General features: G+C 34.3%; 1 protein-coding gene across 1 annotated transcript; it reads left to right on the top strand.

Annotated features, from left to right (window-relative positions):
- The first annotated feature begins 13261 nt into the window (after positions 1-13261).
- On the top strand, positions 13262-233618 carry ssp3 (SCAPER domain-containing protein short spindle 3). The gene is made up of 20 exons (XM_072531509.1): positions 13262-13438; positions 14046-14236; positions 14494-14728; positions 14819-15292; positions 18224-18606; positions 19060-19415; positions 21995-22487; positions 22609-22944; positions 23001-23256; positions 23312-23726; positions 23876-24137; positions 24190-24417; positions 24756-25261; positions 29285-29414; positions 42991-43118; positions 182932-183097; positions 185161-185352; positions 195586-195780; positions 220133-220303; positions 224523-233618. The coding sequence occupies exons 1-20, from the start codon at positions 13345-13347 to the stop codon at positions 224601-224603; spliced, it is 5292 nt and encodes a 1763-aa protein (XP_072387610.1). The 5' UTR covers positions 13262-13344; the 3' UTR covers positions 224604-233618.
- Positions 233619-245484: the final 11866 nt, after the last annotated feature.

The following is a 245484-nucleotide window of genomic DNA, read 5'->3' as shown; positions in this document are numbered from 1 at the left end:
TGAACTAATGCAGAGCGCAGATATTGTTAGATTTGTAAAGTTACAAAGACTAAACTGGCTTGGTCACCTAGAATAGTCACCTAGAAAGTAGTCCAGAGATGGAAGCCCCAAGGAAACAGAACAAGAGGAAGGCCCCGTAAAAGATAAATAGACGACGTAGAGAGAGATCTTAAAACAATGAACATCAGGCAGTGGCGAAGGAAAGTATCAGACAGGGCAGAATGGAAGAACATTGTTAAGCAGGCCAAGACACACAAAGGGTTGTAGCGCCATTAGAAGAAGAAGAAGAAGAATTCTAGTTTTTATTTTATTCTAGGTATTTCTTTTCGTGTGTTTTCCTTCACAATCTGTCACAAACATCTTTATATATAAACATCTTGTGTCACGATATTTGTTCAAGCTAATATTCAAAAATCACTGAACCGATTGCAATAACATTTTGTGAAAGTTTATTTGTTGGTCTAACTTAGGAGATAGGATATTTTTTATCTCGATGAATTTTATCTCGCCTTATTTTTTTAATTGTATATTCAAAATGTTTTATACGACTTCACCTCTACAGTTTTAGTTCATTTGATCATGTAGTTATAAAATATCATAAAGTGACGTTTAACAAACATTATGCCAGAGACATTACGCAGGGTTGTTCCTCTCTTTTCATATGCGGATGAGACTCTTTACTTATGCGGATGAGAGTAATGCTGTTAAACACAACCGTTTTATGGCGAAATGTCGAAACAGTTCGATTGACCGACCATTAAAATAAGAGTACAAGTGCAAAATGCTCTACTGGCGCAAATATTTTCCAAACATTTTCTAAATGTTGGAAACGATAAAATAAAAATGCGTCCAAATACTTAATGCATCAAACATGAAATAATTGACTCAGTGAGCGCGCAATTTTGGCGGCGAAAAATGTTGATGTTAACGAAAATATCTTCCATATTCAACAGTTGTTACCAGGTGATATCGTATATTTTAAATCAATCGACAGTATCGCTAATAAAGACGAAGCCGTAAATTATCGATATACCGGGGATGCCATCACAGATTTCATGATATTTTTTATAACTCGGTTAAATAAATTGAACATAATATTAGTCCTAGGACAAATGGTCACCACATCATCTTTTAAGATTTCACTTAGGGAATATACGGATTCCCGTTCAAAAAAGGGCATTAGAGTACAACGGTTGATACCAGTCAACTAGGAGTTAGGTGTGTGCAAACTACTGATGGTAGGATGGTAAGAAAAGCTTACAGTTTTGGCCATGATCTCCATAAAATCCGAATTCTCTGAAAAAATTGATATTACCGAAATTATTGACTAATTTGCTTCCCAGAAAGCCAGAAAAATTAATTTATAAATATTTATTAGTACTATTAGGTAGTCTCGGTAGAATGACTGATTTATATACTTTCGTTTCAAATTTTACTGGTATTTTTATTAGTGTTTTACTTTTTATTCTTAAACGGGTAGCTAAGTTATCATTAAGAATTAATAAAAATATGAAATATTTTCTACAGGAGGGCAGCATATCAGGTCTTCGCACGAGGGCGGCCAACTCCCTAAGATCGGCTTTGTTGGTATTGCATCCACCACATCTTGAAGTTTTCATATATAAAGCCAGTATAAATTTATTATGTTTAGACTTTGTTGTTCAGTTTTTAGTTCGTCCATTAAAATTCGCTTTGAAACGTTGTATACTTTTTCAATGGTATTCGCCAGTTTTTCGCTGTTAGTACTATTAGCACCTATAGTTCTTTCGTCACATTTAACCAAAAAATATAATTATATCTTAGACGTACCACCGAAAATTCTGAATTGTTAGTTCAAACACATAAAGGTAATTGACTTCCATTTCATGGTCAATAACCATAATGACAGCGATAAAGCGAAAATTATTATAACCAAGTCTAATAAAAAAAAAGTTATTTATAGTAAGAAGATGTAATTAAAGTTTTTTTTTATATTATAACGTAAGTATAGTGTTATTAAATGGTTGCTAGTAGTGCAAAAAATAATTCGCTAGTTATGATTAAATCATCGAACCGTGAAAATTTAATGTATATGTAGAAACTTTTAAGGAATTATTTTTAACTCGTAGTAAAAAATATATTAGAAGATAGTATACTTGTGTATAAAGAAGTGAATCGCTTTTTTATGAAAAAACTGCTAACACTATTTTATCAAATTTGACTGAATAGTTAAACCAAGAATAGACAGCTGTAAGGATGGAGAATGAAATATCCTAAGTGTATCCTAAATTTAACGGCCATTATATCGAAGAAGCAGATAATACCGTAGCAGATCGAATTTATTGGCATCTATTCAGCCCAAATGAAAGACCACCTAAAACTTAAGAGGTTGCCCAAGCCATTAAAAAGCTTAAAAATAAGAAAGCATTAGTAACTAATCAAATTGGTAGTGAGTTCTACAAGAATGGTGGTCAGGCCCTGCTACAAGCACTACATAAACTTTTACTTCGTGTCTTGCAAAGTGAGACCATGCCCTGTGAATAATCTCAAGGCGTGATATGCCCGTTATGTAAAAAAGGCGATCAGCTTCTGTGTGACAACTACAGAGGTATAACCCTGTTAACAACTGCTTACAAAATATTAGCAAATATTCTCAACGAAAGGCTAAAAGTTTACACAGTTGGCATAGTTGGAAAATACTATGCCGGATTTACTTCCGAAAAATCAACAATTCATTCAATAAGGCAGATTCTCGAGAAAACATTAGAATTTAACATTAAAAACCCATCACCTATTCGTCGACTTCAAGGCCACATACGACAGTGACAAGAAAACAGTACTATACCAATCAATTCGTGAGTTTGGTATATCAGAAAAACTTATCAGATTAATGAGAATGACAATGTCTTACTTAAAATCCAGCTTTAAGATAAAGGGAGAAAATTCTCGATCCTTTGAGATAAAGGATAAACTCAGACAAGGGGATGCCCTGGCTTGCCTCCTATTTAACATACGAATTAGATGGCGGTACTATTTACAATAGATCGATACAAATCTTAGCATACGCTGATGACATTGATATAATAGGGCGTAGCAAGCGAGATGTTGAGCAATATTCCCTAGAATTGGAAACGGCGGCGAAACAGGTCAGTCTAGTCATCAACGAAGACAAAACTAAGTACATGTTGGTTACTAAGGATCCTATAGCAAATGAGGAACGGAACACAGTCTTTGGAAGTCATATCTTTGAACGTGTTGACAGCTTCACATACCTTAGCTCGTTAGTGACTACTACCAACAAAATAGGGTATACTATGGACTCCAAAAACAATAGCGCTCAAGAAATATCCAAAGAAAAACTAAAATTATTACATACAAAACACTGCTGAGGCCGGTCCTCACATATGCAGCGAAAACATGACTCTAACGCAGAAGGATGAAAGACGTCTTAGAATATTCGAGCTTAAGAGACTCCGCAAAATATTTTGAGCTATAAACGATCAAGGGTAGTGGCGCTAAAGATATAACTTTGAATTATACCAACTCTTTAATGAACCAGATGCCATAGCACAGCGACTTAGATGAGCTGGACACATAATAGAGGAAATCTTAATATTGTTCTGAAGCTATTTTCTTGTGGCATTTTAAATTAATTACTATTTAAATGGGAATAAGCCACAATTAAAGGTTAAAATACGTTTATTGACGTTTCAATTTCCACTTCGGAAATCGTTCTCAAAATACAAACATTAGTAAATTAAACAAATTTTGTTTTTTGTTACTTAGTGAAAAATTCTTCTAATAATTTAATTTTATCTGACTCATCTATATTGACAATTCAGACATACATTATACATTTTAAAGTAGACGACTTTAAAATGATATTGCCAATATTGTTGAGTTGCGTTCCTGGGACGACTTTACTTATAAGATAGTTCATTCGATTACATGAAATCAACTTTAACTTGAGAATATCCGTCAGAAAAGATCATAACATGTAATTCGTCTTTAAAAAGACAAATACATGCCATGATGACAGTAAAATTCTCCTGTTAGTGATTCCATAGTAAATTATGAGGGAAAAACCAGGAAAAAACCTCATAATACTATCCCGACATGGTAAGTATTTGATCGTGCATTTAGTTTACCCTCAATAAACACCAAATTCCGATTTTATATGTTTGTTATTTAAAAAACATAAATGATGTATTCTCTATATGTTACTGACTTACCAATACTGGTATTTTCCTTTTAATAACTTCCTCTTTCAATATGGGTAACCAGATCCTACTACATTCTGCCGAGGAATTCGCGACACAATTGGTCTCATTTAGCATAATTTTACATATAAATATGTAAACACGCATGGGATAATGAACATAGGGTTCAATGGAATGATTCAAATATAGTCCTAAAAGAAACGGATGGTAAAAAGAGAAAAATCAAAGAAGCGGCTCTAATTATGCTAAATGAGACCAATTGTGTCGCGAATTCCTCGGCAGAATGTAGTAGGATCTGGTTACCCATATTGAAAGAGGAAGTTATTAAAAGGAAAATACCAGTATTGGTAAGTCAGTAACATATAGAGAATAGGTACATCATTTATGTTTTTTAAATAACAAACATATAAAATCGGAATTTGGTGTTTATTGAGGGTAAACTAAATGCACGATCAAATACTTACCATGTCGGGATAGTATTATGAGGTTTTTTCCTGGTTTTTCCCTCATAATTTACTATGGAATCACTAACAGGAGAATTTTACTGTCATCATGGCATGTATTTGTCTTTTTAAAGACGAACTACATGTTATGATCTTTTCTGACGGATATTCTCCAGTTAAAGTTGATTTCATGTAATCGAATGAACTATCTTATAAGTAAAGTCGTCCCAGGAACGCAACTCAACAATATTGGCAATATCATTTTAAAGTCGTCTACTTTAAAATGTATAATGTATGTCTGAATTGTCAATATAGATGAGTCAGATAAAATTAAATTATTAGAAGAATTTTTTACTAAGTAACAAAAAACAAAATTTGTTTAATTTACTAATGTTTGTATTTTGAGAACGATTTCCGAAGTTGAAATTGAAACGTCAATAAACGTATTTTAACCTTTAATTGTGGCTTATTCCCATTTAAATAGTAATTAATAGAGGAAAGTAACCAAATATAGAATAGTATGCTAATATGGAATACCATGATTTCTTTCAATACTCGAAAATAAAGTTTGAAACGCAAACTCTTTACTATTGCACTCACACCTTTGTGTCAGTTGTACGAATGATACGCATATGGCAGGAGTGTTTTGTTTTACAATCTTACAGAAATTTTCACAAGTATGTATTAGATGAATATTATCGATTATTATGCATGAATACAGACTTGCTATACTATTGAGTACATCCATATTACGTTTATTTATTCATTTTGTGACCTGTAATTAAAATATTGCAACAAAATTTTGATAATAATTTCAACTAGTATAAAAATCCAAATATGGACAGTTGTTCGTGTTTAATTATTTAATATTCTATAATTGGGTCTTTTTTTTTCACAAATTAGGTACTTGATATTATTTCCTTGGAGAGCCTTTGGCCTAAATTGGAGAGTCCTTCCATATTTTGGCCATCTTTCCTAAGGCGATTTTAGACCGTTTTAGACGTTTTATTTCCTACTGTAGTGACCCTGTGTTTGTGATTATTGATCCCAGATATAAATATGACCTCACAACCTTAAACCGGTCAATCGTGGTTATGTGAGGATGATTGTTATGTAGTCTATCCACTACCAGGATCTTTATCTTTGATATGTTTAACTGTAGACCAAATATTTGACTTTCTCTTTCAACTAGTCGTATGAGATCAATTAACTCTTCTTGATTATTTGCATCATCTGCAAAACGTAGGTTGTTTATTTTTCGGTCATTTATTGAGATGCCCTTTTCCCATCTTTCAAGCGCTCTTCTCATACTATGCTCCCCATATATATTAAATAATTGTGGAGACAGTCTACGTCCCTGTCTAACATCTTATTCTGAATAGAATTCGTTTGAGAGTGTGTCAAGCACTTTAACTATCTATCTATGAAACAAATGTATAGTGGGATATTGAATTCTAGATTTTTCTATTCTTTGTCTTATGTTCAGAAAATATTCTCGAGTACCTTTACCTCTGGTAAATCCAGTTTGCTCTTGGGATCTTTCTCTTTGTAGGAGTTTTCAATCTCTCATTGATTATGTGACGTATTATTTTGCTGGCATGTGAGATAAGACAGACGTTTTTTTAGTTGTCGCTTATGGAAGCTGCCTTTCTATGTATTGTCGTTATTGTAGATTTGGTCCAGTCGTCAGGCCATTGCTTAGAATGACATATTTTGTTACAGAGCAAGTGAAGCAATGTTATTCTGGTTTCTTCTATAGCTTGGAGTATTTCTGCCCTGATCATATCTGGATCTGGTGCTTTGTTACACTTAAGCTAGAAGTTATACTCTCCTCTTAGAAGCTGTATTTTTGTAATTAAAGTTCCGTGGTTTAACAATCAAATTCATAAAATAGGTAAAGAGCGTGATATGGCCTATAAAATGTTTTTAAGTTATTCAAATAGCGATGTTGGTATCAATAGCTAGATTATTCAGGAAAAATTGGATCATTTTAATATACTTAGAAATCAAATAGATGTTCAATCTAATATAAATAAAGAAAAGTTTGGTATTTCCATATAAAAAAAATAAAAATAGAAATAAAATAAATTTATTTATTACCCTAATAATATTCACATAGCACAGATATTTATTTTACAAAATATATCATTGTTCTTTTCTTCTTCTGTCAACTTGTTCTTCCGTTTCTGCACCGCCATCTTTGTGAGACCGCATCCTCTTCGGGTACCTGATTTGCCATGTTTTTTTTTTTGGACTCTTGGACGTCTTTTTCTGTAGGTACTATTTTTGGCACCGTACCTACTTCCCTGCTTGGCTGTCTTCAGCAACCACCTGGCTACACCTTAATGAGATATCAATTAGTCGATGTTTTTCACCGTACATGTCTACAAGATGTCTCTGGTCATAGTGGTTTATAGTGGAAGAAGTATCTTATTCTGTTCTCGGTTACCTCCTTCAGTGGTATTTACTGTAGCCTTTCTTGGATGGTTGCATTTGAAACTCGGTTGATCCTTTTATCAATCTGTAACATGCCATTTCTCTCTTACTTTCTTCCAGTTGATCGCTGTTAATGAACTTCACACTGGAATTTTATATAACATCACAACTCTAATGTAGGCCTAGTATAGTTAAATCTTCTTGGTCTACGATAGAGGGTTAGTCCTGAAAATTAAAAATAAATAGTCTCTTTGCCACTGATGCTTTTCTTTTGACTTCTGGAGTGTTTCTGGTGAAATTGAATTTTCCTAGTAGTGGGTTTTGTTGCTACGTAAAGATAATAAATTGCGTCTTCTCCATGTTGATTTTTATTTTCCATTTCTCTGTGGAGCCTCATATTCTTCCTAAGTTCTTCTTCTTCTAATCTTTCAACCATGCTTCTTTACCTAGGGTGTAGATTGACATATCGTCCGCGTAGAGTGATGTTCCAATAGATAAATTGGCAATAATAAATATGTAGTAGTTCTTTTAGATTTAAAGAGGGCATTCAATCAAATTGACAGAAATATTCTTTTGACAAAATTAATAGTATTATGATATTAATGGTAGTGTGATGTGGGTATTAGTTAAAATAGTTAGGTAATGACTGTGAATATTGATTTACACGATTTTATTAAAAGGAAAACCATGTATTACAAATTAACCTACATCTTACAACAACAAAAAATATATATGTCTCTTGTCACCGTTCACTCTCGGTGGACACTGTTATGGTAACTTCGGTGGTATTCAGCCATGGAGCGGTGTGGCTGTTACATCCTCCCCCTTTGCACCACCCTGGCGACTCGCGGGTGGGGCAACAGAGTCTAAGCAGGAATAGAGCTCTACAGGACAGCAATGACAACGTTTTGGTCGGGGTTGTCTACGTCTGGCAATAGGGTCAGGTTCAGGTTCAGCTTCAATTTGAGCAAGGTCATCTCCAACAGGGGGGCCCATTTCGCTATCGTCTAACCCAAGGGTCAAAGACTCTGGGCAGGAGACCAGTGGAGCAGGAGGGTCGGCTTCTGAGGATTTCACTGGACGACCTCTTCTACGGAGAGGTTGAACTGGAGCAGGGCACGGATCTCAAGGCTGAGACATGATATTTTCCAGCAGGAACATCCGGAGTGTCGATGTGTGAAACTTCATAGGTTGTAGGGGACAGCATTTTGGTCACCTTGTAGGGTCCGTCACGACGCGGCGCGAACTTCGAAGTTATGGACTTAGACGCGTCACTTAGTGTATGCGAATCGACTAGCACAATATCACCTACTTCGAACGAAACCGAGCGGCGGTGGCAGTCTTTATACTTCTTACGTCTATCTTGGGATTGTTCATGTGTCTCGCGGGCTTCACTAAGAGCTTTACTCAAAGTTATTAGATAGGGCGTGATTTGTGGCACGAAGTTGTCCTTGGCTATGATGCTTCGAAAATCACGATTTGCATCATCAGGAGTTCGTAACTCGCGACCGAACGTGAGGTACGCAGGAGTGAAACCGGTTGAGTCGCACTTCACAGTGTTCATCGCGAACCGTATAGCGGGTAACTTTTCAGACCAAGACGAATGGTCATTATTTGTTAGAATAGCTAACTGAGTTTTAATGTCTCTATTTTTTCGTTCGACGGGGTTAGCTTCCGGGTGGTATACAGGTATAAGGTTCTGTTGGTACCCAAAACAATGCGCCACTTGTTGCATTACCGCACTCACGAACTGAGTACCGTTGTCACTGACGACTCGACGAGGGATTCCGTATCGTAAGATTATGTTGTCTATGAAACACTTGGCGCAGGCAGCGGCAGTAGCAGATTCTAACGGAAATAATTCTACCCAACGACTAGCAGTGTCTTCCACTACCAGAATCCATGTATAACCTTGAGGAGAGAGGGGCAAAGGCCCAAATAAATCAATAGATAGCACTTCAAACCTCTGGGACTGAACAGGGGTTTGTAGGAGACCAGCGGGTTTGAGGTTAGAGACTTTATAGCGTTGGCACTCAAGACATTTACTTACATGGTCAGAGATAATTTTCTTCATTCCAGGCCAATAGTAGCGTTTTATTATTCTTTGATATGTCTTCTCCACTCCATAATGACCAGCAGTAGCGGAATCATGGTACTCATGCAGTATGTGAGGAATACGTGTACTAGCCGCTACCAATTGGGGCTCTTCTTCATCTACTTCAGGAGTATAACTTCAGGATGAACTTCAGCTATGATGGGAACTTCTGTCATGGGAGGCCTTGATAGAGTATCTGCGATTACATTTTTTCTTCCTGTGATATATTCTATTTTTAGGTCATATGGCATGAGCTCTAAAGCCCATCGAGCTAACCGTCCAGTAGGGGACTTTAAGGTCATTAGCCATTTTAAGACTTGGTGATCACTTTGCACTATTGTAGTAGCGCCTTCTAAATATCCTCGAAATTTCTTCACTGCCCAAACCACAGCGAGAGCTTCTCGTTCTGTAGTGCTATAGTTTTGTTCAGCAGGAGTCAGAAGTCTCGAAGCATACTCTACAGGTCGTTCGTTCTCTTTCTCCCCCTGGAGAAGACATGCCCCCAAAGCATAATTGCTAGCATCTGTACGAAATATATAAGGTAAATTGCAGTCAGCTTGTCGTAGGATTGGGGCGGAACACAATAATTGTTTCAGACATTCAAAGGCCTCTTGTTGTTCTGCTCCCCAGGTCCATTTCACATTTTTCTTGGTTAAATTCGACAAAGGTTTAGCAACATGGGAGAAATTTTCGATGAATCTACGGAACCATGAGCATGTTTGCAGGAATTTTAGCAGTTGAGTAACATTTAGGGGTGGTGTCATGTTTAATATGGCAGATACTTTATTTTCACTTGGCCGGATACCCAAAGGTGAAAGGATGTGTCCGAGATATTGGACTTCCTCACAGGCGAATGAACATTTTGCTCTATTTAGACATAATTTAAATAGGCGCTTTCGGTTGAATACTTGTTTCAAATCGTCTATGTGATCAGAGAAGGATGGGGATAATATTATCAGATCATCTAAATAAGCTAGGATATTCAGATTTTGAAGACCAGCACGAAATTTATCAATCATCCTTTGGAAACTAGCGGGACTGTTACACATACCAAAGGGCATGCGTGTGTAACGAAAGGTGCCAAATGGACACACGAAGGCTGTTTTGTCACGATCAGCTGTTCTTACAGAGATTTGATGATAACCATATTTTAAGTCGAGGGTAGTCATAAATCGGGTTTCCTTTGCTGCATGCAAAATATCTTCAATACGTGGCAGAGGGTACTTATCTGCACGTGTTATTGCGTTTAAGCGTCGATAGTCTACTGTTAATCTGATACCTCCATCTCTCTTAGGCACAAGTACCACGGGTGAAGCATATGGGGACTCACACTCTTCGATTATGCCTTGAGCCAAAAGTTTATCTAACTCCTGACGCAGTAATTGCCTTTTGGGCTCTGACATAGGGTAAGGTGGAACAGATATTGGTACATCATCAACCAATACAATGGAGTGTTCAGCATATGGAGTAGGGTCTATATTATATACGAATAAATCAGAATTTTCCTTAACAATGTTGTTAAGATTGGATCTTTCTTCTAAGGATAGAGAAATTCCTTCATCTACTCGTAGTTCTAAATGAGCAAGAGTAACGCTATTGACCTGGCAAGGAGAGCTGACCTGAGCTGGATCTGGAGCAAATGAGTAGGGGATATTAGGGACATCACCATAAAACCATGAGTCATTAGGAATGTCTAGAATGATGTTAGCTTTTCTTAAGAAGTCTGCCCCCAGTAAGGTACGACTATTTGTGTGTGTGGGCACAGAAATTAAGGAAATGCTATGAGAGCGATTTTGTAAGATAACAACTAAATCAAAGACCAAAACAGTAGTAGAAGTAGTCCTACCATCCGCTAGGGTCATGTCTACACTTTTTGTGGAAAAGGGTACCTCATCCTTCAAGAGGATATCTCTTAGCTGAGAGCCAGCAATACTGCACTGTGCTCCCGAATCAAGATAACAATGACCTACATGACCTTCAATAGTGACCTGAACAATGGGTTTAGTTGATAGGTTTGTGGCAAAATGTTGGTCGACGTTAACTGTTTCAGCAAGCATAAATTCAGATACTGCTGAGGATTTACTGGATGATTTGCATTTTGGACAATTACTCTTAATGAATCCAGGAGTCTTACATCCATAACACGAAATCTGATTCGAAGTGGAAAAGGTTGGTTTAGTGCTAGTACGAGAAGTTACTAAAGGAGGATTAGGTTTGGGCTCAACCGAAGATTTTCGAGAATCTGCTTCCCTGGTTCTGGCTGCGGCCAATTTTCGACATTCATCCTTCACGTGACCTGGATTTTTGCAAAAGCTACACCGTACCCGTTTTGATTCGTTTTCGTTTTTAATGTTTATTTCCGGATTTTCATACGATTCTTCAGTTTGCCTCGATTCTTTTAAGAGTTCGCTAAATGTATTGATCTTATCACGTGCTACTTTTTCACGTATTCTCCTATGCAACAAACCGTATACCATATCTAATTGAGTGGCTTCGGTTAATGTATCTGCCGGTAACTGAGCTATTATCGCGCGCGCTTTGCATACAAAAATGTCACACGGAGTTTTAGCATCTTGTTCCGTCGAAAACAGTTCCCGATACACTCTGTAGGCTGGTTTTTGAGGTCCAAAAGTTGATCGTAATAAATTAATGGCGCTGGCCCACGTGTTTACCGTATTTTTAACACCTTGAAACCACGTGGCGGCGAAACCGTCTAGCAGCATGGGTATACCCTTTAATGCGTTCGCGTCAGATACGTGGGTGCACTCTTTATAGATCTCGACCGCATCTATAAAAGCTTTTACATCAGCCCCCTTTGATCCATCGAAGCGAGAAGCGCATTTTGCTAAACTACCTGAGTCCGAAATAGGCCTTGCTATTGTATTTAATAAGGCTTGAAACTGTTCGCTTGTTAAATTTACCGAAGACATTTCTGCTGATGTTGATTCGCTTGAACTAAAAACCGTCGTCGACCTAAGCGAATAACTGTGTTTATCGTTTGTTGCCGTGATTGCAAGTTTAACACAAAAATAGTAATAAAAATTAAAGGCTTACAGTTGCTTATTTCTTGTAAATACCCTTGAATGGAAGCTTGATATTCCCACAGGATGTTTCTGAATGGCCTAGTGGAAGATTGATATTCCCACAGGATGTTTTGAATGGTCTGTAGTGGAAGATTGATATTCCCACAGGATGTTTTTGGATGGTCTGTGCGGAGTTTCCACAGCAGTCACATACACAGTAGATTTATTGTTGTGAAGCACTAAACTAAGTGAAAATGTCCACTAATCACCTTACAATGGCGGGAGCAAAAACACTTTTTCCTGTTCACAATGAAACTTTACGATTTTCACAGTACGAACTACACTTTAAACTATTTTGCCCCACGTTGGGCGCCAGTTGTGATGTGGGTATTAGTTAAAATAGTTAGGTAATGACTGTGAATATTGATTTACACGATTTTATTAAAAGGAAAACCATGTATTACAAATTAACCTACATCTTACAACAACAAAAAATATATATGTCTCTTGTCACCGTTCACTCTCGGTGGACACTGTTATGGTAACTTCGGTGGTATTCAGCCATGGAGCGGTGTGGCTGTTACAGTAGAGCGCTGAACTGTCCCTATGTACTGTGAATTTCGGATGTGTGTTTTTTTTTTATAAATCTAAGCAACATAACAAGACACATATAAATAGACAAAAAGGTTAAATATTGATTCATAAAAATAACTTAAGTATCAACATTTCAATGTTCAAAAAGATTTTAAAAATTTGTTTATACAAATACAGACTGTGCCATCTACTAGGTAAAAGTAACAACACACACACTTTTGCAGAAATCTATGCAATCTGCATCCTTTATATCCGTTAGAATAAATGCTTTTAAAAATTAAAATTAAATAAAATAATAATTTATTTACTGTACAAAATTAAAAAAAAAACCTAAACAAAACATTATATAAAAAATAACTACATTTCGCAGTTTTATTTGAAATTATACACATTTAAATATAGATGTCATCACGAGTATTACAACTGTCAAAAATTCACATTTTCTTATGTCAAAACTGCCTGTCACGAGTCGGAAACAAAAACAAATTATCTATTTGAAAGATGTTTCTTTGTACTGAATATTTGTAAATTAAACGATATTTTTCTAATAAAAAATGGAACAAGTGAGATTATTAGTGCAAGAACAGGGTAGAGAAGCTAGAAACCTAGTGGCTTTTAACATTTCTGCTGCTAATGAAGAATTTAGAAGTAAGAGCTCTGTTTAAATTCTTTCACAATGTTGTAATTTTATAATTCGATTTTTCACGTTTGCGGTCACTTCTCACCACCCACATTCTGACTTTGATTAAGAGATTATTAAAGATCTATGACTAATGGTAATAAGAAGTTAATAACTAAGAAAATGCAATTTATAACAACTATAAAAACAGTTTAAAATAGATGTTTATAAAAATTTGTATAGATCTTAAAATATACCAAAAAATTGCTATTTTGTTGTAGAAATTAACTGATTTTAATAGTTTTTAAATGTTATATATCTCCTATTTCATCACTATAACCAGAAATGTTAAATATCTCCTATTTCATCCCTATAACCAGAAATGTTGATATAATGAACTTTTAATATTTTGCTAATCTATTTGCATTTTGTTTACATTTATAACAAATTTTATAATAAACAATAATCCAGATATTGACAACTACTAATTACAGCCCAATTTTTTATTTTTTACTGACAAATATGGGCCCTTTTAAAATTTGTTTCATAGGTTATTAGTATTACAAATTTCTCATTTCTCTAGTACACCATTAACCAATAAGGAACATAATACTAATTATTATTGAATATATTTAGGTAAGGTTGCTAGAAAACCTCCATGTTCTCCAAGAAACAATGGTGATTCTATCCACAGTTCGTCTCCTAAACCAAACCATATTAGATCTAGAACTGGAGCTCGGGTTAGATCAGCTTCCACTGGAAGAGACAAAAGGTCAGAGCTTAGAGCCAGGTATTGGGCACTGCTTTTTGGAAATTTACAAAGATCTGTAAGTACTTTTGTTATGTTTTATTTCAATGTATAATAGAATATAAAGACTCTTATAAGGCTCTCCCTTTCTGATCTGATATAGACTATCTAGCTTTACTTGGTTTTCTCCTTTTTCAGTATTTTTACAAATCCACATCAGAATTTGTTTGGTATTCTTTTATTTTCCAATATAATGGTGGATTAAATACAAGTCAAACAAATTTAAATTTAAAACATTATCTGAAAGGTCTTATATTTACTTTTTTTGTTTACTAGATTGCAGAAATATACAACACAGTGGAAACCCATGAAAGCTTAACAGAATGCCAAGAGGTTCTGTTAGTACTAGAAAACTATTTGAGAGATTTTACTGCTTTAGCCGATTGGTTTAGACTAAAATGGGACTATGAAAACACTCCTGCCTTACAAAGACCAACTTCATTAGCTTGGGATATTTGCAAAACCAATTTAACCAAAACCAGTAGATCTGGAAAGTCAACACCAAGTATAGGTAAAATTGTTTTATAGACACTTTTATAATTTTAATAACAAATTCAAATATTTTGTTGTTTTTGTATTATTATTTTGATTTGTATTTTAGGTTCTGGCAGGAATAGTCCAAATGTTTCTTCTGGAAAAATCAGTCCTAAAATATTACAGAATAAGACAAAAACTTCCACATCTTGTCCCACTAGTCCCCTGCCTACTATTGATCAACCAATCATTGAAGGTGAGCCTTTGGTAACTTCTCAAGCTGTTGAAATGAATAAGAAAGTTAAAGACAGCATTAAATCTCTTCAAGAAACAAATACTGAAGGAAATATAATAACTGAAGCGACCACAAATTATGTTGATCTGAAAACTGAGATCAAAGATTCTTTTACTGGGGGAAATCTTAATAGTGCTGGAAATATTCCAATTCAAAGAGAAAATGGTGCTGTAGAGGAAAAAACAAGCCATGTCTTTGTTGAAACAAAGCATATAGGTACTGAAGACATAGATCTCGAAACAGTTGCTGCTGTTACTGTAGAGGAAAAAGCTAGTGGATCAAATGGGGATGGTATCAGTGGTACTAGTAAGTAGTTTCTTAGTTTCTACATACATTTTTTTATATCTAGTACCATATTTGGTAGTTTTTTGGTGAAAAATCAATTATTGCTATTATATTATTATATTGAGAGTTAATATCAAGCCTACTCATTTCCTGGAGTGACTGGTGATTGGTGGAATGTGTGTTTTGAAAAACATTGCTTCTCTCTACATTGCTTTGACCATTCTTTGAGTGGCAACGGAGGTGTAATGGTGGATCCAGGTTTTATTGACATTTACCTATGAAATCATGTCATTTAGGTTGTGTTAACAACATGCAAAAAGGTCACGAGAAAAACTTAACTGCTTGCCTTACGAATTAATTTAATTATCAAAAAATAAGACATAATAAAGAATCAATTAACGCTTTAAAAAAAACAAAATTATTATCCTGAGTTATCTCGTTACAGGAAAATTAAGTGCTAAAAACGTTGTTTGCCAATAAAAGCATAGGTATATTTTATATATTTGTATAGTGTGATAGTCTTTGAAGCATGGCACAACACATAATGGCACTTGACAGTTAGGACATATATATTTTGTTTCTGTTCCTTTCTGTTTCTTTGTATTCTGTTTCTGAACTCTTTTTCTGGCGTTATCCCTTTTTCTGCTACACATTGCACATTGACGTGTTGGAATATTTTTCTTCTGTATTGGAGGAACATATTCTGGGAAATGTACTATAGTATCAGTGTTATGGACAGTGGAGAGCATAATTATATCTCTTTTATCTCGCAATTGTAATGCTAATAATTTTCTACGTTGATAACCAATGATATTTCCATTTGGAACTTTTTTGTGTGCATGAGTGGTGGCATGTCTTTTCTATTAGCTTTTGCGGTTACACAAGTGTCGTTTTTTTTGTAATCAGAAAATTAGACAATTGAGGAGAAGAATAAAAGTTGTCATTTATGAGGCAATAGCCTAAGTCGAATAGCGGCTACATAAGAGATAGTACAATTTGCGATGTAAATCTGTCTTCTTCTTCTTCTAATGGCGCTACAACCCTTTGTGAGTCTTGGCCTGCTTAACAATGTTCTTCCATTCTGCCCTGTCGGATACTTTCCTTCGCCACTGCCTGATGTTCATGGTTTTAAGATCCCTCTCTACGTCGTCTATCCATCTTTTATGGGGCCTTCCTCTTGTTCTGTTTCCTTGGATCTTCCATCTTTGGACTACTTTTACAGCTCGATTATCCGGCATTCTTTCTAGGTGACCAAGCCAGTTTAGTCTTTGTGACTTTACAAATCTGACAATATCTGCGCTCTGCATTAGTTCATCCAGCTCGTGATTCATTTTAATTCTCCACGAACCATCGCTGCATTGGGTTGGTCCAAATATCTTCCTTAGTATTTTGCGCTCAAATATTCTCAGTTGATTTTCATCAGTGGTTGAGAGGGTCCACGTTTCACATCCATATGTGACCACTGGTCTAATTACTGTTTTGTAGATTCTCAGCTTAGACTCACGATTCAGTAACTTACTTTCCATTAAGTCTTTGTATGCATAAAAGCACTTATTACCGCTAAGAATCCGTGCTTGTATTTCTTGGCTGATGTTGTTGTTGTCATTTATTATTGAGCCTAGGTAGGGAAAAGTGGAGGCATATTTGTAGGTATGGTTGTCTACCTTCAGATTCTCATGTTCATTCGATGTACAGATGTAAATCTGTACGTTGCATAATTTTGGTTGATAACGGTTCCTTTGCCGGTATATATTATAAATGACCAAACATAACCGCTATTAGTTTTGAAAACCAATTTTTTTTGAAAAGTGTTCATAAAATAGGCCAAATTTTATTTAGTTTAGGATTTGGATGCTCGTTTGGTTTATATTCTTATCGTTATTAGAAAAATGTAAATATTTTTTTATTTGGCAATATCTCTGATAGCTATTATAATAGCTTCTCTGAAAAATGGAGTTGATATTTTGGATTGTTTTGATCAATATAGTTGTTGGTCCGGCTTTTTTATGATGCTCTGTAGAATAACTAAACTAAGGAAAACATGTATTTCAGTATCTGTAGTTTTCCTCCAATCTAATCCTTTCGACGTAGCTGGAGCATGTCTAGTTATTTGTTCGCAAACCGGTTGGTTTTGGTGGTAATGTGAGCAATAATACTATCGTCAACGAATTTATTGAAGAAGTGTAAGACGTTGTTTGGCTCAGGAATTTCAAAATTTATAGAAGATTTCCCGTGAAACAGAAATCTAGGAGATGTCGATAAAATATTTATTTCACACCATTCACGTGCTGTTGTTACATCAGTATCACTTTCAGAGCCTGAACGGCTCATATTTTATTCTAATCCACTACTTTCGTACTGATAATGTTCGTCTTCACTATCACCCTCCATTAATGCCGCACAGTATTCGTAAATAAAAGACACAAACTGCGATACACCTTCTTCAATGATCAGACATGTACTAAATCGTTACCGTTAGCTATCCGTACCACTGCGCTCAGAGTGGAGGGTGGTAGCTTGGCACAGCAAGTTTCCCCACCATCGTATATAATACAGCGACAACAAAATCTGCGGCAACAAAATAGACGAGTTAACACGTTTTAATATATTTTATGCCACTATTTAAAACGACTTTAAATGGTTTGCTACTGTTCAGTTGTTCAGTCAACATTCAGCACGAGATATCTCGGGATAATAATAATTTTTGTTAAAAATTGTTTGGCCGAGCATAGTCGGGATAAAATGTTAAGAACTCAGTGTTAAACTACTCAGTTTTTTCTCGGCCGGGGTAAATGCAACACCTAATAGCACCCAACATACATCCTAAAGTATTGCACCATCTCTGTATTAGGCCACATATTTATAAAACAATAATAGTAGTACAAAAAATACTACACCTTTATTTGTTTATATCCACAATTTTGTGTTTAACAAATACTATTTTTGTTTTAGAGATTTCCAAAAAGCCTGAACCTCTTAAGAAAAAAACAGAAACCGCAAAAGTCGAATCTAAAGTTAAAATTCCTCAAAAACCAAGTGTAAAGTCTATCTCCGTAAAATCTGACAAAATCCCCACCCAAAAACCCAAGCCAGCAGATATAAGTCGTTCGAGTACTAAAATTATAAACAAAAAACCCATGTTAGAAAAACAAAATAGTAGAGAAGAAGAAAAACCTACAGAAGCGAATCAAATAGAAGATAAATTTGTTGAAACGGATGCTAAAAAGAGTAGTCTAGAACTCAAATTTACTGATGCTTTAGAAAAACCAAGTTTGATAATTAAAAATCTGGATTCGCCTAGTGAAGATCAAAGAACCTATGACACGCTTCGTAAGGTACGAAATATAAATTTATACCTTTTAGTTTTTTTAAGATTCTATATAAATTCAATTAGTTCTCCAACACTATGTTCTTGTGTGTACGATTCTTGAGATTAAGAGGGTTTTTAACATGATACTAAATATACATATATATAGTCATTGTATTATTTTGAATTCTCCTTTTTTGGTAGGCATATAAAAGTCAACTGTAACATTTCTCAAGGGAATACTTTTTTACAGATGTCTTAATATTGTTCTGAAGTTATTTTCTTGTGGCATCTTAATGCAATTTACTATTTTTATTGGGAATAAGCCACAATTCTACTTTAAAATTAAGTTTATCAAGTGGAAATCAAAACGTCAAATAAACTTAATTTTGAAGTAAAATTGTGGCTTATACCCAACAAAAATAGTAAATTACAGATGTGTTATTTTTTAACAGAAGTCTTACAACATTTTATTTTGTAGGTTGGTGTGCAGAGTGCCGAAAAAAGTACATGTACAGACGACGACTTCCCCAAGTTGCCTATAAAGAGACCCAACGTTATTAAAGTCAGTATAGACTGCCAAACTGACGACCAATTAGAGAAGAAAGATAAAGAACCCGAGAAAAAGGATACTAAAGAACCGGACAAGAAGGATAGAGATGCTAGAGAAGTAGATAAGAAGTGTGTAAAGACTGCTAAAGTTGAGGTAAAACCTGCAAAGCCTGTTACTACCGTAAGGGCTGCCTACTCTACAGCATTGACTAAAAGTGCTTCAGCAAAGATTGTACCACCTAGGGCTAAAGTTGAAGTTAAGCCTCATGTGACAAATGTTTCTAGGTAAGCATTTTTTGTTTATTTATGGATGTTTTATTTATTACAACAGTTAATGAAATACTTTAATGTACAAATATACTTTAATGTACAAATATATTAAAAAAACATATGAGTTAAAAATGATATACAAAACATCCTGTAGATATTAACGTAACATTTACACACTTCCATGTTAAAGAAACTATAAAGAAGAACTTCATGTCATTTTTGAGTGCAGAGTTTCATCACAGGTGTCCTGCAATATTCGTATATCTTAACATCGTAATTATGATGCCAAACAATTGTTACCATTTTCTAATAAAAGTAAATATAAAATAAACACTTTCTCTCTGGAGATAGATGGGATGACAAATGATGACAGTTCACATCAACTTAACTGTACTTATGTAATCTTGTTGCAATTTAGTGCAATGTGAGCTGCTTGCTAGTAGATTCTAATTAATCTGGGTCTGTCTTGCCAGATTCTACATGAAGGCAGTAAGTGAAATATTGCTTGTGGATTTATATCCTTGTTCCTGTAATTTTAAAAGATCCCTTCTTTTTCAGCAATCTGTATCTGTAGAGTAGGGAGGGCGAGTTAAGTTTCACAGCACTTAGGCCACAATTGACCTATTGTGCATCCTCCCAGGGAGCTGTCGCCCTTAGCTCATTGTCCATCCTGCCATTTCTAGGAAGGTGGACAAGTCACCAGGAGACATCTCTCTTATGTGGGCAGGTGTGGGCCAGGACTCGCCGAACGCGTACTCTCGTATTAACGATAACTCCGGGCATTCACATAGGACATGCTCTACAGTTTCGTCTTCTCGTTCACACTTCCTACATAGAGGTGTGTCTGCTAGCCCCAGTGTATGGAGGTGTTTGCTTAGTTGATAGTGACCAGTTAAAAAACCAACTGCCAAACGTAGGTTTTTCTTGGTCATTCCCAAGTACTTCTTTGACGCTGACTCTTCAAGGTTACTTAGTGTTACCCTGGCAAGTTTACATCCTTGTCCTTCTTCCCATCTTTTTACGGTTTGCGTATGGGAGTGACATTTGACAATTTCCACGATTGTTGTAGTTGACCAACCAAAAAGATCCCCAGGTCCTAAAAGCCTTAGGCCTGCCGCCTTCCTAGCCAATTGGTCAGCAATGCGGTTGCCTTTATTCGTATTGTGTCCTTTAACCCACCTCAGGATGATGGTATTACCATCCGAAACTTGACTTATTGACTCGTGACACTCCATTACTAACCCTGATGTGACACGTGGTAATGACAGCAGTGTAGACCCAGGCGATCACCCTGGGCGAAAGGCCCCAGGTGCGTCCGACCGTTTGTCGACACTGCTCGTAGGCAATATATGCTCTTTTAGCTCTACCATTTAAGTGTGAGTTCCATGTTTTCTTAGGATTTATAGATAGTGAGTGTTCCTTGCACCATGTTTCTATTAGTCGGAGAGCAACTTGTGATCTCTCACATAGTGTGTTCTCAAACTTACCGCTTTGCAGGACAGCAATATCGCCTGCATAGGCTATTGTGTAGAAACCGTTGCTGCTGAGTTGGTCAACCAGGGTATCTAGAACTATGTTCCAGAGGAGTGGTGATAGCACACCTCCTTGTGGACACCCCCTCGTAATTCTGCCTCTAACAGAAACGTCTTCTACATTTATGCTTATTTCTCTATTAGAGAGCATACTGAATATCCATTCGCTTATGGCCAGGGGAACATTCCTGACGTTGAGCTGTTGGGTGATGGATGGGAATGTGGTTTTATCAAACGCTCCCTCAATGTCTATGAATAAACATAGGGAGGATTGTTTATTATCCTGTGATCTTTTAATTCTTCCCACTTCGTAATGCAGTGTAGAATCGGTAGATCTTCCCGAAGTATATGCATGCTGATTTGGGTGAAGTGAGTTATGGACAAGAACTTCATCCCTTATGTACCTCTCGCATAGCCTTTCCATCGTTTTCAACAGAAAGGATGTTAGGCTAATTGGCCGGAAAGCCTTTGGTAGGGTGTAGTCCATCCTACCTGGTTTTGGTATGAAGATCACACGTACTTGTCTCCACTTCCTAGAAATATATCTCAGAGCTAAAGAGGCTCTTTGATTGATAAGAATCCGAATCCTCTTTGAGTTTGGTGCGTTTTGCTATGTTAAAAACTGTTCTTGCTATCTTCCTAACGTGTTCCAATTCAGTGCAACTCTTTTTCATCAATATTACCATCTATATTGCACTTTCTTATAGCTTTTAATCATTGCAGTTTATCGTTGCACTTTATTATTGCATTTAACATTGTATTTTATTATAGCACTTTATTGTTGCAGGTTATTATAGCACTTTATTTTTATACTGTATCATTGGACATTATTAAAGCAATTTATCATGGCACTTTATCGTTTATATGCCGATTGCAGTCGTTAGTATTTTTGTACTGCCAATATATGATTGCATTTCTCTATAAATTTCTGTCTAGGGTCATACCAATACCAATCCCCTCTAAGACATGTTTTGCCTAAAAATTGCATCTTGTTGATCTTCCTAGCATAAATTCAAACTGATTTGAAATTAATATCATATATTTAAGCAATTATTGTTTTAGATCTTCTATTCCTCCAAAACAACCAACAAAACCATACTCAGCTCGTCCTATAACAAACCAAAGACCTACGAAACCGGAACCCACCGTTCTATCCCGCAGCAAAACCGTCGGAGACATGAAAAATCCTCATTTCATAACTAAAAGTGCCACCAAACCTCCGCCTCGAACCCAACAACAGAAACCTTTCCAGCCCAATCCAGCCATGTTGTTGCAGAAGAGTAAAACGACTTTGAGTAAGGATCAGTTAACCAAATCGCTATCTTTGGATGAATACGCCAGCTCGGCCGAGACTCTGGTGAACCAAGAAAGGAGCTCCGCTAATACGAATAGCAGCAATAGCATTGCCAGTTCTTCAGAGACTTTGAATAATGAAAACGTTAAGAAAACTTCCACAGATGGTTGGTTAACGGTTAAGGGAAGATCAAGATTTAAGAATGGTGGTAAATCGAGGAATTCCTACACGGCTATGTCATGGGCAACTAGGTTCCATCAGGTAAGGATATGCTTGATTTAATTTTTGTGAAATTAGCTAATTTTAACATCAATTTTAACATCAAAAGTAGCTGTTGTTTTTTCTTTATTTTAAGCTTCATATTATTAATCATGATTTACAGGTCAGTGCCACTGCAAGTCTACCTGCCCTAGCTCTTCTCCCAGAATCAGACACCACGAAGCCTCAAAAATCCATAGAAAAAAGCGTCAAAGAAAACTTGAACACTCTAAAATCTCTCAGAAACAATTCTGAAAATAGCACCAACAACAATAAGAACGTTCTTAAGAGATCTAACACAACTGTCAGTAAAGTCACAATTACCCAAACATCTAGTAATCAAAATAACAGCATTCAAGAGAAGAACAAGACCAATATGCAGATCAAGAGAACCGCTGAAAGAGAGCATAAGAAAATAGCTGACGTCGACTCCGAAACTGATGATGAAATGAAGATGAAGGTAATACCCTCTATAAATTAAATGTTTCAGACTTAACTGTAATAAACTGTTTGTAGGATATGCAAGATGAACTGGCCACCGAGGAAGAACATAGGAAAAAGGCTAAACAACTGTCCGAAGAAGAAGATCGTCTCACAAAAGAAATAGAACACCTACAGGGTCTTGAAATCGAAGTCGACACGGAAACTGATGGAACTGAAACTGATGGAGATGAATTACAAGGAGATAATGACGATGATTCTACTCAAGACGTTACGCTTATTCTAGACGACCAGATGTCGTTAGAAGCGAGATATGAGCCCATGCTAGCTGGTATGATTACTGGAATAACTTGTTTCACTTCAATATTATTGTTTTTTTTTTTCAGAAATGTCTTGGACTGAAAGAATTGATACTTTAGCAGCATTGGAAGCCTTGACGGCTCGGCACCCAGGCAGAGCCCACGAACTCCATCAAAAACTATCAAATCCTTCGCGCAGACGAAGTTTAGCGGAAACAGTCAGAAGATACCAAGCCAAGCAGGCCAAAGCGCAACAGAGGCGCCAGGATCTACAACAAGAAAAAGCTCAAAAGCTACAAGCATTATTGGCTAGAGTTGAAGATGTTAAAGCTGCTAAACTGCAACTAATAGAAGAGAAAAGGAAGAGGATGGAGATGAGATTACAGAAAGCGGCTCAGAACAGGAATCGACATATAAAAGATATAATAAAGAAAGCTCACGATGAAGAGGAGAAGCTGAAGGAGATCGCATTCATCAACGAACTTGAAGCTCAAAATAAAAGGTATGATATACGGATTTTAAAACTATTCAAAACTTTTTAAAAGAAAAAATCATAAAAACATTTGTCTGACATTCATTTCTGATCTCCTTAATTATTCTTATTTAATTTTTAACTATGTATATCCTGCTAACTGCGCCATGTTTCTTTAGACACGATTATTTACAATCTTGTCGGGAACAACGAGGTCGCATACAAGGCATTAAGGAGGACAGGCGCAAGAGACAAGAAGAAAAGGCAGCTAAAGAGGCCGCCGTAGAGGAACGAAGAAAAGCATTAGAACGAGAAAGGCTGGAAAGGTTAGATAGACTACAAGACGAACGGAGGCAAAGAGACGAAAGGATCGGACAGCAGCAACAGCAGAGAGAACGCGAAAGGCAAGAGTTGGCGAGAGAGAAGGCTAGAGATAGAGAGGTAAGTGTTTAATAGGAAACTATTTTTGGTTTCTTTATTTTCAAAATTTTAGGAACGGTTATCTGCTCTTCATGAAAAACAACTGGCCTCCACGCAGGAGCTCCAGAAACGGATCGAACAGAAACATGAAGATACTAAAAGGCGCCACGATGAAAATATGGAACAAATCAGACAAAAAGCGCTGGAATTGTCGATTCATCGATGCCAGACTGAAGATAATCAAGCTCCTAACATGGTGCCTTATCCTACACAAAAAATGTGCTCCGTTTGCAGTGTACTTGTAAGTATAGATTATATATTAGGCATAATATAAGTAATTATTACGAAAATCGAATTTTGGTTCTTAAAATTAAGGTTTAAAACGTATATTAAGATAACTTTGTTAACTATACGGAATAGTTTTCGTATTATCGACTGTTCTAGTATTTTCATAGACACTTTATCTGGTTTGTATACCAGAACAAGTTAAAATGATACAGCTTCGATTAAAAACTCTCTAAACGCATTTTAACTGACTTAAAATTTATTTAATAAATTAACATGATAAAACCAAGGAGGAACATTTTTCGTATTTTCTAAAAGTACTATATTTTAATCAATAAATATTATTCTTCCTAGATCAAATCTGAAGTCTACTTAATGAGCCATCTAAGGGGCAGGATGCACCAAGAAGCCCTGAAACAAGCCAACCTCCAACCCGGCGACGTCGAACAGTACAACGTGAAGCAAATAATCGAAGCTCCCGCCGAAAAGGAAGACCCCAAAATAACAGCTGCTAAAGAACGGGGTAAAACGTACCGGAAGAGATGTAAGAAGATCAGGCAGCGAATGGCCGTCAAAGGAGCAGAGTTCGAGACTAAGTACAAGCCGAACGTGACGGATGGCACCAATAAACGTAGCTTGAATCGCAGCATAAACACGATCGGTTCTATTACCAATCAAGCAACTCAAGGATTGTCTCCAGCTACGACGAGCCAGTTGGATAGGATACTCAACGAGCTGACGCGATTGCTCAATAAAGGAGCTAAAAACGATTTGATGATGTTCCAGAGCGTAGGCGGTTTTGCTGTTTTGGGAAAACTGTTAGCTTTGGGACAGGATGGAAATGCTTCTATATCTGTCAAGTAAGTGTATCTACTTAAGTCGACAAATGTTTGATTTAAATATATGACAGGCGTGTAGAGCGTCTTTATATTAACTCTTGGTTTTAGTTACCAAAGAAAAAAGAAAGCAATGTATCTACACTTTAAAGTATTGATCGGTTGTCAAAAATCCATGGCCACTTTTCAAAACCACTTTTAATATCAATATTTAAAAATAATACAAAATTGTCTGTCACTCATCTATTCCACTTTGTAGTAAAACCTTTCAAATGTGAATCAACTTCATTTCTAACCGACACTGTCATATCTCATAAGTAGACTTCGGCAAATATGCATATTGCATATTTTGCATATTGTGCATATTTTATGCAAATATTTCATATTTTGGCATATTTGTATAAAAGTTTGCATAAAGTGCATAAAAGTTCAGATTTTTATACTGTATTTGAAAATTTTTAAACATACCAATTTATTTCAATTCTTGTATAAAATTTTGTAGTCATTTTAATCAAGAAATGATCTAAGTACGTAATCTCTACAGGTACAAAACATTTACAATTTCAAAGAAGATCAATTTAAATAGCCCTCAACATTCTTAGAAAGTCTCGGTCACTGAGGCATTCAGTTATTGGATAATCGCTAAGGGTTCGCTCATTTGCATTTTATGATCTAATCCCCAAATCTATCTACAATTTATTGTATCTTAACAGCAGGTAAACGGCTAATAGTTTTGTTCCTAATTTAGGGATTTTCCAAAATCTCCCAGTTTATTGAATTAGGTACCTAAACATTTCTAATTTGATGCTCAGATTTGTAAATCATTTTTGTTTTGATATTCAAAGCGTAAACACTCGTTGTGCGTAACAAAAAGGAAGATTGTGATTTTATAATGCCTAAAACAACCAGTGCTTCAACTTGGATTAAACCTTATAAAGAGCTGTCTATGGATATGGGAAAAATCTACTGTTCAGTCTGTGGCAAAATTGTAAGTATCTAATATTTTCTATTAAATATCTAATATTTCATACATACAGGGTATTTTCAAATGACACTTACAACGTTTGACTGTAGATACTTCTCGAAAAATTGAACAAAACGATATAGTTAATGAGGGGTCAAACTTATTTACTTTTCGATATACAGGATGTTAAAATTAAAAAAAATTAAATTCTTTTAGTTAATAACAACAATAACTTTAAAACCAATAAACGTATTTACTTGAAATTTAGTACTCGTAGGTTGTTTTTAAATGAAAAATAGCTTCCTTTAGTGAGAAAAAATTGTCCATGGTACAATACAATGGTGTGTATTTAGAAAAATGTTTCACCTTTACTTTTTTTTTATGAAGTCAGCTATTCTAAAACACAATTATTTTATTGTAATTGAATTAACAAAAAAAAAACTTTTGTTGAATTTTAAAATAAGTTATATGATGTACTAATGGTTAGTAACAAAAACTAATTTGTGGATTAATACTGCATTTAAAACACTTAGCGAGTGTTTTTTTTCCAAACCAGTTATTTGATTAACCAAAAACACCTTGTATATTTTTATATTTTAAAGGTTGGGTTAAAATAAAGGTTTTTATTTTTATTTATAGATAGCATGTGAGAAGAAATTTCAGATAGACCAACATGTGAGAACTGCTTCACACATTGCAAAAAAAGGAAAAATAGGAGGAAAACATCAAACTTCAATGGCTAAATGTTTCCAATCTACTTCAAAAAAATTAGATGAGCAAGAAACTTTTAATGAAGACTTGTGTCGCGCATTAGTGTCTGCAAACATACCGCTTTCAAAATTAGCAAATGTAAATTTTAGTTCGTTTCTAAAAAAATATTGCAAACTTAATGTTCCAAGTGATCGGTCTCTAAGAAGAAATAATGTGAACGGGCTATACTCGTCGGTGTTAATTAATATTAAGGAAGAAATTGCAGATAATTATTTTTACATATCTGTAGACGAAACCACTGATTCCTCAGGAAAGTATATTGCTCATTTATTGATTGGTGTTCTTAAAGAAGATAACTTACCAAAATCTCATCTTATTTCATGCCAGCAACTTGAGAAAACAAATGCTTTAACAATTTCGCGTTTTATACAAGAAACATTAGCAACTTTTTTTTTTCCGACAACTATTCCTTCTAATAAATTACTGTTTATTTTATCGGATGCTGCTCCTTATATGGTGAAATCAGGACAAAATTTAAAAATATTTTTCCCAGATTTAATACATGTTACTTGTGTAGCGCATGGATTAAACAGAGTTGCAGAGGAAATACGAAAAAAGTTTCCTCTTGTAAATACCATGATATCCAGTGTCAAAAAAGTATTTCTTAAATCTCCTATAAGAATTCAACTTTATAAAGAAATGCTACCTAACATTCCTCTTCCACCACAACCTATTTTAACGCGATGGGGAACATGGTTAGAAGCAGCTAATTTTTATGCAGATCATTTTGTTAAAATAAAGAACACAATTGATACGTTAACAGATGAAAGTTCCCAATCTCTTTTGGATTCTAAACAAACTCTTCAGAGTAACTTGCTTCAACAAGAACTTTCATTTATAAAATCAAATTTTAGTTTTGTTCCAAAAACAATTACTCAGTTAGAATCACCAAAACTGTCATTGTTCGAAAGTACAGCATTAATAAAAGAATTTGCGTCATGTTGTCGGAACGTTAGAGGTAATATTGGAAAAGATATTTTAAAACAATTTGAAGCTACTATGGAAAAAAATAAAGGTTACCATATTCTTTCTGAAGTAGTCAGTGTTCTAGCTGGAAATATTTCGGAAACAATTAATTTAGAACCAAATGTTTTGGTTAGTTTGAAAAATGCTCCCGTTACATCAGTTGATGTTGAACGAAGTTTTTCCATATATAAATATATGTACTCAGACAGAAGCCACAAGTTTTTGTTAGAAAATTTTGAACACCACTTGGTCATTTATTGTTACCATAATTCTAAATAAGTTTATTCATACTTAAAAATGATGTAGTTACTTAAAATAAATGTAAATCTTAATGAATAGTAGGAAATATTTACTTATGTACACTTTTTTTTTAAATAAAATTGTTACTATTTTACGATTTTTTTATTTATTTGTATGCATATTTTGTAAAATATTTGCATATTTTCTGGTAAACACATGCATATTTATGCGCATATTTTCTACATTTTTATTTGCATATTTGCCGAAGTCTACTCATAAGTGAAACGCCGCTTGGCTTCTGGAATCTGAATTGTTCCTCTTCTTCACAGCCGAATGAATGATGGTACATTAGATACAATAGATGGCACGGTATCCTCCACCAGTTTCTGTAATTTCAGCGGTATCTATTCCACTTTTTTTGAAGCTGAGTTCTTGTACGGTTAACTTCTAATAATTGAATCTTCAATAAAATGTTTCTCACATACAGTTGTTTTGTCAGTTTACATTTAGTGGTCTATTGGAATTGTTTTGCCAAAGTTTGCCTCGCCTGAGATTTTTTGGAACAATACACAGTTTTTATGCGGAAGCTCTAAAGGAGTGCTTCTTGCTTTCTTCTGGTTTGTTTAGGTAGGTAGGTATACAATCATAATCCTGGTCTAATTTTACAAAGAAATTATATATATATATATATATATATATATACAAATTATTGAGTTAGGCTTAAGTTAGACCGTCTGACTGACTTAAAAACTTTAAACATAGTAGTCCCATCGAAGCGAATTTATATCTACTACTGGATCAGGATTTTGAATGCATTGTTTTACTGAGATTTGATTATGTAAGTTATGGGTTTTTGCAGTAAGTGGATTAACAAACAATTTACGCAAACAATTATTTCTAACAAGATAATTATTTAAAATTTCTTTTTCCCGATAAGGGAGAGACGGCTGCATACTTCACACACCTCTTTCGTCAATTGACGTCAATTTTAATAATTGAATAACGTAAGTGAATATTTACTGGATCTGACATTAGAATCGAATATTTTTTAAACAGTGCAATCTAAATTTTTAGTATGATTTTGATTGTTTCTAATTTTGTTTCAGAACACTGATAATTTGTTGCAATTTATGGCAAATTGCTTGCAAAGGCGCCAATGGAGCTGCAAATTGTGAATATGTGATCCTGTCCAATCGATTGGCTCCTGTGATAGATCTTCTAAACATAAAATTATCGGTAAGTACGTTCTGTATCAAACAACTTCTATTCTAACTGAATCAAAGTTATGTTTACCTAATGCTATGAAAATCGAGTCACAAGTGTCACGTTTTTTTTTTAAATTGAACAAAATTATTATGCGTATCGAAAAAGTGACAGAACTAATGTTTTGTATGTAGTTGTGAAAATGAAGATCTTTTATTCATTTCAAAAATACATTTTTTATCATCCTTAAAATTGATGTATTTAATCCCAATTGAAATTCGCTCTATTTCATTCCAATTGTTTTTACTTCCTAACCGAGACCTAGTCTCTTTATCTAGTTTGTTATAATGTAATGTCTTGATGGGTCCAGAGAGACAAGAGGCGAGTTACCACGCCTATATCCTACCTGTAATGGTGTTTATTTTAATTTTGTATTGCAATAATACAAAAATTTAATTTTTGTGCTTATCCTTCGTGACCCACTAATTTTTTTTCATACCCTGGTGTGTGTATGCAAGAAAACATATTTAAATATTTATTATAGTTTTATGTATTTTAATAAAGAATCATTAGCTCAAAAAAAATGTAATAAAACAAAATAAAAATAAAATACTTTTTTAATGAGAAGTATGCAGTTGCTTTTGGCTAAATAAAAACCTCACGATTGGAGGAAAAGATGTTAATTTTATCCTCAGTTCCGGTTCGATTTCCAAACGGATCCTATATTTATTTTTGAGGAAAACCAGTATTCAAGATCCGGCCTCACACTTGTAGCTTGTAACAAAAGGAATTAGAAACTTCATCGCATTTTCTGCTAAAACTGGGTACTCCTGGCCTCAAGACAGCCAAAAATTTATCAGTGGTATTTTGTCAAACATGTCTTTGAGTGCACTATCACACGATAGTTCAATTACTGACTCAATTACTACTATCTAAATCCGGAAGTCCTGTCTCGGATTCTACGTCCATTGTAAATGAATTCCTTATCCATGCTTTGTTGCTGTGGATGGGGGGAAAATATTCCTTCAGATTTGCCTTCAGTCCTAGCAGGTGTTCCTTGAAAGCTGCTGAAATCTCATTCGTCAATGAATTCATGTTATACTCTTTTTGTATTCCTGTTAGCTTTGTAAAAGCTTTGTAATTTCGTGCTTCTGCGCCACGTATCCACAAATTAACTTTTTTTATTGCAGCTTTCTCCTTCTCCTGTACTTTAAATACAGTTACATTGCTACCTTGTAATGTCATATTTAACTTGTTCAAGAAGTCAAAAATATCCCAAAGATAGGCTACCTTGATTAAACAATTGACATCATGAAAACTGTCTTTATATTGAAATATTGCATCCCTAGCCTTTGGTGGATGTTGTTCTAAGAATATTGAAGTTTCTTCCTTCAATTTAATAAGTCTTTTTAAAACGTTCCCTTTTGATAGCCAACGCACTTATGCCATAATTGTTGCAGGCAATATTTATATTTGTAAGTAATCGTTGTAATTCTTCTACTGTTCTTGCAACTAGTATAGTGTCGTCTGTGTATCGAATATTATTTACAACCTCTCCATTGATTACGATTCCTTCGTTTGCTTGCAAAAGGGTTTCCTGGCAGATGCTTTGACTATAAACATTAAATAGCAGCGGTTACAAAATGCATCCCTGTCGTACTCATATTTCACTCACTTATAGCCTAATATGCCTAATTATAGAAATAACTATTCTTAAATTGTATTATGTTTTTTGTTGAATAAATTAATTTAAATAAAATGCTGTTTACGCTTCTTCTTAAGGTTCCTTCTTCGTTATGGAAGGGTAGCTATAACTACGGCAAATTGCTCTCTATCTTAAGCTGTTTTTAGTATCGAATGTGTATCCATGCCTGTCCAGTCTCTTACATTCTTCAGCCAGGAGCATTTTCTTCTTCCTGGGCCTCTTTTTCCTTCTACTTTCCCTTCTATTATGGGTCGTAGAAAGTTATATTTTTCTCCTCTGTTAATATGTCCTATATAACTCGTTTTTCTGTTGTTTACAATATTTAGGAGTTCTCTCTCAGTCCTCATTCTTGTCAGCACCTCGTTGTTGGTCACGTGCTCTGTCCACGAAATCTTCGGCAACCTCCGAAAAACACACATTTCAAAGGCTTCTATACACCTCATACTTGTAATTCCGAGAGTCCATGTTTCCACTCCGTATAGCAATAAGGAATGAATGAATGTTTAATACATTCATTAATTTTTACACTTACATTGAGTTATTGGGTTTTAATTACTTAACTTTGGTTTATACTTATTTGTCCTTGGTTTGTTCTTGATTTCGTAGCCATAGGACAGGTGGGTTTAAATTAATTGTCTTTAAAAAACCTATAAAAAAATATAGTTTAAATTGACAGTCCTCGATTTTTCAGTATTTATATTTTAATCACTTTCCTTTGGTTTAATACTCTTGTACACCTGATTTTAGTGTCATAGAGTATGTGGGTTTAAATTATATTTTTTGGTTTACGTTTAAGATCCCTTAATGTTGTACCCTTCTTTGCACCCGTAGGGTATTTGGGTTTTAATAACTTCTCATTGGTTTAATATATCTCTTAAAATAATTATTGAGAAAATAGTTCCCTTACATGAGGCACAAATCATATCAATCATAAAGGTGCAAAAATCAAAATCCTCAAGATTTCTTATATCAAAATCACCTTCAAGACCCCTGACAAAAATTTCTGGATCCGCCAGTGCATCCTTATGTTTCTAGTTTCCCTACTCCTTAAGTCTTCTTTACTCTCTCAGTTTACATCTGCTGTTGGTTCTTTTACCTGGTGGTATCCATTCCGTTATAACTCTTCCAAGAAATAGAAAATGAAGCCAAACTGAGAGGACTGGAAATAAATGAAAATAAAATTTAATAATATACCCTTCTATATTTTATGATAATTTTTTTATAATAATTTTGAATTTTCATATTTTTTAACTAATATACAATAAAATACAAATAATAAAAGGGATTTATAAAGAAATGGGTTACAGTCCCGCCATCTAGCCGCTAATTCTACGACTGTGAAATGAAAATGGATAGAAATTCTACCGTTATATAGTGAGATTGGTCTGGTTATACCAGCTGTTTAATATCGAAATCTATTATATTTTAATATATTGTTACTGTTTTTATTGCTTTTAAGATTTTATGATTCTGAGTATAATATATTATGGATTTATTTTTAAAGACTTATTGCGCCATCTAGATAATGAAATCAGTATCATTATTTACTAAAAATGCAGATATTTTCTTTATCAAATGTGCCATATTCATGCATAGATTCCAGTAGATAGCGCTACATGCACTAGAAAGTTATTTTCTTCCTTTTATTATTATTTTTTAACTATTATTTGTTTCAGAGTTATAAATTTTTAGAAAAAAAAATAATTAAAGTAGGGAAAAACCAGTAAAAGCAAAATGATGAATAGAGCTTCGGTGTTTAGGCAAAGAATATAAACCCATGTGCGTCTATATGCGTCTATATTCTTTGGTTTAAGTGAAGTTTCTACATTTGGATTAAAACAATTTTCAATTTGGATTAAAACACTTTTTAATTTATGTTTAAAAGTCATATTTCCCTAAAACGTTTAAAGTCGTTTCTTTTCGATTAAACACGTACGTTGTTCAAAACTAGACAACTTCAGCTCCATATTCCATCCAATATCGTCTTCATGGAGGCATTTCCCGTGACGTGCGATCGTTTGCAATGTCAAAGTTTAAAATCTGCGGCTTTTAGGCATATTTCAAATTCCTTATATTTATTGCCTAAACTCAAAAAACAGTGCAAAAAGATATTAAAGCATTCAATGCCGAACATAATCTAGACGTTATTGTGTGTGATCAGTGTATAAAGACAAACAAGGAACTAACTAAAATCAAAAATGAACTTGCAGTAGTAAGTAAAGTATCATTCCATTTAGAAAATCGTACGGAGGAGCAACAAGATTTAATTTCTTTATTAAAAGATAAATGTAATAAAAATTCAGCCATACCCATACTAACGTCATCTAGCGAAAAAACTGTAAATAAAGCAGGCCCAAGCAACTCAGGTTCTACCAGTCAAGAACCCATTAAATTATCATTAATCAGAATCACAAGTCGACCTCATTCATACATGAGTGATAAACAAAGAGAAAATAAAAACAATCTAAAAACAGGACACTCATCTTAGAATACCCAATCGAAAAAAGAAAACAAATACACCATTCCTAGACAAGGTTATATACATGTGTCTTGTCTAGGTGTTGATATGAAAGCCTATGATCTAAAATTCTTGGGTGAGACGGTACTCGATATTACTTTTAACGGCGTGGAATTGCATACAACAGACAAATACTGTACATAATAAGGTATAAAATTGACGAAATCTACATACCTAATATTTGGCCCAAAGGAGCTGCAGTTAGGAGATTTAACTTAAAAGAATTCAGCACATAAACAAGACGGAGAAAGAAACGTAGAAGCTTCTAAAAACTTTTATCAAAATAAACTAATTGGACCAGGTAAGGTAAGCATGTTTCATGTTAATTTGCAGTGTATTTCAAATAAAGTCGATATGATCCATGCTTTTCTTGCGGATCAAAATTTATATGACGTCATATGTTTTTCATTAGCTAATTTCTTTTGTAAAGGTAAAAAGAAACAAGGTGAAGTTGCAATTTATGTAAAAGAAAGTTTTATGTATTCTTCTCTTAATCTAAATGAACACAATGTAGAGCAAAGTTCAGAGTTTTGTGCAATTTATATACTTTCAATAAAAACCAATATTTTAACTGTATACAGATCGGGTAAGTAGTGTGATATCAGTGAATACAATGTGATAGCATGTATGGGCAGGTTATATGGAAAAATGCTGAAAGAAAAACTGGAAAAATCTATCTCAAATAAAATCAGAGAAGATCAGGCGGGGTTCACGGCAGGAAGATCTTGCATAGACCACATATATACACTCCAACAATTAATTGAAAAAAAATGGTAAAAAATAGACCATTACACATGGCATTCATAGATTTAAAAAAGGCATATGACACGGTCCCCCAGAAAATAACTATGGAACACAATGGAGGAAATCGGAATAACTCAGAGGTTAATAGAAGCCGTAAAAAAATCTTTACAACAAGAACAAGGTAAGAGTTAAAACCGGCAATAAATACTCCAACGAATTTAAGACCACAAAAGGCTTATTGCAGGGTTGCTCTACATCTTTGACACTGTTCAAGATATTCCTCAAACAAATATTAAAACCATGGAAAAGGAAATGTGAAGGGATGGGAATACCAATCCGGGACAACTTCTTGTACACATTATGCTTTGCAGATGACCAAGTGGTAACGGCTCAAGATGAAGAAGATCTGTTAGAAAAGAAATACACAAAAAATGGACTGGAAATAAATCTAGAAAGGACCGAATATTTAACAACAGAGCAAGAACCAGTGAGAAACTTGGAAATGGACGATAATAGGGAAATTAACGGCACTGACAAATTCAAATATTTAGGATGTAAAAAAAATAAAAGCCGACAGCATCAGGCAGGTATATAAATTACTATTCAAACCATACCACCCGTGAAAAATATAATACCGTACTAGGTATGAAAAACAGGATAATGTCCATTGTTGATGAAAACTTTTTACAAAAAAATCTGGACATAATATACAAAATTTTTCGTAACAACGGATATCCTAAACAAATTTTAAAAAAACTGATTTACAGCACTAATTTCTATGACGGTCCCGTCCATGATTCTAACAACAAATCAATCAAATATAAAAAACTTCCCTTTATTAATGGTCTAACTCATTCTGTCATATCCATATTAAAAAATGTTCCTAATATTAGTATAGCTAAATATAATACCATGAACAGCAAACAACTATTTTCAAAAATCAAAGACCCAGTACCAACCTTATATAAAAGTAATGTCGTTTATGAAATACCGTGTTTAGGATGTCAAAATAGCTATATTGGTCAAACATCACAATGGCTAAAACAACGCATCACACAACATAAAAGTGATTGCCGCTTGAGAAAAAATACTTGCGCAGTGGTTGAGCACTATGAAAACACTGGTCATATGCTAGACTATAAAAAAGCTCACATTTTGGCACAAACTGATAACTACAAAAGTAGATTATTTCTTGAGATGTATTACATTAACAAAAATAAAAACACTTTAAATTATAAAACGGACACTGGACAGTTAAGTAACATATATTGTAACATATTGAACAAAATTTATAAATATTCAAAATAGCCAACATTCATCTTAATAACAACTAACCTTAATAATTCATCAAAGAAATATTATTCTTCTTACTTTTCTTTTATTGTTATTTTTATTTTTACATTTGAAATAATTTTAATTTTTTATCGTATAGCTGTAACGAACGTGCTTACGACAATTTAATCTTGACATTCAATATTACAAATACTTCAATGTCATTTTTTATTTGCGAAATCTTTTAAATTCTGTAAGTGTTTTAAAATGTATTTGTACGCCATTTTTTGTAATGTTCAAATTGTTTTAGTTTACTCCTGAAGAAGCTGTTAAATAAATGGCGAAATATTGAGTAATTAAGAAAAAAGAAAGATTTTTATTACAGACCACTTTACCCGATAATTTGAACGTATCCATCGCTCTTCTAATTCCTTCATTCCATGAGCGTCGAGGTCTATCTCTTTTTCTTCTTCCAGGGGGCTTCCATCTGTAAAGTTTTTGAGGCCAACGTTCGTCAGGCATTCTCAATAGGTGTCCAAATCATTTTAAACCTCTTCTTTCTATTCTGTCAATGACCGTTTCTGTAGCATTCATGTTATTTCTTATAGATTCGTTGGTCTTCCTTTCCAGCCTTTATGTTCTAGCACTTCTCTCAAATAATCCATTTCAACTGCCAACAATATTCTCTTCAAGTCTGCATTAATTGTCCATACTTCAGAGCCATAATAAAGAACTGATTCAACCATGGTTTGCCCTATTCTTTTTTGTTCCTTTTGGAAATGTTGCGATCCCACCATAAGAACTTCAGACATTCTACAATTTTACGTCCCTGATTAATTCGGTGTTTAATTTCGGTTTCTCCAAAGCCGTTCTTATCAATGAGTGCACCTAAATATTTAAATTTTTCCACTTGTTTGATTTCCACGTCCTCGTCTATCAACACTTCAAACCTTGCATCTGAATTGATAACTAAATGTTCTGTTTTCATGATGCTGACTTGTAACCCCCATTTTACATATTCTCTGTATAGACGCTTTATCATAAATTCTAGATCATAAGAATTTTGAGCTAGGACGACTTGGTCATACGCAAAGTTATAGTTAACAAATTATAGTTAACTTACCAAAAATTTAGATTATAAATTATATCCGCAGTAAGAATGTTACAAATCAGTCTGGAATCGGTCGATTACTGACTTTTATGTCGCGGCGCTGTTGATGATCATTTGTGCAGTTTTTGATGTGTCATATTATTCTTAACTTGGGCGAAAATTGAATTTGTTACAACGTTACACTTATTCTTTCATATTTGTTGTCAGTAATTTCACAGACATTTTGAAGTACACACGGAACAATAATATTTTTTAAAATGTAATAACACAAAAATGAAATATAACACATTTATCGAATAATCCTTCAAAGAGCAGCATGTGACTCGCACGCCGCAGTTTGGGCACCCTGCAGTGCATATTACACAACATTGAGACAATAAAAATCAATACATATCTTGAAAACAAAACATTTTCACAATATTACTAGTAAAAAACTTAGTTTGAATGATACTATGCTTCGTACTGTACATACGCCAAATGAAATAAAATTCAACGGCCAAGCGGCCCATTTACCAATTTTCAAATAAGATCAGCGAAATTATTCGCATAAGGGTAAGTCTTTCCCCCGTTTACTTTTATTATTATTATGATGAGTATACGGGTATGATTTTTACCCTTTCTGCCTTTTTTATCGACGCGAAACGTTTGATCCAATCTGACTATGTAATCGCGTTTAATGATCCGGTTTTTATTACTCGATTTCATGATAGAAACATTTAACTTTTTTAAATAACGGTAGAGAAAACTAATTTATTAGCTAATTTGTGGTGTGTAAATAATAGATTAGTTTATTACTTTTATGGGGTATAAAGTTAGATCGCGTTGATATTTACATAAATTAGAAACTGTTATGCTTTAATAAAAAAATTGTTTTTAGTTTAAACTTATATTGTAGTAGAAGTATAATCGTAAATATGATCATTATTATTATTCTCCAGGTATTACAATCATTAAAACTTAACGCTTTGGTACTCAGCACGTATTTATGGACTACAAAGCAGCCTACGACTTGTAACGATTATTTTGCCTACCACATAGGGTATTACTATGGGGGGGTTGAAAATTGGGGATAGAAACGGCCACTCAGGGTTTATTTGAGAGCTGGGTCGTGGATAAGTGAATGACAAGGGGACTGGATTGGGGTAACTACAAAAAGTAAAGCAAAAAAGGGTATTTACATAAATCTCCTGGATTAACACAAACACAAGAAGGTTGTCAAAGCTATTTAAAATGGACGCCGCTTTGAAGAATCTTCCTGCTGGATGAAAGAAAAAGGTTCTTCCTTCCTAAAAACTCAAAAAAGGGGTTAGGAACTTTTTTTAAAAGAAATAGTCAATACTAAATCTTAAAACTGAAAACAAATAATATGACAGCAAGCTAGGCCACACCCTAACACATAATTTTAATTAATACAATTTCTTAAACTGTTTGAAAGCAATTATTAATGAAAATGTTTCTTTTTCTTTTAAAAATCAACACAAAAGAGTTACCTGGATTTCACTAAAATTTCTTTACTGAGGTTGGAACTGGACTTCACTGGAGATTTACTGCCAAGCAAAAAACTGTAGCTATAGTCTGGAACGACGACCAGGGACAAACAAAATTGGGGCTAGAAGTTGGCACTGGACACAAACGTCGAAAATCTGCTTCTTTAAAAAACTGAAACCATGTGGGTATTTTTCAAATTTGTTGGAAACGCCACAAATCTCTTAGATACAAATCTCTTAGGTGAGAGACGACATACAACAAAAACAGTGATTACTCGTTCAAAATTGACACATTACATTGAGTATAATTCACTTTTTTAAACAATTTGCCGGTTTACCCAAACTACACACGCAGCCGTATGCTCTCAGTGACCAATCTTTTAAACCTCATTTTAACTTCACAAAAAACTGCTACTATACTACACATTTTTCCATGAAAAAAGGCGAAAAACACAAAACATTACGGATTTGAAGGAAAATTCGGACTCCAATAAAACTAAACACGCCTTTAACAGCGGCCGGCCTTATCGAGAATGATGTCATTATCTTTCCCGCAAAACCTTCTCAGCGATCTAACTGGATGTTTATTTCAGGCGCAATATCGAGCGGCTTAACGATCAAAGAATACCGATATACCCATCTGTGATATATAAACAAACTTTAAAACGTGTGTATTATTAACTCGTCGACGCAAAAAAGGATTGAAAATATTCTTCGGTGTTTTAATACATATACGAGGGGATTTCAATATATACCAAAGAATTTAAAAATGCCACAGACTCTGTGAATACAAGAGAAATGTCCAAAGCGATGAAAGAGCTAGGAATACCAAATCAGTTAGTAAATTTAACAAAACTAACTCTTGAAAAAGTTTAATGTAGAGTACGAATTCAGGGGGAAATGTCTGAACCTTTTTAAACAAATAACGTGCTGCACCAGGGAGATCCTCTCTTCTGTATACTGTTAAAAAATCTGGCTCTGGAAAAAGTAATACATATGTCACAAATCACAACCATTTGTTCAATATATAATAAATCAGTTAAAATTCTTGCCTATGCTGATGATATCAATATTGTTGGTAGAACGGAAAACGCTGTACGAGAGGCATATGTAGCATTGAAAGAATCAGCTACAAAAATGGGTTTAATAATAAACACCAACAAAACGAAGTATATGAAAATAAGCACGCAACCACAAATCCTACGCCCACTTGTTATAGAAAACGACGTCATCGAAGCAGTGAACGAATTTGTATACCTGGGAGCACTCCTTAACACTAAAAATAGTACTACCGCAGAGATAAACCGCAGAATTTGCATGGCCAACAGATGCTATTTTGGGCTCAATCTTCCCCTTAAATCCACAATTATATCGAGAAATACAAAAATAAAACTCTACAAAACAATAATACGCCCAGTCCTAACATATGGTTCAGAGACCTGGACTCTAACAAAAAGTAATGAAAATAACGTTAGGATTTTGCGAAAGAAAAGTACTAAGGCGAATCTATGGAGTAGTGAATGACAATGTGTGATAAGACGTCTTAGGTGGGTAAAGCATGTAATGCGAATAGAAATAAATGACCCAGTTAGAAAAACGTTCCGTGATAGACCCATTGGTCAAATAAGAAGAGAAAGACCCAGAACAAGGTTCCTTGATAACATCGATAAAGACATGAGAAATATGCGAATACGGGCTTGGCGGAGGAAGGCGATGGATAGAGAACTGTAGAGAAAGTCTTGAGGAGGCTAGGACCCACGTAGGGTTATAAGGCAAGAGTGATGATGAAATCTTAACGCTGCCATAAAAATAGAAAAATAAAAATAAATGCCATAATAATATATACATTGCACAGATATTTACAAAATAGTTCAGTTTTCTTTTCTTCTTCTGGCAATGTTCCGCTTCTGCACCGCTTACTTTTGTGGGACCGCATCCTCTTAGGGTAGATACCTGGTTTTCTGTGTTTCTGGACTCCTGGACGTTTTTTTCTGTAGGTATGTTTTCTGCAAAAATACCAGTGTTACTTCTTCTTTTTCTACGGCACTGCAGCCCAAATTGAGCCTTGGCCTCCTTTAGTTTTTGCCTCCACTCTTGCTTGTCTGTGGCTGATCTTCTCCATACACGGACTCCTAAAAGGGCTTGTGTGTCGCTGTTTCCCTCACAAGTCCTAGTATTCTTCTTAGTACTCTCCTTTCGAATGTGTCGAGTTTGCTTTTGGATGTTTCTTTCATTACCCATGCTTCACTACCATAATGCCTATTGGTCGAATTAAAGTTTTGTAGATTCTCATCTTTGCATTTCGGTGGACATTTTTAGACCGAACTGTATGGGAGAGGCCAAAATAAGCTGTGTTTGCCTGGGTTATTCTCTTCCGTATTTCTCCACCTTCTGATCCGTCGGCATATATTTCTACTCATCGCTGTTTCAATGTCATCTTCATGTATAATGTTTTGTGGGACTATATTTCTTTTCGTCTGTGCCATTATTTTTGTTTTTTTCTGTGTTAATTTCCAGACCTAGCCTTTTTGTTTGCGTTTTTAACTCTGCGTATGTTTCCTGTGCTCCTGTTGATGTTCTACTCACAATATTAATACCATCGGCATAAGCGGCCAGTTGAACTGTTCGGTTGGTCAGTAGGTTTCCTCGTCCAGTTTGCATTTGCCTAACTGCATACTCCAGTGCCAGTTAGACAAAGTTGGGGCCATCCCATCTCCCTTCTTTAGTCCCTGTGAAATTTTGAAAAAGTCTATCCGGTGGTTTTATGTTCGTATACATGCCTGAGTTTCATCCATTGTGGCTTTAATGAGTCTAATTAGCTTGTGTGGTATTGTCAATTCTGCCAATATATTGTAGAGTTTGTTCTTTTTGACTGAGTCGTATGCCTGTTTGATGTTTACAATGTCATGTTCCCATCATTTACTCAATATCTGTTTGACTGTAAATATTTGATCCAGTATAGATCTTCCGCGACGGAACCCCGTCTGATACTCTCCAATAATATTTTCTGCTAGTGATTGGAGCCGCTGGTTTATAATACACGTGAAGACTTTATATGCTGTACATAGTAGAGAAATTCCACGGTAGTTTTTGCACTAGAGTTTGTCTCCTTTTTTATAGATCGTGAATACTATACTTTTCTTCCAGTCGTCGGGTATTTTCTCTTCTTGTCATATGTCTTTGATGAGCGCGTGGATGTGACTTGCTAGGTGGTCGCCACCTACCTTATAAAATTCTGCTGGTATTTCGTCAACCCCTGGGGCTTCATTGTTTTTCTGGGCCTTAATAGCTTCGAGAACTTCCTCTATGGTTGGAGCTTCTACTCCATTCTCTTCTACGTAGTTTGTACTCATTTCATCTTCCATTTCTACTTGTGTAGCAAGTAGGGTCTGAAAATAATGCCTCCAGGTTTCTGGGACTTTGTTGGTCACTGAATATTTACCCACTTTCATCTTTACATATACTTGTTTGAGGTTTATACCAACTTTTTAACTTTTAGGTATTCTAAGCCCTCTAATTTCATTGTTTTTGAAATTTTCTTCCATTTTTTCTATTTGTCCATTTTCAAGGTTCTTTTTTTATTTCTACATATCTTATCTGCTTTCCATTTTGCGACTTCAAATGATGTTCTTCTTTCCCGTGTTTTTCTTGTTATATACATTTTGTGTGTTTTCCTCTATTGCTTGTCTCTACATGTCATCGAATCATATTTCTCTTCTCGCCTTTTTCTTGTTTCCCAGGGTGCACGCTGCCGCTGTCAGTACAGCTGATTTGATATTATTCCATTTGCCCTCTATGGAGTGCAGTTTTAGCGTCCTTAGCTCATTTGCGACTTCTTTTTCGAATTTCTCTTTACATTCCTGAATCTTCAGTTTTTTCCAGGTCCACTTTGTTTGTTCTTTTTTGTCTTTCGTTTCTTTCTTTGTTAACTCTGCATCTAAATTTGGTTTGGAGTAAAATATGGTCTGATCCACAGCATGCTCCTCGTCGTGTTCTCACATCTGAGATACTACTGGCTCCCCTTTTGTCTATCAGCACATGGTCGATTTGATTGGTTGTGGTTCCATCTGGTGAATGTAATTTTGTGTATGACTTTATGTGGGAAGCATGTGGAACTTATAACCATGTTTTTACTGGTGACAAAATTGATTAAAAACTCCCCCTTCTCATTTGTTTCATTGTGCAGTGATTGTGCACCCATTATAACCTTGATGTCATTTTTGGGCGCATTGTCATATACTATCTCCAGCAGTTGCTAGAAGCTTTCCTTTGTATGTTGTTCTTGTTCTTCTGTTGGGCAGTGAATGTTTACCATTGTTAGGTTGATGAAGTGGGTGAAAATTCCTAACTTGCATATCCTTTCACTGACGGCCTGGAAGTCTATGACTTAAAATCATTATCCACCACAAACTCAACTCCACATTCTTTGCTTCCTTGTTCCTTCCCACTATATAGAATTGTGTGCGTTTTAGTGTCCCTGACACCTTTCCCCAGCCATCTTGTCTCCTGAAGAGCAGTAATCATGAGCTTATATCTTTTTAGTTCTTGTAGAAGGGCGGTTTGAGCTCCTGGTTTATTTAGTGTCCTCATATTACAGTTTCCAAATATATAGTCTATGTTTCGGCGGAGTTACCAGTTTTACTAGTTAAATCTAAATGGATAAATCCAAATGCATAGACCAGATGAGGCTCGTCCGTGATTACTTCAAATATCAATCTTATATTTAAAGTTCACTCACAAATCACTATTTTCAGTGTTTTGTTTTGTTGCAGCAACTTGACGATTGTGAGGAAATTCTTCCTTCGGATCCTCTCTGCACAGCATTGATGCAGCTCTTAGCGACTGTACTGCAGAACACGCCCAAGGAAACCCCTCAAGTTAGAGTTCACGATATAGTCAGGTAAGTGAGACATTTTGAATATACGTATATTGTAGGTAATTATATTGGAACATAAACATAAACAAATAAATTAAGAACAAAATCTATTTACACTTTTGAAAACAACGAAGGGAAAAACAACTTGTCAAAAAGTTACACAAATAGTATTTTGTTAAAAATAATTTCATTTTAGTAAAATTTTAATTTATTTTCTAATTAAACCTTGCAACACTAAACCTTGCACCATAATTTAACAGTCCGCCTGGAATTGTTTACAGTTTTCCGTTTTTTTTCCTGTCTAATTTTTTAGTTTATTTGTTTAAAATAAAACTGAATCGTCGCCGGATAAAACACCTTCCAGTAACGGTTTTGGTCAGTAGTTCCGAGCAAAACATAAAAATCGACACGAATCATTTCAATCTAGGATATTTCCACCGTATGCGACGGTTCCGTCCTTTTCTTTTCAAAGGACCAGAAAGTGAAAAGGGGATCCCCCCAAGTAATCTGCTAATGGACGGACGGCAGTGACGCCGAGCGTCGAGGAAAAGGACGCTCTTGCCGACGACGTTGCGATACGCGTTATGAATTCGATTAGCGGTCCAAGTCTACGGTAGAGGTGTATTGTAATGGATTCGAATCTGAATCATTTAAATGAAATAAAAGGTATGGTGCAAGACTATTTAGGTACATAGACTATCTGTCTGTTTCTTAATTTTTTTTGTCTTACTTTCAAGATCTCTTCATGTTATCTATATAATACCTTAACGATTAAGTTAACGATTATCGATCCGTCAGTGTACTTAGTTGTGTTCCAAAAATATTTGAATCTCTTGTTTGTGATTATGTGGGCGCAGAGTTAAAAGGCTGATTAATATACCAAAAATTTGGATTTCTTTCTCGCTGCTTTACTGAGCTCTACTTATTGACTTTTACCGATTTTTTTTTTAATTCTTGGATAAACTTTGTCAAGTTAATGCTGTGTATAGATTTTATAAAGACATTTGATCACGTAAGCCATGTAATCTTAATTATAAAGTTGCAAGGTCTGGGAATTCAGAAAATTATTAGAGTGGTTATCTTCTGATCTTACAGAAAGAAAAAAAATAGTGTGTTTTCAATATTTTCCATCCAAGGAAATTAAAGTACCAACTGGAGTACCACAAGGTCCACGTCTATGTCTTCTTTTTTTATTATATATGAATACATGTGATTATATTCATTGTCCCCTGTTTTGTCTTTGCTCGTTATGTTAGCCGATTATTTAAAATTATATACGAAAATAAAATATTTCTATGTTTACCCTAAATCTGCAAGCTGATTTAGATGATCTCAACAACTGGTATAAATATATGGGTCTTTTTAATCTTATAAATGAACTCGTTATATATTTATACTTGGGCAAGATTTAATTAATAAACTGTGCTCGATATCTGCCTTTTCATTTGATCAAAGTTCATTTATTCGAACATTCAACCTTATATCAATATATTTATACGGCTCAGAGGACCATGTTATCGAGTTAAGTAGATATAGAAACAATATCATAAAGATCGCATCTACATACATAATGATCTGACATAAAAAAAAAGAAATACCGAAAGAAATAGTGAAAATAGCGCAGGAAGAAAAAAGTAAAGGAAAACAGACAAAAATAGCCTACAAGAAGTTGTTCGTGAATGGAAAAGAATGTATTCTTAAGACGAAAAACATAGATAGTAGAGATCTACAAATTATATCGAATCTGTATCAAAATCAGAAAGCAAGAATAAGAGTCGAAGGAGAACTGACAGAGGAAGTAAGTATACTTAGAGGAGTTCGACAAGGGTGCATACTTTCACCACTCTTATTCAACGTCTACAGTGAAGTGATATTTCAAGAAGCTTTATTGGATATTGTGGAAGGTATTTGGGTCAACGGAAATAGCATTAATAATATTAGATATGCGGACGATACGGTCATATTTGTAAGTGACATGGAAGATCTACAGTATACAATGCATGTGAAAGGTACACTGCAAATGAATCTCAAGAAAACGAAATTAATGATATTCTCAAAAAAACCACAAAATGTAGATAACCTGATCATCAATAATACAACGATCGAAAGAGTAACAACATATAAATATTTAGGAACGTGGCTAACCGAAGATGGAGATCAAACAAAAGAAATCAGATCCAGAATAGAAATGGCAAGAAACACGTTCATAAAATTGAAGAACTTGGACAATAAAACAGGCTGAAATCAAAAAATTATTTGAGATGTGGTGCTACAGGAGAATCCACAGAATATCGTGGACCGAAAAAGAAACTAATATAGAGGTGTTACATAGAATGACGACAGAATGTGAAGTCATAAAAACTGTTAAAATTAGAAAGATTCAATATCTGGATCATATAATGAGGGGCGAGAAGTACGTATTACTTAGATTAATTATGCAAGGGAAGATACAAGGGAAGAGAAACGCAAACCAGGACGACGCAAAATATCCTGGCTAAGAAATTTGAGAGAGTGGTTCGGTTGCAGCTCATTAGAATTATTCAGAAACGCGGCCAATAAAATTAAAATAGCGATGATGATTTCCAACCTCAAATAGGAGAAGGAACCTGAAGAAGAAGGAAAAGAATGGATATGGGATGAAGAAAAACAATAACTAAAAGAAAATACCAATGAAAAATTGCCAAAAAACTAGTAGAAGAAAAACAACCGGGGAGATATGATTCCGAAACGGCAAGGCAAATAAATACGACCATGGAAAACGGAAAAATAAACACAAAAGAAAGGCAACAATCCAAGGACATAATACAAATTGGAACTTGGAATGTGAGAGGTACTTATGAGCAGGAAGCTTTAAGAAACAGACCAAATTATGGAAAAATATACAATAGATATCCTTGCCCTGCAAGAAACGAAACAACTGGGAAATGAAATAATAAAAATAGGAAAGAGCACACTGTTCAAGAGTGGGGGGACCAAGAGATATTTTCTAGTGGGATTCATGGTGTCGGAGAAAGTAAACAAAGCAGTTGTAGATTTTCAACAAATCTCAGACAGAATATGATAGTTAAGAGTAGGAGGAAAGTATAGGAAGATAAGTATTATTAATGTACATGTACTGAAGATAAAGATTTAGAAACCAACACAGAGTTCTACGAAAAGCTAAGCACCCTCATAGGGAATATACAGAAATGCGATATAAAGATAATTATTGGTGACATGAAAGCGAAAGTAGGAAAAGAGGAAATATATAGAAGAATAACAGGAGGATGAAATTTACATAAGGAATCAAATGAAAACGGGAAAAAGTTAATAGAATTTGCTACAAAGAACAAGACAAGACAAGACATTCATAAGGTAATATGGACTTCTCTCGATGAAAAAATACAAAATCAGATTGATCACGTCCTAATTGAAAGTAAACAATGCAATAATCGATTGCAGGAGTTACAGACGGACAGATACCAACAGTGACCATACAGTAATAATAATTCTAACTACCAATAATTCCAAAACCTGTTAGATAGATTAGAGATAGATTAAATTATCAATTAGAGCGCCTTTAAGAGAAGCAGGTTGTAAATATACTAGAGGAAGAAATAAATAAAAAACAAGAGAATCCTGTCAAACAGGATATAGAAGAAGAGTGGCAGACCATACAGACAGCCATGTCGGAAGCAGCGGAAAAGTGGATAGGAAGAGAGCATATAAAAAGACGTCAAGACTGGTTCGATGAAGAATATAGGAATGCTTTGGCAAGAAGAAACAGGCTAAAACTACAAAAAGATAAAGAAAATACCCAAAATGAGATCGAAAACTATGTGGCAGGAAGAAGGGAAGTGAAAAGAATTTGCCGAAAAAAGAAAAGAGAACAACTAGAAAAGCAATTGAAAAACATTGAAGAAGCCTACATAAACAAAGAGGTAAAGAATTTCTACCAAGAAGTTAAGAAATCTAGAGAAATTACAAAGAATAATCCACAGAATTGCAAAAACAAAGAAGGCTTACTTCTAGGTGAAACAACAGAAAAATTAAATAGATGTATTCTTCCTTGCATTATTAATTGCAACAAGTTATAACAAGTTATAACCCCTCATGACATATCCCAGATATTGCAGTTTTCCGACTTTAATTGTATTTAAAACCTCTTTATCTTTTCCCATTCTTCTCAACACCTCGACATTCGTGACTATATCCTATAAACAAGCATAAATATGACTCCCTAAATCGAACGATGCTATATGAGGCCATCAGAATATTAGAATGACGCTTAGGAATACGATAAATAGGGTAACAATGGAAGGAAGCTTTTTAATACAGTTCACAGTAAATAGAGGCTTAAAACAAGGGGATCCACTATCAACGAATTTATTCAACCCAGATCAAATATGCACAACAGTGCATAGCGTACGCTGATGATGTGGTGATAATAGCAAGAACAAAAAAAACATTTAGAAAAAGTTTTCCAGAAATTTGAGGAAGAAGCGAAAAGATACGGATTAATAATAAACCAAACAAAAACGCTATATATGGAAATGAGAGGAGACAAGAAATAATAACAAATATATTAAAATGAAAGGAGCAGAGACTGTCTATAGTTTTGAAAAAGTGTCTTAGAATTCAAATTGTTAAGAGAATCGAAATGTTAAAACAATACTGAAGGAGGGGGAAATGGGGAAAAAATAAGAGGACATCCAAAGAAGAAATGGTTGGAATCAGTAAAGCAAGACTTGTCAGAAATAGGCGTGAGAAATTGGAGAGAGAAAGCACCTTGAAATTGAGGGAAATTGTTTTCTTTTTTTCCTTTTTGTGGCCTTAATTAAATGGTTTTCTTGTTGACCTAGATTATGGTCTACAGGAAATATTCTAGTAAATTAATTTCTATAATTGATTCTCAAATTTGATTCGTTCTATATCTTCTAAAACATTATCGTTCGCGTACGTCACATCTCTAGTGTTGCGAGGAGCGAAGGGGAAAAGCAGGCGGCCAGGTTGGTTCGGGACAAAAGGGGAGAACTTTGAATAATGTCGGGCAATTTGTTGATACTTTTGGGATGTTGTAAGTTGTCGAGGCGTAAATATTAATTTGAAGTGTAGAGCGTTGGTAAATCATTTATAATTCTTTGTTTTAATCACTGAAAGTTTGATAAAAACTGTTGTTGTTAGTAGAACGGCAAAACTAAAAACATCGTGTAAAATTTGGATGGATTTTTTATTCAGTCGATGTGACTTTTGGTTAAATATTGGGTAGATGTTATACATTAGAAAGAATGTCGACAGATTCTGTGGATATCTAAAAGAACATGTCAATTCCACACCGAAATCTAGTCATCATCCTAGAAGATTTTAGATTTTAGATTTAGATCCAAAGTGGGAAACTACGATGAAAGAAACGAAAGGACGAACCGTCTTCTAGATTTCTGTATGCAATACAATCTACCAATTATCAGTACTCTCTTTTAAACAACTACATCAGTTATCAGTTGTAAAACGAACACTTGTGCATTGTGGAAGTGCTCACCAACTTCTACTACTGAACGTTAGGTTTCGAAGATTTAAGATTTTTGAAGAGACCTGGAAGATACACGTTTGCCAGATCAATTAGACAGCGATCTTGAGAAATTTGAAACCAAAAATTTATTTCAATAAACCCTCTACGGATAAAGGGGTTTTTTGACAATTGCACCCGATGAAATTCTCGGAAATTTAGGTAGGAAATTTAAATTCGTATACAACTTCGCCGCAAAATTATTTTCGGTGCATTCGTCGTCTGTTTCTTTTGCAACGTTTAGAAAGCACATAATTACTCTGAATCCTAAATTCAATTTCCGATTTATATTCTCGTTAGTAGATGTCGCTCTAGCGTCTGTCAGTAAATGTTTTAAATATTTACTTTTATGGATGGAAAAGGTTTTATTTCGTTAGAGCTTACCATGAGTTCACTCTGATAGAGCGAAGAAGTAGAAATATGCATGTTAGCGAATGGTGGTACTCTGTAACGAAATCAAACCTTAACTGTCTATTTTATTTTTATTTCAAATTAGTTTGCTGATAGCGATAGCTGATTTTGAGTCTTGCTTGTACTTGATCATCTCGTCGTAGAAGATGCAAGCTACAGAAATGTTAAGCGAACGGGGAAAACCTATGGTAGTGGTAAACAGTTTTAAATACAATATTTACAAGTTATTGTCGGGCGAATTGAAGCGATGTCATTGTGCATACGTGAATGTAAGTCGTATGTGAAAGCGCAAACTTCCGCACCATACACAGTGCTCGACTGGTGGTGAGAACAACTATGAGAGCGGTAAACCGCCAAAAATTCAAGAACCCTGTAACGATATATATTTTGCCTACCTCAGGGTAAGATTATGGGGTATAAAATTGGGGATAGAAACTATGGGGGCGAAGATAGGGCAAGCAAAACAAATCGATACGTATGCGAACGGCACTCAGGGGGTTGTTGGAGAGCTGGGGTCGTGGATAAGTAAATGACAAGGGGGTTGGATTGGGGGTAACTACCAAAAAAATGAAATAAAGGGGTACTTACATAAATCTCCTGGACAAATGGGCAAAGAAAGACAAGAAGAAATACCTCTAGTTATTTAAATGGGACGCCGCTTCGAGAAAACTTCCTGTTGGAGGAAAGAAAGTTTCTTCCTTCCTAAAATAAAAAAACACAAATAGGTTAGGAGATTTTTCTAAAATAAATAAAAAAATGGATCAGAGAAACAAATCAAACGTTTATTTTTGTCTCATACAAACAGTTATCAAACATACAGATTGCACAAAAATTATTAAAAGTTGCAAAATACAAAATTACAAAAAAAACTTACATGTATTGCCTGTTTATAAACTCCAGAGGTTGGAAATACTACAAAAACTTACAAATGTTATCGCACAGAGATTAACCTTTTTTTAAAACAAACAAAACAAATAAATATCGAAAAAAATAAAGCTAGCTGTCATATGTTAACATTAAATTAAAAAAAAAAACAATTAAAATGACAGCTAAGTTAAACCATAAAATTTACAATTTATTAATTATTACAAATCCTTTTAAATTTTAATGAAAGCAATTATTGTTTTAGCAAAAAAATGTCTGTCTTTACTTTAAAATTAATATGTTAAATGTTACCTTGATTCACTAACTTTGACACTTAACTTTGGAAAACTTGCTATCTCTGAGATTGGAGCTGCAAGGACAAAACTCTCAACTTGAACAAACGGAAACCATTTCCATACGCAGGGACGAACAATCAAGAGATGTAGATGGGGTTGGATCAAGCAGGCAAACAACAACAAATCTGGTGGGACATCCTCTACAATCATTTTCCAAAATTTATTCAGTTCCGGTGTACTGCACAAATCTTATGGTGATTACTCTGTTCTAAACTGCCATTATGCAAACAGTATTATCACCTTAACCGGTCTTAAGACATTAAACAAAGAAATTGAATCGATTCGCCATTTAAAATCGCCCAAACATCTCTTCAGTCTCAGATCTCCTGCTTGACTCCTATGCGTTAGATTTTACAAATTCAACCAAAATAAATTCCCCTCGCCTCTCCCAACTAGTTTTGGTCTATGAACCTAAACAAACAATCTACCCTCCTTGACTTCGTTCTTAGCAACTAACCGACAAAAAAACATCTTGATTATTTACTTTTAAATTGGGTAACTGGAAATAAATTCGTCGAAATAACACATAACACGTATTATATTGATTATTTTTAACTTCGTAACACGATTTTTTCTTTGGGGGATTTGAATGTAAACAAAACGTTGTTCAGCGACAAAAAAATCTTGAAATATTATAGTTAGAAATAACATATACAATAACAATAACAGGGGCATCTTTAAAAATTTTTAACATATAAATATTAAGTAGTAAAAAGAAAAGTAGTAGTAGTAGTAGTAGTAAAAAAAAAATTTAAACGCTACAACCCCATGAAACTTCTTCAGAAAGACGTGATTTACATTTGATAAGGAACTGCATGTACTATAGACGCAAGAACGTGTTACCGAAACTACCAACGAGTGTGAAGGAAGTGCATGAAGTACTAAATACAATTGAAATAACGGTAAGTGGATGAGAGCAGTTCATATTAAAGAATAATTCGGACGCCAATTTCGTGGTGTTGTCTTGTGAGATAGATCTAAAATGTTTGTGTAATTTAAATACCATCCGGCAGTTCAAAAATTTCCAGATTTCTTGGTGGAGAACTACAGATACCATGTAGGCCGAGACCAAGAATAGTACTCCAGTCTTAGTCTCCACAAACAACGAAAAATGCATGCAAGAGCTTCCATTTAAAATTCAATTCTGTGTTTTATACTTGCCATCGTATACGTAGCCAGTTCATGTACAATAGCTATGGGGTTGGTAGCCAATAGCAGAATTTAAGTGGTTTCGTAGAGCTCGGGAGCCAGTTAAGGTGCGCCGCCGATATCAAAGCTGTTGATAATGTTTTCGTTGTATTCTTTATGATTTCATGCTTCTTTCCATATCTCCATTAAAATCTTTATAGTGCAATATTTATATTTAATGTATTGGACTGAAAATGTTACCCAAATAAAAATTTTCGCATTCACTAGGTGTTTTATAAACGCAATTTTCATTCTTTGTTGTTTTTAAATTAAATATATATATTTATGTTTTATATATCTTCAAGGGCAGCTGTAAATAATTTTGAAGATATTGTGTCTCCTTGTCTTACGCCTCGGTTGATTCTTACTGGTTTACATACATATACAGGGTGAGTTTTTAGTGCAACATCGGTCAATAATTCCATTGTGGTACAAGATATCCAAAAAACTTCTTCTTCTTCTTCTGGTTCCTATCCGTTTCGGATGTTGGAAATCATATTGGCAATCATGACCTTGCTCGCTGCGGCTCGAAACAGCTCCGTTGAGGTTTTCTTAAACCATGTTCTTAAATTTCGCAGCCATGATATTCTCCTTCTACCGGGTCCTCGCTTATCTTTGACTTTACCTTGCAATATAGACTGCAGCAGGGAGTAACGGTGCTGATTTCTCATAACGTGTCCCAGATATTGCAATTTTATGCGTTTGATCGTAAACACAATCTCTGGTTCCTTCTTCATTTTTTCTAGAACTTCCTTGTTCGTGATCCTTGCTGTCCATGATATTCTCAGCATTCTTCTATAAAGCCACATCTCAAATGCTTCAAGTTTTTTAATAGTGGTGTCTGTAAGCGTCCATGCCTCCGCCCCGTACAACAACACAGAGAAAACATAGCATCTCAAATGTCTTATTTTTGTATCTAGGGATATGTTGTGACTTTTGAAGATGGCGTTCATTTTGTTAAAGACCGTTCTTGCCTTTCCTATGCGGCACTTTATTTCCTGTACATTGCTCCACTGTTCGTTTATAATAGTTCCCAGGTAGCAATACTGTTTTACTCGCTCTATCTGCGTCCCGTTAATGTATAGATGAGCCCCATTTATATTCTCCTTGCTGATAATCATTTGTTTCGTTTTGTGGGTATTAATGTTTAGTCCGTACTGTTGACTGTACTCGTTTATTCTGTCCATTAGCCTCTGAAGTCCCTCTGAAAAAAACTTATTTAAAAAAAATGTATCAATGATTATTCTCCATACTTGGAAAATTATTCTCCATACTTGGAAGAATTCCGTTGATCGCGGTGGCCAAACAGTTGGTCCTTGTCTGCCTATCCACCTCTCAGGAAAGTTATTATTTAGATGATTGTGAATAGGAGCAGCGTAGTGAACTTGAGCACCGTCGTGCAAAAACCACATTCGTTGTCGAATATTAAGCGGTACATTTTGCAGTAGTATTGGCAAATGATTATTTAGAAAATCCAGATATATGGCACCAAGTTACACGACCGTCAAAAAAATGTGGGCCAATCACATAATCGCTAACAATACCACCCTAAACATTTATAGACCACATAGTTTGACTATGAGTGTTAACAAAATAGGGATTGCTGAATGCATAGTAATGAAAATTATGCTGATTCGCGGTTACATTTTTTGTGAAATGTAGCCTCATCTCCAAAAACCACATAATCGAAAAGAAAAATCGGTCTCTTTGCACTTGCTGCTGAGACCATTGACAAAAAGCTAATCTGCGTTGATAATAATTATCGACTGTCAATTCTTGATGTAACTGTAAGATACAGTTTATGTTTACGAAGGATTTTTGCCGCCGAAGTTTGACTAATGTCATGTTGACGTGAAATTTCACGAGTGTTGATGTGGGGATCTTCAGTAGTAGCTATCAGTACATCATATTCCTTTTCTTCACTTAGAACAGTTTTGGTTCTCTCATTTTTTTCATATATAACTGACCCAATGCGAACAAGACGATACATTTATTTTTCAAAAGCTCTTGCGTTTGGCTTCCTCCGTTCAGGATATCGCTAATGATATGTTCTGGATGCAAGTAAGCAATTTCTCGAAGTTTCTTTTAACACCCAGATCATATCTGTTAACTCTTCTACAGAAAAATTCATTTTTAACAATAAAGACATACCACACAAACCGATTAAAAAGGTAATAGTATGCAAACTGTCATTTTCAAAGCCTACCGTTTACGGTTTAATGATATGAAAATTATCTTTATATAATTATATTTTTTTTTTCAAAGCCTACTATTTTACCTTTGTAACTGACACAAATGGCCTTTTACTTATTAATAGCTGCAATTAATGCATAACAAGAACATTCCCAAAATCGATACTCCAAAATGTCTTGTATACACCTTGACAAGAGGCTAACATGGAGGACACACATCTTGATAAAGAGGAAGCAATTAGGAATAAAATTTAAAAAAACACTATTGATTACTCGACCGTAAATCCACCTTATCATTAGCTAACAAAATAGTAGTGTATAAAGCAATCATCCGCTCCATCTGGTCATACGGGATTGAACTTTGGGGAACTGCAGCAGATAGCAGCATAGCGATACTAAAGCGATTTAAATCTAAGGTTCTTCGCGTTATTACTGATGCACCGTGGTTCATTCCAAATGCAGACATTTACAGGGACTTAAAAATCGAAACAGTGAAGCAAGTGATTGTTAAAAGCACCGATAAATATTTTAAATGACTGGAAAAACACCTCAACGAGTTAGCAGCAAATTTATTGGACAATTTCACACAACTAAATAGATTAAACTTTGGAACTCCTCTTGACTTACCGTTTAGAAAAAAATCATTAAATGAATAAATATTATAAATTCGTCGTGTTTTAGGGTTAGTGTTAGAAGTGGGAAGTTAAATAAATTAAAATAAAAATTACATTTGTATCAGAAGTGGGATAAAATCTGTGAAACATGACTACCGAGACTTACGACAATTACAACTTACAATTGGAAAATGAAGAATTGAATTATATCGCGAAAAAGGCTGTATGTATTTTAAGACAAGAATGTTGCTGTGATTTCATCGATTACATCATTGGGAAACAAAGTTTCTGGTGATATCACATACAATACCACAGATTCTCATTATTTATTTACTACTTACTTTTTTTATTTACTTTTATATTATTTATTTTATTTACCACAGATTTTTTATTATTGAAAGCCCTTTTGTGTTTTGTAATCCGTTTGTTAAAAATTCTACCAGTTTGACCGATGTAAGTTTTTAGGCAGTCGTCACATGTAAGTTTGTATACCCCACTGTGTCAGTGCTTTTTCTTTTGGTCTTATCGTTCTTCATACATTTGCTTAAGTTATTGTTTGTTGTGAAAGCAGGCGTCCACATAAAAAAGAAAGTAATAAGGAAAACATTTGTGGAAGTGTTGAAAACAAAAGTTTTTTGTGTTTTATTGCTTAATAAAATCATTTTCAATTTTAACTTTTCACATGATTGCTGAAGTGTTTGCCTTGAAATCCTTTTTGCTTCGTTCCGAGCTTCGCAGTATCTGTTTTTCTTGTTTATCTTGTTTTCACTGTCTTATTTTATGTCACCAATTAAAAGCGTTTTCTTTTGTCGTAATTTTAAGAGTCTTTATATTTGTAAATAACTATCCTAGTTGGTCTTCTTCATAACTTCACTGTATCCAAGAATGTCTATCTGCATTTGTTGCATTTATTATACGACATTAGTAGTTCTTCATACGTGGAACATACTTTGAACATACTAATACGAAAAACCAATCGGAAGATTTTAATCTAAATCCTGAAATGGCCATCATTCCTGTTTTCCTTTGTGTTCGCCCTATTTTCCATCCTTTCTACAAATATTTCTAAATTCGCTTAATCCAAATCTAATAATAAGCCATAACGAGCGATAATAAGATACTAACAGATCGCAAATCCCTTCAAAGCCTGAAGCTAAAGGGCCAAACAAGTGATTAATCGAATATAAATACGTTTGAAATTCATAGTACACACCCTGACCCATCTCCCGTCTCATCTGTGGGTGGTTTTATACACAGATAAATTAAATAGACAAGAATGCAACCCCCTCGTGTTCGTGTATCGAGATATACCGTGTAGTTGTGGGATAAATAACGCAGGGCTGGGCTTTTGTTCGATCCTCAGCCAGTAAAACACGCTAAACAGCAAATATATGTTTCGGTTTTCATTAAAACATAATTGAGAAGTTTAGGTATAATATAAAAGACAACAAGCATGCAATGTCAAGTACTTATTTTTTATCAGCAGTGTTTATATCACCATATGAACGTCAAAAATAAATATTTGGTGTATATACTATACATTGCATACCACGAACAGAATATAAACAGAAACTGGATTTTGTGTTTTAACACGGTATATTACGTACAGGCATCAGCAACTGTCAGCAACTGTGCGACGCATGCGTGTTTCATTATTAGCGTTCGCAGAACAACAAGAAATTGTAAATGATTAAAATCATCTGTTCGTAGAACAAACATTTGTAGTTGTGGACTAGTAGATGATAGTCAAGAGAATTTGCAGATTCTCTGCTTATTTTGAATCAGACACTTGCGCAGTTCGAATTGGTTGAATCAAATCCCTAACCCTAACCATATTTTGAATTTGTTCTTCTTCTTCTTTGTCTTCTTTTTATGTAGACATGACTCTGTCTGTTTTTCAATGTGCCTCCAGTAAGTTGTCGTTCCATCGTTTATGTGGTCTTCCTAATGATCGTCTTCCTATTGGGGAAACGTCTCTTGCCGTATTTACTACTCTATTTGTTGTCATTCGGCTTATATGATTGTTCCATTCTATTTTTCTATTTGTTACCCAGTTCTTGCATCTTGGTCGTATATCTGTACTTCTAGCTCTGTCCCATAGTGTCTTACCTTCAATTTTTCTAAGTTTTTTCATCTCTGCTATTTCTAACATCATTTTTGTCCTCTCTGTGTCAGGTCGTGTTTCTGCCGCGTATGTTATTATTGGTCTGATGACTGTTTTGTCAATTCTGCCTTTCATTTCTTTCCCGATATTTTTATTTCTCCATATTTTTTCATTCCGGCAGCCTGCAGCTTTGTTTGCTCTATTCACTTGATCTTCCACTTCAGTTTCTAGCTTTCTTTAGCTATATAATGTTATTCCTAGATATTTAAAGTCCATCACTTGTTCTATTATCTGACCTTTCAGCTCCGATTTACATATGAGTAAATTTGCTGTTGTAACAATGCATTTTGTCTTTTTTGGAGAAATTAACATGTTAAATTTTCTGGCGGTTATATTAAATTGGTACAGCATACACTGTAAATCTTCTTCTACTTTTACTTTTTTTGTGTTATTTGGTAGGTATTTTCGATTGTTTTGATTATTCCTAGAGGTATCTCCCTTGCGTACAATAAGTGGATAACGTTCTTTAATTTGACCCGGTCAAATGCCTTCATAAGGTTTACGAAACATATATATATACCGGTTTGTTGTATTCTAATGATTACTCTTGCACTTGCCTCATTATAAATATAGCGTCAGTGCATGATCTTCCCTAGCTGAAACCTTGTTCTTCTGCTAGTGTTATAATTTCATTCAGTTTATTTGTTATCACTTTGATTGTTAATTTTAGTATTGTGTTTAATAAATTAATTCCTTTGTAATTTTCCGGGTCCGATTTGTCTCCCTTTTTGAAGAGAGGTATTCGGATGCTTGATCTCCATTCTTGAGGAATTCTGTTTTGTTAAAATATTTTGAAGTTGAAGGTTATATTTTTGTCGGAATTTTTTAACATAGATAAATAAACAGTACACCATGAACGTAAGTACATATCTATTTAAAATGTATATAATTTGTACATTTTTATTATTCTTTTTATATTGAAATAATAAAACCACGTTCGTACACACGCTCATCATTTTTGGTCTTTGTTCTTAACTTTAGACATTCGAGCAGAATAAACTTAGGTCTTCAAGTAATGAAGAATTGGAAATAATATTTATTTGTCGCATTCAGCACAAAAATGAAAACTGTTGCGAGGAAATTATTCCTCAGTATCGAGATGAAGAATTTATGGAGCATTTCAGGCTTAGCAGTCAGACTCAAGAAATTTCAGGGGTTTGCTAGGTCAAATGAATAAAAAATTTGGCCAGTTACATCATTTAAAATTAAGGGAAGATAATTATAACCAACAGTTTGAAGTTACAAACACTTGGAGGTTATTCCAGGCATTGCCCTTTATAACGCTGTGATGTTTTTAAAAATTCACTAATTAATGCATGTTTTTTCCTCTACAGCTTGGGCTAATATCGCTGCCATTCCATTTTGTATCCATATTGGCAAGCATTTTGCTTGTGTTCTATGAAGGGATATAATTATCGTGAGAAAGAATACCACATTTAAACTTAAAGCTTTTCGTCAACTACTAAATGACTTAATATTCAAAACTTCATCTGAGAATTAACAAACCTCTCTAAGACATGTCATAGTAGAGGAAGAAAGAAATATTCTGGAAACTCGATATGATAGACGAACCAATAGACCAAATTATAATTTCATATTTCTACTTCTCTATGGTACAGTAAACTCATATTGTCCACCACTGAGGTGTTAATCAAAACTGTGCTATTAACGCATTTCCAAATTGACTATAGTAGTATCTAACTCAGGCCTTCTACGTAATGTTAGACACTCTACCATTTGAGCTATCCGATCGCCTAATAAATTATTTTGTTGTATTTATTTTATTTATAAATTCGTCTGAATTAACCCCGTCCCTGAATACGATTGTAAGAGCTATCGGCGAGAGGAGGGTAATAATAATGATAAAAGAGAATCAAATATAAAGTAGCCGTGTCGGTGACATACGGGATGGATAGTGGAATAGTGGAAAAGGCCCCCTTTATCTTTTCGGATCTATCTCGACATCTGCCCATCTGTTCCTGTGTATTTCGCGACCTGCCTGTCTGTCTGCGTTGTGTTTTTGGAGACTCTGGAGTATTTGGATGCTTTGGCGTATCGCTTTTTGATTTAGGTACTGATAAAGGCTATACACGGTGTAACAAAATAAAAATTAGGGTTATAAGAGTTCTAAAATATTAATCATAAGTTATATCGAAAGAGATATTTATCACAGAATGTTGTTATATGAATTTATGTGAATAAAGATCATTTATAAAAATTGAATATATTAATTCAAGAATATAATATGTGTAACTTTGAAAATGAGTTTTCATATTATTACCTTTTTAATCGGTCTGTGTGGCTTGTCTTTATTGATAAAAATGAATTTTTCTGTAGAAGAGTTAACAGATATGATCTGGGTGTTAAAAGAAAGTTCGAGAAATTGCTTACTTGCATCCAGAACATATCACTAGCGATATCCTGAACGGAGGAAGCCAAACGCAAGAGCTTTTGAAAAAAAATGTATCGTCTTGTTCGCATTGAGTCAGTTATATATGAAACAAATGAGAGAACCAAAACTGTTCTAAGTGAAGAAAAGGAATATGATGTACTGAGAGCTACTACTGAAGATTTACACGTCAGCACTCGTGAAATTTCACGTCAACATGATATTAGTCAAACTTCGGCATCAAAAATCCTTCGTAAACATAAACTGCATTCTTACCGCATACAGTTACAGCAAGAATTGACCGTTGATGATTATCAACGCAGATTAGCTTTTTGTCAATGGTCTACCAGCAAGTGCAAACAGACCGATTTTTTTTTATTATGGTGCTTTTTGGAGATTTGCATAATTTTCATTACTATGCATCAAGCAATTTGTTAACACTCATAGTTAAACTAGGTGGTCTATAAATATTTGGGGTGGTATTGTTGGCGTTTATGTGATTGGCGCACATTTGTTTGACGGTTGTGTGAATGGTGCCATATATCTGGGTTTTAAACAATCATTTGCCAATACTGGTGCAAAATGTACAGCTTAATATTCGACAACGAATGTGGTTTTTACACGAGGGTGCTCAAGTTCACCACACTGCTATTCACAATCATCTAAATATAATTTTCCTGAGAGGTGGATAGGCAGACGAGGACCAACTGTTTGGCCACCGCGATCACCGGAATTCTCCAAAATTGATTTTTTCATGTGTTGCTATATAAAAAACCTTGTATTCCAGAAGCCTCCAACAACGCCAGATGATATGAAAAATAGAATAAGAGAAGCTTTTAATAAAATTGACTTGAGAGAAAAATAAATATGAAAAAATATATAGGGTGTCTCATTTAAAAAATTGTATGTTTGCTATACTACGTAGTTATTAATCATCCTGTAGAAGTCCACATATTTTCCAAGTATGTAGAATAGCATTGCCTACATTTTTTCTAAATAAGTTTTTTGGATATCTTGTACCACAATGGAATTATCGACCGATGTAGCACTAAAAACTCACCCTGTATGTGTAAGACCAGTAAAAATCAACCGAGGCGTAAGACAAGGAGACACAATATCTTCAAAATTATTTACAGCTGCCCTAGAAGATATCTTTAAGTCAATAGACTGGGAAAATAAGGGAATCCCTATTAACGGAAGATACTTGAACCATCTTAAATACGCAGATGATGTAGTACTAATAGCCGACACGTGGAATGCACTGAATACGATGATTGAGGAGCTACACACAGAATCCCTAAAAAAAAGGACTGAAAATAAATTTCAGCAAAACTAAACTAATGTCAAACAAAGATAACAAACCTATGATAAATATCCAAGGGACAGAGATAGAACACGAAGATAAATATACATATCTGGGTCAAATTGTCAAGGTAATCAAATAAAATCAGACTATCGAAATAAGCAGACGTGTAAAAATGGGATGGGCAACGTTCGGAAGACTCTCATACGCACTTGAAAATAAAAATATAGACTCAAAGACTGCGAACCAAAGTGTTTAATTCCTGTGTCCTACCTGTACTTACATATGGAGATTAAACCTGGACATTCACTAAAATAAACATGGAGAAAATCAAAAAAACTCAGAGAGCTATTGAACGACAGATGCTGGGTATCTCACTCAAACACCATAAAACCAATGAAGACATTCGTAATAGAACAAAAGTAAAAGATGCTGTCGAACAGGCAGCTAAACTAAAATGGAAATGGGCTGGACATAACGAACGTCTTAAGGATGGCCGATGGAATAAAGAAATCGGGAATTGGCGGCCATATGAAGCCAAAAGACCATGAGAGAGACCGCAAATGCGCTGGAGCGACGATATTAAAAGAACTGCAGGACCAATGTGGAAACGTCTTACAAACAACAGAGATGAATGGCGAGAATTAGGAGAGGTCTATATTCGGCAATCCGAATAGAGAGAAGGGCTCAAAAAAATATATGTATGTACCGATGTACCGATTCGATTCACGAATAAAGAAATCTTAGGCCGTAAATATAGGAATTGGATTGCATTTTTCAATCCGACAATAGTGAAATTGCGAATGAAGGAAGCGCGAATAAGGAGATTTTACACTGTACTATAAGAATTGAAGATACAGAGATTTTCTTGAAGAGTCTCTGTATTCCATATCGGAATCTGTTCTGGTTTATGGTTCTTTGAAAAATTCTTTGTCTTATTTTGGCTCCAAGTAGAAAATGGTCACTGTCTATTTCAAGTATCACTGTATTCACTGTCTATGTTCTATGTTCAGTATTTGCAGTATTCATTTCTGAAAAGACTTCGTGGTAATTTATATTTATCTTACTAAGTCAATTTTCTAATGTATTATAGATCTACAAATTTTCTAATATTAACAGGATGATTCTAAAAGTGCATAATTTTTTTCTGAGAATTTACTTGTTGACTTTTTCCGTAATTTTTGATACCGGAACATTAGCCACGACCGACAAAAAAGAAATCCCTTGATCTCGCAGCAATATTTACTCTGGTTCCGGAAAGAAATGACTGAGACTGAGTCTCTACAAATTGAATTACTTTGGAAAACGACTCTGCAAAGAAAAGTAAATTAATTACCGTTAGAAACTGAGGAAGTTGATCGTAGCTGGTAGCGAGGCTTCGCAGCCAGTTTCCAGTTATAATTTTTCCAAAAGAATAAGAAGAAGGAGTTTCCCGGTCGCTATCTTTTAAATTGGGGACAGAGCAAAGTTGACTTTTAGGGTAACGGGTAACGACTGATGTTTACATAAGACAAAGTATAAAATTACTCGGCTTTTCAAAAAATTTGATGAGTTTTTTCTGCGGCGACTATAATTAAATTCAACTTTCTGTTTTTTTTGCGGGTAACATTAAAGATTATAAAAGAATTTAACTTTAAAATAAAGCAGTAGTAAATTATTCATTATAATTAATTCTATTGTTAGACGAAGTTTTAGTTTTTTGCAAATAACTGTGTTCTTATCGCATGGAGGATGCTTTATTTAGTAACCCTCTACCTGCGTGCTGACTTCTTCTTCTTTTCTGTAGGTGTCACCTCTTCAGTAGAGGTTCGCGAAGAATTTTTCAAATTTTTCGGTATTTTGGGTTGTTCACATCAGTTTCTAAAGGACGAATGCTCTCTGTGTTTTGATGTTGCATCATCATTTTCATTATTATCTCGAGAATCCTTTCCATCTTTTCCATTATTCCACCACGAACAATTTTTGCTGACAATAAAGTTGAAGTACAGTCGACCGTATTTTATCTTCATCGGATTTTTTTATTGATCGTACAGTTGATTCGTTGACATTAAATGAATGTGATATGGATGCGGGTTTACCTTAAAAGAACCGCTGAACCAAACAAACAACGCCGATAGCTTTTAAAACACAATTTAAACGTAATTGTAATAGGAACAATTTTGTTTTTTTTTATTAGTCCACTTGCTGACGCTTAGACAGAGGATACCTTGAGGGAAGTATTTTTATGATCATGAATTCATGTGTACATAATATATGCATTAATCACACTGGCATCTAAAAGAAAGAACAATATCATCCACGATTTTCCAGACTTCCTACTAAAGTGGTCAAAGTGATCAACACCTCCCATGTTTAGTGCATAATCTGCAATAACTTTTGGGCACTTCATGGTTACTTCATGTCGTAGATTGGCAGTTGTAATAACAGTAACTTCTTTGGTATCCAACCACTTTATTGCTGTTATAGAGCCACTGCTCAAACAATAGAATTTATTTTTTCGAAGTTTTTTATTTTTGGTTTGCCTTTTCCTTATGAAATCGGGTAAACCTTTGCGGTTAGGTCTGACTGTACCTATAATATACAGCTGTTTAGCATATAAATCTTTCAACAGTTTGCAACTTTTAAAAAATTATCAAAAACAACCAAAGATTTGTGTGGTATATCTTGGCATAATTCAGTTACAATCTTATATCCCAAGCCATCATTTTCAATGCCTTCAGTATTTCCAGTGTAGATAATAAACCGGGTCAGATACCCAGTAATAGCATCACACTTTGCCCATATTTTATAACCACGCTTAATAGGCTTCTTGGGCATATATTGTTTGAAAGAACTACGTCCTTTAAATTTCACTATACATTCATCAATAGAAAATCGACTTCCAAGATTGGCTTGTTGTTTGAAAATTTCATTTAGTCTATCTATAAATGGTCTTATCTTATACAGTATGTCAAAGTTAGGTGAACTTCTCTCTGCAGTTGCTGAATTATTATTTAGATGGATATTTTCTATTAATTTTTGGACCTGGTTATTGTAAAAGCTTTTGAGATAAGATGATTATTATAAAAAGGATCACTTGACCAATATAAATCTTTGTCTGGTAAAGGGCGCAGTCCTATTAAAATAAAAATACCTAGCAATCCCATTATTTCTTCTTGGATACTGTTTTTGTAATTTTTGCTGTCTTTTTGTACAGCTTATAAATTCGTTTAAGCAACAATTTGTTCTATTAGATCACAAGGGAAGAAATTCTCAAATTAAAATATTGGTTGGCTTTTATGGGTGAATGGAACATTTGACTGTAAAACAGACTCAAATTTTGGTATTTCTGGAACATCAGTTTCAGAGGTCCAGTAAAATTAGTTAGTGTAACCACTAAACTCTGTTCTACCAAGGTACTTCGATTTTCTTGTGGGACATTCTCAGATGTTCTTTCAGTTGTAGAATTTACATCAACGGATGTAGAAGGAACAGCTTCATCAGCTTTACTAATCAATTGCCCAATTCTGCTATCAATAACATCTCCATCGGACTTACCGCAAACAGAAGTCGATGGAGATGGTATAAAAATGTCATCATCATCATCAGAGTCGAGATCAACATCAGATCAATCTTCTTTTAAGGCAGCAAGGAGTTCACGTTCTCATAATCCCCTTCTTGAATTCATAATGCTGAAATATAACAGAAATTTTAATGTTTCTGACGCATGACTTTAGTTTTTTTATGGATTTTGGACAAGGGAGAATAATTTTCCCACTAACTTCGAAGACAAAAATCACTATCTTTTCATATATTTGTATAACAAATTACAATGTATCAAAAATACAATTTCTTTGTTCTTACCAGAATTTTTGGGACCGATTCACCAAATAATTTGCGAAATTGTAATAAAAATCAACTTTTAGTGGCAAGAAATATCATAACCTTCAACATCTAATTGTCGATTGCCAATTAAAAATCAGATCCGTCGAATAACTGTCAGAATAGTTGGTGTATTTATCCATGAAACGAATACTTAATGTCACAAAATTCAAATTCTGTGTATTGACAACGACAATCGAAATTTGGCGGCAAAGTAAAGAGGGAAATATGTTCCCGTTGTCTTATTAAGAGTTAATTACATATTTCCCACATTATGTTAACATTAGTTTGATTTCCTACGGATCTCAAATTGGTCTGCAGTGCTGCTTGGTATTCATTTATTTGTGTATCTGACAGTCTCTGTATTCCACATCGGAATCTGTTCTGGTTTAGGGTTCTTTTAGAAATTCTTTGTCTGATTTTGGCTCTAACTAGAAAATGATCACTGTCTGTGTTAGGGCCCCGTAGACTTCTAACATCGATAATGCTACTGCCACGTCTCGCGTTAATCAGAATATGATCAATCTGATTTCTCGTTAAACCATTATTGGAAACCCAGGTCTTCTTATAAATGATTTTATGATTAAACATCGTTGATTTAATAAGAAGATTATTTGATGTCGTAAAGTTCACTGGTCTAATTCCATTATTATTGTTTTATAAGTTTTTAAGTTTATAGATTTTTAGTTTTTCCTTATCTCTATAATAGAAGCCACCGTTAGAATGCAGTGCAGGTAAGATAGACAATGTATTTCTTATGGGAGAATGACCGACCACGTTGCCGGTTTGCCGCGGCGCATCAGGACAGGATTTAACAATCATAGCACTGGAATATACGCGCACACGACAACTGTCTACGGTTGTATAAAATACTATTACAGTATACTCTCTCTATAACGAACACGCTTATTACGAGGTTTTGCTTATAACGAGTTACATTAGATTTCCCGTGAAATTTCTATTGAACTATAACACTCTATAGCCAGGCAAATTTGGTTATAACGAGAGAAAATAAGATCGAAAAACGGGTTTTTTTACGTTTTTGGCCCGGCCGTGGCTATAAATAAATACTGTTTTTAACTGCCGCCCGCAATATGTGGGCGGCAGTCCTTCTGCCTTCTACGCCAGTACCTTCTTTTGTTTAATCTACCGACCGATATTGTGTTGTCGGAAATTTACAATTTATGATTCACAAGTGTCAGTGTAGGGGGTTGGCCATTCGCATTTTATTCAAGACCTCAGGTATCATATAGAATCACTTTTTATATTTCCTGTTGGTTTCACGGGTATTGGTGAAGACAGCGTAACAATTAGAGACACGAGTTAGAACTATATGGCTCCCGAGCTATATTTTATGATATTTCTGATAGTCATAAGAATTCAGATATAAACAATACACACTAGATATTCATAGCTTTTATGACGGCAAAAGGAAATTTGAAGTGTTACCAAAGTAATAATATTATTGCTTTTGTATCTATACTTACCAGGGTCAGGTTGTTCACTAATTTTCTTAGATAACTCCAATATGCGTTTAATTCTATTCATATTTTAAATTTCAAACACTCTTCACACAAAGCTCAAGCACATATTTATGTAGGTGCATAGCCTCAAAAAGTTAATTCACCAAAATGCAAACAAGTCAATAGTAACTCAAAGAAGACACAGCACTATCTAGACATTTTACAAAGAAAACTGTAGTAACTCAATATACGACAAATATTGTTTAACAAATATGATGATTATGCAGCGAACATTACAGTAACTCAACTTAATGCAGTTATCGTTGAAAATGTGGTAGGTTATTTGAGATACTATAAAACTGAATTGTGTATTTTAAGTTGCCTATATAGCCGCTAGAGTTACCACAATATTATATGTTACAGCTATTTATAGAATAATTCAGAAGACAATTATTCAAAAATGGAGTTACTACAATTTTCGTTGCATGCGTCAATATGTAACAAGTGTATTACTCCATTTTTAATATCATATTATATTGTGCGATATTACGATCTTGTCAAGAACCTCAGCGGTCGAAACATGTTAATTTACATAAAAAAAAAACAGGTAAGCCAGTTATACAATAACTTTAATCGTGTAAAAAGATTCAAAGTTTAACATTATTGACAGGTATGTGAAAAACCCACAAATGGTTAGAAGAACCGATATAGAACTACAACAATCGAATGATAACAATTTGTTAAGTGAAAAATGATCTGCAATGAATGTTAATTTAAAACTAAAATATATCAAAAACAAATAACAGCAATAAAAAGAGTAGAAGAACAACCTGCATTAGTTGTAAAAGTAGATGAATAATAAAGACAGTAAGTTGCATTGCATTAAAGCTAAAGAAATAGCAAATTATATATCGATTGTAAAAATAATGTATGTTAATGTTTTTCTATAAATTTATGTTCAAAAGTTCCTCCCACGAATATTAAACGTTAAAAATTACACATTGTTACCTTCCGATGACATATGTATAATTTAGCATTAAATAAAACATGTGATTCGACCTAATAAATCATAGACGGGGGTAATTTGGGTAATAAAATCACGTTAAATCAACCCCTTCTAGTATTTACGTGAATATCATGGAGGTGAACTTTCAATTATACAGTTTATTTAATGGACAAGGGCTGCACCGGCACCGAGCAGTTCGAGGGATTTTATCCCTATGGACCTTCACGTACTTTAATATTATACTGGATGTCCCCTATGTGTTTGATTTACATCAATTAATGTAGATATTTTATTAGATTAGAAAAATGGAGTTTTAATTTTTAAAGAACATGGAAATGTGTTGTTCTACTAGAAACTTTCTGGATTTTAAAAAATATTATACTATATTCGGGGAACGAAATGAGACAGGACGAAAAAGAAGTAAGATTTATAAAGGGTCGGCATAGGTCAGGCAAGAAATTTGTATTAAAGGAAAAAATGCAGCGTCAAAATGAATTTATTCAAATATATTACAACAGGCATTCGAAATAGGATTACTGTAAGTATTCAAATTGATGTCCATCTTGATCAATGCATTTACTGCAACTTTTCGCAACGAAGAGGCAGGTCCGCGAAGATTTTCAAATTTTTCTTTAATTGTAGTTCGGTGGTCGGGAACCCCAAAGGGTACACGCACCCTTTCCGACACGAGGAGAAATCGTTCATCGATAGTGAATCCGAGGAAGAACAAACCGCATTAGAAAGTCAAGAGATAATCAATTTAAAGAAGACGCTCAAGGAGAGACAGCACACAAAAGCGAGGATTCTGAAGAAGTGGAACTGATGAAGAAAGTGAATTTTCAAGCGGTTCAGAAAGTGGTAGTGATCATAATAGTAAGAGATGCTTTTTAGATAAAGACAAATCAAAGTGGTTTAAGCTTCCAAAGAACAAAAGAGTGAGAACAAGGTCGGGCAATATAATTACAGATTTACCTGGTCTAAGAGGAATAACACGAGAAAAACAGAGTGGTATTGTTGGTTGTTATTCTTTATAGAAGAAATGTTAGATGACATTGTTAGAAGCCGCTTCTTTGATTTTTCTCTTTTTACCATCCGTTTCTTTTAGGACTATATTTGAATTATGCTTATTAAGCGGCTCTAATTATGCTAAATGAGACCAATTTTGTCGCGAATTCCTCGGCAGAATGTAGTAGGATCTGGTTACCCATATTGAAAGAGGAAGTTATTAAAAGGAAAATACCAGTATTGGTAAGTCAGTAACATATAGAGAATACATCATTTATGTTTTTTAAATAACAAACATATAAAATCGGAATTTGGTGTTTATTGAAGGTAAACTAAATGCACGATCAAATACTTACCATGTCGGGATAGTATTATGAGGTTTTTTCCTGGTTTTTCCCTCATAATTTACTATGGAATCACTAACAGGAGAATTTTACTGTCATCATGGCATGTATTTGTCTTTTTAAAGACGAATTACATTTTATGATCTTTTCTGACGGATATTCTCAAGTTAAAGTTGATTTCATGTAATCGAATGAACTATCTTATAAGTAAAGTCGTCCCAGGAACGCAACTCAACAATATTGGCAATATCATTTTAAAGTCGTCTACTTTAAAATGTATAAGGTATGTCTGAATTGTCAATATAGATGAGTCAGATAAAATTAAATTATTAGAAGAATTTTTCACTAAGTAACAAAAAAAAAATTTGTTTAATTTACTAATGTTTGTAATGTAATTGTAAAATGTAAACATTTTCAATGTTTCTATTTTGAGAACGATTTCCGAAGTGGAAATTGAAACGTCAATAAACGTATTTTAACCTTTAATTGTGGCTTATTCCCATTTAAATAGTAATTAATTTAAAATGCCACAAGAAAATAGCTTCAGAACAATAAAAAGATAATAGTTAGACAGTAAATAATACTGAATTTAAATACATTTTATTATGTGTTCCATTAACTAAGGACCCAAAAGGAACCTCATCATAACATCAACTTACTTAATAGTACATCTTTAAATATTTTTCTATGCTTGCTTTAGTGCTTGCCTTATTTCTAATACATGAGGAAATAATAAATAAAACCGTATAGGTCTACAAGCATTCGAAGACTTCCTGTATAGCTAAATTTAATCATTATGCACAGTATTTAAATTTGATGCATGCGTTTTAAACTAACCCGTATGTCGAGAGTAAATCTGCGGATATCTCACCCCAGGAGGGGGGTGATTTGCCACCCCCCGTCGAGGGTTAAGCTCTCCTCCAGTTTCCTATATGTTTATTTGATAAAGCCCTTCTTTCTATTCCTGTCACGACTGATTATGATGACTTTATCTACGGTTTTATCGTCTATCGATGCTAATATACCCACCATTTGTATGTTTTTTACATGGAGAAAATGTGAGTTTACAGTAGAATTGAAGTCCCTGAACGTGCCACCAAACCATAATAGTGTATCTAGTAACAAGGACAGTGGATAAATTGGAAAATGGAAATAATTTGGAAAGGTATAAACTAACTTGACTAAAAAAATTGGCCATTTTTTAAACATTTCATATGGGTAATTGATATTTATTTACTTTTTATTTGTATACCACTGAGAAATTTCAATAAAAATAGGTGTTTTTTACAATTTGTGAACCGAGAATTTAATCTTATCTTCTTCCTTATTATGCGACGTACTGTCGTTCCCCTAAGCCAATGACTACTACCCCATAAAACGTGCAACAGTAACACCATAAGATTTTTTCTTAAACGCCTGTTGGGTGTTTAATACCACTAAAATCTGGTACCAATTCTTTTAATTTAAGGTACTAAAAGGAACTTAATTATAAGAGGTTACCCTATGGTACCTTCTTCTTCTTTACGTATCATACCAGAGTTATCCGACGTTGGCGATCACTATTGCGAAAGACTTTCTCGATCTTCTGCCATATGGAATAATTGTCCTGCATTTGGTATCTGAGTCCATTCACGAATGTTTTTCAACCAAGAAACCTGTTTTCTATATATATATATATATATATATATATATATATATATATATATATATATATATATATATATATCTATATATATATCTATATATATATATATATATATATATATATATATATATATATATATATATATATATATATATTTCTAAAGTATTCAACTAGTGAATTCAGAGGTTTAATCGGTCATTCAGGTTGGCAAATAAAAAAAAGAAGTCAACTACTTCTTAAGTTTATCGAAGACGTTTCGCTTTATATTTCTAAAGCTTCATCAGTTCTCTAAAATATAACAAATGACACAGAGTTTATAAGAAATACAGATGTTTATAGTTCATAACTTACAACTCAATATGTAGTATATTATCGATGTTATCATATATCTACTGTACACTTTACTCATTATTTAAAACTAACTTAACCAAAAAAGAAAAAACAAAAAACAAAAACAAAAAACACACAAACTTTTATCGTCTATTAAAATAGTATCGTCTATTAAAATAGTTAAAACACGTATTTACGTAAATATAGCTATTTTATTAAATTAAATCAAACTCGTTCACAATGGTCATAATTAAATCACACTAAATTATTATCTCTCGTTCCGCTGTGTTTATGTATCATCGCCGAACTACCCGAGACCATATAAGGCAATTAGTGACCCAAGCCAATCACCGTATTAGAAGTTGAGTGTGACTTCACAATGTCATAACAGAACTACCAGTATTCCATCTTAAGCTGATTAGGACATTAGGAAGTTAGTAACTTAAGCTGATCAGCGTATTAGGATAATAGTGTGACTGCATTCGACCATCCTGACGTCACGATCGTCCTCGATCGTACAACACCTATTAAAAAAAATAATATGTTCTTTATTATTAAGAATGCCAATTTATAGAAAGGCTCCATCATTCTGCAGACTGACATAGTCTAAATCAATTCATTTCAGATAGCTACAACTATCCATACAAGCTCATTTTTAAACATTAAAACATATGGCTGTCATTTTTCAGAATGACAATGTGAATAAATTTGTTTCACATAGCTACGGCTATTCAAACAAACTCATTCAAGACATTAAAATATTTGGGTGTCATTTTGCAGAATGGTGAACCGAATATCCATTCAGAACATTAAAACATTTATTTGTCATTTTTCAGAATGACGAACTGAAAATCCATTCAGAACACTATAACATTTATTTGTCATTTTTCAGAATGACGAACTGAAAATCCATTCAGAACATTAGAACATTTATTTGTCATTTTGCAGAATGACGAACTGAAAATCCATTCAGAACATTAGAACATTTATTTGTCATTTTTCAGAATGACGAACTGAACATCCATTCAGAACATTAAAACATTTATTTGTCATTTTGCAGAATGACGAACTGAAAATCCATTCAGAACATTAGAACATTTATTTGTCATTTTTCAGAATGACGAACTGAAAATCCATTCAGAACACTATAACATTTATTTGTCATTTTTCAGAATGACGAACTGAAAATCCATTCAGAACATTAAAACATTTATTTGTCATTTTTCAGAATGACGAACTGAAAATCCATTCAGAACATTAGAACATTTATTTGTCATTTTGCAGAATGACGAACTGAAAATCCATTCAGAACATTAGAACATTTATTTGTCATTTTTCAGAATGACGAATAAAATAAATTTGCTTCAAATAGTCGGAACTACTCAAATAAACCCATTCAGATCATTGAAACACTTTGTTGTCATTTTTCAGAATGACAATTAAAATATATTTTTTTTTTAGTTCCAGCTATTCAAACAAATTCCTTTTAAACAATAGAATATCTTTATGTCATTCTACAAAATGACTACACTATCATGTAACTAACCTGAATAATTTTAAGATCTTTGAATCTTAAATCTCTTGATGTTTTCTCCACCAACAACTCCTTCATAAGGACGCTGAATGGCCCTCTATACTTTTCTAAAAGCTTCTTACTTTCATTGTTTGCTGGAAAACTTGTAACTTTTGTCAATACCAGGTCACCAACAGCATATTTCACTGGAGAGCATCTTTTTTTATTAAATTCGTTATTCTGTTTGATTCTATTTTCTTCTAATCGTTTAGCTACATCCTTTCTCAATAACATTACATCAATAATGTCCATATCATTATCATCTATGTATTTGTCTCCATCAACTCTTAATTTGTACCCGAAAAACACTTCACTGGGAGAAGATTTAGTTATTCGGTGTTTTGTCTCGTTTATTCCTTGTTGAATGTTTTTTTTAAATTTTTATCCCACATATCGGACTCAAATTTTGCACCCATTGTGGCCATGGTATCCAGTAATGTTTTATTTGCCCTTTCTACTTGGCCGTTGCCTCTTGCCATTCCTACTGCAGTTGTAAACACTCTAAGTCCTCTCTCTGCCATATAATTCAAAAATTCTTTTGAAACAAAAGCTGATCCTGCATCTGATATCATTCGTTTGGTGTTACCAAATATTTTAAAAATTTCTTCTAAAGCACAAATAACATGTTTACTTGATGTATCTGGGACAGCTTCAACAAACACAAATTTAGAAAAGGCATCAATCAAAACCAAGACGTATTTATTTTGAGATTTCGTTAACACAAATGGCCCTAAATGATCGGCATGGAGTGTATGAAACGGTCTAGCATATTTTCGAATGGAATGTAGATAGCCAGGCTTTTTTCCTCCCGGTTATTTATGGTATAAACAGGCAAGACAAGCCGAAATGTATTTCTTAATAAATCTTCGCATTCGTGGAAACCAATACCGTTCTTTTATTCTTTCAATTGTTTTATCCAACGCAAAATGTCCAATATCGTCATGATTCATTTTGACAATTATTTGCCAACGACAATTTTTAGGCACATACCATCTTAAACTTTGTTTCCTCTTAAATCATATTTCTTGAAAGTATCCTTATGATTTTCCTGATCTCCTGACAAAAGAATAATCTTTTTTTATTTATTTCCGTATCTGTATCCTGTGCTTCTCTTAGATAGTCGTCTTCTTTGATGAGCATCACTTTAATTTCAAGACTTTCCTCTGCTTCAGTTCTTTCAAAGTTCCTACTTAAGGCATCTACATGTTGTAGTTGTACTCCTGATTTATGTTTTATTTCAAAACAAAAATTTTGTAAACACAAAACCCATCTTGCTGTTCTTGGGATTATTGTTTGTTTTACTAATGCATTTTTAACGGAATTGCAGTCTGTTATTACAGTAAAAGATCTTCCTGCTGAATAATATCTATAACTTTCTAAGGTTTTGACAATAGCCAAAAGCTTTAGTTCAAAAGAAGGATATTTCTTTTCTTCTTTTCTGGTTTGCTTGCTAAAATAGGCAATTGACTTTTCACGACCATCAACAATTTGAGTTATTATGCCTCCAAATCCTTCTCTACTTGCATCCGTGTAAACTATTATGTCATGTTACGGATTAAATATTGTTAAAATTGGTTCTGAGACTATAACTTTCTTTATTTCTTTAACAATTTTTGTTTCTTCTTATGTCCATGTCCAATTTACATCTTTTTTTTATCAATAAGAAAAGAAGGGTTTGCGAACGATGAATTACTCTTTCGAATATTTGCATCCAATAATTCTTGTATTGTTTTCTGTAAAATTTCTTTGTCAGCTGCAGGTGTTCTGTAGGGACGAAACTTAACTACATCTGAACTTGTAATATAGATTCTCATAACAACAGAATGCGATTTTTTTAGAGCTTTCAAATTTGTATAAAAACAGTCCTCGTGATTTAGCAAAATATTTTCCAACACCATTTTCTCGTATTTAGATATATTTCCTGTACTTATTTATTTATCTAAGTCTTTCTTTATCTAAGGAATTTAAATGTTAAACTATTATGTATCCTATAATACATAATATTTACATCTTCTGTAAAATTTCTTCCTATTAGAAGGTCATTATAACCCAATCTTTATCCATGACATACAACATAATATTTAATTCTACAAAATCGATTTTTCTTTTAGCAAATACATAATATTCAACTGATAAAGAATTTCCCAAAAATCCAGAAAGTTTTACATCTTTAGTTAATGATTTTATTTCTAATTTAAACTTATCTGCCAATTCTTTTGAAATTAGCGAACAATCGCTGCCAAAATCAATGAATGCAGTATGGCTATGCTCATTTAAGAAAATAATTTTATTAAATTTATTTTCGGAAGAATCAAACTGTATTTGTTTAACAGATTTATTTTTTTCTAAATTTTTGTCCGTTTTATTTACTTTTGTCTCTTGACATTCTTTGTTCTTTTTAAAACAGTATTGTTCAATATGACCTTTAATTTAAAAAAAAAAAAAAACCTGCATATTTGGTTTCTGTGGTGACAATCTTTTTTTAAATGACCCTGAATTCCACAGCACATACAAGGTTTATTCTTGTTAAATTTGTTATTAACAAATTTGTTATTATGTACAAATTTTGATTTGGAAAAAACAATTGGATTTGTTAAATCAGGCAATTTTTCTGGACTTTTGTGATAAAGCTTATTTCTTAAATAAACTGCCAATAAATTGACATCTTTGATTTGAGCAACTTCAATAGCAGATTTAATATGTTAGTCTCTAATAGCACAATTATTAAAGAAATCTTATCTGACTTGGAAAAATTTACTTTAAGTTTATTAATTTTTGCTAAATGTTCAAAATAAAATTTATATAATGAAGAACCCTCTGTTGGTTTATGATGGGCTACGTCCATAAAAAGATCATAAGTATTTCGTGTACTTTGAAAAGTATTTTCTAACACTGATCTCCATTCTGCCCAAGAAAATTGAGACCATGCAACTTCATTTTCAATAAAACTAGCGTACCATGTTTTAGCGGTACTTTTAAGCTTAGAAATCGCTTGAAATATCGTCGGTATACTGCGAAAACCAGGTAAATGACAAATTTTAAAATATTGAGTTAAGTATACCAAAATTCTCAGCTTTTTCCGCTCTACATACAGGTAAAACCAAATAAATGATACGACTTACCATTCAGCAGATAATTTGTGTAATAAACAAATAAGTTACACCTAATCAACTTTTCGTTTTCAAATAAAACAATATATCGCTACTTACTTCCATAAAATTAAAGTTCTGTTGCATGTAAAACAAAGTAAGCCCACATATATTATTATGCCGGACAACAATATATTTCTACTACTGCAAACCATATTCAGTAAAAAGGTGATAAGTGTCTTTAATACATTTTACGTGTATGATTTATTAAAATTTCTCTTCCATATCGACTAGTAAAAACCTTTAAGTACACTTACTTCATTCTACGTGTTCTTTTCGTTTTTGTATACCTTGACTACCTTCTCGGCGAAGAATCGGTAGACGAAATTGTTGTGGTTTCACTACTGGAACTACTATTTCGCTTGGACTTTTTCCTTTTCGGCATTTTGGACACTTTCAATCACTTAACATTAAAAACAGTTCACTAAATTCTACCGCAGGTTCTTTAACACACTTCTGATATCGTCTATTAAAATAGTATCGTCTATTAAAATAGTTAAAACACGTATTTACGTAAATATAGCTATTTTATTAAATTAAATCAAACTCGTTCACAATGGTCATAATTAAATCACACTAAATTATTATCTCTCGTTCCGCTGTGTTTATGTATCATCGCCGAACTACCCGAGACCATATAAGGCAATTAGTGACCCAAGCCAATCACCGTATTAGAAGTTGAGTGTGACTTCACAATGTCATAACAGAACTACCAGTATTCCATCTTAAGCTGATTAGGACATTAGGAAGTTAGTAACTTAAGCTGATCAGCGTATTAGGATAATAGTGTGACTGCACTTTGCAGAAAATAATGTTCATATTCGTATATATGAATATTTAAAAAATTTTAAACGAACATTTGGCTTCATTTAGATGGTTCTCCACTGAAGACCAACAAAGTTCTAATTTATTGCAATCTAAGCAAACAACTTGACGCGATACCGAAATTTTTTTTTAAGGGCCATGTGTCACCAAATTCCAAGGTTTGAGACAATTATGAACTTCTACAGGGGACATTGCATAATTAGTTGGACGGGTGGAATTTGTATGGCGGAAATATTTGATATATTATTTTTAATTTATGTTTTAATGAAACTTGGAAATAGGGGATGATTTTGTTATTATTTTGAATGGAAAATACGCCAACTTTTAACTGAAGAATAATTGGTATCATTTATTTCGTAAGATGTTACCACTCTCTCATCTTATTGATTTGTTTGTCACTTTAGAATAAAGTGACAAGGCATTTCCAACGACAACATTTAGTTGAATAAAGTGACAAGGCATTTCCAACGACAACATTTAGTAAAATATCAAATGCAACTTTTCGGTACCATTTCAATCATCATTCAATCTTCGCTTATCCACTGCTGGACATAGATCTCCCTCATAATTTTCCATCTATTTCGATCTTGTGCCTCTTGCATCCAATTCCTATGACAACGTTTTAGATCGTCAGTCCAACGTGTTGGTGGACGACCTCTGCTTCGGTAGGCATCATCTCTTGGTCTTTATTCCAGTATCCACTTTGTCCATCTATTATCTGTCATTCGAGCCACGTGACCTGCCCAGTTCCATTTCAGTGTTGCTACTCTCTCTACTGCATCAGCCACTCCTGTTCTTTGTCGTAGCTGGGATGTTGTCTCGTAGTGAAACGCCCAACATAGCACGCTCCATCGCCCTTTGACACACACGGATCTTTTGAACTGTTCTCCTTGTCATGGTCAACGTTTCCGCACCGTAAGTTAACACTGGCAAAACACACTGATTAAACGTTTTTCTTTTAAGGCATATTGGTATATCAGACGATTTGAAAATATGGTTCAGCTTCCCGAAGGCTGCCCAAGTCAGTCTTATACGACGGAGAAGCTCAACGGTTTGGTTATCTTTTCCTATGCGAATCTCATGACCTAGGTATTTATAGGCCATTGCCTGGTCTATGGATCTTGTTCCTACGCATATATCTTCGCTGACTACAAGATTTGTCATCATCTGGGTTTTAGATATATTTATTTTCAATCCGCCTTCTAGCGAGAAAAGGTAGAGCTGATTTAAAAGTTCTTTGGCCTCATCTATCCTATCAGCTATTAGTACAATATCATCTGCAAACCTTAGATGGCTAAGCTTTTCTCCGTTTATGTTTATGCCCTTGTCGGTCAGTTTTGCCCTTTTACATATATATTCCAAAAGCGTAGTGAACAGTTTCGGCGATATGGTGTCCCCCTGGCGTACTCCACGTTGTATCGGGAATTTCTGGGTTTGACTATCACCCACTCTAACACTGGCTGTTGCGTTTTGGTATATGTGTTTAACTATATTTATATACCGATAGTCAATTCGGCATTCTGTCAAGGCTTCCAACATTTTTTGTTGATTTACGGTGTCGAATGCCTTTTCATAGTCGACAAATATTAAAGCTAGTGGTTTATTATATTCAGTGCATTTTTCTATAAGATTTTTTATTACCAATAGGTGATCGTTTGTTCCATAGCCTTTTCTAAAACCCGCCTGTTCTATGGGCTGATAAAATTCCAATTTATTTTCTAGTCGTTTCGTAATTATTTTTGTAAATAGTTTATAAATATGTGAAAATAGTGGGGCCATTTCAATGACCCCCTTGAAAATGTATTTCCCATTCGTCAGCTTTCTACGTAGAACTTTTTGGCTGGTATTTTCCTCTATAGTGCGTTTAATATTATCGGTTTTAAATTTCCTTAAATCTCTCCTGATTGACTTCGAAACAGTTTTATTCATTTCTCTTAGAGTGGTCTTTGATCCAGCACCGTTTCAGTATATGGACTTATTTTACTATCTGATTTTATTTTAGGCCAGTGTACTCGGTGACTTTCTTGTAAGGCGTTTATGATGCAATTATTTAAGTCGTTAACATCGTTCTCAGAGGTTCATGCAGGAGTAGCTTATTATTGATATGTGCCTGATATTGGTTGATATCTGAAGGGGGTGTCCAGATACCCTGTGGTGAACTTGTTGAGTACTGTTACATCTTAATTTTTTTTGTCACTTATGATGTAGTCGATTTCGTTCCTTGTTCTACCGTTTGGGCTTTCCCAGGTTCATCTTCGTTGCATCTTTTTGTGAAAGAAGCTGTTCATGTTAAATAAATTATTCTGGAGTAGGAATCCTAGTAGCGTTTCTCCTCGTTCATTTCTTCCTGGGGAACCGAATTTTCACAAGGATGTTTCTAGCTCTGCTTTTTTTACACCTATTTTTGCGTTGAAATCGCCACATAAAATTGTGAATTGAGTATGAAAGTCATTAAGCGCAGTAGATATATCGCCATAAAACATTTCGATTTCTTCGTCTCTATGATCTATTGTTGGAGCGTATACTTGAATAATTTTGAGTTGATATCTACTGTTCAGCTTCAGAATAAGATATGCCACTCTAGATGATATACTTTGGATGTTTATTATCTTGTTCGCGTGGTTTTTATAGACAAAGAAACCGATGCCTCCAACTGATGTAGTTTCAAGGCCAATCTGATATAATATATGGCCCGATTTCAGTGTTTTCAAAGTTTCTCTTCTCTTTCTAACTTCGCTGATACCTGTGACATCCCATTATTTATTTCAGTTTCCATTTCTATGTTTTTTGTCCCCCCCCCCCAGAATCCTTGGGACAGACTGATAAATCAGTGTGAGATTTTGGACGCATTCCCTATTCATCTGGGGTAAATCTGTATTTGTTTTTGTCCCTAATAAGCTCATGATGTATCAACAAATACTTAAACTGGTATGGACATATAGCACACAGCTCTGGGGATGTGACAGTGCGAATAACAGAATGATTCAACGTTTTTAGAATAAAGTACTGAGGGACATTGTAAATACTCCCTGGTGCATAAGAAACAGCCACCTACACAGAGACCTAGGTGTGGAAATGGTCGCAGATGTGATTAAAGTATTTGCAAAGAAGCATAAAAACCTAGAGGCTATTGAACTCCTGCATCAGCATGGAATAGTGAGAAGACTCAAAAGAACTATACCTTTCGAGTTAGTGTAAATCTGTTTAAGTTAGAGTTGATCTGTGCTAAAAAAGAAGCTAGCAGTTTTTTCTGTTTATCTTTGTCTTTATATCCGTACTCTACTTTATTATACATATAAATATGTTGATTTTATTTAGTTTTAATAATATTTGCTTTCATCTCGTCCTTCTGCGTCGCTGCAAAATAAGAACCAAATTATTTTTCAAGATACGTTTGTGTACAAATTATTTACGCAATTTAAAATATTGTTGCCACTCCCCATATATTATTTTACCATCAAAACATGTTCCATTTGATTAAATTTTTTAGTCGAATATGACACTTCTTTATCTAATAATACATAAAATAGCAAAATAAAACCAAGACCTGTTATGACAGCAACCCGATTCCCCATCGCTTGAACCTGTCATGTATCGTCTGCAGTATTCAAAACCGAATCAGAAGTGTCAGAAACTGAGGAGGGGGCGCGAAGGGTCGAAATCTGCAACAGTGCACATGTCGTTCCGATCTGTTCGCCTGAAAACTTGACCGTATGGCTGCTAAAAGAGCAGTCTATTGTAGTTTAGAGGTTTGGAGAGGGGTGAGCAACGGGAACCATCTGTGAATAATAAGGATGATTTAAATATTCATATTAATAATTTAAATTTACCGATATTAGAGTCCCTTCCTCTTTGTAGCTGACCTAATGTCAGAACGATTCGAAAATCGTTTATTGAGAAGTAACAAACTAAATAATAGACAGAAAAAAGGAATAAAAAATATGTCGCATTGTATGCATTATATTTATGTCCTGTACTTTATCAACCATTTATTTGGTAAATATTGTCTTCGTGTAGATAAAGGAGGCTCAAAATTGCATGATTTGATAACGATTTCATTGCCACTAAACATATTTTGATAGATTTAAGTTGTATTCTATCTAACTTACCTAAATTAGTGTTTAAGGATGAAACATAATGTAACCCATAATCTATTAGAAAGCGAATATAAGCTTTATAAAACCAGAATAAGTGATTTACGTTAGGTCCCCATTTTTGTGGAAATCATTGAATAAATCCAGCTATAATAGCGAATACGCCCCTATTGATAATACATAATGAAAATGAGGTCTTCTTCTTCTGGTTCCTATCCGTTTCGGACGTTGGAAATCATATTGGCAATCATGACCTTGCTCGCTGCGGCTCGAAACAGCTCCGTTGAGGTTTTCTTAAACCATGTTCTTAAATTCCGCAGCCATGATATTCTCCTTCTACCGGGTCCTCGCTTACCTTTGACTTTACCTTGCAATATAGACTGCAGCAGGGAGTAACGGTGCTGATTTCTCATAACGTGTCCCAGATATTGCAATTTTATGCGTTTGATCGTAAACACAATCTCTGGTTCCTTCTTCATTTTTTCTAGAACTTCCTTGTTCGTGATCCTTGCTGTCGTGATTCGTGAAAATGAGGTACAACATAATAAATATCATGTAAAACAATATCAATTGATGAATTAGCTAGTACTACTCCTTTTAATCCCCCTACAGTAAATAAAAAAATAAATCCTAATGATCATAAAGTTTCTGGTCTATAGGTAATTGAAGTTCCATGAAATGTAGCTAATCATCTAAATACTTTAATTCCAGTGGTAACTGCAATAATTATTGTAGCAGAGGTAAAATATGCTCGTGTATCAACATGTATACCAACAGTAACTAAATGATGGGCTCATACAATAAACCCTAGTAATCCAATTGCTATTTTAGTATAAATTATCCCCAATGTTCCGAAAGCTTCTTTTTTTCTTCTTTCTTGTCTAATAATATGAGAACTTCAACCAAACCCAGGTAAAATTAAAATATAAACTTCAGGATGTCCAAAAAATCAAAATAAATGTTGGTATAGAATTGGATCACCTCCGCCGGCAGGATTAAGGCTTGTAGATAGAGTATATGTTTAGACCATAATAATTTTTTGTCTAACTTAATACCCAAATATTTGTATTGATCAACAATAGGTGTAGTATAGCCACCAGCGGTGTATTATCAAGTAAGCTTAACCTGTGTCTAGTAAAACAAAAGGTAGCTGATTTTTCTGGGGCTACACATTTGGGATTTGGTGTGAGAGACCGAATCCCAAGTGAAGAAATACGTCGTAGAACAAAAACAACAGACGTCATCGAAAAAATCACGTCGTTAAAATGGATTTGGGCGGGACAAGTCGGCAGATTATCAGGCAACCGATGGAAAAAACGTATTTTCGAGTGGAGACCAAGACAAGAAGCATTACGGATCAGAGAACACCCACCAACTAGCTGGACTGACGACCTGAAGCGTGTTAGCAGTAGCTGGATGCAAGCCGCACAAGATAGGGACAGATGGAAAGAGCTGAGGGAGACTTATGTCCAACGGTGGACACATACAGGTTGATGATGATAATGGTGACAGCCTAAGTCGACCAACCAAGGTTTAATACAGTACATAATAGATCGTAATTCTTTTAAGTATTTCTCGTATGATTTATGGCTTACATAAAAACAAATAAATATGATCAGCGTATTGAATAACATTACTGGTGCCGTTAAACAATTCATGCAAGTTTGCCGTATAGATATTAAAAACGTATAACATTTCGTATAACGTTCCAATTTCCATGTCAGAAATCGTGTAGATTGAAACGTCAATAACCTTATTTTCTTCTTCTTGTAGTTCCTTCTCCTATCGGAGGTTGGCTATCATCACAACTATCCGTACCTGATTGGCGGCTGCTCTGAAAAGATCTACTGAGCTGTAACTATACCACTCTCTTAGGATTCTTAGCCAGGAGATTCTTCGTCTTTATATGGATCTTTTACCCTTGATTTTACCTTGCATTATGAGCCTTAATATCTCATATTTCGCACCTCTGGTAATGTTGCCTAAATATTCCAGCTTTCTTGTTTTGATGTACTTTATGACCTCGCAATCCTTTTGTAGCCTTTTTAACGCTTCTGCATTTGTAACTCCTTTGGTCTATGGTATTTTCAAAATCCTTCTATAGCACCAGATCTCAAATGATTCCAACTACTTTATATTATCCACTTTTAGTGTCCAGCTTTCCATTCCATACAACAAAGTCGAGAACACGTAGCATCTTAAGGCTCTTATCCTCAGCTCCAGAGGAAGATAGCCATTAACAAACATTGTTTTCATTTTTATAAATGATTGTCTTTCATTTCAATGCGTGTCCTTATTTCTCTACCTTGGTCATTGTTTTCATTTACCCAGGTTCCCAGATATTTGTAGTTATTCGCTCTTTCTACTTGGTTTCCCTCGATATATAGCCTTCCTACTGTATGTTGCTTAGAAATAATCATGCACTTGGTTTTCTTAACGTTCATTTGTAGTCCATATTTTATATTGACTTGATGTTATCTATTTACCTAGCGTTGCAGTGCTTCTAGACTGTCTGCAAAAACAGCGGTGTCGTCTGCTAATCTTATGTTGTTCAAAGATTTTTCCGTTTATTGATATACCCTGTTGTTCCCCTGATATTGCTTCCTTAAAAATAGTTTCGCTGTACAGATTGAATAACAATGGGGACAGCACGCAACCCTGTCTAACACCTCTTTTGATTTCTATAGTTTCTGTATCGACACTTTCGATTCTAACCTTTGCTTTTTATTCCAGTACAGATTGACAATAACCCGTTTATCTCGACCATCCACATTCTTTTCTTTTAACAGTTTTACGAGTTTCTGATGTCGTACTCTATCAAAAGCATTTTGATAATCTATAAAGCAGACATAGAGATCCTGGTTCATATCTAGTCCTCTTTGTGCGAGAACGTTAAAAGCGAACAGAGCCTCTTTCGTTCCTAGTCCTCCTCTGAATCCTAAGTGGGGATCTTCTTCCATTTTTTGTATAGTCTTCCATGTATTATTTTGAGAAATATCTTAAGTGTGTGGCTGATTTAGGACATTGTTCTGTACTGGGAGCATTCTGTCGCATGTACTGACTTTGGTAGTGTTACAAACGTGGACAGCAACCAATCTTTGGGTATTACTCGTCTTGTATGTACTTTGTTGAACAGATCTAAAAATATATGCAGTGTTTCTTCGTCAATGCATTTAATTAGCTCAATGGGTATCTGATCTGGTCCTACTAATTTTGCATTTCTAATTGCCTGTTCTAATTCGAACATTATTATTTTCGGTCCTGTTTGTTCCTGTGGTTCTTCTTGTACCATTCTATCATCGTCGAATAGTTTCATTATGTATTCTTGCCAAAATCTTAGTTTATCTTTGATGTCTGCAATGAGTTTACCATTATCATCTTTGAGTATCCCATAGTGTACTCGCTTTTTGGTATTTGTTAGTTCTTTTATTTTTTATGCATATTAAAGGTCGATTTGTACATATCCGTGCCGTATCCGTTCCGTGTTATGACAGTGCCCGACAAAAAAAAACAATAATGTACTCTTATTAGTATATTTAAACATTGGCGTTTTCCGGACGGGGCCGTCCGTGCCCGGCCTGAAATTAATCCCAAACGATATTTTTGTTTTCGGCACTAGCGATGCACGGAAATGACACAGACCGAGCGGACTTATATAAACATGATTTTATTGTTTTTTGAACGCGAGTGCTAGTAAAGAGACAGGCAGGAGATGTTGGAGAAGAAAAAAAGAGTACTGCGACATTTAAAAATATTCGAAAAATTTTGTTTCATCATCCAATAATTCTCTGTATATTTTGAGTTCTCTTTCGGTTGGTCTTTTTTCCACATGACCAGAAACTGGTCATGTGGAAAACTGGTCAGGCACTGAAACAGAACGGACATGGCACGGATATGTATAAATCAACCTTTAAGCTGTCGTATTTTCTGTCATACTCTTCTATTTCTATGCATTGATCTGTTAATCTCTTTTCCTTGGCCTTTTTATCTTTACTTTAATTCTACTTTGTAGTTCTTGATATTTTGGCTCTTTTCTCCTTTTGGCTTTTCTCCTCTTTTCCATTAATGCTAGAATTTCTGAAGTCATCCACTTCTGTTTTTTATTTGTCTTTTCAGGCTTTAAATTTTTTTCTGCAGCCTTTAGTAATGCCTTCTGAATATTGCTCCACTTTTCATTGACATCTTCTGATGTTAAGATTTCTTCTCCTACTTCTGTTAGAGTTGAGTTGACTCATTGGATCACGTTTTGATGTATTTCTCTTTTTCTTCATCATCATCATCAGTAGCTCGACAACCCTTTCTGGGTCCTGGCTTGTTCTAGGATTTTCCGCCATTCTGTTCTGTTCCTTGCTTTGTTTTTCCAGTTGGTAATCTTAAGTGTTTTCAGATCTTGTTCCACTTGTTTCATGTATCTAAGTTTGGGTCTTCCCTTTGACCTTCTTCCTACTGGTGTTTGTCTCATAATATGTTTTGGTGTTTCAGTCTCCAACATTCGTTCAACATGGCCCATCCAGCGCAGACGTCCGATCTTTATGGATGTTATGATCTCGGGTTCGTTGTATGCTGTGTACAGTTCAAAGTTATATCTTCTGCGCCATATGTCATTTTCCTTTACCCCCTTATATATGTGTCTAAGGATTTTTCGTTCAAATGTGCCTAATAGGTTTTCATCGCTTTTCGATAGTGTCCATGTCTCTGATCCATATACAAGCACCGGTTTTAGCAGGGTCTTGTATATTTTGCATTTGGTGCTTCTTGTGATGTTGTTAGATCTTAGATGTTTAATTAGTCCATTATGTTTTCTCTTTTTCTTAATTTTGTATAATCAAACGTTGGTTTATTTTTAGGTATTACAATCTTTTTGAGTTTCACGTGCATTCTAGCTATCAGCGGGTTATGGTCTGAGTTGACATCTGCTCCGGGGTATGCTTTTACTGCTTTAATTGAGTTTTGTATTTATTTTTGACTAATATAATATATAGTCTATTTGATTTCTGACTATGCAGTCTTTGTTGTCTGTAGGAGATCTCCAAGTTTATAATCTTCTGTCGGGTAGTTTGACAAAAATACACAAGTCTATCCCCTCTTTTGTTTCTGTCAGCTAGTCCAAATTCCCCAACATATTCGTCAACTTTTCCTCTCCCTACTTTAGCATTAAAGTCCCCCATTACTAACTTTAACTCGATGTAAAAATGTTCTATCTCCTCTTCATCCTTATCCACTGTTGGTGCGTATACTTGAATTAAGTTAACTTGTTGTATGTTTGTCTTCAGCTGAACCAGTATCACTCTCTCTCTGAGTAAGGAGTGAAGCTTTTACCTGATTTATTAGTTCCTGTGTCTAACAAGATTGCGACTCCATAGCGATGATCCGGATCGTTATTTCCAGCATAATACATCATGCCTTTTTGGTTATAAGTTTGCCTGTGTCTGGCCATTGTACGTCACTTATGTACAGTATATTTATTTCCATTCTGGTCATTTCTTGTATTAAATTGTCTAATTTTCCTGGCTGGTACAAGCTTCTTACATTTCATATTACAAGTCTTATTGGTCTACATTTGTGTATTCTTAGACGTGGAATTTTATTATCTACACTATTTTATTATCTAAACGAGGATTTTGCTTGCTGCGACCTGGAAGACCTCGTCTTTTACATGAACTTTTCCTTCCCTGCCGGATCTTGGTTTACGTATTTCATGATCAGTAACGGTTTGACTTTTTTGCGTATTTGCCATGATGAATGACTAGGGATATTCTGTTGAACCTTTAATGCAGTAGTTTCCCCTTGCATTTTGCATTCTTCTGCCGTTGATCAAGTTATTGGTTCTTCCGCCTTTGGAGTCGATTTCTCAGCTCCAGTACAAAATATTGTCCTACTACCTACCAACTCATCCGCCCGAAGCCGTTGGTCGGTAAGCAGGGGATTGCTTATATCGACAATCGCTCGGTTCCTATCTGCGTTAGCCATCAGCATTGATGTTGCCCACCTTCTACCACGTGGAGGTGCAGATTCGGATTTTTCCTTCATCGAGATTTAGACCTTTCGGCATTTCCTAATCTCTCCAGAGCTTTAGAAAGTATTATTAGAGTTAAACCTTATTTTATACTTTAATAATTGTGGCTTATTCCCATTAAAATAATAATTGCTTTAAGATGCCACAAGAAAATAGCTTTAGAACAATATGTACCTTGTTTGTTTATATTCGTTGTAATGTGTGTAATTCAAATTAATAATAGTATTTAATCATATTTATTTTACAGTTTGGTAGTTGATAACGTGAACTACCAAATTCGCATTAGGAATTCCAAAAAAATATTAAATTCATATAGTGCATTCAATACCATTGTCATATGTTTTAAAAATAATATAGGGTAATATGCATAAATACAAAGAATAGAAAGAAAATAAAACATACAATTTTTACAAATTCTAAAAATAATTTTCATTACCAATTAATTTTTCGGACCGTTTCTCGTGGAATTGGTATTTGAATACCAAATTTCTAACATCAAAAATCCGAAGTCATTAAAAAGTCTACCTGTTATCAGTACATAAACACTTTTAAACCTTCAACAGGTAATACAAATCGTTTCATAAAACATAAAACATCAAATCCGATACGAAAACAATTCCAAGAATTCACTTTTACCAAAGCACGAACGAAAATAAAAAAGTAGTTCTTAAAAAAGGCGACTTGACTTGGTTGATATGGCGTCCCGAGACCAATATATCAACTCGGTATCTAATCATACGGTGGCAGAAGAAGAAGAAATGACGGCAACGCGTCACGAAGAGGTTTTTTCCGCGAAGTCGTTCGGGGTATCAAGAGGAACATTCTCCGGTTCGTGGTGTGATGTTTTATGTATGTTATGGGCGGTCAAAAACCGGTACCTCCCATTCGGATCGACGTACTAGTTATGAAAAAAATATATCACTTTATTACAGAACGTTTACATCTATTAGAATAAGCAATCACCGATTTATTGGTAAAACTACTGTACTATCGATAATAATAAAATAAACTAATAACTAGACTTCGGCAAATATGCATATTGCATATTTTGCATATTGTGCATATTTTATGCAAATATTTCATATTTTGGCATATTTGTATAAAAGTTTGCATAAAGTGCATAAAAGTTCAGATTTTTATACTGTATTTGAAAATTTTTAAACATACCAATTTATTTCAATTCTTGTATAAAATTTTGTAGTCATTTTAATCAAGAAATGATCTAAGTACGTAATCTCTACAGGTACAAAACATTTACAATTTCAAAGAAGATCAATTTAAGTAGCCCTCAACATTCTTACAAAGTCTCGGTCACTGAGGCATTCAGTTATTGGATAATCGCTAAGGGTTCGCTCATTTGCATTTTATGATCTAATCCTCAAATCTATCTACAATTTATTGTATCTTAACAGCAGGTAAACGGCTAATAGTTTTGTTCCTAATTTAGGGATTTTCCAAAATCTCCCAGTTTATTGAATTAGGTACCTAAACATTTCTAATTTGATGCTCAGATTTGTAAATCATTTTTGTTTTGATATTCAAAGCGTAAACACTTGTTGTGCGTAACAAAAAGGAAGATTGTGATTTTATAATGCCTAAAATAACCAGTGCTTCAACTTGGATTAAACCTTATAAAGAGCTGTCTATGGATATGGGAAAAATCTACTGTTCAGTCTGTGGCAAAATTGTAAGTATCTAATATTTTCTATTAAATATCTAATATTACATACATACAGGGTGTTTCCAAATGACACTTACAACGTTTGACTGTAGATACTTCTCGAAAAATTGAACAAAACGATATAGTTAATGAGGGGTCAAACTTATTTACTTTTCGAGATACAGGGTGTTAAAATTAAAAAAAATTAAATTATTTTAGTTAATAACAACAATAACTTTAAAACCAATAAACGTATTTACTTGAAATTTAGTACTCGTAGGTTGTTTTTAAATGAAAAATAGCTTCCTTTAGTGAGAAAAAATTGTCCATGGTACAATACAATGGTGTGTATTTAGAAAAATTTTTCACCTTTACTTTTTTTTATGAAGTCAGCTATTCTAAAACACAATTATTTTTATTGTAATTGAATTAACAAAAAAAAAACTTTTGTTGAATTTTAAAATAAGTTATATGATGTACTAATGGTTAGTAACAAAAACTAATTTGTGGATTAATACTGCATTTAAAACACTTAGCGAGTGTTTTTTTTCCAAACCAGTTATTTGATTAACCAAAAACACCTTGTATATTTTTATATTTTAAAGGTTGGGTTAAAATAAAGGTTTTTATTTTTATTTATAGATAGCATGTGAGAAGAAATTTCAGATAGACCAACATGTGAGAACTGCTTCACACATTGCAAAAAAAGGAAAAATAGGAGGAAAACATCAAACTTCAATGGCTAAATGTTTCCAATCTACTTCAAAAAAATTAGATGAGCAAGAAACTTTTAATGAAGACTTGTGTCGCGCATTAGTGTCTGCAAACATACCGCTTTCAAAATTAGCAAATGTAAATTTTAGTTCGTTTCTAAAAAAATATTGCAAACTTAATGTTCCAAGTGATCGGTCTCTAAGAAGAAATAATGTGAACGGGCTATACTCGTCGGTGTTAATTAATATTAAGGAAGAAATTGCAGATAATTATTTTTACATATCTGTAGACGAAACCACTGATTGCTCAGGAAAGTATATTGCTCATTTATTGATTGGTGTTCTTAAAGAAGATACCTTACCAAAATCTCATCTTATTTCATGCCAGCAACTTGAGAAAACAAATGCTTTAACAATTTCGCGTTTTATACAAGAAACATTAGCAACTTTTTTTCTTCCGACAACTATTCCTTCTAATAAATTACTGCTTATTTTATCCGATGCTGCTCCTTATGTGGTGAAAGCAGGACAAAATTTAAAAATATTTTTCCCAGATTTAATACATGTTACTTGTGTAGCGCATGGATTAAACAGAGTTGCAGAGGAAATACGAAAAAAGTTTCCTCTTGTAAATACCATGATATCCAGTGTCAAAAAAGTATTTCTTAAATCTCCTATAAGAATTCAACTTTATAAAGAAATGCTACCTAACATTCCTCTTCCACCACAACCTATTTTAACGCGATGGGGAACATGGTTAGAAGCAGCTAATTTTTATGCAGATCATTTTGTTAAAATAAAGAACATAATTGATACGTTAACAGATGAAAGTTCCCAATCTCTTTTGGATTCTAAACAAACTTTTCAGAGTAACTTGCTTCAACAAGAACTTTCATTTATAAAATCAAATTTTAGTTTTGTTCAAAAATCAATTACTCAGTTAGAATCACCAAAACTGTCATTGTTCGAAAGTACAGCATTAATAAAAGAATTTGCGTCATGTTGTCGGAACGTTAGAGGTAATATTGGAAAAGATATTTTAAAAAAATTTGAAGCTACTATGGAAAAAAATAAAGGTTACCATATTCTTTCTGAAGTAGTCAGTGTTCTAGCTGGAAATATTTCGGAAACAATTAATTTAGAACCAAATGTTTTGGTTAGTTTGAAAAATGCTCCCGTTACATCAGTTGATGTTGAACGAAGTTTTTCCATATATAAATATATGTACTCAGACAGAAGCCACAAGTTTTTGTTAAAAAATTTTGAACACCACTTGGTCATTTATTGTTACCATAATTCTAAATAAGTTTATTCATACTTAAAAATGATGTAGTTACTTAAAATAAATGTAAATCTTAATGAATAGTAGGAAATATTTAGTTATGTACACTTTTTTTTTAAATAAAATTGTTACTATTTTACGATTTTTTTATTTATTTGTATGCATATTTTGTAAAATATTTGCATATTTTCGGGTAAACACGTGCATATTTATGCGCATATTTTCTACATTTTTATTTGCATATTTGCCGTAGTGTACTAATAACATAAGTGAATGATCACTTACGAAAGTAGTAGAATCAAGAACGTGAACAACAATAATATAAATCGGCAAACTGTGTATTTTGTCTAATCAGATGTCAGACTGTGTCAGTGGGTAGAGTTGCAAATCTATATCTCTTATATAGATCTTACATATTTATATACGAGGATAGATTGATATTAAACTAGCATTTGATAAATGGCGCTACTTGATACCGAATTGGTTTCGGTGTTGACATTTGCCATTCATGACACGACGCCTGTCAAAATTTTAAGTTTTAAAAACAATTAGTTTGGTTTTTACAGCCGTCAAAAGCAAGCAAATTTTGTGTTTTCGGAGAAATGGAAAAAGTCGAGTATCGTTGGGTGATTAAGTTCCACAAAAAGGGTAAAACGAATGTGCAAATCAAAGCTAACCTGGACGAAGTTTATGGTGAGGTGTTGCTTCGTTAGCAACAGTAAAATTTTGGAAAGCTGAATTTGTTCGTGGTCGTACGAGTGTTTTTGATGATGAGCGTCTCGGTAGGTCAAATGAAGTCACCACGCCGAAAATGATCAACAAAGTCCATGACATGATTATGGTAGATCGTCGAATTAAGCTCCGCGAGTTAATAGAGGTCCTACACATTTCCTACGAACGCGTACACATCATTCACCATCATTTGGACATGAAAAAGCTATCCGCGCGATGGGTGCCGCGTTTGCTGACAATCGATCCAATGCAAAAACGTGTGACCACTTCGGAGACGCTTTTGGCGATGATACGACGCGATCCGAAGGATTTTTTTCGCCGATTTATCACCGTTGATGAAACCTGGGTGCATTTTTACACACCGGAAACCAAAGAACAGTCGAAACAGTGGCGCAAACGCGGCGAAGGGCCGCCAAAGAAGGCAAAGAGTGCACATTCGGCCGGCAAAGTGATGGCGACTATTTTCTGGGGTGCGAAGGGCATCATCCACATCAACTACTTGGAAAAAGGAAAAACAATCAATGGTGAGTACTACGCAGCATTATTGGATCGATTCGATGCCGAATTGCGTCGAAAACGCCCCGGTTTGGAACGCAAAAAATTGCTCTTTCACCAAGATAAAATTACACGAATTGGGCTATGAATTGGTTGAACCCCCACCGTATTCCCCAGATCTTGCCGCCAGCGATTTTTTCCTGTTTCATCATCATCATAAGTGGGTTGACAATCCGTTGTGGATCTTGGCCTGCTCACAAAGAAGTCGCCACTCCTGTCGATTCCTCTTCCCTCCATCTTCTAACCCTTAGAATCTGTAGATCTTCTTCCACATCATCAATCCATCTCATTCGTGGTCGTCCTTTGCTTTTTGTGCACTCTAGTTATGAAAATGTTAATATCTTCGTGTATTCGTGATCTGACATCCTAGCAATGTGTCCAGCCCATCTAAGTCTCTGCACTTTAACGAGTTTTACAATATCTGGATCGGTGTATAACTGATATAGTTCAAAGTTGTATCTTCAAAAATCTTTCTAAGAATTTTTCTCTCAAAAATACCAAGAAGTCTTTTATCATTTTGAGTTCTGTTTCCAAACCTAAAAAAATGGCTCGGAGGACGCCGTTTCGCAACAAATGATGAAGTCGTCGCTGAAACTTCGGCGTATTTTGAAGAGCTCGAGCAAAAGTACTATTCGGATGGGATAAAAAAATTGGAACATCGTCTTACTAAGTGTATCGAGCTAAAAGGCGCTATGTTGAGAAATAAATCGATTTAATTCCAAAAAACTTGTTTTTTCTATCAAAGGCTAGTTTTATATCAATCAACAAGTTTCTTGTTCTGTAGCATTTGTGGTTTTATATTATTTTCTGAATAGGTCTTGGAATATTAAGGGAATTGGAAGGGTTTGGGTTATTTAACCCTGGAAGATCACACCGATTTTTTTAACATATACCGCACATATGGGTATCAGATACCCAATGACTTTTTGTGAAGAAATAAAAAAAAAGTAAATATTTTATGATTTCCAGAGACTGTCTAATCACTATTGAATACACAAAAATAATTAAATCAATAATTTTATTTTCTCTCTCTTAATTGTAGTAAAACAAAAGAAAAGAATATTAAAAATATTTAAAAATAATTAATAAACATTTTCTTAAAAGCCAGAAACCTAATTCAAAATGTTTTACCTTAATTTAACAACAAAATGGTCTTTCTAACTAAAAGCTAACAACTTTTGATTATAGAACTCATATTCATTCTTAGCTAGGTATTTCAATTTCACTCATTTTGGTGACTACATTCACAACACAGTTTAGCTCTATGCTCCAAGCAGTATGCTTTTTGGCAAGCCTAGCATGTATGCTTCGTTTTTCTATCTTTTCCTTTGCAGAAATAACACCTAGTTTGTTTTACTAAACTTGTGGGATGTTGTGTTGGAAGGTCTTCAACTTGAAGAATTCCACACATTGTTTGCCTGGGTGATTTCTGTAAAGAAGGTATTTAGAGTCTCTCTCGCATTAGTGGTTCAAATAAAGCCATTCCCAAAGACTTCAGAAATGATCTTCTATTATTAGATGCATTTTGTTTCCAATGGGGATTTGCGAGAAAAAATATCACCATTGCATTTATACCACTTGCATCAAGCATGTTAAAAGAAAATCTTAGTGGTCAGCGTCTGGATCCAAGTAACCTGGCAACATTTCTAACTAGTTCATGATCTATTTCACTATCACTTTCATCAGTATCGGTATTGGAGTTTTGTTCTTTGACATAATCGTCCTCAGATTCGGAATCGGTACCAAAGATATTTTGACCATCATCCTCGTTGTTTTCATTAGCAAATAAATTTTCAGCTTTCCTTTCCAGTTCAACTTGGGTCAACGGACGACGTTTTTCCCAGTTTTCTTTCCAACTACATGAAGCCATTTCCCAAAAAAATCAATATAAAAAAAATAAATAAATTATCGCAAACCTCACACATGGGTGCTACATACCCTAGCGTTTATTCAATAAATTTTCGTGATTGGAAATATTGCTCGAATGAGACCGCAACTACATATCCGTCCTTGGCAGACTACAGACTGAATTTACATGAAGCGGCATTACCATTGAAATGTGGTTGCGCATGCTACATTGAGTTAAGTGTCTGAATGGGTATCTCACACCCAAGTGTGAGCTTCCAGGGTTAATTTAGGTTGTTATTTAGATAAAGATTCAAACATGTTGTTTTTACAGGGAATTCCTAACTTTGTCAGTTCGTAGTTACCATATTTTTAAAGCTACGTCTATCAATCTCGTCATTTATTCAGTCTGTTCTGCCAAATCACCGTGGTTGGACATAGCAGCGTAAAGCACTTGCAAATGTTGAAATTGTTTTATCAAAATAAGTGTTACGTTTGTGCAACGTTATGCTCCCCTCCTATTTTACGGTCGTCATAATCTTCCTACCGATGGGGCTGTACCATGGTACAATGAATACACAAGGTATGATATATAATGTTCCAAAATCGGTTCGCTTTCGCGCATGACGTAGTCAAGAACGCTTATTCCCGCAACATTTGAATGTAGTTGTATAGGAAAGTCTTAATTTTAAGTTTTTTTTATATAATTTGGCTAATTTAATTATAATAATTATAAAGAGATAATAAAATTATGTTATTATAATATTTATCCTTTATAAAATATAGATATCCTTTATAAGACAAGTTTTAATTAACTTTTATTACACGTAGGTACAGGTTAATTAAGTTATACTCCAGAGTTCGATATTTCAGATGTTTAAAAAGATACAGAAAAGTGGTAATGGAGGTACACAAAATTTGTACCTCCTGAACCTACCTGATATATACCTACTGAACTAAACACAAAATCAAAATAAATAATGACAAAGTCAACTTTATTTATATCGAATGAGCTAGCTGGCCATCGAATATGAGTGTAGTGAGGGCACACAATATTGCACAACATTTAAAATGACATTTTTGTAATATTCACACCTAAAGTTATCTTGGTATTATTTATAATAATGATAACATTGTATATTTTAATAATGATAACATGATTTAACAAAGAAAAATATGTTATTTTGGAAGATGCTAAATTGATTTCCTCCGAAACAGTTCTTATTGCAAATTGCATAGCAGGCTGAGGCTAGTTTCTTACTTAACAAATCGATATAAAAAAAAACCATTTAAGGTTTCATGACTAATAATTAATAAAAATAAAGATTTAGACTTACGTCGTTGACCTAGAAGTAGTAAGAAGCTGCTCAACATACTTTTTGGACTCTCTGTGTTCGCCTCCTTGTACGCGTTGCTTTTGGTTAGTTAAAAGGGTAGCCGATGTTGATTTAGGCAAATAAAGATAATAATATAAAAAAAAGATAAAGATATAATAATATTAAAAGAATAAATAATGCCTCAGGTTTGAGTTTTAGACCCTTTTTAGAAACGTAATTTAAAAGTTCCTGTTGTAGATTTCTTTGGTAATCTTCAGTTTTAAAATGTGTATAACAAATTCTTGCAGTATTACAATTAAAATTATCCTTTCTACAACAAGATATAATCCACAGATTTCTGGTCACACTATCTTTAGGAAATGTATGAAACCTAAAGATTTTATCTTCATTGTCACTATTGCAACAAGCAATTGCACAGCGTACTTTGAAAAAGGTACAAAACCAGATATACAATGGCAAATAAAAACTTTCAGTTTTACAAAAAAAATACTATACAGTATAAATAAATAGTAACTAAACACCATTTGTATAAAGACACATATATAAGCATAAATCTAAATTATTTTTCTATTATAAAATACATGACTCAGTCAGTATTGAGTTACTTTAAAATATATTTATTATCTCATAACTTGCAATTTGCAGATAACCGATATTATCGTCGAACTTTTGTTTTGATACAAGCCTTCTGTCTTGCCGGTGTAAAGTCGTCTGAAGTCGATATTTATTGTGTTTTGCGCTTGAACTAATTTGTGTCTTATTTTTATATTATTATATTGTTTGATAAGTAAATTTTGCATATAGTAATCGGTAGGTTATAGTAATGTGTATATTTTTTATTTTACTAAATTTCATTATAACTCATCTAAAATACCATATTGAATTGTAAAACAGATTTTTCTCTATTGTACTCTATTTTGTTTTTATTTTAGTAAAACTGCTTGGAAGTAAGTGACAGTGAATCAGAATAAGCAAATCTACTACTATTTACCCATTCACAGTATTTCCTCTGCAGAAAATTTTCAAATTTCAAGGGATTTGCATACAAAAAGAGTACTTTAGTATATTATTAGTATATGTATGAAAACAAAAATAAATATTTCGCCTGAATCTCTAGGAGAAGTAAAGGTTTTACGCTACTGAAAATATATTTTTTATTCAATTATAACCAAAACAAAACATTTAAAAAAAATTAGATCACTTTTTAACCATAATTTCAAAATTAATGTGTACGTTAAACTGTAATAATGGGTTCGAGGTTGTTCAGGCGATCTTAACTACGTCACACTCCTGGGCCAGCTGTCAAATGTCATGCGCAATATCATACCTTGTGTATTCATTGTACCATGGGGCTGTACCCAGTATGGTGGAGAAATTTGAGTCCGAAGAACACTTGTACTTCGACGAAACGCAAGATCTGCCGAAAACATCGCCACAACCTGTGAAAGTGTGCAGCGAAATCGGAGAAGTCGATTTTAAGTCGTTCACAAGAACTCAGCCTTTCACAGACCACAACTTATCAAATTTTGCGTCGTGATTTGGGTCTGTACCGGTACAAAATTCAATTTACTCTGGAGCTGAGGGTCAACGACCATAGACAACAACGTGCTTTCGCTGAATGAGTTATGGTGCAGTTGGAAACTGACTCTAATTATCATTGAAAAATCATCTGCAGATATGAGGCCCAGTTTTGCATGAATGGGTACGTCAACAAACAAAATTGTCTAATTTGGGACGATACCAATTCAGATGAGATCCAAGAACGTTCATTGCATTTCGAAAAAGTCATTGTTTGGTGTGGATTTTGAGCTAGCAGGGTCATCGGTGTTTTATTGACCAAGTAGATGTTTAGTTCTTATGTTACGTCTTCATTTCTCTGTCTATTAAGTCTTGTAATGTCTTCACTCTTTTGAGAAATGTCATTTCACTAGCTCGACTTCTAAAGATATCTCTTTGTGTCATTGCCCAGGTTTCACATCCATATATCAGAGTAGGCGTCTCTAAAGATATCTCTTTGTGTCATTGCCCAGGTTTCACATCCATATATCAGAGTAGGCGTCATAATTGTCTTCTTAAGTTGTATCATTTTACCGTTTCTTGCCTTGCTTTTCTATCTTCTGTGAATTGTTTCGCACATATTCTGATATTTGCCAATTTTGACATTTTAGACTTAAAATTTGTAATAAAATCACAGCGAATAACATTTTAAGAAATATATTTTGATAACCGTTTATCAAAATAATTTTATAGAGATATACTGCTAACCGACTGTTTTCTCAATGTACTTACACAATGTACACAAAATCTGTAAATCTCTACATTATATTCGGTCCACATTAACCCATCAAAACGACTCATTAGGTGGAATGATATACTGCGCCAGCAGTCCGAAAGTGACACGCCGTCATCAAGAGACCACCGAGGGCCGACGAAATGTTTGTTTTGAGGGTCCATCTCACGAGATATCAACAGAAAAGGACTAAAAGCAACGAGACCATTTAGATGCGACGTTTCGTTCCCATCTACCCATCATCACAGCACGCCTGGGAGATGACATGTGTACCGACAGGGCTACTTATCCCTTCAGCCCTCCGCGGTGCGATGATGTGCCGTAATGGCAAATGGCACCCTTCTCTCTCCATACGTGTTGTGAACTGTCAACCGGCCGGATACTACGTCTTCATTATTTTCTTTTATTTATTGTTTAATTTTCGTGCAACAACAGGGGTTGAGGGGATGTGAATCGCTAAGTGGAAAAGTGTGTAGGAATGCTCTTTTTGTTTAGATCTCATGTGCCTACTTCGAAAGGGTATGGTTTTTTACTATGATTAAGGATGTTCCTTCCTAATTTTTCTTTTTGATTTATACAAAAACTTTTCGGAAATTACCAATAGGCGAGGAAATGAAGCACTCAAAAGCACTAAACCTACCAATTTTACGCAGCAAGATGGATCGATGTCCAACTTTTTGCCTTCGATTAGAGAAAGCGTTAGGAAAGTTTGTGAACAAAATTCATAGTGATACAATGAAAATTGCATTTTGTGCATAAGGAAAATGCATTTCCAAAGTACATAGAAAATAAAAAAATTGCAACTCTGAAAATATCATCAGGAATGAGATCAATTTTGTTACTCTACTTGAGGGTTATCGAGATCGCTGGATATGAATATCATAACGATGATGCCACTCGAGTTACATGGTGACAAGGATGGATCTTGTCTCTTGGAATATGTTAATTATATTCTTAATCAGTATGCAGTCATTTTAAGGTAAATGAACACCAAAATAATAACGACGATGGTCCTCGAGCTACCAGCTGCTCAGAGTTGTCCTCGTCTCCTGGAATTTTATGTTATTTTCATTAAATCAGTCGAAAGTTATTAGTCCGGGATTTTTGAGGTTGCTGAATAAAAATATTATGACGGCGATGGTTTACGAGGTACCTGGTGGAGGATGGACCTCGTCTTTTGGAGTTTTATGTTATTTTCATTCGAAATCATTTAAAAGTCATTAGTAGGGGGGTTTTCGAGGTCGCTGTATACGAATTTTATAACTTTTGACTAATTTCTAATACAAATAACATAAAACTCTCGGAGACGAGGTCCACACAGGTCTCCAGGTAGCTTGAGGATCATCGCTGTCATAATATTCGTGTTCATCGACCTCGAAAACCTCCCGAGTAATGACTTTCGACTCACTTCGAATGAAAATATCATAAAACTACAGGAGAGGGGGTTCACCCTAAGCACCAGGTAGCTTGAGGATCGTCGCCGTCATAATAATCGTGTTTGTATTCGTTTTTATTAGTTATAATTAAAAAAATGTTATTGAATACCTTGTTTCCACTAATTTGCATGGAAATTTGGATTTAGGTTATATCCACCCTACACTTTAAAATTGGACTTGTGCCGTTGGTTCCTTTTTTATTTTTTAGGGGTGAAAACGACCCATATTAGAAAAAACCACATAATTGTAAATTCAAGCAATTTGGAGTTATTTAATTATACAGTGACATTAAATTTAGATTTCTTTACTGTTTTTATTCTTTACCACTTAATTTCTACCCTTATAAAAACCACCCCTTGCGTAAAAATTCGAATAGTATTTTTTTTTCATTGAAACTATAAATGATACAATAATTTTTTTAATCAAAATGGGTTGAGTTTACCGAAAGTACATGCTGAATATAGCCGCAAATGTCAAAAATATTTCGGTTTGTCAGTGTTGGCATGTTTTTATAATGCATATGTTGTATGCTTTAAATATAAAGAGATAAAGCTTTTAAAAAGTACATTTTGATTATACTATTTTATGAATTTTGTAATTTTTAATTTATATGAAGCAATACCGAGTAAATATTTGCCTCTTTCGAGATTAATTGCAAACATCTGTTGTAATCTGGCAACTGCTGATTTGACGATTGCCAAATCTATTCCCTAATCTATTAAAGGGTAATTGCTAAAAAAAATTCTAATAATTAACTCCAATTAATCTACAAAGAAACAAATATTTACTAATTGTTGTTTTATATAAATCAAAAATTGCAGAATTTATAACATATGAGCGAAGATGTAGGTGTTTGTCCTTACACCTTTGTCCTGATGGCTTTGTTTCACGCACCAGTAATAGGTCGCTGGTTTTTTCCCTTGGGGAACAAGGTTTTTCCTTAGGGAAATAGGTTCACTTTATATATATATATATATATATATATATATATATATATATATATATATATATATATATTTCTTTGAAGGACCACCCAGAAAACTGGGAAAAATGAAGATTCGAAAAGAACGTTTGTACAAATATATTTAAACAAATACAATGTATTTTAAACGCCGATAACTTGCATATAATACACACTTGTCGGTAATACAATATTGACACGAACTTATTAATATACCGACTGGTTTAAAACACTAATATGCCGCTGGGGCGAGCAGCCTGACGCTCCTTCCGTGCTGGAATTTGACCTGATACTGATGTCCACTCTCGCCCCTCAATCACAAACATTCCGAAATCTCCCCCCTGACCCCTCGACGTATTAAAAGATATGTTTATTTTTCAAATACCTTTAACTTTCAAATCATTGATAAAAACTACCTGAATAAGGGTATTTGTCTCAACTTGCGGAATTTTGGAATGCGTCAGAGGGTAATTTGGAAAATACTAATCCTTTCATTGTTACGATTCTATGAAGGTTTTAGAAACTTGTGTAGAAAGTTATTTAAATGCAAGATAACGGCGCTTTACAGATTATTAGTTAGTACAAAGAAATTTTATATATCTAAACTAATATACAGTATGATACAAAAATAAACTAAATAATATGATACAAAAATAGACTAAAAATATTAAGTATTGTTGTTACGCAACAACATAATATAAACAAAATGTACTTTTCTAAAGCTTTATCTTTTTATATTTGAGCATACAGCATCTACATTATTAAAACATGCCAACACTGCTATACCGAAATTGTTTGTTCCATATTTGACATTTGCGGCTATAATCAGCTTGTACTTTCGGTAAACTCAACCTCAAAATGTCCCAGTGCACTTTTACAGTTTTTTTTCTGCACTAGTATTTTATTATATTACGCAAAAAAGAAGTTCACAACTTAAGAAATTCCAGAAACGGATAATATTTAGAAATTATCTTCCTCTTCTTCTTCGTACTTTATAAATAGGCAAAATGCCTGTTTTACTTCGGTTTTTAGCCTCAATTGACGTTTTCTGACCATCTTTTCCTCGGTCGTCCCAATGATCTTCTTCCATTTGGCGATTTGTCTCTTGCTATTCGTACTATTCTATTTTCTGTCATTCTTTCGATGTGTTGATTCCATTCCACTTTTCTTCTTTTGGTCTACGCGTTTATTTCCTCTATACCACATCTCGCTCGTATTTCCTCACTTCTTACTCTGTCTCTTGTTTGGTTTGTTATTTTTCGTAAGACTTTTATTTCTATTGTTTCCAGTAGTCTTTGTGTTTTCGCCGTATCTGCTCTTGTTTCCGCTGTGTACGTCATAATCGGTCTTATTGTTGATTTATATATCCTGGTTTTAGTTTCCGTTGTGAGGTATTTGTTTCTCCAGATTGTGTTGAGACATCCTGCTGCTCTGTTTGCCATGTTCACTTGTTTTTGTACTTCTTCCATTTTCCGTAGCTTGACAGTTTTATTCCCAAGTATTCAGTTTCCATTACTTGTTCTATTATTTTGTTATTTACGACTAGTTTACATCGACTCGGTTCTGCTGATATCACTATCGCTTTAGTTTTCTCTGTTGAGATCTCCATGTTGTATATGAGCGCCGTATCTTCGAATTCTTTAATTAATCTTTGTAGGTCATCTTCATTTTCGGCTGTTATTATGGCGTCGTCGGCGTAGCATATTATCCTTATTTCCTTTTCTCCCATTCTATATCCTCTCCTTTTTTTAATTTTCTTTATGATCTCAGCGAATCTCCTTGTCTAATGCCAGTTTCGTATTTGATAGGTTGCGATAGTTTTCCTCTACATCTTACCATAGCTATGTTCTCTTTATATATATTCTCAATGGTTTTTACTAAATCCAGTGATATTCCCTTTTTTTATAATAAATGTATCGCGTCCCGAATTCTCACTCTATCAAACGCTTTCTTCAGATCTATCAGACACATATGCTGGTTTGTTGTAGTCCAGCGACTTTTCTTTTATTTGTCTTATTACAAAAACTGCATCCGTGCATGATCTTCCTGTCCGAAATCCTTGCTGTTCCTCTTGCAGAAATATTCGTTCGTTTATTTTTGTCGCTATTTATTATTCTTGTTGTCAATTTGAGGGTTGTATTTAATAGATTTATTGCTCGATAATTATTGGGGTCTTTCTTATCTCCTTTTTTGAAGAACATCACCATGATCGCTCTTCTCCATTCATCTGGTATTCTGTTCGTGGTGATTATTTTATTAATAAGAAGTTGCAGTTGTTGTACAAGGTGATCACCTCCATATTTTAAGAGTTCATTTGGTATTTGATGTTCTCCTGGCGACTTTCTGTTTTTTAATTTGTTTATTCCTTCTTTCACATCGTTTTGGGAGATTTCGGTCTTTTCCTCAGTTATTATATTTGGCGTTTCTGGTAAAGGTTCTTCGTTTTGTTTTTTAAACATTTCTGTCAGGAAGGCCACCCATGTATCCTCTTGTATGTGTTCTATTTCAACTAGTTCTTTCATTTCGCTTCTTTGTTGTCTTATGAAGCACCATACTTGTTTCTGTTGTCCATAGAAATCCATCTCTAGTCCTTTTGTAAATCTTTCCCAGTAATCTGTTTTTGTTTTTCTTACCATTTGATGAGTTTCAGTTCTTATTCTTTTATATTCTTCATATGATTCATTTGTTTTTTCTGGCTTATATTTTAGGAAACTTTCTTTCTTTGGTGACATTTTTGTTTAACCTCTAGTGTAAACCATGGTGTTTTCATTGACCACTTTTTGTTTATTATTTTCGTTTCAAGTGCTTCTCGGGCAGCATCCAGAATATTTTTCTTAAGTTTTCTCCAGCCAGTCTCTACATTGCTTTCATTTTCGATATTCTCCATTTGTATTTTCTGTTCTAGCCTTTTTTGATATAATGATTGTATGGAGTCATCTCTTACATTTTCTATTTTTATTATTTCCTCTGAATTGGTTTGTTTAAGCTTCTCTTTCCATCGTTCATTGAATCTAATTTTACCAAGTAATAAATAGTGATCGCTTCCCACATTGGGTGACGTCAAACTTCTCACATCCACTATCTGTTTATGGTGAATATTTCTGTTTGTGACCACATAATCATTGATCTATGTCCTCTTGTATTTTCAAACAGTATTTGTGTTGAATTTTATGATCAAAAAATGTGTTGGTTATCCTTAGTTCGTTTAATGTGCAGAATTCCACCATTCTCTTTCCGTTTTCATTGATAACTCTTTCATTAAACCTTTGTTTTATTCCTGGTATTACTTCGTCTCCTATTCTGGCATTGAAATCTCCCAATAATATAAGTAATTCATTTTGCTTCACTTCTCTTTCCACTAACCACTAATGTTTGTAGCTCATCATAGAATTCTTCTTTATCGCTATTTAGAATATTATGTACATCGTTAAATGCAGGAATTTAATTCATAATTCTCAAATACAAAAAAAGTTAATTGTTTTGTAATTAAGAATAGTTATAGTTATTAGAAATATTATAGTTATAGTTAGTAATAAATTAAACGTAAGTTCATAAGTCACTGTTACCAAAATAGATATCAGACTGGTGATTTTCTAACTCCTTGCTAATAATCGTTTTATCAGAAATTGTTTAACTTATAACAGCCTTCTCATTTTCCAAAATATATTCACGCATCCTCTAAATCTCTTGAACCGCTTCTTTAATACATAAACCTCGAGTTTCCGCAAATTTCCCGCCTGCTTTTTCACTGATTGAAAATTTGCTTATAATCCCCAATAACATCGATGCTATATCACCTAGGGAGGACGAGCTCTCTTCCTGCGTCCTTTCCATCACGCCCTCGCCTCAACCGCACCGCATCTCCTGCTGCGTTTTAATCTCCCGGGACTAGTGAGAATGCACCACGTTCTGACGACGGAAAAAGTCGGGAAGTGATTGTACATAAGCCTGGGAACTAAACGGCGAGATGCACTTGCTATAATATTGATGGTTATGATGATGATAACGAGGAGGCCTCGGATCAACCGGCTGTTTACCCAATCTCGAGCCCTTTGCTTGTATTTGTTTTTAATCTGTGAAGTTCTCACGGCTGTTCGGCGACCTTCGTGAAAAAGTTAGTTTGTTTAGAAGTTAATTTAAGTCTTGGACAAAATTAACGCTTGGCGTCACTGAGCCTTAAAATTGGATTGTACCGTATATTAAAGTCAGGATATTTGATGAGTTGACTGTTCTAGTATAAAAGTAATTGTTCTGTCACTTACCGACAATGATTTTATAGTAAAATGCTGTAGGTTACCGTATTTTGTGGAACATGTCACGATAGTAGTTTTGATGTGAACGTAACTGGATAAATTTCTGTAAGAAATTTCACATTGTGCACCTGAAAATTGGTCTACCTATTCCGTCTGTTGCATACATTGATTCTAAATCTTCATGTGTTTTGCAAGAGGGAACCACCTCCATCTGTGTTTACTAAAATGAATCAAAGGATCCATATTGTATGCGAAATTTCCACTACACCTAGAGACACAGCACTTGTAAAAATGCGGTCTAACTCTTTATTAGACAAAAGGGACATTAAAGGGGGCTCAATAAAATTTCTGATTCTTGAAAAAATGATGTAGTAGAACATATAAATAAATTTCCAAAGTACAAAAGTCATTATCTACGAAACAATACAGATTCTTTTTACTTGCCAACTGATATTAAACTAATGAAAATGTATGATTTATCTTAAAATGAGTACATCAACCCAGTGTCTTTCAGCAAGTATAAACATATTTTTCTAGAATACTTTAATTTACGACGTAAACTACTCAAAAAGATACTTGCAATCAATGTGATCCAGTTATTCTACAGATTAATGGTGCAGAAAATAGTACTGAAAAACACAAACTTCAGGAAAATTATGAGGAGCATGTGGCACTAGCAAACTTAGCTCAAGTTCTAATGAAAGATGATTTGAAGTTTGCAAAAGAAAACAAGAGCTCAGAGGCATTAACTTTTGACTTGGAGAAAACTCTACCTATTCCGCCTATTCCAAACTAATATCATGTTCTATAAAAGACAACTGATGTTATACAACTGCGGAGTCCACAGTGGCAAGAGTGGAAAGGGCTTTTGCTATGTTTGGGTAGAGGGACAAGCTGGTCGGGGCGCTCAGGAAGTTTCATTTTGTTTACGTAAACCTCTTCTTCGCGTGCCATATCAGAATTATCCGACGTTGGCGATCACCATTGCGAAGGCTTCTCGATCTTCTGCAATATGGAATAATTGTCCTGCATTTGATATCTGTGTCCATTCACGAATGTTTTTTAAGCAAGCAACTTGTTTTCTTCCGACACCTCCACGGCCCTCTATTTTGTCTTTAAGGATCAGTTGTAATATTTTATATCGACTTCCACTTACTATATATGCCAGATAAGCCATTTTTCGATGTTTAAAAGTCTTTAACAGTTCTCTATCTTTGTTGACGCTTCTTAGTACTTCTTCATTAGTTTTCCTTGCTGTCCAAGGTATCTTCAGCATTCGTCTATGAACCCACATTTCCAATGCTTCAATTTTGTCCATGATCGATACTTTTAGCGTCCACACTTCTGCACTATACAAAAGTACGGACCAAACATAGTACTTAACCATTCTTATGTGGAGAAAACTCTACCTATGCCGCCTATTCCAACTAATATCATGTTCTATAAAAGACAACTGATGTTATACAACTGCGGAATCCACAGTGGCAAGAGTGAAAAGGGCTTTTGCTATGTTTGGGTAGAGGGACAAGCTGGTCGGGGCGCTCAGGAAGTTTCATCTTGTTTACGTAAACCTATTATGGCTAATGTTAACAAGGATGTCACCAAGTTTACACTATGGAGTGATTCCTGTGTTGACCAGAATAGAAATTTCAAGATAGTTCTTATGTTGAAAAGTGTGTTGGAAGGTTACCCTAGCCTTAAAAATATTACTATGAAGTTTTTAGTCTATGGGCACAGTGTCCTGCCAAACGACAGAGAATTCGGTGACATTTAGTCTGCCCTAAAATTCCAGCAAAGGCTTTACACACCTGAAGACTGTATCCGTGTTATGAATAATGCTAGAAGACCAAATATTTTAAATGTAGAAAAAATGGAATCTGGTAACTTTAAATCTAGAAGTGATATTGAGAAAAGTCAACAGAAAAAAAGACACAAACAGCAATATAAACTGGTCATCTTCGTTGAAAAGTCTCTGGCCAGAAGGAAAACCAATATCGCCTGAAAAGCTGAAGGATATTGCATAATTTCTTCATTTTATTCAGTTGATGGTAAAAACTTTTATCGTAATTTATCATCTAATTAAGAAATTGAAGATGACATTGATGGGTACAATGGAACGCTGAACTTTCAACTTGAAATTGATTAAAATACTATTCCATTATATTAAAATTGAACAACAAAAACATCTTAATTTTTTCATTACACTAGTATTGTCAATAGTAATACCACTAGTGATTCAATTTTCGCGATAAGTCTGTCGATTTACTTCTAAACGAAACTGAGTTGCTTGAAAACACCACGAGTCCGTAGGACGAGTGGTGTTTTCTTTAAGAAACTCAGTTGAGTTTAGAAATAAAAGACAGACTTATAAGCTAAATTAAATCACGAGTGGTATTTTATTAGACTGTTTCATGAACAAAGTGATAGGTCAAAAATTCAGTAGAATGAGAAGAAGGAATTTAATAATAATACACTTGATCTAGATAACCCAAATCTACCCATTTTTTGAATAATTCACAATTAGTCATAATCATGAAATATTTATTATAACTATAAATACAATTTTATCGGGTACAGTTTGCAACAATTTTCTCTTACTATCACGAGCCGCTCTCGCTTCCTTGAACGTTATATCTTTGAAGGGATCAATATGTCTCTGATACTCACAGAAATATTTTTCTTGTACCAATTTTGCAGTAGTGTTCCATATGGTTTTAATAACACTCTCCTTGTAATCACTACCATCAATTTTTCGCATGTTGAAGGCCCAGTCTTTTAGAATGAATGCTAGTCTTTCGTTGTTATTTTCTGCATCTAATTTGTAGTTGAGATCCACACAGAACATCATAAATTGTCTCCATATATAAGATTTAGATTTTCTTGTGTTACTCGGTATATTTTCTTCAATGTTTTGGTTTATAACTTCGTTTGAAGTACCACCGAAACGACTCATTTTGACGTATACAGCTACAATATTTTTTTTTTGACAAACGTCAAACTTTGCTTTGCGATCGGTATCCATGGTTACGTCGTTGAAAACACGAAGCTGATAGACCAATCAGAATTGAAAGACAGTTGATGTTTTCGCGATAACACAAGCTGTCTTTGGTTTGTGATTGGTCAGATTATGTGAAAATTTTAAGATGAGTGAAATAGTCATGATACTATGAATAACAAGATAGGATCTTCATGTAGCACAAAATCGGTCGTGTTCGCGCATGCCGTCATTGGAGACCAGAATTTGAATTCTTGTTAAAGTTAAATGGGATTTTTATGCATTCTGTGATGAAATTATTCGATTAGCAAAATAATAATATTAAAAAAAGGTTTAATAATTACAATAATCGTACACAAAAGGATATTTCCAAACTATTTATTAAAGATTATTTATTGACACATACAAAAAACTGACATTACGAACGTACAGGTCTCCAATTACGTCACGACTTATGCGCAATATCTTATCTTCTTAATCATAGTATCATGGAAATAGTCATAATAATTATTTTCGTTACATATTTTAGTTTAGTTTATTTTTTATTTTTAAGCTATAAAATATTGTTAGATTTGCCTTTATTTTTTACTTAGTTTTTTCTATTGTTATTTTTAAATAATTGCAATAAAAATATAATCTAAAGAAGTTTGTGTTATTTCACTATTGTAAAATGTAATTATTTAATATGACTGTTTAATACGCAACAAGAAACGAATCACCATTTTTTGGGAATACCAAAGCTGTTATTTTATATTATGTTAGTTTAAGTATCAACAATAAAAATACTATCGTTCCAATACGGTAAAACTTTCAGTAAGGTTGTAATTTGTACCTGTAATTTACAATAGATAGCTTTGCGAAAATGTCTTTCCTGAAAAACACAATTTTTGGAGATGAGTCCTTCTTCCATAACTACGTAAAATTATCGATGACTTCACCGTTCACAATTATTCCTTCTTGTTTTTCAGAAAGTGCATTTCTGAAAATTCTTTCCTAGTAAAGATTGAAAAGCAGGGGCTACAACAGGCGTCTCTACCGTATTCCTCTTTTAATATTAAGAGCCTGTGATTCCAAACCGTCTACTACAACTAATGTTATTTGATTCCAATACAAATTTGCAATTATACGAACGTTTCTGCTATCCAAGCCAATGCCTCTTAGAACTTCGATCAATATAGAGTGCTTAACACGATAAAATGCCTTTTGCAAGTCAATAAAACAACAGTACATGCCTACAGATGCATATGACGACATCTTTGAACATGTACGTTCATCCCAAACAATGCCTCTCCCATTCCAAACCTGTTGATGAATGCAATTGCATTTTGGCTAAATAACGCGTTAGGAAAAACTGCTCTATACTATGGTACAAATCTCCACAATCAAAAAGCAATATTTTCTAATATGTTCTTTTAAAAGATTACCAATCTGGGAATCCTTTTAAAAAACCTTAGAAGTATAAAAGCGCTGTTAGTTCCTTTCAGTTCATTACTTCTATCCCTCTCTCGAGAGCAATAATAAATCAAGTAATGAAAGCTATTGAAACAATTACGGATATTAACGATGATGTTTCAATAAGAATCAGAAACGCAGCAACGACTCCGAGAGTAATGCTATTGTCATCAAATACGACGTAAACGTAACGTTACTTCGAAGTTACTTGTCAACTAGGGCCTATAAATGTCTTTCCAATGCGTTCCCGCTGAACAAAATTCCAGGGCGGGACTATCTTCCCATTCTGGCAGACAGTTTTAATAAACTATGGCTAACTACATTTTTCTATTATATTATGTACTACTATATAAGCCAATAAAATTTGAAATCAAATTATTTTATTATTCAATATACTTTTAAGATACTATTTTATTGGGAATAAGCCACAATTAAAGGTTAAAGTAAGTTTATTGACGTTTCAATTTTCACTTCGGAAATCGTTCTCAAAATACTATTTTGGCAGCCGACAGTTGTTAACATAAGATATGCCTTAAATTCACAGCGGTGTGCACTTATGCCATCAAAAAGAAAAGAAAATTTTTAGATGTGTCACGTGTATTGCTTTGGTTGGCCTTCAGTTAATACCCTATGGCCAGTGGAGTTGTTATCAGATCAACACTCTGATGGAACTGCGGACGGTTGGCCTCCAGTCAACACCCAGAAGCCCGGTGGAGTTCCCACTAGATCAGCACTTTAGCAGAACTCAAATTTCTGCAAGCAATCAAGCAATTTAATTAAACCCAGCCTGTGAGACATGTTCACCCCTAAGAATTACGTTCGGATGTAACAATTCATTGGAGCGAGGTGTATTAACTCGAGTAAAAACAGGAGTCACTCCACCGCGCTCCAATGCTCCAGACCATCCCTTTTCCCCTATAGCACTCTGATGTGCGATAGGGACACAACTATCAGCCAAATGTCTTTATGTGGGAGTCCTGGGTAATAGAACTCCAACATGGTCTCCTAACCGAATTCAAAACTCAGGACAGCGCATTGTGGCAATAATCCTGTTATCTTACTGTGGCTTATCCGCGACCTAAAATTGCTTACTTGGGCCTTAAGCTAGGCTCAGTTCGGCGACTTGGTGCTCAAGGGATTAGGCCCTACATGCCCGGATTTTTTTTTGGCTTGCGCCGGTTTTTGTTAGTGTTTTTTAATTTTTTTTTTGTGGTCGAGGCCGTTTTTTTTGTGTTTTTTGATTTTTTTTGTAGGTAGCCTGAAACAAAAAGTCATAATTAGTACAATATCTATATTATAACAGTGAAAACTATATATGCAAATATGTGACAATATGACAATATAGAGTTTGTCCACTTAAGACAACTGGGCCCACGTTGTATTTTGCGATTGTTCACGAGTGTTTTGAGCTACGAACTATCTTCTTTGTGCGTTGTTGTTGTTTTTTGTAGTGTTTTCTCTCTGGTGTTTTGTTTTCTCTCTGGTGTGTTTGTTGATTTTCTCTCTAGTATTTTGATTTTATTCTACTATTTTTTGTTGTTTGGGTCTTTTGTGGTTCCATCTGTGAAAAGCGTCGTACCTAATGATCTCTCGCAATATGTGACTAGGATGGTTCTCTATCTCCCCGAACTTTGTCTTTGCTTTTTCCTTCATTATATCAGTCACTCTAATTTGTTGTAATTCTCTGAAGATGAATCTTTCTGCAACGTATCTCGGTACGTTGACTGCTTCTCTTAAGCTGCTGTTATGTGCCGCTTGTATTTTCTTTTTTGTTGTGTTACGTGTGTCCTCATGCGAGAGATGCATATGTTAGTATAGGAAGAATTATACTTTATTATTAATCTTATTTTAGTTTTCATTCTAAGTTTACTTTTTCTTTCTGCTATTCCTCTTATTGATGCTTTTGCTATGTTGGCTTTTTGTATTGTAGCGTCTACGTGTTTACTAAACGTTAAGTCTTTGACCATGGAACTCAAATCTCTCTTGTGGCGTACGCTGTTTTATACGGTCGTTGGCCTTCCATCTCCTCTAGCGCGTATTGATGGAAGTGAAACTTACGGTGGGAGTGCATGTGTACGGAGCGCTGACGGGACGGAGGCGATGCACATCGTTACACGATTTCCAAACTTCATTCCTTTTTATTGCGAGATATGTAGGTTATACCGAGTCCTCTTGGACATTTCGCCTTGCGGATGCCAGCTGTCCAATTAGTCTTCAATCTTCCTTCCTTTCCATATTCAGGAAGTTGCTATTTCAAACATGGTTTTGGGAGCCTGTCGTCATTCATTTGATTTACGTGTCAACTGTTTTCTTTCTGTCTTTCATGGCTGTTCCCATACGATTGTTCACGTCTTTATTTCTGATTCTATATCGTCTGAATATCCGCAGTGATTTTCTAGTTGCATCCATCTCCACCACTTCGATCTTTTTCGTTTCTCTTTTATTTTTAAACATAGTTTGACGATTTTTTCCCAATAATATCCTCGTTCTTCTATCAATAAGTTTTGTAGTGTCTTATCCATATTTGGGATTTTATACAGTTCACAGTATACATGTTGTATAACCAACAATAGCGGGTTAAGAATGTCGGAGACATATCGTCTACATTTATACACAAACGACATATTACAAAAAAATATTGAAAATAATAATAAATGACATACTCCTCTCATTTATTATTGGTGTATTGTGGTACTAACGTAATGGGTACGAGGCAACTTTATATGTATTCACTGCTACTTTACACATACAATCATAAGCGTATTCTGCGTACCTTACCTCATTACTACGAGACTCGTACTAAGACCAATCAACATGTTCAATTGGGAAATATCAAAAAATATACAATAGGACAGAGATCTGCTATGTATCTTGCTCCAAAAATATTTAATCACTTGCCCAACATATACAAAATATATATTAATGCTCTTAATTGACTAAGTATAGTAAAATCTATATTTAAAAAGTATGTATTAACCCTCGATCGTATGTTTGTGCATACATTTTTCGATCTAACTAATTAATAATGATCAAAATTAAAAAAAAAAATAGAATATTTGCAATAGAGTGATGTTATATTCGTTCATAAAAAAATTAAATACATGTAATATTCATATTATAAAATGTTTGTAGATTATTATACACCTACATAAACATATTAATTATCGTCACACACTATTCCCGTGTTCGACCAAGGGAGAGAGCCCACCAAACTGGCATGACAAGTGGCAAGTAGTAAGTAGCGGGCATCTAGCATGTTACTTAAAATGTAACCAATGTAAACGAATGATTCAGCGCACACTAAAATGACAGTGACAGTGACGTCATGCAGCTTGCTACGACACGTTGTTAAAAGTAGGGCTTGTTCTACTTTTTGCCACGTGCTACTTGTATTTTGTATATATGTGTTTGTTGAAAAACTTAAATATGGAAGACAGTCCAGAATTTAATATTCGTTTTGTCTCATTAATTGAGAATTTTCCAGGTATTTATGATAACCCACGTCCTAAATTTTGCAGAAGGATTAAAATTTCGCCGGATGCATATTTAATTCTTTAAATACATTACATCTACTCTGCATCTGTACAATAAAGGTGTACCCAAAACTGACGTTGCGGACGAATTTTGTTCATATTGTTGACGTTTAAAAGCGTAAGCATACCTTCATCCTCAGAGGATGGCATTTTGAAGTTAACTGACCTCTTTAATGTCATGTTACTTTAGTGTGCGCTAACTGCTACGTCAGTGCCATGCCCGTACTATGTCACTGCCATGTTACATGTCACGCCAGTTTGGTGGGCGCTCTCGCTAGGGTTTTAACGGGTAATGAGTAAATATTTTTTTGGTTTTTGAGTGACAAATGTAAAATTAACATGTATGTAAAAAAACTACTAATTATAATTTCTTCTTGTACAGTGAAATCAATAAACATCCAGATGTAGCCATACGGCTCACGCTCCCTCTAGGTAGTAGTAGAGAGAATAATAGGTATTGTCTGGGTACTGTCCATTCTCCACTGTCTTCGTATTTGAATTTCCAGATCCCTGTACTTGACGATCTTTTCGTTCTGTTTAACACGAAGATTATTGTTGTTGGGTATCGCCACATCAATTAGTGTTATTCGTACAACATTAAACATTATTATTATTATTCCAGATTTAGCCATACGGCTCACACCGCTCCTCTAAGGGGAAAATTTACTCATCCCAGATACCTACGGTATCAAAAGGATTGAGCTCTGGTGAGACTCTTTTTGTGTTCTCGAGCCCTAGGTGACTTGGTATGCTGGATTATCTCCCAAAAATTTTCGTACACATCTGGACGTTGAGAGTAGTACAGTTTTCTGCATGGTCTTGTAGATATGTTCATTCAGACCTAGCTTTTTTATGTTTTCTAGGAGGTTCTTTGGAATGACCAGTAGTAGAGAGAATAATAGGTATTGTCTGGGTACCTTCTATTCTCCACTGTCTTCTTATTTGAATTTCCAGATCCCTGTACTTGGTGATTTTTTTCTTCTGTTTAACACGAAGATTATTGTTGTTGGTTATCGCCACATCAATTAATGTTGTTTGTCTCTTTAGTTTATTAACTAGTATGAGATCTGGTCTATTATGTGCCACTGTTTGGTCTTTGGTCTGTGTGCACAGTGCGGTCCCAGTATAGCTTGTAGTTGTCATTCTCAAGTATACTCTCAGGAATGTATTGATAATATGGAAGATGGTTTGTTTGAAGAAGTCCCAGTTTGATAGCTATCTCTTGATGAATGATGTTTCCTACTGAGTCGTGCCGTTCCTTATATTCAGTTGCAGCAAATGCCTGGCAACCCCCGGTAATGTGTTGGATGGTTTCTTGAGCTTGACATCCATATCGGCATTTGTCATTTTGGACCTGAGGGTCTTTGACGATATATTTCAGGTAATTTTTTGTTGGTATAACCTGATCCTGAATGGCGAGTAATGAACCTTCTGTTTCAGGGAACAACTTTCCTGATGTCAGCCAATAGTTCGACGCTTTATTGTCGACGTGGTCTTGACTGGCCTCATTAGGATGTCGCCCGTGCAGAGGTTTACCCATCCAGGTGCGCATTTTTTCGTCCTTAGTAAGATGGTTTATGCGCATTTCTGGTTCCCTCAGTTTGATCGGTGTTGTATCATCTACTGCACAAATCGCGCGATGTAGAGTAGATGTCTGAGCCTGCACCTGAAAATAAGTTCTTAAATTAGTAATGTGTTTTTCTAGTTGCTCACTTATATCCATAAGTCCTCGTCCTCCTAAATACCGCGGTAATGTCGTTCTTTCTACTGCACTTCGAGGATGGTGTTTTTGTGCCTTTGTGAGGTGTGTTCGTACTTTTTTTTTATATCCGTTTTTGTCCACTTAACAATACCAAACGAGTAGCTAAGCGCGGAACATGCATACGTGTTTAGTGCCTTAAACAAATTTTTACTATTAAGGTGTGAACGAAGCAGCTGTTTTACCCTTCGTATAAACTCAGTTGTTATCTCAGTTTTCATTTGCTTATGGTCAATATTCCGCGCTTGCTTTATTCCGAGGTATTTATACATATCATTTTCACCCATGGCCTCGATGTTCTGGCCGTTTTGCATATCGAATCCACCGGGCTGAACCTTTCCTTTAATTATATTTAAGACACGGCACTTATCAAGGCCGAAGTGCATACTAATGTCATTAGAGAATTTACATTATTATTATCATTATTCAGACATTATTATTATTATTCCAGATTTAGCCATACGGCTCACACTCCCTCTAAGGGGAAAATTCACTCATCCCAGATACCTACGGTATCAAAAGAATTGAGCTCTGGTGGGACTCTTTCCATGTTATCGAGTCCTAGGTGACTTGGTATGTCGGTGTATCTCCCAAAAATTTTCGTACGCATCTGGACGTCGAAAGTAACACAGCTTTCTTCATAATCTTATATAGATGTTCATTTAGACCCAGCTTTTTTATGTTTTCTAGGAGGCTCTTCGGGATGACTCCAGTGGTAGAAAGAATAATAGGTATCGTCTGGGTACTTTCCATTCTCCATTGTCTCCTGATTTGTATTTCTAGATCTCTGTACTTGGCGATCTTTTCGTTGTATTTAACACGTAAATTATTGGTGTTGGGTATCGCCACATCAATAAGTGTTGTTTGCTTAGTAATTTTATTAACTAGTATGAGATCGGGTCTATTATGGGCCACTGGTTGGTCTGTAAGCACAGTGCGGTCCCAGTATAGCTTGTAGTTCTCATTTTCAAGCATTCTATCAGGGACGTATTGATAATAAGGAAGATGGTCGGCTTGGAGAAGTCCCAGTTTGTCAGCTAGTTCTTGGTGGATAATCTTTGCTACTGAGTCATGACGGTCTTTATAATCAGTACCGACAAATGCCTGGCAGCCACCGGTAAGATGTTGGATAGTTTCTTGGGCTTGGCATCCATATCGGCATTTGTCATTTTGGACTTGAGGATCTTTAACAATATATTTCAGGTAATTTTTAGTTGGAATAACCTGATCCTGAATGGCAAGTAGGAAACCCTCAGTCTCGGGAAACATCTTTCCTGATGTCAACCAATAGTTCGACGCTGTATTGTCGACATATTCTTGGCTGATCTCATTAAGATGTCGCCCATGCAGAGGTTTACTCATCCAGGCGCGCATTTTGTCTTGCTTAGTCAGGTGGTTTATGCGCATTTCTTGTTCCCTCAGTTTAAGCGGCGTCGTATCATCTACTGCGCAAATTGCTCGATGTAAAGTAGATGTCTCAGCCTGTACCTGAAAATAAGTTCTTAAATTAGCAATTTGTTTATCCAATTGCTCACCTATATCCATAAGTCCTCTTCCCCCTTGATACCGCGGTAATGTTGTTCTCTCTACTGCACTACGTGGATGATGTTTTTGCGCCTTTGTGAGAAGTGTTCTTACTTTCCGCTGAAGACCCTCTATATCCGTTTTTGACCAGTTTATAATACCAAATGAGTAGCTCAGCGCGGAACAGGCGTAGGTATTTAATGCCTTAAACAAATTTTTACTGTTAAGATATGACCGATTTAGTTGTCTTACTCTTCGCACGAACTCCGAAGTTAGTTCGGTTTTCATTTGTTTATGGTCAATTTTCCGCGCTTGTTTTACTCCGAGATATTTGTACATATCATTTTCACCCATTGCCTCGATGTTTTGGCCATCTTGCATATCGAAACCTCCGGGCTGAACCTTTCCTCTGACTATGTTTAGTATACGGCACTTGTCTAGTCCAAAATTCATACTGATATCATTTGAGAAATTTTCTACAGTTTTTAGCATCTCATCTAGGTGGTTTCGAGTGGAAGCCATTAATTTTAAATCATCCATATACAACAGATGATTAAGCTTCGCTACAACAGTGTTGTTATTTTTGATGCTAAAACCTGAGTCAGTAGAGTTCAGCAGCTGATATAGTGGGTTCATTGCTAGGCAAAACCAAAGTGGACTCAACGAGTCCCCCTGGAAAAGCCCCCGGTTAATAAGGATATCTTCAGTTTCGATATTAATTTCACCCGGTATTTGAAGGTGAATTTTAGTCTTCCACTCTGCCATTATATGCTTCAAAAAGGTCACGAGATTATCATCGACTTTATATATTTTCAATATATCTATAAGCCATTCATGCGGCACTGAATCAAAAGCCTTCTTGTAGTCAATGAAGGCAGTAAAAAGGTTTCTTTTTTTGGTGTATGCCTGGTTAGAAATGACTGAGTCGATAATAAGTTGTTCCTTGCAGCCCATGGACCCCTTAGCGCATCCTTTCTGTTGAGCATGATATTGTTCAGAGCACAATGTTGGTAGATACGCCGGGCCACACAGGATGTGACCAATTTGTACAAAGTTGGAAGACAAGTAATTGGGCGGTACTTTGCTGGATCTTGGGTGTTACTTTGATCCTTCGGTATTAGATAAGTGGTTCCCTGAGTAAGAAATGATGGTATTTCCTGTGAATTAGAAATAATATTATTAATAAATGCTGTTAAAAGCTCATGAACACTCCAAAACTTCTTTAGTCAGAAGTTTTGAACTCCGTCTGGTCCAGGAGATTTCCAGTTATGAAGCTCTTTGATAATGTTCGAGACTTCTTCAGTGGTGAAAGGTTCATAAGGAATATTACTGTAGTGTTGACAGTTGTTCGTCGTTTGTTCAATCCATCCAGCATTGTTGTTATGAGTAGCTGGCGTCGAAAGTTGGTTTCCCCAAAACGCATGAGTTTCTTCTTGGCTTGGGTAGGATTTATTTACATTTTCTACGGTGGAATTTAGTTTTCTATAGAAAGTCTTCTCTGCATTCTCAAAAAGTATATTATCGCATTTACGGTTGTTACTGACTTTGTATCTCCTTAGGCGACCTGAATAAACGGAGAGTTTTTGTTTTAATGTGTCCAGGCAGTGTTGAGCTGTGTTGTTTTCTGGATCATGTTGTGAGTGTCTTGGAGTGTTCAGAATTATTTCTTCAGTTTAGACTCTTTAGTCTAGCCTCTGGGATAAGATTATTTCTTATAATTACCCGGTATTGATCTGCTATTCGCTGTTCAGATACTTGAATCTCTGGGTACTCCCTGCAAAATTCGGCATACAGTTGTTTTCGATAGCCGATCGTTTCTCGACCGAGGTTCGTCACCTTGTAATAGAAACGCAAAATGTTTTCATTAATAGACACAGTCCATTTCATGCGCTGCCTCGGTGGTCCCGCTTGAGTGAGCGCCGGCTGATGTTCCAGCGCAGCACCTTCAGCGGGTGGAGCTCGTGTTGTAGTTTGGCTCATTTGTGGTTCTTGTTGTTGTTGTTGTTGGGCTGTAGCTGATTGTATGACAGGGGCCCGCCTCCTCAACACCCTGCCACCGACGTCCCGCATGCTGTCACGTCCAGCGCCGGCTCCAGACGTGCCCTGGCGATCCCCAGGCAGCGACCCTAAACATAAATGATTAAACTCCATTTTCATGGGTGTGCATTTTATACCTACTGCTAAGTGTCAGTTTTTGTTTCACGGCAGGTATCCCTGCTCCCTCTGGGTATCGGTTCTAAGAATACCCAGAGAGCATCCCCCATTCGCAGGGGGCCGCGCCTGATAGAAGAACTGACAAAAAACTCCCACAGGTTATTATTATTATTATTATTATTATTATTATCTCAAAACGATTTCTATAGTGGAAATAAAAACGTCAAATTTGAGTTAAAAATGTAATTTTCATTAAAGTTAATTTCGGCTTAATCCCATACAAACACAATATTCAACTTAGACATAACACAAGAAAACAGTTTCGGAACTTTATTTCTATTTATATTCATTGTATCGCAGAAGACACATTCACTTAGTCCGATTCTGTACACCTGACTCCCCCAACGTGACGTTAGCACTTCCCTTTTTATTATTTTTTAATCAACGTAAGCCGTCCATACGATTGCACAGGCACAGGCAATGCAACTAGCATACGTACAAGAACTCATACACATTGACATTGCGCTTTGTAGCAGATTAATAGATGCCGTTTGTTTTATTTTCAATCATTTTCACTATAATATTCAATTTCTGGTCGAGTATTGTGTATTCAGAGGGTGAGAGAAGAAAGGGACGGTTTCGAATTGTGTTTCTATCGTTATTGGTAAATACTTAAATGACGGTTCGATAGACGCGAGCACAATGGGCAGACAAATGTTTGATTTTGAGGACAGAACAGTGATACTAACGTTGTTACTGTTGCAGGTGCATTGTAATTATAGAATTTTTATACGTGATTTCTATTCATCCATCAGTCGAGAAAACTTTCCTGCACAAAAATGAAACTATAAAATAAACAAATAAAAAAAATGATCATTAAAAATTGCATGACATAGGAAATATTAAATATAAAGATGATAAAATATTGAAAGCACTACAAGGTATAATGATGTTGTATATTCTTATGATGTTTATGCGATTGCTTCCATCAAGAGTTCCATATAGTGGAACTCTAGGGGTAGTTTACCCCCTGCAGGTAGTTAATTACTCGAACTTACTAGATACTCATAATTCCTTTATTAGTTCTCTAAGTACAATAATAGAGAGAGTACCCAGTTGACGGATGACAACACTAGCTTTGACTGTTATCTTAATTCTTCATTCTTAATAATAATTCAACTCCCGTGATTTCCAGCTATTTAACTCACGTCTGTTTGTTTATATTATATTGTTTTACTTATTTAATTTGTTTAATAAGCTTTTGATTACATTGCAAATTTCATTAGGTCAGCGTGCGTCCCCGTTACACCGATATTTTTAATGTCATAAACAAACAATCGCGTTTAGCAATAATAGTGTACTGTTATTAAAAGGATTTTAAATATTAAACCGAATTGGGTTACTTGAATCTGATGCTTAATTAAATCCCGTTACAAAGGTAAGACAAGATCAGATAGGATAACGAAATGTATATAGCAAAATTTGTCAATAAATGTCTGAATACACTTTGCACAGATGCCGAAAATAAGGACGTTGTTGGATCTTCTTCATAAAAATCGAGTCACAAGCATAAAAAACGACGAAAGCGAAATAATAGTAGAATTTCGTGAGATATTTAACCGTTAACTGGTCTGACGTCACGTTACAGTCTACACATTATAAATAAATTATATTTTTCGGTCAACAAGATTTCCCTATGATTTCTAGCTCTACCTATTCCTTCTTCTAGTGGCAACAACGGTTTAAGACATCTTCTGATTATTATTTTTAAAGTAGACTCTCAGTCGACGCCGGACTGTCAGTTTAACTGTTTACGATGCATGTTACTACAGCCCCTGGACTAGATCGCACACAAAGGAGATACCTCAAACAACTTCGAGAACCTATCTTCCCGCTGTTCGCCAAAATCACCAATGCAAGCCTTCAGCTGGAATATTTTCGTACCTCTTGGAAAATAGCTAGTACAATCATGATCCCTAAACCACGAAAAACTCCCGCCTGTGCTCAATCATATAGACCGATTTTACTTCTAAATACTCCAGGCAAGATTAATGGGAGGATACTCGAGGAAAGACTCGTAGAACACCTAAAGACACTCCACAAACAACGCATTGATAAAAGCAGCTACATTCACTTCTCAGACAATTAATGAACACAACAGGCAAGCTATTGGTATCTTTCTAGATGTCCAAAAAGCGTTCGACCAGGTCTGGCACGCTGGTCTGATCGTAAAACTACATCATGCCTTTTTAGTGCCAATTTATTTCCTGAGAATAATTCGAAATTTGCAATGATGATGCTAGTAATTTTTTATGTAGCTCACGATATCCTGACATGCAGTTCTGCAGCTCAAGTTGTAATTTAAAGGCTCGTTCAGAATTGGGGTCATTAATAAGAAAATGATTTTCTAATTTACTGCAAAATTAAAGATCTCTAAAAGTTTTCTCCAATTAATTTGGCAGTGAGTGGGGTTGATTTTTCTTCCTCATCCTTATCATCTTCTAGACTCACGAAGCTATCTATAATTAGATCTAAAGTTTGATCAATTATATCATGGTCACTTAATGCATCATCCACAAGCATTTCATCTATATCACCGTGGCTGAAGATATTACAACCATCTCCTCCAATTTCATGTGCCAAATTAACTATTTCATCTGATAGTGTCGATGCTTGAATGGTTGCATTGCTTCTTACAAATGCTGGCCAAACTTTTTTCCAACAGACATTTAAAGTTGTTGGTCTTATTTGAGCGGAAGCAGATGCAACATGAATCAAAAATAGAAAATGGCGTTCACACGTCTTTTACTATTAAGGGTTCATTTTCTAGTTTACTCACGATGGATCTGTAAGTTGCCTTTATGTAATATTTTTTAAACGTTGCAATTATGCCTTGATCTAATGGCTGAATAAGGCTTGCTGTATTGGGCGGAAGAAATACTATTTGAACGTTTGAATGTTCTGAGTATGGATGACCTGCTGCATTATCAATAATTATTAAAATTTTAAAATCGAGAGATTTTTCCTTCATATAGGCTTCTACTTCTGGCACGAAGCAATTATTGAACCATTCTGTAAAAATAGCTGTTATCGCCCAGGCTTTCTTGTTAGCCATCCAATGCACTGGCAGTTGTTTTAAATCTTTGCCTTTTAAAGCACGTGGTCTAAGAGATTTATTTATTAAGAGCGGTTTTAACATCCGACCTCCTGATGCATTGCTACAAAGTAATGTTAATCGATCTTTACTTGCTTTATGTCCACTTCCAGGTTTTTCATCCTTTGCGATGTAAGTACGGTTTGGCATTTTTTTCCATCAGCGTTAAATTCTTGATCGGCACAATAGTCCCCATCTTCAATAATTTTCGCTAGGCGTGGAAATATTTTTGCTTCTGCTTCATCTGCTCTAGCACTCTCTCCTGTAATCTTGATATTATGAAGTGAATTTCTTCTTTGCTAGCTGAAAATTCTTTACCAGCTGGGGAAGTGGAATTTGGTGGCTCTGACTGTTTTATCAACTCATAAAACTGAAGATCTTTTTCCTACAATTACAGGAATTCTTCTTTGAATTAGTTTCTCAATCCAAATTGCGATGGCTCTTTCTGTTCTTTCTAATAATACATCCCTTGTGTAAGATGAACATTTGGCGCTTAATTTTATACCAGAAATTATAGATTTTCTTATAGCAACTTAATTCTTAATTGCTCCTACAGTTGATTTGTCTAAATTAAAATGTTTTCCAATTGCCGTAGATCTTTCTCCTTTTCCTAAAGCGATCTAAAATTGCAATTTTTCGTTTCCAACGAAATTTATTGAAAAAGAAATAAAAAAATTAGACCTACGATATTGAGATGGCAAAAACCTCTTCTAATGAAAAATAAAACTTTACGACACTCGCTTAAAACATTTCAATCCGAAAACCATGCTGCTTATTAGGTATACTGCAACTTGGAGTCGCTTGTAAAAGGGCTCACTTTACTGACATCTGCATGTGAATAGTTAATATTTAATTATAATAGTTAATCATAGGTAAATATCAGTGTGGGTTTCGTAAAGAAAGATCAACAACCGATCAAATATTCCTTCTAAGGCAAGCTCTGGAAAAAACACATGAGTATGGCATTGATACTCATCACCTGTTTGTTGATTTTAGATGTGCCTATGATAGTGTTGAAAGAAACGCACTGTACAAGGCCATGATAGAATTCAGCATACCAGTACACTTAGTAAAATTGGTAAAAGCGACCCTCTCAAGAGTCGAGTGTAAAGTTAGAGTGCAGAACGGAGTTTCCAGAACGTTCCAGTCACAGATAGGACTTAGACAAGGAGACAGCCTATCATGCCTTCTATTCAATATTGCACTAGAGAAAGCGATAAGAGAATCTGGAATAACAACCAGAGTAACTATTATTCTTTTTTCTTTTTCCATCTTTTCCATCCAGATGGAAAAGTCTAGAGGAGGCCTATGTTCAACAATGGACAACTCAGGGCTTATTGATGATGATGAACTATTATTAATCGCTGCGTACAATTGCTAGCGTACGCCGATGACATCGACATTATTGCAAGAAGAAAGGCGGACGTGGTCGAATCATTCAAGGTGCTTGAAGCAGCAACAAAAAGAATGGGACTAACACTAGTAAGACGAAGTATATGAAAGTATTAAATTATATACAAGCAGCACAACCCGAAGATCTAACGATCGGAAGGTATACTTTCGAAGGAGTAGGAGATTTTATATACCTAGGCTCACAAGTTAATCAGAATAATGCAGTAAGTGCAGAAATTAACAGACGGATATATCTGGCAAATAGAGTCTATTATGGATTAAATTTTTAACAACAAACCCAGTTACAAAAAGAATGAAACTAGGGATATACAGAACTCTTATCAAGCCCATCCTCACCTACGCGTCGGAAACATGGACGATGACAAAGACGATGAAAAACGTTTAAGATGCTTTGAACGTAAAATCCTCCGGCATATCTATGGAGGAGTACAGGAGGGCGGATTATGGTGTAGACGCTATAATGAAGCTGTCAAAACATATTTATAACCAAAGAATAGACGGAGTGAGAAGCAGAGGTAGACCCAGAACACGATTTAAGGATCAGATGGAGGAAGACTTGAGAATGTTGGGAGTACGAAACTGGAAAGCTAAGGCGAAGAATAGGAGAGAATGTAGACTTATCCTTGAGCAGGTCAAGACCCACCATGGGTTGTGGAGCCAATGATGATGATCAGTTAATCATAGAAATTTTTGGATGAAATACTAACCACACCACTTTAAAATCGCATAAAAAGAGACCTTATGGTATTAGAGAGTTATTGAAACCGTAAGATGACAGCCGCCTGTATTACAGGATACTTTAATAAAGGACAAAATACATTTTATGTATAAAAGAGAGTTATTGCTAACATGTTAAAGAAATCTTTTATTTTGACAAATGACCTTAAATATTTTTGTCTATGAAAATATCCTATAAGATCCTATTTGTTACTTATATACCTAATCCTAATCCTAGTTTAAACATTAAAATAAGATCATTGAAAGGAGTAAAAAGTTGAATTTAATTAAATTGTTATTTTAAGAATACTATAATCCATAATATGCATCTTACAGTATGGAAGAACCATTAGATATAACTAGTTTACTGGCGCAAATGATGAAAAAATAGAGTCGTTAAATATGAATGTTTTAGGGTACAACGTAAAACAATAATCATGAAGATTTACTAATTGAGAATAATAATAATACTAAAGTTAATAAGAGAGTTAATATAAAGAATAATAAAGTTGCTTTTATTACAGGGCGACATAAAATACCTCTTCAATAACTCTCTATTGTTTTTCAAATTTATTGTTTAATCTCACGAAGCTATAATTTTATTTAAAATTTAAAAAAATAAAACTTTATTTCCTATTATTTTTAAATTTTAAAGAAACTTTGTTGTCAGTAGTAATAGAACGGAAAAAGTGTTTAACCACATTGTACCGGACAATTGACGGTTTGTTTTGTCGGTAGGGCGTGAGAGACAGCGTTGTTCACTAATGGGGCCTGTAATAGCAACAAGACTAACAAGGTAAGAAGACCTCGAGAACAGTTCGAATTTCCGAGTTTCTCGACTGATGTCTTATGTCACACCGACACACTTGCATCAAAGCAAGCTGAGGCTCGCTCGAAAACGGATCCCCGACCTTTTGTCTATTTACACAAATTGTGTTTGTGTGTCCACTAAAAGGCATCTCTTAAGCCCGCTTTTGTCGGTATCCAGAGGGCTTTGTGAGATATTGGGTTTCGATGAGAGGCGATGATACGAGACATGATCGATTTTGACGAAAAAATTACAAGGTATGGGAAGGCGTTACTTGCGGCACTGTTCAGTCAAAATACCAGGCAGATCTAGTAAAATATATCTAAATTATACACACAAAACCCTTAAAATGGGAATTTATATTGTGAAGATACGCATTTGTGATATATTTAAAAAAAATCTTTTTACAGAAATTAAAGAAAATATTGCCATATCATGATTCTTCTTGTAAAGTAATAAAATAAGAACTAAGATATGAAATTTTTCATAATTTAAAAAATCTTAGATATAGTACAAATATATAATTAAGTTTTGAAATGACACAATCGCTTTTAAAATGCGTTTCTGGTGTTAATTTTGACTTAAATTATAGTTTAATAGGGATATACCGGGAATTTTTCCGTTAATAATAGATAGATAGATAGATATTGTTCTGAAGCTATTTTCTTGTGGCATTTTAAATTAATTTATATTTAAATGGGAATAAGCCACATTAAAGGTTAAAATACGTTTATTGACGTTTCAATTTCCACTTCGGAAATCGGATTTCCGAAGTGGAAATTGAAACGTCAATAAACGTATTTTAACCTTTAATGTGGCTTATTCCCATTTAAATATAAATTAAGATAGATAGATAGATACGTTTATTGACAATTTTTACCTAGTAAACACTACATTTTGTTGGGAGGTGTTTGCCTTGAAACACCACGCTGGTAAGGCGGGTTGGTGAGTTTTTAACTCAGCCGTTCATCGTGAGTGTCCATGCTGTTTGAAGGCGCCCGCTCCAGGTCAGATGCTTCTAGATTTGTGATTTTATACTAGCCCTAAAATCAGCGGTTGCCAACTCCGCCATCTTCGCCGTACCGAAAATATACTTCGACGCCTTGGATGCCGTTCTGGACTTCATCACAGGATCATGGATAGAATATAACAGATCACTGATACTTATCTTAGTAGACTTTTACAAAGCCTTCGATACTCTGGAATCAAACAGCATTATAACTGCTCTAAACAATAGTAGAATATACTACCGGCTTACAAAGTTAGTACAAACATTGTACCAAAACGCCACAATGCGTGTAAAACTACATGATACCACCAGTGAAATTCATATAAAGCGAGGTGTGAGACAGGGCGACACTCTCTCACCTAAATTATTTATAACGGTCCTCGAAGACATTTGACCAATGCGTTCTTCCTATTATGACATACGGAGCAGAAACTCTCACTTTTACAAAAACAACAGCACTAAAAATGGGAGTGGCACAAAGGTGCATGGAAAGATTGATTCTCGGCGTGACAAAAAAAGACGAAATAAGGAACCAAGACCTAAGGAAAAGAACAGGTATCACTGATGTCGTCGAACGTATAGCCAAGGTGAAATGGAATTGGGTAGGTCACATAGCGAGACTTAAAGACTCAAGATGGACCAGAAAACTAATTGACTGGCTCCCAAGAGAAGACAAACGCAACCGTGAAGAGTGGCGAAAAATGGGAGCAGTGGACAGAAGAGGTTGCATGATGATGATGAAACACTACATGTCATGTCACAATATAAATAAGTCACTTATGTATACATAGGAAATAACTAAGAAATAATACAAGAACACGTAGTATAACATATACAGTGAAAAATAGAAATATAAAAATATAAAAAAAGAACAATTCAGTTAGGTGTAAAATAGTTATCAAACGACCACAATAGCAGCTCAAACAAACAAATTCCTGTATACTATAGAAACAGTGTTCCAGCAAGAAGTGTTTTGCTAATTTATAAAATTGTTTAGAATTCATTGCCTTAATATCAATATTTTTGTTCATGTTTAAAAAACAATTATACAGATTATAATCTATTGTATTAAGTTGGGTAACACACAATCTGGAATATGGTATAATGATATGACTTTTGTTTCTTGTATTGTACTGATGTTGATCAGCCTGTGTTTTTACATCTTATATATTATTATGAACAGACAACAAACTTTCAAATATATATATATATATATATATATATATATATATATATATATATATATATATACATATGTATATCGAGAAAAGGAGTACGACCGTCAATCCAAAATAAACTAAGGTACACTCGAAGAGTGGTGGGTTTTTCGGTCAAAGTGGAGAAATAAAAGACAAAGAAGGTGGCTACTTCATCTATTTATTGAAGACGTTTCGCTTTCTGCTCAGAAAACATCATCAGTTCATCTAAAAAGAAAAATATGAAACCAAACATCCATAGAGAAGTTAAAAAATGTGTGTTACCTTACAAAGACATGTAGCAGTCAATGATGTTAAAAATATGAAAAAGCTTACGAAACTGGACATTTAGAGTTAAAGTTGTAAAAAACAATTAATTGAAACTAGGTATAGTTTACAAATTAACAAAATTAGCACAGCAAAAGAACATGTGATAATCATACATGTATATAAAAAAGTGATTATAAAAACTTAAGTAAAAAACATTAAGGTTTATTTTATTGTGTAAAGAACTAGAAAGATCATGAGAATGCACTTCCAACAATTTATTTATAATCAATTAGATTTTAATTTTGACTTTAGGTAACATTATTAAATTATTTAAGATTAATATAGTATAAAGATAAAAATGAAGTTACCAGTCTTAAGCTTACTGAATCTCGCAGGTAAATAAATTTACAGGTTAAACGCCCACGCAAACAACGTGAAAAGATATGGCCTTGAGGTCAAAATGACAGAACAGCAAGGCAAAATACCAACCTCTAATATAATAGAGCGGTACATTCATAGAATGTGATAAATTTGGTTGACAACTTGTCGTTAAAAAGCCAAAAAATGAAAGGAAAAGGTGGTTAAGATCACCATTTTCTCCCCAGTGATTGATTTGTTAACAAAGAACAAAGCATGCGAGGTCAATCCAAAATATCATATATTATAAAATTTATGATGTCACTGGTTAGCTAGCCAACAGGTGAAGATTAATTCAACTTCCACAGTCCAAGGTCCATAGCATTTGGAACTGTATTGAAAAAGATATATATATATATATATATATATATATATATATATATATATATATATATATATATATATATATATTATTGTGATATTTAAAGTCTTGGTGCGCCAGGCAATAATTAGCTAATTAATTTTTTTGATTAATTAAAATTATTTAAATGATATGAATGATTATGACTCTATCACAATTTTTAATTCTTTTATCTCAGGGTTAAATTCGTGCTTCAATATCTATGCTATTACATGTGAAAGGTAAGGTCCAGAGAATACCGGAATAATAAAAAACACATATGATCTAACACTATATATTGAAATAAAAATAATGAAATAATTCACACTCAAAAGTTTTCAATAAACAAATCTCATATAAGGATTCTCAAAATTTTGTTCTCCGTACGTGAACAATCAAAATTAATGGTACAAACAATATTAATTGAAAACTCAAAATCCCAAACTATTCTAACTCTCCTAATCAAAATATTTATATCCTTTCTAAATTACGTGTAAAAATTGTGTTATCAATAAAAAAAAAAAACTGCAGAAAACAAAAATATCTCTCTCTGATGATGAGTGGTCCAAATCCTTGTTCCTTGAAGACTGTATTATCTCCTCTCAACCGCTCCCTATGTAATCAGCAATCTTACAACAGATTGTTGCAAGTATATCGTCCTTAATGATCTTCTTCAAAAGCAACAATCATTCAAATTATGATAGCCTTTCTCCTCTCGATAAACTGAATCTCTCGTTGGCCCGAGTGAAAAATGACTCTTGGAATATCTTCTCTTTACGATAAACTGAATCTCTCGTTGGCCTGAACAGTGACTCTTGGAATATAAGTAGAGAAATATGACTTACAATATTTTGCTGCTTCAGCTTCTGTCAGATACACTAACTCCACAAAAACTCACTAACATTCAACACTACTGCTTGCTACATTTCAGGAACCGCCAGAGAACAATCACTCTCCTCTTACAGACTTGGAAACCAACTGATTATATCTTTTCTCTCTCCTCAATCTCGCTAAACTTTTTCCTACATACTTATCCCACCTTTTTCAATCTCCGCCAATCACAACTCGTCACAATTCCCCCATTTTTTCATCTCGATAACAAACAAATTTTTACCTATACTTATAAATTTCCTAAAACTTATTTACAAATAATATTTTTCTATAATTCTTAAAAACTAACAAAAACCACTTTCTATAATCCCTTCTATTGTCTTTAATCACTGCATTAATGTATTTTGAAAAACCCCGTTCAATTGTCTGTGGCTTTCACTTAAACTTATGCGGGTCACTCAAGTATAACAAAGAAATAATTTATGCAAAGCTTACACTATGTTTAGTACAGGAAATCCAAGGATTTAATAACTTTCCTTCTCCGAAATGTTTGTTGGATATTATCCTACTTATCTGAATTATTTTAATGTTTTTGAACTTTGAAATATTTTTAAACAAACCAATATTTTTCTCGATTTTACATATCATAACAAATCCCCGCCATTTGATCTGCCGAAAACTCTTTGTTAAATTTTAAAAATGACAAAAGTTTTCTAGGATTAAATTATTTCACTATGTTATTAAAATCTATTCATGATATTGATATATGTCGTGAATGTTAAAATACCCCGTATATTGCCTGTCTTTATACGGGATTGGATATATTTTCTTTTTAAATTTTTCCAAGTATTTTCCCTTAAAAGAAAGTTCATAATTTTTAACCACTTGATTTACTTTATTAACAAAATCTCCATGGTTTCCTAAAATCTTCTCTATTTCCTTCTCCATGTTTTTTCCACAATTTATTTTTCTTTCATCCACCTTTTGTTCACATGTGTTCACTGTCCATAATACTTCTTCACAAAATTCTGGATTCTCGTCCATCAATGCCATTTTTTCTTCTGTTTTCTTTTTATCCTCTAATTCCCTTTGGTATTCCGAGCACCATGTTTCTATTCCTTTCATTTCTCTGATGATACCTTCTTTTTCTTCCTGCTTCCATTCTGTTTTATCGTCGGTTGCCAACAATTCTTCTGTACCTTCTATTTCCTGTTTTTCTCTGGTCTCCATCTTATTTTCCTGCTTTCTTTTCGAACTCTTCTTCTTTTTCTTCCTTCTCTTTTTCTTTTCTGTTAGATCTTGTTCTTGTACTTTCGGTTTATCCTCTACAGTCATATCGATTTCTTTGCGTTTTTCCTGTGCATTGATCCTTCCAGAATTTGTTTTCCTATCTGTTTGCTTTTCTTCTCCTGTGTTGTCTGGTTCTGCTCTGATTTCCAGTTTATTTTCCGAAAAATTTATGGTGATATCTTTTTTCCTCAATTCATCAATTCCCGCTATCATATCATGATTTAAATCTTCAATCACCACACATTTCATAATATGGAATTTGTTTCCCACTCTTATCTGTACTCCCAAGCCTTCGTTTACTGTCGTCAAATTTTTATTGTTTGCACCCACTAAATCAACCCTAGGAATCTTATACACAAATCTGTCCAAATTTAATTCTTTTACTAGTTTTTTATTGATTAGCGATATCTCCGATCCAGAATCAATCACAATTTTAATCGCTTTATGTTTTATAAATGCATCTAAAAATATTAGATTAGAATTAGAAATTTGTCTGTCGTTTCCTATTGCTACATGATTCATCTCCCTTCTATTTTGTTGTTGGAAGCTCTGGTTATTTCTATCGTCCCTTTGTTCGTTAGTATTCCTATTCGGAGGATTTTGTGCATCTCTATTCCTGTTGTGATTTTCATATGTTCTCTGTTGTGTGTCATTCCTGTTATCGTAATTTTGTTGTCTATTGTAATTATTGTAATTTCTCGGCCTATATTCGTTTGTTGATCTGGGATGTCGGTTTCTCTGGTCATAATTTGATGAATACCTTCTTTCCGGTCCATTATATTGGTCATGTTGTCTTCTATTTCTCATTTCTTTTCTTTTCGCTTCTTTTAATTGAAGGAATTGGCACAAACTATCAATATCTTGATAGTTTCTCAAAATCACGTGATCTTCCAACGTTTCCTCAAAATGTCTGCTGATCATTTCTACCAGCTGTTCGGTAGAATATTTGTATTCTAGATATTTTGAATTGTTATATATCTGCAAAGCATATCTTTCTTCAGATATTCCCATTGTTTCGTGATATTTTCCATTCTGTAGCTCTTGGTTGATTTCTCTCTGTTTATTTTTCCCCCAGAAATAGTTGAGAAATTTATTTTCAAAATCTGTCCAATTTTCAAACTCATCTTCCTTGCTTTCATACCATAACGCTGCTCCTTCTTTCAAATGGTTTCTAATTGTTTCTTTGCAATCGTCAAAATATCTAATATGTTGTAATTTGGTTTTCAAATTTTTAACAAACGGTACTGGGTGTGTTTTCCGAATATCCCCGCCAAACTGTATTTTTATGTCACCCGGACTTTGGATGAGTACTTCTCTCCTGTCTCCCATATCTCGTTGTTTTCTGATATCCTCAATTTGTTTTTCTATTTCTTTTTTGTCTTCTTGTAAAGCCATTTCAAATTTTGTTTCTAACTGTTCTAATTCCTTTTTCTGTACAGTCTTAATATCTTTCATTTTAGTTTCTATTTCTTCTCTCTGCATCTCTAGTTTCCTCTCTGTTTCTTCTCTGACTTTTTCTAAACAGACTTTTACCTCATTTTCATATTTGTCCAAACGCTTTTCCATTTTTCTATCATTTTCTTCTAATTTTTGTTCATAGTTTTCCAAACGCTGCTCTATATTTCTGTTATTTAGTTCTATTGTTTGTTTTGTTTCTTGTTGATTTCTATCCATTTTTAGTGACTGGAGTTGCATTAGTTGTAATATTTTATCTATTCCTGATAGTTCTTTTCTCTCCTCAACTATTGTCACATTTCCTTCATTATCCGATACTTCTTCCAAAATTGTTTCATCTTCTCTGTTATCCTCCTTCCTTTCCTGCATTTTACTTTGTCTCCTTGTGACAGACATGTTGTTACTTTTTGTTATTGTTTTTGTCCCCGCCAAATGTGAAATTTTACAACACTCTATATGTTTCAGAACACGACAATATTTCTCCCCAAATGTATTAAATTTTCACGACAAATATCAAATATGCAATCAGTAAAATTCAAATAATTCAAAATAAATATCAAATGTACGATTGGTAAAGAAAATAAAATCAAATAATTCAATAGCAGTAAATATCCACTAACTACGATCAAACAATAAATCAAATTTATATTCCCTGGAAAAATTGTCAAAATACTTTCAAATTCAAATTCCCTCAATGTTATATGTTTTTATCTCTGGATCACCTGTACTTATTCCAGATCTCTTTCCTTCAAATGTAAAGCTGCGATATTTTCAAGCCCCACGTTTTGGAAGCCAGTTATTGTGATATTTAAAGTCTTGGTGCGCCAGGCAATAATTAGCTAATTAATTTTTTTGATTAATTAAAATTATTTAAATGATATGATTATGACTCTATCACAATTTTTAATTCTTTTATCTCAGGGTTAAATTCGTGCTTCAATATCTATGCTATTACATGTGAAAGGTAAGGTCCAGAGAATACCGGAATAATAAAAAACACATATGATCTAACACTATATATTGAAATAAAAATAATGAAATAATTCACACTCAAAAGTTTTCAATAAACAAATCTCATATAAGGATTCTCAAAATTTTGTTCTCCGTACGTGAACAATCAAAATTAATGGTACAAACAATATTAATTGAAAACTCAAAATCCCAAACTATTCTAACTCTCCTAATCAAAATATTTATATCCTTTCTAAATTACGTGTAAAAATTGTGTTATCAATAAAAAAAAAACTGCAGAAAACAAAAATATCTCTCTCTGATGATGAGTGGTCCAAATCCTTGTTCCTTGAAGACTGTATTATCTCCTCTCAACCGCTCCCTATGTAATCAGCAATCTTACAACAGATTGTTGCAAGTATATCGTCCTTAATGATCTCCTTCAAAAGCAACAATCATTCAAATTATGATAGCCTTTCTCCTCTCGATAAACTGAATCTCTCGTTGGCCCGAGTGAAAAATGACTCTTGGAATATCTTCTCTTTACGATAAACTGAATCTCTCGTTGGCCTGAACAGTGACTCTTGGAATATAAGTAGAGAAATATGACTTACAATATTTTGCTGCTTCAGCTCTGTCAGATACACTAACTCCACAAAAACTCACTAACATTTAACACTACTGCTTGCTACATTTCAGGAACCGCCAGAGAACAATCACTCTCCTCTTACAGACTTGGAAACCAACTGATTATATCTTTTCTCTCTCCTCAATCTCGCTAAACTTTTTCCTACATACTTATCCCACCTTTTTCAATCTCCGCCAATCACAACTCGTCACAATTCCCCCATTTTTTCATCTCGATAACAAACAAATTTTTACCTATACTTATAAATTTCCTAAAACTTATTTACAAATAATATTTTTCTATAATTCTTAAAAACTAACAAAAACCACTTTCTATAATCCCTTCTATTGTCTTTAATCACTGCATTAATGTATTTTGAAAAACCCCGTTCAATTGTCTGTGGCTTTCACTTAAACTTATGCGGGTCACTCAAGTATAACAAAGAAATAATTTATGCAAAGCTTACACTATGTTTAGTACAGGAAATCCAAGGATTTAATAACTTTCCTTCTCCGAAATGTTTGTTGGATATTATCCTACTTATCTGAATTATTTTAATGTTTTTGAACTTTGAAATATTTTTAAACAAACCAATATTTTTCTCGATTTTACATATCATAACAATATATATATATATATATATATATATATATATATATATATATATATATATATATATATATATATATATATATATGGTTTCAGTTGTTTTCCGGGTTTGACTCCGCGTTAAATATTTTTGGTTTTTAGAAAAACCATTGTTTTGACGACGTTTCGGCAAGGTCACACTTGCCATTGTCAAGTCAGATTCTGCTTCGTCTTGATGTTACAGGCGAACTGATTTCTCGGTCGCTGCACGCTGAGTTTACGACCGAGAAATCAGTTCGCCTGTAACATCAAGACGAAGCAGAATCTGACTTGACAATGGCAAGTGTGACCTTGCCGAAACGTCGTCAAAACAATGGTTTTTCTAAAAACCAAAAATATTTAACGCGGAGTCAAACCCGGAAAACAACTGAAACCACATATAGCTCCCGCGGAAATTTCAAATTCAATATATATATATATATATATATATATATATATATATATATATATATATATATATATATATATATATTATATATATATATATATATATATATATATATATATATATATATATATATATATATATATATATATATATATATATATTGAAAGTAAAGGAAGAATGCTGGAAGAAGCATACTTTTTAAACAAGACTTTGCAGCTGGCGCGATATTCTGCTGAGTCAATAATTCGGATTGCTGCTTTTTGAAAAGTAAAAAATGTTACATGCATAAGACGAGTTTTCCCAAAGAATCATGCAATATGTCAGGATACTATGAAATATTTCAAAATAATCTGACCTAAGAATATCTCGACTCACAGAAGTAGCCAATCTGCACATGGCAAAAATCTGTGAGGCGAGCTTCTTACACAATCCTTCAATATGGTGCGACCAGTTCAACCTTGTATCCATAGTAACAACTAGTAACTTTACTGGTTCAGATGGTTTAACCCATCTATGGGAACTAAATACTATTGTCTGGGTTTTCTGCTCGTTTAACTTAAGTTTGTTACAGTTAAACCAAGATTTAGATTTTTCTAATATTTCCTGACTGTAATCAGTTTTACCTCTACATAATAAGGTTGTGTCATCTGCAAAAACAACACACTTGGTGTTTTCGATAGCAGAGGTCCCAAAACTGATCCAGATGTGGTACTCCGGTTGAAACAGGTAGAGGATTAGATTCTCTATTATTAAATGCAACAATCTATGTTCTTCCTGTAAGATATGATTTTAAAGGTCGTGTATGGTACCCCTTATTCCATAGTACTCCAATTTTATCAATAGTGTTTGAATATCCACACACAATGCAGGTATCTAACAAATGCTTTTGTATGATAACAATATGTATGATGAAGTGGGTTAAATGTGATAATGGAGCAAATGTGACGATGACTTACAGATTTAGCACAAATTAAAATATAGTGCTGCCATCTACATTACAACGGTTAAAGGTTGCGTACAAATCCACCCAGAATTAGAAAAAAGGAAATGTCTAGTCAGTTGGTCTGTAAACAGCGTGTAAGCAACATATTGTAACATAACCCAATATTCACAGTAGAAGTGATTTTACTAATCTTTAAGTATACCTAATTAATATTTTACAAGGTAAGTCTGATTTAGTATTTGGTAACTTTTTCTTTATAGCTATAATGTGTGTATGCAAGTTTATATGACAAAAATATTATCACGTGGTTATTTTTGTTGGTCTATCACATTTGCCCCATGAAAAAAGCTTTTTGGGGCAAATGTGGAACAAGAATACAGGGTAGTTGTGATATGTAATACATTTTTCTACAGTCACATTCGAGGAATCCGGGGAGCAAAACAAGCTAACAAAGGACGCCCAATAAATATTCCAATTGCAGAAAAATTAAAATTGGCCAATGGTTTAAAGATTCTAGAAAGGTGAGGATTTGGTTTGTCCAGGAAAGAGGTGTTGCAAGTTGTTGAAAATTTGTAACTGAAAATAAAATTAAAACAAATTTTAAAAACGGTATACCTGGAGAGGATTGGTTCCTTAACTTTAAAAAGCATCGTAATATGAGTCTAAGGATCCCACAAAATGTAGAATATGCTAGGAAGAAAGCATTGAACCCATTCATAATCTATGCATATTTTGAACTACTGGAAAAAACTATGACCGAGCTTGAGCTTCTTGATAAGCCTCATAGAGTATGGAACTTAGATGAAAACAGTACAAGGCTTGATCCGAGAAAATCTAAAGTAGTTGATGCAGTCTTCTTCGAGAACAGTAAGTTCCCCAGGTAACGAAAATACAACTATTCTTTTAATGTGCAATGCAACTGGCGGTAAAACCCCACCATTAATAATATGTAAAGGCAAGCATTTGTTTGACCAGTGGCTTGCACCTCCCAAAGCAGATTTTCCGGGTACCGTTTATGCTGCTAGAAAGAAACTTTGGATGAAGAGTGATATTTTTACTATACTTACTTACGAAAAACTTTAATTCCAGCACTTAGTCTAGAACATCCATAGATTGAGAACAACATAATTATATTAAAACTTCCACCATACAGCAGTCATCTTTTGCAACCATTAAGATGTGTACTGTTTGTCGGTCATTTAAACTAAAATGGGATGAAAAGTTGATATCTTGGCAAAGACAGCATGTGGACCAAAAACTGACAAAAAGAATGTTTTCGCAGTTTCTGGAAAGCTATTTCAACAGAAGTTATAAAGGGTGGATTTCGAAAAGGTGGAATTTTCCCAATTAACAAAAATGTTATACCAGATGAAGCTTTCTTACCAGACACACTAAAAAGATGGAACGATTCTCAAAGTATTATCCGTGTTAACGGGAATTCGATAGCAGATGACACTGCAGTGGCTTCTACATTAGCAGATGACACGGCAATAGGTTCTACATCAAAAGAAGGAAGTGCGACAAAAGAACCTAGTGTTAACGTATCATTTGAGAACTTGTTATTGTCAGTAGATCGTTTTGTAAAGTTGTGAAAGAAGTGATCTTGGTCGATAGTTTTTCAGGTCTGTGGTGTCTCCCTTTTTGTGTCTTAGTATTGTTTTAGCAGTATTCCATTGTTCGGGTATGTTGCCTTCGAATAGACATTTATTAAATAGTATTTTTAGATATGTGATGGCTTCTTCTCCGCCTTCCTTCAGCATTTCTGCTAGGATTCCATCGCTTCCAGGAGCTTTATTCCTTTTTATTTCTTTTACTGCTCTTTCTATTTCTTCGTGGCTTATTTCGGGCATCACTTCTCAGTTGACATTTGTTATCTGCCTTTTCAAGTTCTGCTTTGAGGAGTTAGGGGGATCGTTTCTGGAACGATACAGATCGGCGTAGAACTTTTCAATTGAGTTTGCTATATCAGATTTACTTTTTTCTAGTTGTCCTTGTTCATTTTTAATGGTTATTATGTTTTTCTTTCCTAGTTTCGGTTTGGTGCATTTTACACTTCGGTTTTTCTTTATGACTTGATCTATACGGTCTTCTTGATGTTTTTTAATGTCCTCTTTTATCTGTTTTCTTATTACTCAATTAACATCCCTAAATTCTGCAGTGTCTCTTTTGTTTTATCTCAGAAGATCTTTTCTTTGTTTCAGCATGTTTTGGGATTCTACACTTATTTTGGACTTTCGTTTTTTGTTAGCGGTTGCCACTTCTGAGCTTGCATTTAATAGTTCTTTTGTTATGACTTTATTGATTTCATTTAAGCTAAGTTTATCTAGATTTAATACTTTCTCGAGCTTTAACTTGCTTTTATATTGTTCTGTATTAGATTTTAGTTTATCTGTGTCTATATTCCAAGTTTTTCTAAATTTGTTTCTATTTTTTTTTGTTTGTTTTTTTTTATTTTTGTTACACAGTATGTAATCTATTTAGTTCCGAGTTTTTCCGCCTGGAGATAGCCGCGTCCACTTTCTTTGAGGCCTTTTCTTATAGAATGTGTTCATTGCATAGTAGTTGTGGGCTTGTAGGAATTTAACCAAGGTAACCAAGGGAAAAAACTATAAACGTAGGTATTTTTATACCTTTTTTTGTCACTCAATATATTTATAACCTTTGAATTTAAGATAACCAGAGAAATGTGCAGTGTATTTCGAAGACTTGCTAAACTCCAAAGAACAAATATTAGTAATAGAAACAAAATAAAAACACAAAAACTCAAAACATTTTGTCTTAATTTTAAATTTATTTCCAGAATGTTCTTTTCCTATTTTACGTGACTTTTATAAAGACGACAAAACTATTTTTCACTGATATTTAGCGTTCTCGTATAACATTTGGCATGGCATTAGAATAAATTTTAGAGAAATGCTTATAAAAAGATTTATTCTTGCTCCGTTGTTTATCCAAGGCGGATAGGCATGGAAAATTGGAGAGATGGAAGGCAGAGTAGATGCAATTTCAGAATGTAAGCCACTCCAATATCAGGTCGGCCGTGGACGAGTGCTTCCATTTTCAAATAATGACGTTCCCCGTAGCTCGTAAAACGTGCCCGTAGACTGAATACACTGTTTGTTCAAGCTGTGTGTTTTCTATTCACGAGCGTACTACTCGTACTTTAGGAAAATACTAGTTCATGTTAATAAAACATAAAAATGTCCAGTATTCGAGATTTATAGTCCATTGTTACAGCGCCCTCTAATAATTTTGAATTATAGCGATAAGTGATATTCGAAAATTAATTTGAAATTCAGGCTTGAAACGAGACCTTAAAACTTGAACGTTGTTGACTAATTAATCGCCAATTGAATGAGAACTGGAGAGTTATTTATAATCTACTTATAGTGTGATGTTTAGTTTGTCATATTCGATGTTATTTAAGCAGGACATTGTACAGATAAGGGGTGCTCAAAGTTGAAGCGTTCTACCACAAAATATTTAGAAGACAAGCGATCGATTACCGACTACTTCAACTAAGCTGAAGCCTAGATACAAATTCGTAGTGTCGTAGATTTATGAAAATGTCTTTATTGTGAATGCTCATAAATACAAAATATAATTAACTCGGCAGTAGACGGGTGGTCTGAAAATCTCACCAGTGGACGGGTGGGGTCTATCAGGACCAAAATTTAAATGATCCACAAATTTCAGATAACATTCACATATTGTTTTTAAGTATTTTATCCGTTTACCTGTCCTTGTGGCATGGTATTTATGTTTTATTTTATTTTTCACAAAATATAGCAATTAATCTAAACTTTGTATTTTCTGCTTTGTTTAACTTTTATTAGCATTGATTAGTAAATTAATGTTTTCCAAAATTCCTACATACGTTTTATTAAAATACAAATATTAAGCTACATAAATTTGGTTATAACAAAAAATAGAAAAATTATCTTCTTCTTCTTCTTCAAATGCCATCTCCGCTACGGAGGTTGGCAATCATCATAGTTATTTTAATTTTTGAGGCAGTAGCTCTAAATAGTTATTTTGAGCTGCATCCAAACCATTCTCTCAGATTCTTAAGCCATGAAATTCGTCTTCTTCCGATGCTTCTTCTGCCATCTATCTTTCCTTGCATTATGAGTCGCAGGATGCCATACTTCTTGCCCGCATCACATGTCCGAGATACTGTAGCTTTTTTTCTTTAATTGTAAGTTCAACTTCCTTCACTTTACCTATTCTTCTCAGTACTTCATTGTTCGTAACTCTATCTACCCAGGAAACCCTCATAATTCTTCTATAGGTCCACATTTCAAAGGCGTTAAGTCGTCTCATTGTGTCTAGATTTAACGTCCATGATTCTACTCCATAGTATAGTACACTGTATACGTAACATTTTATTAGGCGTACTTTAAGAGCTAATGTTAAATATTTGCCAAATAGGACCTTTTTCATTTTCATAAAATTAGAACGTGCTTTTTCGATTCTGACTTTGATTTCTGCAGTGTAGTCATTATTTTCTGTTATAAGTGTTCCTAGGTAAGTGTACTTTTTTACTTTTTCGATCTGCCGGCCTTCTACTGTCAAGATTGCGTTAGTATTATGGTTGTTTTTACAAATTTTCATAAACTTCGTCTTTTTGATATGAGCGAGACTCCGTACTCCCTACTACACATTACTATTTTACTTACGAGTCTTTCCAGGTCTTGTAAACTATCTGCTATTATTACTGTATCATCTGCATATCTGATGTTGTTAACTAAGACTCGATTTACTCTTATGCCGACTGTTTCATCTTCCAGAGTTTCTCGAATTACCTCTTCAGAATAAGCGTTAAGTAATAGAGGTAATAGTATGCAGCCTTGCCTGACTCCTCTCTTTATTTCCTTTTCTTTAGAAAACTTTTTTTCAATTCGTACTATTGCTCGCTCATTGTAATAAAGGCCGTAAATTATTAGCCGTAAATCTCTCATCTAGGTTTTTGTTTTTTAGAATTTCCATGAGTGGGTCATGTTTTACTTTATCGAACGCTTTATTGTAGTCTATAAAACAGACGTAAAGATGACGGTTAACATCCAAACATCTCTGGGTCAGCACGTTGAAGGAGAATAGTGCCTCTCTGGTACCCATACCATTGCAGAACCCATATTGTGTGTCACTAATATGCAGCTCCAGTTTAGAGTGAATTCTGGTGTGGATAATTTTCAACAGAATTTTCAAGGTATGTGACATTAAGCTTATGGTTCGATAGTCACTGCACTCTTTGGCATTCACTTTCTTTGGCAAACACACAAATGCTGATGTCAACATTTCTCTAGGGATGATTCCCGTAGTATAGACATTATCTTCACAAAATACAAAAGTTTGAATTTTACCCTAAATTGTTCTCTCTGCACTCAGAGCAACATGCTACAATATGCTCCATACACAACCAGGACAGACAAACTGTGCAAAAATATCGTGTTTTCCGTCTTTTACAGTATTTGCAATTTCCTCTTTTATTTGTGCTCCTTCTAGTTCTTGGAGATCTTTCGATCTGTTTAATTCTGAAGAATTCTGAAGAGTCTATTCTCATCCATTCGTCTTACATGATTGTACCACATCCTCTTACGCTCCCTTCCCCATCTTACAATATCTTGAATTTTGCACTGCTCTTTGACGTTTTTATTTCTCACCCTGTCTCTTTTTGTTTTGTCCACTATTGTTCTTAGGGTTTTCATTTCGGCAACCCTTAGCATCTGTTTCGTTTTGTTGGCATATTCGCGTACTTCTATGCCATAGGTATGTCATGATCGGCCGTATGCGTAGATTCTAATTTTAATATTTGTGCGCATATACGGATTTGACCAGACTATCTCCCGCAGACATCCCGACAATGCGGATGCTTTGTTGACGTGACTCCTTAGGTCTTTTACTGGGTCGTGTGTGCTTGATATATCTATGCCTGGATATCTAAATTGCATCACCTGTTCTATGGGGTTGTTCTCAACCACTAACTTACATCTGAGCTGATCTTTTGCTACTGTCATACATTTAGTTTTGTTGGTAAAAATGGTCATATTTAGTTGGCGGTTTATTTGAACGAACTGAAAGAGCTGTCTCTGAAGATCATCTTCTGATTCGGTAATAACTGCTGCATCATCTGCGTAACACACCATACCAATTCTTGTGTTGCCCATTCTGTATCCGAGATTGAGAGATGTTACTTTGTTTATAATCTTGCCCATGAGTAGGTTAAACAAGAAGGGGCTTAAACTGTCGCCTTCTCTAATTCCTCCCGGTGTTAGAATATTTTCAGTGAATTGGTCTTCTGCTCTAACTTTGGTTACATTGTTGTTATTTAGGTTATGGACTATCTTTGTATGTTGGTCGTCGTTTTATTTTCTATTAATATATTTAGAATGTCTGCCAGGCGAACCTTGTCAAACGCAAAACAGTGAAAGGTACTTTGCTTCAATTTGTAGTTGTAGTTCCAATGATATATTAGTTTTTCAATCAAAACAATTTTGTTGGTGACTTTTTCATTAGAAATTTCTCGTTTTAGAATCCCCCGAAGATTTTCTATGGGGTCAGGAGAGTTTCCCGGCCAATCCAAGATAGGAATATCATTCTCGGGCAAAAATCTTTTCACTGATTTAGCAGTATGACATGGGGCTTCATCTTCTATAAATATGCATTCATTATTGGGAAACCATTCATGCACTTACGTATCAGTCAGTTTATTGATATATCAGAATTGAGGTATCAGTCGTATTATCCCCTTGAAGTCTACCAAGTCCCTACGAACGAAAGGGTGTTGCATAGAATGGGAAGAGAAAGAGAAGCTTTCACACCCATTAAAAGGAAAGACAGCATATTTGGATCACATACTTATAAATGAGAAGTACGAGTTGTTGCAGCTGGTTATGAAGGGTAAAATCAAAGGAAAAAGGGGTCCTGATAAAAGACACACTACCACTGAACTGTTCCGCGCTGCAATAAATAAAGTAAAGATAGCCGTGATGATCGCCAACATCCGGAACGGATAGGCACTTTAAGAAGAAGATAAAAGACATATCCTGGCTGAAAAACATTGCGATTGGACCGGGTTGAACACACATACGCTTTTAAGAAATGCAGAAGATAGAGACGAATTTACGTCTCTTCACATCTTCTAAGTGGTTACATCTCGCGTAAGTGGTTATAGCCAACCTTCGTTAGTAGAGTCGGCACTAGAAGAAGTTATGACTAGTTGAGAAGCCTACGTCCGTTTATTTCCTCCCTCCAAATTTTACTATTATTTAAGTATAACGAGGGGAAGGGGACTTTTGGCCAGATTGTATGTTAAATGAGTCGTGTAATTCTTGTAGATTTTCTATTTCCCACCATTTTCATTCAATTAATTATCCTTTGCTTCTCTTACTTACTTACTTAATCAGTAGACCCATTTGTACCATTCGGTGTTGGGCCGTTTAAAATACAATTCAATTAAATTACAATATTTGACAGTCTTCTGAGGTGTCCTAGCTCTTAACGAACTTTCTCCATTCCTTCCTATTGGATGCCATCTGTGTTGCCTCCTGCCAAGTCTTACCCTTATTCTGCAGTATCTGCGAGATGTCACTGTTCCATTCTTTAATGGGTCTTCCTCTTCTGTTCTTCCCTATTGGTTTGGCGTCCCACACTCTTTTTACTTGTCTATTATTGTCCATCCGGGTTAGATGTCCGAACCATGCCAATTTTTTCTCTTTGATTGACTCGAGTATCGGTTTGATTTTGAGTATTTCTCTTATTTCTTCATTTCTGATTCTATCAGTTCTTTTTACTCCTATCGTTCTTCGGAGGTATTTCATCTCTGCTGCCTGAATTCTGCTCTGATGTCTTTTGTTTAATATCCAATTTTCTGCTCCATATGTCACTGTAGGTCTATATATTGTTTTGTATATTGTCATCTTGGTCTTTGTTGATATTTCTTTATTATTAAGGAATCCTCTATTTAGTGCTTGGAATAGTTTTCCTGTGTTTTCCATTTTGTTGTTAAGATCATCCTCGATGTCTCCTTTGTTGTTGATTACTGTTCCTAAGTATTTGTATGAATTTGTCTGTATTATTTTTTGTTGGTCTATCATTACTTCTATTTGATCTTCCCTCCCTTGTTTCCTTGATATTTTCATTATTTGAGTCTTCTCTTTGTTTACGTTTAAGTTGTATTTGCTTGCTTCTAGGTTCCATTTCTCTAAGTTGTATTTCAGTTTTTCTGCAGTTTCCGCAATTAATACTATGTCGTCTGCAAATATACACATCTCAGCATTTATCATTTGCATTCTGTTCCAACCGATGCAGTATTTCTTGAATGTTTTCTTACATTCTTTCACTATCTCATCTATTACATTTATGAATAGTACTGGGCTGAGACTTCCCCCTTGTCTAACTCCTTGGGTTGTTTCAAATGGTTCTGACTGTATATTTAACATTCTTACTGTATTTGTTGTTTTCATGTATATACTCTTTGTTGCTTCTATCAGTTCTTCACTTACTTGTTTCTTCTTTAGGCTTTCCCATATATGTTTTCTTTTGACTGAGTCGAATGCTTTTTCCATGTCTATAAAGCTCAGATGTATTTCTTTATTTTTCTTTAAGGCTTTTTCTATTACTTGTTGCATGGTGAATATATGGTCTTGTGTGTTGTGTCCTTTCCTGAATCCACTTTGTACATCCTCTAATTTATGTTCTATTTCTTTTCTAATTTTCCTTTCTATTATGGTTTCGTATACTTTTGCTGCTACACATAGTAGTGATATACCTCTATAGTTCCTACAGTCTCTTGTGTTTCCTTTCTTGTATATAGGTATAATTACTGCATTTGTCCATTCTCTGGGTATTACTTTTCTCTTCCATATTAGGTTATATATGTATAACAATTTTTCTTTTGCTTTTACTCCCATATATTTCATCATTTCTGGTGCTACTTCATCGCTTCCTGGTGCTTTTCCAATCTTTATCTTTCTTATTGCTTCTTCCAGTTCTTCTTTTTCTATAGTTTCTGGATTTTCCGTGTTTCTCATGGATACTCTCCTGTTGTGGCTTTCCTTCTCCATTGTATTCGCTTGATTTCTATTCAGTATCAGCTGAAAATGTTCCCTCCATCTTTCCATTATTGTCTTATCGTCGTTTATTATTGTTCCTTCCTTGTTCATTATTTGTTTCATTTTCGTTTCTTTGCTGCTTCTTAGGTTTTTCAGTGTTCCTTTGCTTCTCTTTTCTTTTGTATTTATGTGTATATTGACCTATCTAGTTTTATCTACAGTTTTAATTATCCTTTTGTTGTCCATTCACTGAAGTATTTCATCGGTTACTCAGTCTTTTTTTTTCTTTTTTTTTGGCACTTATGAATATGAGCTCACATCTTTACTTATTTGTAGTATAGTGTCTTTAAGTTCGTCGATTGGATGTTTTCGACTTTTTCGTATCGTAACGTACATCCATTGTACGCAATGCATCCGGTGGTTACGCTACACTTTTGGCCTTCGTACATGTGAGAGTAGTATTTGTGCGAGTGACTCGTTTATATAACCTTCGACTTAGTTGGTTAGTTTCTTCACAGAGTACGCATCGACTAGTCTTATCCAAGATCCATTACCAACCTCAAACTACCTTGCAGCTAAATGTCGAGGTAAATCGACAAACAGGTCGTCCAAACAAGACACGGTTTAAAACCGGAAGGGAACGAGTTGATAGTCATAAATAATATTCTAAATATACGGTTTAAATTTTGCTTTTTCCAATTTTTGATAAGATAAGTAGCATTGCGGGAAAAATTGACCTTTTGATATTTAAAACTAATATCGAATTTTTGTGGAAGCGCAAGCGGTGCAGTTGTTGCACCTTTTAAATACTGTACCGCTACTGTGTCTGTTCTCCTCCATTCTCATCTCTGTTTGAGACGTTAGGCCTCCGATTTACTTTCAGGATAGGAGCTCTTCAGAAATTAAAACAACCTTTTCTGGTACGATACGTAAAATGCTAAAATTCGAATGCTTTGTCTATAATAACAGAAAAAGTACAAGCGGATACTTCAAACGAATACAATACAATGACAAAGACTAAGTAAATATTTGAATATTTTTGGTTTATTTATTGTTATTATTACAGCAAACACATTGTTGCAAAAAGTTAGCAATGTGCCACATTAATTACGCTAGTATGTTTTTTGCTGTTTCGTTCATCTTGTTTGTCATAGATAGATAAATCTACAATAAAATTTTCTCTGTTTTCTACGCATTTGTGCCGTTCGCGTTACGGCGTCCGCGTAACAGTATTGGCGGGAATTAGTATATGAGGGGATTCGAAATATACAGATTGAAAACAACAGGGCGTAAACTGAGCCTTGGGGAAGGTTATACAACATACATCAGAAAACACATATATGTAGTAAAAAACACCAGAATACACCACAAAGATAAAAGTCGAAAACTTACAGGATAACTCCACAAGGTACCTATTCCAAAAAAGAATAACCGAAAAAAGCAGAAATACATATATCATAGAAGGTGATGGAGTCGAAGAAAGCTGGGCAAAAAATTTAATATCCTACCCTCGGCCAAGGAAGTTCTTGGTGAAAAAAACATAAATAAAAATAAATCGTTCCCAAGGCGAAGAACTCTAATGGGCCACTAAGAGTAGGAGAGATGGACCAAGCTAAACCTTTTTCTTTTTAATAGCAAGAGGCTTTCTGCACTTGTTACAGAGATTAGCGAAGCCAGTACAAGTTTCATGTAACCAGCGTTTACAAAAAATACATTGTAACCAGTCATCTTTTTTACATGTTTGGCGATAGTCCTCGTTGCACCCAACACACTCATTTTCAATATCACTCATGTTTTCATCACCATGACGATTCGCTTGGCTTTCTCTTACGTTTTTGTTTTTTTATAGGTTTTGAGATTTTTTTAATCAAGGCATCTTTCTTCATTTTAATAAAGTCTTGAGCAGTAATCTATCCAGTTATTTTTTTACGAACTCTACTGCTGCTACCAATACAGGCACGGGCGTTACCTCATCAAGAGCCTTTCCGGGAGTTATATCTTCATCAGTAATTGATGACTTGTTTGGGCTAGCGTGCAAGGATATTTTACCACGGATTCCAGAGGGACCAGGTTGAGGAGATTCTGATCTAACTGGAAAATTCTTTGTTTCTGTTTCTGATAGGGTGTGTGTCAAAAATGCATATGCTGGGAATATTAATGGATTAAACGGATAAATTTCCGTGGATTTAAATGTAGAAGCCGCATTTTAGACAGTTGCTGAGTTTCCCCATTTTCGACCTAAGAGTTTACCAAACTGAAGGCGTTTTAGGACCCTGTTTGTGTTATTCTGTACCATCAAACGGCATTCAGCATAAAGGTTACTTTTAAGTGACTTAAAAAAAGCACGATCCAGAGGCTGTAGGTAATGTGTTGTGTGAGATGGCAAACAAAATAAAAATTATTTCGTTTTGGTGTGCAAATTGACATCCTAATCTTGGAACCCGGTGGCATACCATAATGCCACTCGTCTTTTTTTATTTTTTTCCTTAAAAATACAATATGGGGGCAAGAAAATCCCTTCTGCACTGCAGCAAGCTATTACACTAATCGTTTCACCTTTTTCTCCAGGGTTTACGCTAGGAACACATTCTGAACCTTTTTCTGCTAGAACTTGACCGGATCTAGTTTTCAGTTGTAATCATGTTTCGTCAGTATTAAATATGTGTCTGGGTTTATCATAAAAATTATATTCGATCATAATTTTCTCGAGATCAGAAAAGTAGTTATCAAAAGTAGTAGTAATTGAGGTGTTCTCAGCTTTTCTAATTAAAATTTCAAATCTTCGTTTCAAAAAGAGTTCTAACCATTTTTTACCACCTTTACCTAAAAGTAGGCAATAAGTAATTCTTGTATCAGATTTATGAATTCCTACTCGCTGATCCAAATTAAAGGCCATGATTCTTACTTCAGTTCTGGTTGGTGCAAAGCCTGCTTTTTGTAGTTTTTTTTATATGGCTAACGATTTTAGCTTTAACAGCAGTTCCTAAAGAATAATCTGGACCCTATCGGTTCATCTTATCCATATTGTTTGTTTTTATTCGACATTTAAAAGTCGTTTTGGGTATTCCAAATGCTTTATTAATATCCATATCACCATTCTTTACAGCATCTACGGCATCACTTAGCTCCACAGAGGTCCAGTTACCTCTCTTAGGTGTATTTTGCTTGCGAATATATTTATTGGGCATAATCCTTAAACAAAACATACTGGTAAATTCTCCTCCTCGTAAGTAGTCCATCTATCCTCAAATAGGACAGATGGACCAGCCCGTATTGTTTAAAATAAACAGACTACAGCAGTAGACCTTACTCTAACATATAAATTAACAAATAATCGGTCAAACTCACTTGTTTTTAGAAAAAATGATATTTAAAAAACTCAAATAAAATTATCACGCGTGGCAGTTTCAATTATCGTAAATAACACTCCTACAAGTACGCACCGATGCGTTACAACTGGCGTCTCTTAAGCAACTAAAGTAGAAACCCTCAATTTAGAAGAGTGATATCATAGTTTAAACGCGGAATATCCTCAAATTTAGATGTACACAGCTGCCCTCGAAAACTGCCTGTTTTCTCGATTGCAATTTGCGTTTCCTCATAAGAAATTACAGAATATATAAAGTAGTATATTTATTTGTGCTTCTCTATAGTAGACTTGACCAGAAGTTGTCGTACAATGTAGCCAATTCTTGTTCACAAGTAGTAATTATGGTCATACAAAACCTGTATTCTTCCATGCAGCGATTATTACCGTCATAAAAATACAAAAAAACCTGATTTTTTCAATAGTAAAAATTAAGCACAAAATTGTAATGAAATAAATTTTATTTATATGTTCCGTTTCGTTACATATTTAAATTTATAAAATAAAAATCGATATTTTAAAACAATATTTTTCAATCGTTTGGCAACTTTGGAATTAGCGACGGAATTCCGTTTCAATTCAGATCCACAGAAAGCCGTAAGACTAGTTTTTGGCGTTTCTGAGGGTAGGGTATTTTATGCGATAAGTTTGTGTTATTGATAAAACGTGTTATTGATAATACGAGTGTTATAGTTTGTCGTTTTATAGTAAATTTTTAGTTATATTCTGTGATTATTTGGTTTGAGTTTTATTGGAGTTGGACGGAAAACCGAGTTGTTCCAAGAGAAGACTGCAAAATTCTGATGTTGATTCCAAAAATGAAATGCTGCAAAAGAGACGGAAAATGTTAACGTCCGAAGAGAAGGTAATAATACGAAACTTTTATGAAGGAATTGTCGGCAGAAAAATGGAATTAAATGTTAGCCAAGCGGTCGACATTTGTAGCAGTTTAACAAAAGTATCCGTTAGCTGTATTTATCGTGTACTTAAAAATACATCGGAAAATAAAAAGCAAGAAAAAGGTAAAACTAGAGGTAGGAAAAGCATTGTTTTGGATGACGAGACAAGGAATATTATACGTCGAAAAATTCATTCATTTTATTTTCGGTGTAAAATTCCAACACTGAAAAATATTTCTCAAGAGCTCGAAAACGATGACTCCTTACCCAAGATATCTCGTAGAGTCTTAACCAGGACCATGCGTGAAATGAACTTTCGATATGTAAAACTCAACAGAAAAAGTATGCTATTAGAAAAAAATAAAATTATTGTGCGGAGAAGAAAATATTTAGAAGAAATACGCAAAATTCGCAGCACTGGACGCAAAATATGTTATTTGGATGAAACCTGGATTAACCAAGGTTGGAAAAGGTCATACAGTTGGAAAAGTTTGACAAGATTTAAATGTCAAAAGTAAACGCGAAGCATTTATAGAAGGCTGATATACAGGAATAAAAGCTCCATCAGGAAAGGGACGGCGTTTAATCGTCACCCATATAGGAAGTGATACAGGGTCTCTTGATGATGGTTTTCTTCAATTTGAGTCGAAAAAAACAGGTGATTATTAAAGAAATTGAAAGGGAGGATTCAACAATGGCTTACAGAAAAGGGGATTGCATACGAAGAATCAATGCTCAAAATTTAGCTCTTTGACATTGCACGGTTAAGGAAAATTGAATATCTTAAATATGCTGTAGATGAAACTGCAAAAGATTATGGTGTCAAAGTTCTGCGTCTACCACCTTATCATTGCGAACTTAATCCCATTGAACTTATCTGGGAGCAAGTGAAAGGAGAAGTAGCACGCAATAACAAAACGTTCAAATTAAACGAAATTAAGGAACTTTTGATTCAAGCAATCCTCCATGTAACTCCAGAGAAATGGGCTAAATGTATGAGCCACATAATTAAAGAAGAACATCGTATGTGGGAACTTGACACTCATATAAAAGTTTTACTAGAGCCAATTATAATTACACCAGGTGGTGAAGATAATGTCAGCGATAGCAGCACTGCATCTTCAGGTTTAGACAGCGAATAATATTTTCTAATAGTTTAATAAGAACATCAGCATAAAAAAAAAACCAAAAACAAAAAAAAAAAAACGAGAAGAACATAGTAAGTGTGTATAGTGTTTGTGTTTAAACACATCAAACATTATTTTTATTTTGTTTTTATAGAATTTTATTTTGTTTTATAGGATTTTATTTTGTTTTGTTTTATACTGTTTAAGTGTTTTGTTCATTTTATTTAATAAGACAATATGGCTCTTGGCGAACACCCATTTAAAAAAAGTATCGCGCCACAAGACATACCTCTGGGGTGGTGTGGAAACTGTCTTAAAATTTGTTTTAAAAAAATTTCATTGTGTAACTCTTTAAGGACGGGTCACGTCAAAAGACGTTTTAGCGTAACTTCCGCGACAGCCGGTTGGTATCAGTAAACTTTCTGCAAAATTACTTCTTTTTTATAGCTTTTTGTTTGTGGCATTCTGTATTTTTAGGGGAATGTAGGGAATGAGCCACAAAATATTTATTCATATGTTTATTTATTGACGTTTCGATCTCTATATCCAGAGACCATTTTCAATTATACAAATGATAGTACTATTTATTTTCTATGGCTTTTCGCTTGTCGTTCTGTATTTTTAGAAATGATGTTGGGAATAAGCCACAATATATTTATTCAAATGTTTAATTTACGGACGTTTCGATCTCTATAAAGAGACCGTTTTCAAACATACAAATGACAGATATATTTATTTTTCTATAGCTGCTTGTTTGTGGCATTCTGTATTTTTAGGGAGAAGGTTGGACATAAGCCACAATATATCTATTTACATGTTATTGTAATATATAATAATAATACATTGACGTTTCGATCTCTATTCCGGTTTTAAAGATAGAAAAAAAAATAAACAATATAAGATTATAAAAATATATAATAATAAACAAATAAAATAAATATAACTATCATTTATATCTTTGAAAGCGGTCTTTGGATATAGAGATCGAAACGTCAGTAAAAACTTGTAAATAAATATATTGTGGCCTATTTCGAACATTAATATTTGAAAAATAAAATATAATTAACGGTAAAATAAAAGTAAGTGTACGTCACTGGATTTCCAAACAGCTTTCCGCATTTCTGGGCCTTTAAACGATGACTCACTCTCTCAAATAGTGAAATTATACCATAACGTTAAACGATACAACAGACAACAGAGTAGGATAGACTTGCCCTGTTACCAAGCTTGGTCAGGTATACCTAGCGGACCTACTATCCTCTTGGTCCATCTCTCCTCCCAGATATCATTGTGTAATAAGATTGGAAATCAGAGGAAACCAATCCCCCAGTGTCCCTTGAATTATGGATTATCCGATAATCATGGAGTATCTTCGAAGACATCGATATACCTCTCCTTAAATTCGGTGCCGAAAAAGGTCAGGAAGATTAAGCATAAAGGGTAGTTTGCATTTTAGAAGGTTAAAGAAGATAATTTATTCGCAGTATGCATTCAAAACATATAAAATAGTTATCAAAAGAAAATTTAAAAAAAAACGGGTGTGGCAGTCCAGTGGGACTGGCGGTGGAAGTTACACTTCTATACACGCATTCGCCGTTACAAATTTATTTGGGAGTCAATCTGCACAATCATTACATATGTAATTTTATAGGTAAGACATAGCAGAAAGCGAAACAGAATTAATAACAACTTACTATCAATGAAGGATTGAATCAATATTTTGATGAAAATGTATATTTTTATTTTCATATATGTATGAAAGGAGTTGAATGCAAAATTTTTTTACACATACTCTGCAGTAAAATTCATTGTTTATTTTGTTATTAATATAATAATACAATACAAATTAAACTGCAATATTCATAAGTATTTAAAAATGACAATAATATACATAAAAAAATACACTACAATACAGTGCAACATAATTCCATATATAATAATACAATACAAATTAAAATGCAATATCCATAAGTATTTAAAAATGACAATAATGTAATAACATTAATAAAAAAGTCCTCCCCGACTGGGAATCGAACCCCGGTCTCCCGCGTGACGGGCGGGGATACTGACTACTACACTACCGAGGACATAACACAAATGTATTTCAAAATTGACAGTTCTGGATCATACAGTGATTTATTGAGATTATTATTTTGAAATACGAAAGAATAATATAATTATGAACATTTAATAAATAATACAAAACATATCACATAAATAATAATATTAATAAATATTTTATTATATGTATAATATTATATGTATATATATCTTTATATAATATGTATAATATTTAATTATATATACAAAAGGAACATTTTTATATTCGAGAGAGAAAGAGAGAGAAAATATATCTTCTGTCTCTCTCTTACTCATTATCTTACATATGTAATGGTTTCACAGATTCACTCCCATACAAATTTCCAACGTATAGAAGTATAACTTCAAAAATACAGTTGTATATAACTCTGGAATTATTTTTATATGTATTTCGTTTATCCACATACTGGCTTTTTACCACGAGATATAATGCGTATACACTTTTGTCAGTTTATTCTCCTATCGACCGACGAAAAATAGCTTAATCATAAAATTTGATTAACAAATCCTTTCTCGCAAAGTATTAATTATATCCAGAAAGCTACAGCAGTCGGAGGTTTCTTGTCGTTGGTAATATATCTTCGCCGCTTCCTTCTAACTTGTAATTAAGTTTGCACAAGTTATTAGCTTTGCTGTGTACTCGAGATTATCAAAGATGATGAGATATTTTGCTACAAGACGGAGGAGCGAAGACCGTACGATGGCGAAAATATATATCTCGCTTATTATATATAAGTAAGTTTATAGAAAATTTAATTACAAAGATTTTTGCGTGGAAAAAATATTACCTAGCGTAAATTTTCTGAAACACAGTGTAATCTGGTATTAACCAAATCAGTTAATATTGGATATCGACCAAAAGGATCAAAACACAAAAAGGAATATCGATCAAAATAAATGAAGTACTCTTTGAAACGAAGAAATTAAATGTAGATATTGCAATGGTAACCAAAACTAAGAAAAAAGGAAATGGATCATAAAATCCTGGAACATATGAAATCTTCTACGAGTATAGCGGAGTATCTAGATACAAACAAGCACAACAGGGAGTAGTTATCCTCATTCAGCAAAGCAAAGCTCTTTGTGTACTTCATACCAACGTGGGAACCATACTCCAGTCGTCAGAGACGAAAATGCCACTAAACCTCTAAAAATCATACGAACAAGATGAATTTTCCCGAGCATATTAATTTTGGGACCATAAAATAGATTCAAAAAAGTTGACCACTTTTACCGCCGGGCTTCACCTTAAACCCCCCCCCCTCGCAGAGAGTAAAAACGGAACAAAATAAATTTTCCAAGAATTTGTACACCGCAGAAAAAATGTTTCAAATAAAAAATATAGCTGAGATAATTTTAAACAAAAATGTTTATAAGCAATTTTTGTGTAGAATGAACCGTTCTCTTAGAAACAACGCTTAAAGCGACCGTCGATTTTGCATGTCAGTTACGCGCGCGAAATCAAAATTTATTTTGTTAGGTGGTACGTTTTATGGACCGTTGTGCAACATGGGACTAATTTTTGGTGGTACAAAAAATGTACCAGTGTACTTCAAAGAGTTCAAACGCATCTTGATTTTTGTCGATAGGACATTTGGATCAAAAGATATGGTTTTTACCGTCGTGCTGATACACATTTTGTTGAACATTGATTTCGCGCAAGTAACTTACATGCAAAATCGACAGTCGCTTCAAGCGTTTTTTCTTAGAGAACAGTTCATTCTGCACAAAAAATTCTTATAAACATTTTTGTTTAAAATTACATTTTACACAATTACATTTTTTATTTGAAACATTTTTTTCCCTGTGTTTTACCCCCCTGTGTTTTTCCTATAATTTGTCTTTCTATCCTGTTAAATGCTACTCTTAGGTCTATGTATGCTAAAACTAGTTTTCCCCCTGTGTCTATGCTTCTTTCTATGAGGTTCCTAATGGTATATATGTTGTCATTTGTCTGTCTTCCTGATCTAAATGCCGCTTGTTCTTCTCCCTTCTACTTCTTGTCTTGGTCTTAGTCTCTTCTCTATTATTTTCGTATATATTTTAAAGCATACCGATGACAGACATATTGATCTATAGTTGTCGCAGTTTACATGTTCTCCTTTTTTGTATATTGACACGATGATGTTGTTCTGCCAGTCTTTAGGGATTGTTTGGTTTTCCCACGCCTCTTTATATATTTTCCATAGCCAGTTTATTCCTTTTTTCCCATGTTTTTTACCATTTCGGGTTCAATTTCATTATCTCTACCTGCCTTGACTATTTTTATGTTTGATAATCCTTCTGAATTCTGCAAAAAAGACAGAATTTACAAAACAATCATCAGAACAATAATGACATACGTGGAAGAAACACGACCTAACACAGAGAGTACAAAAAGGATGTTAAAATCAGAAGAGATGATCTTTTAAGATTAGTTTTGACTCCTAAATAATTTCCTAACATTGTAGTCATTCTGTGTCTTAATATATTTGGGTTTTCGGAGTTTATTATTAATCCACTAATGATTATATTCTTTTTTCTTTATCGAATCTTTCCAATGAGCGTTTTATATCATTTAATTTTTCTATCTTTTTGTTCTCGGTTGTTTTGGTTAGTTCATTTTCTCGTTTCAGTTCTTGTTTCTCTTTTGTCCATTCCTCCTTTATTCTTTCTATATTTAGTTTTATGTTTTTTATTTCCTCATTCTTTTGTTTTATCTCTTCTTTAGTTTCCTTTATATCTCTTCTGATCTCCTTATTTTCTTCCTTCGATTCTGTTGTCATCCCTTTTATGTCCGTTGTAATCTTCCTATTGATTTCTGCTAGAGATTTCTTTATTTCTTTTATTTCTTGATTTTTTATACTATCCTTTGGAGGTGTTCTTATCGTAGCTCTGCTTCTTTTGAAGGCTTCCTCCTCGTCGGATGAGTTATCGTGTTCGGATTTATTTCTTCTGCTGTTTATTGGATTCAGTTACATTACATTGTATTACATTTACCTTTACTTATATTTGATAGTACTTTACTCCTGTGTTTATCTCTATGTAAAGTGTTACATTTGCAAGGTATTGTCCACAACTATTCTCATTTATTCTAAGTCTCAGCGTTATAAGTTCTGCAAAAAATAAACCCTTCATAGGCTAGTTCAGGAGACCTTTCTATATTCTGTCCTTAAATATTTTATCCGTCTAATGCGGTTATATTAACTAGAACATTCTTGATTTTATCCTAATTTTACTTCTTTCTTAATTTTGTTTCTTCGTGTTTAATTTCTGAAAACCTTGTATACATAAATCCTTTATGATAGTGAAAGTTATACGAGTCCCTTCCCATTTCAGTTGGCCCAACGTTAGATTGATAAGAAAATTAAATTTTTGAATTTCGTAATTATAGAAAATATTATATAACGTAATAAAAACTATTGATTAAACAGAATAATAATAAATTTAAATAACGCATAGAATATGTAATATTAACAAAAAAAATGGGAAGGTTTAGTTTTTACCAAGTTCTGACAAAATTCGAATGTAAACGAATCACATATTTCTTGCAGTTTTTCCTTCAATTCGTTGACGGACCTGGCAGGATGTTTTCTCAAAGCTTTTTTCATTTCACCCCACAAAGTCTCTATCGGGGACAAGTCGGGACTGTTAGAAACCCATTCCAGTGGGTATGCCATGGTCTTCAATCCATTTTAAACTCTTTTTTGGGGTATGAGAAGCTGCGCCGTCCTGTTGACAGTTAAGTTTACCGAAAGTACAAGATGATTATAGCCTCAAATGTCAAACATGGAACAAAAAATTTCGGTATAGCAGTGTTGGCATATTTTTATAATGTAGACGCTGTATGCTTCAAATATAAAAAGATAAAGCTTTAGAAAAATACATTTTGTTTATATTATGTTATGAATTCTGCAATTTTTGATTTATATAAAACAAAAATGAGTAAATATTTGTTTCTTTATAGATTAATTGCAATTAATTATTAGAAATTTTTTTAGCAATTACCCTTTGATAGATTAGGGGATAGATTTGGCAATCGTCAAATCACCCGTTGCCAGATTACAACAGATGTTTACAATTAATCTCGAAAGAGACAAATATTTACTCGTTATTGCTTCATATAAATTAAAAATTGCAGAATTCATAAAATAGTATAATCAAAACGTACTTTTTAAAAGCTTTATCTCTTTATATTTGAAGCATACAACATAATATGTTGTATGCTTGATATATTATGCATGATAAAAACAGGCCAACACTGCCAAACCGTAATATTTTTGACATTTGCGGCTATATTCAGCTTGTACTTTCGGTAAACTCAACCAAAGTGGCTTTTCCTTAGCCTAAAATAAAATAAAATTGATTAAAAACAATTCGTACTAATTTTTTCAACTATCAAACTTACTTTTTAAGTACCAAATCCTCATTTATGGGCCCCTCGGTGACATGTTGATCTAGAAACGTGTCTTCCAATAACGTCACTCCATAAAAACGCTAACTCCATATTATTTGCTCGTCGATTTTTCTCTATAATGCGTCTTAATGCCCTTCGATTTGCTTCAGTTATTTTACTTTTTCGTACATTTCTAGGTTTTGTGAACCAACCTGTAGTTTTATATCTTCTGACTATATTTCTTACACTATAGCGTGACAATTGCAACATATTCGCGACTCCCGAATTGGATTTTTCAGAATTAAAAAAATCTAATAATGATTGAATAAATTTTCTCATCGATAAATTTACCTCGACCCATTGTACAATCCACAAACGGCAAAAAGCTTTACAATACTACAAAATACATTTGACATTAACTAACAATATTATTGTTTTGATGTCATTTTTCCACAGCTATCTCTGGATTTAACGTAATAATTATGAAAAAATATGTTGACATAAGTGAATGCACAGCCAGGGTTTATCGAATTTTTGTTTTGTTGTTGAAAATAAATAAACAACCATAAGGGTAATGTTTTTAATAAATATTAATAAGAATGCCATATTAATTAATATGGGAACTTATAAAAACATGCAGAGTATAATTTGTTTACGGTATTCGACTTAAACTGCAAATTCCATAGGTGGGCCAACTGATAGGGGAAGGGGCTCGTATGTTATATATAAGCAAAGATATAAATAAACCTACCGATATAAAATCAGTGAAATGCCACAGGAATACCCCTAAGGATTATACTCAGGTAAGAAAGTTAATTGATAAGAGCGGTAGAAGGAGAGAGAGAGAAAGATGGGAATAGAGAAAGCAGGCTATCAGTAAAATAGTAAGAAAACTGTCCAATTGTATTACGACATTGCTGTTGTTAGCAGACTTTCGGAGCAACTACAGAACAACACATAACAACAAATATTTATCCTTATAGATTTACCAAGAGGTAAAAATATGATTTTAATGAGCACATTTCGAAAGTAAAGAAATACATAAATACTCTGTAAAAATGAAAATTAAGACCGTACTTACGTGTGTTTCAAGTCGTCGACGAAAATGCTTCTAATTCATCACCCATTAATAAGAGTAATAGGACTCCTATTAATATCCAATCCTATACATATCAAAATATGTCCCCGAGAATTGAAAATCCGATTAAAAGAGCTTAGTGCTCTATTTTATTTTATAGGACATATTGTCCCCCATCCTGCTACGAATACATCCTGGCTTTCTTCTCCCCAGAAATTCAGGACTTTCCGCTAAGCCAATTTTAAAATTCCGCCCCCAAAACATTATCGGTTCTACATCAAGGGTGGCTCTTGTGTGTGTATCCTCTAATGCCCGTCATAATGTTTCACTCACACTGTATGCCGTTTGGTACATTACTCTTATTTTCCACATAGGTATAATCAGCAAAATTTTACAGTAAACGGTAAAAATCTAAATATTAATTATTAATAATTATCTTCACTTTAAAATGCGTCCAGTAGATGTCGTAATGAAAATTAAATACTACAAATAAATCTGTTTCTAACAATCTCGGTAAGATGTTTTCTTTGAACTAGAATGTCACATATACAGTTATGTACCAAATGACTTTTTTCAGATCATCCCCTACCGTACGCCCCGTATTCCATCTATTAATTGTACACTTACACTTTGCAGCAATCATTCACTCTCTATACTGTGATTATTGTGATTGCTCCTCTTAGAACTTTCTCCACGTTTGAATGTATCAAAATAAAAGCGGACGAAAAAAGAACTGAGACCCTTTCCACAGATGGTCCGATTTTGCATACACTTCATTGCTACCGACAAAAGCGAATCGAACGTTATTATCGGATAATTGATTTAATTTTTTTTACTTCCCTCTCGCCGGCGATTGTGCCGATAGATGTTCAGTGGTAGAAAATGGAAAAATTACTTTTGATGGAAATAATTGGTAAATTATTGACGTGGAGGGTTGAATGAATTTTAAATTTTTAGATTCGGCCATTGTGACAAGAAATTAAGGCATAATTGTCAGGATGCTCAGTTATCATTGTCGTTGAGGTTCCATATAAAATTTCAGAATATTTTTAACCTTTCTTGACAACCTATGAAAAATTGACAGTTCTAGGCCGAGGGCTGTATTAAGGGGAATGTTGGAGAGTGTTTTAATTAGTAGGATCTTTATATAATATATTACCTGATTACTAATTGTTTCATACATAGAAATATTAGAGAAGGAATTCACTCTATTTATTTATTTATTTAGCGTATGGACTTTCACAGTACGATAAATATACAAATACAATAATATATACATATATATTAAATATATTATTTAAACACTAAAGATAGAATGAATGACACTAAATATTAATGTCCAATTTACATAGCCATTCAATTGCTTCTGGGGAACATTCCGCAAAGTCCTGGAGGTTTCCACGGTAGGCACGATTCAAGCAGTCTGAAACACAATGGCTTATGGTCTGTCTAGATTGTCCGCAATCGCACTGTGGACTTTCTGCACGACCCCACCTGAACAGCGAATCAGCACATTTACCATATCCGGTACGTATACGATTAAGCCTTGCCCAAGTGGACCGGGGCAGATTTGATCCGATGAAACCCTGAGTTGGGGTGGATATCTTAATATAGTCCGATTCTACTGTTCGCATCCATCTTGTTGTCCATTGCCTATGTATATCATAGGAATTACCAATTTTTCGGGCAGATCGTATTGGAGGATTTCTAGATCTCAGTCGCTGGTGCTCTTTTGAGATGTCTGGGATATCTTGATGTATTGGTAATTGTACGTTGGCTACAATTTTCTGGTACTCTCTCACTAATGCTGCTGTACGGCGTATTCACTCTATAAAATACTCAAAAATTGTTAACAATATATGAGTTACTTCCAAATCCATAAACCATTTTCAGTTGTTAAAAAATAGAAAGGAAAAGACTCACAATTGATTTTATCATAATTTGGACCACCTAACCGGTTTCGAGATCTACAATTTCAACCCATTTTCAAGTCCCTGATAAGCCATGATCTGTTAGAACGTGGAGCGGCGAAAAGAAATAGAAAATACGTAATAGAAAAAGACAAAATCTAAATACGAAAACCAAGGCAACGTGAAATACTGTTTTCCCCTTAATATTTGTGCTTTACGATCCCTGGAATAGGGCAAAACTGTCTATTCACGTTAGGTGCGTGCTGTCCAGTCATTTTTCGGTAAATCAACTTGGTTCCAAGGAAGGTTGGAAGCTGATGCATAGCATGTACTTATCCCTCATACCTTCCAACGCGGCTAGAGTCTAGTATGATGAGTGTATTGCTCATTTTACCATGGAGTGGTCTAACGACATTGCGTAGGAATTTCTATCATGGTATACATTACCTCATCATCATCATATAACGGGGGTCCTACGGCGATTGCCGCTTCCCGCATTTCAGCCTCCATCTTTTCCTATCTCTCCAATCTCCCTCTTCTAAGCCTCTAGATTGCATTTTTTTTTTGTAATTTCTCTTCTCCAGGAATTTGGTGGTCTTCCCCTTTTCCTTCTTTCTGGCGGAACATACATTAAGGCTTTCTTTGGCCACCGCTCCTCCTCCATTCTCATCACGTGACCATACCATTGTAATTGCCTTCCTTGTATTCTATCTGAAAGAGTATCTCTAATTCCTGTACGGTTTCGTATTTCCTCATTCCTGATTCTTTCCATTCTCGATACTCGACATGACCTTCTAAGATAATCCATTTCCACAACGTCTACTTTATCTCGTTCATTCTTTGTCATCGTCCAACATTCGGCACCATATGTGGTAATTGGTTCTACAATTGCTCTGTATACGCGAAGTTTGGTATGCATCTTTATTTTATTAGACCACAGTAATGAATTCAGTATTCGGATGCATTTTTTCCCTTGGGTTATTCGGTTTTGTACATCTATCTTAACTCTGCCATCTGCTGATATGATGCTTCCTAGATATTTATACTGGTTGCAGCCTTTTATGACTGCGTTTTCAAGCCTCAGATCTGTGGTATTTCCTCAAATTTTTAAATATTCTGTTTTGCTTATGTTTACAGTAAGCCCCCATTTGGCATATTCCTCAAATAATTTTCGATTCATATAATTTATATCTTCCTCATCGGTTGCAACCACCACCTGATCATCTGCAAACAACAATGTATACAGAGTTTCTTGTCCCACTTCGATGCCCATAAATCTACATTTATTTCTCCAATTCCTCAATGCTTCTTGGACGTATATTTTAAAGAGTGTCGGTGACAAACAGCATCCTTGCTTTAGGCCTTTAGTGACTTTAAATTCATTTGAGGTTCTGGTTCCAATTTTTACACAACTAACTGCATTTTCGTACAATTTATATATCGCTCGGATATACGTCGAATCCAATCCGGACCTTTTGAGGACCTCAAACATTTTCTTTAACGGGACACTATCATATGCTTTCTCAAGGTCTATAAATACCAAATGGGTCTCTCTACTTCTTTCGACACGCTTTTCAATTATTTGTCGTAGGATAAATATATTATCAAGGCAGGATCTCCCGGTACGAAAGCCGCTTTGTTCTTCAATATCTTGTATCTGTCTGTCAACTCTCTTCTTTAATATTCTGCCGTACAACCGGCCCACAGAGCTCGTCACACTAATACCTCTATAATTGGAACAGTCGCTTTTATTCCCTCTCTTATATATGGAGCTTATATAAGATTTATTCCAATCTTTAGGAATTTCCTGGTCTCCACACATACATTTATTGAAAAGGTCTACTATTAATTCTAAAAGTGCAGTCGGCCCATATTTAGCCAGCTCTATGGGAATGTCTCCAGGCCCTGCAGCTTTTCCGTTTTTAACCTTTTTTAAGGTTTCCGTCAATTCAGATAATGTTATTATAGGGATTTCCTGTCTTTCGTCTCTGTTGTCTATTAATTCCCTTATCTTTTCCCATCTGTACTCTACTCTATCCTCTTTCAGCAGTTTATTCATAATAATATTGTTCCCATTCATTTAACTTTATGAGAGAAATGTTGTCTTCATTTTTCTCATTTTTCCTAAACTGTTTTAATGTTTTCCAAGCTTGCGCCACTTTTGTTCCACCCATAAATCTATCCAGTTCATCACACTTAGCCTCCCAGTTTATATTTTTCGCCTTATCCACGTCTTTTTTAACTTCTCTATTCCATTTAGCGTATATTTCTCTGTCTTGAGGATCTTTGGATTGAAGCCATATGTGATATGCTTGTTTTTTCTTGAGAACTTTCTCTTCTAGTTCCGTTGACAACCATTCAGGTTTTCCTTTTTTCCGATTTTCAACTTTTCCCAGTGACAACATACATTACCTAACATACTAAAATGTTTATCGCAAGCACTGGTGGCATACAATAGACAAAACTAAACTAAATCATAGATCTTAAGGCTTCATTGAGGTAGCTATCAGAAAGTAAATATTTAATAATTTCATAGTAACATAGTAGACCAACTGTGCTCTCTTTTGTTTCTTCCCGGAAGAGCTCTTCTCCAAGCTCCATGAGATCCCCGCTATGAAAGATTACTGGTGAAGTGAAGAATATTTAGATTTATGTTAATTAACACACTTAATTCTTACAATGTAATGTGTCAGTAAATTTGTTGTATGCAATAAAAGATAAACTACTTAACACAAAAGTCTGGCTAATCTAGCAACATGAAATTTTTACAAAGAGTGAAAGACATTGATCAATAAAGAAATTTTACATTTATTTTTTATTGGTCTATTTCTTCGATTTTTCCTTCGGTATTTCAAGAAAGAAACTTATCTTTTCAGGCCATATACCATCAAAACTACTACATAATTCAGCATAATATGACATTAATATAAAAAAATTACGTATTATACACTCTGTGCTAAAATTAACCGGCCACCTTAAAAATGGGTAATTTTTGATTTCTTGTATCTCCTAAACCTGTTGTCCGATTTAAGTGATTTTCTTAATATGTTATAGCCTTATTCCTTGACAATATCGTTGTAATAATATGGTTGCTAAACAGGTAAATTTTCATTGTATACCGGGTGTACGAATTAAACTGTGTTTCTTTCTTAAAGTTTGCATCACCCTGTGGAATATTCTAGCATTTGTAGAATACTGAAATTAAATCATAACTATAGCCTAATGTTTTCTTAATATTCTATTTTTTGATTCATTCGCTTATATTGGATAATACAAAAGTTAGGGAGTTTAACAACTAGCCATGTTTTTTATCAATACAGACGATTTAACCCACCAGCAAAATTAACCCCACCACCTTTATTATTGTTTTGTTTACATTATCATTATTATTTACATTTGTTATACAAATTACTTAAATCGGACAACAGGTTTATGAGATATAAGACATCAAAAATTACCCATTTTTAAGGTGGCCGGTTAATTTTGGCCCAGAGTGTAGTTAGTTGATTTATTTTACAGATTTATACGTAGGCCTAATAAAATAAGAAAAAACGTGGCGTTTTCAAGGGCCCTTATATTTATTTGATAACACTATACTTCTACTAATCTCACATCTTTCATAGCCCCTTTAAAGCTTTGTGTTTATAATTTTTTACTATCAAATCAAACCACCAAATTATTTTATGATGTACGTGCAGTCATTGAGGTCAAGTGTTCTGCCTTTTTACGCACTTTCATCTGTTTTGTTTGTTTCTTTTCTCCTAGACCACTCGAGAGGAAAAAACTATGGCAGCGATGAGATGAAAGATGGTTGTGAGAATGTGAAATGCTTCTTTCTGAGAACTGTCGGGTGTCGGTACCGAGAAGACGCTATGAATGTTTTTCGGTTGTTTCGATGAGAATTTTCTTAATCGGACGATGAACTTTAGCTCTTAAAAGAGTCTCCTCTATGTCGCCGTTGAAGACACTATATCAAAATGTACAGGGTGATTGGAATACACGAATATTACAAGGTTTTTTACGACTGAAATCCTTAATTTGGTGCTTGAAATAGTTTCTAAGAAATTTGTTTACCAATAAAAAAACTGTTTATATTTATTTTTAAGAATTACATTATTAGTTTGTGTACTTACTGCTAGTGTCTTTTTTGACATTAGTATCTTGGATGGTATAGTTATTTTGTGTCCAAATGAAAAGAGGGTTGTGGACGTTTTTCACATTTGGTCCCAGTGAAGATAGCCTCAAATGGGTTTGACAGAATGAAATATTGGTGTTTGGCAGTGTTGAAATTTACATTACAAATGAACCATACGCAATCAAAAGCAATATTTAAAAACTAATACTTAACAATTACCAAAAAGAAAAAGTAAATAGTCCTAAAACAGTTTTTAAAAATAAATAGTAAAGTGTCAGTATAAATATTAAAGTTAAAAAGACTGGTGGTTTGAGGGTTCTGTGTCTATTGCCAAATCTATCCGATAACCTATCAAAGGGCAATTGCCAAAAAAATTTTCTAATAATTAATTGCAATTAATATCAAACAAAACAAATATTAATTCATTATTGTTTTATATGAGGTATAAAATAGAAGAATCCATAACATAATATAATAAAAATGTACATTTTAAAAGCTTTATCTCTTTGTATTTAAAGCATATAATATGTATATACATTATAAGGACATGGCAACACTGCCAACGCAATATTTCGTTCTGTGAAACTTAATTGACAGCTAATTTGAGGCTATCTTCACTGGAACCAAATATGAAAAACTTCCGAGGGATATTAACTTCTCGACATTTTACCTGTTTTCTCCTTAGGTGACCCCGATTTTCTCTAATTATTTTTTGTTTATATAATTCATACTGTTAACCCTGCACTGGTGGCGATCCATATCGGAACACCAGTAGTGGCGCCAAGTCTGACAGACCCAAAATTCAATAATTTATTTAATGTCAAATGTAATTTGGGCCCAATAAATAATATGACCTTCCAAACTAATTAATAAATGATGGATGTTCATGAATTGTGAAAATAACAAGGGTTCATGCAAATTAACTTTTATTTTATTAAGGGTACAAAACATTAAAATCTTATATACTAAAACGCTAAGCCCTTTTCTTGTCCACCACTTTACTCAAAAACCATATTAGATAATTAAAATATTTTTTCGGAATATTATTAGTATTACATATGAGATTGTCAAGATATACTTTTAGTACAAAAATTCACTTCCGGTTTTGAGATGACCGGAAGTTAAAATTTACTTTAAGTTTTAGACCCCACAATGTATATATGGATCGAAAGGTCTCGTCGAGACGAATCTAAATATGTACTTCCGGTTGCGATCCGACACCGGAAGTGACCCGAAACGCGCATAAAACGTCAAGATAGAGCAAATCTGACACCGGATTCGTGTTCTTGCATTGCAAAAATTGCATTCCGGTTTTGAGGTCGACTTCCGGTTTCGTTTTTATTAGTCAAATTTCATTTAAAAAACTCGATGTCGAGTTGGTCCGCTAGTATAAGATTAATTTGTCAAACTTGATCCTATGAGTTGCACTTTTAAACATTTTGTGGGTGCAATATACAATCAGGCAGTGAAACTGGGCATGTGTTAAACAAATAAATTTTTTGCACATTTGACAAAAATAACGAGTCTTACTGTCTTTAACGCAAAAACTACATCGTTTTTCAATATTTAAATTTTCGGGATTACCTCTTGGAAGTTCACTTGAAGTTCTAGCCACTTCTTGGCGTCGATTGCGAATAGCTGGAGAGATATTTTCCACCATGGGGCGACGCTTTATATGCTGGTCGATTAGCTCTGCGGCCAAACGTTTTATGTATATTCTACGAAGCAAATTATCATTTTGATTATTGGCCAGATATATAATTTGGGAGTTTAGTCCAGCCACATTCATAAGTGAATAAAAAATCACCATTGGCCATCTCCGGGTATTTCGAGCTACATTTTTTTTTACAAATTTTTTCATCTATAGTGCCATACTCGCTGATTGTGTAGGCATTTTTGCAATTTTTTACAGAACTTGTAAACAGTTGTCTTATAGGCGCTAGCTTATCAGACAATTTTCTTTCGTCTCGAGTTTCTAAATCATCAAATCTAAGATGTCTTAAAAAAATAAAAAACGTTGCAGCGACATGGTTAACCAAAACATTTCAACCCCGCTGCCATTTCGCTCCCACAACTCTTCTGTGCTTAACCGATTACTTTTCAAACACCCAGCTAAATAGATCAATCTTAGTAAAGCTCTTATTTCGATTACATCAGTATTTTTAGCAGAACGGGCTCTGTTATACATCTCTTTCATTTGATCTATATATTTGTTCGTACTTTCAACAATAATGTTTAAAATATTTTCGGGAAAAAACAAATTCCAACAATCAATTATGGATTTGGCATTCTTGCCATATGCTTTTACACCCGGTAAGTGAAAAACTTAACTAAATTGGCGAGTTCTTACCGTTTGCACCGGGCAGTGTTTTTTCCAGACTGCTCCATCTTTACCTATAAAAGTAGCAATCCGTGAAACTTTTGCTGGTATTACATCCACTTAGCAATCATCGCCATCACCCTCTTGTTCAGTATCTGAATCTTAAAGATGTTCCTCTATGTCATCTAGTTCATCCTCTGATTCAATGTCATCAAAATGTAACGTTAGGCACCAATTTGTAACGTTCCAACGAACATTCATTGGGTGCCAATTTGTAATCCTTCGAGGCTCAATTTGTAACATCCCAACGTTGAGCTGCTGTTGTCAACTTGTAACCGCAAACCTTAGTTTGCTGCTACAATCCGACTAACATCACTAACAACGTTGGAGTGACAAATCGTTTCCCGTTGGGACCAATTTTTTACGTCATAACCCCTAATGTATCAATTGCAAAATTGCTACATTAGACGTTATACGAAACACTCCCTGGCTAGCTCACTCAGGACGTGAATATGGCCTACTCTGGAGCAACACACGCAAACAAGTAAAAAGAAGAAACAATACACAGTTAAATTAACACATGTTTATTAAAATATTAAACAAAAAGGGCAGAAAAATACATGTTTAAAAATTATATTGAATTTAAATAAAAATTATTCGACTTCTTGCTACAGTGTTACATTATAGTAAGGAAAAATGCTTGTCACCAAATCCTAGGTTTTATCCTGGTCTTTTCTGCTATGGTTGTTAGCAAGCCATGTTGTTAGTTGTGGATTTACTTGCCCTGGAGTCAACTCTCCTATTGGAATGATAGTGCCATTCTCAGGCCGGTTGGTCTTCTGGATGTTAATATAAATTGACCCGCACCTGAGAAATGTATCCCGGAGGTTGAGTGTCAGTTTCTACTTCCTCAAGCAATTGAAGTAGACGACTTTGAATAGAATACATAATATCCTTAAAATTACTCACCACTTGTAAAATAAATTCCAAGAAACAAAAATAAAACAACAGTCACTTGAGTTACTTAAGTGGTGGCGTTAAGTCTAATGAACCCAAATAGGCTATAACGATAAAGATAAAAATCTGGCAAAAGTTCTCGGCTTGACGGTCGATGAAGTAATAAATATTAGTAAGGTACCAAGAGCGCGAAGTTCATAGTTTAAACCTGACTCTTTTTATACGGTCTAGTACGACGCTTGGGTCTGAGAGACTTGGTGCCACCGCTGCAGGGTTAAGAGAATGAAGCTATTTAAGGGTACGGTAAATATTCAAAGTAAACGGATATATCGAAAATCGCTTATTTTTTTGGACTTATATAGATCGACAAAGTGCTTTGAATGATTCACAGTTTGATGTTTAAATCCTTCATGAGCCAAACAATTATAAGATTTACAACAATTACTATAAATGTTTGTCCCAGGAATAATCCATTCGTGAATTATTCCGAGCAAAGTATCGGCATTCCTCCTTTCGACAGGAATAACGAAAAAGTTCCCAGTGTTTTGCTCGTATCCACCAAATATCCATTAACCGGTGTACTGATGCCCTATATTCTATATTATAAATTTTCTCCTACCAAACTTTGCCACATGCGTTTCTCCAACGGCACTAGGACCAGTTCTTCCCTTTTGCTTCTTGTAATTCTTCGTTCATCAGTGCAAAAACATATCCTGGAACTGACATCAATTCCGATCATAATCCTGTTGTTGCAAAAGTTCGCGCAAGATGGAAACTAATAAAGAAACAAAAACCTCAACACCAACTATTAGACATCCAATTATTGAAAAGCGACATCATACATCAGACAGTAAATAAAGAATTAAACAAAAATTTGGGAAATATCGACCACAATAGAATTAGCGAGTACGATGACATAAACGTTCTGTGGGAAACTATTAAAGAACAAATGAACAATGTAACGGAAAAACATCTAAAAGTAACACCTAGAAATAACAAACAGAAATGGATGACAGAAGAGATTTTACAATTAATTAACAAACGAAGAGAATCTAAAGGAAAAAATGACAAGGACGGAGAATACAAAAGACTAAATAGAATAATTCGAAAAAAAATAACCGAAGCAAAAGAGAAATGGCTGGAAACAAAATGCGTGGAAATAGAAGAACTACAACAAAGGCACGATTTTTTTAATTTACATAAAAAGGTAAAAGAGTTTACATCGACTACCAAGAGAACGACTTTTCACACCATGCTGAACACGGATGGCAAACTGCTAGAATCAACGGAAGATAAACTGAAAGAATGGGAAAACTATATTAAAATTCTTTTTCACGACATACGAGAAGAACCAATTAATCATCTTAAAACAAATAAAAGCCCAGGTCCAGACGGAATATACCCAGAAACGTTAAAATTAATCAGCGAAGAAAATATCGAAATATTTGTCCTTTTATTCAATCGCATTTATGATACAGGCAAAATACCTCAAGATTGGCTGGAGTCAATATTCATCCCACTACCAAAAAAGCCAAACCCACAACACTGCAATGAGTTCCGTCTGATAAGCCTTATGAGTCATGCAGTAAAAGTCCTACTAAAAATCGTACATAATCGTATCTATAGAAAGTGCGAAACAATCATCGGAGACGATCAGTTTGGATTCAGAGCCGGCATGGGAACGAGAGAAGCCCTGTTCAGTTTACTAGTTCTCGCCTAAAAATGCTACGACCAACAGAAAGATATATTTATATGCTTTATAGACTTCGAAAAAGCATTTGATAGAGTAAGACACGACCTACTATTAGAACGTTTGCAAGAAGTCGGTTTAGATAGAAAAGACATCAAATTCTTAAAAAATTTGTACTGGAACCAAAACGCCAGAGTTAGGATCGAAGGTTCCACATCCGCAGAAGTAGAAATTAGGAGGGGAGTTAGACAGGGATGTGTTTTGTCGCCTCTGCTGTTTAATCTTTACTCCGAGTTTCTATTTAAAGAAGCATTGGAGGATTCCAAGGATGGAGTCAATGTGAATGGCGTAAATATCAACAGTATCAGATACGCCGATGATACAGTGCTAATTGCGGATTCCGACTTAGGTCTACAACGACTCATCGACAAGACCAACTCGACCTGTGAGCAATTTGGTATGAAAATAAACATTAAAAAAAAAAAGGTGATGTCAATCCGAAAAAAACAAAACGTACCTCAACCTTGCACAATAAATGGGCACATTTTAGAACAGGTCAATAGATTTAAGTACCTGGGATGTTGGATCGATAGCAGCCTAAATCCTGATCTAGAAATAAGATTGAGAATAGAACAGGCCAGAAAATCTTTCGAAAAAATAAAAAAACTGCTTTGTGATTCTCGAATAAAACTCGAAATTCGACTATGTTTATCAGAATGCTACGTCTGGTCGACTCTTCTATATGCAGTTGAAACGTGGACCCTTAAAACATCAACCGTAAATAAATTGGAGGCCTTTAAAATGTGGATCTACCGGAGAATACTCAAAATTTCATGGATATCGCATACCTCAAACGAAGAAGTGCTGCATAGAATAGGCAAGGAAAGAGAACTTTTTAACACAGTAAAAGTTAGAAAAACATCATACCTAGGCCACATACTGAGAAATAATAAGTACCAATTTTAGAGTACCAATTTTACCAAAGTAGAGAAGAGTTTAAAATTGTAGTAGCCAACCTCCATTGAGGAGAGGGCACTTTAAGAAGAAGAAATTCTTCGTTTACAACCTTTACACATTTCTTTTGTATTTAATCTGTGGTTTTGTCTATAGTTATTTATTGGGGTTCTATTAATGTTAATATCGAATTGCTTTTAAGAATTTTTATCACCAGTGACAAATTAGATTGGCTTCCATATACGCAAAACTAGTCTTCTTCTTCTTCGTGCGACTAGGATTACTCCTGTTTGTCTGCCTCTTATTCTGTTTCAGTCGTTGTTGACTGTATTTTATCGTTCCACCTTTTTGGCGGCCTTCAAACGGGTCTTCTGCTATACGGCTTGTTGTTTTTACAGATGTTCGCTAATCTATCTGGTCCCATTCGGTTTACATGTTCTTCCAGTTTTTTTTTTTCTTGTTTTTATCCACCTGTTAATATTTTGAATTTTGCATTGTTCGCGTATACTTTTGTTGGTTTCTCTGTCTCTTAATGATATGCCCGCTATTGATCTTAATACTTTCATTTCGATATTGTTGGTTGTTTCGCCTTTCTTGTATCGGTCCTTGTCTCCGCTGCATATGTTAGGATTGGTCTTACTGTTGTCTTGTATACTTTCATTTTGCTTTCCGTGGTCAGATATTTGTTTCTCCGTATGGTTTCTCGGAGGCAACCACTTACTATTGCCGCTTTTGATGCTTGTCTTGTGGTCTCTGTGCTCATATCCCTGTCACTAGTGATCTCTACTCCTAGGTAATTGAATTTCATTACTTGTTCTACAATTTTGCCGTCTATTTCTAGTTTCCATCTACGCGGCTCTTTACTGATCACTATACATTTAGTTGTTTCTACTGATATTCTCATATTAAGTTTGTTTGCTGTGATATTGAAGGTGTGGAGCTGCCTTTGTAGGTTATCTTCGTTATCAGCAATTGGTACTGCATCATCGGCATAGCATAGTATCGTGATTTTATGCGCTCCCATGTGGTATCCGTGTCGTTTTCTTACTTCGTGAATTATTTGATTCATCACCATGTTGAATAACAATGGGCTGAGCGAGTCTCCTTGGCGGATTCCTCCTTTTAGTTCTATGCATTCTGTTTCCCCTGTTGGCATTATAACTCTGGTCTTGTTGTTCTTGTTAATTTCATTAATGGTCCTTATTATCTGATGGTCTATTTGTTCAGCTTGTAATAAATTTATGATGTCATTTCGCTTCACCCTGTCAAAAGCACTTTTTAAATCTACAAAGCACATGTATGCTGGCTTTCCATATTCAGTAGACTTCTCTATTATTTGTCTGATAATAAAAATTGCGTCTATTGTGCTGCGGTTTTTCCGGAAGCCTTGTTGTCCATCTGCAATTTTCAAAAACTAGTCGTTTTTCTTTTTTTTGTTTCAATATTTTTGACTAACTTTGTACTTTGTGTATTATGTAAGGCGTTGAAAATAAATTGTTTCGTGTCCTATATTCGAATATATCGATTATACCCCGTAGACCGCCTAAAATGCAGTTATTGGCACATGCATCAAACTAACAACATACTTTTGTGTTTGTTCTGTTATTGATACCACCACGGAGACCTCGTGGATGTTCCTAACTCGATTTGTCAATATAGAGAACTCCTCGGAGTACATCAGAGGACCACAATGTATACACCGCTGTGTATTTGTAGGGTATTGACGTAGTTGCCTTTGACAGCCACACTCTCGAGAGCTCTATTCAAGAGCCGAAGTAGAGAGGGCTATTGAAAAATAAAAGAAGGGGCTGTTTTTCAACTGGAGAGTTGCCAATGTGGCATATCTCAGTTAAAAATTTGAGAAAGTTTTTATGTTTTTGAAAAACATAAAAATTTAAAAACAAAAAATAAGTCTTTTAGGATAGGCAGTAGAATAGAGTAGAGTATTTATTTAACTACATAACAGAAGATACAAATATTGTTTGTAACAAGAACACAGACATATTAAACAGAAAAAGATTTATGGCAAAGTTACGGTAAGCAGTTCAGTGGATGTTCTGCAATGAGTCATGTATTCTTCTGAGCAGTAAAAACAATGTTTTAGAAGATATTTTTTATAACTTTTTCGAAACTATTTCTTAGCTTAGCTGTTTAATACTTTTTGGTAAAATATTGTAATATTTATATTTAAGACAATTTTTTTCTAAAAGACTTAATCTACAGCGATTTGTTCCTATTAGGTGGTGACAGGTTCACGTATTGTGAACATGGACATCAGACTGACTGACTCACGTTGACAATCCTTGCTAGTTGGCGAATAACAAATAATGAACTTGATAACTTTTTCTTAAGTTGTGAGATACCTCTGATTCCATAGTAATTTAATTTGTGGAGCAAAATGTTGTGTTGTGAAACGCAATCAAAAGCCTTCGACAAGTCGCAAAGAGAAATTGTTATGCGATTGTCGCGATCAAGCCCCTCAGTCACCTCGCTCACAACATTAAATACCGCGTTCGTAGTAGAACGAGCACTTCTGAATCCATATTGTGAGTTGCTAAAGTAATTATTTGACTCAAAATAGGAATAAAATTGATGTTTGATAAGCTTTTCAATCACTTTCCCAAAAGTAAAAACAATGTTTATGGGTCTTTAATAAATTTTCAGTTTTTGTGGAATCATCTTTTTTGTAGATTAGTAATACTTTTGAGTATTTTAGTACTTGTGGAAATGCTCCAGTTGATAGAATTAAATTAATAAGATAAGTGAAAGGTGTTAAAATTATTTAGTTTCTTTTAAAATTTTGTTAATAATTTCGTGAACGCCCTACAATTATAATTACTAAGAGACTTTATTATTTGATAGACCTCTTCTTCCACAACGGGACGGAAAAAAATGACTTTCTCGGAAAAGGACAATTTCTATAATTGAAGAGGACATTGACATTTATAGTGGGAAGAAATGTAATTATATTCTCTGCAATTGTAGTAAAAAAATGATTTATTTCGTCTGGAGGTAGATCAGGTTGTACCGAACTGGATCTTGTGTTGTTTCTTTCGAAATTTACTATTTTCCAGCAGGCTCTAGGTTTATTTATTGAAATTAGTAATAAAATTACAGTAAGCTGACTTTTTAGCAATTTGTAATTGTCGATTATATTCAAATTTTTGTTGTTTGTATACTTTGAACAAATCAGGATTCTTAGTGGCATCTGCAATGTGTTTAATAAGAAAAAGATGGGATCTGTAAGACCTTAATTCATTATTAAACCATTGCACAGGTGTTTTTTTAGCAGTTTGTCGTTCTTTTTTTGGTGGAAAATGCTTTAATATTAAATTGTTATAAGTTTCGGTAAGAAAGACTGTCAAAAAATCAGGATCATTATTAATATCATAGAAAAAGTCCATATTTGTACTAGCTAGCGCACGTTTAAGCTTCTGTAAACCAGAAGAAGTAATAAACGGTTGAAATGTTTGATTAGTATCAACAACTTTATTCTCAGAGTTAATAAATAAAAATTAAGCTCTATGGTCAGAAAAACAAGGTTAAAATACACCCTCTCTGTAGCGGCGGGCGAACTTTCGACACCAAATTGTCTTTGTACCTGGGGTAATCGAAGGGTCAAATTTTATTATAGGAAATTTCGACACCGCGGCGTAAAGCAGGTAATTAGCGGCGATGGACATTTGCACCCAAGCAGGACAAGCGGGTTTTCCCAATATTTATTGTCACGGCGGGGGGCGTGGCACTTGTGTACTTGTGACTAAATTATTTCAGTTGTAATTTATTTCTTGTTTGACGTTAACTTCAAGAAAAGCCCAAGAGGACATATCGGAAAAGCCTGCCATAATTACAAGAACTGCTGTTGCTGAGTGTGATGCCAATTTGCTGACGGTTCCTGACATAGCTAGCATAAGAAAGAACATTTACAACTGTCGTCGTAAACTGTTACCAGGTCCGTTACCAAGAAGCATATCAGAAGTCCATAACGCGGTTAGTAATTATTCTCCTAAAACCTGTCGCAAAGTTTTTTGTTTTTAAATCATCCTGAATTAAATGTAATTGTATTTTCATGCGAGACAAATATTCGTTTGTTGTGTAAATTAAAAACTTTGTATATGGATGGTACATTTTCATACAGTACCAAATATTTTCTACAATTATTTACTATACATGGCTTGGAAAATGGACATTATGTTCCTTTAGCATACTGTTTGTTAAAGGACAAATTGTCAATGACATACAAAAATTTATTTTCTTTATTAAGGTCTAAGATTTTTGAAACATTTCAATTATCATTAGAGCCAACTGAAATATTTGTGGACTTTGAAAAAGCAATTCACTGTGCTTTATTGTATATGTGGCCCAATGCAAAAATGGTTAAGGCATACGTTTGGTTTAACTTATTTAAATCCAGCAGAAGTTGAAGAATGCTTTCTTTATGATTTAATGTCATATAAACCTATAAATGCAACACTTGATATATATGCAGATTATTTACTGGAAAATTACATTGCGAGGACCACAAATGCCTGTGAATCCTTTCATTCGAGATTTAATTCTTCTTTTTATTCAACACATCCTTCTATTTTTATTTTTATTGAAAAGTTAAAAGAATTTCAAGTAGACACTTATGTCAAAATAAATAGTTTACATATACCAGCAAAAATCAAAGATACTACTGTTAAGGCTAAATTGGCATTTTTGGAGAAAATGATGGATAAACTACGATCCCAACAAATACGTAGGTTAGATTTTATAAAAGCTGTATATTATCATTCCTATAATAGCAAATAAATCATTGTATACAAGTATATTAACGGTAAAATGTACAAAAATTAGGTACTAGTTGTATTATATTTAGATATTATTACAGTTATAAAGAAATAAAATGCACATTACTTTTATTAAAATAAATTAATTAATTAATTATGGTATTTTATTTATGTCGCAGCTATATTTATTTGGTGTCGAATATACCTGTAAGATAAAAACGGGAATTGGGGCTGGTGTCGAAAATTGCCATTAAATTTTAGTCGCTACCTGCTTAGTGTCGAAATTTCCTACGCCCCTCTGTAGATGTTTTCAGAAAACTTTGTCATAATGTTGTCTACGCAACTACTGGACTGGGATGTGATCTAGTATAATCGATTATAGTTACTTTTAGACCAAAAGATGTTAATAGATTTTTAATTTCAAAAAAGAGTCAGATTCAATTTTAAAATTTATATTAAAATCACCAAGTATTATCAGTTTGTCTGCATCGTTTTGACATTCTCAAAATTCACCAAAAACAAGTCAAAGTCACTCTTACCCGATCTGTATACAGTTAAAATATTGGTTTTTATTAAAGGTACATAAATTGCACAAAACTCAGAACTTTCCTCTACATTATATTCATTTAGATTAAGAGAAGAATACATAAGATTTCCTTTTACATAAATTGCAACTCCGCCTTGTTTCTTTTTTACCCTACAAAAGAAATTGGCTAATAAAAAGCCGGAGATGCTAATTAATTTTAAATTTTCTTAAAGTTCGCGAGTTTCGTAAAAATATACATACTCACAGAAGTTCTGCATCACAAGATATAATTTTTGAAGTACATAGTTCTTCCATTAACCCTCCAGTACTCGCGTATCGTTTTGTTGTACAAATACTCGCGTGGGATACAAATGTATCCCGTGAAAATTTGTATATTATGGTTTTCTCATTTTGGCGACCCTATTTTCATAGAACAAAAGCTTAGTTACTTCACAAAAGTCGTTTATTTCAGAGAATAAGAGGAATAAGGAAAGAAAATAAGCTCTGCAAAAAAAAGCAAAATATACAAATCATTCATTATTATTCTCATTTTATTCGGTTTCACATTTTATTCATATAGCGTGTGCTTTCTGTTTGGTGTTTTTTACATATCTAATTATGGAATTTTGCACAATAATTTTTGTTTTTTTTTTTTATTTCTGGATCTAGGACAATGAATACATCTTACAACTTCTGTTTTGGATATTTCTATGGGTGGTTCATTTACAGTAAGTGTAGTTTCGCGGTTGCCTAAAAGATCATGATAATTTCCTTTTAATGTTTTTGGAATAAAATGTAAAGCTGATTTTTTTTTTAATTTGTGGTTTCGTAGTTCCACTGTTATAGCTTGAATACATTTTGGTTTGGATGATCACTTTTGTAAACAAATAATGCATTTATGGAATGCAACAAAAAGCTGGATGTATTCAGTGGAAAAAGACACACAGTATAAAATCCAAAAGAACAGACATTTGATGTAAGGGGAACCTTAAAATGCGTGGAAGAAAGAAGACTTCAAAAGAAACAAGACAACATACATGTTCAAGCCCGAGAGTTCAAGCCACAACTTTGAGCCATTTGGGGCAATAACAGAGAAGTAAAAACCGACATATAGAGCATTGCAGAAATCTGGAAAAATTACTGGTCAGGATCAGTATTGAACAAGTAATGGAAATAAAATACCTGGGAATTACACTGTCTAGCTATGGAGATCTGGACAAAGAAGAGTACAGAGACCTGGAGAGATTAAGTCATCATCATCAGTTGGCGCTACAGCCCTTCGTGAGCCTTGGCCTGCTTCAAAACATTCTTCCATCCTTCCCTATCGAGTGTCTGTCTTCTCCAATCCCTCACTCCAATCTCCCTCAGATCTTTTGTGGACATCGTCCAGATATCTGAGTTTAGGTCGCCCCCTTCTTCTTCTTCCGACCGGCCTGTTTAGCATAGTTATTTTAGTGGGATCACTCTCATCCATCCGCATAACGTGGCCCACCCACCTTAGGCGGTTTATCTTGATGGTCTTCACAATATCTGCATCACCAAAAAGTCTATAGAGTTCAAAGTTATATCGCCTTCTCCACAGACCCTGTTCCTTTACTCCGCCATATATGGTCCTCAATACTTTTCTTTCAAAGACTCGCAGTAACTCTTCATCTCGGGTCCTCATTGCCCATGTTTCCGATCCGTATGTGAGCACTGGGCGTATTATTGTTTTATAAAGTAAAATAGGAGAGATTAAGTACAAAAAGCAAATAGACTTGTAGGATGTCTTAATAGCACTATATGGCGAAACAGACACATTAACACAGACACAGTGTAAGACCAATAATGATATATGCCACAGAAACAAGACCCGACACAGCCACAACGCAAAGGTTACTGGAAACGGCAGAGATGAGAGTACTGAGAAGAATTACAGGAAATGCGCTGAGAGATCGAAAAAGAAGTGAAGAGATTAGAAGAAAATGTGTAACGTACAGTGTATAAATGAATTGACACAAAATAGAAAAAAAGAAATGGAATAACCACATAAGCAGAATGGAGGAGACTTGTGAGAATTAACTTATTTAAATAACTATTACAGTGTAAATCCAGTAATGAAATTGTGAAATGCATGTTCAGTAGTATTTTCAAGAACACGCCAAACAAGCGTATCATCACAAATTGGATGCAAGAAGCTCAAAATAGAAATAGGTGGAAAATTTTACGGGACGCCTACGTTCAGCAGTGGACAAATATAGGCTAATTGATGATGATGATGACTAAACAGATTTACTACAAAATGAATACAGTAGCAGCTAAAATTAATTTAGTAGGGATGCATAAATATTTTTATGTTCATATAGCCAAAAATCTGTTACTAACATAGTCCAGTAAATGACGGTTTTGGCGAAATGCTCGTCACGGCGGATTTGCTTGAAAATTTGGATGTAGGTTCGTTTAATCCTCTTTTTCATTTTTGGACTCGAGCTCAGGATTGCTTTTACTTGAGGGGTGAAAGCCACCCCTTCTCGAGAGTGAAAAAACATACGTTCAAAATAAGTTCGGAAATGAGTAAATTGACTAATTCTAAGCAACTTTTACTCTGTAGACTTTTTTTACTAAGTTAATCCTTTTTGTGTTATGGTGTAGACCCAGTAGAAGCAGAGTTCTAGCTCATGGAAAGTAGATTTTTATTTTTTAAATTCCAAATCGAATATTTCAACATGAAATAACCAAAAAATGAATCCCTTTTCGAAAAAAAAGCTTTATTTTCGTTTTTTTTTGTTTAGTTTCTAGCATCAGATCTAAGCAGGTTACGCTCAAAATGAAGTTGGTGCCTTTTTTGGCAATAGTTTAACACGTTCGCGACGACGTGTACCACCGGTGGTACATGCTCAACTTTTCATTCAGCCGCTTGTGGCCACCGGCGGTACACGGTACCTTTCTATTTCTTAACTCTCTAAAACCTTACAGTTAATAGATATCTTGTTCATATTGCGTACACACTTAAAGTATAGTTTTAAATATATGGGTTTGCCGTCGATTTGGCATATCATAATTTATAGGGTCAGAAATAAAGGCCAAAAAACTGCAGTAAAAATGGTTTATTAAAATTAAAACATCGTAGTATAACATATAAACAACAAATATCAATAGTCAGTGTAATCCAAAAAAAGAAATCCTATCAAGAATCGAACAAGCGAGGAAAACATTCATGAGCATGAAAACATTTTTTACAAGATCAGACCCTAGTCTACAGCTTAGAATCCGAATGATCAGATGTTACGTTTTTTCTGTCTTACTGTATGGCTGTGAAAGTTGGACAATGGACTCTGAAATAGAAAAAAGAATAGATGCCTTTGAGATGTATATATACAGACGAATGTTGAGGATTCCATGGGTACAAAGAGTTACTAATGTTGAGGTACTTCGTCGCATGTGTAAACAAAAAGAATTACTAAGAATAATCAAAGAGAGGAAAATGCAATACTTGGGTCATGTGTTGAGAGGCGAAAGATATGAATTACTTCAAGTTATACTGGAAGGAAAAGTACAGGGCAAAAGATCAGTAGGAAGACGCCAGAACTCGTGGCTGAAAGACCTGAGGAGATGGTTCGACCGCTCATCCGCAGAGATCTTTCGCGAAGCAGTTTCCAAAACTACAATTGCCATTTGGATCGCCAACCTTCAAAAGGAGACGGCGCAATGAGAAGAAGAGTATAACATAGATATTGTACAAAATTTAAGAGATAATTGAAAATTAAAAGTGAAACTGGAACAAACCATGAAGTGGAGATATCCAGGAGTGGTAGTATACCTGTTGAATACAAAGCACGTGGTGTTCGTGTGTATTAAGGTATAAAAAAAGTGCTTATTATAAGCTTAAATTTTTATTTTAAGAAGATCTTTTCGGAATTAAAGGGCATCTTACATAAGTCGAAAAAACCTCACCAGCTACAGGGGGTCATGTAAGATGCCCCCATTTTCAGTTTTTAATAATCAATAAGTTAAGTCTATTGCATTTACCTTGATAAATACCATGAGGATTATATCTTAATACGGATGTCCTTCCAAAGTTTTTTATGTGGCCATACAATGTTTTTAACAACTTTTTATTAAACTGATGATGGAATGATTTAATTCCGAAAAGATCTTCTTAAAATAAAAATTTTAGCTTGTAATAAGCAATTTTTTTTTATACCTTAATACACACGAACACCACGTCCTTAGATAATTTAAACATTATACAAAACTAGATGGTTTGTGAATTTCATTAAAGCAAGGAAGGCACATAGTTGGTATATCCTCACATGTATCGCAGTATGTACACACTCTTTTTGTTTTTGTTCGGGCTGCGAACGTGTTAATAGTGTTACAAATAAAACTTGTGGATTACTCGTTATGTAGCTAGAGAAGCCTCCAACCTAACGTCCCGCAATTTGTATATATGGGGGGTTTTAAAAACCATAGGGTGTGCTAAAATCTACTGCAAAATGTTTTATTCAAGTTATAATTATTAAAATAGTTGTTGATATCACATATTTTAAGTTAACGATTAAAACGAACATCAACATAAATTAGAATTGTAGAAGTAAACTGAAACACATATTACATCTAACAATCCCGTTAATATCCGTTAACCTCCGGAGTGTAATTTCTCAAAAACAAGAAAAGCATCGGTGCCACTCCACCGCACATTAGCCTACTTAAAAAGACATTCCGACACTAGCAAACTTTGTCGCGTTACAAGTACATCCGTCAAAAAGGAAATTTGGCGGAAAGTAGCAAAGTGGCTCATAAATTGATTAAAGTGATTTATCCCACCGAAACGCGCCATGTAGTCGCAGAATATATGCGAGTGTGCGTCGCATGTGTGTGGTTAAGTAGTCAACTCCACGACGCGGATGGCTCTTTTTCGGTCTTTTCAGCTCTTCCGCCTGCCACACTGCTAATCTGATAAGGTGTGAGTTATGAGCGATGCTTGTTATATGTTAGTGTTAGTGTATGTGGGAGTCTTGCCACATGGTTTCGGGGGTCTGCAATTTGGTGACTGACTAAATTTTAGTCCGTAGGCTCTTAGCCTCAGACATTCATAAGCTTTAAAGAATACACGTCTAATGACTAGTAAATACACTGCAATAAAACACTCTGTTATAGTTCAGTTTACTACTCATTTTCTTCTCCTTCCGTCCTGTATCGTTAAAATTTTTCTATGCAGGTTATTTTAAACATGCAATAATCGGAAATTTATGCGATAAATGTTAAATATTAATAATGATTCTATCATTTATAATATTATAAACAAGTAATCATAAATGTGCCGTGGCAAGTAAGGTGGATAAAAATCTTTTATCCAATAAGATCAAACGGAAATAAAGATTAGATATCTTCTATATCGCAGAGCTATATGTGAGTTCTGTGTTTTCCGGGTTTGACTCCGCCTTCAGTTGTTTTGGTTTTTAGAAAACCATTGTTTTGGCCAGGTTACAGTTGCCATTATCAAGTCAAATGATCAGTAATTTTTTTCCTGGTGGATGAAAAACCGATCTACAAAGTACTTTTGCCGCATCCAATGCTTGCTGCGGGACCGGAGCTGGTTCTGGCTCTGCCTGCTTCCACTTTCGGGTCACTGTTTTCTTCTTCTTCTTCTACACGAAGTCCAGATGTCGCAGCTATGTTTTCATCAAATTTAACTTCGAAATCTGTTTGCTCTTCTGGTCCGTAGGTGATAGGAAGATCAAACTGTCTGGCTCAAACAGCTAACGGCAGGTCATCTTCATCCTCAGTTAATCCTTGATCTTCCAGGATCAAGGATTAACTGAAACTACGTGTTTGAAGGAATGTTTTACCGTATTGCTCATCACCTCGTCCTAGGATTTACTACTCATTAGGATGGCGTCAAGGTTCTCAACCAATTCCGCCAAAAGTATTTTCCTGTAATGGCTTTTTAAACTCCCGATGGAACTTTGGTCACTGGGCTGAATGACACTCGTTATGTTTGCTGACAGGAAATAAAGTTCAATGTTTTGAAAATCTCAGAGAATCTATTATCAGGTATGTTACTAACTTCGTGGAAGTGTGCCAGAGTGAGGGGATTAAAATTATTCGGGTCAGAACTTAAAGAGAACAATGGTCGGGGATTTAAAATTGCTTTTATATGTGTAACAACCATATCAAATTCTTCGAACAATAATTTAACATTTTTTAAGACACGCTATAAGTGAAATTTCACTGCTTTCATCCCTGCCTCTCATGTGAGGAGAATAAGGACGAATAAATGTCCACTGAATGACTTAGGGCCGATTGTTCGAACGCTAATCAAAACTTGATTGTAATCAAATATTTAATTAAAATTAAATATGTCACATTTTGAGGTTATGTTAACTGATTTATTTTATTCAATTTTATTATTTTGCGTTTTAATTTAAAATAAACCATAATTAAACTCTTTCTGATGTTAATTTCATGTTTTTATTTACAAATCAATAATAATAATAAGCAATTTTTAATAATTTTGACAGCTGCTGTGACGTATTTGATTGTAAGCAAATATTTGATTACAATCAAGTTATGATTAGCGTTCGAGCAACCGGCCCTTAGAAACGAAACCGCAAACATAGAAAGATAAATAACATTTTAAAGCTTTTGATCCGTCGTATTTAATTCAATAACCAAATTATTTTATGCAATAATTTAATGTAAAGCACCATACATTTGCACTTTTAATTCAATCTTCTTCTTTACGTGCCATATCCGCGACGGAGGTTGGCAATCATCACGGCTATTCTGATCTTAGATGCTGCCGCTCTGAATAGTTCCATTGATGTGCATCCGTACCATTCCCTCAAGTTACGCAACCATGAGATTCTTCTCCTTCCTAAACTTCTCTTGCTCTGGATTTTCCCTTGTATAATTAATTGAAGTATTTTGTATCTTTCATTATGCATAACATGCCCCAGGTATTGCAGCTTTCGTGTCTTGATGGTTTCCAATATTTGCATTCTTTTTGTTGACTCTTCTCATGGGTTCGTTGTTTGCACATTTGCACTTGTATAACACCAATCTATTCTATTGCAGTGTAAGAACCGTACAATACTGATACTTTGATAATAAAAACAAATGAATAAGATATGTTGCTATATATTAGAATGAATAAAGGATCGGCTTAATCTTGGCTTCCTTTATTTATTTTGCCGCCGAAAACTGGTGAACATTAATGACTACCTGTTGTTCACTGGATTCTCGGTTAGTTTTCACACTAATTCGGCTCGAAGGACCAAATTTGTATAAACAAGCCCGTTCCTTCCCGTCTGTGTGTATTAACACGCCGTAATTGCCGTTTAATTTTATATTATTCATTGTATTTTATTTTTCAATAAAATTCAATACAATCTTTATTGTATATATTACCTAGGAACTAATGTTATTTTGTTATTGATTTATTTCGAATATATTTTATTTATTTTATTTAATTTAAACCTGTGTTTTACTGAGTATGTTGTCTAAAAGAGCGTCACAACTTGTGTGAGTTATTTGTTCCTCAGCGCCAAAAAAGTTATACTAGTTAATTTCGCGGATACGGTAAATGGCTTGTTCAACAGGCACTTATTTTTTGTTAACTATTCGAAAAATAACGAAATATGTAGTAGATAATCAGTCTCTTCTAGTTTTTAATACTAGAAAGACAAACTTATCACATTCTATCATAATTCTTTTTCGGTTACAGTTTTATTTTCGTTCAAAGAGTTATACTGTCTACTTGAATACTAGGCAGTTATTGAGTATAAAATATACGCAAAAATGATGAGATAATAGAATATGAAGAACACTTTTAGATGATAAACCAGATTGATGCTAAACAGAGAGATTACGAGAGTACTTGCAGAAGCCGGTCCTGATCAATTTATTACAATTTTTTGTAATAAATAAACCATAGTCTATTTTTATGTACGATTTTAAATATTCATTGCAAATTTCAAGCCCACGTACTACAGCCCCATGACCGTCGGTGTTCCCGCGAGATAATCACATTACAGACGTGTCATGTGCTCGGAGTGATTATCAATTTAGCGTCCCGATCACGGGAGGGCATGGAGCGAGGGTATGAGAGGGTGAGTAGGCCACTTGATGCCTAAGTTGGTACTACTGGCGCCGTCTTTGCGATCGCTATTGCCGACAAAGTCACGGGAATATCTAGAGCTTGTCATTTGGTAAAAAAAAACTTGTAGCGTGCATCTGGTTTTGAATATGTGGAGTGATGTTTGTTTCTCGTTTTTTATCCGAAATTTATGGGCGAATTATCATGAGGGGTTTGGAGATAACGCGGTAATGTAGTGCGTGAATCACAATGAGAAGTATTGCCGGAGTCTGTTTATTCTCGGTGGAATTACTTCTTTTTATTTCTTATATATTTTTTTAGACGTACCGCCTATCATAAATACTATTTTTTGTAACGGAATACAGAATATTTCCTGTAAATTGACAAGGACTGAACATGTAAAAATCATGTAGTTGTAAAAAATATACATAAATATCGATCCACTAGAATTTTTTTAAATGCATAGACATAGTCATTCAGCCAGTTGCAATAGATTCTCCAATCAGACAAATACACAATCTTAATCCTAATAAAAAATTAACGGATAATTGAATGCTACGCTGGAACAACGTTGTAAACGCCAAATCACATTTTGTCGACAAATTGAAAAAAAACACCTTATAATTGATTATTTTGAAAAAAATATATATTTATGAGCGTAATATAATAGACTTCCTCTTCTTCTTCTTCAGCCTTCATTTATCCATTGTTGGACATAGGCCTCCTCCAATTGCTTCCACGCTTTCCTATCTTTTGCAATTCTCATCCAGTGCTTTCCACCTACAGCTGTTATATCGTATATCCATCTCTTTTTGGGTCTTCCTACGTTTCTTTTTGTTTCTCGAGGTGTCCAGAATGTCACTTTATGAGACCATCTGTTGGTGTCTTGTCTTGCTGCATGTGCTACCCATTGCCATCTCAATGTCGCTATTTTTTTCATGATGTCGGTTACTTTAGTTCTTCGACGTATTTCGGTGTTAGAAATTTTGTCTCTGAGGCTTATATTTAACATGGCCCGTTGAGTTACTCTGCCATTTTTCTTGTTATTGCCATAGTTTCCAATCCATAAGTTGCAACTGGTAGTATACAAGTGTCATAGATTTTTCGTTTTAAGTGTATTGGGATTTTTCTGTGTTTTAAAATGAAGCTCAACTTACCAAAAGCAGCCCATGACAATTGTGTCCTACTTTTAATTTTTTTTAATAATAATAATTTGATAGACTACAGGATGCATAACCGTAACATTAATATCAACAAAATTTAACTTAAATTATACAAAGCAAGCATTTATGAACATTTATGCTATGTTCTAATAAAACAACGTGTTAAATCCCCGTCCGTTAAAACGTTGTTGTGTGGAAGTTGAGGCGGTTAAATCGTTGTTTTAGAAATAAAAAATGAAGTATACGTGAAATTAAGAAACGTACATATTATTAGCAATATCTTAAAGATTTGTTTGGTGATCAGAGAACAGAAGAGCCCCCACAAATAAATACAGACGGAAAATTAAACATTCACCGAAGAAGTTTTGCAAGCAATAAAAGACGCAAAGAACAACAAGGCACTCGGCGAAGACCTAATAACAGCCGAACATTTTAAACACCTAAGTGATAATGCCGTCAGGAAATTAACATACCTCTGCAACATTATATATTATGAACATGGCATAATACCGCATGACTGGCTAACATCCACATGTAGCTCTTCCTAAAAACCAAAAAGCAAGGAAATGTGAGACCATCGACCTATATCCCTAATGAGTCATGCCGCTAAGATTTTTATGCGAATAATTTATAACCGAATTCACAATAGGTGTGAAGAATACCTGAGTCGTTCTCAATATAGTTTTAGAAAGGGTACAGGCACTAGAGAAGCAATTATGGGATTGACACTGATGGCAGAAAGGTATCTTGAGGTTAAAAAACGGCTGTATGTGTGCTTTGTCGATTATATAAAGGCCTTCGACCGCATTAAACACGGAAAATTGATTGAGGTGCTAAAAGAAGTGGGGTTGGACGGACACGACATAGCTATCATAAGTAATACATACTGGAACCACACAGGATGCGTTCGAACAGAGAACGGAAACACCAAGTACATCAACATAGAACTAGGAGTGCGTCAAGGGTGCATTTTATCCCCCCTATTATTTAATGTATATGCCGAACTTATAATTAGAGCTTCTCTTGAAGATCGCCCTGAAGGTACCAGTCAATGGAAGCATCATTAACAATATAAGATATGTCGATGACACCGTAGTATTAGCAGAAACAGAAGACCAACTAAAAATATTGATTAACATATTATCAGAAGAAAGTCACAGGCTGGGCTTGGACATCAACTTTTCCAAAACCAAAATTCTGGTATTCCACAAAAACACCCATGAACAAGTTACACCTAACATACAAATAAATGGTATCGCCCTTCAGAGTTCCCAAAGCTTCATATAACTGGACAGAGAACTAAATAGTGAACTAGACCACTCAAAAGAAATTAGAAGACGCATTGAAATAGTAAGATCTGGTTTCATGAATATGCGTAAAATGCTCTGTAACCCCAAGCTATCAGTCTCAATAAGATTGAGAACACTAAAGTGTTATGTGTGGTCTCTATTGCTATATGACTGTGAGACCTGGACATTAAAACAGTATCACGTCAACAAATTAAATTCATTCGAAATGTGTATGTACCGCCGAATGTTAAGAATAAGCTGAACCAGGAGAACTACGAATGAAGAAGTACTGAGAGTGATGAACACACGCCCTCATCTGGTCAATACTATCAAAATTAGAAAGACGCCATCAAAATCAATATTGTAAATTCCAAAATTATGAATCGTATATAATAATCTCCCGTTTTATACCGCTTCGCGGCTTTGGGAGTATAGCAGGGTAGTCTGCTATATCTAGGGCCTACGGTATAAAAGGAAGGTAACATGGCCAGTGCTACGCTTCAACCGCCTATTATTACCCCTGGTTTTACCCAAGGTACTCATTTTATTCAGGCTGAGTCGAACTGGGGCCTATAGACATTTTTAAAAATGTCTAGTTATTCTTGCCGGCGGTAGGATTCAAACTCCGGACCACCGGCATGCGAGGCAAGCATCCTACCGCTTGCGCTACGCAGGCCCTTATTATGAATCGTTCCGCTTCTATTTAAAAATATTTTAGGTATGCTCGACGTAAAAATTTTATAATATTGATTTCTGTTTGTTACAGTTTTTCCGTCTGTGTCGGCGTAGTCGAGCAGTTAGCAAGATGCTGCTTAGCAGTGAGGGAACCGGTCCATGATATTCCACCGGCATGCTCTTTCTTGCTCGCTGCTTTGGAGTTTTTGGCAGCTTTGACAGATCACGCACCTGAAGACTCTGACACGACACACTTGGTAAGTTAATAAGTGTCACGTTTTTCTTGTTCGCCATACTTATGCATTTTCAGTTCTAGGATTGGTAGATTTTCTCTGTCTTTCTATTTGCTCATGTTTTGTTTCTTCGAATGTTTCTTCAACTATTAGTGTTGCAGTGTTGTTGCAAATGAGGCCAGTTTAAGATTTTCCGTAACAGGGATGCCACAGGTATATAATAAATATATTATGGCGCACACAACAATGTCCTGTGGGATTCCTGCTTTCATTGGTCGTAGTTTTAAATATTGGCCTTCCTGTTTAACTCTAAAAGTTCTGTCTTTCAAATATGAGTGTATTTGCTGGATACAGAGGATAAAAAGATATCTTTTGAGTTTTAGTAACAAGCGTCGGTGCCACACTTCATCGGATGCTTTTGCTATGGTCAGGAAAATAGCTGAGCATATTTTATTCTCTTCGTGAGATGTCCTTGTAATATTTGTTATGCGATGTAATTGGTCTATTGTTGAGTGTTTACGGAATCCACATTTATAGAAAGGAATAATCTGTTTTTGGTCGAATATACGTTATATTCTTATTAGCATCTTCCCAAATAATCTGGAGATAAATTGCACTATTGCAACTGTTTTGTATAAAACTTAGAGGTCGCTGGTTAAATGAAATTAAAATAATAATGGAGAAAAAATGCAATATTTTGACTGTAAATAAATTAGCAAAAAATAGCAACTACAACTTTGAATAAATTGCGAGAATTAACGGGCTTTGGCTCATACTATTTATCTCTATAAAGAATATAGGCTCACATTTTGGTATATTAATGTATTCGTTGCCAGTGGATTAGCGTTGGAACCACGTCACGACGTTAAGGGACGCCCGGCGCCGAGGCTTAAAAAAGGACTTAACCGATACACTCGATATGCTTACTGTACGCGGTCTCGTGATGAAGTGTCGTCTTGAGACTTCAGATGGTCAGAAACCCTCTGGTCGTTAGGTGGTTCATGGACAAGTGCATCCCATGAATGGTAACAGTAATATGATACTTTACACCGTTTTGTGCATATTGGCGACACAAAATACAAAAGAGAAAGTCAAATTCTCTGAACTTAAAACTGAATAAACGAGCTAGCTAGTTTAACAATGCGATTTTACTGAATAACAGGAAACAATATATTTTAAAGCAAAGTCGTTAGAATATGCCATTGAATTAGATCACATTATGGTACAGTAAAAGAAAAATATTGAAGGTAAAAATATGAAAATAAATACTACACACTTTCCTAAACAGCAACTACGATAACAATCTAAAGTAGCAACGATATTGGTCTGTAGGATTCTACTGCATTTACTGGATTCCCTGGCTTGGGAATCATGATTATTTCAACTGTTTTCTACGTTATGGGTACATACTGTAGCCTGAATGCTGCATTTATAAAGTTTGTGAGTTTTACAATGGCCTTCCTAGGTAATTTTTGTAGTAATGCTCCTTGTATTAAGTCAAATCCCGGAGCCTTTTTGGGATTAATATAATTTTTGAGTACGTTTGTTGTTTTTTTAGGGGTAGTAAGCATCATTATCCTTTCCAGCTTTGGATCATTATTTTATGTCGTGGTTTTGAAATAAATTCCATAAGTATGAAGTGAACAAATTTACTTTTTGTTTTCTGTCACGTGCGCATGTTCCATCTTCTGAACAGAACAGTACACTTTAAAATATCTTTAAACTAGGAAAGTATGCCCCGTTTCCCGCAATAATTATTTTTGAGATCTCCTGGCTCACTTTACTGGACTATTCAATCTGCGATTATAGCTAGGTGAAACTAGTAACGCTCTCAAGGAAAGACTCCAAAGATAACGTTATGATAGTTTCGTCTAGTTGTACCAGCAGAGATTTTAAAGTATGTATTTGCTTTTATCCTCGTTTATTTTGTGGCGGAAGGACTCTGCTTTTCCTTCAATGTCAAACGACGTTCGTACACAACTACTTCCCATTTATTATTTTTAAAACGTGTTTCTTATTATTCACTAGTATTTCACACATTTACCACCTTTTATTTATATGTTTATAAACAAGATATTTTGTTTCAGGTTAGTACTCTGCATGCAACTGAATTACTGGGCTGTGTTTCAATGTTGTATGGGTCTCTTCTACCTCCAGATTCGACGCCTAGAGTAGAAGGACAACAGCCACCATCGATACCAACACCATGTCTTTCTTTGGCATCCGTAACTTTCAAATTACTTAGGAGAGTAGCAGAATTAGACATAAAGAAGTTCCAGGTAAGTCTGTGAAAGCATTAAATTTACTTCCCATATGTTGTTTTTCTCATAGAAACACTTTTTTAATATTTTTTAAATTTATTATTCATAATTTGAAGTATATTTTAGTTACAACGTTCTTTGTTCTTTCTTGTTCGTGTTAGGTTTAGCCACACGACAAAATAGGTCTTAGAGACCTTAGATTTTACTAATGTATTGGTCGTTTTAAATTTTGTTACAATATTTTAAATTTTTTCCGATAAAGAACGTTAAATGAGGAATTTGATCATAATTAGTGATAGATTTCCATCAAGATGTTTGATAAAAATGTAGCTCACTAATTTCAATAACGTTGAACGAATCTATTACACTTAAACAAACTCTCCACTTTGACATCAACTCAAACTCGAACTTCATGAATATTTCTAAAAGCCGTTATATATCCATCCGTCCTCTCCTTCTCGTTCTCTTGCGTATATTTGTTCACCGACCTCGTCATGTAGATGCGAGCCTCCATCGCGATATTTGCTCTAGCCGATACGTCACCGCACTAATTGAATCATTTTCCTCTTCAAATCTTCAAATTGGCTTTGCGCGTCCTCTATCTACGCTCTTTGTATCAGTACGAGTGTGTGTGTCTGTAATTCCCATAGGACGTCGGGTCGTGTACTCCCTTTAAACTTGCTCCTGTTTGCTTTGGCTTCACGCATCATGACAATTATGATAGAATTTATTATTGGCGCTGTTTGTTTTGGTTATTACTTCGTTTTCACTTCCAGATCAGATTATTTTACGCTTAGATTCAATTATCGCGTTCTTTTAGAAAATTGGTGGCAATAATTTTATTTATCGTAGCGACTATTGTTGAGAAACTGTCTGTTATTGAGAGAGACAATGTTCTTGCTATATTTATTAGAATTTTAAGCTTATAGTACACTTTTGGCTAAACAAAGTTTTTTGCTATAGGGGACAAGAGGGAGACTTCATCCCACCGTTACATTTTTCCAGATAACTTTTTTTATAACCGATCTAGAACCTTTATAATTTAGTGGAACATTACAAATTTATCAAAGTTTTGGGTGTTATTCACCCGAAAAATATACTGCTAATAAATAACAAGTTTTTGTAGAATCTAGTAATAGAGAAAAACTAATCATGTCTCCCCGTACTTCGGGAGACTTGATCCTTGTGTATGGGTGACTTGATTATACCTTCCCAGATTTACAATATTAAAATAAAACCAAAAATTGGATGCTGAAAACTAACTTTACTCGGTCATGACATAACAAATAATATTATTAAAAATAAAAACACTTTCTGGCAGAAAATTATATTCAAAAAGTTATAAAAGTAAAAAAAAAATTATTGTTGAATATTGAACATTCTCAGTGATTTAGGAAAGACAATACATCCTATGCGCTTATTGTAGCTCCTAAAAGTCGGGCTTAGTAACTTTTTTTTAAATTTGGTCACGTGCGACTTCCCCCATGTCTTCTTCTTCTGGCCACTTAAAGGTTTTGTCATCTCTTTTTTGGGCAAATTTGATTTTAAAATTCTCATTCTTTCTTCCCGTTATCTGTCCTACGTAACGATGGACTGAGTTTCTTTCGGAGATAAAGCTTACAATTACCCAATCTTGCACACTCAATTCAAACTCGTCACTTTGTGCTTCTGATTCACATTCAGTATGGCTCTCTACTTGCATTTCATCATTAAGATCATATTCAGACTCTGACGATGGTAGCATAATGTCACTGCTCCCCGAACTTGAAGATTCTCTGAAATCCTTAAGTTTTTGTTTAGTAATTTTTTTTGGCCTTTTGCTCTTTTTCTAATTTTTTTTCTTCTTTAGCTCTAACTTCAGCTTCAAGCGCAAGTTTTTCTGGTGTAGCATTGAGAATTTTCGTAGTTGCTCGCTTTCTACTCTTTTTTGAAGTCCTGGGCCCGGCTTTAGGATGAGGTCTGATCATTTCTGGGCTACTAAAAGTGGCAGAAGTGAAAGGCTGGTTATTGTTCTCCATTGATGTTTGTTGTAGCTGATCATTTTGTGAAGTATCTCCATTTACAGGATGTGATGTAATTATTTGAGGTGTGGTAAAAGTACCAGTAGAAGTAGAAGGCTGGTTTTGTCCTCTATTAGTGTTCGTCGTAGTTGTTGATTATGTGAAATCGATCCAGTTGAGGAAGATGGTCTAATTATTTCAGGGTTGATGAAAATGCCAGTAGAAGTGGAGGGTTCGTTATTGTTATCTATTGCTGGTGTTGCAACATCAAACTGAGATAAAGTGGAATTATTTTCCGGATCTTCGCGATCAGTAAGATACACCGACATAAAATCTTCATCGGTAAAAATATTGGAATTGAAAGGCCATATACCCGTAACTCTGAATCCGCTTTTAATATTACGTGGAGTAAATGCTAACGGGAAAGCGTAAGCTAAGCATCCTCCGTCTTCGTATATTGTAATTGCCCTTCCTGGGTGGGTCACCATCCAATCATCACAGGCAGTATTATAGAAACTCTTGAGAGGGCCAAATACACTCCTGTCTAACGCCTGGGACTTATGTGACCCGTGTGGTGGCATATTCCATGTTCCTTGGCATACGTTATAGCTTCGAGAGTAACGTGGCTATCATGATTGTCCATTGTGATTAAACATTTATTGTCGGTAGGCGCCTTTACATGTTTTTGAAAATGTTCCAAACATTTGCGATCAATCATGCGACCTTACCAAAGTTTTCGAGGGAAAACCATAAAAGGCGGTATATGGTTTCCAATTGCATTGATTACACAACAAACAGTTACTGTTGCTCCACGTCCCCCTGACGTAATTTTACCAACGTGCTTTTCACCTTTGCATGCAATGATCTTCTTTGGCTTATGGACAGTGGAAAGTCCAGTTTCGTCCATGCTTCACATTGCTTCTGGTCCAATTCCATGGTTTTCAAGAACTGTCTTTAAATTTCCGAAAAATTTTGATACATTATTTCTGTTAAAACTAGTTAAAAATAGAAAGTCTAGTTGTACGCCAGTTCTTTTGCTTGTTTTCTTGTAAGGCCATGGTGTAATTTGCTGGCAACATCTAAATAATTTTTAAACATATTTTCCTCTGCATTTGTAAATATTTGAGCCTTCTTGTAATAAGGAGAGAAGGATATTTCAACATTTTCGGATCGTTGTCTGCGAACGTATTTTTTTAATGTCATAATATTTATTTGAAAACGACCCTTGAGAGACGTACCGTTATTAATAACGTCTAAAACAGCTTATTTTAACCCCTGGCTGTCGACTGGTGTTCTTTTCTTGGATCCTTTCCTGCTTTTGTATTGACGTGGCATATCTATAAAATAAAAAAAAATCGGTTGCCTGTAAAGTCGGTTTTACGGGCGAAGATTTTACGTGACAACGTCGGTAGAATATTTTTTGGTATTTTTCTCGGTAGAATATTTATTGATATGAATATTATTAAATTGCACAATAGGAACAAGGAATTGAATGAAAATAAGAATTGCACAAATTTTAACTATAGAAATATATTTTGTTTACTAAAACATTGTACATGTAAACTTAAACTTAACTAATTTCTATTTGAGTGATTTTTAAATGTTTGACTAGCAATACGCGCTGTTTCTTCTCAATCGACTGAATTACGATTGATTGCAGAGTGATTTAAACTAATAATTTACTTAACACTATCAACATTTGTCAATAGTATGACATAACCTATAAACTCAGTTTCTCAACTTTTGTGTCAATCTAACAATTAATCAATCAATCATAGTTTACGATAATGAAATATTAGTGTACAATTATTTACCTTTATTGTTGTAGTTGTTGTAAATGACGAATCTAAGCATTCCACATTTTCACTACAGACACAGCTGACGATACTTTAACCACACGTGTGAACTTGTATTATGACGCTTTCTCGGTTTTCCAACGCCAAGCACGCACCGATTCAACGCGCCTAATTCTCTAGTGCCGCGCGCAGCGAACCGATCATGTTTGAGTGGGAGAGAGACGCAAGGCATTCGCCGGTCCGGCGGGCCTCTCTCTCGTTCGGTGACTCATCGTAACAGACGTGAGCGGGCGTTACACTTTTTCATGAGTGACTCCGAGCCACAATCTAATTTAAGACGTTGTCACGTCAAAACATTCATCTATAAGGAGTTTCTGAGAGACTTAATCCTAGGATTATATCTCCCAGATAAGAATGAACCAAGTCTTCCCTAAGAGGACATTTTAATATTTTAGTCTATAAAAATATGACAACAAACTAGAACTCACTGCAAACTATGCAAAACGTAAACTAAATGATTATGGTGTTAAATAAAAAGTATACGAACTTAAACAAATAGTAAAGAAAATCAACTTGAAATAATTCTGAAAACACTTCTCGGTAGGGACAAAATAATTGTAATCAACACGTGCTCTTCGTTGTGTATTGTAACGAAAACTAAATTACATGGGATCTACTGCCATACTAACAGCTACCCTATGTTACCAGTTTTATAATTCTAGGCTGCTTATTTACTGAAATTTTAAAGAGTGATCAAGTCTCCCATATGATCAAGTCTTCCTCTTCTCCCCTACGGATAATAATGCATTATCGTGCCGAAGTTTTCTCAGGCTAGTTTAGTTGTATGGTGTAGAGTCCTGGATGCTAAATAAGCAATGTATGAGCAATCTGGAGGCATCTGAGATGTGGGCATATCGAAGGATGTTGAAAATCCCCTGGAAGGACATAATAACTAACCATGTAATACTGGACAGTATAAACAATCAAAAAGAGATTGTATTTACTATTAAAATGAGAAAAGTACAATGCCTGACCTGTTACACGCGGAGATAAATATCAACTGTTCTTGTAAAGGTGCCTATTTTCTAGTGATGTTAACGATCACATTGGTCCATCTTATTCTATTGACAGCAATTCGAGGATATACGTTTGCGTCCAGGGCCTTCCTTGCCCTCAATCTTGACTTGTAGAATCAACTGTAGAAATCGCTATTTATTATTACATTATTACGCATAATGTGGTCAAAGTAAGCTAACTTTCTGTTCTTTACCGTGTTAATAATTTATTTGCCTTTACTTAACTTCTGGAGAATATACGTTTCGCAAGATTTCCGCGATTAGTATAATTAAACCTAGAGGTAAGATAAATACTATTACAGGAATTGATATTAAACTCAACAGTCTTCCGGGTTGAACCGCGTCGATTATCATTGCGCCGAGCTTTCGACATCCTCTTCGATGTCTTCTTCAGGGCTTCCGAGATCTCAGTCTCCCGAGCCCGCAGACAGTACTACACTGATCAATAACCAATGTATTACTGGTACTGGGAACAGAGGACTGTTCATTTATACTGTCGTGGTTTGGGTAGAGGTTGGCGTGGGGATTGGCGGGGGTTGGGTCTTTGCTGGCTACTATTATTTTAGTTTTCTGAGATGACATTATTATATTAAATTGTTTTACACATATGTTAAATCTGTGGACCAATCTTTTGCAGACTATCTTCATCTTGGGCTAACAATATTGCGTCGTCTGCGTAACAGAGTATGTTTATTTCTTTGTTTCCCATTCTGTATAATCTCCCTTTGTTAACGCTTTTGATGATTTCATTCATGATTAAATTGAAGAACATGGGGCTTAATGAATCCCCTTGTCTTATCCTGCTGCCTATTTCTATAGGTTCTGTAAGTTGTGACTATAATTTAGAACAATCCAAAATTAGAACAACCTGCTAAAGAAGAAAATACTAAAGGGAAAATTGCGAAAGTAAGATATCAAAAGATATTTCTGGATAATGAAGTATGGAAATGGGACGGTGAAAGAGAAAAAGTAAATTATAGCGTCTCGAAAAATTAATAAATTAGAACATACAGGACAATGTTACAAAGACGACGCGGTAAAGAAAAAGGACACAAAAGGGAAAAGACAAAATAAAAAAGAAAACAATAAAATCAAATGAAGTAATACAAATGACAACATGGAATATAAGAGGAAGCTACAAAGAAGGAAAATTGAAACAAATAAACTTAGAAAATATAACTTTCAGATTACAAGGAACGGAGCAATTAGGGCAATATTGTCAGGAAGTAGAAGATTACTTATTCTTTAATGCCGGAAGAAAGAATAAAATGCTAGGTACAGGCCTTTTAATACATAAGCAATTTAAAGTGTCAATTGCCGAATAAAGATAGATTAAGTGTACTTAGAGTGAAGGGAAAATTCCAAAAAAGTTCATTTGTAAGTATACACGCGACATCGGAAGAAAAATAAATATGTTTTTTTTTGAAAATTTAAAATTTTTTGCTTGAAAACCCAGAGACTGTGACTCTCCTCCTAAATGTACCATTATTCTTTCAGGTATTACGGATTTCGTGTTTGGTTCTCACAAAATGTATGTGTATATTTCAATAAAAGCTTTTTGCGACTAATTTTCCATCGGTTATTTACCTTTTGTGGAGTCTCACATTTTGCAATCGATCCCAAATCCCAACTAACCTTATTTCCGGCAATCCATCAAACCGAAAGTTCCAAAATTAAATTACTGAAAGCCCGTCCACGTGACACACATTTCGCTCGAAAATCAACTTTCGTTCGTTGTGGCCACCACACTAACTTATTTCCTCTACTCAGCCGGTTTGTTAGTTTTCGTTTCTAGCTCCCGAGGGATGACAACACCCGGTAGATACTCTGCGAGGCACGCGACTATCCCCCAGAGGGCTGTCTTGGCTTCTGCCTGGCCCTCGTGTCCACATTTGGGATTGGCTGCGATCTGAATAAACTGATTTCCGTGTTTTGCTTGAGCATGAGACGGACTTTTGCTTTTAGCTTATACATTTAAAAGTTTTCAACCATGTTTAAATGCAGGAAAAATAAATATTTGTTAGAATTTTTTTTCGTTGTCTTCTATAACAGTACAAAGCAGTTATAGCATCATGTAGAGCCATTTTGCTTTCTTTAAAACACAAATTAAAAGAACATTAGATCACTTAAACCACGTTTTAGTCATTTTTGTCATTGCTGTAACATATATAGGAGAGTTATTTGTCTGTAATCTAATAAAATTGATAAACAAGCTCAATTATTTATTAATCTTTTAAAAAACAACTTGCGTCTTTGATATTGCGTCCAAAGTTATATCTTTAAGTACTACAGACCATGATGACGCAACTATTTCAAGCTTCGGAAAAAGTAGGTCTTAAGATGAACTTGGAAAAAACAAAAATAATGACAAATACACCGAACATTAGAGAGATAACGTTGAACGACATAAATTTAGAAACAGTAAGAGAATACATCTATCTGGGACAGATAATGAAAGTTAACAAAGAAAATCAAACTGCCAAAATTACCAGAAGCCAACCAAAATCACTAAAATAGAACAATATTTGAAAATCAGAATTTACGATCTGTTTATCCTCCCTACGTATGGTTCACAGATGTGGACACTCACCAAGTCTAATATGGATAAAATAGTAAAGGCACAAAGAGCGATGGAAAGATCAATGCTCGGGGTGAGACTTATAGACAAAAAAACGAACAAATGGATTAGAAGCAAAACCAAAGTAAAAGACGCAGGAGAACATTCTGCCAAATTAAAATGGAGCTTTGCAGGACACAATGCCCGACTGGAGGATAGAAGATGGAACCACGAAATACAACAATGGAGACCATGGTTAGGAAAAAAAGCAGAGGAAGACCACAAATGAGATGCGCTGATGACATTAAGAAGATTGGAGGACACAACTGGAAGCAAGTGGCGCAAAATAGACACCATTGGATTGATTTGTGGGGAGGCCTATGTCCAAAGTTGGATTACTTAAGGCTGAAGAAGAAGAAGGATGTTTTTGCAATAACATAAGTCAGAAAATAGTGAAGATGCGGTAATTCTACGAGTTCTACCATATGAAAGAGAAAGAGTTGTACCATCAGTATGTACCAAAAGAAAAGTATGTACCAGTCATTTTGCTGGAAGAAAATAATCAACTAAGTAATGAACAACCTGGATTTCATCGAGATCAACTAGCAACAATTTAATAGATATAAAATCTTCTTCTTCTTCTTAAAGTGCCTATCCGTTCCGGATGTTGGCGATCATCACGGCTATCTTTACTTTATTTATTGCAGCGCGGAACAGTTCAGTGGTAGTCGTGTTATACCACTTTCGTAAATTTTGAAGCCAGGAAATGCGTCTTCTTCCCGGTCCTCTCTTACCATTTACTTTCTCTAGGAGAATCAGCTGGAGATATAGAATCACATATGAATAATGCCTTCTGCAACAACCAAAAATGTATTGCAATTTATTTTGATTTGCACAAAGCATTTAGATATGGCTTGGCATCACAAGATAATTTCAACACTGGAATCATGGGGCTATCAAGAAAATAGACTTGGTTTTATTAAAAATTGTCTCCTAAATAGAAACTTCAAGGTAATAGTAAAAGGTGAGATATAAAAAAAATGGTACACCTCAAGTCTTCGGCTTCATCAGTCGGACGCTTTTCCTTATAGCTATTAATGATATAATCAAATCAATGAATAAACCCATTCAAGCAAGATAGTACGCGGATGATCTTATAATTTTCTTAAATGGAATCAATATACAAAGTGTTCGGACTTAGTCCAACCTTGAAACAACGCGCCTACCTCTTTCCCCTCGCTGCAACACCGCGCTGTCCAAAATTTGACTCTGCGAAAGATTGCACACAAAAAACCCTCGCTTACGTTTCAACTGCCGAACGAAGCAGCCACAACGGTGAATGATTCGATCACGTATCAGTTACTGTAAGTTATAATATTTCTTATGCTAAAGCACAAAGTAAATAAATGGCAATTGTATGATCAAAAGAACTATTTAAACATATACTGTTTAAAATTGTAATACATTTCTACAGAGTAAGAGCAGCTTATTTAAATCCATGCAACAAAAAGAACCACCGCTTAATGGAAATACACCAAAAGTCGAAGGAATAATCTGAAGTAATTATATCTAATTACTTGTACCCAGCCGAAATATTTATCCAGCTACACTTGGACGATGTCAGAGAACCCCTCCCGTTCCAGAGAGTATGGCCAAATTCCTACAAGATATATATACATCGGTTTAGAACGTCTTTCGACGTTGTCCGATACCTAAACACCATCTCTTCCTATCTTCGCAGTCGTTTGTTGTTAAATTTCTTTCGCTCATGGACTTGTTTACGCCGTGTTGCCATTCTAATCTGGGTCTTCCTCTTTCCACAAGAATTCCTACAAGATGAACTCGATAAATTTATAGCATGGTCTAAAAGGAGTGGTTTTTAATTTGCTTCGTCTAAAACTCGCTGCATCATATTCTCAAAGAGACCAAAGCAGACACAGGAAATACCTACTTTAAAACTTGGGGAGTCAGACACTTAAATATGTAAAAACAATTAAATATCTAGGTTTAATATTTAATCAAGCTCTAACCTAGAAGGAGCACATCAAATATATTTCAGCAATATGTCAAAAAGACTAAACCTCTTGAAATGTCTTTCTGGTACGAACTAGGAAGCGGAAGGTAGAACTCACATTAAATAAAAATCTGATCCGTTTCAAGATCGATTATGGATGCCATGCTTACTCGTCTGCTTCAACAACAACTCTAAAAGTTTTAGACACCATTGAAAATAACGCTCTTAGAATAATATGATGCTCACATTCCCTTTTATGAAAGATGCAAACGAATCATAAATTAATTAAATCTTGAAGTCCCCGAAATCTATCCTAAGAAGATGCCAACTTCCCCTCTTCGAATTATCAACTACGACAAGCTATTAAACGCCTATCCAGCACAAAAAAGTTTTATGGCTTTCGTAGTGCATTTGTGATAGTTCTAATATAAATAATTTAGTTTGATTTGTTTACCAAAGAAAAAAAGACTATTACTATACTATATGGAAAACTATTACTGCTTTTTGGACTTTCAATTTTATCTTGACCGTTTGTTTGTTCGATATACTGAACCTAATTAAAAAAAAAGACTTTTATTAAAGACGATAATTTACGATTATTTTTAGCCTTTCCTTTTTGGCTTTCTTGACCGAAGATTTGTATTCCTTTTCTTAGTTACCAGATCAAACATTCAAATTGGAAAAATAAACACAAAAAACTGACATTAGATGTTTGTGAGCCAACATATTTGATATAACACGTCAGTACGTTAATATTTATTGTATTTTCTTCAATTTGTATTAATCTGTGAAATATTCTTTGTTATAGGAAGTGCTGGGAGCAGAGGGTATCTCCCTTCAATTTCGTCACATCGCCAGCCATCTGATATGGTGCTGCGCCTCTCCGACTATACCCAAAAATCACGGAAAAGAAGATCCGGTTACGGAATTGGCGTACCAGGATCTGCTACACCAAGTTATCACAGTAACTGGGTATTTTACCTTGGAAAATAATGATAACCAAGTAAGTATTATGTTATTATTTCCAATGTTTACAAACGTAACCGATTAGAGACAACTAGACGCGAACATTTTTGTTACCATGTTAATGAGATATTTGTGATTTGAAACATTGAAACAAACAGCAGTAAAATAAAACTCATGACAGTAAGGACTAAAAACAGGGCAAGTATTGTATGTGGAAGTTGAGAAAGAAAGTGTTTATGTCAAAAGTAGGTTAAATTGTTTATGAGTAATCAAAAATAAAGTTCCAGTAACTAAGATTGTTGTCCTTGTGTCGCTTAAAATTCCTGTATAAACATTAAGACTATACCAATTCTGACCATCTGTTGTATAGAACCAATGGCGTTTTTTTTATCATAGTGGTGAAAATTATGTCAGATTTGTCCGCAACTAATACATAGTTGCGGACGAAAGCAATAGAACTGGGCAACAGTTGCTACCTAGGGTCCATATAGATACGACGTCTCATGGCCAGCAACCTCAAGCTAAAAAAACGGGATGTGACACTATGGGAGTAGCCGAAGAGAGGAAGCATAGCTTTCTTATAGTCTAAGCAAGGAGCGATGGTTTTAATTTACTTTAATTTATTTTATTTTATTCAATTCTATTCTATTCTGTCTATTCCGTTTTCAATCAATTCTATTCGATATTTGATTCAACCCGATTCGATAGATAGATAAATAGATAGATACGTTTATTGACCATTTTTACATTAGTAAACACTACATGTCATGTCACAATATAAATAAGTCACTTATGTATACATAGGAAATAACTAAGAAATAATACAAGAACACGTAACATATACAGTGAAAAATAGAAATATAAACATATAAAAAAAACAATTCAGTTATTCTCCGTTCATAAATTGTTGAGAGCACGAAATGTGCCTCAAACTCATAAAACGGTCGTAAACCATAGGCGTTCCTGAGGTGTTTATTCATTAAATAATAATATAATATTTTTTAATACTGTTATATATATATATATATATATATATATATATATAATATTAATAATATTTTAATACTAATATATTTAGCAAAAAAACAATTAAAACTTTCACGGCTAATGTTATGTAATTATATTATATTAATAAAAATAAGAATTTAACCATTAACAATTTTGTAAATAAGAATACCTTATCTCTTTGGATATTTCAATACTAATCTTCGCGTTTAATCGCTTTACTAGAAAACCTGGAATTCATATCCGAAGGTACTATTCGTTGCAAGATAATTAGGATGGAATTCCCCAGATTTTTAATAATATAATGGGTATGCTTTGGCCACGTGCCTCGTTTGTTCAGTTTATATTCGAAACTTAACTTAAAAGGGTGAAGTTATTACGAACGAAAACAATTTTTTTGTTTAGTACGTTTTTGATCGCATGTAATTTACGGCTCGTCGGTGTGTCCGCGTCTACGGCAGTAATTAGCGTCTCGAATATTTCTTTTGCGAATTATATGCAGTGCGTGAGTGATTTTTTATTCCATATACCTACGAACATATACGTACTTTTCGCTCCTGCTCGTTTTGTTGGATTGTTTGTGATGGCTTCATCATCAACATCATCAAGTTTTACACCGGTACTGTTGCGTACAGTCAGTAAGTCTGTCTATTCGCCAAGAGAGAAGACTATTGTCCTGAATGTTCACGATGCTCTGGTTTCTCAGAATCCCACAAACACTGTTCGCAACATAGTCGAAAGTTGTGCCAACATGACTGGCGTAGGAGAGTCAACTATATATAGGTTCCTATCAGAAAGAAAAAAACACGGTATAGCTAACCCAACACAATCGAACACTTAAAGAGAGGGAAAAAGCCTATTGAAATTGATGAATTTGCCAAAAATGGTATTCTAAGGAAAATTTGTGGATTTTTTTTTTTCAAAAAAGAAATACCAAACCTAAACAAAATTTTACAAGAAGTTAGAGACGACCCGGATTTGCCTCATATCGGACGAACTAAATTGTGGCAAGTTTTAAAAGAATTAAATTTCCGGTGGGAGAAATCAGACCGAAAATCACTTTTGATTGACCGGGAGGAGATAATATGTTGGAGAAGAAATTATCTAAGATCCATACGAAAATTCCGGGCTGAAGGAAGGCCCATCTTCTACCATGATGAAACGTGGGTAAACTCAGGTCATACTCTAAAAAAAATTTGGTCAGATAAAAATATATTAAGCTCCAGGCAAGCCTTTATGGAAGGTTGGTCTACTGGTATCTCCCCACCTTCTGGTAAAGGCAGTAGATTAATAATTTCTCACATTGGCAGTGAAAAAGGATTTGTTAAGCATGGTTTGTTGGAATTTCAGTCCAAAAGCACAAAAGACTATCACGAGGAGATGACAGCTGATGTTTTCGAAGAGTATTTTGAGCAGATGATTGAACACATACCACCAAATTCAATTATAGTATTAGATAATGCACCTTATCATTCACGACTAGTAGAAAGACTTCCAACGACTGGGTGGAAGAAACAGGATATTCTTGACTGGCTGGGGAATAAGTATCTGCCTTACGAAGATGGAATGGTAAAAGCAGAACTTCTAAAAATTACCCGGCAACACAAATCTAAGTTCAAGGAATACGTAGTTGACAAAATGGCGGAAAGGCGAAACATTACAGTCCTTAGACTTCCACCCTACCACTGCGAAATAAATCCAATTGAACTCATTTGGGCACAAATGAAAAGTTATGCTAGAAAAAATACGTTATATAAAATACAAGCTGTACGTGAATTGTTATACGAGTCTTTACAACATATTACAGAACAGAACTGGAAAGATGCAGTAGGGCATGTAATAGACGAAGAACAAAAAATGTGGGATCTTGATAACATAATTGATGCGACCGTAGAGACACAACCGCTAATTATTAACCCTCAAGATGACTCGGATTCCGAAGTTGATTCTATTTATTTTGAATTTGAATAGTTTTCTAATCGTAATTATATAAGGTAAGTAATAATAGTTGTAATCGTAAGGTATTAAAGGGGAAAGGCGCAAAATGTCGCCTGTCAAAATGTTCAATGTGTTTTAAATGTATCCATTTTTTTTTTCAAATCCTGAGAAAACTAAACAGCATTTTTGAAAAATTTAAAGGCAGAATGAAATATTTTTTAGAATAAATAAAAAGTTTCTTTTGCATGCAATATTTTCAATTAAAATTATACTATATTTTCTCTTTTATTTTCACCCCTGTTACATAACATATTAAAATAAACATTGTAGAAGTTTTCAGGGACTTTCTGCCCTGAGTAATAATGTAATCTTTCATTCTGCGTTTAAATTTTTCAAAAATATTTATTAGTTTTCTCCGGATTCGAAAATAATGGATACATTTAAAACATATTGGAAATTTTGCCAGGCGAAATTTGGCGCCTTTTTCCTTAATTAAATAAATGTTTTTTTTACAAATGGCAAGAAACTTTTTATTTTTGAATAAAATAAATAAGTTTTATTAAAAAATACAATTTACATAAGTACAATTTAAAAAATATATTTATTTAGTTCAAATAAATGTTTCAATCATATACTACTCTACGACACTGGTTGTTCATCTCTAACCATTCAAAATACCCCCGTAATAGGATTATAAGGTATTGTATTCCTTCAGATATAAGGTGGGTTAGTCGAAAACGTCTTAAACCGTCAGTTTTAGGTTGGTTTTTACTATTATATCGTATTACCTATCCTCTCTGTATTTTAGTTTTTTAATTAGGGTTAAACTTGTAGTGAGCTATCAACAAATTGTGAACCGACTGTAGGTGTAAAATAGTTTTCATAAAAACGACCTATATAAACTTGGTTGTATTTCCTTCGCATTTGAAATTATGTAATCCAATTGTCAGTAGTATGTGTTTTCCTGAAGTTGCTTTACAATCGTTGAATTGTTTTCTTAAATTTCGAAGTTTGCGATTAAACCAATTTCTTTAAAGGAAAACAAATGCAGTATTCTTCACACGTATATTTCATAAACACAGTAGCGCACCTACAATTTGCCTCTGGGGGGGGGGGGTCGCCAAATTTTTTTTATGATGTTACCTCCATTTTGAGTCCTTAAAATGAGTAAGTAACAGTGTCGGAATAGGGTCCTGGGGGGGTCTTAAAACCCCAAAACCCCCCCTCGGTGCGCCACTGCATAAACAACTCTGTCATGTTTGTTGAATTACATTGGATATCGTCAAACAGAGTGCAATTTTTGGATTTAATTTTTTTCACTAAGTAATATTTTTTTCATTATTTTTTTTTAGTTTTTTCTATAATTGTCGACACATTTTTTAAACTACTTATTTTAATATTAGTAAATATATTATCAAGGTAAGAGCTTGAAGTAAGTGAAACTCTTGTGTGCGCTTTTATGAAATGTTTTAAGCCGTACATGGTTAAGAAATTTCGTATTTCACAAACATACCCTGTGTTTACTTCCATATTTATGTTAATGTCCCCAACTATCAGTATATTTTCATAGTTTTTGTAGCGAAATCAATTAAACCATATAATTTACCTTTGAAAACGTTACTCCCTGCTGCAGTCTATATTGCAAGGTAAAGTCAAAGGTAAGCGAGGACCCGGTAGAAGGAGAATATCAAGGTCATGATTGCCAATATGATTTCCAACATCCGAAACGGATAGGAACCAGAAGAAGAAGAATTATTGTACAACGCAACCTATCGCTGAAGCAGACAGTTTCAATTTCTACAAAGAGTTGTATATTACTTATCAAAATACGAGATGCTGTACCACTGTTTGTACAATGTCCATGATTGCGCAATTTCATCTCAGATTTACAGATTTATAGACTCTACTACACAACAATGACAGTGCATTCATGCGTTTTAGATACCTAATATACCGTTCTCTATAAATCTTAATTACAGAAATTGTTTCTGTGGAAGATTACCTACACTTAACATTTTTTTATTCATGGTTTATATTAAAATGGAAAGGATTGCTAACAAGTACCACTCGTTGCCGATACGGTAGATATCTACTACTAGTTTATAATTAGCACCGTGCATATCTAAAACAATTACATATCCCACATTTTCAATTATGCAAACACGCTGATATCTTCGTGTACGATAACGGGTCAGTTATTGCCCGTGTCGCATGTGTGTATGTGAACAAGTAGCAGAACCTGTACAGTGGAGTTATCCTGTATTGCACTTAAGTACATACTTAGGGTTAAAATTACGTCCGGTATTGTCACAATTTAAAAAGTACAATATTTATGCGACAAAGAGCAGAAAAACTATTCGGAAAGTAATCTACAGCGATGTATTATTTAGAGATTTTAAAGTCTCTTATTGTTTTTTTTTTCTGTTTACTTCTTCTTCTTTGTGTGCGTTATAAAGTTCCCTTGAAATATGCTGTATATATGTCATGATTATCATAAGCTATTAGTGTTGGAAGATTAGAGATTTAAAATTTGCAGGGCAAATCTAAATGTTTACTGTATAATTAGATAAGAAGTTTACAGTGTAATAATCAGCGATTCAGACAAAAAAAGGACCAATGTGCTGTGTGTAGGATAATAGAACTTTGTCTGTGTGGTTTAAAAGTTTTCTAGAAAGGTATCTAGATTTAATAATCGTATCTTTTGTCTACGTTTCAGTAGGTAGATAAGACAATACCTACATCGATTGAACGTCTATAACTTTAAAAAGGTAAAAGAAATAATAAGTTAGACTTACTCACAATCAATTTAATTTAACTAATCGGACGACCGGTTTCGCTTTCTATAATATGCAAAGCATCTTCAGGTCACGATACAAAGTTAAAATGCTGAAAATAATATTATTAATTATTTTGGGAGGAGAGAAGAGAAAAAACAAAAATAAATGAACAAGAAAGGAGATTCCTTTAGAATAAATATTTGAAGAACGCAATTGGTCAAAGTTTAGAAGTTGTGATTTTTTGAAAAAGTGAATTTAATTGATGTCAAAGAAATAGTGTGAATGGAAGTGATTATCTACGGGAGTTCTGCATAGATTGGAGACATCTGAGTCACGAGATACACTGAAACTTATTTACTTTCCTTTTGACGTAATTACTTTTCTTTTTAGCTTCAGAACAATATTAAAGATTCTTTTTGACGTGGCTCGAGAATTTTATGATGTTGAAGTTGTGAAGTTGAAGATAAACTAGTGTGGGTTGTATTGCAAAATATGCGCAACTAAAAATACCAATTGATATATCTGAGCGTTTGTTCGAACACGCCCCCCCCCCTCCCATGAGCATCATGACTACATCTCCCGACCTGAACTTTTTCTTCTTAATATTTTCCTTTTTACACGTTTTCTTTCGTATTCATTTATTGGTGACAGTGGACAATATTAATCCACTTCTTCACAGATAGTTGTTTCTTCCTAGTTATTGGTGGGTAAGAGCAACGAATGTACGTCACAATCAATAATCCCCACATTCACAGACTTGACTTTCCTCCTACTTACTATCAGCCACGAGGAACAAGTTACGTTTCTGTATTGATTTTCCGTATACCTCACAACTTAAGGTATATTGGGGAATATGTGAGTGATGAAGATCGATGAACTATTCACAGATCCAAAACTTCTACCTATCTGCCAACCTATTTACGAACCCAAACTTCCGAAGACATGATTCTAGGTAGTGAGAAACCCTGTTTCAAGAGTGCCTATAAGAAATAGTGATAGTGAGTAGAAATAAAAAAAGATGACACGGTCCAGCATCCATCACTGAAGCCGTGGTAGGAATAACATCTTTCCGCAGCGTAATGCGACGCCCAATACGGTTTTCCTATTTTTCAGCAGCTACAGTCAATACATTATATCAACACTTGGACTGCCAGTAGACTAAATCTCTGAAAGAAGAATCCCATAGAGTTAAGTAATTGATTAAAGTAGAACAACATAGTTGTGTAAGAACTACAAAATCGAGTAAAAATGAAAACAGTTTTATTTAGTTTATATAAATAAGTTTGTAAATAAATTTCTGCTGATTGATTTTATCATAGTTTTTACGTATCACCACTATCTACAATGAGTATGTAGCTTCTATCACCTGTCCACTAATCCTGCGGGCCGTTTGATTTCACTTCCGGTCGCATGCTTTGCGCGCTCACCGGAAACGACACGTGACACTACAGACGCCCCGCGGTTAACGTCGCAACGTCGAACGACGCTCGCCAAATTAACAATTGATTGCATTATTTCCTGTTGGCTTTTTATTCAAAATAAATCCGGGAAAAGTCTCACAGGTATAACATAGGGTAATCATATTTCAAGCGTTGTAGATGTACGAAACAAAAAATAAATTAATATCGTAGAAGATCCAATAAATAATAAATAACGGAAATGTGTAAGTGAAGAATAAGTGAACCACCAGGCAGAAATGAATTTTATCATTAGGGAGCGGATTCATAAGCGATCAACTTAGATGAAATATGCGCATACATGTGCAGTAAAAACCTCCAGTTTCTCGACCAACCTTCTTGGCTTTTTCTTGTAATTTGTTTACTTGGAGTTACTATTTGTTAATCCCCAGTAAATTCCTCTATTAGAGTTTACGTTTTTAGAGATTATGTTTAGTGATATTATATATTTGTCCCATGTTTTGATGTTCATGGGCGACCCACGTTTCTTTTCTGGAATTTAGTAGTTCTAGGTTATTGTGTTGTGCGACATTCTATTTTTTTACATGTTTTTCTTTGATCCACTCTTTCTTTACGTATTTCTTTAGGTCCAAAATGTTTTTACTTGCTTTCACAAGCAAGTGAATGGATTACTAATCGTTTCTCAATAGGGATGTTCACTAATTTTTAAATATTGTTAAATTCAATAGGTTATAACATATATAAAAACATAGCAAACATAAAATTGTTTAAAAATATATATTTCTTAAGATAAATCAATTCTTAATTTCAATTATGATGGAGGCTAGAAAAACAGCTCCTCGCAGCGAGGCTATGGTGTGTGACGTCAGCAGTCGTATCGACAACTTGTTTTGTATACGTATTTACGAAGTATGAGCAGTTCTTTAAGTATTTAATCACTGATAATGAAGCCAAATAAGTGGTGTTTTGTTCCTGGGTGTCTAAATACATCTAAAAACAATTCTGAGAATATTTTTATTACAGTTCCAAACAATTTAACACCATATTCACATAAAATTGTCAAACCACAGGTTTTTATATCTGTACCTCGGAGTGATACAACATTATGTCCATTTTTTCAATTTTGACACTTTTACAGACTAATAATTAACTTTTATAACTTTATTTAAAGGAATAGAGCACTAGGTCCTAAACCATTTGATAAAGAAAGTGACCTTTAAAAGAACACCTAGTCCATTTTTACTTGTGGACTTAATGTTTTGTCCCTCTACGCATGTGAATTACCGCCGCGCATATCTCTATGATGAGAGGTAGACTGTTAGTGATCTAATAATAATACTTTTGCCATTTATGGTGTGTTTACAGTGGTTTGTTACTAATAATAAGAACAATGAACCATAATTCTCGTAGGAGAAAGATTCTTGAAGTACCTACTAAAAAGTTCTGCGAATTCTTCTACTGCATTTACAGGTAAGCTACCTTTTTGCTCATTATTTTTAAATTATTAAAAGCATAACCTCAAAAGGGTAATGTAGTGATTTGATACCAACCTTAGACTAGCAATATTATTAAATCTTTTACAACCAATATTATACGCCTTGTTTAATTTCAGAATCAAATAATACACCAAGCAACGATGTTTTAAATGAAGTTATTAGAGATGCCTTGAGTTTTGATAACGAAGATCAGTCTGATATAGACAAAAGTTCTGATAAACTATTCGTAGTGGAAATGAAATAAGATCTGCATTACTAAAATGGGCAGATACCGTCATTCCTGACAGTAACATAGAAGAAATCATACCGTTTACAAATGTTACGGCCAGAATAAAAATGTTAGCATAAATACTTGTTTAAGAAAGTAAAAATTATCATCCAGAAGTTTCTACTAAAGAGTAATACCCACATGGAGGCGGACACTGCCCATGCGCTGATAGAGCGAAAGAGAAAAAACTTAACATTTCTATTTACACGCCCTGGGACTGGCAGCAGTTAGTCAGACAAAACTCAATGAAATATACCCTACATACTATGGAACTAGAAGAATTCAAAAATTTAAGGTCTTTGTATGATGTCAAAACATCTTAAAATCCGCCTTTGATTAATAGAAAAGAGACATTAACAAACAACAAGTTCTTCTGTCAAACTGTGTTTAACTGCAAGTTAAACAAAACAGCATTGGAACTCTGTTTTTAAAAAGTAATTTTCATGACGAAAACCAGAAGATTGACCTTGTTAGGTTTCGAAGGCGACACCTTACATTGCCAAAAGATTTGCAACTGTTATCACAAAGTCCAATACGTATATCACAACAAAAGTATAACGATCTATTGGCATTACTGTCAAATGTTCCTACATTTTGCCATGATTTTTATCAAAACTTTAAGCATACCTACTAGTAATACTAATAGTGACTATCCAGAAGGAGACTTACTTGAGGATGACTGAGTGGTTACTGGTTTGTACCTAAAATGCCATTTTTACATACATATTTGTATTTGTAAAGGTAAATTGTATGGTTAAATAAATTTGTCAGTAAAAGTCAAATAGGATTGTAGTTGTTATTGAATACCCCATACTAATTCTTACAGTACAATAACTTTATTAGATGGATACAACACCATGTCCGTTAAAAGGGTTAAAAAACACAGGAACAAATTTGTTTTTAATTATAACAAATGTATTATGTAAATAACAATAAACAGAATGTTCTAGTAAAATATTGTTTCGATATCTCAATAAATAGCTGCAGCAATAATACTTTTTGGTGAAAAAAAGTTTAAAACTGCTCTCCTGTAAAGTTTTAAAAATGAACATAGTGTTGATTCCTTCCGAGGTACAGATATTTGCATTTATTTTTTTTCTAACTTGCATAATAACTGCCTTTTCTAGTTTTTCCCTCTCTTTGTAGTAAACACCACTTATTTGGCTTCTTTATCACTGTATAAATACTTAAAAAACGGGTTACACTTCGTAATTACATATACAGAACAAGTTGTCGATACGACTGCTGACGTCACACACCGTAGCCTCGCTGCGAGGAGCCGTTTTTCTAGCCTCCATCAAAATTAAAATTAAGAATTGATTTATCTTAAAAAATATATATTTTTAAACAATTTCATGTTTACTATATTTTTATATATTTTATAATCTATTGAATTTAATTGAATTTAACTATATTTAAAAATTTGTGAACATCCCTATTTTTGTCCTGCCCTTCGTCTATTTTGATTGTAGTTCTCGTACGAATTCTATTTTCGTCTCTTTCTTTGATATTTTCTCAACGTTGAACTTTTTTCGTATAAGTCTGTTCGGTTCTATCTCATTCCTAGCTATCTTGAACCTAATTTCGGGCATCATCAGATAATGATCACTGACCGCATCTGTGCTTCTAATTGATCTGACATCTAAGAGAGATATTCTCCACTTCTTACTTATTTCGATGTGGTCAATTTGATTGTAAGTGCGATTGTCTGGCGATTTCCATGATACCTTGTAGATTTTTTTACTGTAATTTACTTTTTAGTTTCTGACCCGGAAACTTATCGAAGAATACGAACTATGGAGGCTAGTATGGAGGATTGCTGGAGTAAATATCAAGAAAACTGAATATATGTTGTTATGATTGTTTATTTTGACTGTGTTTTTGATAAATTAAGCCAATAAAAGAATTATAACTTAGTTGTTATCAAATGTAAAATAAGACTCCTTATATTACCTGTGTTCGATGGATTCAAAGATTTTCTAGTTGTCCTTTATCGAGATAGAGAAGAAGGATAATAATAAAAGAAAATAGTATATTACAAAAATGTAAGCATTCTTTATTTTATATGAAAAAGAATAAAATTTTAAACAAATTCTGCCGTTATCTTATCAATCAGCATACAAGAAAATAAACGAAATTTTTATAATAATAAGATTTTAAATCTACATTAATTTATAATAAGTGAAAACCAATTTTACTTAAACTTTCCTTTACTTGAAACAAAAAACAACAAAACTGTAACTTTTGATTAGTCAAAAAAAACTCAATTCTTTAAATTTGAATGATAATGACCATGATGTCAACACAGATCCTTCACAGATACCAATTTCAATTGTACAAAACACTTACAGCTTTTTTTTTCTTATTTAATTGTATGTTGGCACATACCCAGAAAAGTCCAGTCTCCTCAACGATGTGATCTCTCCTCTTTGGCACCTCGGCTCCTTCCTAACGTCTCTGCAAACCTCCTGCAGACTACACAAAAACACCTGATTCACTTCTCCAAAAACTCAGCTACTTATTTATGACACAAGGACCTCCTTTTGTCAACTTGATGCCGTAAAACTACTTTCACATATACTTCACAAAATGCCCACGGTAGATACAAGGACCTCTTTTAATCTACTTGTTATCTTCTTCTGCAAAACTATTCACTTCTTTTCACAATGCCGGTATCCAAACTCACGAACCACACCCTATCTTCCAATACAAGGACCTCTTTTAATCTACTTGTTATCTCCTTCTGCAAAACTATTCACTTCTTTTCACAATGCCGGTATCCAAACTCACGAACCACACCCTATCTTCCAACAAACGACTGTTTCCTTCGATGGCCAAATTACAACTGCCTCTCCCCGTCTCCTAATCAGGCTAACCCCATTACCATTCAAAAACGACTATCCAATCAAAAGCTCAAATCTTGTTTACTACTGTTAATGTTTGTTCTAAAAATTCTGTGTATCATTTGGGTTTCAGAGAAAGAATAAATAAAAATTGACTTTTTTGTCCTCAGTCTGTTAATACACAATCTATACCTGTTTCCAAAGATTAGAATATGGTCATTTAATACACAAACAATGACACGATTAACTTACAGGTAAAATGTCTTCTAATTCTACACAAAGGGGTTTTTTGATAATTTATGTTGGAAACGGAAAAGGTCGTTTGCCAAACAAATTTCTATTCTTATCTACACTAAATCTTATCTTATAATTACTATATACAATTTGTTCATAATGATATCTTAAAATTTTATTCCGATGGATCTTTTTATTTATTTTTTTCTTTGGTTGGGAAAGAAGAAGTATGACAATGTGTATTGGGAGAATTCAACAAAATCTAATCTTGGAAAAAATACAGCGAGAAATAAATAACTGTTAAAAATACAAATATTTAAGCATGCAAATAACCAACGATGGCAAATTAGACGAAGAAATTAAACATAGAAATAACCAGGGAAGACACGCCATTAGGCAATTAAACAGTGTACTGTGGGACAGAATAATATCCAAAGAAAACAAACACAAAATCTATAACAGCATTGTTACAAATGGAAGTGAGGTATGGCCACTGAAAGGAAAAAACTTAAAAGCATTAGAAGCAATAGAAATGGACTTCTGGAGAAGAGCGTCTGGAAAATCAAGATTAGACAGAGTTAGAAACAAAAGAATACGAGAAAGTATGGGTGTTAAGCACAATATAACAGAGGACATCAGAATAAATCAACTAAGATGGTATGGACACGTCCAAAGAATGCATGAACACAGAATACCAAAGAAAGTATTGAAATGGACACCGCATGGAAGAATAAAGCAAGGTAGACCGAGATTAAGTTGGAGAGAAGGTAGATAAAGACAGAAGAAGGTAGGTGGAAGATAAAGACTTAAGGGAGAGGGGAGTTGAAGAAAACCTTTGGAACAACCGAGATAAATGGAGACTGGAAATCAAAAGACGGCGTAAAACGTTATTAACTGATTGATTGATTGATTGACAAAGTTTCTCCCATAATTACGTACTATGGAGTTTACCACACAGTACAATGGAGCGTTTACCATTGTTATATCTCTGACCAGTGGTCTGACCAGTTCTTTATGAACTTATGAATAAATGTATGAGCTTTGGACGTTCTTATTTGCCCAGATTGTATTTCCTTCCATTACCAATAATTATTAAATGTGTTATTCAGAGTCGTAAATAATGCGCTATATTTTAATATTAAAAACGTTTTACACGTATTTATAGATTCTAATGTACATATATTTACACTTTCATGCATTTTTAACTAATACCTTCCATAATACAAATTTCATCGGCCGCAACGTATGTCCAGCTAATGGAAAAATGACCGACAATACAACAAGAATAAATAAGTCAATATATCAAATTGACCTAAATCGTAGTTATTGCCAAGCCGTAAATACAAAAAGAACCAAACAACAAACACATCATAATATACATTAAAACTAAAATATTCCTATTAGGTTAATGTACGTCCATCGATGGCTTGTCTATAGGATTGCCAGTGGCGTAACTAAACGGGAAAAGCAAACTGTAACTTCGAGAACTGCAAAGAACTAAAAATGACTTTTTGTCAATTTTTTAAAACACGATCATAAGTAAATTGACCAGGGCGGAAGCCTTTGAAAATAATAGAAAGTGAAAAAAAAAATAGAAAAATCATTGTCATCAAAAACATCTCCAGAGAGGCAAAATTGAGGCTATACCGAACAGTGATCCAATCCGCGGTCTTATACGAAAGCGAAACATTGGTTATGAACAAAAATCAAAAAAAAACTGCTGAACGTCTGGGAACGCAGTGTTTTAAGATATTCGGGGAGTAAAAGACTAGAAGACGTTTGCAGGAGACGAACAAATGCAGAGATCGGAGAGCTATACGGGAAACCAGAAATTAGCCAGATCGTCAGGACAAAGATAATTAGATGGTTAGGCCATTTTGCTAAATTGGACCTTAACTGAAGCATCACTGAAGAGACTCGAAGCATTTGAGATGTGGTGCTATAGACGCATGTTGAGGATTTCCTGGATAGACAGAGTTACCAACGAAGAAGTACTACATAGAATGGGTAAAGAGCGCGAACTAGTCATAACTATAAAACGTCGCAAACTAGAATACCTGGGCCATATAATGCGCAACGAACAACGATATGACCTACTTCAGACCACTTCAAGGTAAAGGGCATGGGAAAAGAGGTCCAGGACGAAGAAGAATTTCTTGGCTGCATAACCTACGAAAATGGTTTAACTTAACCGCTACCGGACTTTTCAGGGCAGCAGTCAACAAAGTCATAATAGCCATGTTAGTGTCCAACATCCGTAACGGATAGGCACCATAAGGAGAAGAAGCTGATTGGCGGATTGGAAAATTTTCGATTGAAAATTAGGGTGCTTGAAAATTAGGGTGCTTTTTCGATATTAAAGCAAAATAAGGTAAAAAAATTCAGTTCGTTTTTGACATAAAAAGGTACCTTTTACCAAATTTTTAAATACAAAAATTGTAGATCTTTTTATTATCTACAACTTTGTCGTTTAACTTTTTTCGGTAAAACTTTTAGTTTTGTCGTATATCATGATAAATTGTGTTTATCCCTAAAAACTCACCCCCTTCCACTTTCCGACCTCAAATCGCCTGTAAATTATTTTTCGTTTAATATTTATTAAATTTTCTTTCTTTTACAATGGGTTTCATCCAGCTACTAATACTTTTTAACATTTTCAAAGGCTTCAGTTGTACAACCTAATCTGGTCCTGGCAAAAATTTCCTTTTAAATGGAGGAAATCCAGTATGTTTCCTATAAAAAAGCAGCTCCCTTCCCAACTGTTCAAACTCATTTAGGCCAATCTTTCTAACATGTACCCTTTGCAAATTATTGAAAAAAATTGTCAGGAAGCGATTAATCTGGTATCTAGAAAAAAAAATTTTCTTAATCCTGCTCAATGAGGTTTTAGACCCTAATCGAAGCACCACTGATAATTCAGTGATCCTGCACAGAGATAGCAAATTCTATGGCCTCCAAGCAAAACGTAATCGCAGTAATTTTTGATATAGAAAGTGCTTTCGATACAATATGTAAGTCGGTTAGCCTTAAAAAAACTGGTAGAAAAAAAAAACGGGTGTGGCAGTCCAGTGGGTAGAAGTTATACTTCTATACACGCGTTCGTCGTTACAAATTTATATGGGAGTCAATCTGCACAATCATTACATATGTAATGCTATAGGTAAGAGAGAGCAGAAAGAGAAAAAGAATTAGGTATACAGGTATATGGTGCATCGTTTGCTGTATATAAACATTTGACCTGTAATAGGAGTATAGTAAGTAAATGAAGGATTGAATCAATATTTTAATGAAAATATATATTTTTATTTTCATATATGTATAAAAGGAGTTGAATGCAAAAAAATTTTTTTACACATACTCTGCAATAAAATTCATTGTTAATTTTGTTATTAATATAAAAATACAATACAATACACTGCCACATAATTCAATATTATAATACAATACAAATTAAAATGCAATATTCATAAGTATTTAAAAATGACAATATACATAACTTACGCATGTTTAATTTACCATGATAATAATATTAATAAATATTAAATATGTTTACAAAAGGAACATTTTTATTCTCGATAGAGAAAGAGAGAGAAAATATATCTTCTGTCTCTCTCTTACCTATATCTTAGATATGTAATGATTTTGCCGATTCACTCAATATATACGAATACACACAAATTTCCAACGTCGAACGCGCTAATAGAAGTATAACTTCAAAAAATATTTGTGGAAGATAAAAATAAAAAACCAACAACTCGGATTATGTTGTAAATTTTCATTTTATTTTAAAATTTAGCACTTTTGCGTATATTACATATATTTAATAAGACTGACGTGGGGTTTTTAAATATTTCAAAAATAAAAAAAGGAAATTCATATTGGGATTCGAACTCACATATACCAGCGTATAAACCAAACACGTAAGAAATTTGCCAATTAGACATGACACTAACGTATTTCAAAATTGACAGTTCTCGGTAACACAGTGATTTATTGTAATTATTATTTTAAAATACAAAAGCCTAAAATAATTATTAACATTTAATAAATAATACAAAACATATCACATAAATAATAATATTAATATATATTATATATATATATATATATATATAATATATATAATATTATTTATGTGATATATATATATATATATATATATATATATATATATATATATATATATATATATATATATCACATAAATAATAATATTAATATATCTTCTGTCTCTCTCTTACTCATATCTTACATATGTAATGATTTCACCGATTCACTCCCGTGCAAATTTCCAACGTCGACCGCGCGTGTAGAAGTATAACTTCAATAATCTTACGGGCAACATGTTATGCTTTATAAACAACTTTTTAAATAATAGAAATTTCAAAATCATAGTTAACGGAGTATTATCCGACAAATATGTCACTGAAAATGGTGTACGCCAAGGTTCTACTTTGAGTTCTACCCTCTTTCTACTAGCCATCAGTGATATTTGCTCTCATATAAAATCTCATGTTAAATTTGCCCTATACGCAGACGACCTTATTGTATACTGCCACAGAAAATCCACAGCTGCAACCTCATCTTTATTACAAAATTCAGTCAAGTCCCTTACTACATGGTCCGAGAAAACTGGATTCAGGTTCTCTTCCAATTTTCTACGTCCTTTCGACGATATTTAACAAATTTATCAAAAGAAACAGACGCGAAACCGAAAAGAGATTAACTAAGGATTAACGGGAATAATAGGTCGGACCTTCCGTATTTTGAGATAGTCGGTAAATTCCAATGAAATTTCCTAATGGTCAACACGACCAACCGCGTATATATTATTTGCAAATACGGCCATCGGCGTCTCAGCAACAGGGGTAAAAGGATTAAAAATTATTTAATATTTTAATTATAAAAAAATGTTACAAATGTCGATAACAAACTCACCTGGCGTCGTCATATCATTAAGCAGAGTGAATAGTTATTTAACAAAATATAATTTACTATTATCTCTGTATCATAACTCTATATGATACTGGCCCTGGTTTACTAATAGTAATTCGTCCCTCAAAATTTTATCTAAACAATCATTGCACACAATCATAATACCATTTTCTCCAAAAGCTTTAATATCTGTTATTTCTCTTCCTGCCATTACAATTTCTGATAATGTAGTTTCTGCTCTACCTTTAGAACTTTCATTGCAAACTTTTGGAATATATCTTTTGTCGTTATTAGTGGATATATAAATCTTCCACTATTTGGAGGATTTGTCTTTATCTGAGTTTACTATATGTGATAATAATAAATAATGTGATAATTTTAAACAAATATCCACTATTAAGAGCTGGAGAAGTCGACTTTTTTTTATGCAGATCTGCAAGTGACAAATTTTTGTTCCCCAAAATCGAATCCGTGCCACTGCACAGTGTACTCGTATACCTATAGTCAATGTTGCCATAAATATACAAACACCAATCTGGCGATATGAATAAATTACTCTAATGGCGTGTATATCGAACCGCCCAGATTTTGAATTATTGAACGGGTGGGCGGTTGATCAGATACTAATCTACAGTCACACTAAGTAATTTTCGTTTCGAAAAACGTAGTGCCACCAGGCCAGACCAGTCGGTAGCCTGTCAGATATTTATACACAGATATAAATCCATATTTCATTGTCCGCATGACAAAAAACTTTTATGTATGGGTGGGTTGTACGTTCAACTGTTTCGTTGATGCGAATGGCATGGCAGCGGAACGATCGAAAGGTCGTTTTTTATTTGCCCTTTTTTTTGTTAGAACAAAACTCTGGTGATTTACTCAAATCGGTATGGTAAAAAAATATGCGTCTGTGTTAAAAAATATAATGTAAATATCGTAGCATGAAACATTACTGTGTAATCATTTAAAACTTATAGTATAAGCACCATAACAACTATATAGTTATATATTATAGTATACTAAAAACTGGTGTTTACATAATGGGCTGAAGCTAAATGAAAAGAAAAATCAGAAAACTTGAGTTTTAGACTTGCTACAAAGTATATTTTTAATACGCAACTTAGTTTATGTGATTTCTAAAAGTACTCTTAGAGTGTGCTACTTTGCACTATTTCGTAGCCATCTACAGTACGGAACTGTTTGGGGTAATTCTTGTCATGCAGATCGAATTTTTAAACTACAAAAAAGAGTAGTGAGGATACTTGCAAGAGCAGAGTATAGGGGACACTGTAAACCTTTATTTCTGAATTTAGGTATTATGCCACTACCTTCATTCTATATATATGAAACGCTGATTGAAATTCATACCGACAAATATAAGTTTAACATAAACTCCAACTTCCATGATCACGATATAAAATCTAGAGATGCTATTAGAGCAAAACGTTTTAGGTTGACAAAGATCATAAAAAATTCGACTGATGTTCGTTTGTATTTTTTTTTGCCAGATGAAGTAAAGTCTTCACATATTACACAGGTCTGCGACATAAAAATTGTTTAAAATTGAATAAGTGATTTTTATAGTATTTTCAACGCTAATTTTGGGAAAAATAGTGAAAACATTCCATCACGTACAGTTATTCCACAAACTGCTTGTCTATTTTTAGCTTTTTTCGATATTTTTATACATAGTTCCGTACTCTAGTGAGTTTGAATTTTTGTTTTTTGGATCTTTATGAACTGTTTATTAAGCCCATAGTACTTTTAATAAGCATAAAAAATACTTTAAGGTATTTTCAGTTACTTAGCTGTTTTTTTACTATACAAGTTGTATGTAAAATAAAGAGTTGATTAGGAGAAACCAGCATTATTTTCATGTCGGTACTTGTCCATTGTCTCCCCTCCCTCGCCATCCACTTACTGACTCATTGAGCATCTATTATGTCAGTGCCTGTCTGCCACAGTGCCCATCCCCCTCTCCATCACCAAGCAGTGAGCTTCTGCTACCTGTTCTTCAGTTCACAGTATCTCTTCTCTCTTCACTCTGTGCTGTTCACGTGCTGTGGTTACTAGTGATTGTGAGAGTAGTATTAAATGATATCTCGTGACACACGGATAGTTGGCAATAAAATGTGAATCAAATAACTTTCAGTGATTTTTTATCGAACTACAAAGAACATAAATTCAAGGCATCAGCCTAAACAGATTGTTTTCTTGTGGTGTGAAGTTGTTTTATGAAAAATGGCTACCAGAGGATGTATCAACTCACCAGATTGCTTCTGCTACATTTGTGGTAACTATACAGTTAAAAAGCAACAAAGAAACATTTCCGATTTTGTTGAAAAGGTATATTTTGCCTATTTTGGTATAAAGTTGGGTGATCAAGACAAGTCTTGGGCCCCACACAAAGTTTGTTCAGTGTGTGTTGAAGAACTGAGAAAATGGTTTCAAGGTAAAAAGCAGTCATTTCGTTTTGGAATACCAATGGTTTGGAGGGAGCCCAAAAACCATAGTGATGACTGCTATTTTTGTTCTTGCAATGTTCAAGGTTTCAATTTGAAAAACAAAAAGGATATTTCTTACCCTAACATCAAATCAGCCATTCGCCCTGTTCCTCATGGACCTGAAGTACCAATACCCTCTCCTCCAGTTTCTTTGGATGGTATTTTAGATGACCACGAGCCATTGGCTCAGCTAGGTGAAAGTGAAGAAGACAGTGATGGCTACGATCTTGGCACAAACGATCCCGTTCCATTCTCACAATCTGAACTGAATGATTTAGTTAGAGACCTAGGTCTTCCTAAAGACTCGGCAGAACTTTTAGGGTCTAGAGTAAAAGATAAAAATATGTTGGCTCCGGGTACGTCCTTTTCTTGGTATCGTTCCAGGGAAAAGAAGTTTGTATCTTTTTTCTCTCAAAAGGGTGACTTGGTGTTTTGCAGTGATGTTCCTGGACTTATGGCACGTTTCAAAATAGAATATGCTCCTGATGAGTGGAGACTTTTTTATAGATTCTTCAAAAAGAAGCCTTAAAGCAGTGCTTCTACACAATGGCAATAAGTATGCTTCTATGCCAGTTGGACATTCTGTTCACTTGAAAGAATGTTATGAAAACCTCGAACTGGTTTTAAACAAACTCTGCTATTCAGACCATAAATGGACACTATGTGGTGATTTGAAAGTGATCTCAATGCTGCTTGGTCAACAAAGTGGTTATACAAAGTTCCCTTGCTTTCTCTGTGAATGGGACAGTAGAGACAGAAAGCAACACTACATTAAAAAAGTTTGGCCCTTGAGAAAAACCTTACAGGTGGGGGTTAAAAATGTTGAGAGGAAAAGCCTTGTGGATCCCAAAAAGGTATTACTACCACCACTCCACATTAAGTTGGAGTTAATGAAACAATTTGTAAAGGCGTTGCCAAAAGAAGGGGAGTGTTTCAAGTATCTTTGTGGACAGTTTCCTGGTTTATCAGAGGCAAAACTAAAGGAAGGAGTCTTTGTCGGACCAGACATTAGAAAACTGATGAGAGATCCCAATTTTATGGACAAAATGGAAACAAACGAAAAAGCAGCATGGACATCTTTTAAACTAGTTGTTACCGGTTTCCTAGGAAACAAAAACGATCCTAACTACAAGACAATCGTCGCAGACATGCTCGACAACTTTAAGAAGCTGGGATGTAACATGAGCATTAAAGTTCATTTCCTCCATTCACATCTAGACTACTTCCCTGCAAACCTTGGTGACGGAAGTGAAGAGCAGGGTGAAAGATTCCACCAAGATATCAAGGAAATGGAAAGAAGGTATCAAGGAAGATGGAACGTCAACATGATAGCGGACTACTGCTGGATGCTAAAACGAGATGACCCTCAACGAGTACACAGCCGGAAAAGCAATAAAAGAAGCTTCGACGGAAAGCAAAAGCGTTACTATAAGGACTTATGAGCTTAAAGAGAAATGTAAGTGTACTAGATATGTAGTTTATAACTTTATAACTTTAACTTAAGAAAAAATTTGAAAAATTGCTAAAATTTTGTTATTATACCAAAAAGTAATTCCTTTTTTGTGAGAAAACCTTCGTGATAGAAAAAAATGGATTGCATTTTTGCAATCAGCGCTGAAAAATACATAAAAATCAGTTATGAAATTCCAAACAATTTTAAAAAATATTTTTTTTTGTAAACCTGTGTTATCGTTTAAGCTTAAAATCAAATCACACTTTTTGAAACATTGTTTCTATTCAAAAACGGAGTACCTAAGTACTGCTTTTATACAATAGTACTAGTTTTGGTCAGGGAATTTGCCTGTTATGATCATATTTCATGTTTTTATATTTTTATTTAGTGTGCTTGTCGTTTCTTGAATTGTTTATATTAAATATCTGTTTGTAATGTTTAAATTCGCAAAAATTTTATATGTATGTATGTAAAAATTGTCACTATTCCTTTGACGTATCAAAAAGAAAACTATTTTTGTATATTGTGAAATTTCGAAATTTGTCTCGGCCATCGTAGTTTTCAATCAAGGCCTTCAATTTACCGTGCCAGTATAAGCAAACTGCATCATCAACACTTCCACTTTCCCCACAAACTTTTTTAAACACAACTCCATTTCTCTTTTTGAAATTTGTAAGCCACTCTTCACTTGATGCTTAGAGTAGACGCGAACTGTTTGCTTTTTCTTTCAACAAGTTCTCACTAATAGACACTTTTTGTCCCCTACACTGTCTTAGCCAAATGACCAGACTTTCTTCCAGACAAGGAGATTCACCTTTAGTAGTTCTTTTCCGTACTGCAGCTGTTTGAGCAGCAGTAATTTTCTCCTTGTGCTTTATTATGGTTGAGAGAGAACTCAGGGGAATCTTAAATTCTTTTGCAACATATACACATCTGGATTTACATACATTTGCAACATAATACATATCTGGATTTACATACAATATTTTACATTTAATTATGAAATTTTTTTCTTCTTGACACATCTGATTTAACGTCTATATTCCACTCTTCTCATTTCTTGAATAAATGCCAGCCTCCTTCTGGTCCCTGATTAATTCTTTATTTGTCTTGTAGTTTTTCCTGAGCTGCTGCCTATTGCCTTGTTGATAGAAGCAAATGATGGGGAGGAGTTAACTTGCGTTACGTAGTTTAGAGAAGGATATCCAATTCAGATAACCATTAGCACTACAAGTTCTTGGGAATAGCCCAAGAGACTTCTTGGGAATTTACCTCTTTCTCCTAAATATTTATTTCTTTGTTTGTCGTCACCTCTGGTGTTGGTGTTCATCTCTCTTTTTTTGTCCTCTGATCATTCTCTAAATTTCTCTTTGTGTTCCGTAGAAGTCGTGTTTCATCTGTTTTGAGAAGCTGTGCCAGTGTTCTCTCTCTATTTGTCTAGCTAAAGGATTCGTTTCATTTCTGATACGTTTATAGTGGTTGTATGCCTGTTGTGTTTGTTGTGTTCTATATTGTACAAAGGCTTTCTTCGTTTCTTCATCAATGTTCCAATTGTTTGAATTCAAATCAGTGTGTAAATTTGACAAGCAGGTAGGACATTTACTGTCTAATTAAATTTTTTCTCTGTTGAGCATTATGTAGTTGTCTTCTTCGAGATTTTGACGGAAAGAATCGGATGTCTAAATAGAATTAGTTCAGTTTTGGTTTTTTGGCATTCATTGCACCACCTGACGATTGAGTCGAGGTGTGCTTGGGCCTTGGCGAATACAGAACATTTCTTTTCATTGCAATAGCGAGATCCTGCGGAGTGTTGGACGTTGTCGTTGGCATATAGAATGTTTTCGGATCTGTTGTAGATAGGGAGGTCGCTGTTGTAAACTGTATAAAGTATAGGCGCTAGTATTTGATCCTTGTGAAACTTCTACTCGAGGAGTGAAGAGAGTAGACAGTTTGTTGGTGAGTTTAACACGGACAGTTAGAACAGAGAGGTATGTGAGTATAAGAGTACCAAAGCTTGGTAAAGTTTTTCGATCAGGCTTGAGTACCAGACCTGCTCAAACGCTTTCTGAAGAGTAGAAATCTTGCTTAGGGTGCTTAAGAATAAAATACGTCTGTAGGATTCAGTGATGGTCAAGGGTTTCCCTAGTTTCGGAATCATGATTATGCTGGCTATTTTCCAGGAAATAGAAAAATATTCTAGCCGATAACTTGCATTGATAATTTTGACTAGCAGCGGGAAGGTGCTTTTTAAAAGCTGTTTAAATCATCTTTTGTGAGTACCATCTAGGCCAGGAGCTGCGTTTTTGTCTTCACTACACAGTCTCTGACGGTGTCTGTGTCTACTGGGACCACTATCTGGTGATTCTTCTCTTCTAATGGCGCCGTCTCCTTTCGAAGGTTGGCGATCCAAATGGCAATTGTAGTTTTGGAAACTGCTACGCGAAAGGTTTCTGTGGATGAGCGGTCGAACCATCTCCTCAGGTGTTTCAGCCACGAGTTCTGGCGTCTTCCTACTGATCTTTTGCCCTATACTTTTCCTTCCAGTATAACTTGAAGTAATTCGTATCTTTCGCCTCTCAACAAATGACCCAAGTATTGCATTTTCCTCTCTTTGATTGTTCTTAGGAATTCTTTTTGTTTACACATGCGACGAAGTACCTCAACATTAGTAACTCTTTGTACCCATGGAATTCTCAGCATTCGTCTGTATATATACATCTCAAAGGCATCTATTCTCTTTTCTATTTCAGAGTCCATTGTCCAACTTTCACAGCAATACAGTAAGACAAAAAAAAAACGTACATCTGATCATTCGGATTCTAAGCTGCAAACTAAGGTCTGATCTTGCATGTTTTCATGCTCTATGACTGCTTTCCTTGCTTGTTCGATTCTTGATAGAATTTCTTTTTTTGGATTACACTGACTATTGATTTTTGCTCCCAAATATTTTATGGAATTTACTTGTTCTATTATTTGACCCTTGGCATACACATGGCATATCTGGTGATAGTTGTCCCTTAATTCGGAGTACGGGTGGTGAAGTAAGTCATCTATTCTCTGCTCGGTGACTGTCTGAATCGTTGATCGAAATTTGGGTTTTCTGAGGTTTTGGATGTGGTTTGGAGTTAGTTTTCGAAAGAATCAGGGTATTGTTGATGATAATGCTATTGACTTTTAGGTGAGATCGATGTAGGACTTTTGTCTTAGGACTTTGAATTATTTTAGCCAGAATTTTCCACGTCTATATAGTCCAGACTAGCTGTCTCCACTGTTGTTAAGGCTGCTAAGGCAAAATAATGGTAAATAAAAATTCAACGATGGGATTACCAATTTCGCTGAAATTTTCAGGGGCCCATATACGTTATATTTGTATCAAAGAATATAGACGCATATGCGTCTATATTATTTGTTTCTATGTTTCTATATTAAATCGGTCGTAGTGCTGTAACTAGGCTGTATCAATTGCCTAACCTAATTAAGTATGTAACCAATATTTAACATTATTTTCTTTGTTTCAGATGCTGCTGGTCAGCGGTCAATCGCCATCGGTGCTTCAGCAACTATGTTCTTTGCCTTTCCCTTATTTCTCAGTAGAATCTCTGTCCAATATATTGTATCCAACTTTGCTGGCTTGCTGCTCGGGGAACGAGCATACCACCTCGATACTTAAACAGGAGTTGTCTTACAGTGTAAGTATTCGTACAGACCTAGAATTAAATAATTTGTCAAAATTCAATGACTAAAAATTAACATAAAGCCAAACAAAAAATGTTTAAAAATATTTTGTATGAAAAAAGTTCACTGCATCACTTAATATGAAAAATATATTGCGACCGATTCACAAGCCTACCGCATTTTATAAAAATTGGTCAAGCCGTTTCGGAGGAGTATGGCCACTAACTTTGTGACACTAATATGGCCATTAAAAAATAGGGTTTGGTAATAGAAGACTAAAAATTAAGGGTTGTACGAGGTTTGTCTTTCTAGGTTTGCCTATAGCCGCTTAGAGGGCGCCACGTGCCACCAATAACACCTTTCGACACGTAACCTAAATCTTTTGTTGACATATATCGAGAGTTTCATTGTGATACAACACGACGTATAGATACAGTGCATTTTTCAAATTCGCAAAATCGGTCGAAAAATGGATCTTAGCCGAGAACATTTTAGAGCAATATTTTTTTTACAATTTTCGGATTATGGATTATGCCTCGCTGAAATGTTTTCTGTGTTTGGAGATCAAGCATCACACCAGTCAACTATTTCCCGCTGATATTGAGAATTTCATCGGGGTCCACCCAAAACAACAGTCACACAGCAAAACATTGATGCGGTTCGTCAGCTAACTAAGGATGACCGCCGTGTAACATACCGGAAGATAGACATCTTTGGGAGTTTTAAGTACATCGATCCAAAAGATCCTACATGAAGAACTGGGTCTTACGAAATTGATTTTTCGTTGGATCCCTCATTTGCTCACAGAAGAGCAAAAAGCGATTCGCGTCAAAGCCAATCCGGTGTGTAAGCGTGTCAAAAAAAATGGTCACAACTTTTGTGTCAGAATCTGGTTATGTGACAACAATTGCTTTAGAAGATCGAAGAACGGTTACTTCTGATTGGTATATAACCCTTTGTTTACCGGAAGTTATCGCGAAACTCGCGAAAAGACAGTAGAGTTTTTGGAGCTTCCAAATACTGAATTGTTAAACCATCCACCGTATAGCCTCGACCTTAGTCCCAACGACTTCTTCACGTTCCCAAAGATAAAAAATTATGAATGTATTCCAAGATTTTTGGGTACAGTATATTTGAAGCCACAAAATGGTGATTGGGAGTAAATCAGTGTTAAAACTTAAATGGTAGCTTGTCATACTATGACAAAAAAAACACTTTTTGATATACATGAACCAAATTATGTTCCTCCTGCAATTCTGCTTCACCATCTTCATTTTGTTCAGCCTAAAGGGATTCATAATAATGTTGGCTTCCTTTTTTTAATAAATTCACTTTCTGGTATGCACAATTAACAGCGTACTTAACAAAACAAGCATTGGGAGTATGAATGTCGAACATAAATGCAAATACCAAAGAAAAATCAAGTTTGTTACCGTCGTCAGTTTTGGTCACTCTTTCGGCATTCTGTTGTAGTATAGTGGTGTGTTCAAAGTCATTTTGTTCCACTATTGCGACCTCAAAAGGACTTTTTTATTCGTTTTTTTAATAATATTATACCAGTCTGATGGGGAATATATTAATGGAGCATATTTCCGATGGTGTTTTTCTAGGGGAGCAAAGTCCCGATCTGATTCTAAGTGCATGTGGCCGCTAACCAGGAAGTGATGGGTAATATTTTTAAATTTTCTTTCTTTAACCATTTGCGACCACAAGGCCATTAACGTCCAGTTTTTATTTTGGCCCGGACAGTTGTCAGTGAACAATACCAGTTCATCAATGCCCTGACTTATTAGATAAAAACTTTAAAACAGCACTTACAATTTCATCACTACCTCTTTTAGCTGTGTCTTTCGTCCATACAAACATGTGCCCCTTTCATGAACCACAGTCATGTATACCAACATTATAAAGTCATACTTCCTGCAGTAAAAAGCTAATCCTGTAGTCAGTTTCGTTAATGGCAGGGCCTGTTGTCCATCAAATGTTACAACTAATTTTTTATCAAAAAGAGAAATCAAACGATTTCTAGCTGGCGAAACCGAATTCAAATTTTTACCACTGTGGTTTCTAAAACTTGCACAGCAAACAGCTTGATAAATTACTCGGCAAGGGAATCTAAAAATTGCATTCCACCTGCCGTTCATCATGGCCAAAACTCGAAAAATCGTAGTGAATTCAGTTTCTGTTACTCCAAACGGAGTAAAGTAATAAAACATAATGACGGTATTAGATTTTTGTTTCGATACAGGGCAGCGGCAAGCCGCTTATACGTATTTCGACCTCTTTAGGTCTACTCAGAGCGGTATATACACTGCTCTGAATCAAAACAAAAATCTTTCCCGTCCTAAAACAATAGTTATCAAAATAACTATTTACGGACGTAACTACGCCATCTAAAAACAAAAAGAGAAATCAAACGATTTCCACCTGGCGAAACCGAATTCAAATTTTTACCACTGTGCTTTCTAAAACTTGCAAAGCAAACAGCTTGATAAATTACTCGGCAAGGTAATGTAAAAATTGCAGTCCATCTGCCGTTCATCATAGTCAAAATTCGTAGTGATTTCAGTGACCATTAATATTATTGTGACAATTAATAAATATTAATGTATTTCTTTTAGTACAATAATTTTTTTTATTATATACACTCAGGCGCAAAAAAATCGATCCATTCCTTATTTCTTATTTATTTGAAGTTGTATAATTTTAGAGACATTAAATTACATATGTAAATTTAGGTGTACCCTCGTATACGAGAAATAAAATAATGTTTTTAATATTGCTTTTTATATTTCTTAAAACAAATTGGTATTTCAGGTTTTTGTCAAAAAGGGTCTGAAGCAAGTAGATATTTATGAATGTAGTTTTTAATTCAACAACCATACTACTACCACATACTAGTGTAGTGATTTTATTTTCAAAACGTGTTATATTTTTATTTAATTATCCTTCCTAAATGTCTCTAACTCCGACAGATGCTGCAAGGGCGGTGACTTTAGTTCAAGATGGTCGTAGCCAATATTATGCAGCTGAAATGTTGGGTGTTAGTCGATCTTCGGTTCAAAGAGCAGTTCGGCGTTTTAGCGACACCGGTAACTTCACAAGAAGACCAGGATCAGGTCGTAGAAGGGTAACATCCGAAAGAGATGATCGATTTCTGGTCTCATCATGTTTGAGAAATCGGCATCTAACTTCAGTTAAACTGGCAAATCGTCTGAGCGAAGTGAGAAATGTGGATGTAAGCAGATGGACAGTTCGTCGACGACTTGTAGAAGGTAATTTATTATCCAGAAGGCCAGCCCTATCCCCAATACTATCCATAGAACATCGCAAAGCTCGCCTTGCTTTTGCAAGAGAACATGAAAACTGTAGTGATGCAGATTGGAGCAATGTATTGTTCTCAGATGAGTCCAGATTTTGTCTAACGTCACCAGACGGGCGAAAATGGGTTTGGAGAGCGATATTTTCAATGTAATATTGCGGAAAGAATAAGTTATCGGGGGGGCTCCGTTATGGTTTGGGCTGGTATCAGTTCAGAAGCCCATACTGATTTAGTTATTGTAGATAGAAGTTCTATGACTGCTGCAAGATACATAATAAGTATTTTAGATCAGCATGTGGTACGTTTTGCTCCTTTCAATGGACCGAATTTTATTTTTATGGACGACAACGCGCGTCCTCACCGTGCTAGAATCGTCAACCAATATATAGAGGAGGTGGGAATTGTCCGTATGAACTGGCCAGCTTGCAGTCCCGATCTCAATCCCATAGAACGTCTATGGGATATGATAGGGAGACGTCTTCGAGCACGAGTACCCCGTCCAAACAACTTGGCTGAACTTACAGCGGCTCTTCAAGAAATATGGGACCAATTGGATCAATTTGATATCCAGAGGTTAATTACCTCAATGCCTAGACGTGTACAGGCTGTTATAAGGGCCCGAGTGGGAAACACTAGATATTGATTTATTATCAATGTTTTTCTTAATTTCAGAAAATTTTGAATATTCTTGTATTTTTGAGTTTTGGCGTATGTCTATAAATAAATGATTTTTTTGGATAATCTGTAAAAATTATTTTAATCTAACATATACTTTTACATATATACCTGATTTAAAACTAATATCTTCAAACGTTTTCTTTTTTTAGCAAATAATACCCATGGATCGATTTTTTTGCATCGAGTGTAGATATTCGATATTTCTATCATTCGTTTGTTTCTCTTTTTTTCAGATTCTAGAAGAATTCAGAAATTCAGACCGAGGTAAGCAACACCGCCTGGTAAAACTGTTATCTAAATGTGACATCAAGTGATTTATTTACCGTAAAGGATGTTAATCTCAAAAAATAAGAAATTGCAATTTTCGTGCAATTATCAATGTCATTTTTTATTTATCTTAACTTCTTTTAATTTCTCAACTTTTTTTGAATAAACGAATATTAGACGCACACAAAAATCTCAACAATGTGATGTTACCGTGGATCTTAGTTTATAGATTGAAAATGAAAAAATTGTGATTGTATGATTCGTTAGAAAAGAAGGGTATAGATATGATCAGTTTTTATACAGGATGAAGAGGTACTGAACAAATTATGATCTTAAAAAATATAAGACGCGATTTTAACAATTTTTGTATTACATATTTTACGTAATTTCTTTTTATTCCAATTTAATATTAAAGTTAGAAGATTTTGCAGATTCAAGAAAATATAATGTCCTTTAGGAGGATGTTTTAAATAATACATGTATGTCGACGCCAGTAAAAAATATATAAAATGCAATAAAATATCTAATATAAAACGGTTTTGTGAAACACTATTCATATTTTTTATATTTTTGCCTATCAAAAGTTGATCCAATTAATTGTAAAGTACATATTAAGTTCTGTTTGTTACTTTCAGTTTTTCGTAATCTCGAGAACGGCGCAATTAAATTGTTTTAGTATCTCGTGCCATAGCCATGAAAAGCCTCACGTTTTGAAAATACGTAATACCAATAATAATGTACATACAAAGAACAGAAAGTATTTTGTATTTAATAAAAAACATTTTTCGGTGATCGATTTCACTGATCAGACATGATCAATCTAGTGTTAAGAGTGATTTCCAATAACTTTGTTGGTTGAGATTTGTTCGCCCATTTATATGAAATAAATAAATAATTCTGTGTCTTATACACATTAAGTTTAAGTTTATGTACCATGTAAGCTCTATTCAGACGTTCTTCTTTCCAATGATAACTGCTCCTTGTTAACAAGGTGGTGGCATTACGAAACGAACATTATCACGAAGCAAAAGCCTTTCGGTGATCTTGGTAGATAATTTATCTACCTCCATTATCCTCCAAACTATGCCTCCAACCTTGCCGATCAAGCACCGATCTTCTCAAGGCTCTCACGTCTAGCAAATTTTACGCGTCCTTTGCCACTTCATTCTCCCTCCTTTTCCGCGACTCCATTATTAGCCGGTATTTACCTCATGGTCTATTAACCATGAAGTAAACCGGATTCAGTGTTATTTAACCAACATATTGCCATCTGTCACTGAGGTAGGATCTAAATAGACAAAGATCCGAGTGTACCAGAAGTTATTTAAGGCTTTTGAAATGAAGCAGATCTTTATATGCATAAATCGTTAAGCAGCCTTGGGGGCCTTAGGCTAGTGTGCGAATGCTGAGAAGAACTCGACAGGCTAACCGAACATAACAATATTACACTGGTATGGCAATGTACACGGCAATAAAGCAGCTGATGAACTACAAAATACTTAGGCCTAGAACCGGGCAAAAAGCACCATCCTTGACAGAAAACAAGCCTAAATCCGAATATAAAGCAACTTTTACTGGGAAAATATACTCAATCTGGTTATAGTATGCTAGTTAAGCGCATTGCAGAATATATATTGGACAGGCATGTGCTAATAGGGCTGAAGTAGTGCGGAAAATAAGCAGGAATCAGTTCAAAGTTATACTTACTGGACATGCACCAGTCAAGGGACACCTGGATATAATTGAGCTATTTCATGGAGAGTTAAGCTGCAGACTCTGTAACAGACCTGATACAGTCAACCATATCAACCAGACTGCGAAGCATTGATTGCAGAGGGTAAACACTTTTTGGTTACTCATTATCTAGACCTTTATAAGCTGGTGCATGTTCCAGAATTCTGGAATGGGTATTATGAAGGAATGGAAGATGTACATTAGGCCAACTGACTGAAGTACTATTGGTTTACAACATATATTGAAAATTAGTATAATGCGAAGACTGGAGATGTGCATAGAAAGCTTTCCAACAAAAACGGCCATAGATCGAGAACTTTTAGGAATAGTATAAAGGCGAAAAACAGCTCATCTTGGACGCGCTCTTAGACATGAGAGATATAACTTAGTAGATGGCTCTAGTAGATGACAGATAACTTGGTTAAGAAACATTAAAGAATGGGCTGGGCCAAACTTCTAGTCAATAATAAAAAAAGGTTTAAGACAAGAGTTTGCAGAAGTCATCGCCAACCTAAAGAAGAAAGCCTGTGTTTGTCTCCTTGTTCAATGGTACTTTTCCCATATTCGTTTTTGTTTGATCACTCATTTTCCTTATGTAAAGAAGTAAAATAAGCTGGTAATGCCCTATTCATCTTAAAACCGATGGAACATAATTTATAAAAAAATTATAACGACCACATTCGTTCTGTGGTAAGGAACAGAATGAGATGCGATTTTGTCCAAAACTTCGCATCTCCCAGTCGAAATCACGCCAAAGTCTCTATCGTATGATCAAATCCAATCAATAGAAAAAAAAAGTTCCAGAACAAATTTGCGTCGTCCCTCAAGGATCGTTTAATCAAAACAATTTTAATGGTTCCGTTATTTGGAAAGAACATATATCGTACAGAGAGTGCATAAGAATTGTTGTGCTCTGAATTAAATGGAATTAAGAAAATTATAGGTTCTTTGGATAGTTCCACTGCAACATTAAAAAATACAAAAATTTCAATACTTCACAACACTTCACAAATTTCATATTACTCAAATTAGATAACTAGGGCTTGTAATATGTGGCTGGTTCTCGCCCAAAACGTTTTTTGGTCGATTGTTTAATAGAAAACTGTGTCGTCGAATTCGTCACGACCGGATAATTTGATTTGGCTTCAGAATTCAAATTATTAATGCAATTAAATACATGTACTCTAATGATGTTTCTAGATTTTAATAAATCTCTTCATCCTGTATGAACCTGAAAGTTTTAAACAATTGAGTGATTTTTTATAGATATAAAATTAATAACATTACATTTTGATTATACCGTAACTGCACTTATTATTAATAATGTTTAATACAAAGGTGTAGTGTTATTAGTTAGTCGATTATGTATCGTTTGTGTTGAAAATTATTCCAATATACAGTCAACTCCCGTTTATCCGTGTGGTTGATTGGCGCGGTTGCTGCGGATAACGAAAATCCCTAACTGGTTAAAGAAAGTCGAATTAAAGCAAAATTGAGTTTCACTTAATGCTTTATATTACAACTTTTAATGGATACCTGCACTTTTTGAAAGTAGTCTGTCCTTTTTTCTGTTTCTTTGATTGGAAAACCGTAAAATGTTCATTATCAAGACTGCTTCATGAGTCTCTCGTGCTCCAGGTGCAAACTACTCTTAATTTCCTCTGCCTTTTCTTATACTGTCTTCTTTCCTTATTGATATGTTTCAAGTTTTTTACACCTCTTGCAGTCCGCCACAGTCATATGCAAGTTTCGATAGAATCATGAATTCTTAGAAATAGTAAATTTGATCATTATCGATTGCCTAAGAAAATATGTTTCTTTGTTGGTCACTTTACACTATACACATTAGATCTAATTTATCAAATACGTTTACATTTAAATTAAAAATGACTTCTACGTATTCGCGGATGAGCTAGAGTTGACTGTATTTGGCGAAAATTTAAAGAATCCGTTTTGAAAAATTATTAAAAAAAATAGATAATTATTTTTGTTATATACTTGAAAGCGAATCTATATTTTATATGTATTGTATCAAGCACTTAAGAGTGAAAAATACATAATTATGTAAATTCCACTTTTTACATCACAAATATTAGTGTCAGACATTAATATAGCGGGAGGAAAAAGCATTGAAAAGCGTTTGATGATAGAAGCCAATGTTATTCCAATTTCATACCAGTCAGTAGTTCCTGAATATGCGTAATTTACATTGCTAACCTTTGTCTCAAAAACATTTTACAGCCATACACCAACAATGAGTCATTTACATCACAGACATAAGAGAGCTACAGTAAAACTCTAACGTTTCCACGTCGAAATACAGATCCAAGGCTTATCGATCATAATGAAGCTGATTTTACTGTTGTTTAAACCGTTTACCTATAGAAGTACTCGAGTACACCTTCCTTCTGAACATAATAGACAAATAATAGAAAAATCTAGGGAATTCCATATCCCACGATACATTTGTTTTATAGATTATCGCAAAGCGTTCTACAGGGTCAAATGTCAACTGGCAGGCACTAAAAGAAGTAGGAGTACCACAGCACTTAACTTAGGTTATAACTGAACTATATGAACATAAAATTACTATCTCCATCTTCTTCTTCTTTAAGTGCCATCTCCGCGGCGAAGGTCGGCAATCATCATAGCCATTCGGACTTTTGAGACGGCTGCTCTGAAAAGTTCATTTGATGTACATCCGTACCACTCTCTCAGGTTACGCAGCCATGACATTCTACGCCTTCCTATGCTTTTTTTCCTTGGATCTTTCCCTGCATAATCAGTTGGAGCAAGGTGTATTTCTCTCCACGTGTAATATGTCCGAGATATTCCAATTTTCTTGTTTTAATTGTATGTAAAATTTCTATTTATTTATTCATCCTTCTCAGAACCTCTTTGTTCTGTCCATGATATTTTCAGCTTTCTTCTATACACCAACAGCTCGAATGATTCCAGTTTTTTCATTGATGTCACATTCAAAGTCCAAGATTCCATTCCATAAAACAAAGTCGAAAAAACATAGCACTTCGCCAACCCAACTCTTAGTTCCAATTTTAAATCGCTTGTACATAGCAATCTTCTCATTTTTGTTGAAATTTCCTCAAGCCTTTTCTATTCTGATTTTGATCTCCTGAATGTAATCATTTGTGGAGTTAATAATTGTTCCCAGATATGCATATTTGTCTACTAGTTCGACGTTGGTTCCGTTTATTAGAAGATTCTCGATATTTCTTTGAGTTTACGATATTCTCATAAATGTCGTCTTCTTGACGTTCATTGTTAGACCTTACTCTTTTCCATACTCCGCTATTCTGGTCACCAGTCTCTGAAGATCTTCAATATTTTCGGCTAAGGTCACAGTGTCGTCTGCATATCTAATGTTGTTAATGGGAACTCCATTTACCTTTATTCCAGCTTCACCCTCAACTCTTCAGAGTAAGCATTAAAAAGAATTGCCGACAATACGCATCCCTGTCTCACTCCGCGTCTAATTTCAATTTCTTCTGACAGCTGTTCGTTAACACGTACTTTTTTTGCTCGCTGTTTATAGTATAAATTTGATATGATCCTGAGGTCGTTGTAGTCAATCTTCTTTGATTTCAGGACATTCATTAATTGTTTGTCGTACTTTATCGAATGCTTTATTCTAGTCAATAAAACATGCGTATATATCTTGATTGACGTCCAGGCATCTTTGTATCAGTATAATAAGTGAAAAAAGAGCTTCACGCGTTTCTAGGCCTTTGTGAAAACCAAATTGTGTATCATTAACGTCGTATCATTAATGTCCAGTTTGTGATATATTCGGTTATGGATGACTTTTAGTAGTAACTTTAGCACATGAGACATCAAGCTAATGGTGCGGTAATCGCTGCATTCTCTTGTGTTTTTCTTTTTGGGGAGACCAATAAAAATCGACGTTAAAAATCGACTATCTCCATAATTATGGGAAAAGGGCATCTCATAAATGACCGAAAATAAACAAACTACGTTTTTCAGATGGTACAGTCCTTGCTAATAGTCAAGAAGAGTTAATTAATCTCATACGACTGGTTGAAAACGAAAGTCAAATATTTGGTCTGCAATTAAACATATCAAAGACAAAGAGCAGATAGTGGATACACTACATAACAATCACCCATATTTAACCATGATTTGACCGTTTTGAAGTTGTGAGCTTACACTTATATCTGGGATCATTGATCACAAGCACAGAGTCACTACAGGAAGAAACAATGTAGAAGTGATCTAGCAAAGGTCGACGTAGGAAAGATGGTCAGAAAGGACTTTCAAATTTCACAAACTCTAAAAATGTAGTTGATCAACTGGCTTAACATTCCCAGTATTGGTGAATCTTCCCAAGACAAATTAAAAGAAGATATACGCCACCAAAATATTCTGTTGGAGAAGAATGTTACGAATTCCTTGGACCGACCACAGGACAAAAATATTTTAATTTTAAATAAGCTAATGGCCAGGGATGTTGGACGAAGCGAATCATTGAATGGAGACCAAAGAAATAGAGGCAGACCTTAAACCAGATAAACTAACGACGTCAAGCGAATCGCTGGTCACGAATGGATGCAAAATACAACGAACAGAAATGAATAATAACGACATAAGTGAGGCTTACATCCCTGATGGATGGCATAGCTGTTGATGATGATGAATGGTCAACAAACGGCTCTCCTGCTTTATCTCCAACAATTAAAATACGTTGGACCTGCTATGAGAGCAGACTTAGAAAACACGGAAAGACTTATTATGCAAGGAAAGGTAGATCCACCAAATTACAGGAATATTCAATGCGTGAGTTAAAAGAAATGACCAGAGGGAGAGAGATCTTTGGAGAGAGAGAGAAACTGTTTATATCTTTTTGTTCTCTTTTTTTTATCTCCGTCGTCATTTCTGTGCGATCTACTCTACCCATTACAACTATTTCCTTACATGATCTTGAGTATTCTTCTTCTTTAAGTGCCGTCTCCCGATCGGAGGTTGGATATCATCATCACTATCTTTACTCTATCTACTGCTGCTCTGAAGAGTTCTATAGAACTGCATTTAAACCAGTCCCTTAAATTCTTTAACCATGACACTCTCCTTCTTCATATACTCCTTCCTCCTCTTATATTTCGCTGTATTATCAGCCTTAGCAGTTCATATCGCTGTCCACTCATTACGTGTCCCAGATATTGTAACTTTCTTATTTTTATTGTGTTTATTATTTCGCATTCTTTGCCCATTTCTCGCAATACTTCCGTGTTAGTTTTCTTCTGTGTCCATGCTATTCTAAGTATCCTCCTGTAACACCACATTTCAAAGGACTGTATCTTATTTATGTATTCTTGCTTTAATGTCCAGCTTTCAAGCCCATATTGCAGTATCGAAAACACGTAGCATCTCAGTGCTCTTACTCTTAGTTCTAATCTAAGGTCTTTGTTGCAGAGAATTGTTTTCATTTTTACAAACGCATTTCTTGCTATTTCTATCCTTGCTCTTATTTCGGTTGTTTGATCATTATTGTCTGAAATCCAGGTTCCTAAGTATTTGTATTTATCAACCCTTTCTATCGGTACATTTCCCAAATGTGTTTGTTGATCTATTTGTTTTCTTTGTTATTATCATGTATTTGGTCTTTTTTATATTCATTTTTAGTCCATATTTTTCACAGAAACTGTTTGTTTTGTTTATCAGTAATTGGAGTTGATCAACAGAGCTTGCCATAATTACGATGTCATCTGCAAATCTTATGTTGTTAATAGATCTTCCGTTAATTATTATTCCTTCACTTTGAGATGTAATGCTTCTTCAAAAATGGCTTCACTATATACATTAAACAGTAATGGGGACATAATACATCCCTGCCTAACTCCTCTCCTGATTTCGATTTCTGAACTGGGTTCATTATCTATTACGATTTGTGCTCTTTGATTCCAGTAGAGGTTTGTTATTATTCGTAAGTCCCTATGGTCTATGTTTTTTGTCTTTAGAATTTGGACTAATTTTTCATGTCTTACTTTGTCAAATGCTTTTTCAAAATCAACGTAACAAACATGCACATCAACATTCATATCCATGCATCTTTGAGCTAACACATTAAAAGCAAATAACGCTTCTTTGGTTCCTAGTCCGTTTCTGAACTCAAACTGACTATCATCTATTCCTTCTTCCAGTTTTTTATTTATACAACCATGTATTATTTTCAGGAATAATTTGAGAATGTGACTTATTAGTGATATTGTTCTGTATTCACTGCAATCTTTAGCGTTTGTATTTTTAGGGATAGCACAAAAGGTGGAGAGTAACCATTGTTTCGGTATGTGTCCTGTTTTGTATACTGAGTTAAATAAGTCTACTATAATGTCTAAGGTTTCATCATTTATGCATTTTAAGGTTTCTATAGGAATTTGGTCTGGACCTACTGCTTTACCATTTTTGCTGTTTTTTAATGCCGTTTTAATTTCCTCTTTTAATATCTTTAAAACCATATCCGCTTCTACTTCTATCTCCATCTGTTCTGTTCTATTGTCTTTGAACAGTTCATTGATGTATTCTGTCCATCTTTTTAATTTGGCGTTAGTATTCAACACATGTTTCCCATTTGCATCTTTCAGTATTCCCGGTTTTCTTGTTCTATTGTTGTGAGTTAATTCTTTAATTTTTTTATGTGTGTTAAAACTATCATGTTTTTTCTGGTATTCTTCAATTTCTGCGCATTGTTGTTTTAACCATTATTCTTTCGCTTTCTTAATTCTGTATTTTATTTGTTTATCCACATCTTAAGTATCTAACGTCATAATTGTTTCCCGATATCGTTTATTGAACTAGATACATTTTCCAAAAGCTTGAATTTTCAATATTTGGCGATTTTTCCGAATGTTTATTGTCAATCCAGATTTTTATCCATATAATTTAGTTTCTTTGTCTGTTTTAGAACCATTACTTCGTAGTATACTGACTGGTAGTAATTTTGTTGAATTTAAACATATCTAGGTTCTTTTCATTCTTGCAGATTTTGATATACATGTCTTCAAAAGGTTAGAAATTCTAGAATTAATGTTTTTTGAGATCGCAGCGAGCTAATCGGCGCAGTAGGTTATCTATCAGACCAAACGATGGACGTGTTTTTCCTTAAGTCTTAAAAAATACTCGCCGTATATTTATGTTTGTTTTAAAACGGTTTCTTTTTATTTTTGCCCTAGTCTAATGTTTTTTGATTAATTTTGATGTGATTTTAGCTTATAAATCAATATATTAAACGATATATATTTTTATTTATTTCGAATATATATTCCTTAGCTTTTGTACTCAATAAAATTTATGTAAAATAATTGTATTTTTTTCTTTCTTACTTTTCAACTTTAGTTATTTATAAATAGAATTACTAAAATATTGTGGAGCAGCAATGACAGAACAATTTTAACAACAATAATTGATAAAATTATAAAACACAATAAAATACCGGAAAAATGGAGAACGAGCGAACTAATTCTACTATTAGAACTGAAAAAGGAGTTAAAAAACAGCCAGAAAACTACAGAGGTAGAAACTTGTTAAATACTTACAACTAAAATTCTACAAGTGCTAATAAATCAGAGGATAGGTTTAGCAGATGAACAACCCGGTTTTCGTAGTGGAAGATTGTGTACAGATGCAATATTCGTTATAAAGCAAATTGCTTGCAAGAAAATTGTTAAATTACTGAGAAATCACTAGAGTACAATAGATCAGCATTTTTTCTGTGTCTGATTGACCTAAAGAAAGCGTTTGATAGAGTAAGACTAAGATGTAATCGATCGTCTGTATAATAGAGAAGTTTCCCTAAATATTATAAAAACTATCAAAAGCATCTACCAAAACAACAAAATGGAAGTCAGAATACATACAGAACCTATGGAAATAGGCAGCGGAATAAGACAAGGGGATTCATTGAGCCCCATGCTCTTCAATTTGATCTTGGATGAAATCATCAAAAGCGTTAACAAAGCAAGAGGATACAGAATGGGAAACAAAGAAATAAAAATACTGTGTTACAGAGACGACGCAATATTGATAGCCCAAGATGAATTATAGTCTGCAAAGACTGATCAAAATCAAGAGCAAAAGAATTTAATATGATAATCTCATTTCAGAAAACCAAAACAATAGTAGTCACCAAAGAACCAACCAGATGTAAAATAGAAATTGATGGCATCAATATTGAACAAGTAATGGAAATAAAATATCTAAGAATTACACTGTCTAGCTATGGAGACCTGGAAAAAGAAGTGAGAGATCAAGTACAAAAAGCAAATAGATTGGCAGGATGCCCTAATAACACTATATGGCGAAACAGACACATTAACACAGAGATGAAGTCAAGAATTTATAAAGCCATTATAAGACCAATAGTGACATAAGCCTCAGAAACAAGACCCGACACAGCCACATCGCAAAGAAAACGGCAGAGATAAGAGTGTTGAGAAGAATTACAGGAAATACACTGAGAGATCGAAAGAGAAGTGAAGACATTAGAAGAAAATGTAACGTAGAGTGTATAAATGAATGGACATAAAATGAAAAAAAGAATGGAATAACCACATAAGCAGAATTGAGAAGACCCGTCTCATCAAAATATCAAGAGATAAGCCACCAATCGACAGAAGAAATATCGGACGAGCGCGCAAAAGATGGAGTGACAACCTTCCATAGAGATATTAATTCCCCATTGAACAAGCAGAATTGCTTATAAAAAGGAAGAAGAAGAAGTGTTTTCCGACGAATGCACTTTTATTTTGAATGGTGAAGTTAGTAGACATAATTGTTGTTATTGGAGTAACAGTAATCCTCATTTATTCGTAGAAACACAGACACAAACACCTTAGAAATTAAATGTATGGGTTGGCATTTTAGGAAATCACGTTGTTGGAGCGTCATTTTATTTCTTAAAGGAAATCTCAACGGAACAACCTATTTAAATTTGTTAGAAGATGTTGTTGATCCGCTGATCACTGACACATTGGAATCTGATAATAATCTTTTAGAAGATGAACTGACTTTCCAACAGGACAAGGCACCTCTACATTATGACGTTAGGGCGTTGGATTGGCAGAAGGGGTCCAATAGAGTGGCCGGCCAGATCACCGGATCTTTCCCCTTTGGATTTTTTTGGTGGAGATACCTAAAATCAACAATATACGCCACTCCGCCTGCAGATCTTGCAGAGTTGCGACAAAGAATTATGACAGAATGCCGATTATTGACACCGGAGGTATTTGAAAATGTACGAAGAGGTAAAAAAAAAATAAAGTGTCATGTAGAGAAAAAAGAATACCTTTCAAATTATGTGTCACATGACCACACTTGCTATTTAAAAAAACTGGGACTTGATGCGGGGCAGTAGGGAGTTATATTTGAGGGAATGAATTTTGCATGAAAATTCGCTCCCCTCTCAATACAAATTGACGTGTTTTTTTTTTTTAATTTAGATGAAACTCTCGGTTTCTGAGTTTCTGGCAGGGGTCAAATTTTCGTTGGAACACACTGTATATGATGACGTGGCAGCCGTAGCTCAGTGGCTATGTTACTTTCTTAACAAGCTGGAGGGCCCGGGTTCAAATCCCGGCACCGACAAAATTTTCAATTTCTAATTTAACTGAGCTGCCACCGTGCTTCAGAGGGCACATAAAGCCGTCGGTCCCGGCTACGAAAGTAGTCTTGCGCGACCTGAAAACCCTAACACTAGACCTTAGCCAGAAGGTTACACGAACTTTACTTTACTTTACTGTATATGATTAAATATTAGGAATTGTATAGTCATATTTTATAATTTCACGCAAGATGAGTGTTCGAAACGCTAAAAACATTTTTGTTGGGCAAATATTCTCCATTCCAAAGCAATGTGATAAATTGACAATATCGACATTTTGCAGGATGTAAAAAGGTAAGTTAAATTTTAATTTCCTGTTTCTTTTTAAAGGGTTTTCCTCCGATGTTATGTAGATATTAAACCCTAACAATCCCCATTTAAAATATAAAGGGAGTGGAAATTGGCAACTGTAAAGGAGTTTTAAAAGCTAGGGTAACTTACCATTAGTTCGTTTTTTATCGATCAAGATAAACTTCAAACTGTAAGCGGAATAAAACGAGGTGTTTCTTTTTTTCTTTATTTATGACTTGTGTTCAAGTGTATTTGTCAGTACATTGTATTGACCAAGAATAACTCTCATATGAGCTGCATTTGGAAGATTAAACAATATTTTTAAGTCCAATATTCCAGTCTGTTTGAAAAAAAGTTGTTTTTGACAATTTGTTCTACCCGTTCTCACATATGGTGTAAAAACACAACTTTGATAGTGATACACCAGCGTATCAATACTCATAAAAAGGAAATATTATAAACATCTAATAGATATTCAATTTGTCAGCGAAAGGATTTATTAAGATAGTCATCAGCATCATCATTGACTCTACAACTCATAGTGGGTATTGACCTCTTGTAGGATCAGCTCCCATTCTTTTCAATCCTTCGCCTTGGTTTTCCAATTTCGTACTCTTAACACTCATAACTCGTCTTCCACCTGGTCCTTAAATCGTGCTCTGGGCCTGCCTCTTATCCTCACTCTATCAGGTCTTTGGTTATAAATATGTTTCGTATTGTGGCCTAAGTGGCCTAGCCACCGCAGCCTGTTTATTTTGTTGGACCTAGCTTTAAATGAAAGCATTTGAGTATGCTAATTTATACTACCGTTTTCAACTCAAATCATGAGTGTATTCGCATCATTTTTACTACGACCGGTATCGGAGGAGACATTTTTCGGTGTGTTATGAGTAAAGATCGGTTTGCAGATCTGTTAGCATGTCTTCGTTTTGATAATTCCAACGACCGAAAACAGCGTCGACAAGCGGATCCAACTGCTCCAATATCAGAAATATTTTACAAGTTAATATTAAATTGTCAAAACGTATATTCAGTTGGCCAGATTGTATGTGTCGATGAGATGCTACTTAGTTTTGGGGCAGATGTAAATTTAAAATGTTCATGCCGAACAAACCCGACAAATATTGTCTCAAACTGATATGTCTCACAGATGCCAGGAACAAGTATTTGTATAATAGCTATATATATTGTGGGAAGGATTCTGATGGGCGTGAACTATCAGATAAAAAAAAACTTCCGAAGCCAACTCAATCTGTTTTATGACTTTCTCGTCCATTGTTCAAAACAAACCGAAATGTCACTGCAGATAATTGGTTTTCATCGATTGAGTGCAACTTTTAAGGAACAATGGTTTGACTTAAATAACAACCATACAAAAAAATAAAAAGGAAATTCCTCCTTCTTTTCTACTAAATATAAGTGGGAGATAGGAAGCACCCCATATGGATTTACTGAAGAGATGACATTGCTATCATATGCCGGAAAAAAGGAAAAGCTACAATTCTTATATCCTCAATGCACCATTGTAAAGACACTGATTCGCAAACGAACAAGCCAGAAATTCAGGCTTGTTCGAACAGGAGTCGAGTCACTCGATGAGAAATGTTCCAAAACTACTTGCAGGCGTCTTACCCAAAGATGCTCAATGGGAATATTTTTCAGAATTGTAGATATATCTTGCAGCAATGCATATATAGTTCATCAGGCATACAAAACAATCCTACAATATCAGAAAAATCTAATTTCTAAAACAATTGGCAAAACAATTAATAGTAGCACCACATATGCGAAGACGGGAAACCAAGAATCATATTCTAAGACAAATAAAAATTTGTATACGCTGGGTATTAGCTATTTAAGGAACAACTGCGTCAGATCTTGTAGATGACGATATCTTGGAAAAAAGAAGAATATGCTCAATTTGCCCAAGTAAAAAAGATGAATGACTACTACCTTTGTAATAATTGCAAAAACCGATATGCCTCCAGTGCACAAAACGAGTGTGTATTCGATGCGCAGAAGATGAGTGAAGAGTAAAGAAAATGATGTGCTTTAACATTTGTTATCTTATGTTTAATTTACTTTTTCAAGTGTGTGTTTACTTCATATACATTTTGCTATATTCCCTAAGAAATACTTAATTTATAATTATTATTTTTTTTTTATTTTAAACTTCTTTCTAATTCTTACACTTGGTTTATATTGTTAGGTTTCCAAAGTAGTACATTTTTTTCAATTACTTTGTGTGGGTTTTGATATTAATTGAAAATATGTTATTGCAAATTATAACTAAAACTTTAAAATACATTTAACTGAATTTCAACATGCAAAAAAATTGTTTTTATTTAGGGTAGTCTGATACACGACATGGGTTAAAGAATGTGCTTTGTAATACTTACAAATTTGTTGTCCTTGGTCTTGATCCTGGCAAATTTCTATTTTATTTTTGCCATTCTGATGTTTAACATCGAGGGTGTAAACATCCTAACAAAAATAAATCTTCCCCGAAAAGTGTAACGGGCGTCTATTTTAGAAAGACGATCATGAATGTTTGTAAAACAAATGCAAAGGTGAAAGGTAACTTGATCTCTTTAACAGTTATAAGCCAAACCTAACCTCTTTGTTTGCTATTCCCAAGTTAGTGAACGATGTGTATTTACGAAACTCGATATTTTGTTGGCTTAGGCCTACACGAGGGGGCGGCATGTGCAGATCCGTACTTTCCTATGCAACCTACAATAATAACCCCTCTATAGGAAACAACATGTTCATTGTTCAAGAGCGAATACCTAATGCGGGCTTTACACCAACAATAAATTCACGAAGAAATTCATGAATTTATTCATCAACTTCTGTGTCTATAAATTCGTGAATTTTTGGACGTAAAAGTTTCTTTGACTTAAAATAAATTTTTACATCAAGTGTCATTATTTCAGTAGTACCAAAGATTTTATTATTGGACGTTATCTATTGTTGTTTATTTAAATAAAGATATATAGTTGGATATATAATCGTTTTAAAAAGAAAATAGTGATTAAGATTGTACAATTATGCTGAATATCGTAAAGAGTAAGAGCTTGAACAAGAGGTAAAAATTAGAGGAAATTATATGTAATTACCTGATTACATCAAATAACTTTAATAACTACAGCATAGCTAAAGAAACAGAAAAAGTGATAATTTTATTTTTTTATATGATAGAACAAGAAAATTAGCGTTCATTACATATAGTCGGTTCGCTATATTTACGCGGGTTTCGGATTAAAAATTTTATTGTAAGTACCCAGTTTGAATTACCTGCTCTTTGGGGAAATATCAACTGGTCAAATGAAATGAAAAATAATCCATAACTTTTTTTAATTAAATGGAAAATCTTTTATATAATTGACAGTATAATAAGGAGAATTACTTCATTAATGGAGTATAATGTGGCTAATATAAACCTAATAATAATTTTATATTACACTTCACACAGAAAATATGGTCTATGTATATTTGTTCCATAGAGAGAATTTCTAATGAAAAATAAAAAAATTTAACTTGCCAACAAAAATGAAAATCAGTCATTATCATCAAAAATATCATAATCGTCATCATCATCACTGTCATTACCATTAATTGTTATTATGATTGGACTTATTTCGTTTATTTTATTTTCACGAGTCCACCAATCTTCTATTAGTTTCTCGCACTTGAATATACAGTTGCACCACACTTCTGGAGTTACAATTGAAAGTGCCTTTCGCCAAGTTTCCCGAACTGCGTCGTCGCTATAACCGTTAGGCCCAATATGGTTATTCCCCATATATATTCGATGGGATTAAACTGGCAATGATACGGTGGCAGACGTAAAACTTGATGACCGTAACTTTCAATAATCTGATCCACAACAAAGGTTTTTGGTTTTGCGTGGATATTTACCAAGCGTAATAATTCTGATTTTAAAATATGTTGTGTAAATGGTATGTTCCTTTGTCAACCATTCTTTAATTTTATTAACAGTCCAAGAATTCGTTGGACTTTTGTTTAATACTTCAGAATGGTAAGGTGCATTGTCTAAAATAATTACGCTGGGCTCACTTAAACCTGGGAGAAGTTTTTCATGTAACCATTTTACAAACATTTCTGTGTTCATATTATCGTGATAGTCACTTGATTTTGATTTAGATGAAAATATTAAATCAGCACCTTCTATAAAACCCGATTTCCCTCCTGCATGTAAAATTATGTGTCGCTTCCCTTCTCCATCAGTATGTTTGATAGACTTTACGTTATCATCTTGCTATATTCTGTTGGTTGCACCCCTAGAAAATATCCATGTTTCGTCTAAATATATAAAATTTGCCCTTTCTTCTTTTAATTTAGAATATTTTCTTAGAAAGTTAATTCTTTTATGCACAACAGAACTTCTTTCACAATGGGCTTTTCTGTTATCCTCCTTTTGAAATTTGAAACCCAAATTATGTATCACTTGCCATAGACTTGTTCTGCCAATTTCGTCAAATTTTCTATCTTTTAATTCCGAGAGAATTGTATTTAAGGTCACATGTTCCTTGTTGGCTCGCATTCGATCAATGGTATCACGAGTTTCAAATTTTTTCCCATCTGGAATATCTTTCGTTTTCAATGATAGGCGAGTTTTTCGATGATCTTCTTTCGGCCGTTCATTATTGCGATTTTGTAATACTCCTCTTAGTTTGGTTCCACTAATTCCTAGAGCATCACATACGCGTTGTTGAACAGACATTACCGATTTTAAAGGACCGCCATTTTCTTTTTCATCCGTAAAATACTTATGTACACTACAAATTAGACTATCTACATCTAACACACGTCTAGGCATTTTTAAATATTTCCCCCAAACATACAATGTCAACACTGGCAAAAAATCAATTCAACTGCAATATTGTAACAAATTTACCTACCCTACCCTAATGTTATTTTAATGTATTTTAAAATATGACCATTAATGCAGTTTTTACCTAATTTTCTGGGAAGTCGTTTACTGCAACTGGTTATCAATGAGTCATTAGCATAATTTTGTTAATCCGAAACCAGCGTAAATATAGCGAACCGACTATACTAAAAATTACCTAACTGTAGTTAGTAGAAATGTTAATCAATTCATTGTTACTTTTAGGATGATAAAAGCATTCATTTAAATACAATATCTGCCTGCACCAAGTCGAAGTAAAGAAGAAAGAAAGGTACAATACTTTTTATAATCTTTTAACCACTATTCATAATATATTCTCAAGAGATACCTAATATAAATAAATATATTTATTGTTAGAATATTGAGATGTGTAGAATTCTAATCCAAAAGGGAAGTTTTAAAGAAATGAATACTTATAAAAAATGGAAATAACCAGTAATACTTTATCACTAGGTTGTGAGCTGATTCTTTACAATTTTAATGATTTGTCACATACATAATTACAATTACAAATACAAACATATTACAATTTGCTATATTGAATAGTAGGGTAGGGTAGGACTAAACTAAATATATAAAAATACAATTATTTTTAAATATTCATAAGAATCATAATAACAGGAATAAAAGCTAATTTTATTATTTGTTATACACAAACAACTATAATTTTATTCTAAATAAAAAATCATATTTACAGATTTTATCTGTAGGATATGGAATCCTCCATTTTTAAAGAAAATTAGTCAATTTAGGAAGGAAACTATGAATAATAAAGTAGTGAGCATCGATATACTATACTATATATCGATGGTAGTAAGCCTATTTGAAGAAAGAACAAAACTAGTAGCAGGCCAACGGCTTCATATGGAACTGGCAGAACACATGTACTGATTTATTGAAATGAAAAGAAATAGATTTATTAGATTTAAAAATTAAGTTATGCAAAGAAAAATTTAATAAAAATTTTATGTTATGCAAAAAAAAAAATATGCAAAGAAAAATTTAATAAAAAATTTTAAAAAATTATATATATATATATATATATATATATATATATATATATATATATATATTGTTATGCTATGAAAAATTAAAAATAATTCAAGTAATTCAACTAATAAACTATAAAAGATTTCGAAGAAATGAAAATCCATTATCCTGAATGACCTATAGTAAACAAAATTTAAGATATGCATAAATTATTTTCTTTGTAAAATATATTCGAGTGACGTGAGTGAGCTTAAGTGAAGCGGGTTTTCCAAATGGACTTGTACAGTGAATAAGACAATAGAATAGATTATTTAGAAATTATATTTCTCCGTTAGTTCTTAACAATTTGTAGAAACCGATTAGCATGTTAATAGTTTTTAAGAAATTTATAATTGTAGGTAAAATTGTTGTTTGTTATCTAAATGAAGAGATGGGGATACGTATGACGAGCTTTGATTGGAGGAGATTGAAAAAAGTGGGATTGGTATGTAGGAATGAGAGTTTAGCTAGATTTTTGAGGGAGAAAAGATAATGAGTTGTTTTCCAAAGGTGCAAGGCGAACAGTCGTTGTTCTCTGGTGGTTCCCAAGAGATAGTAAGCATTAGAAGTGAATGTTTGTGAGTTTTCTTGGAGTAAGTGTATCTGACGGAAGCTAATCCAGTAAAATATTGTAAGTTATACATTTCTACTTATATATTCCAAGAGTCACTGTTCAGGCCGTAACGAGAGATTCAGTTTATCGAGAGGAGAAGAGGCTAGCATCTTTTGAACGATACGTGCATTTGAAGGAGATCATTAAAGACGAGAGGCTCGCAATAATTTGTTGTAAGATTTCTGATTACCTAGGGAACTGCTAAGAATAGATAGTGTAGGCTACAAGGAACAAGGATTTGGACAACTCATCATCAGAGAGATAGTTTTTTTTTACCATTCGTCAGTTTTTCTTTATTAACAAAGTTTTTTTTTATTTGCTTTAGAAAAGATAGAAATATTTTGATTAGGAGATTTAGAACAACAATTTTGATTTGAAATTTTTAATTTATATTGTATACAACATTAATTTTTGAAGGTTCACGTACGTAGAACAAAATTTTGATTATCATTATATGAGATATTTTTTGTTGAAGATATTTGAGTGTGAATTTTATTTCAATATATAATGTTGTATCATATATGTTTTTTATTATTCCGGTATTCTCTAGACCTTACCTATCATATGTAAAGCATAATTAATAGCTAATTAATTGCTTGGCGAACCTCTGACTTTTAATATCACATTAATATATATATATTATTTATTATTATATTAATGATCCTTCTGAGGTTTTCCTATAACACAAAAATATTTTATAGGGCTCTCAAACATCATCAGCTTAAGGAAGTTCAATGTCTTTATTTAGCAATTCATCTTCAAAATTGTCACCACTTTGATTTTTCAATTGAATCATTTCAACTGTACAGCCACTTCCATTGGCTAAAATGGGAAACTTCCTGCTTCCATACACATTCTGTTACATATCTGGAATTCATTATACGAATTTTCAGGATGTCTTGATGAATTGTTTTAGTGGACTTAATCTGAATGTGAATTTAAAATCTTATCAATAATATAGAATTATCCATACCTGGTTCAAAAAGTAAATATATCCAGGGAGTATCACAAAATTATCAGAATTTAAAATCAATCTTTGATGTATTTAGAGTATTTATTGTAATTTTTGAGAATTTCATGATACACACTTGATATGATTTGGATACTTAATAATTTATAACTCTGTCTTTTTTTTTTGCAAGTTGCTGTTTTTGAGAATCATGAGCGGAATATGTCAACCTAGGTACTATATATACCACTCCATACTTTTCATTTTGCAATCTTATAATACTTGGCATTTCAAAGAAAACTATCCTTTCCTGTTTCAGAAATCAATAGCACCCATATCTCTTGGAAAACGTTGATTAATCCATTTTTAAACTTTCAAGATGATAAAAACATTTACCTAATGACTAGACCAAGTAAAAGATAGGAGTGAAGAAAAAGGTAGACTTTTATAATCTTTTATTAACAAATATTTACTATATATTCTCAAAGCATTAAATAATTAATATTTGAAAAAAAGATGTAAGAAAGGGAAAAGTAAACAATTTAAAAAAAAAACTAGTTTTCTGCCTCTTTTATTATAGGATAATAAACTTACCTCTTTTCCATAACTATTACTTGACACACGACTTAATAATTGAGAAAAATAGGACATGTTCTATTTCGTCAATTTCTTCATGAATTTATTCACGGCAAAGTTGGATATCAAATTGTGCTTTACACACGTCAAATTTGACCTTGAAGCGACTTTCTTCGCGTATTTATTGTTGGTGTAAAGACCGCATAAGAATTAGACAGGAACTTAATTTCAAAATAAGTGATTTTTTTCTTCAAAAAACATGTTTTCTTCAAGTACTAAAAAAATTAGTTTCTATATTAAATCAAGGAAGTTATGACAGAATAAAATAAATCCAAACTTTTTACGTAATGAAAGAACTAGAAATACTAAGAAACATCGTTAAAAACAACAAAAGTATCCCACATAAAGTACTTACCAAACGGAACAGTCTTTACTGTAGGGATTCTTGCCTGTACAGAAAAATTTAAGCAAATGTGGGTAACTAGCACTTTGGTTGCATCGGTAGCTTGTTGGCCACTTGGCCAGATGCCAGATAGTTCTTAACATCATATTGATAGAAAATGAATTCAGGCATCAAATGTTTTCAAACAGTGTAGTCTCTCTAATACTCTTTGTAGTCAAAGATTTACTGAACTGTCTCCCCCTTTATTTGTTATCCATGTTTTATATTATTTACGGGAATGAAGACATTAAACTTTCAAATTGGCACCTGTATGTCTGTATCTTCTCTAAACTTATCTACTGGTCTTCTCTCCTTTCTCTCAGATTCGTTGTAATAATTATTTCCCGATTTAAAAATAAATGAGTCATAAACTTTCTTGATGACATGCCGTAAAAATTATTTCCAAACATTTTCTCGTAAACTTCATTTTTATCAAAAAATTTTCTGAATTCTTTACTTAATTGTTGATAACTGGTATTCAATTTTTGGAGCTTTAATGTATAATCGAAATAAACCTCGAAAAAATCCATTATTGTAATAACAATAATGTTCCCATTCTTACGAAAATAAACGACGTATTATAGTCTTCAAGCTACATCAAAAACACGATAAAAAGCTGCTATAAATATCGAATGTAAACAATGAAGTAGTTTCGGTGATAAAATTCTTGGCAGTATAATATCCATCTACCTTACTATCGCAGTGTCGTAGATGGTCGCAAAGAATA

The sequence above is a fragment of the Diabrotica undecimpunctata genome, chromosome 5 (assembly GCF_040954645.1).
Source record: "Diabrotica undecimpunctata isolate CICGRU chromosome 5, icDiaUnde3, whole genome shotgun sequence".
In the NCBI taxonomy this organism is placed as follows: Eukaryota; Metazoa; Arthropoda; class Insecta; order Coleoptera; family Chrysomelidae; genus Diabrotica; species Diabrotica undecimpunctata.
Note: the sequence above shows the minus strand (reverse complement) of the source record. Positions and strands in the feature narration are given on the sequence as shown.

Bases quoted from the DNA above. Each gene is read 5' to 3' on its own strand.
- ssp3 (XM_072531509.1), top strand. From the start codon at position 13,345: ATGGAACAAGTGAGATTATTAGTGCAAGAACAGGGTAGAGAAGCTAGA. The intron at 22,488-22,608 runs GTAAGGATATGC...CATGATTTACAG, and splicing joins GGGCAACTAGGTTCCATCAG to GTCAGTGCCACTGCAAGTCT. The intron at 183,098-185,160 runs GTAAGTTAATAA...ATTTTGTTTCAG, and splicing joins ACTCTGACACGACACACTTG to GTTAGTACTCTGCATGCAAC.